The 286,303-nt window shown below is 46.7% G+C and overlaps 6 protein-coding genes and 2 long non-coding RNA genes across 17 annotated transcripts; 4 read left to right on the forward strand and 4 right to left on the reverse strand.

Moving 5' to 3' along the window:
• Window positions 1-2,403: 2,403 nt before the first annotated feature.
• Window positions 2,404-59,844, reverse strand: LOC105496186 (kinesin family member 3B). Of its 3 annotated transcripts, none has more exons than XM_011766344.3 (9): window positions 59,705-59,844; window positions 25,830-27,297; window positions 21,088-21,189; window positions 20,756-20,878; window positions 20,532-20,650; window positions 9,194-9,307; window positions 8,422-8,527; window positions 5,734-5,912; window positions 2,404-4,848 (listed from the first exon to the last, which is right to left on the reverse strand). In XM_011766344.3, exons 2-9 carry the CDS (start codon window positions 27,231-27,233, stop codon window positions 4,752-4,754), a joined length of 2,244 nt encoding a protein of 747 aa, XP_011764646.1. In that variant the 5' UTR covers window positions 27,234-27,297; window positions 59,705-59,844; the 3' UTR covers window positions 2,404-4,751. The 3 variants fall into 3 exon arrangements, with proteins under 3 accessions (XP_011764646.1, XP_011764645.1, XP_070935631.1); XM_011766343.3 differs by lacking the exon at window positions 59,705-59,844 and adding an exon at window positions 58,572-58,637; XM_071079530.1 differs by lacking the exon at window positions 59,705-59,844 and adding an exon at window positions 37,128-37,229.
• Window positions 59,845-95,128: 35,284 nt separating this feature from the next.
• On the reverse strand, window positions 95,129-126,530 carry LOC105496184 (protein O-fucosyltransferase 1). Of its 3 annotated transcripts, none has more exons than XM_011766341.2 (7): window positions 126,328-126,528; window positions 124,241-124,362; window positions 118,348-118,530; window positions 117,101-117,213; window positions 103,867-103,960; window positions 101,186-101,428; window positions 95,129-97,801 (listed from the first exon to the last, which is right to left on the reverse strand). In XM_011766341.2, exons 1-7 carry the CDS (start codon window positions 126,449-126,451, stop codon window positions 97,613-97,615), a joined length of 1,068 nt encoding a protein of 355 aa, XP_011764643.2. In that variant the 5' UTR covers window positions 126,452-126,528; the 3' UTR covers window positions 95,129-97,612. The 3 variants fall into 3 exon arrangements, with proteins under 3 accessions (XP_011764643.2, XP_011764642.2, XP_024653185.1); XM_011766340.3 differs by having other exon boundaries at window positions 103,768-103,960; window positions 126,328-126,526; XM_024797417.2 differs by lacking the exons at window positions 95,129-97,801; window positions 101,186-101,428 and adding an exon at window positions 116,740-116,814 and having other exon boundaries at window positions 103,768-103,960; window positions 126,328-126,530.
• Window positions 116,652-117,545, forward strand: LOC139358478 (uncharacterized). Its single transcript, XR_011613427.1, has 3 exons — window positions 116,652-116,790; window positions 116,908-117,035; window positions 117,408-117,545. It is a non-coding gene; the product is annotated as an uncharacterized lncRNA (long non-coding RNA).
• An 83-nt stretch (window positions 126,531-126,613) lies between the features above and the next one.
• Window positions 126,614-138,799, forward strand: LOC105496183 (PLAG1 like zinc finger 2). Of its 3 annotated transcripts, none has more exons than XM_011766335.3 (3): window positions 126,614-126,752; window positions 132,102-132,475; window positions 136,743-138,799. In XM_011766335.3, exons 2-3 carry the CDS (start codon window positions 132,216-132,218, stop codon window positions 137,971-137,973), a joined length of 1,491 nt encoding a protein of 496 aa, XP_011764637.1. In that variant the 5' UTR covers window positions 126,614-126,752; window positions 132,102-132,215; the 3' UTR covers window positions 137,974-138,799. The 3 variants fall into 3 exon arrangements, with proteins under 3 accessions (XP_011764637.1, XP_011764640.1, XP_011764638.1); XM_011766338.3 differs by lacking the exon at window positions 126,614-126,752 and adding an exon at window positions 126,898-128,112; XM_011766336.3 differs by lacking the exon at window positions 126,614-126,752 and adding an exon at window positions 128,312-128,718.
• Window positions 138,800-140,859: 2,060 nt separating this feature from the next.
• Window positions 140,860-148,139, forward strand: LOC105496182 (putative testis-specific Y-encoded-like protein 3). Its single transcript, XM_011766334.3, has one exon. It carries the CDS (start codon window positions 144,117-144,119, stop codon window positions 145,176-145,178), a length of 1,062 nt encoding a protein of 353 aa, XP_011764636.2. The 5' UTR covers window positions 140,860-144,116; the 3' UTR covers window positions 145,179-148,139.
• An 11,851-nt stretch (window positions 148,140-159,990) lies between these two features.
• On the reverse strand, window positions 159,991-216,317 carry LOC105496181 (transmembrane 9 superfamily member 4). Of its 3 annotated transcripts, none has more exons than XM_011766332.2 (18): window positions 216,146-216,317; window positions 193,615-193,728; window positions 190,576-190,675; window positions 185,543-185,711; window positions 185,313-185,442; window positions 184,115-184,238; window positions 181,616-181,734; window positions 181,403-181,514; window positions 179,973-180,043; window positions 177,170-177,302; window positions 176,235-176,316; window positions 176,063-176,138; window positions 171,973-172,056; window positions 169,164-169,339; window positions 168,626-168,689; window positions 167,025-167,144; window positions 165,790-165,879; window positions 159,991-161,944 (listed from the first exon to the last, which is right to left on the reverse strand). In XM_011766332.2, exons 1-18 carry the CDS (start codon window positions 216,158-216,160, stop codon window positions 161,795-161,797), a joined length of 1,929 nt encoding a protein of 642 aa, XP_011764634.1. In that variant the 5' UTR covers window positions 216,161-216,317; the 3' UTR covers window positions 159,991-161,794. The 3 variants fall into 3 exon arrangements, with proteins under 3 accessions (XP_011764634.1, XP_070935621.1, XP_011764635.1); XM_071079520.1 differs by lacking the exon at window positions 216,146-216,317 and adding an exon at window positions 215,862-215,880; XM_011766333.3 differs by lacking the exons at window positions 193,615-193,728; window positions 216,146-216,317 and having other exon boundaries at window positions 185,543-185,667.
• Window positions 216,318-218,431: 2,114 nt separating this feature from the next.
• On the forward strand, window positions 218,432-224,476 carry LOC139358826 (uncharacterized). The gene is made up of 3 exons (XR_011614335.1): window positions 218,432-218,810; window positions 223,582-223,837; window positions 224,139-224,476. It is a non-coding gene; the product is annotated as an uncharacterized lncRNA (long non-coding RNA).
• Window positions 224,477-225,684: 1,208 nt separating this feature from the next.
• Window positions 225,685-274,589, reverse strand: LOC105496179 (HCK proto-oncogene, Src family tyrosine kinase). Of its 2 annotated transcripts, none has more exons than XM_011766330.2 (13): window positions 274,329-274,589; window positions 255,317-255,437; window positions 253,723-253,765; window positions 253,268-253,367; window positions 252,361-252,459; window positions 247,643-247,746; window positions 243,471-243,620; window positions 242,962-243,114; window positions 241,022-241,201; window positions 239,199-239,275; window positions 233,831-233,984; window positions 228,420-228,551; window positions 225,685-226,225 (listed from the first exon to the last, which is right to left on the reverse strand). In XM_011766330.2, the coding sequence occupies exons 2-13, from the start codon at window positions 255,434-255,436 to the stop codon at window positions 226,023-226,025; spliced, it is 1,515 nt and encodes a 504-aa protein (XP_011764632.1). In that variant the 5' UTR covers window position 255,437; window positions 274,329-274,589; the 3' UTR covers window positions 225,685-226,022. The 2 variants fall into 2 exon arrangements, with proteins under 2 accessions (XP_011764632.1, XP_011764633.1); XM_011766331.3 differs by lacking the exon at window positions 274,329-274,589 and adding an exon at window positions 258,184-258,357 and having other exon boundaries at window positions 225,686-226,225.
• Window positions 274,590-286,303: the final 11,714 nt, after the last annotated feature.

Genomic DNA, 286,303 nt, shown 5'->3' on the forward strand with positions numbered 1-286,303 from the left:
GGCTGGAGTGCAGTGGCGCGATCTCGGCTCACTGCAAGCTCCGCCTCCCGGGTTCCCGCCATTCTCCTGCCTCAGCCTCCTGAGTAGCTGGGACTACAGGCGCCCGCCACCGCGCCCGGCTAATTTTTTGTATTTTTAGTAGAGACGGGGTTTCACTGTGGTCTCGATCTCCTGACCTTGTGATCCGCCCGCCTCGGCCTCCCAAAGTGCTGGGATTACAGGCTTGAGCCACCGCGCCCGGCCGTGAGACCCCATTTCTACAAAAAAATAAAAAATTAGCCAGGCATAGTGCTGCACACCTATAGTCCCAGCTGAGGTGGGAAGATCACTTGAGCCTGTGAGGCTGAGGCTGCAGAGAGCCATGATCATGCCACTGCACTCCAGCCTGGGCAACAGAGTGATGCCCTGTCTGGAAAAAAAAAAAAAAGGCACATATATTTTAAAGTATGACATATAAAAGTAAATTTAAAATAATTTTTAAAACAAAACACAAAAGTTAAAAGAAATTTCATGCTTGTTGCCCAGGTCAGTCTCAGGAACCTCTATGGAAAAACATGAAAAGCACCTGTCACTCTGTCCTTCTTCATTTTATGTATCTTTTCCTTGTTGCCGTATTATTTATTTATTTATTTTTATTTATTTATTTTCAGATGGAGTCTTGCTCTGTCGCCCAGCCTGAAGTGCAGTGGTGCAATCTTGGCCCACTGCAATCTCCGCCTCAAGCAATTCTCCTGCCTCAGTCTCCCGAGTAGCTGGGATGACAGGCGCACACCACCATGTCCCACCCATTTTTTGTATTTTTAGTACAGACAGGGTTTCACCATGTTGGCCAGGCTGGTCTCCAACTCCTGACGTCAAGTGATCCACCAGGCTCAGACTCCCAAAGTGCTAGGATTACAGGCGTGAGCCACCACACCCTGCCCCTTGTTGCTATATTAAATAATGCCAGCATCCCCACTCAATCTTCATTTTCCCACTCCCACTCAATTAAAATGTCTATTGAAAATGGCAGGATGTCAGCCACGTGCATGTCATTTTCAAAAGCCTTAGTCATTTATGAGGACACCTTTTTGTAGGTACAATAAATCTGATTGATTTTTATTACACATCTTAGTTTAGAATCACTTTTACATTCCTAGACAAAGAGATGATACAAATAAATATCAATTGTAAAACTTAGAGCCCCAAGTATTGATTGGCATATTCTTTGTCTAAAGGTAGCCAAAGAGAAGGTCGAGATCAGTAATAACTTCAAGGAGCCATAAAGCCCACTGCTTCCTGCCGGCCCCAGGATCACTCCTTCATAAATAACCCCAGAAGCATTTCATTCAGGCAACAAGGGCAGGCAGAAAGATGACAGATTTCTGAACAGCACAAAACAAAGCCTTGCGTGATAGACAATCGCCAGGCCCACTATTCTTAGCCAGTTCCCTCAGAGCATTTTTAGTATGGCTTTTAGAGTATATTAACAGCCCCATTTTCGTCCACTGATGGGGTTCAGATGGTCTGAGGTGTTGTCTCCAGTACGCCTCAACCTCAAGTGGGAAATGTGAGGCAAAACTGATATCCACGTTAACAGGGAATCGACACTTCTCAGAAACTTGGCAACGATTCTACATTCAGTGAGGGAGGACTTGTCAGAGTCAGACAGGAAAAGCAGAGAGCGGCCCACGCCTGAGCTGCAGCACTCTGGCGCCCTTGGTCATGGAGGTGTGGGTGGAGCAATTCAAGCAGCATGCAGGCATTAGACGGGAAATAATCCAGCGTTAGGTCAGTCTTAAGAAAGTGCTTCATGCCTATGATTTGTGGCCTTGGGTTCTGAATCCAGGGGTCTGAGAGACATGTGACTTTAAAATATGAAGCCAGATACATTCTCCAGATCAGAATAAAAGGGGGTCTATTGGGGGTTGCACACACAGTCTCAAACTCCTTCTCCTGATGGCCATCTTAGATCCTGTTAGACTTGCTTTCTGGCTTTGCTAGCTGCTTCTGGCATAAAGGCCCTTAGATGGCTCAGAACATTCTAGGTACGATTAGAGACATGAAAACCTGGTCCCTCAGTGGGCTTGGTAGGTCCTCTACATATTTGGCTCAATGCAGAACCCAAAGCAGCAGCTTTCTGGTGGCAGCACAACATTCTACAATCTGCTCTATTCAAATATTTATCGGATCCATTTTTAGAGAAGAAAAGCACCAGAGACTGCTTGGAAAGGGACAGCTTCATTTCCAACTAAGTCTTCTTTTCTTTTGTTTCCACAGACCACCACATAAACACAGCTGGGTACAAGACAGGCCTGTCAACTTGTCTGTCTTCTCTTAGAAAAGTTCTATGTGTCACTTAACCACCCTTGGTCAGAAGAGTCACCTCGAGATACCAGTATTAACGTATAGGGTTATCTGCAGTTTTCTTTCTCTTTTTTTTTTTTTTTTTTTTTGAGGCAGAGTCTCAGTGTTGCCCAGGTTGGAGTGCAGTGGTGTGATCTCGACTCACTGCAACCTCCACCTCCCAGGTTCAAGTGATTCTCTTGCCTCAGCCTCCCGAGTAGCTAGGACTAGAGGCATGCACCACCACACCTGGCAAATTTTTGTATTTTTAGTAGAGATGGGGTTTCACCACGTTGGCCAGGCTGGTCTTGAAGTCCTAACTGCAGGTGATCCACCCACCTCGGCCTCCCAAAGTGCTAGGATTACAGGTGTGAGCCACCACACCCGGCCGGTTATCTGCAGTTTTCAATTCTCAGATTTGCTACATGAGTATTTTTAGCCTACAGAATTCAGATTAGCTTTGAGGAAATGTGGTGTGAGAGACACGTGTAACCAGCAGACAACCAGCATAGGCTACCCACCTTAGCGTTTTGTTCTTATTCAAACAGGCAAATTCTTAGTAAATAAGAAAGAAGCAAGGTTTGATCTCAAGAAAAGATGAGGGAAGGCTGAAAAGGGCCCTGGGTTCAGAAAGAAGGGTTACTAAAAAGGAGATAAGCCGCTGGACAACAGATCTCCATCTTGCAGAATGCTAAGACATTGCACTTAGTACCTCCTATTTCCCATGGGTTCTGATCCAGAAATGTGCCCTGGGAACTGAGCAGCTGAGTTAAAATATAACTCAAGGCCCACCTGAGTCGCCACCTTCCTGAAGCACCGTGCCAGCAAGGTGCACCAGTGTGGCAGACCTGGAGACTCATACTGTCCCCTCAGGCTTGGCTCGTGGACTCAGACACCCACATGGGAGTGCTTCCAGCCTGGATTAGTCATTCAATGGGCCTTTAATACAGACAGACAAAAGGCAACAACTGCACATTAGTGTATTTCTAAAATTGGGCAAGTTCTTGGTCTCTGTCTCTCTTACAGACACACATGGACACATTCACAGACCACAGGCACCATCGTGCTCTCACACCCACACACACTTATGAGCTTCTCTTGGGGAAAAATGAGTAATATTCACCTAATGACCAACATAAAATGAAGCTCTGAATCTCAATAATACAAGGAACTAAAACTTACAAACCAAACTACTAATATGTAAACGGGAATTCTGAACTCTCCTTTGAGCCTATTCAATCACGCAGCTACTCTTCACCAACATCTTAGGCTCTGCCTGGAGGGAGCCACAGTTCTAGGATTCGGTGAATTCTCTGCTGAAGGCAGGCAGGATTCCTTTGCTTCCATCTGTTATGTCTTCCCTACCCACTGCACTGAGTCTCATGTCTCCATCTCTGCATCTGCCTAGCTACTCTTCTGCTCTCTATACCAATATGGAACAAAACGGGGAATTCAAAAGTGCCACTATACAGCTCCTTCCCTCAACTCCAGCCCATCAGAGAAGGCAGAGCAAGCCTCCTTTCTCACACTAAACAGGCCCACTGCACAGCATGCTCTGGACACAGAGGATGGGCCCACACAAGGATGCTCAGAGTACGCGTGCATGGGAAAAAATGGTGACAAATGAAGAGTAAAGTGATATGGTGTATGGACATGGCACCAGCTTACAGACTTAGGTCTTCGACAGGATGGTCACGGTTTTGAGGTTTTAAAGAAGCTATTTCCCTAAATACTCCGAGGAGGCAAAGGGAATGTTATTTCTATTGCTCCCAACATTGAATCCTTCAGAAGCAGAAACTGGAAGAGATTTCCTCACTGGGCAGGCCCCAAAGGCAGATCCACTTCTTACTGAGGTGCATGGAGGCAAGACGGCTGATGGTGCCCACCTGGGGCCTGGATTCAAATGCGATTTCTCATTTCTCCCTACAAGAACAGGCACCTAGTCAAGTTCTAGGCTTTTCACTTTTCAATCTCACTGTCATTTTATCCCGAGGCTCCGAAGATGTGGTCCTGCTAAGGGGACTCCTGATTCTGCCCTATTGTTCAACAAGAAGGGAGCCCCATGTAAAGAACAGGCCGGAAAAGGAGAGAGGAGAGAAACGGAGGGCAAGGGAAGGGGGAGAAGAAGGCAAGGTGGAAGGAAGCAAGGTCACTGGTCATTCTCTTGCTTTCCACTTGGACTATCGCACTTTACCTTACCCATGCATTTCTGAGATGCTAATTAAAAGATGTTTCCCAGAGGGGCTGAGTGCCAGATTAGGAACAGCACGTTTGACCAGATTAAGCTGGTTGATCTGCAAAGAGGCCATCACTTCTCCTCAGGGGAATGGTTCTGAGTCTGGGCCGAGTCCTCTCTGCAGCTTTTTGCTAGTCTCTTCTCTCAGAAGGCAAATGCTGTTTCCGCCCTGGGAGAGGAGGAGCTGGCTTTACTTTGGAACCAGCCCCCGAGACTGTGGATAAAGCTGAGATGCAGGGGTTCCTGAGGAAGAGGAGGAGGATCCCGACTTCCTTCCACTTTTAGGCCTGCAAAAGTCAAACACGTGTTTATATTACATGTCCCCATCTCTGTCCCTGACACATCAGATGTCATTAACATTTCATTTCAGGCCATTCTTCAATGGCCTAAAAATGATGATACGTTCAACTGTAAAACCACTAGACTGGCACAGCCTGAACCTTGGGGCATGGCCAAAATGGCCTCAGAACAGAGGTGTGGAATATGAGAGAAGAGATTCTGATGCTTAGCAGTTGTTCTTCCTTTAAAACCAAAGCTTGATTGGTAACAAAAATTAAATTTGCAGGTAGAACTTCTTCCATTTTGGTTCTGCACCCAATTGTTTTCCTAAAACTTCTAATCCAGAATGTAATAAGACAGAATTACCACTTTTGCACCAAATGGGTGAGATAAACTTAGCATGGAGGCCCAGAGCCTGGGTTATGGATCTGGATTACCTATTTTTGAATTATCGCTTTCGCCCTTACTTGCTGGGTTTCCTTGGAGATGGATACTTTCTCAAATTCTCTACGTTTCAGTTTTCCTGTCTATAAAATGGGACTGATTATAAAATTTACCTTATAAGTTTTTACAGGAAATCATTAAGAGAATGTTTGTAAAGCACTTAGAACTACCGGACACCTCGTGAGAACTGAAAAACTGACTGCTCTTTCACCAGAACACATTCACCTTATAGTAAGGGACTGGGGACATTAGGTATTCTGGTATTCAGTATACCTGGCATAGTGTCTCAACTATAAATATTTGTAGAATAAATAAGTAAACATAGGAGTAATATGGCAACATTTTCTAGTGTGTTCTGCAAAGTATTCCATGATAAACAAGCATTCTTGCTTTGGTTTGTCCTTATTCAAACATGTTCTGTTTAAACACACATCAACAAAGCCACTCACCTGGCCTTGGATTTCTTATTTGCAGTGCTTTCAAAGGATGATGCATCCACCTGTATCTCATCTTCATCCTGCAGAGCCGCATCCAATGCAGCCTGAACCTTGGGGGCAATGGCTGGACCCTCATAGTCTCTGGTGGTCCGGCTAGGCATGTCCAGCTCTAACAGCACAATGTTTTCTGCCTGCAGAAGCAGAGCCATCACCAGCTAGGTTAGCCTCCAACTGGACACAGGCAGTACAAGCAATCGAGGGCCCCTCCAAGAACAGACGTGCAAACTGCTTGTTATTCAGGGCCTACCAAGAAAGTGCCTGCCTAAAAGAAGTGATGCAGTTTTACAATGCTAACCCCACCTAATTTTTTGCTTTTGCTTTCTTTCTTTTAAAGAACTCAAAGCCCGGAAGAATGGCACCCAAAGAGCTAACTAATCGTAATCTTCTGTTTGGCTCTGGCTGCCAAGAGAGATTCAGAAACATTTAAAATATTTCAAGTGAAAATCTTTCACTATAAAAATAATACAAGTTCCCTATTGATAGTTATAAATTGATAGTTATAAAATACAGATGAGCAAAAAGAAAAAAATATTGGCCGGGCGCGGTGGCTCAAGCCTGTAATCCCAGCACTTTGGGAGGCCGAGACAGGCGGATCACAAGGTCAGGAGATCGAGACCATCCTGGCTAACCCGGTGAAACCCCGTCTCTACTAAAAAATACAAAAAACTAGCCGGGCGAGGTGGCGGGCGCCTGTAGTCCCAGCTACTCCGGAGGCTGAGGCAGGAGAATGGTGTGAACCCGGGAGGCGGAGCTTGCAGTGAGCTGAAATCCGGCCACTGCACTCCAGCCTGGGTGACAGAGCGAGACTCCGTCTCAAAAAACAAAAAAACAAAAAAAAACAAAAAAAACAAAAGAAAAAAATATTGAGTGTGCTTCCACCAACCAGAGAAAAACAGTTTACATTTCGATATATTTCACACCAAATTTTATATTCACATATATACTTCTGTTACAAATTACTCTATAACTTAATACATTGTGTATCCTAGTTCAGCCACTTGCCACACTCCCTGACCTTTAAGCAACAGGACTGACTGCATAGAGGAGATGGGGAAGCTTAATTAGACAAAGCAGTCAAGTGCTGAGTACAATGCCCAGAACACAGCAAGTGCTCAGCTGGACATGGTCATCTCAGTGCTTCGGGAGGCCAAGGCAGGAGGATCACTTGAGCCTAGGAGTTTGAGGATACAGTGAACTATGATTGTGCTACAGTACTCCAGCTTGGGTGACACAGTAAGATCCTGCCTCAAAAAAAAAAAAAAAAAAAAAAAAAGGCCTGCGCGGTGGCTCACGCCTGTAATCCCAGCACTTTGGGAGGCCGAGGCAGGTGGATCACCTGCGGTCAGGAGTTCGAGAGCAGCCTGGCCAACATGGTGAAACCCTGTCTCTACTAAAAATACAAAAATTAGCTGGGCGTGTTGGCTGGCACATGCCTGTAATCCCAGTCCTTTGGGAGGCCAAGGCGGGTGGATCACCTGAGGTCAGGCATTCAAGACCAGCCTGGCCAACATGGTGAAACCCCGTCTCTACTAAAAATACAAAACTTGGCTGGGTGTTTCGGCATGTGCCTGTAATCCCAGCTACTAGGGAGGCTGAACCACCAGAATTGCTTGAATCCAGGAGACGGGCGTCGCAGTGAGCATAGATTGCACCACTGCACTCCAGCCTGGGCGACACAGTGAGATTCCATCTCAAAATAAATAAATTAATTTAATTTAACTAAAAAGTAGAGGCTCTCATGGCAGAGCTTCTATTTTTCTATTTTGGGGTCATAAAATAGTCCTCGATGTCCCTTTAAATGACTACATGACTGACACACATTTTGTGAGATGAAAGTACCTGAAGTTCTTTACGACAGGTCCATCTCCTGTCATTACATATCTGTGTTCTCTCCAGTCTTCCCACAGAGCCATTTTGAAGCTCATTGTTAATATTTACTGGCCATGACAGACAGGATGTTTGGACTCTTTCTCTAGTACTTTTTTTTTTTTTTTTGAGACGGAGTCTCGTTCTGCCAGCCAGGCTGGAGTGCAATGGCACAATCTTGGCTCACTGCAACCTCCGCCTCCTGCCTCCTGGGTTCAAGTGATTCTCCTGCCTCAGCCTCTCAAGTTGCTGGGATTACAGGTGCCTGCCACCATGCCCGGCTAATTTTTGTGTTTTTAGTAGAGATGGGGTTTCACCACGTTGGCCAGGCTGGTCTCAAACTCCTGACCTCAGGTGATCCACCTACCTCAGCCTCCCAAAGAGCTGGGATTACAGGCGTGAGCCACTGTGCTCAGCCTATTCGTTATTATTTTTATTATATTTACTTATTTATTTTTTGAGACAGGGTCTCACTCTGTCACCCAGGCTAGAGTGCAGTGGCATGATCTTAGCTCAATGCAGTCTCTGCCTCCTGGGCTCAGGTAATCCTCCCACCTCAGCCTCCCAAGTAGCAGGGACTACAGTCACACACCACCACATCTGGCTAATTTTTGTATTTTTAGCAGAGTTAGGGTTTCGCCACATTGTCCAGACTGGTCTCAAACTCCTGGGATCCACCAATCTGTCCACCTCGGCCTCCCAAACTGCTGGGGTTACAGGTGTGAGTCACTGTGCTTGGCTTATTTATTATTTGTTACAAAAGGATCTTCTCACCCTGTATCGGGCCTCTGGACGAATCATCATGGACATTCTCGCGTGCTGGCTCAATGGTCTCTTATATCCCACGGCTGAGACTGGCCGCTTCATCATCTGCTGGTTCCTGGAAATGAACTGCAGTGTTAAAGCCCTGGCTGGAGTCCTGAGGAACCAGAACTCGAAGACTCTGATAGAATCTGAAGCAAGCATCTCCCTGGACTGCGGGCTGACATAAGTGGGACGAGAACTGCTTCTGTTTTCTGCTTGAGCTGCTTTCTGATTCAGAGCATCATGCATCTTTTAAGCCAGAAGGAATTTTAATCATCGCCCAGTTCTTAGACGGCATTCACAAAGCATAGCTGTCAATACCCCCCACCTCTGCATCCCTGCCAGGTGTCTCCCATCTTTCCAGCAGGACCCAGACTTAGAGTGAGAATCCTTCTCAATACTGTGGGTCAGAATGACACACAAAGACAACAGCTCTGAATTGCTCCTCCTGTGACCTAGCGTAGTTCACTTCACAGCTGGAGAAACAGAAATGCAGGAACTTTGGAAAGGTCACTTGCTCACTCACTAGTGACAAAGTCTCCTAATTCCTAAAACCACACTCATCATCACTTTTACCTGGTGGATCTATGGCAGCTACAAAATCAGAAATGCAGTGGGTTTTGAGTTTAAAGAAGCCAAACTGTGTTCTTACCAAACCCCTTTGTTGACTGGAGGGGTCTTGTTATCACTCATTCTTTTCCCCTCATACTTGAAAATATACTTAAAGTTAATAGTGACTTACTCCAGTCTGGTTATAGGATGTAGTTTCCAATGATCTTCCTCTTCATCAAAGAAGGCTCTATTCATAATTTTACTTTTTTCTTCCAGAGGGATAAAGTTTTCTATAATCAGATGCCTATAAGAGCACACATAACAGGTGAAAACAGACACAGAATACATATGAAGTGTCAGCTATCTGGTCTCATGCATGGTGAATAATTAGGTAAGAGTCAAGGCACACAGCAAACATTTACTCAGCAGGTACTATGGGCCTAACATCATACAAAGAGCTGAGATACAGACACAAATGACATCTGGTTCCTGCCTGAAACAAAGGGTAATGGTGCAGCCCTGTTAGGTATAATAGGTACTGACAGCGGTCTGTCTTAGAAATATGGAGAGGTCACTTCTGCCTGGGAAGGGGCAGGATGTGAACAGGCTCAAGAGGGAGGTGATGCCTGGGCTATACTGGAGTGAACATTTGCTACCTGAAGTATCTTTTAGAGGGCCACTGGTGGTGCTAACGAAGGTCATTAACCTCCAAAATGCCAAAAACAGAATAAATTAAACTGCCTTACTCCAATCCCATGGCTTGTTGTCCAAGCTGGAAAATTTCCCATTCTAACTGACCAGGATAAAAAGCAGGACTGAGTGGATTTCAGCCCCTGAGAGCACTGAGAATGAAGACCATTCCTACGAACAGTCTCTGCCTGACAAGTGCCCAGGAAACACATCAAACAAGGAAACTGGAACCCACTAGTGGTGTCTCTCTATGGTGATGATTGTCTCCCATTACATCTCTGCCTTTACTCTTCTAAAGCCTCAGGACAAAACAATGCCAAAAGGAAATGAACATGGAAGGGACACAGAGCAAACAGCACAGAGGTAGAGGGTACTGTGGGAAACAGGTTGACTCACTGTTTACTCAAAAGATATAAAAAGAGATATAGGCCGGGCACAGTGGCTCACGCCTGTAATCCTAGCACTTTGGGAGGCTGAGGCAGTGGATCGCCTGAGGTCAGGAGTTCGAGACCAGCCTGGCCAACATGGCAAAACCCCGTCTCTACTAAAAATATAAAACTTAGCTGGGCATGGTGGCGGGTACCTATAATCCCAGCTACTCAGGAGGCTGAGGCAGGAGAATTGCTTGAATCCGGGGGGCAGAAGTTGCAGTGAGCCGAGATCATGCCAAAGAGCACCAAATAAGCCTGGGCCAAAGAGCAAAACTCTTTGTCTCAAAAAAAAAAAAAAAAAAGAGAGAGAGATAATAATGAAAATAGACTCCTTAGAAAAAACAATATTTTGGGGAGCTAAAATTTTCTCTTTATTTTGACATTTCAGAAATATTTTTTATAACACATATTTGGCTTTCTTCTGGTTATAATGATCCTATTTACTCATTAGAAAATGTAAAAAACAGGTTGGGCCCAGTGGCTTACACCTGTAATCCCAGTGCTTTGGGAGGCTGAGGCAGGCAGATCACCTAAGGTCAGGAGTTCGAGAACAGCCTGATAAACATGATGAAACCCTGTCTCTACTAAAAATATAAAAATTAGCCATGTGTGGTTGACCTGCACCTGTAATCCCAGCTACTTGGGAGGCTGAGGCATGAAATGCACTTGAACGGCCGGGTGCGGTGGCTCAAGCCTGTAATCCCAGCACTTTGGGAGGCCGAGATGGGTGGATCACGAGGTCAGGAGATCGAGACCATCCTGGCTAACACACTGAAACCCCGTCTCTACTAAAAAATACAAAAAACTAGCCGGGCGAGGTGGCGGGCGCCTGTAGTCCCAGCTAATCAGGAGGCTGAGGCAGGAGAATGGCGTAAACCCGGGAGGCGGAGCTTGCAGTGAGCCGAGATCGCGCCACTGCACTCCAGCCTGGGCGACAGAGCGAGACTCCGTCTCAAAAAAAAAAAAAAAAAAAAAAAAAAAAAGAAATGCACTTGAACCTGGGAGGCAGAGGTTTCACTGAGCCAAGATTGCACCACTGCACTCCAACCTGGGCAACAGAGCAATACTCTGTCTCAAAAAACAACAACAAAAAGAAAATGTAAAAAACATAATCACCCACAATTTCACTATCCAGAGATAACTATTATTATTTTGGTATATTTTGTCCTGATCTTTTTCTAGATGTACATACCTACAAAGAGGACAGACCGACACACACATTTAATTAATTAATTAGTTTTTCTGGAGACAGAGTCTCACTCTGTCACCCAGGCTGGAGTAAAGTGGCACAATCTCAGTTCACTGCAACCTTTGTCTCCCAGGTTCAAGCGATTCTCGTACCTCAGCCCCTGGAGTAGCTGAGACTATAGGCACATGCCACCATGCTCAGCTAATTTTTTTGTATTTTAGTAGAGACAGGGTTTCATTATGTTGCCAGGCTGGTCTTGAACTCCTGAGCTCAGGCAAGTAGCCCACCTCAGCCTCCAAAAGTGCTGGGATTATAGGTGTGCACCACCGCACCTTGCCCACATTTAATTTTTTTTTTTTTTTGAGACAGAGTCTTGCTCTGTCGCGCAGGCTGGAGTGCAGTGGCCGGATCTCAGCTCACTGCAAGCTCCGCCTCCCGGGTTTACGCCATTCTCCTGCCTCAGCCTCCTGAGTAGCTGGGACTACAGGCTCCCACCACCTCGCCCTGCTAGTTTTTTGTATTTTTAGTAGAGACAGGGTTTCACCGTGTTAGCCAGGATGGTCTCGATCTCCTGACCTCATGATCCGCCCGTCTCGGCCTACCAAAGTGCTGGGATTACAGGCTTGAGCCACCGCACCCTGTGCAAACATTTAATTTTAAGGGCTCTTTTCCCAATTTAAAATTTGGTCATTAAAAGAATCCCTTTGGGCCGGGCGAGGTGGCTCAAGCCTGTAATCCCAGCACTTTGGGAGGCTGAGACGGGCAGATCACGAGGTCAGGAGATCGAGACCATCCTGGCTAACACGGTGAAACCCCGTCTCTACTAAAAAAATACAAAAAACTAGCCGGGCGAGGTGGCTACCGCCTACAGTCCCAGCGACTCGGGAGGCTGAGGCAGGAGAATGGCATAAACCCGGGAAGCGGAGCTTGCAGTGAGCTGAGATCCGGCCACAGCACTCCAGCCTGGGCGACAGAGCGAGACTCTGTCTCAAAAAAAAAAAAAAAAAAAAAAAAATCCCTTTGAAAAGTTCTTCTTTGGCCAGGCATGGTCATTTTGTAATCCCACTAATGAAATAATAGATCCAGACAAAGAGATCATCTGTTGGCTGAAACCATTAGCTCCACATTTCTCAGGCCAGGCTGCACATTAATATTACCTCCAGAGTTTTGAAAAATATCTTGCCCAGACCTCATGAGAGACCAAGAGTTCTCAAAGTGCATTCACCAAACCAGCAGAAGCAATACCTGGAAACTATTAGAAATGAAAATTCTCAGGCCCTGCCGCAGCCTTGCTGAATCAGACTCTGGGTGTGACACCCATCAATCTGTGTTTAACAATCCCTTCAGGTAATTCTGATGCCTGCTAAAGTTTAAGGACTACTGCCCTAGGCCAATTAAATCAGAATCTCTGAGGTGAGGCTTAGACATCACTAACTTTTAAAACTTCTCAGTTTGTAGCCAAGGTTGGGAACCCGTGCTTCAGAGACAGTTTTCAGTTAAAGCGAAATAAAGGGGATAGAGATGCAAGTTAACTGACACCATGAAGAAAGAGACCAACAAATCCAGAATGTGGTATATTTTTCTTTCTTTTCTTTCCTTTTGAGTTGGTGTCTCACTCGGTCACCTAGAATGGAGTGTAGTGGCATAATCTTGGCTCACTGCAGCCTTGAATTCCTGGGCTCAAGCAATCCTCCTGCCTCAGCTTCCCAAGTAGCTGGAACTACAGGCACAAGGCACCACTCCCACCTACAATGTGGGAATTTCTACAGGCTATCCGACTCACTCTTTTCAACAAGTCAACTATGAAAAATATGTGTGTGCGCGTGTGTGTGTGTGTGTATATATACACTTGTGCCCCAGCGGGAGTGCAGTGGTGCAATCTTGGCTCACTGCAACCTCCGCCTTCCAGGTTCAAGCGATTTTCCTGCCTCAGCCTCCCGAGTAGCTGAGATTACAGGGGCCCGCCACCACACCTGGCTAATTTTTGTATTTTCAGTAGAGATGGGGAATTCACCATCTTGGCCAGGCTGGTCTTGAACTCCTGACCTCATGTTCCACCCGCCTCAGCCTCTCAAAGTGCTGGGATTACAGGTATGAGCCACCATGCTCGACTGAAAAATATTTTTTAAAATAAAAAGAATTGGCTGGGCGTGGTGGCTCATGCCTGTAATTCCAGCACCTTGGGAGGCCAAGGTGGGCAGATCACAAGGTCAAGAGATTGAGACAATCCTGGCCAACACGGTGAAACCCCGTCTCTGTTAAAACTACAAAAATTAGCTGGGCATGGTGGCATGTACCTGTAGTCCCAACTACTCGGGAGGCTGAGGCAGGAAAATCACTTGAACCCAGGAGGCGGAGTTTGTAGTGAGCTGAGACTGCGCCACTGCACTCCAGCCTGGCGACAGAGTGAGACTCTGTCTTCAATAAATAAATAAATAAATAAAATAAAAAATAAAAAGAATTGCCTCAGATTAAAATAAGTCTAAGAGACTTAATAACCAAATGTAACATGTAGTTCTAATATGTAGCTCCTAATATGAGCAAACCAAGAAAATCTGAATGTGGATTGGGTACTAGAAAATACTAAGAAACTTAATTTTTTTAGGTGTAAAAATATCATTGTGTAGACAAAAAGCAATTATATATACACATATAATTTTTTTTTTTTTTGAGACAGATTATTGCTCTGTCACCCAGGCTGCAGTGCAATCGCACAATCTCGGCTCTCTGCATTCTCTGCCTCTAGGGTTCAAACGATTCTCTTGCCTCAACCTCCCGAGTAGCTGGGATTATAGGCACCCGCCACCACGCCTGGCTAATTTCTGTATTTTTGTAGAGACACGGTTTCACCATGTTGGCCAAGCTGGTCTCGAACTCCTGACTTCAGGTGATCCGTCCACCTTGGCCTCCCAAAGTGATGAGATTACAGATGTGAGCAACCATGCCCAGCAGATATTTTTATATACTAGTAATTAATATTCCAAAAACAAAATTAAGAAAACAATGTCATATACAATAGCACCCAAAAAACCCTTAGGTATAAATTTAACAAAAGTGTAAGATTTATTTATTTATTTATTTATTTATTTATTTATTTTTTTTTTTTTTGAGACGGAGTCTCGCTCTGTCACCCAGGCTGGAGTGCAGTGGCCGGATCTCAGCTCACTGCAAGCTCCTCCTCCCGGGTTCACGCCATTCTCCTGCCTCAGCCTCCCGAGTAGCTGGGACTACAGGCGCCTGCCACCTCGCCCGGCTAAGTTTTTGTATTTTTAGTAGAGACGGGGTTTCACTGTGTTACCCAGGATGGTCTCGATCTCCTGACCTCGTGATCCGCCCGTCTCGGCCTCCCAAAAAAAGTGTAAGATTTATACACTGAAAACTACAAAACATTCTTGAGAAAAATTAAAGAAATAATAAATAAATGGAAATATATCTCATGTTCATGGATCTGAATACTTAATACTGTTAAGATGACAATATTGCCCAAATTGATCTACAGATTCAATACGATCAATATCAAAATCCCAGTTGGCTTTGTTTGCAGAAATTGACAAGCTGACTTTAAAACGTAGAGGCATACCTCATGTATATTGTGGGTTTGGTTCCAGACTACTGCAATAAAGTAAGTATCACAATAAAGCAAGTAACACAAGTTTTTGGTTTCCCAGTGCATATAAAAGTTATGCTGGCCGGGCGCGGTGGCTCAAGCCTGTAATCCCAGCACTTTGGGAGGCCGAGGCGGGCGGATCACAAGGTCAGGAGATCGAGACCACAGTGAAACCCCGTCTCTACTAAAAATACAAAAAATTAGCCGGGCGCGGTGGCGGGCGCCTGTAGTCCCAGCTACTCAGGAGGCTGAGGCAGGAGAATGGCGGGAACCCGGGAGGCGGAGCTTGCAGTGAGCCGAGATCGCGCCACTGCACTCCAGCCTGGGCAACAGCGTGAGACTCCGTCTCAAAAAAAAAAAAAAAAAAGTTATGCTTACACTATACTATAGTCTATTAAATGTATAATACCATTTTGTCTAAAAAAAGTACAGACTTTAAAAATACTTTATTGCTAATAAATGCTTACACAGAGACATGAAGTGAGCATATGCTGTTGAAAAAATGGTGCCAACAGACTTGCTCTATGCAGGGTTTCCACAAACCTTCAATTTGTAGAAAATGTAATATCTGTGAATTATAACAAAGCAGAGTGCAGTAAAACAAAGTATGCCTGAATACGGAAATGCAAGGGACCCTAAACAGCCAAAACACTCTTGAAAAAGAACAAGGTTGGAGGACTCACACTTACTGATTTCAAAACTTAACTACAAAGCTACAGTAATTTAGACAGAATGGTACTAGCATGAGGATAGATACATAGACCAAAGCAACAGTATTGAAAGTCCAGAAGTAAATGCTTAATTATGGTCAACTGACATTCTTTCTTTTTTTTGAGACAGAGTCTCGCTCTGTGGCCCAGGCTGGAGTGCAGTGGCGCGATCTCGGCTCACTGCAACCTCCGCCTCCCGGGTTGGAGCAATTCTTCTGCCTCAGCCTCCCAAGTAGCTGGGACTACAGGGGTGCGCCACCACGCCTGGCTAATTTTTACATTTCTAGTAGAGACAGGGTTTCACCATATTGGCCAGGGTGATCTTGAACTCTTGACCTCAGGTGATCTGCCCACCTCAGCCTCCCAAATACTGGGATTACAAGCATGAGCTATCACGCCCAGCCCTGACTTTCAATAAGTATGCCAAGACAATGAAATGGGGAGAGAAGAGCCCTTTCAACAAATGGTACTGGAACAACTAGATATCTGCATCCAAAACACTGCACTTGAAACCCTACCTCACACCATACACAGAAATTAACTCAAATGGATCACAGACCTAAATGTGAGACCTAAAACTATAAGCCTCTTAGAGGATCTAAGAGAATGAAACATATGTCCACAAAAAAACTTTAATATGAATGTTCATAGCAACATTATTCATAACACCCAAAAGTAGAAATAATCCAAATGTCCATCCAATAATGAATGGGATAAATAAAATGTGGTATATTTATACAATAGAATATTATTTGGCCATAAAAAATGAATAAAGTATTAATACATGCTACAACATGGAAGACTGTTGAAAACATTATACTAGCCTTGGCAACAAAGCAAGACCCATCCTCATGAAAAAATTTTTAAAAATTAGCCAGGTGTGCTACCATGCAACTGAAGTCCTAGCTACTCAGGAGGCTCAAGCAGGAAGATCACTTGAACCCAAGAGGTCAAGGCTGTGAGCTATGATGGCACCACTGCACTCCAGTCTGGTTGACAGAGGAAAGCCTTATCATTTAAAACAGAAAAAAAAAAACAACAAAACACACACACACACACACACACAAAGAAAGCAGTCACAAAAGGCCACATTATTCCAACATTATTTCATTTATAAACTTATATGAAAGGTCCAGAAAAGGCAAATCTGGATATAATACCAAAAGTACAATAAACAAAAGAAAATACAATTAAATTGGGCTATATCACAATGGAAATCTTTTGTGCTATAAGTAATACCATCAAGAAAGTTTAAAAACAACTCAGAAAAACAGAAAGTACCTTCAAATCATGAATCTGGTGAAGGAGTAGTATTCATAATATATTAATATAAAGAACTTTTTTTTTTTTTTTTTTTTGAGACGGAGTCTGGCTCTGTTGCCCAGGCTGGAGTGCAGTGGCCGGATCTCAGCTCACTGCAAGCCCCGCCTCCTGGGTTCACGCCATTCTCCTGCCTCAGCCTCCCGAGTAGCTGGGACTACAGGCGCCTGCCACCTCGCCCGGCTAATTTTTTTTTGTATTTTAGAGTAGAGACGGGGTTTCAGTGTGTTAGCCAGGATGGTCTCGATCTCCTGACCTCGTGATCTGCCCGTCTCGGCCTCCCGAAGTGCTGGGATTACAGGCTTGAGCCACCGTGCCCGGCCTTAATATAAAGAACTCTTAAAACTCAGCCGGGTACAGTGGCTCATGCCTATAATCCCAGCACTTTGGGAGGCTGAGGCGGGTAGATCACCTGAGGTCAGGAGTTCGAGACCAGCCTGGCCAACATGGTGAAACCCCGTCTCTACTAAAAATACAAAAATTAGCTGGGCATGGTGGCACACGCCTACAGTCCCAGCTATTCGGGAGGCTGAGGCAGGAGAATCATTTGAACCTGGGAAGCGGAGGCTGCAGTGAGCTAAGATCACGCCATTGCACTCCAGCCTGGGTGACAGACCCAGACTCTGTCTCAAAAAAAAAAAAAAAAAAGTCTTAAAACTTAATTATTGGCTGGGAGTGGTGGCTCATGCCTGTAATCTAAGCACTTTGGGATGCCAAGGTGGGTGGATCACCTGAGGTCAGGAGTTCAAGACCAGTCTGGGCAACATGGTGACACCCCATCTCTACTAAAAGTACAAAAATCAGCTTGGCACGGTGGCGAGTGCCTGTAATCCCAGCTATTCGGGAGGCTGAGGCACGAGAATCACTTGAACCCAGAAGGCAGAAGTTGCAATGAGTCAAGTTTGCACCATTGCACTCCAGCCTGGACGACAGAGCGAGACTCTATCTCAAAAAAAAAATTAAATAAAATAAAAAACAACCCCATTTTAAATGGGCAAAGGATTTGTATAGATATTTCTCCAAACACATACAAATGACCAACAAGCACGTGAAAGGATGCTCAACATCATTAGTCATCAGCGAATTGCACAAATCAAAACCATAATGAAGTACCACTTCACATCCATTAGGGTGTGTATGATAAAAAAGACAGGCAATAATAAGTATCGACAAGGATGTGGAGAAGCCGGGCATGGTGGCTCATACTTGTAATCCCAGCACTTTGGGAGGCTGAGTCAGGCAGACTGCTTGGGCCCAAGAGTTTGAGACCAGCCTGGGCAACATGGTGAAACCCCATCTCTACAAAAAACATAAAAATTAGCCAGGTGGGGTGGCATGCCCCTATAGTCCCAGCTATTCCAGAGATTGAGGTGGGAGGATCGCTTGAGTCCAGGAGGTGGAGGTTGCAGTGTGCTGAGATTGCACCACTGCACCCCAGCTTGGGCGACAGAACGAGACTGCCTCAAAGAAAAAAAAAAAAAAAAGGTGGAGAAATTGGTGGTAGAAATGTAAAATAGTGCAGTCACTGTGGAAAACAGTTTGGCATTCTCTCAAGAAGTTAAACACTGAGTTACCATACGACCCACCAATTCCACTCCTATGAATATATCCCAGAGAAATGAAAACACACATCCATACAAAACCTTATACAGGAATGCTTATAGAAGCATTATCCATAATAGTCAAAGACTGGAAATAATCTGAATGTATATAAACTGAAAAATAAATAAATATGTGGTCTATTCATACAGTACAATATTATTCAGTCATAATAAAGAACAATTGATGTTGGGACTATCAGATATCCGTTGATCCATGCTACAGCATGGATGATCCTTGAAAGTGTCATGCTAAGCAAAAGAAGCCAGGCACAAAAGGCCACACAGTGTGTGATTCCATTTATATGAGATGGCCAGAATAGGCAAAGCCAAAGAGACAGGAAGCAGATTAGTGATTACTTCGGGTTGGGAAAGGGGGTAATAAGGAGTGACTACTAATTGATAGAGTTTCTTTTAGAGGAGAGTGATAACAATGTTCTAAAATTAGATTGTAGTGGTGGTTTTACAGCCCTATGCATATATATGTTTTTTTAAAAATGCTCATTTGTACACTTTATCATTTTTTTAAATTTTTTTAGTTTTTTTTTTTTTTTAAAGGCAAGAATCTCGCTCTGTCTCCAGGCTTGAGTAAAGTGGTGTGATCTCAGCTCACTGCAACCTCTGCCTCCCAGGTTCCAGCGATTCTCCTGCCTCAATCTCCTGAGTAGCTAGGATTGCAGGTGCACACCACCACACCCGGCTGATTTTTGGATTTTTAGTACAGACAGGGTTTCACCATGTTGGCCAGGCTGGTCTTGAACTCCTGGCCTCAGGTGATCTACCCGCCTCGGCCTCCCAAATGCTGGGATTACAGGCAGGAGCCACCGTGCCCCACCTGATTTGTACACTTTAAATACGTGAATTGTATGGTATGTGAAGTATGTCTCAATTAAGCTTTTTTAAAAACAGTATTGTGGGCTGGGTGTGGTGGCTCACACCTATAATCCCAGTACTTTGGGAGGCTGAAACAGGAGGATTGCTTGAGCCTAGGAGTTTGAGATCAGCTTAGGCAACATAGAGAGACCCTATCTCTATGAATTTTTTTAAAAAATTAGTTGGGCATAGTGGCACACACCTGTAGTCCCAGCTATCCGGGAGGCTAAGGTGGGAGGATTGTTTAAGCCCACGAGTTACAGGCTGCCATGAACTGTGACTGTGCCACTGCACTCCAGCCTGGGTGACAGAGCAAGACCTTGTCTCAAAAAAAAAAAAAAAAAAACCACTGTGATCATATATATATATAAGTATGTAGGAGTAAGATAACATGAGGTAAGATTTGCTTTAAAATATTTTTGTGAAAGACAGATGGCAAAAGCTTGTTAATCCTTGAATCTGGGTGATGGGTACTTGGGTATTCATTATACCATTCAGAAAATTGTCACAATAAAAAGTCAAGTTAATAAAATATTCCCTCTTATCATTAGACAGATGTAAGACCAGAATCTTTAAAAGCTTCAAGAAGGTAGGGTTAGAAGGGAACCTGGAGATCACCTGGTGAAGTCATTCAGTTAACAGATGGGATCCAGGGATGGAAAGTTACTTTCTCAGGAATGAACAGAAAATGGGGTGGCAGGAGATGAGCTGGAGAAGGACCCTTTTCCTCAGGGCTGTTTTTTTTTTGGAGATGGAGTCTCACCCTGTCGCCCAGGCTGGAGTGCGGTTGCACTATAACAGCTCACTGCAATCTCCACTTCCCGGGTTCAAGCGATTGTCCTGTCTCAGCCTCCCAAGTAGCTGGGACTACAGGCATGCACCACCATGCCCGGCTAATTTTTTTATTTCTTAATAGAGACAGGGTTTCACCATGTTGGCCAGGCTGGTCTCGAACTCCTGACATCAGGTGATCTGCCTGCCTCCCCTTCCCAAAATGCTGGGATTACAGGCATGGGGCACCACGCCCAGCCAAGGCTGTTTCTAACTAAACAAACAAGACCAATGACTCAGCAAGTGGCTTGGGGGCACTGTGGAAGACCTGGCACTTACTTGAGTTTCAGCTCCCTGGTGAGCTCATTCTGAGTCTGCTCTAGCTCTTGGCGCTCCTTGATGTGTTCTTCTTGGAGGTCGTGGATCTCAGCCTTCACTGCCTGAAGCTTGGAGAAGAGCTGGAATGAGGGGAGAGGCAGGTGAGGAGGGTGTCTGTACAAAGGGTAGAGTTCTCCCTTTCCCCAAGTCTCAAGGCACCTCCATCTGGCTCATTCCTTTCATACCTTTTTGAGTTTTTTGGTCTTGATGTCCACCTCTTGCTGCAATGAGCTGTATGTCTCTTTAAGTTCCAAGGTCTCTTCATCTTGACTTTCCATCTGTTGCTGGATTTCTCTTTCTCGACGTTTCTGAGCAACATGACAAAATTCATCAGTTTGCCCTAGAGACTGTGTCTATGCTGAATTCCCCAAGCTAGGATCAGAGTCTCCAGCTAGGATGAGGCGGACACACCTTGCTCTTATTCTCTTTGAAGACAGTAGAACATGAGAGATGTTTGTTCTGCAGCATAAACACACCTTACCCCACCCATTCTCCCTGAAAAAGAATGAAAAGTTACCTGCTCTGCAATTTCCTGTCGTTTCTGCTCCAGGATTTTCTGCTGTTCATTCGTATGATCTACTATATTTTTTCCTCCAACAAGCAACTTACTCTCCATGGCCTGAGTGAGAAACAAAGTAGAATCCATCTCATGAACGGTTTCCCTCAGAACATAATTCCTCACAGGGGCGCCTGTGAAAGATAAAGAGCTCAGGACTGAGCCAAAAAGGACAAACTCTGGGAAAAAATACACTGTGCTCAGCTGGTGAGGGACTGGGGCAGCTTCACTAGAGGCTTCTTGGTAACACTGAAAATACAGTTTCTCCAGACACATGAATTTTAGCTTTAACAAAAAAAATTTTTTTTTGTTTGTTTCTACAAAGTATTAATCCCACTTAGAACATACTAAGCAGCTCCTTTATGTTAGGTCCTGGTGATACAATGTGAATGAGAATCACAAAGCTCAAAGTCCACTGAGGAAAACAGACAAGCAAGCCAACTTTAACCATATGGCGCCAGACGCCATCATGAGGAAAGGACACAGTAATTAATGGGAGACACACACTGATGGGATAGAATTCAGACTTTGTGGGGATTTAAAAAAATTTTTTAAAGACAGGGTCTAGTTCTGTCACCCAAGCTGGAGTGCAATGGCACGATCACAGCTCACTGTAGCCTTGACCTCCTTAGTTCAAGTGATGCTCCCACCTCAGCCTCCCAAGCAGCTGAGACTACAGGTGTACACCACCACACTTGGCTGACTGATGGTAGAGATGAGGTCTTGCTATGTTGTCTGGGCTGGTCTTGAACTCCTGGCCTCAAGCGATCCTCTGCCTTGGCCTCTCAAACTGCTGGGATTATAGGCGTGAGCACAGCACCCAGTCAGAGAATTCAGACTTTTAGAGGGAGTCAGAGAAAGCTTTCTGTCTACAGGACCAGCTACACAGAGAGTTGAAGTGAAACAATAGGAATTAGTTAAGAAAAAAAAGCTTTTGTTTTGTGAGGGAAGGTAGGAAGTGATGAAGTTGACCTAAATCCCTGTCAAGGAGACTAAACTTCTTGATCCTGAGAAGTTCAGGGAACCACTGACATATTCTTTGAGCATGAGGCTACACACTCAGATGTGTGTTTTAGAAACATTACTCCCCTGCAATGGAAAGAATGGCAAAGGGCTGGCAGGATGGAGGGAGACAGGACAGGCAGCCATTGCAGGGGTCTAGGCCTGGGCTAGGCCTCCTCCCTAGTTGGGGAGGGCAGAGTAGATGAGTCCAAGAGACCCTGATGAGGCAGGATCCAGAGGCTTTGGGACAGCTGGCAAGGATAACTCCCAGGGGTCTGGCTTCCCTGAGATAAGGAAGGCAAGAGCAGGCTATGAGTGGCTGTGAGCATCCCAGTGGGCAGAAGGTTATTAGGCCTGGATGGCAGGAGACAGTGCTAGGCTAGATACGCAGATTGGCAACCTTCAGCATTTTGATAGGGACTGAAGCCATGAGAATGATTTGGAACTGAAAAGTACGGGACTCCAAAACTGCACAACTTTTCTTTAAGAAACTTACAAACCTCACTGGAGCTCTGCTGACATTCTTTCAGTGAGTCCTCTGAGCCTGTTTCCTCATTTCTCGAATGAAGGGGCTGGACTAGATTGCTAAGCTCCACATACATACCTAACAATACCTAACTGCTCTAACATTCTTTTTTTTTTTTGGAGATGGAGTCTTGCTCTGTCGCCCAGGCCAGAGTGCCCAGGCCAGAGTGCACTGGCATGATCTTGGCTCACAGAAACCTCCACCTCCCAGGTTCAAGCAATTCTTGTGCCTCAGCCTCCCAAGTAGCCAGAACTACAGGTGCATGCCACCACGCCCAGCTAATTTTTGTATTCGTAGTAGAGATGGGGTTTCACCATGTTGGCCAGGCTGGCCTTGAACTCCTGACCTCAAGTGATCCACCTGCCTTGGCCTCCCAAAGTGCTGGGATTACAGGCGTGAGCCACCGCACCCAGCCTCTAACATTTTTTTATGATTTCACAGCATCCAGGGATTGAGAAAGACGGAAGTAATGTCATTCTCCATAGTCAAAATGTCTAAGAGATGCAGTGACCTTGAGTTGATGCTGTATCTTGCACACTCAGACTCTGAGAGTTCAACTTTTTCTGAGGGGTTATTTAGAGATTCTAGGTGCTCCTGGCCTTGAATAACAGATCTGATCCTAAAAGACAGTATGCAAGTTAAATATGGGCATACCCAGGCCGGACATACGGGTGCAGTGGCTCACGTCTGTAATCCTGACACTTTGGAAGACTAAGGTGGGAGGACTGCTTGAGTCTAGGAGTTCAAGACCAGCCTGGGCAACATAGTGAGACCTCGTCTGTACAAAAAATACACAAAATTACCTGGGCATGGTGGTGCGCGCCTGTACTCCCAGATACTCGGAGGCTGAGGTGGGAAGATTGCTTCAGCCTGGGAGGTCAAGGCTGCAGTGAGCCAAGATCGCGCCACTGCACTCCAACCTGGGGGACAGAGTGAGACCCTATCTCAAAACAAAACAAAATGAAACAAAATATGGGCACAGCCAGTCACACTTACCGTGCAGCAGTGAGAAGGCATGAAGTGCTCTGACATAATGGCATCTCAGAACCCCTCCCTGGAACAAAGTTACCTCCTAAGTGTATTGTATACGACTCCATTTTCACATCAGGTCTTAAAAGTCCTAGAAGGGACTTTCAAGGTTTTAAGAACCCTGCCTCTGAAGTAAAATAGCACCCAGCTCTGTGAAAGGGCTACTATGAAGCCACTGATTTAAAAAAAAAAAAAAAAAAAAGTACAGCTTCATACAGTGGGGGTAGGGGGGCGGCAAAGAGAACTTCTAATTTTAAAATTTGTAAACATGGAGACATTTTAGGATAGAAATCAAAGTTTGCATGAATTCAATAAAACAGAACTGAACATTTCCAAGGAAATCTGGCTTGCGGTTAGCCAGTGCCCATCCTGAGACTTCCAAGTCTACCTTTGCACTGTCCTCTGCCATTAAAGCCCAGTGGAAGCTCAGAGTCCAGACAACTGCAGGCATAGTGAATTGCCACCAGAAAGAAGGCTCAAAACAATGGGAGCTCAGCACTCCAGAATGCTAACTAGCCATTGGGTGGAAAATGGAGTGGATGTAGGGAAATATATTAGCACATAGGGGTTGGAAGAGGAGGCTGACTATAAGCAAGCAGCATGAGGACACTTTGGGGGTGATGGAAGTGTTCCATATCTTGTGTAATCAGGGTACTATATACTGAAACTGCACCAAGAGGCTATACTATATCCAAACACTAGTCTGATCATCACAAGTGCTGGTAAGGATGAGGGGCATCCAGAACTCATACCCTGCTGCTAGATGCTTCAATCTGCACAACCACTTTAGAAAACAACTTGTCCTTGTCTAGAGAAGTTGAAGCTGCAAATATCGTAAGACCTAATAGTGCCAAACAAGACAATCTTGCACGTCCATGTTCTCCTGAAGCCAAGCACAAAAGCATTCACAGCAGAAACTGGAAACAACCCACAGGAGAAAGGAATACCATGGAATACTTGGAACAGTAATAATGAGTGAACCACAGCTTCAGGCATCAACATGGATAAATCTCATGAACATAATGTTGCAAAAATAAAAGCGAATGGCATGAGTGGGATTCCATTTATATAAAAGTAAAAAAGTATATGAAACGAAACCATGTTTTCTTTAGAGAGAGATACATACATATACAAGACAAAACTATAAGGAAAAGCAGGGAAACAATAAACATAAAATTCAGGATGATGGTTATCTGTGGGGGAGGGGAACACAAGGCGCTACTAAAGATATGGGTATCAGCTGGGTGCGGTGGCTCATGCCTGTAATCCCAGCACTTTGGGAGGGCGAGGTGGGAGAATCATTTGAGCCCAGGAGTTTGAGACCAGCCTGAACAACATAGGAGACCGTGTCTCTACAAAAAAATTTAAAAAATTTAGCCAGGCAAAGTTGCTGGCCTGTAGTCCTAGCTACTCGGGAGGCTGAGGTGGGAGGATCCTTTGAGCTTAGGAGGTCGAGGCTGCAGTGATTGGGCCACTGCACTCCAGGATTGATAGAGCAAGACCCTGTCTCAAAAAAAAGAAAAGAAAAGAAAAAAAAAAGCTGGACACAGTGGCTCACGTCTGTAATCCCAGCACCCGGGGAAGCCGAGACAGGTGGATTACCTGAGGTCAGGAGTTTGAGACCAGCCAGGCCAACATAGTGAAACCCCATCTCTACTAAAAATATAAAACTTAGCCAGGCGTGGTGGCGGGCACCTGTAATCCCAGGTACTCGGGAGCCTGACACAAGAGAATCACTTGAACCCAGATGGCAGAGGTTGCAGTGAGCCGAGATCACGCCACCACACTTCAGCCTGGGTGACGAGAGTGAAACTCCATCTCAAAAAAAAGAAAGAAAAATGGATGTTGTTCTATTTCTTACACTGGGTGGGGGGTACATGATGTTACTTTTATTGCTGTTCTTTATACTACGTGCATATGTAATAATTATTCTCATTATGAATTCAATTTTCATTTTTGTAAATGTGAAAAAATCATATTCACGTCGATTAAACAAAGGTTTATTGAGTACTGGGTATCATGGGCTGTTGGAAATCCAAAACTGAGAGAGACATCATCCCTCATATGGTTATGTTTTTTGTTGTTGTTTGATGAAAGCAAAAGCACTGATGCGGCAAGGGCCTAAGGAGGGGTATAGGTATGGTACCTTGATCTTGGCGCCCAGCATCTCGGCAGCATCCTTCTCCCGCCGCAGGTCCTCCATCTTTTTCTCTTTCTCCTTCAGCAGCCTCATCTTCTCCTCTGCAACCAAGCTGTGATCCTCTACAATGGCCCGCTTCTCAATCTCCAGTTTTTCTTGCTGTTCCCGCCAGTAATCATCCTTATCATCCCCTTCCTCCTCACCCTCTTCTCCCTCCTCCTCCTCCTCTTCCCCACCCCCACCACTGCCACCACCTTCCCTCCGCTTCTCTCGCCTCTTCCTCCTGCCAATGGACCGTTTTTCCAGCTGGGCCTTGAGCCGAGCGATCTCTTCCTGGAATTCTCGAAGGAGGGCATCCTTGGGGTCCTCATTGACCCTTGGTTTGTTCTTAATGTTTTTGGCACGGTTGGCATATCGCAGAGTGGTCAGAGTCTCTTCGACGTTATAAGAAGCAGGCCCCACATTGGCCACCATCACAGTCTTAGCATTGCCACCAAGGGAATCTTGGAGGAGCCTGGTAAGCTTTGAGTCCCGATACGGAATGTGAGTGCTTTTGCCATCCACCAGAGCAGAGATGACATTACCCAAAGCGGAGAGGGAGAGGTTGATCTTGGTAGCTTCTTTTAATCTCTCCCCTTGGGCGCCAGTCTTGGCTTGCCGTTCGCTGCCAGCAAGATCTACAAGGTTCAATTTCCCTACACGGATGTGGTTTTCACCATCGAGGCCCACCTCGCTGCACTCGATAGTGATAACGAAAATTGCATGAGAACGCGAGCTGTGCTCGTTCATGTTGGTAGCACCGACAGAACGGTTCTGGTTCCCCACATTCATCACGTGCTCTATCTCCTTCACACTCTTGGTGACAAAGGAAGACAGGTCTTTCACATACACTCCTGTGTCAGGCCTCTCTTTGAGCTCAAGCCTTTTGGTCTGATCCTTTGAGAGCAGATCTCGGATCTCCTCTTGGTAGATCTCTAAGTAAGAAGCCCTGACCAGGTACTGTTGATTCTGGGATCGAGAGATGTGGGTGAAGATGTGGTCAAATGAGTTGGGAATGACTCCTCTTTTTTCAGGGTCACCACGGATTCCTTCCATTGTGTAGGTTTTTCCTGTCCCAGTTTGTCCATAGGCAAAAATGGTTCCATTGAAACCTTGCAGGACCGAGTCAACAAGTGGTCGGAACGTCTCATCGTACAGTTCAAACTGCTTGGCATTCCAGTCATAGACGGCATCAAAGGTGAAGGTCTTGGGCATTTCATGGGCTGTCCCTTTGGGGTTCTTCACAGATACCTGCCCCAGTTTAACATCCACATCCACCACTTTGTCATACGAAGCAGCCTTTTCCTTGCCATTCATGGGGCGACAGCGAACCACCACCCTGACTGACTCTGAGCTTTTCAACTTTGACATGATGAACTCTGATCCAGTCAATCTTGAGGGGTGTCAATTCAAAATGTCTCAGGATGCTAAGGTCCTAGAAAAAAAGCAAAAGTAAGTAAACACAGTACTGTTGTCACTGGGGGCTGCCTGACAGAAGCTGACACACCTAAATAGTCTTCATCTCGCTAACCTGACAGCCATATTTGATAACTTTACTACACTGTGTATTTCCTCACAGGATCTTAACCAGCTTCAGTGGTAAAAATGAAAAACTGCAGTCCACCAGTATTGTCGGTGAGCCCATCCTCCTCTCAATCAATATTTGATCTTATGCTATAGGCTGAGGCAGCTGGAAATCTTTTAAGTCTGGGTCTCACTCTGGGAGGCTGAGGCAGGCAAATTCCTTGAGACCAGGAGTTTCAGGCCAGCCTGGGTAACACAGCAAGACCCTGTCTCCAAAAAATTTTTAAATTAGGCTGTACACAGTGGTTCACATCTGTAATCCCAGCATTTTGGGAGGCTGAAGCCAGAGGATCACTTGAGTACAGGTGTTTGAGACCAGCCTGGGCAACATAGTGAGCCCCCATCTCTCCAAAACAAAACGAAACAAAACAAAAAAACAATTAGCTAGGCATGGTGGCCCATGTCTCTAGTCTTAGCTACTTGGGAAGCTGAGATGGGAGGACTGCTTGAGCTGAGGAGGTTGAGGGTACAGTAAGCTGCGATCACACCACTGCACTTCAGTCTGGATGACAGAGTGAGACTCTATCTTAAAAATAAAGTAGGCCGGGCGCGGTGGCTCAAGCCTGTAATCCCAGCACTTTGGGAGGCCGAGACGGGTGGATCACGAGGTCAGGAGATCGAGACCATCCTGGCTAACACGGTGAAACCCCGTCTCTACTAAAAAATACAAAAAACTAGCCAGGCGAGGTGGCGGGTGCCTGTAGTCCCAGCTACTCAGGAGGCTGAGGCAGGAGAATGGCGTAAACCCAGGAGGCGGAGCTTGCAGTGAGCTGAGATCTGGCCACTGCACTCCAGCCTGGGCGACAGAGCGAGACTCCATCTCAAAATAAATAAATAAATAAATAAATAAATAAATAAATAAATAAGTAAGTAAGTAAGTAAGTAAATAATAAAGTAAAATAAGTGGCTGGGCATGGTGGCTCACCCCTGTAATCCCAGAACTTTGGGAGGCCGAGGTGGGTGGGTTACGAGGTCAGGAGATCGAGACCATCCTGGCTAACACGGTGAAACCCCGTCTCTACTAAATAAACAAAAAATTAGCCAGGCATGGTGGCAGGTGCCTGTAGTCCCAGCCACTCGGGAGGCTGAGGTAGGAGAATGGCCTGAACCCAGGAGGCGGAGCTTGTAGTGAGCCGAGATCATGCCACTGCTCTCCAGCCTAGGTGACAAAGCAAGACTCCGTCTCAAAAAAAAAAAAAGTAAAATAAAAATAATGACCAGCCTCGGTGGCTCACACCTGTAATTCCAGCACATTGGGAGAATGAGGTGGATGGATCCCTTGTGGTCAGGAGTTTGAGACCAGCCTGGCCAACATGGCAAAACCCTGTCTCTACGAAAAATACAAAAATTAGCTGGGCGTGGTGGCGAGTGCCTATAATTCCAGCTACTGAGGCGGCTGTGGCATGAGAATTGCTTGAGCCTGGGAGGCGGAAGTTGCAGACAGCCAAGACTATGCCACTGTACTCTGGCCTGGACAACAGAGCAAGACTCTGTTTCAAAATAAATAAAGTGAAATAAAAATACAAAAATAAAAATTAGGCCTGGCGCGGTGGCTCAAGCCTGTAATCCCAGCACTTTGGGAGGCCGAGACGGGCGGATCATGAGGTCAGGAGATCGAGACCATCCTAGCTAATACGGTGAAACCCCGTCTCTACTAAAAAAAAAAATACAAAAAACTAGCCAGGCGAGGTGGCGGGCACCTGTAGTACCAGCTACTCGAGAGGCTGGGGCAGGAGAATGGCGTAAACCCGGGAGGCGGAGCTTGCAGTGAGCTGAGATCCGGCCACGGCACTCCAGCCTGGGCAACAGAGCGACACTCCGTCTCAAAAAAAAAAAAAATTAAATTTAAAAAAATTTAAAAAAATAAAAATTAGCCGGGGTGGTGATGTGTGCCTATAGTCCTCGCTACTCAGGAGGCTGAGGCAGGATTGCTTGAGCCCAGAGTTCAAGGCTGCAGTGAGCTATGATCATGTCACTGCACGCCAGCCTACACTACAGAATGAAATCTTTTCTTAAATCAAAAAAAGTCTTATATCCTCTTGAACTACTATAACCTGTTGAAATACTACAACCTCTGGGTAGAGCAATTTGGAACTATCTATCAACATTTAAAATGCATATACTTTTTGACCTAGCAATTGTACTGCTAAGAGTTTATCCTAGAGATACAGATCTTAAACAATGATATATATACAAGGATATTATTGTGGTAGCAATAGATTGTGAGCAACCTCGGTTCCCATCAAGAGGAGACTGATTAAATTAAATATATTCAGTATAGTGGAATCCTATGCAGTTATGAAAAAGAAAGTGGTAATCTAAATGTAATCCTATACCAAGATATGTTGTTAAGTGAAAAACAGTAGGTGATAGTGTGTACTGTATAGTTTACATAGTGTGAAAAATGGAAGCTATAACACCAAGAATGAATCTTAATGTAAATTATGCACTTTGGGTGATGATGTGTCAATGTAAGTCTGTTACTTATGACAAACGTACCACTCTGGTAGGAGATGTCCATAATGGGGGAGGCTTTGCATGTGTGGAGGCAGATGTCTGTGGGAAATCTGTGTACCTTCTGCTTAATTTTGCTGTGAACCTGAAACTGCTCTAAAAATAAACTCTATTTAAAAAACAAACATTACATAAGAAAAGGGGGGATATATGCATGTTATACGCTTGATATGAATACAATATTGTTAGAAATATACTTCTAAAGGTAGTAACAGTAGCAGACTTAGCAGGGGAACTGTGGGCCTAGGAGACTCAGAAGCTCGAAGAGAGAGGAAAGGCTAGGCGTGGTGGCTCACGCCTGTAATCCCAGCACTTTCAGGGGCTGAGGCAGGTGGATCACAAGGTCAAGAGATCAAGACCATCTGGGCCAACATGGTGAAATCCCGTCTCTACAAAACACACAAAAATTAGCTGGGCATGGTGGCGCATACCTGTAGTCCCAGCTACTCAGGAGGCTGAGGCAGGAGAATTGCTTGAATCTGGGAGGTGGAGGTTGCAGTGAGCCGAGATCACGCCACTGCACTCCAGCCTGGCAACACAGCAAGACTCCGTCTCAAAAACAAAAACAAAAAAAAAAAAAAAAAAGGAAAAACTTTTCACAGCATACTCATTTGTAGTGTTTGAATTTCCTAGCTTGTGCTAAAAATACGTTTCAATCCCACAATCATCAACAAAAACTGGCTTGTGTAAAATGTGTGCAAATAAATAAGGATGTGGTATAATGCATTACATAAAAATCACTCATTCAATCAACAATTTTTTTTTTTTTTTTTTTTTGAGACAGAATCTTGCTCTGTTGCCAGGCTGGAGTGCAGTGATGTGATCTTGGCTCACTGCAACCTCCGACTCCCTGGTTCAAGCGATTCTCCTGCCTCAGCCTCCCGAGTAGCTGGGATTACAGGCACACGCCACCATGCCCAGCTAATCTTTTTTGCATATTTAGTAGAGATGGAGTTTCACCATGTTGGCCAGGATGGTCTCGATCTCCTGACCTCATGATTGGTCTGCCTCAGCCTCCCAAAGAGCTGGGATTACAGGCGTGAGCCACCGTACCCGGCAATAACTTCCTTTTTTTTTGAGATGGAGTCTTGCTCTTATTGACCAGGTTGGAGTGCAATGGTGTGATCTCGGCTCACTGCAACCTCCGCCCCCTGGATTCAAGCAATTCTCCTGCCTCAGCCTCCCGAGTAGTTAGGATTACAGGCACCTGCCACCACGGTCTACTAAAAATACAAAATCAATCAATAAATTTAATAGAATTAGAATGCAAATAAGAAAATGGAGCCAGGTATGGTGGCTCACACCTGTAATCCCAGTACTTTGGGAAGCCAAGGAGGATGGATCACCTGAGCAGGAGTTTGAGACCAGCCTGGCCAACATGGTGAAACCCCATCTGTACTAAAAAAAAATACAAAAATTTAGCCGGGCATGGTGGCACATGCCTGTAATTCCAGCTACACAGGAGGCTGAGGCAGTAGAATTGTTTGACCCTGGGAGGCGGAGGCTGCAGTGAGCCTAGATTATGCCACTGCACTCTAGCCTAGGCGACAGAGCAAGACTCCGTCTCCAAAAAAAATGGGGTGGGGGGCGGGGGGAGGTGTTAACATTTTATAAAGTAAAAACAAAAACAGAGAGAGTTTCATTTGGTGCTGGAAAACTCAGGGAGCAGAAGAAAGGATTAAATGGGTCCCTTTGGGTGGGGGTAGGTAGTAAGCAGGTCAGAGTACTTTACCGGTATATACGAAGACCCCAAACTCCTATAAATCTCAGTGCAGGAGGCCGGGCGCGGTGGCTCAAGCCTGTAATCCCAGCACTTTGGGAGGCCGAGACGGGCGGATCACGAGGTCAGGAGATCGAGACCATCCTGGCTGACACGGTGAAACCCCGTCTCTACTAAAAAAATACAAAAAACTAGCCGGGCACGGTGGCGGGCGCCTGTAGTCCCAGCTACTCAGGAGGCTGAGGCAGGAGAATGGCGTGAACCCGGGAGGCAGAGCTTGCAGTGAGCCGAGATCTGGCCACTGCACTCCAGCCTAGGCGGCAGAGCGAGACTCCGTCTCAAAAAAAAAAAAAAAAAAAATCTCAGTGCAGGAATTTTTAATTTTTCTTTTTAAAGGACAGTCTCACTTTGTCACCCAGCTGAAGTGCAGTGGTGTGATGGCAGCTCACTGCAGCCTTGACCCCCTCAGGCTCAAGTGATCTCCTCCCACCTCGGCCTCCCACGTAGCTGGGACTATAGGTGCACACCACCACACCTGACTAAGTGCAGGGATTTTTAAAAATATGTAATTCATGCTTTGTTTTGTTTTTTTAAACAGAGTCTCCCCTCTGTCCCCCAGGCTGGAGTGCAGTGGTGCTATCTCGGCTCACTGCAACCTCCACCTCATGGGTTCACGCAATTCCCCAGGCTCAGCCTCCTGAGTAGCTAGGACTACAGGAACCCACCACCATACCCAGCTAATTTTTGTAGTTTCTTTTTTAGTAGAGACAGGGTTTCCCCATGTTGGCCAGGTTAGTCTCTGACTCCTGACCTCCGGTGATCCACCCACCTCAGCCTTCTAAAGTGCTGGGATTACAGGCCATGCCTGGCTGTTTTGTTTTTTACCAAAAGGCCCTTCAGTGACAGGTCTCTCTCTCTGTGACCTGTTCTCTAGCCATCCTGTTCTGCTGCCCACAGACAAGGGTTATTAGATTTTTAATCGCTGATACATAATAAGCAAATATGTATTAATACACACTTATCCCCTCCCTTTTTACACAAACATATTATATACGATAATAAACCGTGTCCTTGGAGTTCATTCCCTGGGTAAATACAGAGCTGCTTTATTCTTTGCAACAGCAGCATAATACTCTACTGTATGCATACACCATAATTTATGTCACTGCTGCAGATGCACTTCAGCTGTTTCTGATATTCTGCTGTGAAAAACCTAGGACACACAATCATTCATGTGTGGGAAAGTATATCTGTAAGCATCAATTCCTAGAAGTGGAATTGCTGAATCAAAGGATATATGCAATTGCAATTTTTAAAAAATATGCAGAACAATGACAGCATTCTTTTTAGTTGTGAGAATGACCTATTTCCGGCCATTCTCCCATGGTGGGAGAAGGTGAAGCAGTGATGGGCCATTTGGGCATAAATGCTGTAGCTTAATAAATAGACAGCATCAACATATTCCCCCACTGATCTTCATAGACTGTTCTGCCGCTAAGCAAGTGGAAACACAAAAAGTTGCTTTTCATATTTCTTCTAGTCGTTACATGTAATAAAACATTGTCGTCTAGAATGAAGAAACAGAAGACCTCTTAACCTCTCTGAACCCATTTTCTGTAAAATCTGAAAAAATAGGTGCAATTCTTCTTTTTTATGGATGATTATGAGACTAAGAGGTGCTTATAAGGGTGAAAGTACTTTGTAAACCAATATAAAGCTAGATTAAAATAACAATACAGGTTCATCCAAAACCCTTGTCAGGGGGTCACTCCAGAGATTAAGAATGAGGCCTAATTTTATTCATTAAACATCACTAGAAAAACATTTCTTTTTCTATTTTTCTTTTTTTTGAGACTGAGTTTTGCTCTTGTGACCCAGGCTGTAGTGCAAGGGCGCAATCTTGGCTTACTGCAGCCTCTGCCTCCCGGGTTCAAGCAATTCTCCCGCCTCAGTCTCACGAGTAGCTGGGATTACAAGCGCCCGCCACCATGCATGGCTAATTTTTGTATTTTTAGTAGGGATGTGGTTTTACCATGTTGGCCAGTCTGGTCTCAAACTCCTGACCTCAGGTGATCCCCCCGCCCTGGACTCCCAAAGTGCTGGGATTACAGATGTAAGCCACTGCACCCAGCCTAAAATAACTTTTTTTTTTTTAACACAGTCTCGCTCTGTCACCCAGGCTGCAGTCAGTGGTGTGATCTCAGCCCACTGCAACCTCTGCCTCCCGTGTTCAAGCAATTCTCCTGCCTCAGCCTCCCAAGTAGCTGGGATCACAAGCACCCGCCACCACATCCAGCTAATTTTTGCATTTTTAGTAGAGATGGGGTTTCACCATGATGGCCAGGCTGGTCTCGAACTCCTGGCCTCAGGCGATCCACCCCACTCAGCCTCCCAAAGTGCTGGGATTACAGGCGTGAGCCACAGCGCTCACTCTAAAATAACATTTCTATTGTTCAATTTGCAACAATCATCCTAAAACAAATTCAGATTAAATTGAGATCTAAATACCTAAATGATGTTCAATAAGAACTAAATCTCAAGCCATGTAAAGAAAACTATGCAAAAGGAAGCCCTTCAGGAATGTATTAGTTATCTTCTAGATCAGGGGTATCCAATCTTTTGGCTTCCCTGGGCCACACTGGAAGAAGAATTGTCTTGAGCCACACATAAAATACACTAACACAAGATAGTTAATGAGTTAAAAAATTGCAAAACATCTCATAATGTTTAAACAAAGTTTACGAATTTGTGTTGGGCCACATTCAAAGCCACCCTGGGCCACAGTTGGACAAGCTTCTTCTAGATGCTATTAGAATTTTGCCAGATGGGAAGAAAGAGACAGATGTTAGAATGCCCAGTTTCCTGCATCTTTTCATTTCAGGGGAATGGTTCCTGAGCTACGGCCTGTCTCTCCCTCCATTTCAACAGAGGCCTGCCAAAGCTGATCTAGGTGCAAAGGGAAAATCCTAGCCCCTGATAATCCTCTGGGAAGACCTCTGTTGCAGTGCATGAGCCTGCCAGACAAGATCCTAGACCTGAAAGAGTAAGAGAAACTGAATGGCAGAGCAGGACAGGGAGACAGGTCAGTGCAGAGGACTGATTCTTCTGCATTACAGGACTTCTGAGAAGGCGGAGCTGTCCAACTTTTACCTGTCAAAACAATGGGGTTCCAAGCCTGTGAAAGAAAAGAAGAAAGCAAGCCTGCAGCAAGCTGACCTTGAGGTTCAGCTGCTTTGTAATAGCTCCGTGTATTTTTTGAGCTCTCCAAAATGATAGAAACAAAGGCATGATAATGACCTACATTAATCTTAAAAATCTTCAAAAAGGAAGGAATTCCCAAAGCATGAGTCCCCTTAATTAAATCTCCTCAACTCTGAACACAGAACACCATTTCTTTTCTGAACTCACCCAGCTAGACTGAACTAGTCATGTATTATTGACACACTCTTTCAGGAAAATGGACTAAGTTAATTTCCTGCCACCAAGGCTTAAAATCTTATTCTGGGTCTTCCTCAAAGGAGAGAGTTTTCTTGGAAGGATGCCCTGATACTCCTTCTTTATTACCTTTGTTATTCTTCCAGTGGGTCTAATTACAGAGTGATAAATCTTTAAAGGAACTCACAGAATTGCCAGGAAAGAAGGAAGCACAGATCAGCAGCTCATCACCTTCATCCTGAAGACCTTTTCTGCTAGAACTTGTCATTCAATGTTAACACCCACTGTTTGAATGGTTATTGAACATGAAATATTGAGTCATTCCCCAACCTCATCTCTTTTATCTGCTGAGGAAATCAAATGCACATTTGTCACAGCAGCCACACTCTTCCAGACCGTTATCCAACTCTTTTGTTTTTAGATTCATGCATCCTCACCCTGCTAGCAGTCACAGAGTCTCACCTCAAAGTCCAGAACTAGGTATGAATTGGATTCTCAGTAACTACTGGCTTCCTATGGAAAGCCTAAGAGAGAGGTCACAAACTGGTTACATTCTATCTGAAACATTTTATTTGGCCCACCTGGTATTTAAAACAACATAGGCGGGGCGTGGTGGCTCACATCTGTAATCTCAGCACTTTGGGAGGCTGAGGCAGGTAGATCACCTGAGGTCAGGAGTTCGAGACCAGCCTGTCCAACATGGTAAAATCCCGTCTCTAATAAAAATACAAAAATTAGATAAGCACGGTGGTGGGTGTCTGTAATCCCAGCTACTCGGGAGGCTGAGGCAGGAAAATCGCTTGAACCCAGAGGCGGGGGTTGTAGTGAGCTGAGATTGCGCCATTGTACTCCAGCCTAGGTGACAAGAGCAAAACTATGTCTCAAAAATAAATAAATAAATAAATAAAACATGGGCTGGGCGCAGTGGCTCACACCTGTAATCTCAGCACTTTGGGAGGCCAAGGCGGGCGTATCACCCGAGGTCAGGAGTCTGAGACCCCGTCTCTACTAAAAATACCAAAATTAGCTGGGTGTGGTGGCATGTGCCTATAGTCCCAGCTACTTGGGAGGCTGAGGCGGGAGAATTGCTTGAACCCAGGAGGTGGATGCTGCAGTGAGCCGAGATTGCACTACTGCACTCCAGCCTGGGTGACAGTGAGACTCTGTCAAAAAAAAAAAAAAAAAAAAAAGAACATGAAGCCTCAGCAATATAGGGAGACCTCCATCTCCACCAAAAATTTAAAAACTAGCTGGGCATGGTGCCACTTGCCTGTGGTCGTAGCTATTCGAGAGGGTGAGGTAACAGGATCACGTAAGCCCAAGTCAAGGCTACAGTGAGCCATGACTGCACCACTGCACTCCAGCCTGGTGCTAGGTCTTGCCCTGTTTCCAAAAGTAAAAATAAACAACAACAACAAAATCCTCAGCAATTCCACTTCTCTATATATGTATATCCTAGTAAAAAGCTTTGTATATGTGCACAAGAAAACATAGACAAGATTGCTTCCTGCAGCATGGTTATCACAGTAGAAAAACTAGAAACAGGCTGGGTGTGGTGGCTCACACCTGTAATTCTAGCACTTTGCGAGGCCGAGGTGGGAGGATACCTTGTGGCCAGGAGTTCAAGACCAGCCTGGGGAACATAGTGAGACCATCTCTAAAAAAAATTTTAAAAATTGGCTGGGTGCAGTGGCTCACACCTGTAATCCCAGCACTTTGGGAGGCCGAGGCGGGCAGATCACATGGTCAGGAGATGGAGACCATCCTGGCTAACACGGTGAAATCCCGTCTCTACTAAAAAAGTACAAAAAAAATTAGCCAGGCATGGTGGTGGGCGTCTGTAGTCCCAGCTACTCAGGAGGCTGAGGCAGGAGAATGGCGTGAACCCGGGAGGCGGAGCTTGCAGTGAGCCGAGATTGCGCCACTGCACTCCAGCCTGGGCGACAGAACAAGACTGTCTCAAAAAAAATTTTTTTAATTTAAAAAATATAGCTGGGTGTGGTAGAACATACCTGTAGTCCCAGCTTCTTGGGAGGCTGAGGCAGGAGGATACCTTGAGTCCAGGAGTTGGAGGTTGTAGTGAGCTATAATAGCACTACTGCACTCCAGCCTGGGTAACAGAGGGAGACACTCTCTGTAAACAAAACAAAACAGATCAAGTGTGGGGGCTCTCACCTATAACCCCAGTACTTTGGGAGGCCAAGGCAGGAGGATCGCCTTAGCCCTGGAGTTGGAGACCAGCCTGGGAACAGAAGGAGACCCCATCTTTAAAAATTAGCCAGGCATGATGACACATGCCTATAGTCCCAGCTACTTGGGAGGCTGAGGCAGGAGGATTGCTCAAGCCCACGAGGTTAAGACTGCAGTGAGTCAGGATCACACCACTGCATTCCAGCCTGAGTCACAGAGGAAGACCCTGTCCCAAAAAGCAAGCAAAAAAATCTAGAAACAACCTAGACATCCATTTATAGGGGAATTGAATAATAAAATATGGTATATTCATATCATAAACAATATGGTTGGTGTGGTGGCTCACGCTTGTAATCCCAGCACTTTGGGAGGCTGTGGCGGGAGGATCATCTGAGGTCAGGAGTTTGAAACCACCCTGGCCAACATGGCGAAACTCCATCTCTACTAAAAAATACAAAAATTAGCCGGGCGTGGTGGGATGCACCTGTAATCCCAGCTACTCAGGAAGCTGAGGCACAAAAATCACTTGAACCCAGGAGTTGGAGGTTGCAAGTGAGCTGAGATCGTGCCACTGCGCTCCAGCCTGGGTGACAGAGCGAGACTCTGTCTCAAAAAAATAATAACAATATATATGTGTGTGTATATATATATATACACACACACACACACACACATATACCATTCAGTAGTTTTAAGATATAAGGAATAAATTAGAGCAGAAGTCAGCAAATTACAGCCCATGATATGAATCTGACCCAGATCCTGGTTTTGTAAACAAAGTTATATTAGAACAGCAATGTCCCTTAGTTTACATATTATCTACTGCTGCATTAACTACAGAGGTGAACAGAGTTGAGTAGTTGCAAGACAGACAATATGGACTATAATACTAAAATATTTACTACCTGCCCTTTTACAGGAAGTGTTTGTCAACCTCTGAATTAGGGTTACATATTTAATATGGATAAATAAATAGGCTTGAGTGAGAAACAAAGCTGCAGAGTGACAGTTATGATTAGGAACTTACAAAACAATATGGTGCTCATGGATTTGCATTTATGTATGTATAAGTATTAAAAAGTGGGATAGGATGGGTACAGTGGCTCACACCTCTGTAATTGCAGCACTTTGGTAGGCTGAGGTAGTAGGATCACTTGAGTTCAGAAGTTTGAGACCACCCAGGGCAACAGAGCAAGACCCTATTTCTACCAAAAATGAAAATTAGCCCAGCATGGTGGCCTACTACCTATAGCTACTCCAGAAGACTGGAAGGATCACTTGAGCCCAGGAGGTGGAGGTTACAGTGAGTCATGATTGTACCACTGCACTCCAGAGCGAGCCCATGTCTCTGAAGAAAGGGGAGGGGAGGGGAGGGGAAGGGAGGGGAAGGGAGGGGAGGGGAGGGGAGGGGAGGGGAGGGGAGGGGAGGGGAGAAGAGAAGAAATAGAAGGATATATAATAATTTATGATAGTGGCTGCCCAAACTGGGCAATGGGAAGTAATGGGAGTAGAGATAGGAAGGATATTTCAACTTTATCTGTAATATTTTATCCTTTCTCTTAAAAAAACAAAAACAGAGGAAGCTTTCAAGCTTATAAGAGAAAATGTTAACATTTCTCTTACTTTGTTGATTCTATTTCTTACATTATTCCCTGAATTTTTGTTTTGTCTGTTTTTTGAGATAGAGTCTCACTCTGTCACCCAGGCTGGAGTGCAGTGGCACAATCACAGCTCATTGCAACCTCCGCCTCCCGGGCAATTTTCTGCCTCAGCCTCTTGAGTAGCTGGGATTACAGGCTCACGCCACCATGCATAACTAACTGCTGTATTTGTTATAGAGTTGGGCTTTTGCCATGTTAGCCAGGCTGGTCTCGAACTCCCAGCCTCAAGTGACCCACCCACCCTGGACTTCCAAAGTGCTGGGATTACTGGTGTGACATTGCACCAGGCCTGAACTCTTTTTTTTTTTAATTCAAAAAAACAACAATTTTTTTTTTTTAGGGAGTTTCACTCTTGCTGCCCCAGGCTGGAATGCAATGACATGATCTTGGCTCACCACAACCTCCGCCTCCCAGGTTCAAGTGAGTCTCCCGCCTTAGCCTCCCAAGTAGCTGGGATTGCAGGGATGCGCCACCTTGCCCAGCTAATTTTGTATTTTTTTAAGTAGAGATGGGATTTCTCCATGTTGGTCAGGCTGGTCTCAAACTCCTGACCTCAGGTGATCTGCCCGCCTCAGCCTTCCAAAGTGCTGTGATTACAGGCGTGAGCCACCACACCCAGCCTAACAATTTCATATTTAAAAAAAAAAAAAAAAAAAATTCCACTTCTCTGGAAACATGGGAATATCTGACAGCCCTTGACCTGAACCCCAAGTGGCAGCAACAGGAATCCTCCCCAACCCTACTCTCTCCTGTTTCACATCTAGCATGCTTTGCTCACTTATACTTCCTGGCTGGCTCTTGTAGACATCCCTATGACCAAATTCACGTATGTATGATTTGACTAAGAAAGGCCTGACACACTAGCCTATCTTTTTAAATGCCATTTGCTGAAGCTCTGTAATAACATAGAAAGTGCTTATCATAAATGAAAAAGCAGTTTACAAAATTGAATTACTGCATGCAGTCACAATTATATAAACATAAAGACACGTAAAAACATCAATAGTGGTCAACCCTGGGTAATAGTACTGGTGATTTCCCCTGCTCTTTCAACATTTCTGTGTTTTCCAAATTCTCTTTAATGAGCATATGGTATCTCCAAATGGGAAAAAATAGAGGTTTGGCAATTCCCCAGGAACAACCCTGCAAGGAGGTGCAACCTGTGGGCACACAGAGTGCATACTAATGCACCTCAAATCAATGCATTCCAAAGCAATGTCCTGTAAGATCAGATCAGGCAACCACCTGCCAACTGCCTGGCCCAGGGTTCAAATACTCAGAGTGTCTGAAATGCAGCCCAAGCCAAAGATCACATGAGCAATCAGAAAAGCACTGCAACACTCAAGCAAGAAGATAAAAGCGACTCCCTGCTAAGTAGCCTAAACCAATTCCCTGGACAGGCGTCTCTCCGGGGAAGCAGCTGTTTTTACTCTATATCCACTTCATCACCATCAACACTACTCCCTTTTACAATTATTTCTAATTGTTTTTGAAGTATCAGGACCCCATGTTTGCAATCCCTGAATCACATCAGGAAAGCAAGTCCAATTCTAGGTTTCTGGTTCCTATGATGGCCAGTTTCACAACGGGAGTTACACACTTTTTAAAACAAGATTATCCATCTTGGGTTGAAAAATAACACCACTGTCCTGCAGAACTTTTAAAAAGATATTTTATACATATTGAGGAAATGGCTCTACATTTGCTTATATGTGCATAAAAAATATCTGAAAGAATTCACAAGAACCATATAACAACTGCCAGATAACAACAGTGGCTTTCCCTAAAAGAGCCGGGTGGATGAGGGCCAAAAGTAGAAGAGAAACTTTTCATTATATACCCTTTTTTCTGTTGTTCTTCAGACCGAGTTTCACTCTGTCACCCAGACTGGAGTGCTGTGGTGCAATCTTGGCTTACTGCAACCTCTGCCTCCTGTTCAAATGATTCCTGTGCCTCAGCCTCCCGAGTAGCTGGGATGGCAGGCACCCACCACCACACCCAGCTAATTTTTGTATTTTCAGTACAGATGGGGTTTTGCCATGGCAAGGCTGGTCTCGAACTCCCGGCCTCAGGTGATCCGTCCACCTTAGCCTCCCAAAGTGTGTATACCCTTTAATACCTCTTGAGTTTTGAATCATGTAAATATATTACTTAGTCAAAAAATAAAATAAAATAAAGGGAAAGAGAGAAAGGGAAAGGCTTTTGTGAAATTAAATATACAGGGGTTACTCATTTTTCCCATTTTATCTATCCATTTGTGCTGACCACCACGAATATAAGATAATAAAAATGGGCCGGGTATGGTGGCTCACACATATAATCTCAACACTTTGGGAGGCCGAGGCAGGTGGATCACAAGGTCAAGAGATTGAGACCATCCTGGCCAACATGGTGAAACCCCGTCTCTACTAAAAGTACAAAAATTAGCCAGGTGTGGTGGCAGGCAGCTGTAGTCTCAGCTACTCGAGAGGCTGAGGCAAAAGAATCGCTTGAACCCGGGAGGCGGAGGTTGCAGTGAGCTGATATCATGCCACTGCACTCCAGCCCAAGGGACAGTGCGAGATTCCATCTCAATTAAAAAAAAAAAAAAAGATAATAAAAATGTTTTAATTGATAAAAGAGGGGACCTACTAAGGGATCTAAATTTGGGACCTGCTTATCCCAAATTTAGGATGAAGCTTTGTAAACCAGTTTCTATTAGGTCCATAGCACTGGAATTTTTAACTTTCTTATGTAAATGTAGCAAGTCACGTAGTGTCAGCTCTAAAAAGCATTTAGAGCAAAGATGTCAAATAAGAAACCAATAAAATATATTATGTTGTTATTACAGGCATTATTTATAAACATAAGGTCGGCCGGGCGCAGTGGCTCATGCCTGTAATCCCAGCACTTCGGGAGGCGAGGTGGGTGGATTATGAGGTCAGGAGATCCAGACCATCCTGGTTAACACAGTGAAACCCCGTCTCTACTAAAAATACAAAAAAAATTAGCTGGGCATAGTGGCGGGCGCCTGTAGTCCCAGCTACTCAGGAGGCTGAGGCAGGAGAATGGCGTGAACCCGGGAGGCAGAGCTGGCAGTGAGCGGAGACTGCGCCACTGCACTACAGCCTGGGCGACAGAGTGAAACTCTGTCTCAAAAAAAAAAAAAAAAAAAAAAAGCGGGGGTCACCTTTTTTGTAAGCCAAACAGTGTGAACTGTCTAAAAAGTTTCAAAATGTCCCTTACAGAGAGAACATATAAGAGCCACAGCATCTCAAATTGGCACAACACACTTGAGGGCAGTCAGGCAATCAACACCAAAACTCTAAATGTGAATACTCCCTTGAAACAGCAATTCCATTTCTTGGAATTATTTTAAAGACATAATTGAGTAAGTAAATACAACTAAATACATGTGCAACGATGTAATACACATTTGTGTTTGTCACAACACCATCTCTAAGCACTTAAATGCTCATCAATAAAGGAGTGGTTAGATGATGGCACATCTCTACAATGGGAAACTATGAAGTCATTAAAAACGGCAACAAACCTCTAGGTATTTAGATATGGGCAATATTCAAGACACATTGTTGAGTGAAGAAAAAGGCTACTGAACAGAATTACTATGATACAGTTAATGTTTATGTGTACATGCACATGTGCAGAGGCAGATTTGGGGAACACAGCATAAAGACATTGTTAAAAGCATCAGCTACGGTGTTCAACAGGTCTGGCTTTGAATTTCTGCTCTGCCATTTACTAGCTATAAAATCTCAAGAAACTTACTAAGTCATAGTTTCTTCTTCCACAAAGTATGGTTAATAACAACATCTCCCTTAAAGAACTGTTCTAAAGGATTAAACTAATGAATGTCAAACGCTTAGCTTTTAACATTGAAAAGTACTAATAGATAGGAAATGCAGGCAATATTGACCTCTAGGGTGGTGAGCCTGCAGGTTATTGTTTTGCTTTCTTTGTATTTTTTGATGGGTGCACGTATTTTGATTTTTATAATTAAGGTTGGGGGAGCAAAATGCAATGTTTTCTTTGGAGAAAAGTCCAGAACTTTGATTTCAGCTTAAATGTCTAAAGAAGACACACTAGTTCTCTGGAAAGAAACCTAAAAAGGTCACAGTCAAGTAATAAGAACAATAAATGCCTGCCCTGAATTCAAATGGGCGCCATGTACTCTCTGTCATTTGATGACACAAATAGGCAAACAAAGCATTTACTTAGGTAGGGAAAAAGGAAAAGAAACTCTTTTGGCATTCAGTTGTAAAACATTCATAAAATACATTCAAAAAAATATATTCAAGTCTATTGGACAACACCTACCATTCAGAATCAATGCGGTTCTTGGGTTTTATTGAATTCAATAGTCACAACTCACAGTATACCAAGAGCTTAATGTGTAGTCCTCTTTTAATCCTCAAAATCACCTTAGGAGGAAGGCAGGCATTAGCCTCATTTAAAGAATAAGGATCAGAGACTCAGGGAAATTAATTTGCCCAAGGTTACACAATAATTAAGTGGAAGAGTCAGGATTCAAAACCAGATTTGTCTTATTTTAAAAACCATATATAAACCCATATATTTTTAAAACACCTGATATATATATGCATATATACATGTGTATGTCTATGAACAGATTAAAGCAATTCAAGCTGTACAGAGTATACAGTGAACATGTAAACCTTCCTAACATATCTGCATTGCTCCTTCATCTTCATCTTTTTTTTTAAACCTTTTTAACTCAAGTAGCAGTATACTATACACCATTGTACTTCTTCCTAGATAAATCTTGGAGAACTCGCCTTAACTCATTTTGTATTGTTTTCTTTGCTTGTCTTTTTGAGATAGACTCTTGCTCTGCACTCCAGGCTGGAGTGCAGTGGCATGATGTCGGCTCACCCCAGCCTCAACCTCCTCAGTAGCTGGAACTACAGGTACATGCCACCAAACCTGGCTAATTTTGTTTTTATTTTTTTGTAGAGACAAAAGTCTTACTACATTGCCCAGGCTGGTCTTAAACTCCTGGCTCAAGTGATCCTTCCATCTCTCAGCCTCCCAAAGTATGGGATTACAAGCATCAGACACCATGCCCAGCTGCTTCTTTTTCCTTTCTTTTCTGTCTTACATCCTTCCTTTCATTCATTCATTCATTTTGAGACAGAGTCTCTGTTGCCCCGGTAGCAGTACAGTGGCACAATTACAGCTCACTGCAACCTCGACCTCCTGGGCTCAAGCAATCTTCCCACCTCAGACTCCCAAGTAGCTGGGACTATAAGCACACCCCACCACATCCAGTTAATTTTTTATCTTTTGTAGAGAGAGGGTTTTGCCATGTTGGCCAGGCTGGTCTTGAACTCCTGACCTCAGGTATTCCACCTGCTTTGGCCTCCCAAAGTGCTGGGATTACAGTCGTGAGTCACTGCACCCAGCCAAAAAAGGCTTTGATCAATCAGTCCATTACTGAGGGACCTTCTGATTGTTTCTGGTCATTTGCTACTGCAAACAGTACTCCAGTAGCTATACTGAACATATATACCTTTAGATAAGTGGGAGTAGTTGGTAGGATCCACTCCCAGAGGTAGGACTGTTGTATACAATCTATTGTTTTTTAAGAGTCAAGGTCTTCACATTCTGTTGTTTTTTTAAGAGTCAACGTCTTGCTCTGTTGCCCAGGCTGGAGTGCAGTGGCAGAATCTCAGCTTACTGCAACCTCGAACTCCTCACTCAAGCAATTGTCCCACCTCAGCCTCCAGAGCAGCTGGGACTACAGGTGTGCGCCACTGCACCCGACTAATTTTTTTTTTTTTTTTTTTTTTTTAATTTTTAGTAGAGACGGGGTTTCACTGTTTTGGCCAGGCTAGTCTCAAACTCCTGACCTCAAGTGATCCACCTGCCTCAGCCTCCCAAAGTGCTGGGATTACAGGCATGAGCCACCATGCCTGGACTAATTTTTAAAATAGTTTGCAGAGAGGGGAGTCCTGCTTTGTTGCACAGGCTGGTCTCAAACTTGTGGTTTTATGTGATTCTCCTACTTAGGACTCCCAAAGTGCTGGTATTACAGGTCCACCATGTAATACCAGCCACCATGGTGAGCCACCACGTCCAGATCCTTTTTTGATCTTGATTCAAACAAACCAACTGTTAAGAAATGTACAAGGACCAAGCTAGGTGGTTCACCACCCATAACCCCAGCACTTTGGGAGGCCAAGGCGGGAGGATCACTTGAGCCTAGGAGTTCAAGACCAGCTTGCGCAAGATGGCAAGACCCTGTCTCTACAAAAAAAATTTTTTAAATTAGCCGGGTGTGGTGGTGTATGCCTGTAGCCCCAGCTACTCAGGAGGCTAAGTTGGGAGGATTGCTTGAGCCCAGGAGTTTGCTTGAGCCGCCTGGGAGTTTGAGGCAGCAGTGAGCTCTGATTGCACCACTGCACTCAAGCCTAGGTGATACAGTGAGACCTTGTCTCAAGAAAAAAAAAAATGACGCCGGGCGTAGTGGCTCATGCCTGTAATCCCAGCACTTTGGAAGGCCAAGGACGGCGGATCACTTGAGGTCAGGAGTTCAAGACCCGCCTGTCCAACATGATGAAATCCTGTCTCTACTAAAAATACAAAAATTAGCTGGGTGTGGTGCATGCATGTCTGTAATCCCAGCTACTCGGGAGGCTGAGGTAAGACAACTGCTTGAACCCGGGAGGCAGAGATTGCAGTGGGCCTAGATCGTGCCACTGTACTCCAGCCTGGGTGACAGAGCAAGACTCTATCTCCAAAAAAAAAAAAAAGTATAAGACAATCAAGGAAATTGGAACACTGGATATGAGACAATGTAAGAAATTATTGTTATTTATGTGTAAAAATGTTATTATTTTAAAAACAAAGTTCTTATCCTCTAGAGATAAACAAGAATATTTTCAGACAAAGTTATATGCTGTCCGGGATCTTTTTCAGGGGTAGGGTGCATGGAAGGTTATAGGTAAAATAGGATTGCCAACTGCTGAGAACTGCTGGAGGTGGGTAATGGGTTCATGATTCATTGCATTATTCTAGTTTTATGTATAATTGGGATTTTCCAAATGAAAAAAAAAATCACCCTCTAACCAACGGCTTATCATTTAAATTTTTTTTTAAATTACCGTAAAAAACCCCATATAATATAAAATTTACCCTTTTAATCATTTTAAGTGTATATAGTTCAGTAGTGTTAACTATATTCACATTGTTGTATAACATATTTCTAGAACTTTTTCATCTTGCAAAACTGAAACTTTACAACCATTGAACAATTCCTCATTTCCCCCTCTCCTCAGCACCTGGTAACCACGTTTCCATGATTTTGTCTACTCTAGCTACCTCGGATAAGTGGAATCATAACAGTATTTGTACTTTTGTGACTGGCTTATTTCACTTAGCACAATGCCCTCAAGGTTCATCAATACTAAAGCATGTGTCAGAACTGCCTTCTTTTTAAGGCTGAATAATATTCCATTCTATGTATGTACCATATACATATTTATTTTAATTTATTTATTTATTTATTTATTTGAGACACAGTCTTGCTCTGACACCCAGACTGGAGTGCAGTGGCGCAATCACAGCTCATTGCATCCTTGAACTCCTAAGCTCAAGCAATCCTCCCACCTCAGCCTTTTGAGTAGCTAAGACTACAGGTACGTGCCACCATACTCAGCTAATTTATTATTATTATTATTTGTTATAGAAACAAGGTCTCACTATATTGCCCAGGCTGGTCTGGAACTTCTGGGCTCAAGCAATCCTTCTGCCTTGGCCTCCCGAAGTGCTGGGATTACAAGCGTGAGCCATCGCACCTGGCCTGTACCACATATTCTTTATCCATTTATCCATTAATGGACATTTGGGCTGCTTCTACCTCTTGGCTATTGTGAATAATCCTATGGGCAGAGGGCCATAGCAAAACCTGTATTTAACAGGCAGAGGTAGCCTGAATAGCCAAAAAGAGATTCAGACACACCTGGGACTGAAACCCAGCTCTATCGTTCCTAGTTTTGTTTGTTTTTGAGATGGAGTCTTGCTGTCACCCAGGCTGCAGTGTAGTAACGCGATCTCGGCTCACTGCAACTTCCACTTCCCGGGTTCAAGCGATTCTCCTGCCTCAGCTTCCCAAGCAGCTGGGATTACAGGTGCCCACCACCACGCACGGCTAACTTTTGTATTTCCAGTAGAGAGTGGGTTTCACTATGTTGGCCAGGCTGGTCTCGAACTCCTGACCTCAGGTGTTCTACTTGCCTCGGCCTCCTAAAGTGCTGGGAGCCATGGTGCCCAGCCTATCATTCCTAGTTCTGAGGCTCTGTGAAAGTTTCTTACCCCTCGGAGCCGATGTCCTCATCTGTAAAATGGGAATATCACTAACACCTGCTGCCTGGGGCAGTGTAAGGACTAGATGAAGACAGGCAGCAAGCGTCTGGCCCACAAGTGGTAACTCTACCTTGACCCAATTTGCAGGAGGAAAAAACAGAGACTTAGACAGGGAAGTAAAGTGGCACACTGAGTTAATAAGTGGTAAAGCAAGCTGAAACCAGGTCCACCTGGCTCCAAAGTCCATGGCCTTTTTCCACATCAGCATGTCCTAAATGTCAGTAATCAGATTGTTCCTTCACAATTTTCGCCATGTCTATCATCAACTGCACTATTATTTACTTACCGTTTTTTCTTTAAATCTACTTCTATTAACACAAACTTATTTTAAAAAGAAACTTTATATAACTACCATGAATGGAAAATCAGTATCACTTGTTATGAATAGAAAGTAACTGAAAATAAATATAAGAACAGACAACAATGTTACTAAATTCTAGCTAAATATTGTAGCTTATCTGAGGCCTGAGGCTTGATCACCATTGGTTTGAAAGGGAACTTAACAACTGTTAAGAAACAGACTAGTGGCCGGGCATGGTAGCTCCCGCCTGTAATCCCCGCCCTTTGGGAGGCCAAGGCAGGTGGATCATGAGGTCAGGTGTTTAAGATCAGCATGGCCAAGATGGTGAAACCCTGTCTTTACTAAAAATACAAAAATTAGCCAGGCATGGTGGCAGGGCCCTGTAATCCCAGCTACTCAGGAGGCTGAGGTAGAGAACTGCTTGATGCCAGGAGGCAGAGGTTGCAGTGAGCCGAGATTGCGCCACTGCACTCCAGCCTGGGCGACTGAGTGAGACTCCATTTCAAAAAAAAAAAAAAAAAAAAAAAAAAACAGACTAGTACCAAACAAATACAGTATTCTTCTTGACACAGAAGAACCAAGAGAATTTTAAAGGGAATAGCTCTCACCACTGCATTCAACATAATTTAGGATGTTGTGTTTGCGTGTCACCCTAACTCTCCTCCTACTCCACCTGGTTCAGCTCTGCAGAATATAAGGACCCACTCAGATCCCCTGAATCAGAATCTTGTTTTATCAAGATTCATGCCTACGCATGCTACCTTTACAGTAAACAGTTTCAAAGTTGATCCAGCAGAATTTCCCATAAATCATAGGATTTATTTTACTAATATGATGAGTTAAATGCTTTTTGAAAAATCCCTTTTCAAAAGTCCATCAGAACTGTCTTGGCTCATTGTCCAATGTTATAATGATATGCAACAGCCTATTCAGATAATGAAGGGTTGAAATGACAAAGGCCTACGTTCTGGGTCCTACTTGTAGGGAATTCTTCATCAGAAAGAAAAAATGGATAAAAAGAAGACACAAAAGAAGGTGAGAAAAACTATTACATTAAAAAAATACTTCATGATATGTAAAATATATCTAAATAAAGGTTTTTTTGTTTGGAGACAGGAACTCATTCACTGTGTCACCCAGGCTGGAATGCAGTGGCACAATCATGGTTCACTGTAGCCTTGAACTCCTGGGCTTGAACTCGCCTCAGCTTCCCGAGTAGTTGGGAGTACAGGTGCAAGCCACTGCACCTGGGTATATTTTTATATGTTTTGTATAGATGGGGTCTCGCTATGTTGTCCAGGCTGGTCTCAAACTTCTGGCCTCAAGCAATCTTCCCACTTAGGCCTCCCAAAGCGCTGGGATTACAGGAATGAGCCACCACACCCAGCTAAAGCTGTTTTTAAAAAGATACTTTTAGGCCTGGCGCCGTGGCTAAAGCCTGTAATCCCAGCGCTTTGGGAGGCCAAGACAGGCGGATCTCAAGGTCAGGGGTTCAAGACCAGCCTGACCAACATGGTGAAACCCTGTCTCTACTAAAAATACCAAAATTAGCTGGGCGTGGTAGTGTGCACCTGTAATCCCAGCTACTCAGGAGGCTGAGGCAGGAGAATCGCTTGAACCCAGGAGGTGGAGGTTGCAGTGAGCTGAGACTGCGCTACTGCACTCCAGCCTAGGCAAGAGAGTGAGACTCCATCTCAAAAAAAAAAAAAATACTTTTAGAGGATTCTAAGAAGGGAAATGTACAGTTCTCTGTTAGAATTTTTTAAAGTTCAAACTTTTCACAAACCACTTATTTAGAATTGTTCTCTTATGAGGCTGAGAGAGAAGGAGATATTCTGTGTAACACATTATATGTGATTATAAAAAGGTGGAAACAACTTCAATGTCCAATGCCTGGGAAAGTGTAGTAGTTACTACTAAACTACTAACGTATAGTAATAACTACTAAACACAAAAACATAGCAAGGTGTAGTGGCTCACACTTGTAGTCTCAGCACTTCGGGAGGCTGAGGCAGGAGCATCGCTTAAGGCCAGGAGTTCGAGACCAGCCTGAGCAACATAGTGAGATTCTACCTCCAAGAAAAATTTAAAAATTAGCCACAAGTGGTGGCACGCACCTGTGGTCCTGGCTGCTTAGAAGGCTGAGGTGGTAGGCCCGGCGCGGTGGCTCAAGCCTGTAATCCCAGCACTTTGGGAGGCCGAGACGGGCGGATCACGAGGTCAGGAGATCGAGACCATCCTGGCTAACATGGTGAAACCCCGTCTCTACTAAAAAATACAAAAAACTAGCCGGGCGAGGTGGCGGGCGCCTGTAGTCCCAGCTACTCCGGAGGCTGAGGCAGGAGAATGGCGTGAACCCAGGAGGAGGAGCTTGCAGTGAGCTGAGATCCTGCCACTGCACTCCAGCCTGGGCGACAGAGCAAGACTCCGTCTCAAAAAAAAAAAAACAAAAACAAGAAGGCTGAGGTGGAAGGACCACTTGAGCCCAAGAGTTGGAGGTTACAATGAGCTATGATCATGCCACAGCACTCCAGCCTGGGCAACAGAGTGACACCCTATCTCAAAAATAAATAAATAACAAAAAAATAGATTGGCCCTGGTGGCTCACACTTGTAATCTGAGCACTTTGGGAGGCCAAGGCAGGAGGACTGCTTGAGCCTAGGAGTTTGAGACCAGCCTGAGCAACACAGTGAGACCCTGTTTCTACCAAAATAAAATAAAAATTTAAATAACTAAGTACAAAAATATGGAAAAATGGTTATGACATAATGTTAAGTGAATGTTTCCAAATGGAAAATGGGAAATACACTTTGAATACAACTTTCTAAAAATATATCTGCAAGTAGTCAAGTAAGCAAAACCTGAGTTAGGGTATCATCACCTTGGGTATATTCCCCAACCGAACTGTAATTATGTCTGCCTTTGCAGCTTTAGGTGAACACTGCCATGTTAAAAGCATTCTTTCAGGGGGTTGCCTTTGTAATTTACAATTTTAACATTAAAGCTTAAAGAAACCATCAGTAATGCAGACAAAGGTTTGCACAAAATAATCATCATTAAGATGTTCTCTGAAGCATAACTCATAATGTTTAAACATTGAAAATAGCCTAAATAACAACAACGGAGGAAACAGGTAAGAACTGCAAGCCCATGAGATAAAATGTATTTAGGAATACATTTATATATGGACAGTAAAATGTTAACAGTAGCTATTTCTGGGTGGTGGATCTTAAAGTCAGTCTTATTTAATCTGTTCAGTATTTTCCTCATTTTTTCCTCAATGGAAATTTATTATTTTTGTAATCGGGAAAAAATTACATTTTTAAAAAAGGCTGACAGCTGAAGAACTAAACAAGGAAAAACAACACATATATTTCTTAGGCTAGAGTCTAACTTATTATTGCAGATCTTGCAAAACCAGTAACTACTTCCACCAAAGACTATCTTCTTGTGGTTATCTTTAGGTAACTTGAACTGATATTTTATCTTACCTAGATGGAATCTTTTATGATTTGCCAGCTAGATTTTTTGCTTATGTTCTGAAATGTGTTATAATGATTACTACAGTCTGCTAAGCTGCTAGAGATTGTGCTATGAGCTTTTAGTTTCTGTTTAATTTATGTCACACAACAAAAGGCCAAGCAAGCCCTTCCTGAAAGCACTGCTGAAGGTGACATGAAGGACTCTAGAGTGGTTAAGTCCCAAGCTCCCAATAATCTATGGCAATTTCTATTTCACTTGAGCCCATTTCCATTTATAGACTATATTCAAGCATGACAAAATGCAAGTGCTGCAAATGTCTTGCCAAAAACTTTAAAAATAAAAGCCACACCCACCATGATTATCACTGGTTCACTCTCTAATGCAAATTATGAGTTAAATAAATCAGCATGCTAAAGATAGATCTTCCTGTGTGAAGAGCTCAATGTCCGCAATCAGTGTGACGAAGTGAGAAGACACAATGTGTCACCATGATTAACTGAACCTTAAACATGAACATCCGAAGCTGCTGTGCAGATGTGTGATGCTGATAAGATGAGCTGATTGTAATGCTCTCTGCCAAGAAATACACTCTAAAAGCCACACCCGAAAGCTCTGGGAGAAAGCCCAGTGTGAAGTCACCAAGAAAGAACAAAATATCACCCAACTCAAGGTTCAGTCTTGTGGGCAGGGCTGGAAGGGCTTTGGGGAGAACCGTCCTATGTCTTTATTTTACAGATATATACATATATATACACACATTTTTTTTTTTACACAAGAGAGACCTAGAGAGGTTGAGTCACTTGCTCTAAGTCACACAGCAAGTAGCAGAATCCTGCCTTTACCCAGTTCCCACCATCCTTTCAGGTCAAAATTTCCTATAATGGCATAGTCCTTGACCAATAAATCTTTCTGAGAGTCTAGAAAGATAGGAGGTGTTGAAAGGAAAATAATGAGCCCACAGGGCAGAGAGAGAAAACTGAGGCACAGTGAGATGGAATCTTTTAACAATTAGTCAGCGGGTGTTATATGGGACTTTATCCACTATCTTCTCACCCAGTGTAGATATTTATCACCAGAATCAAGAAACAGTTTAGAGCTAAATGACTCAGAATACAAGCTCACAGTTCCTACCTGCTTCAGCAGTCCTGGCCCTGAAGTTAGATCACTGAGAAGCGTGAGAGGCAGCTTATCTTACCAAACGAGATATCTGTTTGCGGCTTCATCAGCCAAGTAACCGACACCCATCTAGCTCAGAAGTTTTTCCCTTGATTTCCTCAAACATTCTTTATTTCCTCAAACATTCTTTGAAGTCACTTTTTTTTTGGGGGGGGGGTCATCATTTAAAATGAGTTACGTAGGTATGGAAGAGAAAGGCCTTGACAAGACAGCTACGATGTGGTCACTGCCCACCTGAAAAACAGATGAACATGCGCATGGTAGAAAGAACAACAGACCTGGAGTCAGCAGATGTGGGGAAGTTACTGAACTTTTCTGAGCCTCTACTTTCCTCTTCTGGAAACCTGTGTTACAGGATTGCTGTGAGGTCTAAATCTAAATGAAACAACATGTGTTAAGTGCTTACAACACTGCTTGGCTAATGTATCTTAGCTACGACTACTACTTTCATTGTCATTATCATTGGTAAGTCTTAGTTTGCTACTGATTACCTAGATGAGAGCATCTCAGACTTTAACGTGCACAGGAAACATCCGGGATCTTGGTAAAAGGCAGGCTCTGATTTATTAGATCTAGGCCCTGTTGTTGTTTCCTTCTTCTTTTGTTAAAACTACAGATGAGGTCTCACCATTTTGCCCAGGTTGGTCTCGGCCTCCTGGCCTCCAGTGATCCTCCTGCCTTGGCTTCCCAAAGTGCTGGGATTACAAGCGTGAGCCACTGCACCCAGCCTAGGTTCTGCATTTCTGACAAGGTTCTGGGGACACAGTACGTCTGTCACAGAGAACACACTTTGAGCAGCAAGGATCTCCCTAACTCAGCACCTAGAAAATGTTTAATATTACTGACAAAAACAAGTGACCACACCACAACGTCTTCATCTGTAAACTGGGGATAATATGTAGTCCACATAATCTCAATTGACAATTAGTAAATGAGAATGCACAGGAAAGAGCATTCTAAACTGCAAAGTTATACAAATAGCAGTGGTGGCCAGGTACAGTGGCTCATGTCTGTAATCCCAGCACTTTGGGAGGTCGAGGCAGGAAGACTGCTTGAAGCCAGGAGTTTGAGACTAGCCTGCAACATAGCAAGACCCTGTCTCTCTTTTTTTTATTAGCTGGGTGTAGTGGCATGCACCTGTAGTCTCAGCTACTTGGATGGCTGAGGCGGGAGGCTCGCTTGAGCCCAGGAGTTGGAGGTTACAATGAGCTATGACTGTACCACTGCACTCCAGCCTGGGCAACAGAATGAGACCAGGTTTTCTAAAAAAATTAGCGGCTCATGCCTGTAACCCAGCACTTTGAGAGGCCAAGGTGAGTGGATCACTTGCGGCCAAGATGCCTGGACAATATAGTATGACTGTCTCTACAAATTTCTGTTTTTTGAGATGGAGTCTCACTCTGTCACCCAGGCTGGAGTGAAGTGGTACAATCTCAGTTCACTGCAACCTCTGCTTCCCGGCTTCAAGTGATTCTCCCGCCTCAGCCTCCAAAGTAGCTGGGACTACAGGCAAGCACCACCACACCTGACAATTTTTGTATTTTTAGTAGAGATGGGGTTTCGCCATGCTGGTCAGGCTGGTCTTGAACTCCTGATCTCAGGTGGTCCACATGCCTCAGCCTCCCAAAGTGCTGAGATTACAGGTGTGAGTCACCATGCCTAGCCATCTACAGAATTTTTTTTTTTTTTTTTTAAGACAGAGTCTCGCTCTGTCGCCCAGGCTGGAGTGCAGTGGTATGATCTCAGTTCACTGCAACCATCACCTCCCGGGTTCAAGCAATTCTCCTGCGTCAGCCTCCTGAGTAGCTGGGATTACAGGTGTGCACAACCATGCCCAGCTAATTTTTGTATTTTTAGTAGAGAAGGGGTTTCACCATGTTGTTCAGGCTGGTCTCAAACTCTTGACCTCGTGATCTGCCCGCCTCAGCCTCCCAAACTGCTGAGATTACAGGTGTGAGCCACCACGCCTGGCCCAAAAATACTTTTTAAAAATTAGCCAGGCATGACAGTATATGCCTGCAGTCCCAGCCACTCAGGAGGCTAAGCTAGAAGGATCACTTGAACCCAGGAATTCAAGGCTGTTGGGGAGCCAGGATCACACTGCTGCATTCCAACCTGGGTGACAGAGGGAGTCCCTGTCTCCAAAATGAATAAATTTATTAAATTTAATTAAATAAACAAGTGGCAGTGATAAGACTATTAGTCTTACTATTCACAATGCTGAATATACAACCCTGTAATGCCCAGATTTACAAGTACAGTTACTGGAATGTGTAACAATGAAGCTCGAATTCCCTTGCTCAGAAGAGATTCAAGAATCCTCTAGGAATTCTGTAGAATACAATAGGTTTTCCAGGGATTCTCAAGTCAAAAGCTCTAAAACTTTAGAACTGTCACTTGGTGGCCAGGAAAGAACCTGGCAGGGAGAGTGTGGCCATTTGGGGCACCGAATGAACTTCACTAGTGATTCTGCTCCCTCTTTGAGAGCTGGCCAGGCTCCCTCAGCCAAGATCCCGAGTCAGCACTGCAATGCCAACAGCACAAGACAGAAAGACAGATGGGTACTGCCCTGGCAAAGCCCACACCTGCCGCTCCACAGGCTGGCAAAGAGCCAGACTGTAGAAAAGCAGCAGGACTTTTTTTGGTTCACAGTAGGAACTTCAAGCTGCAATCAGTTGTACCTGACTAGCTTCTCTCAGCATAATCTGGGGATTTCCTCCCCATAGACTATAAAGTATGATGTGTATACCTTGTGCCTCTCCTCTAAGGGGTTCAAAATAAACTATGAATAATTCTTCCTCATAGGGCCCCTTACCAAAAAGTCCTCTCATCATTTCAGAGGCAGATGGCATCTCTAACATCTACTTAATTGCTCAGGCCAAAAACCCAGGAGTCATCCTTATTCTCTCACCGTCACCCCACCATCCTGCTGGTTTTACCTCCGAAACACATCCCCAATCCGTCCTCTTACCATCTCCACTGCCACCAATCTAGAAGGCCACTATCTTCTCTCACCTAACCTCCTAACTAGCCTCCTGGCTGCCACTCCTATGCCCTCTAAAATTCACTGCCACAAAGAGGCCAGAGTGATTTTTTAAAAAAATAAAAATAAATCATGCCACTCCCCTTCTCCAGAACCTCCAAAGATTTCTACAGCTTTTAGAACAAAATCCCAACTCCTTACTCTAGCAGACAAGGCCCTGCATGATCTGAGTGCTCCCCACCACTCCCATCCCCTACATCCATCCACCTCCCCACTCTGCCTTCGACTCACCTGTCCCAGCCATTCTAAGCCTTCTTGCAGTTTCTGGAACTTACCAAGCTTGTTGCCACCTCACAGCCTTTACCCTTGCTCTTCCTTCTGACATATCTTCAAATGGCTGGCCCCTTCCTGGGAGCAAATCTCAGCAAAAATGTCACCACCCTAGCAAGGCCTTTTTTCTTTCCTTTTTTTTTTTTTTTTTTTTTGAAACAGTGTCTCACTCTGTTGCCCAGGCTGGAGTGCAATGGCGCAATCTCAGCTCACTGCAGCCTCTGCTTCCCGGGTTCAAGCAATTCTTGTGCCTCAGCCTCCTGAATAGCTGGGACTACAGGCACATGCCACCACACCCAGCTAAGTTTTGTATTTTTAATAGAGATGGGATTTCACCCCAGCACTTATTCCTTATCCAAATTCCCTTGTTCATTTATTGGTGTATATTTCTGTTTGCTGCCAGTAGAATATAAGCTGCATGAGAGCAAGGAACTCATGTACCTTTCTACCATGATATCTCCAGGCTAAAACAGAATTGACACATTCTAGGTGCTCAGGAAATGCTAAATAAATACAATCTGGGGAGGACAGTGGTAAATACACTGAATTTGAAGTCAGAAGACTGGATTTCAACGTGAAATGGGCCACTCAATAGCATCATGGCTTCTTGGCTTCTCTTCAGATTCCTCGACTATAAAACAGAGATCCTCATCTGCACCTTACCTTCCTTGAAGGGACACAGATAAGATTAAATGAGTAAAAGCATGAGTGAGCAAGTGTAAGCATTTGTGTAAGCCATTAGGCACCATATTGTTATTGTCAAGTATTGTTACTCTTTGTTACATAAGAGGAGGGACTTGCAAATTAGTGGATGAAAAGGCTTAGGAAGCAATCTGAGGTTTCTAATCCAGGCACCTAACAGAAGTCTAGGGACACAACAAAACAGATTAGAATCAGTGGCTTTACTCTGCAGCCAGGGCAAACATAAGATATGAATTCATTTAAAGACGTCAAATGCAGTAATTTGCAAATTAAGCTCTGAATTCCTTGAAGGATATGGAGATGGGATTGATCTCCACATCCTCCATGTACCTAGCATAAGCGGATTTAGCAAATATTTACTGAATTGGGTGTTGAGCTACCAAACCATCAGCTTTCACCTTTCTTTTTCTTTTTCTTTTTTTTTTTTGAGACACAGTCTTGCTCTGTTGCCCAGGCTGGAGTGCAATGGCATGATCTCGGCTACACTGAAAGCTCCGCCTCCTGGGTTCACGCCATTCTCCTGCCTCAGCCTCCCGAGTAACTGGGACTACAGGGGCCCGCCACCATGCCCAGCTAATTTTTTGTATTTTTTTTTTTTTTTAGTAGAGATGGGGTTTCACCGTGTTAGCCAGATGGTCTCCATCTCCTGACCTCGTGATCCGCCCACCTGGGCCTCCCAAAGTGCTGGGATTACAGGCATGAGCCACCATGCCCAGCCAGCTTTCACCTTTCTTTGCAACCCATCGTGGCACAGGATTACAGGTTCCTGGGGCAACCATATAAAAATATCAACATTTATATAATGCCATGATGGCTACTGTTTCATGCTTGCAATGACATTATGGTTGACAGACCTGGTATTATCACATACTTTAATCATTCACCAGCCATAAATGGAAAATACAGTACAAGTACCACATTAAGCCCAAATAACAATAGCTAATGTTTATCAAATATGCTGGGCACTTTACATATATTAAGTTCAAATAAATCCTCAGAACAGACATGCATGATACGTACTATTACTATCCCCATTTCACAGATGAGGGAACTACACCACCAAGGGGTTCAAAATGAACTACGAATAATTCTTCCTCACAGGACCCCTTACCAAAAAGTCATCTCATCATTTCAGAGGTATTGACCATCATTTCAGAGGTAAAGTAGCACCTCTTTGCTCAGTAGCGCACAGCTTGGAAGTAGCAGAGTCAAGATTTTAGCCCAGGTAGTCTGATTGCAGGCTTTTAACCACAACTGCAAAACAGCACTGAAAGGGCCTTCAGTATAATCTAGCCTAGTCCCCTCATTTTAACAAGGAGAGAATGAGGGACAGAGAAGCCCTTTTTTAAAGATTCCAACTCTCAGGTTGGGCGCGGTGGCTCACGCCTGTAATCCCAGTACTTTAGGAGGCCAAGACAGGCAATCACCTGAGGTCAGGAGTTTGAGACCAGTCTGACCAGCGTGGAGAAACCCCGTCTCTACTAAAAATACAAAATTAGCCGGGCGTGGTGGCACATGCCTGTAATCCCAGCTACTTGGGAGGCTGAGGCAGGAGAATTGCTTGAACCAGGGAGGCAGAGGTTGCAGCGAGCCGAGATGGCGCCATTGCACTCTCGCCTGGGCAACAACAGCAAAACTCCATCTCAAAAAAAAAAAGATTCCAACTCTTTTCTGAGATCCTCACTTTGGATGGTATCTCTTTAAATAAAGCTTTACCTGAGATCTTGTTTCCTTGCCTTTTAGCTTCCAGTCAGTTAAAAGTAACAAAAGAAAAAAGAATACCCCTGTGGCCTTATAATAGCAACTGTTGCAAAATCAGAGGCAACAGTGAATGGGGGATAAAATACAGGATTTACCTAGAAACACCTCCACTTCCATCACTCAATAGATACAAAATTCTTAGGCAATGGCTGGGTGTGGTGGCTCATGCATATAATCCCAGCACTTTGGGAGGCTGAGGCAAGCGTATCACTTGAGGCCAGGAGTTCGAGACCAGCCTGGCCAACATGGCAAAACCTTGTCTCTACTAAAACTACAAAAATTAGTGGGCAAGGTGGTGAACATCTGTAGTCCCAGCTACTCGGGAGGCCGAGGCAGAATAATCGTTTGAACCCAGGAGGAGGAGGTTGCAGTGAGCTGAGATCGTGCCACTGCACTCCAGCCTGGGCAACAGACTGAGACTCTATCTCAAAAAAAAAAAAAAAAAGAAAAGAAAAGAAAAAAAGATTCTTAAGCAGGTCCTTACCTTCGCTTTTCTGAAGCTCAGTTTCCTTATTGGCAAAATGAGGATGGTATCACCAGGTACCTGGCAAAGTCTACGTAAGGATTAAATGAAACAATATGCCTGGTAAAGTGCTTCTTAATCATATGCTTGTAGTTATTACTGCTGTAAGCACTTCCCAAAGGACACAAAGATGCCTTTTTTCTTCTGGAAGGATCAACGAAGCCCAAGTAGAAAATGAGACCATGACCCCAGCTATCTACAAAGGATTGACCTCAAAGAGTTTGGACTACTTGTAGAAGTCCACTACCTCCCTTGCTCTGAGCAGAATGGAGAAGTAAAACTGGGGTTGGGAGTTGGCATTGCAGTAGGACTACCCATATGGGCTGGCACTCTACACACCTACACCTTACCTGTCCCAAAGTCATCTCCTCCTGGGAGTCTTGCCCTCCTCCCCTAGACGCCTCATAATAGCTAGTTGAGCACTTACTATGTGCCAAGCTACTTGACATACCCAGTCTCGTTGATTTCCACAGTAGTCTATTATACCGTTTCACAGATAAGAAAAACTAGACTCAAAGAAATTAACTTGCCCAGGGCCACACAATTACTAAGTGGAAATGCCACGTCTCTAACTCACTCAGACTTCAAACTGCCCTCTTGGTCTCCCATGCTAGGGTGCCCTAAAAATTCTCCCTCTCCCCATTTGGGGCACTTTCACACACACGTCTCATCACCTTAACCACTCAGAGCAGCAAGTGTTAGCACCCCTTTGAATAAACAGGTCAATTAAGGCCAGCGAGGGGAAAAGACTTGCCCAAGGTCACACAGCAAACCCGGGACAGCGCAGTGGTTCGGACCCCAGGCTCTCGCTTCCCCGCCCTCGTCCCAAACTGGGGCCCTGACCACCGCTCCAGGGCCCCCAGGTGGGTTGCGACCCAGGGTGGCCGTGTCTGGGGGTCGGGCCGCGACCTCGCCCGGGGAAGGAGGGGCAAGGCCGTCCGGACGACCAGAGGATGCCCGAGAGGCAGGGCAGAGGATGCTCCGGCTCGCGGGACAGCAAAGCCAGGCGGAGGCGCGGGCGCGGGTCGCAGGGAAAATCCCAGGCGGCCACAGGATAAGCCCTGCTCGGCGGGCGCCCGGCCCCTCCGACTCACCTGCGGCCCGAGCCGAAAGCGGGCGGCGGCGGCGGCGACGGCGGCGGCGGCGGGGGCGGCGAACCCCTGGCTCAGCCATTCCCCGCTGCCCCGGATGGGGAGAGACAGTGGCCGCTCACTTCCTTAGCAACCTGGCTCAGCGACCCACTTCCTTAGCAACCAGTGTCAATTTCAATAACTTTATTGGCACACGAGCAACGGACAGGGAAAGCCAGCTGGCGGGGTCCGGGCGGGGCTCAGCTCGGTGCTGGAGCTTAGCGGGGCCCAACACACCTTCATCTCCTCACCCACCTAAGCGGGTAGAGTGGCGCACAACGTGGCCTAACTCCATCCTCTGGTATCTCGTGCCTCAGTTTCCCATCTGTAAAATGGAACATACGCTATTTCAGCCGCCATTCAACCTTTCCTAAAAGCTTTCACATCCATTATCTGACTGGTGTCTCAAAGTCCTACCGAGATAACTCCCACTTAGGGTGCCCCCAGTGACTCAATACAAACACCTACAGGCATCCTTGTTGTATCTTTCTTGTACTTCACCCAATCTAATCAGTCACAACCGCACCAGGCAAGGCCAGACCACGCTCATCTCTAGCCTGCCTGAAATATCTGGTCTCTCTCTCTCTTTCCATTCTTTCGTCCAGCTCTGCCCGGACAATTCATTTTCCATAAGGTGGCCAGAGTAATTATTTAAAACAAATCATGCGGCCAGGTGCAGTGACTCACGCCTGTAATCCCAGCACTTTGGGAGGCCGAGGCAGGTGAATCACCTTAGGTCAAGAGTTCGAGACCAGCCTGGTCAACATGGCGAAACCTCCTCTCTAATAAAAATTTTTTAAAAATTAGCCAGGTGTGGTGGCGTATGCCTGTAGTCCCAGCTACTCAGGAGGCTGAGGCAGGAGAGTCGCTTGAACCCGGGAGGCGGAGGTTGCAGTGAGAGAGATGGCCCCACTGCACTCCAGCCTGGGCAACAAGAGCAGAACTCTGCCTCAAATATAAAACATTAAAATAAATAAATAAATAAATACAACAGATCATGCCACTTCCTGGTTAATACTCGATTTAATAGAGCCTCATTGCTCTTAGAATCAAATGTGAAGTCCTTATTACTTCCTGCAAAAATTGTTAAAACTCTATTCCAGCCACACTGGCCTAGAAGGGCAGGTTCCATCCCCCATGGAATTTACACCTGCTGTTCCCCACTAAATAGAAACTGCATAAGAGCAGTCTTTTATTTGTTCACTCTTGTATCCACCAAGCCTGGAACCAAGCTTAGTCAATAGTAGGTACTCAATAAATATGTGTTGCTCCTTGAATAAATGAATAGCTGAGATGCTCTTCTTCACCTGCCCACCCCTACTTTTTTGCCTGTTGTGGCAGATATTGCTACTTCCTCTCAAAAACGTTATTTCTTCTTGCTACTGGACACAGAGCTAGACAGTATTTCCCAGCCTTCCTTACAGTTCAGACCAGGTTCTGGCCAATTAAATGTGATGTGTGCCATTCTCAGGCCTGGCCCATTAAAACTCCCACATAATTTGATTTACACTTTCTCTAAAGTGAAGAAGTTTATTTTTAAATAAAATAATAAAGGAAATACCAAAAGACACTGCACCCAGCCTCTTTTGGTATTTCCTGAGGCTAACAATTGCCTCATTTTTTCCCCACTTTCATTAGCTTTCTTTGCAGGTATTGTTAATTTTTTCCTATGTGATTAATAAATTAGACAAATAACCAGCAGTGATTTTTTTCAGATGTGTAACATAACAAATAATTCAGCTGGGCGTGGTGTCTCATGCCTGTAATCCCAGCACTTTGGGAGGCTGAGGCAGGCAGATCACCCTGAGGTCAGGAGTTCAAGACCAACCTGGCCAACATGGAGAAACCACGTCTCTACTAAAAATAAAAAAATTAGCCAGGCGTGGTGGCAGGCGCCTGTAATCCCCACTACATGGGAGGCTGAGGCAGGAGAATTGTTTGAACCTAGGAGGTGGAGGCTGCAGTGACCCAAAATGACCCCATTACACTCCAGCTTGGGCAACAAGAGTGAAACTCCATCTCACAAAAACAAGAACTTAAAAAAAAAAAAAAAAGTTCATGAGTTCTCTTTTGTTTTTTTCTCCTGAAGACTTCAGCTCTGGTCCGGACCAGTGCTCTCCAGACCTAATGCACAGCTGTCATACTGGACTTTCCTACATCCTACTCCTGGTTGGGATTCCCTGTGCCCTGGACCTTGTGTCTCAAACTTCTGGATTGTGGATTTACTATGTCATCTCTGTGCAGCACATCTTTCTGTAGATTCCTGAGAAAGGTTACAAAGAAGCAAATATATTTAGTCCTTGTATGTCTAAATATGCCTTTATACTGTTTTCACACTTGATTAATAGTTTAGCAGGGTATAGAAATATAGGCCGGGCGCGGTGGCTCAAGCCTGTAATCCCAGCACTTTGGGAGGCCGAGACGGGCGGATCACGAGGTCAGGAGATCGAGACCATCCTGGCTAACACGGTGAAACCCCGTCTCTGCTAAAAAATACAAAAAACTAGCCGGGCGCGGTGGCGGGCGCCTGTAGTCCCAACTACTCGGGAGGCTGAGGCAGGAGAATGGCGTGAACCCGGGAGGCGGAGCTTGCAGTGAGCTGAGATCCGGCCACTGCACTCCAGCCTGGGCGGCAGAGCCAGACTCTGTCTCAAAAAAAAAAAAAAAAAAGAAATATAGGCTGAAGGCCAGGCACCGTGGCTCACTCCTGTAATCCCAGCACTTTGGGAGGTCGAGGCAGGCAGATCACCTGAGGTCAAGAGTTTGAGACCAGGCTGGCCAACATGGTGAAACCTCATCTCTACTAAAAATGCAAAAAAAAAAATAGCTGGGCATGGTGGTGCACGCCTGTAGTCCCAGTTCCTCGGGGAGGCTGAGGCAGGAGAATCGCTTGAACCCAGGAGGCAGAGGTTGCAGTAAGCCAAGATCGCACCACTGCACTCCAGCCTGGGTGACAGAGGGAGCCTCCATCTCAAAAACAAAAAAAAAAAAAAAAAAGAGAGAGAGAGAGAAAATAAATCTAGGCAGAAAATTATTTTATCTCAGAATTTTTAAAGCATTGCATTATTGTTTCTAGTACCCAGATTTAAGACGTCTAATGCCATTCTTAATCCTGTTGTGTCTTGTTCTTTTGTGTACGTGTCTTGTTCTTTTTTTAATCTTTGAAAACCTTTAGGCTATCATCTTTATCCATAATGTTGTATTTGATGATGATTCCCCTCAGTAAGGCTTTTCCTCACTTGTGTTAGCTGGGCCTTTTCAATCTGGAGACTTGTATCCCTCTAATCTAGGAAATTTTCTTGTATTATTTCTTTGATAATTTTCTCCCCTCCTATTTTTTTTCCCCCCTGAAACAGTGTTTTGCTATGTTGCACAGGCTGGAATGCAGTGGTATGATCATGGCTCAGTGCAGCCTCAAGTGATCCTGCTACCTCAGCCTCCCGAGTAGCTGGGACTACAGGTGCATACCACCACGCCTGAGTAATTTTTCTTTTCTTTTCTTTTTTTTTTTTTTTTTGAGACAGAGTCTCGCTCTGTTGCCCAGGCTGGAGTGCAGTGGCTGGATCTCAGCTCACTGCAAGCTCTGCCCCCCTGGTTCACGCCATTCTCCTGCCTCAGCCTCCTGAGTAGCTGGGACTACAGGCACCCGCCACCTCGCCTGGCTAGTTTTTTGTATTTTTTAGTAGAGACGGGGTTTCACCGTGTTAGCCAGGATGGTCTCCATCTCCTGACCTTGTGATCCGCCCATCTCGGCCTCCCAAAGTGCTGGGATTACAGGCTTGAGCCACCGCGCCTGGCAAATTTTTCTATTTTTTGTAGAAATGGGGTCTCACTGTGTTGCCCAGCTGGTCTCCAACTCCTGGGCTCAAGCAATCCCCCTGCCTCCACCTCCCAAAGTGTAGGGATCACAGGAATGAGCCACCAGACTTGGCTTTCCCCCCCATTTTTTTTCTCTTTCTGGAATTTCTCTTAGTCAGAAGTTATACTTTCCAAACTGAGTTTCTAATTTTCTCTGTTTTTCTCTTATTGTCCCTCTTTTTGGCTCTTTTGTTCTACTCTGTGGGAGATTTCCATCATATCTTTATTTTTAATGTCTATCTCTTCTATGAAAGAATCTGGGTTCACCTTTTAGTCATCAAATCAATATTCCCTGCAGACATTTGGGTCATAACTTCCTTCCCCTAGTAAGTCAGTTACTACTTCCCCTTCTGTCTCTGTTTTCCAAAAACTTGCTGAAATTCCTGAGCCACTCATGTCTCCTTTTCATTCCTATTAATGTTCTGGGTTAATACATTTTTTTTTATTCCTTATTGCCATATAGGTGGGTTTCGAGGGAGAAAAAAATAAATACATGTCATCAATCCACTATGTTTAACTGGATGTCTTTACTGCTATTTAACGACAATGTATTGTGTTCTTCAAAATAGCTAGAAAACCTGAAATGTACCCAACACGTAGAAATGATAAATACTTGGGTGATAGATAACCTAAATACCCTGACTTTATCATTACACATTCTATGCATGTAACAAAATTGCACATTTTTTAAAAACAGGTAGGTTTTTTTAAAATAGGTAGGTAAAAGGTATGAACAGATAGTTCAGAGAAAAGGAATAGAAAATATTGCTTTTAAACATAGGAAAAGGAAAGATATGTATGCTTACTCATATTAAAGAAATGAAAATTAAAACAACTCTTTTTTTAAAGTTGGAGTGCCATGGCACAATCTCAGCTCACTGCAATCTCTACCTCCGGGTTCAGGTGATTCTCATGCCTCAGCCTCCTGAGTAGCTGGGATTACAGACATGTACCACCATACCTGCCTTATTTTTGTATTTTTTAGTAGAGGCAGGGTTTTGCCATGTTGGCCAGGCTGGTCTTGAATTCCTGGCCTCAAGTGATCCGCCTGCCTCAGCCTCCCAAAGTGCTGGGATTACAGGCATGACCCACTCACTGCACCTGGCAGAAAAAAGAACTTTGGTAAAGCATTGTTGATGATTCTGTCCTTGGCAAGCTGAATAAAGCTGTGCATTAGAATGGGATTAGTAGTTGTAGCTGTACAGTGTAGGGTGACTAACTTGTTCTAGTTTGTACAGGTCTGTCCCTGTTTTAGCACCAAAAGTTCCATGTCCCAAGAAACTCCTTAGTCCAGGCAAACTAAGATGACTGGTCACCCTAGTATGATGGGGTAACTTCTATGTTACCAGTATGTTTCTACTCCTAGCATTTCCTTTCCATACTGTGTCCTCTTTTCCATCTAACCTGGACTGTGAAGTGTTTACTGCTCAGAGGAAGTTATTTCAATTGAAAAATAGAGAAAGGACTTTCTGAGCTCCAGAATCTTGGGGAGGAGACTCAGGGAATGAAAGAAGTTTTGAAAAGTCAGAGCAGGGCTTCCAAACCTCTCAATTCTGGAAATTTGCTCAGTTCAATGAAGGGGAGAGATGATGAGGATGCAACAAGAGGGAGGAGGCCAGTGGGGCTCGAAAAAAGGGTCCTGATCTGGAGAGATCACATGGACCAGAGCAGAGACCTGCCTTCCTACCTCCCCCAGAGCAAACTCCAACCTACAAATGATCTGGTGTAATTCCAGCGAGCACCATTGTGTCAGTAGTAGAAACCAATTCTGATGGTAGCAGAAAAGGAATTTATTAGCAGGGTAACAGGAAGGCCACAAAATCACCAAGAAGTTTCTAGAAGTGGCCAGGAATAAGGAAGGCAAGGCCACACGGGACCACATACTACTAGACCTGTCTGGTGAGAACACTGGTTGCCCTGCTTTCACCATGGTCACCTGGCCATGGGCACTGTCTCAAGACCATTCTCACCCTCCCTCTCCATAAGGATTCCCCAGTCTTGACTTCTGTAACCCAAGCCCTAATTGGTCACTCCTTGATCACATGCCCATCTCTTACCTGCAGTAGAAGCTGTAAAGACAAACATCTGACCTTTTGGCTTCTATGGTAGGAGGAAGACTGCCTTTGATTCACAAAGTAAAGAGTCCCCAGACATAAGGAGGGGGTTCTGTTGTTAAGCGGGGGGGAAGAATCCCTTTATAACCAGACATCCCCTTTGGCAAGAAGCTCCATTAGCCCTCCTCCTCAACATCACTTAGTGAGGACCCTCTTCCAGTGGCAGGCATGTCACCCAGGGACCACCCAGCTGGAATTAAGCCCACTGTGTTATGAAACTTTGCTCAGTCCCCATCTGAGTTATCCTGTGAGGATGCCATTTTAGTGGCTAAGAGAACCCAAATTCTGTATGACAGAGAAAGGCACCATATACCTGGCGATTGGGTGGCAGCAGAGGAGTGTGGGAAAGGACATGCTTGCATCTATCATGGGTAAGGCTGAATGGAGTCCAAACCAGGAGAAAGGTAAAACATAGCCCAGAAACCCAAGGAATTTTTTTTTTTTTTTTTTTTTTTTGACAGGGTCTTGCTCTGTCACCCAGGCTGGAGTGCAGTGATGCGATCGTGGCTCACTGCAAGCTCCGCCTCCCAGGTTCATGCCATTCTCCTGCCTCAGCCTCCCGAGTAGCTGGGACAACAGGTGCCCGCCACCACGCCCGGCTAATTTTTCGTGTATTTTTCAGTGGAGACGGGGTTTCACCGTGTTAGCCAGGATGGTCTCAATCTCCTGACCTCGTGATCTGCCCACCTCAGCCTCCCAAAGTGCTGGGATTACAGGCATGAGCCACCGCGCCCGGCCTCATGGATGGTTTTATTATGATCTCATCCAGGAGAAATAACTTCCAATGGACTCCCTACAAAGCTGACAAGTGGCAGATGGCCTGGCTCCCCATGCAAGGGTAAAATCATGATGTTTTCTTTCTTCTCTCACATTCGAGAGCAGCACTGACCAACAGATCTTTCCACCGTGGTGGACATGTTCTATATCTGTGCTGTCCAATAAGGCAGCCAACAGTCACATGTGGCTACTGAGCATTTGAAATAAGTCTAGTGCTACTGAAAAACTGAATTGTATTTATTTAATTTTAATTAATTTATGCCTAAGCGGTCACACACAGCTAGTGGTTACCATACTGGACAATGCATCTCTGCACTATGAAAATGACAAGCATGGACTGTGGGGTCCAGATGGTTTAAAGTTTGAATCCCAGCTCCATTCCTTATGTGTTAGCTGAGTGACCCAGGGCACATGACTTGACGTCTCTGGGACTCACATTTCTCATGTGCAAAGTGGAGCTAGAAATGCAACTGCTTAGGTTTGTTGTGAGGATTAACTAAAATATGGTCTGGGGCTGGGCACAGTGACTCACGCCTGTAATCCCAGCACTTAGGGAGGCCAAGGTGGGTGGACTGCTTAAGCTTAGCAGTTTAAGATCAGCCTGGGCAACATGGCAAAACCCCGTGTCTACAAAAAATACAAAAATTAGCTGGCCATGGTGGCGCACACTTGTAGTCCCAGCTACTCAGGAGGTTGATATGGGAGGATTGCTTGAGCCCAAGAAGTTGAGGCTGCAGTGAGCTGAGATCATAGCACTGCACTCCAGCCTGGGCAACAGAGCAAGATTCTGTCTCAAAAAAAAAAAAAAAAAGAAAGAAAGAAAAGAAAAAAAGATACACTGTGGGACAATGCCTGGCACTTAGTAGGTTCTCCATGAATGGTGGCTGTCTTTCCTTTCTTTATCAGTAGGGTCATGGTGTCCTCCAGCAAAGCAATCATTGTAAACGTGAGAAGTCGTGCTGGTGAGAGAGTTCAGTCTTCCTGGAAATTTAATACCATTTGGGGAGGAGGGCTGAGGAGGGGTTGTATAAAAAGACTGCAAAAGGAATTATTTATTAGAATGCAAGGAGGTGGCATCCCAGCGCCCCTTTCAGGAAGAAACAAGATGCGGGGCTTGGACTAAAGCCAACACCTGAGCTGTGCTTGCTGCGTCTCACTTGGCGGAGTGCCCAGGTTCAGAATGGATGGAACTCTGGGACCTGAGGGAGGCTCTAAGAGCTGAGGATCAAACTAATGGCTTCTAAATTCACATCTTTGATGTTTTCTGAAGAAAGCCAGACAGGAGTTGGCTGCTAATTGCTTCCTCCTCAGGCACTTAACTGGCTGTGTGACCTTGGGCAAGTGAGTTCACCCTTAGGACCTCGTTTCCCTGCCTGCTTCCCTCAGGGTTGCTGTGAGGGTTCACCCAGGGAATGGGTGTGAAATGCTTTCCCAGCTGTAAGGCCCATACATAGTAACAGTACTTTTTTTTTTTTTTTTTTTTGAGACAGTCTTGCTCTGTAGCCAAGGCTGGAGTGTAATGGTGCGGTGTCGGCTCACTGCAACCTCTGTCTCCCGAGTTCAAGCCATTCTCCTGCCCCAGCCTCCCGAGTAGCTGAGATTACAGGCATGTGCCACCATGGACAGCTAATTTTTTAAATATATTTTTAGTAGAGACGGGGTTTCACCATCGTGGTCAGCCTGGTCTCGAACTCCTTGACCTCAAATGATCCACCTGCCTTGGCCTCCCAAAATGCTGGGATTACAGGCGTGAGCCACCGTGCCTGGCCAAGAAAACAGTGATATTAAAGTCTTAGAGCCAGGAGGAGGTCATAAAATCCCTTGACAGACCAAGACTACCCCAGTAGGTCCCAGGACCGGGTTTTATGTTACTTATTTGTATCATCTGTGCTTAGCACAGTGGCTGGTGCACTGCCCGCGGCACACTTATTTAAAAACATACGTTTGACCAAGCGACGTAATTCATACTTGTAATCCTAGCATCCTGGGGGCCCAAGGTGGGAGGATCCCTTGAGACCAGGAGTTTGAGACCAGCCTGGGCAATGTAGAGAGACTTCATCCCTAAAAATTAAAATTAAAAAATTAGCGGTTGGGCACAGTGGCGTGGGCCACCTTACTCCTATAATCCCAGCACTTTGGGAGGCCGAGGCAGGCAGATTGTGAGGTCAGCAGATCAAGACCATCCTGGCTAACATGGTGAAACCCGGTCTCTACTAAAAACACAAAAAATTAGCTGGGTATGGTGGTGAGTGCCTATAATCTCAGCTACTCAGGAGACTGAGGCAGGAGAATCGCTTGAACCCGGAAGGCAGAGGTTGCAGTGAGCCGAGATCGCGCCATTGCACTCCAGCCTGGGCGACAGAGCAAGACTCTGTCTCAAAAAAAAAAAAAAAAAAAAATAGCTGGTGGTGCATGCCTATAGTCCCAGCTATTTGGGAGGCTGAGGCAAAAGGATCCTTTGAGCCCAGGAGTTTGAGGTTGCAGTGAGCCAAGATCATGCCCCTGCAGTTTAGCCTGGGTGATGGAGTGAGACTTTGTCTCAAAAACAAACAAAAAATATATATATTATCATCATTTACTTCTCAAATTAGCAGATGTTTTTTTAAGCATCATACTTGGCTGAGCTCAGTTGTTCACACCTAAAATCCCGGCATGTTGGAAGGCCAAGACAGGAGGATTGCTTGAGCCCAGGAGTTTGAGAGCAGCCTGGATGACATAGTGAGTCCCCAATCTCTACAACAAATTTAAAAATTAGCCAGGTGTGGTGGTGGCACATGCCTGTAGTCCCAGCTACTGAGGAGGCTAAGGCAGGATGATTGCTAGAGCCCAGGAGGTCGAGGCTGCAGTGAGCCATGATGGTGCCACGGCACTCCAGCCTGGGTGACACAGTGAGACTTTGGTTTAAAAAAAAAGAGAGAGAGAAAAAAAGCATCATACACAATGTTGGCAAGGAGCACTGACATCCCATTGCTGATGGTATTGAGAAATTGCCACGAATGGTAAGAAAATAAATCACGGCCGGGTGCAGTGGCTCATGCCTGTAATCCCGGCACTTTGGGAGGCCGAGGCAGGCAGATTACGAGGTCAGGAGATCAAGACCATCCTGGCTAACACGGTGAAACCTCGTCTCTACTAAAAATACAAAAAAATTAGCCAGGCGTGGTGGTGGGCACCTGTTGTCCTAGCTACTCGGGAGGCTGAGGCAGGAGAATGATGTGAACCCAGGAGGCAGAGCTTGCAGTGAGCCAAGATTGTGCCTCTGCACTCCAGCCAGGGAGACAGAGCAAGACTCTGTCTCAAAAAATAAAAAATAAAAAAAATCGTGATGACTGAAAAACCTTTGAGTCAGCCCATTCCATTTCTAGGAATCAATTTTGAGAAAATAATGAGACATACTCCCAAAGATTTAGGTACAAGCTTGTTCACCTCAGCTTCATTTGCAACAGGGAAATATTATGTCCGATATTAGAGGAATGGAGAGAATAAACTAAGAGATGTCAGTAAGGAGAAATATTATGCTGTTATTGAAAATAATGTTTTTCAGCTGGGCACAATGTCTCACGCCTGTAATCCCAGCACTTCGGGAGGCCGAGGCGGGTGGATCAAAAGGTCAAGAGATCAAGAGCATGCTGGCCAACAAGGTAAAACCCCATCTCTACTGAAAATATAAAAATTAGCTGGGCATGGTGGCGCACACCTGTAGTCCCAGCTACTTGGGAGGCTGAGGCAGGAGAATCACTTGAACCCAGGAGGCAGAGGTTGCAGTGAGCCGAGACCGCACCACTGCACTCCAGCCTGGTGACACAGTGAGACTCTGTCTCAAGAAAAAGAAAGAAAAGAAAGGAAGGAAGGAAGGAAGGAAGGAAGGAAGGAAGGAAGGAAGGAAGGAAGGAAGGAAGGAAGGAAGGAAGGAGGAAAGAAGGAAGGAAGGATGGAGGGAGAAAGAAAGAAAGAAAACAATGATATTTTTCAACAGCATCCAATGATATGGGGAAATGCTCATGAAAATATAAGAAAGTAAAAGGATATCTATACTCATTAGGAAAAAAATTTAACTGCTCTCTGGTGGTCTTCAAGAAAGTTTCTTACACAATCAACAGAATTTAAAAGGCAACACACAGAATGGGAGAAAACAGTTGCAATTCATATATTAAGGGGTTAATATCCAGGTTCTATAAAGAACTCTGGCCTGGTGCGGTGGCTCATGCCTGTAATCCCAGTTCTTTGGGAAGCGGGTAGATTACCTGAGGTTAGGAGTTTGAGACCAGCCTGGTCAACATGGTGAAACTATCTCTACTAATAATACAAAAACTAGCCGGGCCTGGTGGCACATGCCTGTAATCCCAGCTAATCGGGAGGCTGAGGGAGGAGAATCGCTTGAACCCAGGAGGCAGAGGTTGGAGTGAGCCAAGATCATGCCCGGTAACAAGAGCGAAACTCTGTTTCCAAAAAACAAAAAGAACTCCTACAACTCAACAACAAACATATAAACAACTCAATTAAAAAAACGGACAAAAGCTGGGTGCAGTGGCTCACACCTGTAATCCCAATACTTTTAGAAGTCAAGGCAGGAGATGGCATGAGACCAGGAATTCAAGGCAGCCTGAGCAACATGTTAAGACTCTGTCTCTACAAAAAAAAAAAAAAAAAAAGGAAAAAAAATTAGCCTGGCATGGGTGTGAGCTTGTAGTCCCAGCTACTCAGAAGGCTGAGGCAGAACGATCATTTGATCCTGGGAGGTCAAGGTTGCAGTGAGCCATGATTGCACCACTGTGCTCCAGCCTGGGTGACAGAGTAAGTCTGTCTCAAAAAAACAAAGAATAAAAAATGGCTGAAGGACTTGAATAGACATTTCTCCAAAGAAACTATGGAAATGGCAAAAAAAAAAAAAAAAAAAAAAAAAAGCCAGGCTTGGTGGCTCACGCCTGTAATCCCAGCACTTTGGGAGGCCAAGGTGGGGGGATCACCTGAGGTCAGTAGTTCGAGACCAGCCTGACCAACATGGTGAAACCCTACCTCTACTAAATATACAAAATTAGCTGGTCTTCGTGGCAGGCACCTGCAATCCCAGCTACTTGGGGGGCCGAGGCAGGAGAATCACTTGAACCCAGGAGGTGGAGGTTGCTGTCAGCAGAGATCGTGCCACTGTACTCCAGCCTGGGCAACAAGAGTGAAACTCCGTCTCAAAAAAAAGAAATGGCAAAAAAACACATGAAAAGATATCCAAAATTATTAATTATGGAAATGCAAATCAAACCACAATGAGCTAACACCACAAACCCATTAGATGATTATTATAAAAAATAAAAATAAAAAAACAGGAAATATGTGTTGACAAGGATGGAGAAATTGGAAACCTTACGCGTTGTTGGTGGAAATGTAAAATGGTAGAGGTGTTGAAGTGTTAGTTCCTCAAAAAACTAAAAATAGATTTTCATAAGATCCAACAATTCCACTTTAAATACCCAACAGAATTGAAAGCAGGGTCTCAAAGAGATTTTTGTATACCCATGTTCATAGCAGCATTATTCCCAATAGCCAAAATGTAGAATCGGCTGGATGCAGTGGCTCACGCCTGTAATCCCAGCACTTTGGGAGGCCGAGGTGGGCGGATATTGAGGTCAGGAGATTGAAACCATTCTGACTAACATGGTGAAACCCCACCTCTACTAAAAATACAAAAAATTAGCCGGGCGTGGTGGCGGGCGCCTGTAGTCCCAGCTACTGGGGAGGCTGAGGCAGGAGAATAGTGTGAACCCAGGAGGCGGAGCTTGCAGTGAGCCCAGATCGCCCCACTGCACTCCAGCCTGGGCGACAGGGTGAGACTCCGTCTCAAAAAAAAAAAAAAAAAAAAAAAAAATGTAGAAGCAACCCACTGTCCCTCAACAGATGAATGGATAACAAAATGTAGCATAAACATAAAATAGAGTATTATTCAACTTTAAAAAGGAATGAGATTCTGACACATGCTACAACATGGATGAATCTTGAGCGTATTATGTTAAATAAACCAGTCACAGGCTGGGCGCAGTGGGTCATGCCTGTAATCCCAGCAGTTTGGGAGGCCCAGGGAGGCAGATCACTTGAGGTCAGGAGTTTAAGACCAGCCTGGCCAATAGGATGAAACGCTGTCTCTACTAAAAATACAAAAATTAGCCGGGCGTGGTGGTGTGCACCTGTAACCCCAGCTACTCGCGAGGCTGAGGCAGAAGAATCGCCTAAACCTGGGAGGCAAAGGTTGCAGTGAGCCGAGATCGCGCCACTGTACTCCAGCCCAGGTGACAGTGCGAGACTCCGTCTCAAAAAAATAAATAAATAAAAATAAAAATACAAAAATTAGCCAAGCATGGTGGTATATGCCTGTAATCCCAGCTACTTGGGAGGCTGAGGCATGAGAATCACTTGAACCCAGGAGGCGGAGGTTGCAGTGAGCCTAGATGGTACCACTGCACTCCAGCCTGGGCGACAGAGTGAGACCCTGTCTCAAAAAACAAAAACAAACAAACAAAAAAACCAAAGTCCTGAAACCTTGGAATGTACCTCAACCAGTCTTATAAAAAATTACCTTTGGGCTGGGCACAATGGCTCACACCTGTACTCCCAGCACTTTGGGAGGCAGAGGCCAGCAGATCACCAGGTCAGGAGATCAAGACCATCCTGGCCAGCACAGTAAAACCCCGTCTCTACTAAAAATACAAAAAATTAGCCAGGCATGGTGGCATGCACCTGTAGTCCCAGCTACTGGAGAGGCTGAGGCTGGAGAATCACTTGAACCCGGGAGGCAGAGTTTGCAGTGAGCCGAGATCGCGCTACTGCACTCCAGCCTGGGCAACAGAGCGAGACTCTCTCTCAAAAAAAAAAAAAAATTGCCTTTGTCGGGTGGGGTAGCTCACGCCTCTAATTTCAGCACTTTGGGGGGCCAAGGCAGGTGGATCACCTAAGATCAGGAGTTTGAGACCAGCCTGACCAAATGGCGAAACCTTGTCTCTACTAAAAATACAAAAATTAGCCAGGCATGGTGGTGCACACTTGTAATCCCAGCTACTCGGGAGGCTGAGACAGGAGAATTGCTGAGATCACGCCACTGCACTTCAGTCTGAGCAACAGCGAGACTCTGTCTTAAAAAAAAAAAAATGCCTTTATAGGTAGAGCAGGGGTTACTGGATGAAAGTCCCAGAGAGACCCTCAAAACAGTTTATTTATTTTACTGATTGATTGATTGGTTGATTGATTTTGAGACAGGGTCTTGCTCTGTCACCCATGCTGGAGTGCAGTGGCACAATCACAGGTTACTATAGCCTTGACATCCAGATTCAAGCTATCCTCCCACCTCAACCTCCCAAGTAGCTGGGACTATAGGCACACACCACCACACCCAGCTAATTTTGGTATTTTTGTAGAGACAGGGTCTCCCTATGTTGCCCAGGCTGGTCTTGAACTCCTGGGCTCAAGCAACTCACCTGCCTTGGGCTCCCAAAAAGTGTTGGGATTATAGGAGTGAGCCACTGTGACCAGTCAAAAATAGTTTATTTATTGTAGTTATTAATATTTAGCTTTATTTATTTATTTATTTGAGACAGGATATCATTCTGTCACCCGGGCTGGAGTGCAGTGGCACAATCTTAGCTCACTGCAACCTCTGCCTCCAAAGTTCAAGTGATTCTCCTGCCTCAGCCTCACAAGTAACTGGGATTACAGGTGTGCGACACAACTCCCAGCTAATTTTTGTATTTTTAGTAGAGATGGGGTCTTGCTCTGTTGGCCAGGCCACATCTATAATTTTAGCACTTTGGGAGGTTGAGGTGGGAGGATTGCTTGAGCCCAGGAGTCTGAGACCAGTCTGTCTCTACAAAAAAAAAAAAAAAAAAAAAAAAAATTCAGTCAAGTATGGTGGCATGTACCAGTAGTTCTAGCTACTTGGGAGACTGAGGTGGGAGGATCACTTGAGCCCAGGAGTTTGAGGCTGCAGTGAGAAATAGAGCAAGACTTTGTCCCTGAAAAAGGAAAAAAGAGGTAGGTAAGTGCTATTATTGTTCCCATCTTACAGATGAGAATTGAGGCTACAAGTATGCAATGAGTAAGTCGCAGAGTGAGATTCAAAGCCTGTTTTAACCCAGCTTTGAAGCCTGAGACTTTGGCTGCCTTGGGTTCACAAGCCTGTGAACCACAGACAGCATAAGTCTGCAGTTGTATTTCCTTTGGGCTGTTTGGTGTTTTATAAAATAGAGAATTAGGCCGGGCGCAGTGGCTCACGCCTGTAATCCCAGCACTTTGGGAGGCCGAGGTGGGCGGATCACGAGGTTGGGAGTTCGAGACCAGCCTGGTCAATATGGTGAAACCCCATCGCTACTAAAAATACAAAAATTAGCTGGGTGTAGCAGCGGGCACCTGTAGTCCCAGCTACTCGGGAGGCTGAGGCAGAAGAATCACTTGAACCTGAGAGGCGGAGGTTGCAGTGAGCCGAGATTGTGTCACTGCACTCCAACCTGGGCAAAAGAGTGAGACTCTGTCTCAAAAATAAAATACAATACAATAAAATAGAGAATTAATTGCCAGTTTAAAACCCAGGAAATTGGGAAATTGCCTGGCACATGGGCTCATGCCTGTAACCCCAGCACTTTGGGAAGCCAAGGCAAGTGGATCACTTGAGCTCAAGAGTTTGAGACCAACCTGGTGAAACCTTGTCTCTACAGAAATTAGCCGGGCGTAGTGGCGTGCACCTGTAGTCCCAGATACTCAGGAGGCTGAGGTGGGAGGATTGCTTGAGCTTGAGCCTGGGAGACAGAGGTCGCAGTGAGCTGAGATCGTGCCACTGCACTCCAGCCTGGGTGACACAGTGAGACCCTGTCTCAAAAAAGAAAAAAAAAAAGGAAATTTCCTATAAAATTGGGATTTTTCAACTTCTCTTGAAACATCTAAAGATCTGACTACACTGGACCTGAGTCCCACATGGCAACAATTGGCTGGGAAGAGTAGCAGTTGCTACTATTAAAGGAGGTGTGTGCGTTGCACTTTGACTTAGGCCCCCCAACACCCACTCCACCACATTGACCTGCCTCATTCTTCTAGTTGTTGGAAGCATTTGGGGATTTGTGTATATGTGTGTGTGTGTGTGTGTGTGTGTGTGTGTGTGTGTGTGTGTTTTAGACAGAATCTCGTTCTATTGCCTAGACTGGAATGCAGTGGCGCAATCTCAGTGCACTGGAACCTCCACCTTCCAGGTTCAAGTGATTCTCTTGCCTCAGCCTCCTGAGTAATTGGGATTACAGGTGCACACAACCATGCCTGGCTAGTTTTTGCATTTTTAGTAGAGATGAGGTTTCATCATGTTGGCCAGGCTGGTCTCGAACTCCCGACCTCAGGCAATCCGCCTGCCTCAGCCTCCCAAAGTGCTGGGATTACAGCTACCACACCGGCCCTTGGAAGCATTTGAATTTGTGACTCCTGGGTCCATACTTTCTAATTGTTGGAATTGCCTTGTAATGTACTGAGCTCCCCATGACTGGAAATGTGCAAACTGAGGCTAGATGGCTACTGTAGGGATGTCAGAGCGGGATTTCAAGAGCCAGTTGGGTAATTAGATCAGATAACATACATTATGCTTTCCAGCCCTGCAATGTCAAATATTTACTTAAGACTTTGCAGCATATATTTTTAAGAACTAACTTCCCCTCTGGTTTCAACTTACTGTTTCAGTCTTTCCTTTCCCTTTCCCTTGGTTTCTTGATCTATTTATGTATTTTTAATCATATGATTATACTGTATGAATTCCTGTAAGCTTCCTCAAATCTATTCTGGGAATAAGGGGAACAAATGAATCTATATGTAAATATTTACCTAAAGGGTTTGGTTCCAGGTACTGAAAAGAAACAAAAAAAGAATTATAAGTTACAACTGCCAAGTTATCTCAGGTCTCTCTGAGATTATCAGACTCAAAGCAATAAAGGCAACAAGACAGAAAGAGCTAAGAGTCTGGGATGTGAGCATGTGCCTGGGTACTCCCGACCCACCATCTTAGGAAAGGCAGCCTTAACGTTTATTGTTCACTCTGTGTTTAAAATACATTTTTTTTTTGTTTGTTTTTTGAGACAGGGTCTTACTCTGTCACCCAGGCTGAAGTGCAGTGGCACAATCTTGGCTCACTGCAAACTTCACCTCCCAGATTCAAGTGATTCTCGTGCCTCAGCTTCCCAAGTAGCTGGGATTACAGGCGTGCACCACCACTCCTGGCTAATTTTTGTGATTGTAGTAGAGACAAAGTTTCACCATGTTGGCCAGGCTGGTCTTGAACTCCTGACATCAGGTGATCCGCCCGCCTCGGCCTCCCAAAGTGCTGGGATTACAGGCGTGAGCCACCATGCCTGGCCTAAAATAGATTTTTAAATTCCATGGCCAGGCATGGTGGTTCACGTCTGTAATCCCAGCAATTTAGGAGGCTGAGGCAGGAGGATCACTTGAGGCCAGGAGTTTAAGATCAGCCTGGGCCACACGGTGAGATCCTGTCTCTACAAAAATAAAATAATACAATAAATTATATAACTAAATGTGGCAGTTTTTAAAGAAGTGGCTGCAAATTCCTTGACACTCCTCCCACTGGAGGGGGAATCTATGTCCCCTTTCCTTGAATCTGGGTGGCTCGTGGCTGATGTCACCAACAGAGTATGGCAGAAGTGATGCTATATGACTTCTGAGGTTGGGTCATAAATAAACATGCAGCTCTGCCTGGTTCTCTTGGAATATTCTCTCTCCAAATGCTTCTTCCTGGAATATTTCCTCTTGGGACACAGCTTCCATGCTGCGAGGAGGCCTAGGCCACAGTGAGAGGCCATTTGTAGGTGTTCTAGTCAATGGCTGTAGCTGAGCCCAGCATGCTAGTCATCCAAACCCAGGCACCAGAAATGTGAGTCATCACCAGCTGTTCTCATCTCCCAGCTCAGGCTCTAAACGTCAGGGAGCAGAGACAAAGCAATTATGTTGTGCCTTGTGCAAATTCCTGACCCACAGAATCTGTGAATGGAGTAAAAGGATTATTGTTTCATGCCACTAAGTTTGGGGTGGTTTGTTATCCAGCAACAGAAAATTAGACCGGTAACCCAGGAACACATTGTTATTGCAAATGATTCAAACCATCAAGAAAAATACGTAGTATAAAAATGATAGGTCCAGTGGGTCATGGTGGCTCACGCCTGTAATCCTAGCACTTTGGGAGGCTGAGGAGGGCAGATCACCTGAGGTCCGGGGTTTGAGACTAGCCTGGCCAATGTGGTGAAACTATGTCTCTACCAAATATACAAAAATTACCTGGGCGTGGTGGTGGGTGCCTCTAATCCCAGCTACTGAGGAGGCTGAGGCAGGAGAATCACTTAAACCTGGGAGGCAGAGGTTGCAGTGAGCTGAGATCATGCCACTGTACTCCAGCCTGGGCGACAGAGTGAGACTCCGTCTCACAAAAAAAAAAAAAAAAAAAAAAAAAAAAAAAAGAAGCCTGTCCTGGCCAGGCACAGTGGCTCATGCCTGTAATCCCAGCACTTCAAGAGGCCGAGGCAGACGGATCCCTTGAGCTCAGGAGTTTGTGACCAGCCTAGGAAACATGGCAAAACCCCATCTTTACAAAAAATACCAAACTTAGCTGGGTGTAGTGGTGCCTATATTCTCAGTTACTTGGGAGGCTGAGGTGGGAGGCTCACTTGAGCCTGGGAGACAGCAGTTGTGGTGAGCTGAGATTGCACCACTGCACTCCAGGCTAGGTGACAGGGCGAGACCTTGTCTCAAAAAAAAAAAAAAGGTTCTCTTTTCTTTTCTTTTCTTTTCTTTTCTTTCCTCTTTCTTTTCTTTTCTTGAGACAGAGTCTCGCTCTGTCGCCCAGGCTGGAATGTAGTGGCACGATCTTGGTTCACTACAACCTCTGCCTCCCAGGTTCATGCCATTCTCCTGCCTCAGCCTCCCAAGTAGCTGGGACTTCAGGCACCCTTCACCACGCCCGGCTAATTTTTTGTATTTTTAGTAGAGATGGGGTTTCACCGTGTTAGCCAGGATGGTCTCGATCTCCTGACCTCATGATCTGCCGGCCTCAGCTTCCCAAAGTGCTGGGATTACAGGTGTGAGCCACCGCACCCGGCCCTGATAGATTCCCTTTTCATAATATGCCTACAATTCCATCTCCCTCCCCAGGGATGACATTGTTACCAGTTTTTTGGGGTTTTTTTTTTGTTGTTGTTGTTGTTGTTGAGATGGAGATTCACCCTTGTTGCCCAGGATGGAGTGCAATGGTACAATCTCAGCTCACTACAACCTCCATCCCCCGGGTTCAAGCGATTCTGCTGCCTCAGCCTCCTGAGTAGCTGGGATTATAGGAGCACACCAACATGTCCAGCTAATTTTTGTATTTTTAGTAGAGACGGGGTTTTGCCACATTGGCCAGGCTGGTCTCGAACTCCTGACCTCAGGTGATCCACCTGCCTCCCAAAGTGCTGGGATTACAGGCACGAGCCACTGTGCCTGGCCGTTACCAGTTTTAAGAGTATCTTTCTCAATCTTTTTCTATACATTTGTATGTGTATATAATAGAAATACGTAGGTTTCATGCTTCTTTTTTAAGTGAGATTATATAAAAAGGCAACTTGCCTTCTCCTCTATTAATAATATGTCTCAGTGATCTCTTTACGTTCACAAAAGAATCTGAATTGGTAATACTTTCACATGCTGTGGTCGCCAGCTTTGAAGACGGCCTTCAATGACCCCCACCTACTTGTATTCAAATCCTTGTGTAGTCTCTTCCCACACTGAACCAGCACTGGTCTGTGTGACCAATAGACTATGGCTGAAATGATATTATATGACACTTCTGAGATTAGGTTATAAAAGACACAGTAGCTTCTGTCTTGGATCTTTCTCTTGGATCCCTTGCTGTGAGTGAAGCCAGCTGCCAAATTGATAGCATCTCTATGAAGAGGCCCACAAGGAGAATAACTGAGGCCTCTGGTCAACAGCCAGTGAGGAACTGAGACCTCCAGCCAATAGCCACATGAGTGAGGCATCTTGGAAGCGCACCCTCCAGCCCCAGTCAAACCTTCAGATGATGGCAGCCCGGTTGACATTTTGACTGTAACATCATGAAAGACCCTGAGCCAGAATCACCCAGCAAAGCTGATTCCAGATTCCTTGTCCTCAAAAAATGTGTGAGATAATAAACGTTGTCTTTTGCTGCTGAGTTTAAGGGCAACTTATTTGCAGCAATAGATAACTAATACTAATTTTTTTCCTTTTTTTTTTTTCTAACTCCTACCTGTATGACTAAAGTACTACATTTAAAAAGTATAAAAAGAGATAAGCTGGGTGCGATAGCTCACACCTGTAATCCCAACATGTTGGCAGGCTGAGGCAGGAAGATTGCTTGAATCCAGGAGTTTGAGACCAGTCTGGGCAACACTGCAAAACCCTGACTCAACAACAAATACAAAAATTAGCTGGGCATGGTGGTGTGTCCCTGTAGTCCCAGTTACTCAGCAGTCTGAGGTAGGAGGATCACTTGAGCCCTGGGAGTCAGGGCTGCAGTGAGCCAAGATCACGCCACGCCACTGCACTCCAGCCTGGGTGACAGGATGAGATCCTGTCTGAAAATCAGAAAAACAAAAAACAAAAAACAAACCCAGAAAACAAAAACCAAAGAAGGGATATAACAAACACTCTTTGTCACTCCTACCTTTAAACACCTGATCTCGCATCCTCTCCTACCTCTGCTACCCCTACCTCTGCTCCCTCATTTACAGTAAGCCCTAGGGAATTGTTCAGTTTATTCTCTTGGGTTCAGAAGCAGACATCCCCTTGACCCCTCTTCCTGATCATCCAACCCAAGAAAGGCTGCAGCAGAATGACATTCCCATTCAGCAGCTGCAAAATCACACACCCTTCTTTCTCCACAGGAACTGCGCCACTGGCCTTTCCAGATTAGATGCCACCTTCCCTGCCAAGGCCTTAGACACCTACAAGCATCCCCACATCCTGTCTCAGGTCTGGGGGTGGGGGCTTCCCCCTCCTTGTACACTAGTGGAAAATGTTATTGGGTCTTTTTCTTCAACCCGTAGAAATCAGAAATCAACCACTCACCTCTCAACATCTAGTCCCAGCCCATTCCGCTGGCCCCTTTCTCATGGCACTCACCCTTCCTCCTGCCCAGCCTTTCCCTCTTCACTTCAGACAACCCAAAGTGTTACTTTCCAGACTTTGCAGTCTTTTGCCCCTCAAGACATCAAGGCTGGGCGCACCCTCAAGGGCTGGGCGCGGTGGCTCATACCTATAATCCCAGCCCTTTGGAAGGCCGAGGTGGGCGGACCACTTGAGACCAGGAGTTTAAGACCAGCCTGGCCAACATGGGAAAACCCCATCTCTACTAAAAATAAAAAATTAGATGGGCATGGTGTCACACAGCTGTAATTCCAGCTACACAGGAGGCTGAGGCATGAGAATCGCTTGAACCCGGGAGGCAGAGGTTGCAGTGAGCCAAGATTGCACCACTGCACTCCAGCCTGGTAGACAGAGTGAGACTCCGTCTCAAAGGAAAAAAAAAAAAAAAAAGACATCACTCAGATCCATCTCTCTGTCCTGAATGGTCTACCCACAATTAGCCTGTCTGAAAACAGCCACTTATCTTTTAAGATTCAATCCAGAGGTCACCTCTGTGAAGCCTCCTCTGACCTCCCTGCAGGTCTCCTTACTTCCAGCCTTGCCCCGTTCAGTCCACTGTCTGCTGGATGGCCAGAGGGATTGATTCAAAGCCTTTGTGTCTCTGCTGCTGAAGACAGTTGTAAACCCTGTGCAGAGCCCAGGGAACAGCCAGCTGAGGGCTCTGAAGAGTCAAGAGTAGCAGGCAAACTGGGGCAGAAGAACACTGACTGAATCACCACCAGCACTTCTGGAGGTTGAGGTGGAAGAATTGCTTGGGGCCACGAGTTCAAGACTTGCTTGGGGCCACGAGTTCAAGACCAGCCTGGGCAACATAGCAAGACCCTGCCTCTACAAAAAATATTAAAGATTAGACAGGCATGGCGGTGCATGCCTGTAGTCCTAGCTACATGGAGAAGTGGGAGGATCCCTTGAGCCCAGGAGTTGGAGTCTGCAGTGAGTTATGATCACTGCACTCCAATCTAGGGAAAGAGCGGGACCCTGTGTCTAAAAAACAAACAAATGAACAAACAAAAAAACTCCAAGGAGGAAATGGGGAATTATTGTTTAATGGGTCCAGAGTTTCAGTTTGGGAGGATAAAAACGTTCTATAGGTAGATAGTGGTGATGGTTGCACAACAATGTGGATGTATTAATGCCACAGAACAGATTGAACCGTACACTTAAAAATGGCTAAAATGGTTAATGCTATGTTATGCAGATTTTACCACAATTTAAAAAAATACTCCAAGAAGTAAGGGTGAAGACTCTTTGCTCCCTTTAGCTTTCTCATAAAGACGTATTATATCATATATATGTATATATATAATGGAAATTTTACATCTGAAGAATAAGTGAAACAAAAAACTCAATGAATGGGCTAAACAGCAGAATGGAGATGTCACAAGAAAAAGTCTGTGAACTTGAAGATGGATCCACAGAATTTACTTAATCTGAACAACAGAAAGAAAAAGATTGGTTAGGCACTGTGGCTTATGCCTGTAATCTCAGCACTTTGGGAGGCTAAGGAGGGCAGATCAATTGAGATCGGGAGTTTCAGACCAGCCTGGTCAACATAGTGAAACCCTGTCTCTACTAAAATACACAAAAATTAGCTGGGCGTGGTGGCACATGCCTGTAGTCCCAGGTTCTTAGGAGGATGAGGCATGAGAATTGCTTGAACCCGGGAGGCAGAAGTTTCAGTGAGCCAAGATCATGCCACTGCACTCCAGCCTGGGCGATAGAGTGAGACTCTGTCTCAAAAATAAAATAAATAAATAAATAGGTGGAAAGAAATAAACAAATAAACAGGGCCTAAGGGACATGTAGGACAAGATTGAAAGGTGTAACACCTGTATAATCAGAAGGCTAGCTGACAGCATGGTATATGAATGTTTAGAGCAGCTGAGATCTGAATGTTTGTGTCTCCCCAGAATTCATTCGTTGAGGCCAGGTTCAGTGGCTCACACCTGTAATTTCAGCAAAGTGGGAAGTCAAGGCGGGTGGATCGCTTGAGGCCAGGAGTTTGAGACCAGCCTGGTCAACATGGCAAAACCCCGTCTCTACTAAAAATATAAAAATTAGCCGGGTGTGGTGATGCATGCCTATAATCCCAGCTACTTGGGAGGCTGAGGTGGGAAAATTGCTTGAACCCAGGATGTGGAGGTTGCAGTGAGTCCCGAGATCATGCCACTGCACTCCAGCTTGGAGACAGAATAAGATCCTGTCTCAAAAACAAAAACAAACCATGAAATACAAAAAAAAAAAAAAACCCCAAAAATTCATTTATTGGCTGGGCAAGGTGGCTCACACCTGTAATCCCAGCACTTTGGGAGGCTGAGGCAGGTGGATCACCTGGGGTCAGGAGTTCCAGACCAGCCCGGCCAACATGGTGAAACCCCATCTCTCCTAAAAATACAAAAATTAGCCGGGTGTGGGGGTGGCGTGCCTGTAATCCCAGCTACTTGGGAAGCTGAGGCAGGATAACGGCTTGACCCTGGAAGGCGGAGGCTGCAGTGAGCCGAGATAGCGCCGCTGTACTCCAGCCTGGGTGACAAGAAATAATAATAATAATAAAAATTCATTTGTTGAAATCCTAACCCCCCGGGGATGGTGTTGGGATTAGGATGTGGGACCTTTGGAAGGGAATTAGAGCATGAGGGCAGGGCCTTCATAAACGGGATTAGTGCCCTGACAAAAGACCCCAGAGGGGTGCCTTGTCCCTTTCACCAGAGGAGGACATGATGAGAAGGCACCAATCAGAAAGCAAGGTTTCACGAGATACTGAATCTGCTGGCGCCCTGATCTTCTCAAGAGCTGTAAACAGGCCTTGCGTGGTGGCTCATGCCTGTAATCCCAGCACTTTGGAAGGCCAAGGCGGGCGGATCATGAGGTCAGGAGATCAAGACCATCCCGGCTAACACGGTGAAACCCCGTCTCTACTAAAAACACAAAACAAATTAGCTGGGCGAGGTGGCGGGCGCCTGTAGTCCGAACTACTTGGGAGGCTGAGGCAGGAGAATGGCGTGAACCCAGGAGGGGGAGCTTGCAGTGAGCTGAGATTGTGCCACTGTACTCCAGCCTGGGCGACAGAGCGAGATTCTGTCTCAAAATGAAATGAAATTAAATGAAATAAAATAAAATAAAATAAAATAAAAGTGTAAACAATAAATTTCTGTTGTTTATAAGCCGCTTAGCCCATGATGCTTTGGTATAGCAGCCCAAATGGACTGAGACACAGCTCTACTCACAATTTCCCCAGATTGGAAACAACCCCTTCAATGGGTATATTGATAAACTGTGACCTATCCATACACTGGAACATAATTCAGCAATAAAAAGAAATGAATTACTGATTCCTGCAACAACTTAGATGAATCTCAAAGGCATTATTCTGAGTGAAAGAAGCCAGTTTCAAAAAGTTACATAATAATGATTTCATTGCTATGACATTCTCTAAAAGACAAAACTATCAGCTGGGTGCAGTGGCTCACTCCTGTAATCCTAGCACTTTGGGAGGCTGAGGAGGGGGGACCACCTGAGGTCAGGAGTTCGAGACAAGCCTGACCAATATGGAGAAACCCCATCTCTACTAAAAATACAAAATTAGCTGGGCGTGGTGGCAGGTGCCTGTAACCCCAGCTACTTGGGAGGCGGAGGCAGGAGATTCGCTTAAACCCAGGAGGCAGAAGTTGCAGTAGTGAACTGAAACCACACCACTGCATTCCAGCCTGGGCAACAAAAGCGAAACTCCGTCTCAAAAAAAAAAAAAAAAAAAGACAAAGCTATCATGATGGATCTGTAGTTACCGCAGGTTAAGGTGGGAGGAGTGTGTCACTACAAAGGGGAACACAAGGGTTTTTTGAGGGGTGATGGAACTCTTCTATATCCTGTTTGTGGTAGTGGTTACGCAAATATACTCATATGTTAACATTCATAGACCTATACATCTTTACGTCAAAAAAGAAAGTAAAGGGTAAACTTTATTCTATTTTAATTAAAAGAAACAAATAAAAAACTTTCGGTAGCCTGCCTCTAAGATGGTCCACAATGATCTCACCTCCTCCTTGTACTTACGCCCTTCTCATATTGAATAGGGCTAGCTCGCACACAGGCTTGTGCCATTTTTCTTGTGGCCAAGAAAAATGGCAAGGCATGGTGGCTCATGCCTATAATCCCAGTTGGGAGGCTGAGGCTGGAGTATAATTTGAGGCCAGGAGTTTGATACTAGTCTAGACCACACAGGGAGATCCCATCTCTACCAAAAAATGGGTTTTTTTTTTCTTTTTTTTTGAGACAAAGTCTCTGTAGCCCAGGCTGGAGTGCAGTGATCTGATCTTGGCTCACCACAGCCTCTGCCTCCCAGGTTCAAGTAATTCTCCTACCTCAGCCTCCAGAGTAGCTGGGATTACGGGTGCTTTTGCCACCACACCCGGCTAATTTTTTGTGTTTTTAGTAGAAACAGGGTTTCACCATGTTAGCCAGGACAGTCTTGAACTCCCGACCCCAGGTATCCGCCCACCTCGGCCTCCCAAAGTGCTAGGATTACAAGTGTGAGCCACTGCACCCAGCCTCTACCCAAACTTTTTTCCTTTTTTTAATTAGCCAGGGCCGGGCGCGGTGGCTCACACCTGTAATCTCAGCACTTTGGGAGGCCGAGGCGGGCGGATCACAAGGTCAAGAGATCAAGACCATCCTGGCCAATATGGTGAAACCCTGTGTCTACCGAAAATACAAAAAATTACCTGGGCATGGTGGCATGTGCCTGTAGTCCCAGCTACTTGGGAGGCTGAGGCAAGAGAATCGCTTCAACCTGGGAGGCAGAGGTTGCGGTGAGCCAAGATTGTGCCACTGTACTCCAGCCTAGCAATAGAGCAAGACACTGTCTGAAAAAAAAAAAAAAAAGCCAGGCACAGTGGTACATGCCTATAGTCCCAGCTACTCTGGAGGCTGAGGCAGGAGGACTGCTTGAGCCCAGGAGGTCAAGGCTGCAGTGAACTGTGATCATGCCACTGCATTCCAGCCTGGGTGACACAGCGAGACTGTCTCAAAAAAAAAAAAAAGACATTGCAGCTTCTGTCTTGGTGTCTTGAATCACTCTCTGGGGGTAGATAGCCGCGATGTTGCAAGGACCTTCCAGCAACCCCATGGAGAGGAACTGAGGCCTCCTGCCAAAGGTCAGCCCCAACTTGCCAGTCCTGGGAGTGAGGCACCTTGGAAACGAAGCCTCTAGACACAGTCAAGCCTTCAGATGACTGTAGCCCTGGCCAATATTTGACTACAATCTCATGAGACATCCTGAGCCAGAACTGCTCAGCCAAGCTACTTCCAAATTTCTGACCCACAGAACCTGAAAGATAATAAATGATTTTTGTTTTAAGACACTACATTTGGGGGTTGTTATACAGCAATGGATAACTAATATAAAACCTAAGTCAGATGTGTCACTCCTCTCTGTTCAAAACCTTCCAATGGTTTCTCAGGTCACTCACATAAAACCAAAGGCGATGGCTCACGCCTGTCATCCCAGCACTTTGGGAGGCCGAGGCAGGTGGATCACCTGAGGTCGGAAGTTCGAGGCCAGACTGACCAACATGGTGAAACCCCGTCTCTAATAAAAATACAAAATTAGCCAGGTGTGGTGGCGCATGTCTGTAATCCCAGCTACTCAGGAGTCTGAGGCAGGAAAATTGCTTGAACCCAGGAGGTGGAGATTGCGGTGAACCAAGATCGCACCATTGCACTCCAGCCTAGGCAACAAAAGTGAAACTCCATCCCAAAAAACAAACAAACAAACAAACAAAAACCAAAGCCGAGGCTGGGTATAGTGAGTCATGCTTATAATTCCAGCATTTTGAGAGGCTGAGGCAGGAGGATCACTTGAACTCTTAAGTTCAAGACCAGCCTGGGCAACATAGTAAGACCTCATCTCTACAAAAATTTAAAAAGTAGCTAGGCATGGTGGTGCATGCCTGTAGTCCCAGCTACTTGGGAGACTAAGGTGGGAGGATCATGTGAGTCTCGGAGGTTGAGGCTGCAGTGAGCCATGATTGTACCCCTACAATCCAGCCTTGATGGCAGAGTGGAAGATTCAGGAGAATTGCCTGAATCTGGGAGGTGGACGTTGCAGTGAGCTGAGATCGTGCCATCACACTCCAGCCTAGGCAACAGAGCACAACTCTATCGCAAAATAAGTAAATAAATAAAAATCTCAAAAACAAACAAACAAAGCAGAACCCATGAAAAACCAAAGGTGAGGTCCACTATGATCTGGCCTCTCTCACTGTCATGCCTCACCTCCTGCCCACCTCCCTGACGCCAAAACCATCTCCCTTTCAGGACTTCTGCACTTGCTGTTCCTTCTACCTGAAATGGTCTTCCCCAGATACCCACACGGCTCACTCACTCACCTCCTTCAGGCCTCTGCTCAAATGTGACCTGGACACAGAGGCCTCCCCTGACCATTCCAGTTACTCTCTTTCTCTTTACTCTATTTCATTCTTCATTCTCATTCATAGTCTTCGTTACCGCCTCATACATTAATTTTTTTTTTTTTTTTTTTTTGAGATGTGGTCTCACTCTGTCACCAGGCTGGAATGCAGTGGTACAATCATGGCTCACTGCAGCCTTCACCTCCTAGGCTCAAGCAATCGTCCCAGCTCAGCCTCCCATGAACCTGGGACCACAGGTGAACACCACTATGCCCGGCTAATTTTTTTTTTTTTGGCACAGTCTCGCTCTGTTGCCAGGCTGGAGTGCAGTGGCACAGTCTTGGCTCACTGCAACCTCCGCCTCCCGGGTTTAAGCAATGCTCCTAGCCTCCCGAGTAGCTGGGAGTACAGGCGCATGCCACCACACCCAGCTAACTTTTTTGTATTTTTAGTAGAGACGGGGTTTCACCATGTTGGCCAGGATGGTCTTAATCTCTTGACCTTGTGATCTGCCAGCCTCAGCCTCCCAAAGTGCTGGGATTATAGGCGTGAGTCACTGTGCCCAGGTAATTTTTTTATTTATTTACTTATTTTGCGATGGAGTCTTGCTCTGTTGCCTTGGCTGGAGTGTGGTGGCACGATCTCAGCTCACTGCAACCTCTACCTCCCAGATTCAGGCGATTCTCCTGCCTCAGCCTCGCAAGCAGCTGGGATTACAGGAACACACCATCACATCGGCTAATTTTTGTAGTTTTAGTAGAGTTGGGGTTTCACCACGTTGGCCAGGCTGGTCTCAAGCTCCTGACCTCAAGTGATCCACCGGCCTTGGCCTCCCAAAGCGCTGGGATTACAGGCATGAGCCACCGTGCCCGGCCCCAGCTAATTGTTTAAAAAATAAAAGTGGTTAATTGGGCTGGGCACAATGGCTCATGCCTGTAATCCCTGCACTTTGGGAGCCCAAGGCAGGCAGATCACCTGAGGCCAGGAGTTGGAGACCAGCCTGGCCAACACAGTAAAACCCATCTCTATTAAAAATATAAAAATTAGCCAGGCGTGGTGGCACATGACTGTAATTCCAGCTACTTGGGAGGCTGAGGCATGAGAATCACTTGAACCTGAGAGGCGGAGGTTGCAGTGAGCTGAGATCGTGCCACTGCACTCCAGCCTGGGTGATGGAGTGAGACTGTCTTAAAAAACAAAACAAAACAAAACAAAAAACCAAAACAAAATTTGTTAATTATTGGATGATGAGAGTGTGGGTGAGTTTTTGTTTTGTTTTGTTTTTTGAGACAGGGTCTTGCTCTGTCGCCCAGGCTGGAGTACAATGGTGCTATCATGGCTTACTACAACCTCCACCTCCTGGGCTCAAGTGATCCTCTCACCTCAGCCTCCTAACGTGCTGGGATTACAGGCATGATTCACTGCACTTGGCCTCACCTTTGGTTTTACAGGACTACAGGCACGTGCCATTATGCCTGGCTAATTTTCGTTTGTTCTTTTTTTTTTTTTCTTTTGGTAGAGACAGGGTTTTGTCACATTGCCAGGCTGGTCTCAACTCTTAGGCTCAAACCATCCTTCCACATTGGCCTCCCAAAGTGCTGGGATTATAGGCATGAGCCACTGCGCCTGGCTCCAGCTAATTTTTCGTTATTTATTTCTTATCTGTTTCTTCCCCACTAGAATGCCAGTACCATGGGAGGAAGACTTAATTCATAATGGTTCAATGTCTTAATTTGTATTCTCATTTTACAGATTCAGAACACTGAGTCTCATAATTACACACTGGATTAATTTTAAAGCTAGGCCTTGCACCCACACGCTTACACTACAAACCTAATGCCCTTTCCAAAGGGTGACCCAGTTCCAAAGCCCTCATTTTACAGTTGCAGAGGAGGCAAGAGTTTACAGAAGGCCAGGGCCTGTTGCAAAGAAGCAGTTCTCTGCCTCTTCCCATCCTCTGCCCCTACATTGTTGGCCTGGGTCCTTAACTCCCTCCAAGCCCTACTCCTCAGAAGCCTAATCCCTTGGAGGTGGGAGGGGGTTTCTCCTGCCAGCTCATCTCCCCAGCAGGCAAAGTGTTCAGAGTTCCTGTTTGCTTACTGGCAACAGCTGGGAGAAGATGGTCTCACTGTGAGCAAACACAACATTTAAAAGCCAGAGGGAGATGTAAAGGAAACTTACAGCAGGCAATGCCTAGCAGGGTTGCCAGAGCCCCAGTAATGCTTAATCCTTCATATTTGAGGCCCTCCTAAGACTGGCAAAGCATTTTCATGAACTTTGGACTCTCTCTGACAGCTTCATGCCAACTGCTGGTTCCTAGCTGAAGAATCTGAATTTCAGAAAGGTTATGCAATTTCCCTAAATAATAATGCATTTTTATTATCAACCATCTACTATGCATCAGGTACTGTGGCAATATTATTTATATATATCTGTGTGTGTGTGTGTGTGTGCGCGCGCATATATATATATATATATATATATATTTTTTTTTTAATGTAGTCTTGCTCTGTTGCCCAGGCTGGAGTGCAGTAGCATCATCACAATTCATTACAGCATCTGCCTCCTGGGCTCAAGTGATCCTCCCACCTCAGCCTCCTAAGTAGCTGGGACCACAGGCACACAGAACCACACCTGGTTAAATTTTTTATTTTTATTTTGTGTTGATGGAATTTTGCCACATTGCTCAGGCTGTTCTTGATTTCTTGACCTCAGGTGATCCGCCTGCCTTGACCACCCAAAGTGCTGGGATTACAGGTGTGAGCCACTGCACCTGGCCCATTCAACCCATGTATAAAGGACGCCTTTTTTTTTTTTTTTTTTTTTTGAGATGGAGTCACTGTGTCACCCAGGCTGGAGGGCAGTGGCACAATCTCAGCTCACTGCAACCTCTGCCTCCTGGTTGATCAAGTGATTCTCCTGCCTCAGCTTCCCAAGTAGCTGGGATTACAGATGCCCGCCACCACGCCCAGCTAATTTTTGTATTTTTAGTAGAGATGGGGTTTCACCATGTTGGTCAGTCTGGTCTTGAATTCCTGATCTCAGGTGATCTGCCCAGCTTGGCCTCCCAAAGTGCTGGGATTATAGGCGTGAGCCACCGTGCCCGGCCATAAAGGACACTTTTATAAACCAAGCACTGGGCTAGGTGCTGATGTTGGGAAATGCGTCCGGCATGGTCCCTATTCCTGCGGGACACTTCTGGTCCAGCTGGGGAAACAAGTTGGCAAATAATTTGGTCTGATGGGTGACATGACATGAGAGGCAGCACAATGCGTGGCTTTTGGGCACTGACTCGTGTGCCATGCTTCCAGGGCCCAAGTCCCAGCTCTCCCACTCACAGGCTCTACAACCTCAAGCTGGGTGCTTCAACCTCACTGGTTCTCAGTGCTCTTATCTGTAACATGAAGATAATAAGAAAAGCAACCTCTTAGGGCTATTCTCTAATGAGGTGAGTTAATTGATGTAAAGTGCTTAGAACACTGTAGCACATGGTAAATGATACATGTTAGTCATTTAATACATGTTACTTATTATTTGAGACAGGGTCTTCCTCTGTCCCAGGCTGGAGTACAGTGGCACAAACATGACTCACTGCAACCTCTTGGGCTCAAGTGATCCTCCCACCTCTGCCTCCTGAGTAGCTAGAATCATAGGTACTTGCCGCCATGCCTGGCTAATCTTTTGACTTTTGGTAGAGATGGGGGGGATCTCACGTTGTTGCTCAGGGTGGTCTCGAAATCATGGGCTCAAGCGATCCACCTGCCTCAGCCTCCCAAACTGCTGGGATTACAGGCGTGGACCACTGCACCCAGCCCATGTTACTTATTACAATTTCAAGGTTCTACGGGAGCTCAGAAAAGAATTTCATAGAATCTTGAAACATTTACGATATGTTTTAAGCAGAGGGAAATCTTAGACAATAGTGTGGAGGTGTGAAGAGTGAGGAGAGTTTCTCTCACAAAAGCCCCTTGGATATTGTTTTGAGCTATCTTCAGGGGTTGGCTGAGTAAGGATCTCCCAAACTTTATCGTCATAATTCAAGCCACACCATTTACTTGATACTTTTTCTCTGAACCAACTCACTTTTTGTAACCTAAGTTTCTTAAAAGGAAACTTTAAATCACATTTTAAAACAGAAATACACAAGTACAAAAGATCAAAAAATGAATAAAATGGCTGGGTGCAGGGGCTCACTGTAATCCCAACACTTTGGGAGGCTGAGGCAGGAGGATCCCTTGAGGCCAGGAGTTCGAGACCAGCCTGGGCAACACGGCAAAACCCCAGCTCTACTAAAAATACAAAAATTAGCTGGTGTGGTGGAGCATGCCTGTGATCCCAGCTGCTTAGGAGGCTGAGGTGAAAGAATGTCTTGAGCCTGGGAGGTTGAGGCTGCAGTGAGCCAAGATCGAGCCACTGTACTCCATCCTGGGCAACAGAGTGAGACCCTGTGTCAATAAATAAATTTAAAAAATAAATAAATAAATAATTTACTTAGTAATAGTGTTACTAAATTCCAGCAAACTAAGATTGTCTGACTCTGAGGTCTACTCTGTTACAAGGACAGATTATTAGCAAGCAGTAGAGAGGAGTTAATGACACGACAGCACTGAACTGAGACTTTCTCTTTGGGCATTGTTAGCAGGATTGAGAAAAACTGGAAAGATAATTTTTGCCTTCTGCCAGTGCCTGCCCAGGACCCCCTAAACCAGCTTGTGCAGTGTCAGAGAGGGGAAGACATCCCCCACACTGGAGGAGATGAATGTCAAATGGATCAATGTGTTGCCAATTTTTTTTAGAAAGGTGGATTTTTCAGAGAAGGATTTACCTGGTTATGCTTGGCATCCTGGGCTGATGATCAATAAAGGATTAGATGTAAAAACAAACCAAACCTGCTTGCCCTTAAATAATGTTATTTCAAGGGAAAGGTCTCAACCCTGAAATAAACCAGGTTTCAAGCAAGAATGTGAATTCATTTTGACAACAGAATCCAGAGTGTAGGATTTGCCTCCGGGCTATGGGTTTTCTTCTGTCAACTCCACTAAGGACAGAAGGAGAACTGAGGAGAGGAAGGATCTTTATTTTCAGGCCAGTGAAAGCTTATTATTATTGTTGTTGTTGTTGTTACTATTAATAGATTATTTGCTGAGCTTCTTTGAACAGAAAATGGAAATGAGAACTCAACTCTTTCTTCCTCCCTCTGTCCTTTCTCCTCTTTCTTCTTTTTTTCTTCTCTCTCCCCTCCCTTCCAGATTTGTGGAGATCTATGATGTTTCAGGACAGTGTTTTCAGCTTTGGTTCCATTGAACACCAGCGTCTCCATTTCTCCATCCAATCAGATATAGATTTTGAAAAATGGAATTCCCTTAATTTTGAAAAACTGAATTTCCTTTTTTTTCTCTCTCTGAGACAGGGTCCCACTCCAATGTCCAGGCTGGCGTGCAGTGGTGCCATCACGGCTCACTTTGCCTCGACCTCCTCCTGGGCTCAAGTGGTCCTCCCACCTCAGCCTCCTGAGTAGCTGGGACTACAGGTGCACACCACATGCCTGGCTAATTTTTGTATTTTTTGTAAAGACAGGGTTTCCCTATGTTACTGAGGCTGGTTTCGAACTCCTGGGCTCAAGCGATTGGCCTGCCTCAGCCTCCCAAAATGCTGGGATGACAGGAGTGAGCCACTGCGCCCAGGCTTCCCTTCCTTTTCTTATATATAAATTTGGTCTGACCCTAAAACAATGAGAGAGATTTGATCATCTGGTTGTAAAGCCCCTACCAATATACAGTAGGAGATGGAGGTCAATACAAACCGGGCAGCAGGCAGTTCCCAAAGCCACCTTGTTGACCACACCTGGTGGAACCCGTGAGGCTCACCAGGGAGGGGCTGCAGAGGTCTTCCATTACCATTGGCTGGCTGACCACACAGTGAGATCCCTACTTCCTTCAGATCAGTGTTGCTCAAGTTTTAGCCCCAGGAGAGCTTAAGAGCTTCCTGGGCTGCGTCCCCAGAGATCCTGACTCAGTGGTTCTGGGCGGCGGCCTGGGATTCTGCATTTCTAACAAGTTCCCGCAGGCGATGCTGATGCTGCTGGTCTGACGACCACAATTTCAGGTCTTGGGCCACTGGGCATCCAAATCACTTGCAGGTGCTTGTGAAAAGGCAGATTCCTGGGCATTACCCCCAAGACATTCTGATTCTCAGGTTCAGAGTGGCTCCTGGGAGTCTGCCTTATCAACCAGCCCTGGAAGGAACCTCTGAAGTCCACCCTTTGAGAAGCACGCCTAGACCATTAGCACCTGTAATGCTGAGGTGAGGAATGCGGAGGTGAAGGGATTTGCTTCAAGGTCGTTCTGCAAGTCAGGGACAACTTCCTGGTGCCTGGGCCCTCAATCTTGGAGCACCCTGGACTCCTCTTTCCCTACCAGTCCACATCCAGCATGTCAGCAAATCCTGTTGGCTCTTCTTTCAAAACACGTTTAGGGTTTCCTTAAGACTCTAGCAAACAGACTTGGGTGTAGGAGAGTAAATTAAACTAGACTGGTAAAATGTGGGTCACTGTTGAAACTGTGAGTTCATTTTATTACTCACAATTTTAAATTTATATTTGAATTCTTCCATAACAAAATGTTTTAGGTGTTTGATCCAACAAATTCACTTCTGGGAATTTATCTTAGTCAACTTTTTTTTTTTTTTTTTTTTTTTGCTTTCTGTCCAACAACTTTACTAATGAACATTTTAAATAAAGAAAAACTCTTACAAATAAAAATATTTTTTCAAATAACCATAGTGAAAAACTAGGGACACATTAAGTCTCCTTTGTTTTTTTTGAGATGGAGTCTCGCTCTGTCACCCAGGCTGGAGTGCAGTGGCACCATCTTGGCTCACTGCAACCTCCACTTCCCAGGTTCAAGCCATTCTCCTGCCTCAGCCTCCCAAGTAGCTGGGAATACAGGCATATGCCACCACGCCTGGCTACTATTATTATTATTACTATTAGTATTTTTAGTAGAGATAGTTTACCATGTTGGCCAGGCTGGTCTTGAACTCCTGACCTCAAGTGATCTGTCCATCTCGGCCTCCCAAAGTGCTGGGATTACAGGCATGAGCCACCGTACTTGGCCTAAATTCTCATAATAGGAAAACAATAAACTATGGAACACTCCTTGGTAGATTTTTGTATAATCAAGAGCATTTATCCAGGCTACATACCAACAGGGAAAACATGATACACTATTAAGTAAAACAATAGGACATTAATCTGTATATATTGCATAATTAAAACTATGTAAATATTTATATCTTTGAAAAAGACTGAAAAACAATTATATATGTTCAGAATCTAATCATTTCCCACTTCCTTCAATGCAATGGCCTTTGTCTCTTGGGAGAGGAGGGCACTGGAGTCCTAGTCTAGGGGTGCCCAGCACCCCAGTCTCTCACCTGCAACACTGTAACAGCCCTGCACTGGTCTCTCTGCTTTCACCTTTTCTCTCTCCAACCTCCTCGGCACTGGTCAGCTAGAGAGGTCCTTCAGAATGTGAACCAGCTCATGCCCCTCTTCTACTTAGAACCCTAGGAGGCTTCCCGTATCTCTCCAACTAAAAGCTGCCTGCCATGGCTGTCCAGGCTGCAGAATGTCAGCTCGCCTGCTCTGATCTGCTGCTCGGTTCCCTGCCTAAGCCTGCCTCTCCAGCCATGCTGGCCTCCTGGCTGCTCTTCAGGCACACACTCCAGTCTCAGGGCCTTTGCATGTGCTGTTTTCTCTGCCGGGAATGTGCTCCCTCCCTCCTTCATGGCAGTTCTTCAGAGAGGTCTTACCTGGGCTCCTTATCTAAAATAGATCCACTCCCTCTTTTTGCTCCCAAACTCTATATTTATTTATAGCACTTATCAACACCTCCCACAGTACATTTATTACATCTGCTACTTTCTAGAATGCAACTTCCTTGAGACCAAAGACTTTATGCTTGATTCTCTCCCACATTCCCAGTACCTAGCAGAGAGCCTGACACATAGTAGGTGATCAACAAACACCTGCTGAATGACTGTTGTACTGAGTAACTATCCAATGGGGGCTGTAAGCTACATGTGGGCTTTTTTTTCTTGGGTAACCTCCCCTCCTTAATCCTTTTGGCATAGGCAAACTCACAGCAGGTACCCAACAGAAGGTGAGGTGGCTGATCATTTTTCCATAGGAGGCCTCCATGGCACACAGTGTGGAAAGTGCATTCTGTGAATTAGAGGAAGCAGAGCATGGCGGCTAATGGAACTGGCTCTGGGAGGTCAAATTCTGGCTTAACACCACAAGCTGGGCAGCCTTGGGAAAATTATGAGAATTCTCAGGGCATTAATTTTTCCTTGTGCAGAAAGAGAAGGATAATGACAGCTCCTATTTCCCAGGGCTGGGGAATAAATAAGAGAATGCCCATAAAGCACTTAGCAAGCACAGTGCCTGGCATGGAGGTGACAAGCAATGAGAGGCAGTCAAATTAATCAACAGCCACATTTGTGCCTTTGTCTCTTTCAAGTTTACAACGTGCTCTTATATACATGCTTTAGTTGATCTGGGACTTTGAACATTTTATAGGTAAGAAAATTGGGTCAGAGGAAAAAGTGCTAGCTCACAGAACACAACTGAATTTTGCTAGAACTTCTGGTGCTCTTTCTTTCAGAACACAAGTGATTATTACTGCTGATGTGAATCAAGGTGATTTGGAGCCAGGTGTGCAGTCTCAGCTACCAGAGAGGCTGAGGCGGGAGGATCGCTTGAGCCTGGGAGGTCAAGGCTGTAGTGAGCCATGATCATGCCACTGCACTCCAGCCTGGGAGACAGACCAAGGCCCTGTCTTGGGGGAAAGAAACATTGGATGGCCCCACCGGAGTCCCAGACTCTAAAGTGTTTGCCTAGTGTAAGGCTGTGGATGGCAAATGAATTCCAAAATGAAATCAGCCAGCCAGCCACGGGCTTACAACCTAGTGGTGGCAGAGAGTGTACAGTCTCCCTCATCTGCAGCTTTTTCTCTGGATGAGGCTTGAGAGCAAGTCTGGACAGGCAAACCATCTCTCAGTCCACCCAGGACTTAAAATACTTCATTGTTTTCCCAAAAGGGAAAAATAGCAAGGCCCTTTCTGTAGTTTCTCCTGCTTAGAGTTGGGTGGCAGCTCTATGCAGCAAATGCTGACTTTGGTGTTTGAGATCTTTGATACCCTGTGACCTCTGAGCTCTGACCCAGGCTGCCCCTGACAACAAAATGTTTCCTCCCACAGGTAATCAAGGGAGAAGGCCCAGCAAGGAGCTCTTGGCCTGGCTCAGTGGAGGCTCTGCCACCTTTCCAGGATCAAAAGCCAATGGAGGTGACATGGTGGGGAAAAGATCTACAGGGGTCAGACATGGAATTTTAGAACCACAAGGTTCTAAACCATGGGCTCTCAGGAGTCATGGATTATTAAAACTGCAGCATCTGAGAGACCAAAACACTCATGACTTAGAGCACCTTAAGCCTCATGGTGTTGGCAGAGATTACATCGGAAGGGAAGGGTCAAAAGGTGCTTCTCCACTGATAATTCCGATGGCTTCTGGGCGCTGGGCATCTTCTATGTGGTCAGAACCTTGGCAAATGTTCCCTTGTGAGAATATGGCCTGAAGGCTCCAGCTGCAGGAGGAGGCTGGGAGAACAGGCTTTGGATATCAACCTAATGCCAACATTGTACCAACCAGGCCCCACTGGGGCAAGAGATCAGAAGAGATTTGATGGTGCTAAGTTTGCAGTGGCCACCAATCACCAAAAGACTGTGAGAACAATACCATGATAGTCTGACTTGATGGTATGTGCTCCTTGCCAGGAACATGCTATGTGAGTGGCACTTGGTCGCCCACAGAGCGCTGCACAGCACTACGACCAATAACTTCCATTTGCATAGTGTTTACAACACAGGACAGTGTTCATCCCCCAAGCTCCAGAAATGGCCTAGGAAGTGGGGGACAACAATGGATCTGGCCAGGCAGTAGGGATGGCTCTTGAGGGCCACACTGGGGGACACCCTGAAAAGCTGCCAAAAGACTCACACCAGCCCCAGCCTCATCCACATTCAGTTAAGGTCACTTTAGGTACCTATGTTAATAGAATCCACTGATTTTCAAAAACTACAGAGAGTTCTAGGGTAGTCATGACCTTGTATCAAAATTATAGAAATCTCTCTATAAAAAATCTCTCTGAAGAGTTCAGCATCCCAGGCTGCTCAGAGCAGAATGGACCGAAAGATGGAGGCTGGACTGCTTTGCCGGTGTGAGACATTCCCCGAAGAGCAGGAAGTACGTGCAATGGGAGATGCTCCTGCTCCCAGGAACTTGGAAGTCCTATGCCCTGGGATATGGAATGTCTCCCTCTTCCAGGGGTCCCTGGCACTCTTCTCCATCTTTGCCAGGTGAGAAGAGGAGTTTGCAATCCCGGAGCACCTCTGGCTGCCAGGCCTGGCTGGAAGGAACAGCTCAGATTCTGGTCCCTCCAGGATCAGAGGGCCTGGTGCTCAGGCCAGAATCAGAACTCGTCCCGCAGCTGAGGGGGCTTGTCCAAGCCGAAGAAAGAAGACGGCCTCCCCTGGAGGTCCCGCTCCCGCTTCACAAAGGCAGTGAAGGAGGAGACACAGTTGCCAATAAAGTGGTCGGCTTGGCCGAGGATGTACAGGTCCACCTGGGCCACCTCAGGCTTCAGGCTCACCACCTTCACCTGCAGGAGGAAGGGCAGAGCATATAAGCTGGGGTGGCTGCAGGCCAAGGCCTGCCATCCATACCCCCAACCTTCTTCCCTGGGCTGCAGTTATAGACACAAAAGGAGGGGCAGAGAGGAGGAAGATGTGGTTCAGTGACTGAGGGAAGCATTGCCCAGCTGTTGCTTAGGCCCACCCCACCGTTCCCCGCTCCAGGAGCCTCAGCTCCAAACAGACCATTCACGCCTTCATGCCTTCACTTGTGCTGTTCCCTCTGCCTGGAATGCTGTTTCTTCACCCGTTAAAATACCGACCAGACTTTTTTATTTATTTTTTAAGATAGGTTTTTGCTATACTGCCCAGGCAGGTCTTAACCTCCCAGGCTCAAGCAACCTCCCACCTCAGCCTCCCAAGTAGCTGGCACTACAGGTGTGCACCACCACGGATGTGGTTAATTTAAAACAATTTTTAAAGAGGAGAGGGTCTTGCTATGTTGCTCAGAATGGTATTGAACTCCAAGATTCAAGTGACCCTCCTGCCTCAGCCTCCCAAATAGCTGGGATTATAGGCATGAGCCACTGTGCCTGGCCTGACGAGACTCTTAAGGCTAAGCTCAAGTTCTGTTTTTCCTAAAGCCCTGGCCTGATGGTCTTCCCCACCAAACCATAGGGGAACAGAGAGCCCCACACCTTCCAGTCCTGGGCTGGATGCCTCCGTCTCCCATCTACCCCAAATCCAAGCCCAAGGTCTGTCCAATCTACCCCCGAGATATTCCCCAAAGGTGAACCCTTCTCTTGAGGGACCGCCACTCCTTGGGCCCGATCATCACAATCTCTTGCCTGATGGACTGCAACAGCCTCTTCCTGGTCCCCTCACTGCCTCTCCTGGTCTGCTCACCACAGAGCAGCCAGAAGAAACTTTTTGAGATAACCTTGCACCTGTCCTTCCCACCCTCCAAGTAATGATGTCCTACTGCTCTTCAGATATGGGTGACATATTGTGAACGTGGCCTACAAGGCCCTCGTTGGGCCTCTTCTTATCCCACCCCCATCATTCCTTGAGCTCCAGCCCCTACCCAGGCTCCTGCCCTCCTCAGGACCTTTGCGCATGTTGTGCCGTTCAGGGTGCACCTCCCTTTACCTGGTTAGCTCCTAGTTCTCCTTCGCATCTCGGCTTCAGTGGTACCTCCTTGGGGAAGCGCTCCCTGGCCCTCCAGCCTAGGCCAGAGTCCTCTGCTCTTCACTCTTACAGAACCCTGCTGCTCTACTTTGGAGCACACATCTCTGCTTATAGTTTCCACTCCTTAGTGATTCTCTGATTAGCATCATCTCCTGCCCCTGACTGGGGCTAGAGCTGTGTCGGTTTGCTCTCCACTGCTGGCCAGGTGCAGCACAGAGCCTGCCCCAGGAAAAATCTGGTGAGTGGACAGGTGAATGAATGGACCTGCCCATCTCTCTAGCAAGCTCCTGAACCTACCTTGTGACACACGTTATTAGCTCCCTGCAGTCTCTTTTCCTGGGTCTAGAATGTGAGCCCTGGAGGGCGGGACCACATTTTATTTATTGGTACCCCTACTCAGCACTGGACCAGCTTAATGGCGGAGCAAGGCTTAGTTCAGGATAAGGGTGGCCTCTGAACCCATGGAGAAGGGAGTTGAGGGGTGGGGAGGGACGAGAAGACTGGCACAGGGACAGGAAATAGAAAATGGCAAGAGATTCAAGGTGCAACAGATACAGACTCCAAAAACTCACAAAAAAACTCCCTGGGACTCTCCAAATGCTTCAGCTTAGTACAGAGGTAGTTGGGGGTTGTAGGTAGGTGAGGGGAATGTGGGCAGAGTTGGGGCTGAAAGTGCTTTGCTGTTCCACAGAGATTTCTGATGTAACAAGAATCATCATCCTGCTATCTGGATTGTAGCAAAGAAATAATACCAGTTTAATCATGGCCAAAATCCCCCAAACAATTCCACTCACATTCTGAAACTTACCCACTCTGTGTCATGCCCATTATAATTAGCTCTGGGACTGCTTGGGTAAACTCTATCCTTTCTTGGGACATTGATTTCCTCAGCTATAAAAGAGGGTTTGGGTTAGACGACCCCTGAGGTCTCTCAGCTCTGATTTTCTCTTAATTATATCTTTCTTCTGTAATTATTTATTTAATAGAGATGGGGTCTTGTTATGTTAGGCCGGGCTAATCTCGAACTCCTGGCCTCAAGCAATTCTCCTGCCTTGGCCTGGGATTACAGGCACGAGCCACTGTGCCCAGCCCCAGCTCTGATTTTCTGTTCAGTGGGTGGGGAGGAGATTAGAATGTGCTGACTTAGCACTTCCTCTCTGCACTGGAGCTTCCTGTGTATTTGGGGTGAGAGAGAAGGGGAGGCCCTTGATATAAAGCCAATGGCACCCAGTGTCTGCCTCTTAAGGCCTGCACAGCATTTACGGTTTTCACTCAGCCTACAAAGTCCTATGGAATGCTTAATACTAATTCAGTCATTTTATCAATACGTACTCACTCATTACCTGAGTATTACTCTTCACTGATACAGTAAGCACTGACCAATAACATTCTAGTATTTACTCTTGTACTGAATACTCACTATTCATGGCTTCTTCAAGGGTTTATAAGCACAAAGATCCTTTGCTTCCTTCATCAGCCACCAATTTCTACTATTGATGATAGTTAACTTTATTGAGCACTTACTCTGTAGCAGGAACTGTTTCAATTTCTTTACATCTGACCTTCACAACTGCCCTGTGAGATAGGTATTGTTCAATCCCATTTTATAGATGAGGAAACAGAAGCACAGAGAGGTCAAATAACTTTTTCAAGGCTGCACAGTGGGTAAATTCAAGTTCTCTGACTCCAGAGTCTCTTGTTATTAACTCCTCCACTATACTGGATCTCTCCCCAGAGCCCATTCTCTACATCCTCATTCAACAAACTGACTGCCTACTAAGTGTCAGGCACTGTCCTAGACACTGGTGATGGTAAAGCAGGGTTTCAGTCCCAAAGAGGTTGAAGCACCAGGCTAGACACCAACGAATGTAACAGTAAGTCAGCCTTGGATCCTGCCTTCAAGGAGCCCACAGCTCCTGGGAGGAAATAAGACATGGTTCGACACCAGTCTCATACAGTCCAGAAAGTGCCCAAGAGAAGAAATGATACAGGGCCGAGAAGGTCCCAGCGGGGACATGCGAGCTCCAGGAGCGGACGAAAACCTGGAAAGACTGTGGAGGAGGCCTCTGAGCTGGGGTTTGAAGGAAGGTAGGAACTGGAGAGGAATGGTAGATCCAGGCAAAAGGCTTGTAGGGGAGCCCATGAAGCATGCAGTGGGCAGTGGGACCACCCTGACTCCTCCTTTCATTCCCTTCCTGCTGCACTCCCACCTGGCCCGCACATACCTTCCCTTTGAAGAACTGTTGGAGCTCAGGCACATAACTCTCGGAATCAGTAGCAACATAGACCGACTGGGCATCCAGTGACTTCACCCAGAGCTTCACAGCCCTCTGGATCTCCTTCAGGTCAGGCAGGCACATAGTCATCGTGAGGGGGGCCGCTGTGCTGCGGCTGTAGCCCACACACTGCGGAGAGGCCATGAAGTGCGAGCCTGCAGTCCCGTCCTTCAGCATAGCACAGGCATTTTTCTATGGGGGGCAGGGAACAGGGTTAAATACTGGCAACTGCCCTGGTAAGTGGAAAAAGACAGGCTATACAGGAAGACCCTAATTACTTTTTTTTGCGATGGAGTCTCACTCTGTTGTCCAGGCTGGAGTGCAGTGGTGTGATCTCTGCTCACTGCAACCTCTGCCTCTCGGGTTCAAGCAATTCTCCTGCCTCAGCCTCCCGAGTAGCTGGAACTATAGGCACCTGCCACCATGCCCGGCTAATTTTTGTATTTTTAGTAGAGATGAAGTTTTGCCATGTTGGCCAGGATGGTCTTGAACTCCTGACCTCAGGTGACCCACCCGCCTTGGCCTACCAAAGTGCTGAGATTACAGGCTTGAGCAGCTGTGCCTGGCCTAACTACGCTTTTTTTTTTTTTTTTTTTTTTTTTTGAGACAGAGTCTCGCTCTGTCACCCAGGCTGGAGTGCAGTGGTGTGATCTCGGCTCACTGCAAGCTCTGCCTCCTGGGTTCATGACATTCTCCTGCTTCAGCCTCCCGAGTATCTGGGACTACAGGCGCCTGTCACCACGCCTGGCTAATTTTTTTGTATTTCTAGTAGAGACAGGGTTTCACCGTGTTAGCCAGGATGGTCTCTATCTCCTGACCTCGTGATCCGCCCACCTCGGCCTCCCAAAGTGCTGGGATTACAGGCGTGAGCCACTGTGCCCTGCCCCTAACTACATTTTTAAAGAAAACATTGAGGACCAGGCGCAGTGCCTCGCACCTGTAATCCCAGCATCTTGGGAGGCCTAGAGCTAGGCTGATGGCTTGAGCTCAGGAGTTGGAGACCAGCCTGGGCAACATGGCAAAACCCCATCTCTACAAAAAATACAAAAATTAGCCAGGTGTGGTGACGTGTGCCTGAGGTCCTAGCTACCCAGGAGGCTGAGGTGGGAGGACCAGGTGAGCCCAGAAGGTGGAAGCTGCAGTGAACTGTGATTTTGCCACTGCACTCCAGCCTTGGTGACAGAGTCTGGAGACCTGTCTCAAAAAAAGCACTGAGGGAGGAAATGCACCAAGAGTTAACAGTGGTTATTTCTGGGTGGTGGGATATTGGCTTTTTGAAACAAAAATTACTTTGCTTGGTCTTACTGCATTATCTGGGACATTCACTGAATTCTGAACAGTGGCAGTGCTAACAGGCAGCCTTATCTGATTCCCAACTACAGTGGGAACACGTCCAACAGCTCCCCAGGAGGTATGCCATCTGCTGTGGTTTCGAGAGATAGCCTTTATCAAGGTAAGGTGGGTCCATTCTATTTCTGGTTGGTTATGAGTTTTTATCATGAACAGGTGGTGACTTTTATCAAATACTTTCTTGGCCTCTATTGAGATGATCATATGATTTTTCTTCTTTGGGTGTTAATACAGTAAATTTCATTACATTCTTGTGATAGATTTTACATGTTTGTGTTGTGTGCTAATATGTTATTGGGTTTGACCTGTTAATATTTCACTTAGGATCTATGCATTTGTGTTCATAAGGGAGAATAGGCTATAATTTTCTGAGCTGACCTTATCTGAGTTTGGTATTAGTGTTATGCTAGCTTTATAAAAAATAGCATCTTATATCTCTTCATGTTGTAGGAAAGTATAGATGGGAATTACTATTCCTTGAATGTTTGGTTGGAGCCACTCATAAAATATCCTGGGTCTGGCTCCCTTTCTTTGTGGGGGTTGGGGGAAAGGGGAGAATTTAGTGGGTAAATGTAAGATTACCTCATCAATCGGCTATGAGTTAATTTTAATTTTAGTATTTTTCAAGTTTTCTGCAATGAGCATTTCTAACATATCTACGTATCTTCTTAAGTCAATTAAGGCAACAGTCTACACTGATTCTGTTATTTTCACACAGAGGTGAAAACCTCATTGGAATACGAGGACTCTGCACATTTAAACAGCCTCCAAATTCTGGAAGGATGACATCTTCATTTCTTGGGAGCCACGCCTCATCTCCATAGTTTGTTTTTCAATACGGAGTCTACTAGCCAGACACTGAGCTAGGACAGGGGACTCCTGGACTGTGGCCTCTTTATGGCTTGCTGCCTGACCTGGGGTCTGGCATGATTTCTCAGTTTACCTATCTGTAAAATGAGGATAAAACAGCAGCTGCTACAGTGAGAGCTGGCCGGCAGGCACTCCGGAGTTACATTTTGATGTGTACTGCAGTGGGATGATGGGACACAATCCCACGAACCAGGCCAAGCAAGAGCTCTCTGCTCTGGCTGGGACGCAGGGCCAATCCCTACAGGCCGGGGCCCGGGCCCTGCTCAGGGACACATCCAAGTTAGCTAGTGAGAGAGGAAGGGGGAAGTTACCCAGTCAGAGCCAATACGTAGATGAATGCCCACATAGGGCCGGACAAGATGGGCGTGAATCTGGGCTTCTCCCGTCCTCACCATTTCGTCTGACCATACCATGTACTTCTGCAGTGGTCTGTGTTCCTCCAGGACAGGGAACTGGGCCGGGGCTCCCGGCAGGGCAAGCACCGGATGTTCCTTTGGAGAAAATCTAGACAGGAGATGGAATGAGGGAAGTCAGAGGACGCACAGAAAGCCTGGCTGCCACCCCCACGGAAAAAAGGATGGTGTTGCACCATGCCCCAGAGACCCTGCGGAGGGGCCCCTGTAACATGCAAGAAGCACGAGAGGTTGTGAAATACCAACGGGCTGATAAGGAACCTTGGTGGCGGCGGCAACAGGCACAATATGCAATACTGTCCCGCCGCAGGGAATTTACAACCCTCTTTGCTTGTTTAACAATTAAAACTTTACAGTAGAGCATTCCAACCTTTTATATGTCACGCTGGCTTCCAATCTGTGGTGCGGTAATTCACTCCAGGGTGGGGTGTCTGGACCAAGCCTTTGCCCTTTTACCTACATGGCGGGACTGGGACGTGCAGCTGCTTACAGAAGCAACAGCCAGGTCACACTCACAGGGACTATGTACACTGGATTTGAATCGTTCATTCAACATTTAAAAAACATTTATTGATTGCCTACTATGTATTGGGGCCTGGGGGAAAACAAGACAGGAAGGGTCCCTGCGCTATGGAAGGGAGCAGAGGTCTGCAGGTGCCCCTATCACACCCTCCCAAGCCCCTGCTTCCTCCTTCATACACAGTACACCTCATAATTATTTCACATCTGTTTCTGCTGTGGGAAGGCAGTGGTTACAGTGTGTGCAGAATAGTGTCTGGCATACCCAAGAGCTCGGTAAATATTTTTCTTTTATTTTTCTTTTTTGAGACAGGGTCTTGCTGTCACCCACACTGGAGTGTAGTGGCTCACTGCAACCTCCGCTACAGGCTCCAGAAAAGACCCTCCCACCTCAGCCTCCTGAGTAGCTGGGACTACAGGTACGTGCCACCAGGCCCAGCTAATTTTTTATATTTTTTTATAGAGATGGGGTTTCACAATGTTGCCCAGGTTGGTCTCGAACTCCTGGATTCAAGTGATCTGCCTACTTAGGCCTCCCAGTGTTGGGATTACAGGTGTGGGCCACCGCACCTGGTCAATATTTCTTGACTGAACAAATGAGGAGCAAACCTGTGTTCCCTCTTCAGCTAAACCCAGACTACGTCTCAGCAACATGAAACACCTTGCTGTTCCATGTTCACAATGCACTTTCAAGTTCTAGATCTCTGTATACTTCTCTCCAGCTGGAGTGGGGAAGTGCCTTCCGCCAGCCAAAATCCTTTCCTTAAAAGTATGAAATGGGAACAGCCATTCTGGAAAACAGTTTGGCAGTTAGGTATGCAGTTACCTCATGACCCAGCAATTGTACTCTTAGGCATTTATCCAAGAAAAATGAAAACTTACGTTCACACAAGCCTATATACCAATGTCCCTTGCAGCTTTATTCACAAAATAGTCCCCAACTGGAAACAACCCAGATGTCACTCAACAAGTAAATGGCTAAACACACCGCAGTACACCTGTATCATGGAATATGAACCCCACCAAAATAAGGAACACACTATCAATACAGGCAACAATTTAGATGATGTCAAGGGAATTATCCTTGGGTCAGGGAGGGTAGGCAATCTCAAAGGTTATGTATTGCATGGTTCCATTTATATAAACATTTTAAAATGATAACATGGAGAAGAGAACAGAAATGGAGAAGAGATTACTGGTTGGCAAAGGTTAGGAATGGGGTGTATATGTTTAGGGAGGTGGGTGTGGTTATAAACTGGCAACACAAGGATCCTTGTGATAATGGAACCGTTCAGTGTCTTAACTATGGTAGTGGATACACAAACCCACACACAATAAAATTGCACAGAACTAAATACATACACATACACACACACACACACACACAGAGGCATGCGCTCACACACTCAGAAGTAAGTACAAGAAAACTGAGTAAGATGGGTGAATTGTATCAATGTCAATATCCTGGTTGTGATACTGTACTATAGTTTTGCAAAATGTTACCATTGGGGGAAATTGGGTAAAGGCTACATGGGAGGTTGCTGTCTTATTTCTTACAACTGTATATAAATGTACAATGACCTTAATGAAAATTTCAAGTAAGAATTATGAAATATTTCAAACCATTCAGGCAAATACAGAAAATAATTTAATAATTTATATACCCATGACCCAAATCAGCAGATACTAACTTTGCTTTGTTTCAGGCTTAAAAAAACAAAACAAAACAAAACATACACACACCTAAATACAAGCTCATCCTGCCATCATCCTTCCCAGAGGGTAATGTGTTTTAATGTATGCTTACACTTTTACTATAGGCATCAAAAAGGAGGGGAGGGTTCTTCTGAGTGCTTTCTATGGACTGAAATGATGAGGAATGTAGATTAAGCCAGAATGCTTTGTTCCAACGTTGACTATGCCACTAGCTAACTTGGGCAGGTGACTTCACCACTCTGTGCCTTAGTTCCTCATCCATATAATAGAGATAACAGATAACAGTTCCCACATCATAAAGCTGTTTTTTTTTTTTTTTTTTTTTAATTGTGGTTGGGTGTAGTGGCCACTCCTGTAATCCCAGCACTCTGGGAGGCTGAGGTGGGCAGATCACTTGAGCCCAGGAGTTCAAGACCAGCCTGGGCAACATGGCAACACCCCATCTATCCAAAAAAATCAAAAAATTAGCCGAGTGTTGTGGTGTGTGCCCGTGGTCTCAGCTACCTAGGAGACTATGCGGGAAAATAACTTGAGCCTGGAAGGTTGAGGCTGCAGTGAGCCATGATTGTGCCACTGAACTCCAGCCAGGGTGACAGGGTGAGACCTTGTCTCAAAAAAATTTAAAAAAGTTGGCTAGGCGTGGTGGCTCATGCCTGTAATCCCAGCACTTTGGGAGGCCAAGATGGGCCGATCACGAGGCTGGGAGATCGAGACCATCCTGGCTAACACAGTGAAACCCCACCTCTACTAAAAATATAAAAAATTAGCCAGGCGTGGTGGTGGGTGCCTGTAATCCCAGCTACTTGGGAGGCTGAGGCAGGAGAATAGCGAACCCAGGAGGCGGAGCTTGCAGTGAGCTGAGATCCGGCCACTGCACTCCAGCCCGGGTGACAGAGCGAGACTCTGTCTCAAAAAAAAATAAATAAAATAAATAAATAAATAAATAAAAAATAAAAAAGTTGTATATATTTAAGATATACAATATGATATTTTGATATACGTGTATGTAGTTAAATGATTAGTACAGTCGAGCTAATTAATATATTCATTTATAGGGCTGAGAGGATTAATGTATTAAAGCAAAGCACTTAGAACAGCACCTTGGCACACAGAAAGCGCTCAGAGAATGCTAGCTCTCATCATCATTATCATCACATTGCATATAACCTAGTTAAAGGTTACATACAAATCTAATCAACTTTTTAAAAATTCAACTTTATGTTTCAGAGACTTAGCCATGTTGATCATGTGGATCATGTGGTTGTATTGGCTTCTCTAAAAGCTTTCCATTTTGTACAAATAAACTGCAATTTACCTACCTATTTTCCTCTTGCTGGACAGTGAGGTCATTCCAATCTTTCCCTCACACAACAGTGCTCTGACAGACATGCCACTCATTCTCCACACCCAACACTGACCGCTTGCTCAGCAAACACCTTCCACACCTCCAAGGTCAGTCAGAACTCCCAAGCCTCACCTCCTTAGGGAGGGTTTCCTGTCCCACTTCTCTTGCTGCCTTCTGCACAACAATATGCCCCGCAGCCATCTTCTCTGCCCATGGAACTGTCAGCTGGTGAGGCTGGGGACCTGAGCAGCCTGTTTGCCATTGCTCCCACATACACTATCCAAGGCCTGTGTCACTTACACAGGCTTTGGACCAGTGACAAGAAAGTGTTCCCTGATGGTCCAGCTGGGTGACACTTGTCTTGCTAGACTCCAGTTTTCTTTTTTTTTTTTTTTGAGATGGAGTCTCGCTCTATCTCCCAGGATGGAGTGCAGTGGTGTGATCTCGGCTCACTACAACCTCCGCCTCCCTGGTTGAAGTGATTCTCTTACCTCAGCCTCCTGAGTAGCTGGGATTACAGGCACGTGTCACCATGGCCGGCTAATTTTTGTATTTTTAGTAGAGATGAGTTTTCACCATGTTGCCCGGGTTGGTCTCGAACTCCTGATCTCAGATGATCCACCCGCCTCAGCCTCCAAAAGTGCTGGGATTACAGGCGTGAGCCACTGCGCCCGGCCTAGACTCCAGTTTCGTTTATATACATAACTGTGAATTGTTTATTGGGCCTCATTATGTGACAGGCAATGCTCCGATTGCTTACGTATATTAAGTCATTTGATTTTCACAAGAGCTCTGGGAGGGAAGTGTACTGTCATTCTCATTTTACAGATAAGGAAACTGAGGAACAGAGGTTATGTAACATGCCCAAGGTTGCACAGCCAGGAATTGGTGGAGCCAGGATTTAAATCCGGGCAGTGTGCTCCAGATCCTACATTCTTTTTTTTTTTTTTTTTTGGAGACAGAGTCTTGCTCTGTCGCCCAGGCTGGGGTGCAGTGGCCGGATCTCAGCTCACTGCAAGCTCCGCCTCCCGGGTTTAGACCATTCTCCTGCCTCAGCCTCCCGAGTAGCTGGGACTACAGGCGCCCGCCACCTTGCCCGGCTAGTTTTTGTATTTTTTAGTAGAGACGGGGTTTCACCGTGTTAGCCAGGATGGTCTCGATCTCCTGACCTCGTGATCCGCCCGTCTTGGCCTCCCAAAGTGCTGGGATTACAGGCTTGAGCCACCGCGCCCGGCCCAGATCCTACATTCTTAACTACTACCCCTCACTCCCATCTCCTCCACCCCTGACAATGAGCTGAGTCTGTGGCTTAATCTGATTCCCAGCCCCAGCACAGGCCTTCTCCCATGGTAGGCATGATAAATTTTTTAGAATAAATGAGAAAGATTTGGGGACCTCACCAGAAAGACCAGATCAGGCTGTCAGAGGTTAGAAAAGGAAGGAACTCATATTACCTGAGTACCTACTAAGGGCCAGGTCTTCAGCTAATCTTTCAGATGCTACCTCAAAGGATTTTCAAAGGAAAACCAGAGTAGATCTCCCAGAGGGGCTGGAACATTGGGATAAATCCAGGATGTGAGCCCCCCGGCCACCCTCCGACCTCTTGGAAAGCACCTGCAGTCGACCTTTGGTGAATTCCAGACTTGGAATGTGTGTCCCCTCTACCTGGATCTGGACCAGCAAAGAGCTGTCCCAGTGGGACAACATCAGCTCAGAACCAACAAGCAGCGAGAGGCTAAGGCTGATCTGCTCACTCACTCTTGGTGCGGTAGGACAGCGCTGTCTGGAAAGAAAGCCAGGGGAACAGGGACCTTGGCTGGAAAGAAAATCTTGACCAGCTCCACCTGCCCGGTGACTGCTCACCCGTGGTCAGGTTCTTTGCCTACTGCTATCCAGCTGAAGTGGGCTGGCTTTCCTGCTGCTGGGCCCAGTGAACCTCTGGGGTTCTTCACCACCATGCCTGTGCTGCTGAGATTCTCCAACAAACTGGGACTTCTCTGTATACAGCATGTATTTATGTGTCCAGTGTCTATTTGTGGGACCACGAGTGGATGAACCCCATATTGAGTGCAGAAGACCCAGGGACATGAACAAGGCAGGGCCTTGTTCTGGATGTCCCTGCCATGAAGGACTGTCTTTCCCTCCAGGTCTCTGCGTGGCTGGCTCCCTCTCACTCTTCCAGGCTCATTCTGGTTCCCACAGGGAGGCGGCAGCAGCCTGGGAGAATGACAAGCCATGCGCTCAAATACCTGGACCATTATACATGAGAATAGTTTGGCATGACGGTCCATTGCCTTCCGACAGTCAATGTGCAGTAAGTGTCAGCTGAATTAGAGCTGTGCCAGGCTATTCACAGGCTCAGAACCATCAGAGCTGGAAGGATCCTCAGAAAGTATATGGTAAAGAAGAAATACCTCTTACCCTCCTTCCCAAGAACCCAGTTTTCAGCTGCATACATGGCAGCCTAAAATAAAGACACTTCTTATCAGCCAAACATACCCCGGGGGGCGAGGGGGGAAAGAAAGACAGACATTTCTAAGTACTTCTTGCAGGTAGGTATGGCCCATGTGCCCTAATACTAGCCAATGAGATGTAAGCAGAAGGGTTATAATGAACTTCTGGAAAAGCTTCTTAAAAAGGGAGGATATGCCCTTTTGCAACTTTTGTCCCTCCAGTTGGGATGTGATGGCTGGAGCTTCATCTGCCATCTTGGCCCATGAGGTGACACAAAAGCTAATGCTGGATGGCTGAACAAAGAGATGGAAGCCTGATTTTTTTTTTTTTTTTTTGAGGTGAAGTCTCACTCTGTCGCCCAAGCTAGAGTGCAGTGGCATGAACTCAGTTCATTGCAACCTCCGCCTCCCAAGTTTAAGTGATTCTCCTACCTTGGCTTCCTGAGTAGCTGGGATTACAGGCGTGTGCCACCACGCCTGGCTAATTTTTTTTTTGGTACTTTTGGTAGAGACGGGGTTTCACCATGTTGGCCAGGCTAGTTTTAAACTCCTGACCTCAAGTGATCTGCCTGCCTCTGCCTCCCTAAGTGCTGCGATTACAGGTGTGAGCCACTGCACCCAGCTGGATTCTTGATGACACTATGGAGCCCAGGCTGGTCTTGAACTCCTGGGCTCAGGGGATCACCTGCCTGGGCCTCCCTGTAATCCCTTAAGATTACAGGTGTGAGCCATCATGCCTGACAAGCACTTCTTGAAAACTCTGAAGATAGCTTCAAAACCACTCATCTTGCCCATCCCCTTCATTTTATAGATGGGACATTGAGGTCAGAGAAGGGGAGCAGCTGCCTAATCGCACAGTAAGCTTCACTCTCTGATTCCATTTTTCTCTCTTCTCCAAGGACAAATTTGCATAGCAAGGAAGTATCCTGTATCTTAAGAAATGTTTAATGTTAAATGTTCATAGACATTCAAATTCATCCCTACTAATCATTCACGGGCTTCTTAGCAGATTGCCTCACAGGGCCTACAAACCTGAGTGTTTTGACCCCCGCCCACCTTCTGATCTCATTTCCTGTGTGGCAGATTAAAAGTGGTCATCGGCCGGGCGCGGTGGCTCAAGCCTGTAATCCCAGCACTTTGGGAGGCCGAGACGGGCGGATCACGAGGTCAGGAGATTGAGACCATCCTGGCTAACACGGTGAAACCCCGTCTCTACTAAAAAATACAAAAAACTAGCCGGGCGAGGTGGCGGGCGCCTGTAGTCCCAGCTACTCCGGAGGCTGAGGCAGGAGAATGGTCTAAACCCGGGAGGCGGAGCTTGCAGTGAGCTGAGATCCGGCCACTGCACCCCAGCCTGGGCGACAGAGCAAGACTCTGTCTCAAAAAAAAAAAAAAAAAAAAAGTGGTCATCAAGTCTTTGAACCCCTTCCCATTAGGTGGGCTCTGCCTCCTCCCAATAGCACCCAACACAAGTGACACTGTGCTGGTTTCCAGATTCAGTTGTTAGGGAGCCCGCAGTTTCTATTTTCTGTCTCTTGGGACACTCACTCCCTGAATGTCCCCTCTCAGAACACAGGCGCCATGCTGTAAGAAGCCCAAGCCATATGGAGAGGTCATGTGTATACATGCTTGTTGGTGGCCCCAGCTTGGCTCCCAGATGACAGCAGCATCACCCACCACACATGAGGGGGACTTCCTGGACATGTAGCTCAGTCTAGCCTTTTTTTTTTTTTTTGAGAGAGTTTTGCTCTGCTGCCCAGGCTGGGATGCAGTGGCACAATCTCGGCTCACTGCAACCTCGACCTCCAAGGTTCAAGCGATTCTCATGCCTCAGCCTCCCGAGTAGCTGGGGTTACAGGTGTGTGCCACCACGCCCAGCTAATTTTTTATATTTTTAGTAGAGACTGGGTTTTGGCATGTTGGCCAGGCTGGTCTTGAACTCCTGGGATCAAGTGATCTACCTGCCTCAGTCTCCCAAAGTGCTGGGATTACAGGTGTAAGCCATTGTGCCCAGCCATGGTCAAGCCTTTAGATAACTTGAGCCCTGGATGGGCATGGTGGCTCATGAAGTAATCCCAGCACTTTGGGAGGCCAAGGCAGGATAATTACTTGAGGCCAAGAGATCAAGACCAACCTGGGCAACAGAGCATGATCCCCATCTCTACCAAAAAAGGAGGATAACTTGAGCCCTAGCTGACAGCTGACTGCAGCCACATAAGACCACAAGCAAGAACTGCCCAGCTAACTCAAGTGTCCATCAGTAGGTGAAGAGATATACAAATGTGGTATATACATACAATGGACTATTAGTCAGTCTTAAAAGGACTAAAATTTTGATACAGGCTACAACACTGATGAACCTTGCCACATGAAATAAGTCAGACACAAAAAGATACATATTACATGATTCCAATTCTATAAGATACCTAAGTACCTATGAGATACCTAGAGAAATTCAAAGACAGAAAGTAGAAAAGCATTTACCAGGGGCCGCGGGGACATGGAAATGGGAGTTATGGTTTAACGGGCAGAGTATCTGTTTGGGAAGATGAAAAAATTCTAGAGATGGATAGTCGTAATGTTTGCACATGTGAATGTACTTAATGTCACTGAAGTGTACACTTAAAAATGGTTAAAAAAAGTTCCACTAGTATACATATATACACACCAGTAACAATTTTTGAAATCTTGTGTTTTTAAATGTTTAGAATCGATCCTGCCAGCAATATTTACCAAACTGGTAAATATTGATACAAATTACATCTCAAAAGGACAAGTTCTTTAATTAAGGAGGGGTGTCTTTTTTTTTCTCTTTCAGATGGAGTCTCACTCTGTTGTCCAGGCTGGACTGCAGTGGTGTGATCTCGGCTAACTGCAACCTCCGCCTCCCAGGTTCAAGCAATTCTCCTGCCTCAGCCTCCTGAGTAGCTGGGATTACAGGCATGAGCCACCATGCACAGCTAACTTAGAAACGGGGCTTCACCATGTTGGTCAGGTTGGTCTCGAACTCCTGATCTCGTGATCCGCCCACCTCGGCCTCCCAAAGTGCCAGGATTACAGGCGTGAGTCACCGCGCCTGGCCGGGGTGTTTCTTTTCTAAGATAGGGTCTCACTCTGTCAACTAGGCTGGAATGCAGTGGCACAATCATGGCTCAATGCAGCCTTGAACTCCTGGGCTCAAGCAATCCTCTTGCCTCAGCATCCACAGTAGCTGGGACTACAGGTGCATGCCACCATGCCTGGCAAATTTTTAAATTTTTCTTTTGCAGGGACAAGGTCTTGCTATATTGACCAGGCTAGCCTCAAGCGATTCTCCTGCTTTGGCCTCCAAAAATGTTGGGATTACAGGCATGAGCTGCTGAGCCCAACCAAAATGAAAAAGTTAATTATTATTTGATTATATATATATTTATACATATATATACACACACACACTGATTTCATTTTAAGCTAATATGTGTAGATATGTATGTGTATATATAATATACATATAAATGTGTGGGGGACACAAGTATACACATCAAAATGTTAATTTTTTTTGGAGAAGTAATGAATTACATGTAAATTTTTCTTCTTCATTAAAAAAGAAACCTCTACGCCAGGCATAGTGGCTCACATCTGTGATCCAGCACTTTGGGAGGTCGAGGCAGGAGGATCACTTTAAGCCAGGAGTTTAAGACCAGCCTGGGCAAGATGACAAAACCCTGTCTATACAAAAAATAAACAAAATTAGATGGGTACGGGGGTGTGTGTCTGTGGTCCCAGCTACTTGGGGAGTTGAGGTGGGAGGAGCTCTTGGGCCTGGGAGGTCAAAGCTGCAGTGAGCTGTGATGGAGCCACTACAATCCAACCTGGGTAACAGAGTTAGACCCTGTCTCGAAGAAAAAAAAAGAAAAAGAAAAAAGAAAGAAATCTCCCACCATATCTGAGGGTACTCATTGCCTCACAATAAAGGTTATTCATTCCAAGAAATAGATGTTTAACCTGAATTTAAACTTTGTACGCAGGGATTCCATAAAGAAAACGGAAAAATGAAAACCCAAAAGAATTGCCCAGCTAAGCCCAGTTAACCCACAGTCCCATGAGAAATAATAACTATTGTTATGCTACTAAGTTTTGTAGTGATTTATTATGCAGCAACAGATGACAGCAACATCCTACCATTCTCTCACTCACTGTGTACCACATTGCCTTCTTTCTGCCCCCTCACCATACCAAGCTTATTCCTGCCTCAGGGTCTTTGCTCCTGACTTCCTGCTGTGAACTACTTTCCCTCTAACTCTGACATAACTGGCTCCGTCTCATCCTTCTGGTCTTAGCCCTGCCAATCACATACCACCTGTTTAACATCCTTCTAAGCACCATGTCACTCTGGAACTATCCTATGTAAAAGTTTATTCACTATCTCCCCTGTTAGACTGTGAGTTCCATCGGGGCAGGGACCTTATCTGCCTTATTCTGGCCTGTATCCCCAGCATCCAAACCAGCCCTTGACGCTCAGGAAGTGCTTCTTAAGTACATGTTGAAGGCAGGCAGGCAGTTGTCCAGAGACTGTCAACTCCGTTAAACTCCCTCCAGGGACCTCATCTTCCCTACTAATTTTCCTTTCCCAAAAACTTGGCTGTAAGGCACAAACTTCCTCAAACCCTCATGTAATTCTTACAACTCAATGAACTAAAACAAAGCTATGGGGCAATAAACAAGTGTTTCAACAACACTCCCCATGCACCATTGTCCTTTCTCTTCCTACTAGGATTGTGTGCTTTTTCTGGCTTTTTGGAATTTGCTTTTGGAGCTGCTTTTAGAGTTGGTGGCACTTTTTTTCCCCCTGGCATACTGTCAACATGGGCAAATCTCCATCTTTTGAGGGCAGGTCTGCCTCTGGCAACAGCTCCAGTTCATTCGGAGGTGAATGGGGGAGAACCATGCAGGCAGACGAATGGGAGTGTGTTATCTGGGATCAACAATGAAGAAGATTTAAATCTGCCATGACTGAGGATCCTCAGTAGCGCATGAACTAGGTGCAAAGGCAAGTCCCAGAAAGGAACTGGCAGCTGTTAAAGGCACAGCTATTTAATCCATGGTGATTAAGAACAGGTGCTTTGGGACTGGGCGCAGCAGCTCATGCTTGTAATCCCAGCACTTTGGGAGGCTGAGGTGGGAGGATCACTTGAGGCCAGGAGTTTAAGACCAGCCTGGGCAACATAGCAAGATCCTATATCTACAAAACAAAACAAAATATTAGTCAGGCGTGGTGGCACATGCCTGCAGTCCCAGTTACTTGGGGGGCTGAGTGGGGAGGATTGCTTGAACCTAGGGATTTGAGGTTACAGTGAGCTATGATCATACTACTGTACTCCAGCCTGGGAAACAAGCAAGACCCTGTTTCAAATATAAATATATAAAATAACTGGTGCTTTGGATTCAGACTTCCTGGGTTCAAAACCAAGCTCTGCAACTTCAAGCTTCATGACCTTGGGCAAGAGACCTTACTCCTTTCTGTTTCAATTTCTCTAAGTGTAAAGCATAGATGACAGTAACAACCCACAGACTCAGGGAAAGAGTAAGTGAGTCAATACCTGTGAAGACTTAGAACAGTGTCTGGCACATAGAATGCACTAAATGAATCTTAGCTGTTGTTATTTATTAAAGATTTACAGGCCGGGTGTGGTGGCTCATGCCCGTAATCCCAGCACTCTGGGAGGCTGAGGCGGGCGGATCACGAGGTCAGGAGATTTGAGATCATCCTGGCTAACATGGCGAAACCCCGTTTCTACTAAAAATACAAAAAAATTAGCCAGGTGTGGTGGTGGGCGCCTGTAGTCCCAGCTACTCGGGAGGCTGAGGCAGGAGAATGGCATGAACCCGGGAGGTGGAGGTTATAGTGAGCCGAGATCGCGCCACTGCACTCCAGCCTGGGCGACAGAGCGAGACTCTGTCTCAATAAATAAATAAATACATACATACATACATACATATATACATAAAAATAAAAATAAAATAAAATAAAGATTTACAAACAGACCCGAGCTGTCCACTCAACAGCTCAATGACCTTGGGAAGTTATTTAACTTCACTGGGCTCAGTTTCCTCGCCTATAAAATGGAAATTGATAACAATACCCACTTCATGAACTATCTCAAAGGCTTAAATAAAATAAAGCACGTGAGCAATAACACTGACAGCCAACACTGGCTGGCTGCTTAGTGCGGAATATGCACTTCATGCACTACGAAGCAGATACCATCAGTGCTGGCTCAGGGCTCAGGACTGTCTCACTCCTCGGCCTGTGATTGTTTTGTTTTGTTGAGACAGGGCCTTGCTCTGTCACCTGGGCTGCAGTGCAGGGGTACCATCATGGCTCACTGCAGCCTTGATCTCTTAAGACTCAAGTGATCCACCCACCTTGGCCTCCCAAAGTGCTGGGATTACAGGCGTGAGACTCATTTCTCTATATCTGTTTACCTTTGGCCTATTAAATGCCAAGTGCTTTGACCACATATGAATTAGTATGTTCCTTGCACCTCCTAACCAATATCTGCCTTCTAAGCCCACGATCTTTCCTGCCATGCTATAGCATTAAGGACAAGTACACTATGCTGATTATTGTCATTGTGAGATCATAGCTCCTAGAAAACCAGGGCCGGTCATCCTCATTTTCACACATCACCACTGGCCTCTGAGTATTATGTCTCAGACATGACAGACGCCCTATAAATGTTTCACAGCCTGTGCCCATGCCCTGCTAACCTATTTTTTTTTAAACAGGGGCTAATGGAGTGCAATTAATAAACACATCCAGTAATTATCAAGATGACATAATTTCTCGGTCTGCACCTGAAGATGTTCTCTAGAAGCTGCTCCCAATTTCACCTTGTGAAGAGTAAGGTAACACAGGAGTGATTCTCACGCCTAGAGGAGGAAATTGAGACTCATGTGACTGCAGAATGTTCTTTTTATGACATCCCTTATCAACCGATAAACTCTTTCTCAACCTCATGGCAGGTCAACGTTCCACCGTGTCAGGCGTGGAGATGGGAACAGATCACACAGGATTCCAAGTTCAACAGACAGAGCACCGGCACCTTTGGTCTCATACATCAGGGTGGGGAAGACCGAGAGAGTGCCAGAAGGTGCTGAATACCCACGAGCTCCATGCCCCTCCCCTAAACCCAGCAACCCTACCCCCTCCAAGTACCTCTGGCTCCATTGTTCTCTGTAGGAAGCACTGAAGGAAATGCCTGTAAAAAGCTCAGACTTGTTGAAACTCACATGAAACTGATCCCAGAATGGGCCAAAGGGGTTTCCTTCCTGCAGAAAGAGAGTGGTGGAAAGCTTACTGAGGGGGATGGAAAGCCATTTGGGGATGGGGCCAGTAGGTGGGAAAACCTGGGTGATTTGACTCAGGCCAAAACACTCTCACAGGATGGCCTAGGAGGAATGTCACTCTGTAATTCCTGGGCCAGGGACTGAGGAGATGCCTCGGCTTTAATTCTGGTTTCCAGCAGGAAAGTCTTTCCTGTTCACATGTCACACCCTGCTGACCCGGCAGCACTGATGACGGTCTGGGGAGAAGCAGACCTGAACCAAGGACTAGAGCTTCAAGAGACATTCAAGATTGGCTAATCCAATGCCTTCATTTTCAAGATGGAAACCAAGGCCCACTGAGGGTCAGACACTTACCCAAGGTTACAAGCAAGTAAGGACACTACTGGGGCTGTGAGCTAGGTCTCCTTTCTCAAATTTCATGGTTCTTCCAACCACTTTCCTAAGACTTTAGAACATACACCGAAAGACATATTTGGGGGTTGCCTTATTTCCAAAGTGCCAGAAATGCACAAATTTCTTCTAATAAGATATGACAGCCTCTCATTTGCCTGCTGAGATGCAGGAAAGTATTCAAGTTAAGTGGGTAGACAATGGTGCCAAATTACCTAAGGCTGAATCCCAGCTCTACCACTTGTTTGCTGTGTGATCCTGAGTAAGATACTGACCCTCTCTGTGCCGTCCTCAGTGTCCTCTCTATGAAGTGGGGATATTATAAGTATTCTCTTCATGGAACAGTGTGAGTATTAAATGAGTTGATACACGTAAAGCTCTTAGCATGGTATCTGACATATATAGTAAGTGCTACGTGAATATTAGTTATTAGTACTGATGTGACACTTTGCAGTTTATAAGCACTCTTTCACCTGGCCCTCAAGACACTTTATGAGTGAGACAGAGCAGGGACTGGCATCTCTATTTTGTAGGTAGAAATGAAGGCTCAGAGAAGCAAAGTCTTCTGCCCGAGGTGATGCTGCTCTACTAACAAATGCCAGAAACAGGACTTAAATCTCCGTTTTTCTACTCTAAGTCCTTTCCCTGCATTTTGCCATGACATAGTCTTGGGGGCCTAGAGGACATGGAACAGGAAGAAAGGGACCCTGAACCCACAGGACCCACCTTCATGGGGCACGTCTTCTTATCTGGGCTTCGCTGGGCTGCCACCTCAAAGCAGTATGCCACCCGCTTCTCAGGGGGCCAGTGGGTGGGTGCCAGCTTCTCCATGAAATCCTCCAAGCTGATGACCCGATGGTAAGCCTGGAGGGGCTCCAGCTTGAAGTACTTCTGGTAGGACACATGGAGCTGCAGGAAAAGGAGGAGCAGAGGTCCCACCTCAGTGCCCTAGAGGCTACTTTAGACATTTATTAAAACAATACACTCCAGGCCAGGCGTAGTGGCTCACACCTGTAAACCCAGCACTTTAGGAGGACAAGGCGGGCGGATCACTTGAGGTCAGGAGTTCAAGACCAGCCTGGCCAACACGGCGAAATCCTGTCTCTGCTAAAAATACAATAAAATCAGCTGGGCATGGTAGTGAGCACCTGTAGTCCCAGCTACTCGGGAGGCTGAGGCAGGAGAACCACTTGAACCTGGGAGGTAGAGGTTGCTTGCAGTGAGCCAAGATCATGCCACTGCACTCTAGCCTGGATGACAGAGCAAGACTCCGTCTCAAAAAAACAAAAACACTCCAAGATCAAGACAGTTCAGACTACATGACAATGAAAAGTTTTCATCAAAAGACGCCAAAGTTAGGATAGAGACAGGTTAGGGGGAGAGTCTGCAAACTAAAGAACAAACAGTCGGCTGGGCGCGGTGGCTCAAGCCTGTAATCCCAGCACTTTGGGAGGCCGAGGCGGGCGGATCACAAGGTCAGGAGATCGAGACCACAGTGAAACCCTGTCTCTACTAAAAATACAAAAAAAATTAGCCGGGCGCGGTGGCGGGCGCCTGTAGTCCCAGCTACTCAGGAGGCTGAGGCAGGAGAATGGCGGGAACCCGGGAGGCGGAGCTTGCAGTGAGCCGAGATCGCGCCACTGCACTCCAGCCTGGGCAACAGCTTGAGACTCCGCCTCAAAAAAAAAAAAAAAAAAAAAAGAACAAACAGTAACATCCCTGTGTTAAAAAACACCTGCTAATCTATAACAAAAAAAGATAAATGATGCCAAGAGAAAAATACAGGCAAAGGTTAGGGGTAAACAACTCACAGCAAAGGAAACCCAAATAGCCAACATACTCAGAAGATGTCTAACCTTACTAGTAATTAGGAAAAAGCAAATTACAATTATAATAAGGCATCAATTACTTCTCACTCATGAGACTAGCAAAAACTGAAAAGCCTAACTTGTGGGGAAATGGGCACTCTTGTACACGGCTGGTAGCAGAAGTCTACATTTTGGGGCAACCACTTTGGGATCCAATCAGTGAGTATCTAATAGAATTTAAAATGCTCCTTTTGGCCCGGTGTGGTAGCTCATGCCTGTAATCTCAGCACTCTGGGAGGCCGAGGCAGAAGGATCACTTGAGGTCAGGAGTTCAAGACCAGCCTAGACAACATAGTGAGACCCTGACTCTACAAAAAATTTAAAAATTAGCTGGGCGTGGTGGTGCACACCTGTAGTCCCAGCTACTAGGGAGGCTGAGATGGAAGGATTTCTTGCATCTAAGAGGTTGAGGCTTCAGTGATGTGTGACTGTGCCACTGTACTGTAGCCTGGGCCACAGAGTAAGACTCCGTCTCAAAAAAATTTTTTTTTGTTTTTTTAATATACTTTCCTCTTCTAACTATCTGCTCTAGAGAAGTACAGAAGTTCTTGCACTTTGGACCTGGAGATCGGTACCAGGATGCTCAGTGCCACAATGAAAGTATAGGAAGGAACATCAAAGGAGTCACACCAAATATACTATATCCACAACAGTTTTTAGGGAACAGGACTAGCCCCAGGAGTCAAAAAGAGACTTCATCATTTACCAACTTTATCTGTAACGCTTTATTTCTTTTATTAACAAAAAAAGAAGATGAAACAAAGATGAGAAAGTGTTAACAATTATCACTTCCAATGGTGGGTACATGGTTGGTGGTTGTATTCATCTATGTATTTTTCTCTTTTTTTTTTTTTTTTTTGAGATGGCGTCTCACCTATCACCCACGTTGGAGTGCAATGGCGTGATCTCGGCTCACTGCAACCTCTGCCTCCCAGGTTCAAGCAATTCTCCTGCCTCAGCCTCCGGAATAGTTGGGGCTACAGGCACACACCACCACGCCCGGCTCATTTTTTGTATCTATAGTAGAGATGGGGTTTCACCATGTTGGCCAGGTTGGTCTCAAACTCCTGACCTGGTGATCCGTCCGCCTCGGCCTCCCAAAGTGCTGGGATTACAGGCGTGAGCCACTGCTCCCGGCCTCATCTTTATATTTTTCTACATTTTTTTTTTTTTTTTTTTGAGATGGAGTCTTGCTCTGTCTCCCAGGTTGGAGTGTAATGGCGCCATCTTGGCTCACTGCAAACTTCGCCTCCGGGGTTAAAGCAATTCTTCTGCCTCATCCTCCTGAGTAGCTGAGTTTACAGGTGGGCACCATGACACCCAGCTAACTTTTGTATTTTTAGCAGAGACAGGGTTTCACCATGTTGGCCAGGCTGGTCTTGAACTTCTGACCTCAAGTGATTCGCCTGCCTCCCACTGTACTCGGCATATTTTTCTAGATTTTAAAACATTTCTGGCTGGGTGCAGTCACTCACGCCTATAATCCCAGTACTTTGGGAGGCTGAGGCGGATGGATCACCTGAGGTCAGGAGATGGAGACCAGCCTGGACAACATGGTGAAACCCCATCTCTACTAAAAATACAAAAATTAGCTAGGCGTGGTGGTGGGTGCTTGTAATCTCAGCTCCTCGGGAGATCTGAGGCAGGAGAATCAGTTGAATCTGGGAGGTGGAGGTTGCGGTGAGCCAAGATCGTGCTACTGCACTCCAGCTTGGGTGACAAGAGCAAAACTCCATCTCGAAGAAAGAAAAAAAAATTTCTGGCCAGGTGTGGTAGCTTACTCCTGTAATCCCAGCACTTTGCAAGGCCAAGGCAGGTAGACTACTTGAGGCCAGGAGTTCGAGACCAGCCTGGCCAACATGGTGAAACTTCATCTTTACTAAAAATATAAAAAGTTAGCCGGGTGTAGTGGCGCATGCCTGTAGTCCCAGCTACTCAGGGGTGGAGGCACGAAAATCACTTGAACCCGGGAGGCGGATGAGCCAAGATTGTGCCACTGCACTTCAGCCTGGGTGACAGAGCGAGACTCTTTATCAAAAATGAAAAACAAACAAAACCAAAAAAATTTCTGCAGGGTGTGGTGGCTCACATCTGTAATCCTAGCACTTTGGAAGGCTGAGGCAGGAGGACTGCTTAGACGCAGGAGTTTGAGACCAGCCTGGGAAACATGGCGAGACCTTGTCCCTACTAAAAATCACAGAATTAGTCGGGTGTGGTGGTGGGTGCCTGTAATCCTAGCTACTTGGAGGCTGAGGTAGGAGGATTGCTTGAGGAGAAGGAGGCTGCAGTGAGCGATGATCATGCCACTGCACTTCAGCCTGGGCAACAGTAAGACCTTGTCTCAAAAAACATAAAAAGAAAAAAGAAACACAGGCCTGTAATCGGGGGAGATTCTGAGTCTGGGCCAGAGATAAAGTTGGGAGGCACATGGAGAAGAGTAAAAGCCACAGGAGTCAACAGACATTTATAGCAAAGCAAGTAATGGTAATAATAGCAACTAATATTTACTGCATGCTGACACAGTGCCAGGTACTGCACTCATCACTTTACATAGATTTGCACATTTAATCCTAAGAGGCAGGAATATAACCATCTCCAGTTTACTTATGAAGAAACCCAAGCATACAGAATCTTGATAACATCTGAGGTCACATAGCTGATAAGCAAACAGAAAAAGGAGAAACACTAACATCTAAACAGTGGGTGGAGAAAAAGGAGCCCCTGATACAGTATAAAGAGGAAAATGCTGAGAGGTTAGATTGTAGCAGGAACAGGGAAGTTCAGGAAGGAGAGGCTCACAGGGTCAGGTGCCACTGGAAGATCAGGTGACAGAAAGACTGGAAAATAACCCCTGCCAATTTGGAGGTCACTGGTGACCTCAGTGAGAATGCTAACAGTGGCAAAGAAGAGCCTTGTTGAGGCAGGTAAGTAAGCCACAGAAAGCAAGGAAGTGGGGATTCAGAAAGACAACTGGCTGAGAAGGCAAAGAGACAGAGGCAAGCAAGCCAGAGGGAGATGGATTGGCAATGTCTACACTCTAATAGTACGAGGCCAGGCGCAGTGGCTCACGCCTATAATCCCAGCACTTTGGGAGGCCAAGGCAGGCAGATCATGCGGTCAAGAGATTGAGACCATCCTGGCCAACATGGTGAAACTCTGTCTCTATTAAAAATACAAAAATTAGCTGGGCGTGGTGGTGCACCTGTAGTCCCAGCTACTCGGGAGGCTGAGGCAGGAGAATCGCTTGAACCCGGTAGGCGGAGGTTGAAGTGAGCCGAGATCGCACCACTGCACTCCAGCCTGGCAACAGAGCGAGACTCCATCTAAAAAAATAAAATAAAAAAAGTGAGTGTGAAACTATCAGAACATCAATGGTTTCTATTAACTAAGGACTCTAGGATCTGTACGTTGATGAGCTCAGTTGCTTCTAAGAGGGAGGTGGCATATGACAACACTGAAGGCGTGTTACTGTCACTGACTCATTCAGTCCTTACCACAAGACGGTAACAAGAATCATTACCAGCTTATTTTTAAAATGAGGAAACTGAGGCACAAAGAGGTAAAGTACCCTGTCCAGGCCATGTAACTAGTAAGAACCCAAGTCAGACTACGATCTCAGGTACTCAGGCTTTTGACTGCTGTTCAAAACCTCCATAAAGGCTAGGTGCGGTGGCTCACGCCTGTAATCCCAGTACTTTGGGAAGCCGAAGCGGGTGGAATACCTGAGGTCAGGAGTTTGAGACCAGCCTGACCAACACAGTGAAACCCCGTCTCTACAAAAAACACAAAATTAGCCGGGCACTGTGGCACATGCCTGTAATCCCAGCTACTCAGGAGGCTGAGGCTGGAGAATTGCTTGAACCTGGGAGGTGGAGGCTGCAGTGAGCCGAGATCGCGCCACTGCACTCCATGCTGGGCAACAAGAGCAACACTCCATCCCAAAAAAAAAAAAAAAAAAAAAGACTCCATCTCACAACCTCTGTAAATACTGACATGCAAAGGAAAAAGTAAAATCTATGCAGAGAAAAAGTTGTAAGAATGAAATTAAGTGTTTTGTTCACACTAAGTATTATTTCTGATGTCTACTGAAAAATTATTAAGTCAATTCATCAAATATTAATTAAGTTCCTACTGTCAGGCTCCGGGAGATACAATATGAACAAAGACACAGGGTCACTGGAAGACACAAAGAATAAGCAAGGAACTGGGGGCCGGTGAGCATCGCATGACAAGGGAGCCCCTTGACGGGGTGAGAGGCACTGAAGCCAGACTGCCTGGGTTGTGGCCTTGGACATATTATTAAATAACCTGTGCCTGCATGTCTCCTTTAAAATTGATAAGAGCATCTACCACCCTTGGCCAATGGAATGCACAGAGGGTAGGACCAATCAGGGAAGGAAATGGAGGCTTTAGGTTCAAGTCACAGGCTCTGGAGTCAGACAAAGAAGGCTTTGAATTCCAGCTCTCCTACTCACAGGCTGTGTGATCTTGGGCAAGTTACCTAACCTCTGTAAACCCCAGTTTCCTCACAGGCAAGTGATGAGGGTGAAATGAGCTAATTCTCATGCAGCCACACACAACAGGTGCTGGATAAATGTTAGGCATTGTTATTGCAGTGAAGACAGTTCTGGCTGGAGGTAGGGCAATCTCAGAGGAGTGGGAGGTAAAGCCCAGAGGACTTGAGGGTTAAGTGTAAGTAAGCAAGACTGAGGAAGGGCAGAGAAGGGTCAAGGTCAGGGGGAAGTACTCACGTTGGTGAAGGGAGGCTTGTGATGCTGGTACTCAATCCAAGGAGGGACAGCCAAGGTGCGGTTTAGCAGCTTTGCAAATGCCAGAGAGCCCAAGAAGTGATCGGCCTGGTTCCCAAAGCGCCCTGGAAATGGTACATTGTGGGTGAGGTGAGGCCTGGGGCATGGAAGGCATAGAGCATGCAGGGCTCAGAAAGGTTGTGGAGCCAGGGGTAGAAAGTCAGGGATACCAAGGAGAACTAGGGGACCTGGCAGCATAAGAACAAGTCTGGACTCTTGGGTCTGATATCCAAGGCTCTTCAGGTCCTGCAACAACTGCTTCTGCCACTCCAGGCTTCTTGCTGTTTCCCCAACATGCTCTACAATTCCCGTCCCCACCCAATGCCTCTGATCTTGCTGTCCCTCAGCCAGAAGAGCCCTTCTACCTTTATCTCCATTCATCTGCACATGGAAGGGCAACTCGAATGCCTCATTCACTGGGCTCCTTTCACCAATCCCCTGCCATACTCACTCTCCTCCTTTACCTCCCACTTTGGCTCTGAGTTACTTCAGTTCTTCAATTTTCCTCAAATATCTTTATCCACTTCCTGGCCTTTGTACTGGCTGATTCCTCAGCCTGTGAATGCCTCAGAAGCAAGGACCCTGTGTACTTCCTTTTGTTAATCCCAGCGTGCCATCTGTTCGTTCATTTCACAGATATGACTGAGAGGCCACAATGTGCCAGACTCTGTGCTAGGTGCTGGGATACAGGAATGAACAAGAAGGACAAGGCCTCTGCCCCCAAGGCACTCACAGTTCACTGGGGAGACACTAAACATATAACAAATACATGAAAAATGTTGATAATCGCCAGAAAGAGATGGAAAAAGTTTGGTGATAGGGTAATGAGACTACTTGGGTAGAGGTCAGTGAAATCCTTTCTGGTGACATTTAGGTTGAGATCTAAAGGATGGGAAACAGTGGTCAGGCAGAAATGGAGGAGAGGGTTCCAGGCATAGGGACTGCCACCTGCAGCAGTGCAGACTGGAAGACCTGAGCATGTGTGAGGAACGCAAAGGAGATAAGTGTGGCTGCAGCTGGAGGATCAGCAGAGAAGGGAGTTGTGGAGATGGCCAGTGGAGGCTACCTCATGCAGGGCCCTGAAAGCCATGGTCAGGAGTCTGGAAGCCACTGGGGGCCTTAAGATCATCCACTTCCACAATGATGATCCACCACACCCATTTCAACTGTGCACCTGGCATGGCCTTTAGATTCTCCCTACCCTGCTCTCTTTATTTCCCCTTAGTATTCATCATCCTCTATGAAACTATGTACCTATTGTTTTATGTTTATTCCTTACTGGGTTTGTTTGCTTGTTTCGAGACAGGGTCTCACTCTGTCACCCACGCTGGCAGTGTAGTGGCAAGATCAGAGCTCACTGCAGCCTCGAATTCCTCAGTTCAAGAGATCCTCCCACCTCAGCTTCCCAAGTAGCTGGGACTACAGGCACATGATACCACGCTCTTTTTTTGAGATTGGATTTTCACTATGTTGCCTAGGCTGATCTCGAGCTCCTGGCTTCAAGTGATCCTGCTTCGGTCTCTCAAAGTACTGGGATTACAGAAGTGAGCCACCGCGCCTGGCCTACTTATTCTCTATTGGTTGTCTTCCCCAACTAAAATGAAGGCTCTACAAGGACGCGGAGTTTATCTTATTCACTGCGGTATTCCCAGCACAGAGAACAGGGCCTGGCACAGAATAGGTGCCCCATAAATATTTGCTGAATGAATGAAAAATCACCAGGAGCCAGCGTGGGTCAGTGACATCAAGTCCTGCCCCAGTAACTCCATTTACTGGACCCTGGGCTAGCTTAGACCTCTAGCAAGTCACACAACCTCTCCCAGCCTCAGTTTTCTCATCTGTCAAATGGAAGGTTGGACACGTTGGCCCCCCTGTGCCCTTGCAACTAGGGCAGAGAGAAGAGCATGCCCTGTCCCGCTCTGAGGTTCCCTCCTGGACCTGTGAAGGTGTCTCTGGGCGCATCAGAGGAGTTGCTTCTCCTCTCCCGGCCTCGGTTTCTCCATTTGAGCAGAGGGCTCGGGAGGCCTTACCCATGCAGGGGCAGTAGAGCAGGTAACCGGCCGGGTCCCAGGAGCCCGCGGGCATCCCCGGGAGCGGCAGAAGCAGCAGCAGGAAAGGCACGCGCAGTGGCGGTGCCCACGCGGCGGCGCCCATGTCGGCCCGGGAACCCGAGACAGCCGCGGCGAACAGTGGGGGACAGAAGGAGGCACGCAAGCGCCCGCCCCGCTCCCGGCGGTCCCTGCGCGCCGCCCGCGCGCCGCCCCGGCCGCTCTAGCCCGCGGGCGGGCGGGACCATAGAGATCCCGCGGCACCGCCCCCTCCACGATCCGAGCGCCCGCTCGCGCGGCTCCCACAATGCACCGCACAATGGCCCGACCGCCGCCACTACCGGGGCCTGAGCGGGCCTGGCGGAGCCCGAGCGCGGCCCGGCCCGCAGCGCGGGGCCCCGAGCGCGGTGAGTGCCGGCGAGGGCCCCAGGGGACGGCGGGGAGCGGGGCGGGAGGCCGTCTCGCTGGGTCCGCGCGCCCTGTACCCGGAGCGGCGGCGCTCCTCATCTCGGGCCCCTCAGCGCGGTCGCCCACACCCCCGATCCGGGGCCCGGTCTGCGCCAACCCGGCCTCAGATAGGCCCTGGGGTGACGAAAACTCTCCCTGGACCCCATACCTGTGTCTGGGGGACCCGAGGAGGCCACTGTTCCCCTCCCTTCCGAGACCTGGAGACGCAGTCCTGAGGGACCCCCACTCCCGACCCCCAGGCTCCCTGGAGACCCAGATAACGCGCTGCTGACCTTACCAGGGACCCGGGTCTGGGGGACGCAGATAAGCTGCACCTGCTCTTTCCCTCCGACACGCCTACCCAGACCCACATAACCCCCTTTGCTGCTCCAGATAGCCCGCTCTGTACCCTGTTTCATTTTTCAGACTTATGTAACCCCCTTTGAGGCTTCCCTCAAATATCTGGGTCTGGAGAAGTCGGATAAGCCCCACCTGTAGTTCCCTCCTCAGTGGCCATACTCCCAAGCTTTCGACATCTTCCATCCTGTTACCCATTTTGAGACCCTCTTGAAATTCGGAGGATTCACTTCTGACTATCCCCAACCCCCCAGCCCTCAAACCCTTAGAATCCCCCATCTCATTCTTGTGGGGATCCCTTAGAGACCCAGGAAACTTGCTCACGATTCCTTCCCATCCTGGCTCTTCCTTCCCATCCCGGCTCTTCCTTCCCATCCCGGAGACTCCCTCCAGACTTCTCCCTGAATTTCCCTTGCTTCTCCAGCCCTCATCTACTCCCATCTCTCCCAGGCTCGGGGAAATTGAACCTTTCCCACACCACAGTGGGGTGGTCTAAAAGCTGGCCTGGGACCAGGCTGTGGCCCACCTTGGTGGGGAGAAAGGGCCCTGTTAGGAGGAGGATATGGGGACAGGTGTGTGGGGGAATCGGTGCTTTCACCTGCAAGCATAGCCTGTCTCCTGGCTTGTGTGTTTCTCCACCTGTCAGCCATGGGACTGTGAGTCTGGCCTTGGGTTTCTAACCCTTCTCTCCTAAAGTGAGGCCACCAGATTGGGGGCGGGGGTGTCGAATCAGGTTTTCTCCCCATGAAAATGGGGTTGTGATGAGTTGCAGCCATTTGTTCAAGGCCTCCCCAGGAGTGGGAGGCAGCAGGAATCTGAGGAAATAGTGAATCAAAGGGACTCTAAAGAGGGCCCATCTACACTGACAGAAGAATTAGCAGCCTGCGAGTAAATCCAACCCCTGTTAATCCTGTTTGATGTTTCTTGGAATGATGCAAGTCATTGAGACTCTCCAGCCTCCCTGTAATTTAATTCTCCCACCACTCTGGAGTGGGCGGGGGGAAGGGGGCGACAGCATTCCCATTTCCCCTCTTCTCACTGTTTTCCAGCCAACCAGTGTGTCTTTAGGATTTGTTTCTGGTTCCGAGATCAGGATCTGTTTTTTTTTTTTTTTTTTTTTTTTTTTTCTTTCCTCTAAGTCTATTTATAATTTCCCAGTTGCTATTTTAGGTTCTGCTTTAGGGAAGATTCTACCCCAAGGAACGTTCCGGGTCTATTTCCTCCGGCAGGTGTTGAATTGAGTTCTTCAGATCCCCAAGTAACTCTTGGGCAGGAGGATAAAAGCTATTTTAGGGTAGTCACTGAAGTGGAGCTGTTAATCCTCTGTGGGTCTCTTTAGTTAAGAACACTCAAAGATTAACCCTTTCCTTGTGCAGGGATGTTATCTCTTAACAGTTTTTTAGTGGGGAGTTAGGAGAATTTGAGTGTGGTAGCAGAAGGTGGAAACATGCAACTCAATACAAAGACAAAGATAATAGCTCTCTTTTGTTGGGTACTTCTAGCAGGCCAAGCCCTATGCTGAACCCTTTGCATACCTCACTAAAATAATCCTTACAGCAAGCCTGTGAGGTAAGTATTTTTAGCTTTACAGATGAGGAAACAGGCTAATAATGGAGAAAGAACGCAGTTTCTATAGAAATGATGTAACACCATAAAAACTATAGTTTCATCAGAGGGCAGCAGGCATCATGGCACTTAACAGGGGATGGACAGACTGGAGAGAAATATGTCTCAGTTTCAGCTTCCAAAGAGGACCATACAGAGTTTTTAGCAAGCATTCCTGTTTGGGATATGGAGCCCTAATAATAGAAGAGGGTATAGGAAAGTGGCTGTCTGCTCAAGAGAGAACTCTGGCCCAGGATATGGTGCTTAGAGGGAGGTAAAGAAAAGGGCTCTTTAAAGGGGATGTGCCGAGGGTTAGTTGTGAGGGAAAAGGGGAAGACTGCATTCTGGGGGAGAGGTTGGGAAAGGAAGGAAACTCACTCTGAGGCCTGAGAAGTAACATTAAAGAGGAAAAAAAGAAGTACTACTCAGGCCTCATGCGGAAAAAGAGGCAGACACAGCTGAGACCTCAGAGAAGGCACTGCGTGTATTCAGCACACATTTTGTATCAGCCACTTTCAAGAGTATTATTTCACTTAATCCTCTATACGAATCTTACAGGTAAGGAAAATAAATCCCTGTTTTAGAAACTGAGGAAACTGAGGTTCAGAGAAATAAAGTAAACTGCCTATGGTTTCCCGGTTAGTAAGTGGCAGCTCTTCTGATAGCAAGTCCAAGGTTCTTTCCCCTTTCAGATCAGGCACTAGAAAGAATCTTAGGCTGCAAATATACTGAGTTATGCCAGTAACTGGGAAGGATTGTGTTTGTTTTATGGAAACAGGTTCTGTCAGCTTCTCTGTAGTCTATAGTCGTTAAGATTAAAATGTGAGACCAGAAGAGCAGCTTTGAAAGAGAAGTAGAATTCTTTCACAGTTTTGCTGAGGAAGGACAAGTCTGAAGGAACAGACCTTCTGATTATGTGAGACAAACCCAGGAATGTTTCTGGATCAGAGGAGTTTGCAGACAAAGGGCAGAGAGAGAGACAGACTAGATCCCCAAAAGGGTTCATAGGTAACACTAGCAGCTTTGGTTATCCAAGAGGCTGCTGGTGACTGTAGGTAGGGACTTCCTGTGCCTTTTGAAAAGTGTAGGAGAGTAGGATCAGGGTGTTGGCTCTTTGTGAAGACATAACTCCATTAAAAGCAGATCACGGTGAGCGCATGGCTGCTGCTTTCCTCCTTTGGTTCTATCAGTACAAGCTCCTTAGCCACCACCAGCCTCTTTCCTAGAAGCCCATTACTCACTCTTTCGGTAGCAGCCTACTAAACTATTGTGTCTTGTTTGTGCTTGTTCAGAACAGATGAGGTGGACGTGTGGGAGGTGGGGACGTAATGTTCTCTTTCTGAGTTTGTGTGGAGTTTCCAGGGCTAGGCTCCTCTCTCACATCAGCCAAACTGATGTGACTTGTTTCCTTCTGGCTGCCATTCCCAACTTTCCAGAGGCTGAGGTGCATGATTTCAAAATGAAGGGGGAGTAGAATTTGACTTTGAAGGTAGGGGTAATTCCCTCCAATCTAAACATGCACACTCGAGCACACTGTCTGCTCAATTCCAAGGTGCATAGTAATCGCTGGTATTACAGGTAATTCCACCCTTGCAAAGGAGGAGGGGACTTAAACAATGAAAGCCAGACGTCACAGGCCTTTGAGGTTTATAGTGAAGCAGGCACATATGCCATAATGACTCGAAGGCTGAAGTGGGACTGGTTTTTAGTGCTACCTACCCCTCCTCAGCATGTGATTCATGCAAAATGCAGCCACCTTAGTGCAGATCTTTCTAGACAAATCTACACTCATGATGGGGACATGTTTATCATATTACATCGCAGTGTTTCTTCCACAAGAGGAATGGTTCCTGAACAGGACGTAGCTCTTGTTAATGATGAGCAAAGCTCTCTGGGGCATGAACCCGCTGATCCCATCATCTTGTTCACGGCCAGTCTGTTGGATGAATGATCACTGTAAGCAGCAGGTGCTAATGAGCTGAGCAAGCATTCTGTGGCCCACAGCTAGTTTGTGCAGTTGGAGCCCTCCCCCGATTCTCGTGGATAATCCCCAGACACCCCTTTTTCTCTCTTCACATGGAAAAGCCTCATGATCAAATTTTGGCACGATCTCTTCAAAGGGAATCCCCCTGTTGTAGCAGGTTGCATTGTGGTTGGTAATCTGTGGTAAGCTCGAGAGTATGAATATGGGTCTCGTCCCCTTTTGAGAGTCAGTGTGGTAACTCCCATCCTCTTCCTCTGGATTGGTATCCGGAAAGGAGTTGTGTCATCCTTGCACATCTCCCCTTCTATTCAACAAGAGAAAGAATCAGACTTTAAGATTTTGGCTTCCCACTTGGGAATGGCTGCGAACCCAGTTTAAACCAGAACTACCTGGGCATAGGTTGGTCCCTGAGAATCAGCCTGCATTCAGTGACTAGTTAACCTATCTGAAATAAAGTTGAGGTTCCCTTTTTAGATATTAGGTATATAGAGATGAAAGAGAGATGATGCAAGCCCTCAAAAAATCAGGCTGGTGGAGAGGAGTAAATTCCAATGCGAGCTTACTACCTTCTTCTAATGGAGATGTGCATATGTACTCTGAGGGCCTGTAGGAGGGGCCCCTCAGCACCTAGGGGTGTTGGACAGGCTTTGCTAAAGAGGGATGGTCTGGGCCCTGAGACAGAGACCCAAAGAAGTGGTGGTGGTCAGGATGGGACCAGTCCTGGTTTAGGGAAAATGCTAGGAATCTGCTGTTGCCTTCCCAGACAGACCCTCCTGATGTTGATGCACTGCTAAGAAACACATCTGGTACCAGGGCTGACTATCCAGGATGTAAATTTCCTAAGCAGAGACTTCCCCTTCCTCCTCTCTTGCCTTTTGGGCATTTTATTGCTCCTTAGCACCTCCATGAGGAGGAGAATTGTGGAAAGTAGTGGACAAGGAGGTGCCAGGGTAATGAGAAGGAGGAACCGCTATCTCTAGGTTCAGTGGAAAGGATATAAAAGTGAGGTCCAGAAGAAAAAGTTTGAAGTTTTGGGGCTTTTGGTTCTTCAGTTTATCTTGTTTCTTATTAGCCTAAATGGTACTAGTAATAGTAGCTACCACTAAGGACTTAATGGATGCCCAGCCTTCTGCTGAATGCTTTATATTCATGATCTCATGTAATCCTCAAAACATTTTTACAATTTAAGAGATTATTATGCCCATTTTATAAATGAGGAAACAACTCAGGGAAGTAAGTAATTGGCTGAAAGTCGCACAGCTTCTAAGTGGAAGGGCTGGGATTGGAACGGGATCTGTCTGCCTCCAGAGCCCATGTTCTCATGATATTGGGCTCCCTAACACCAGGTGTTCTGATGTTTCAGGTGAAGAGATTGTTTTCTGAAAGCTGCGTTGGAGGCTGTGACAGAGCTGAGAGCCTGTGTGGAGTGGATGGAGAGGCTTTCTCAATAACATGGCCCTTTGCCATTAGCCTTGCCATGACCACATTTTTCACCAGCGTCCCCCCCTGGATTCAAGATGCAAAGCAGGAGGAGGAAGTGGGCTGGAAACTAGTTCCCAGGCCTCGGGGCCGGGAGGCGGAGAGTCAAGTGAAGTGCCAATGTGAAATTTCGGGGACACCTTTCTCAAATGGGGAGAAGCTGAGGCCTCACACCCTTCCGCAACCAGAGCAGAGACCATATAGCTGCCCTCAGCTGCACTGTGGCAAGGCTTTTGCTTCCAAATACAAGCTGTATAGGTAGGTGACACTCTCATATCTCTTCCTGCCCTGTGGTTCCCAGAAGGAAAAAGCAGAGAGACTCTGCCTAGAGTGGGTTTTTAATCTGTGGCAGAAGAGTGGAGGTTAATTTGTCCTACAAGTATACCCTGAATGCCAAACAGTTGGAGTCACTCTCTAAAAATTGATTCAGATTGCTTGATTCAGACACTAGAATCTGATGGGTTGCCTCCCAAACTATTGGGATTACCGGCGTGAGCCACTGCACCCGGCCTTCTTACACCTTCTTAGTAACGATCTGGGTGCTAATGTCAGGCAGCCTTGAACTTTTTTTTTTAAAGAGATGGGAGTCTTGCTCTGTCATCCAGGCTAGAGTACTGTGGTGCAGTCAGCTCACTGCAGCCTCTCATTCCTGGGCTCAAGTGATCCTCTCACCTCATTCTCCCAGGTAACTAGGATTACAGGCTTGAACCACTGCACTTGATTATGTTTTTAATTTTTTGTAGAGATGGGGGTCTGGCTGTGTTGCCCAGGCTGGTCTCAAACTCCTGGGCTCAAGTGATCTTCCTGCCTTGGCTTCCCAAAGCTGTGAGATTACAGGCATGAGCCACCGTACTTAGCCCTGAACATTTTTTAAAAATATTGCTTTCCTCACCTTTGTCAGGTGATGGTCAGAATTTTAGCTAGAAGTTAGGAATCAGGAATCAGTATTCGAACTTTAGAAGGAGAAGTAGACCTTTTGGCCCAGTCTGTAAATTTTAAAGTAGAGGCTCAGAGTAGGGACATAACTTACCCAAGGTCACACAGCTTCAGAGGTCCTGCAGTGCCTCTTCTACTGAATCAGCCTGCTACTTACTCATTTAACTATGTCTGTGTCCCTGTTGCCCACTGGGGCAGCTGCTTTTCTGAAACTTGTAAGCCCAAGAACCCCTACTTAAAGTGAAATTAAATGTAAAAGTCCTGACATAAGGCAGATAGAGAAGAGCAGCTTTGGTTGCTTTGGTGAAGACAGGCAGGCATGGTCAAAAGCAATTTTGGGCCAGGCATGGTGGCTTGCACTTGTAATCCCAGCACTTTGGGAGGCTGAGGTGGGCGGATCATTTGAGGCCAGGAGTTTGAGGCAAGCCTGGCCAACATGGCAAAACCCCATCTCTACTAAAAATTTTTAAAAATTAGCTGGGTGTGGTGGTGCATGCCTGTAGTCCCAGCTACTTGGGAGGCTGTGGCAGGAGGATCACTTGAACCCAGAAGAAGGAGGTTGCAGTGAACTGAGATTGTGCCACTGTACTCCAGCCTGGGTGACAGAGCGAGACTGTCTCAAAAAAAAAAAAAAAAAAAGGGCAATTTTGATTTTGTCCTTTTCACGTTAGAGGAACCTTGAACTTGCCCTTTAGAAATGAGGTAGATTGGCCTGATGCACAGTCATCCAACTATCCATTCATCTACCCAACGTTATTGAGCTCTTGCTCTGTACCAGGCACAGTGCTCGGTGCAAGCGGTAGAGGAGTGAGCCAGTCAGATGGGGGTGCTGGCCCTCCTTGGGTTTATGGTCTTAATAGTGGGTACAGACAGTAAACAAGTAAATACATGAACAAGATGACCACAAAGCCTCAGTTCCTCATCTGGAAAACAGTTAATAGGAAGGGACTAAAATAGGCAACAGGGTAGTGTGGTAGCCAGGATTGCCCTCTTGACAGTTGTTCTGTGGTCCTCAGGAGTGCTTAGATTCTCTGTGTGCTCCTATATCTTAAGGGAACTCCAGTCAAAGCCATATTCTTAGGCTTTCTTTTTTTTTTTTTTGGTTTTGAGACAGGGTCTCACTTTTGCCCAAGCTGGAGTATAGTGGCGTGATCATAACTAACTGCAGCCTCAAACTCCTGGGCTCAAGTGATCCTCCTACCTCAGCCTCCTGAGTAGCTAGGACCACAGGCATGTACCACCACCACACCCGCTAATTTTTGTACATTTTCTAGAGACAGAGTCTCTTCCCTGTGTTGCACAGAGTGGTCTCAAACTCTTGGCCTCAAGCAGTCCCCCCACTTTAGCCTCCCAAAGTATTGAGATTATTGGCATGAGCCACTGCACCCAGCCTTCTTAGACTTTCTTAATGATGGTCTGGTTACCAGTGGGCGGCTGCAGGAAAGGTCCTGGGTCAGGAGGCAGGAGCCCTGACTCATCACGTATAATTTACTGTGTGATCTTAGGTGAGTTACTAAACCTCCTTGGGCCTCAGTTTCCTCACCTGCAAAATGAGGGAAATGAACAGTGGATCACTAAGCACCTCCCTCTCTACATTACCATGTCAGTTCCATTACAGGAGGTTGACAGTAACCCACACAGGCATGAGCGTTCTTGAGCATGCACATGTGGGATGTGGGCAGTGGGTGTGTTTGATACCCTCCAGGAGGAAAGGATCACAGAGTGCTGTACGAGAGAGGCAACTGTTGCATACCTGACTGAACACAGGTCTTCCGAAGGCCTGTTTAAATCCAGCCTCTGCTACTTACCAACTGGCGGGTGAGGGGGCCGCCTTATTTTTTAGACTCCTTTCCTTGTCTGGAGATCAAGGTTAATGACACAACTCACGCAGAGCCTGGCAAACAGTGGGTGCTGAGTTGATTCTGAATATGCTCTGGAGCTGTGAATTGCAGTTCCTGGATTCTGAGCCACTTTTCAACCGTATGGGATCAGGTAAACCAAGGGACACTGAAGTGCCATACCATTAAAACATTTCTTTAAGTGTTACTGGTTTACATGACAAGCACTTCAAGTGGTACTAACTGGCATGCCATGAAGAGTGAATGGTCCTCACACTTGAAGTCCCTGTTCCTCTCCCCAAAGGCAGCTGGTGGGTTGGTTTTTGTGTATCTTTCCTAAGACATTCAAACATGTATATTCCCTTTCTTTTTTATTTTCAAAAAAAGATTGTATTACATGCACTGTATTGAACTTCCTTTTTTGACTTAGCCCTGCATATCTTGGAAATTTGTTCTAGATAAGGAAGTTAATTTATTTATTTAGAGACGAAGTCTCGCTCTGTCAGCCAGGATGGAGTGCAGTGGTGCGATCATAGCTCACTGCAACTTCGAATTCCTGGGCTCAGGTAATCCTGCCTTAGCCTCTTGAGTAGCTAGGACTACAGGTGCGTGCTGCCATGCCCATCTAATGTTTAAGATTTTGTAGGCCGGGCGCGGTGGCTCAAGCCTGTAATCCCAGCACTTTGGGAGGCCGAGACGGGCAAATCACGAGGTCAGGAGATCGAGACCATCCTGGCTAACATGGTGAAACCCCGTCTCTACTAAAAAAATACAAAAAACTAGCCAGGTGAGGTGGCGGGCGCCTGTAGTCCCAGCTACTCGGGAGGCTGAGGCAGGAGAATGGCGTAAACCCGGGAGGCGGAGCTTGCAGTGAGCTGAGATCCGGCCACTGCACTCCCGCCTGGATGACAGAGCCAGACTCCGTCTCAAAAAAAAAAAAAAAAAAAAAAAAAAAAAAAAAGATTTTGTAGAGACAAGGTCTTGCTATGGTTCAGGCTGGTCTCGAACTCCTGGGCTCAAACAATCCTCCTGCCTCGCCCTCCCATAGTGCTGTGATTACAGGCGTGCACCACTGTGCCCAGACTGGAAGTTTAGATATATTTCATTTTCTCTTTATTGTATCATTTAAAATTATTTAAATGTAATGTTTGAAAAACGAAATACATCCACGTAATTCAAAATTCAAAAGGTATCAAAACTTATATGATGAAAATTCTCCATGACACCCATCCATAAGCTGTTCGGTTCTTTTTTGCATAGGCAGCCACTGGTATCAGTTTCTTGTATATCCTTCCAGAAATATTTTAGGCATATACAAGCAAATGTACATATATTTTTCCCCTTTTCACATAGAGTCCTATTCTGTATCCACTATTCTGCCTCCTTTTTTCTACTTCCTGTCTTTTAGGAGCATGTTCCCTGTAAGTACACATAAAGCCTCATTTTTGAAAAGTTAGTCATTTTATGGACTTATAATTTATGTAACCAGTTCCCTATTGATAGATTGGACGATCAGATTGTTTCTGATTTTTCTTTTGCTACTACAAGGAATGCTGCAAAGAATATCGGTACACATTATTTTGCAGATAAGCAAGGATATCTGTAGAATATAATTGGTTTGGTATTGCATTGCAAGCCTTTACCATAGTTTTTGTATCTAGTTTCCTGTTAATGGACACCTTGGTTGTCCAGTCATCCCTTGTGATCTCCCCTTTTTCTGCTTTCTCCCCTCTCCCCGTCTCTACCCCCAGGCACATGGCCACCCACTCAGCCCAGAAACCCCACCAGTGTATGTACTGTGATAAGATGTTTCACCGCAAGGACCATCTGCGGAACCATCTGCAGACCCATGACCCTAACAAAGAGGCCCTCCACTGCTCTGAGTGCGGTAAGAATTACAATACGAAGCTGGGCTACCGGCGCCACCTGGCCATGCATGCTGCCAGCAGCGGTGACCTCAGCTGCAAGGTGTGCCTGCAGACCTTTGAGAGTACCCAGGCCCTGCTAGAGCACCTGAAGGCCCACTCACGCCGGGTAGCAGGCGGTGCCAAGGAGAAGAAGCACCCCTGTGACCACTGCGACCGGCGGTTCTATACTCGTAAGGATGTACGGCGGCACCTTGTGGTGCACACAGGCCGTAAGGACTTCCTGTGCCAGTACTGTGCCCAGCGGTTTGGCCGTAAGGACCACCTGACGCGTCATGTCAAGAAGAGCCACTCGCAGGAGCTGCTCAAGATCAAGACAGAGCCCGTGGACATGTTAGGCCTACTCAGCTGCAGCTCCACAGTCAGTGTGAAGGAAGAGCTGAGCCCTGTGCTGTGCATGGCCTCTCGGGACGTAATGGGGACCAAGGCCTTCCCTGGCATGTTGCCCATGGGCATGTATGGTGCCCACATCCCTACCATGCCCAGCACGGGCATGCCACACTCCTTGGTGCACAACACGCTGCCCATGGGTATGAGCTACCCTCTGGAATCCTCACCTATCTCTTCCCCAGCTCAGCTCCCTCCAAAATACCAGCTTGGATCTACCTCATACTTGCCCGACAAATTGCCCAAAGTGGAGGTGGATAGTTTTCTGGCGGAGCTTCCTGGAAGCCTGTCTCTCTCATCCGCTGAACCCCAGCCCGCCTCACCTCAGCCGGCGGCAGCTGCGGCCCTCCTAGATGAAGCACTGCTTGCCAAGAGCCCCGCCAACCTCTCTGAGGCCCTCTGCGCTGCTAATGTGGACTTCTCCCACCTACTGGGCTTTCTTCCACTCAACCTGCCCCCGTGTAACCCACCTGGGGCCACAGGAGGCCTGGTCATGGGCTACTCCCAGGCCGAGGCACAGCCCCTGCTCACCACTTTGCAAGCTCAGCCTCAAGATTCCCCAGGAGCTGGGGGACCACTGAACTTTGGGTCTCTGCACTCCTTGCCTCCTGTCTTCACGTCTGGCCTGAGTAGCACCACCCTGCCTCGTTTCCACCAAGCATTCCAGTAGCCCCTACAGAGGCCCTCAGCTCAGTTTTTGGCTCTGTTAGGGAGCCTTAGTACCCACCCCATCCGTGTCCCCCATGAAGGCAGCTGAGCTTTCAGAGCTGGGTTCAAAAAAAATTCCAGTGTCTGTATGGAGCACTTGGTTTGGGGGTTCAGGCTCCAGGATCAATTCCAGAAGGAGCCTTGAGCCCCAACCCTGTGAAAAGATCTCATACCATAGGACTTCAGGTATTTTTTACTTTTATTTTTTTGACCTGAATCGGGAGCCACACTTAGCCCTCTTCCTCTCCAAAGCGCCAGAACCTCCTCCTCTTTGGAGAATGGGGAGGCCTCTTGGAGACACAGAGGGTTTCACCTTGGATGACCTCAAGAGAAATTGCCCAAGAAGCCCGCCTTCTGGTCCCAACCTGCAGACCCCACAGCAGTCAGTTGGTCAGGCCCTGCTGTAGAAGGTCACTTGGCTCCATAGCCTGCTTCCAACCAATGGGCAGGAGAGAAGGCCTTTATTTCCCACCCACCCATGCATCCTGTACCAGCACCTCCATTTTCAGTCAGTGTTGTCCAGCAACGGTACCGTTTACACAGTCGCCTCAGACACACCATTTCACCTCCCTTGCCAAGCTGTTAGCCTTAGAATGATTGCAGTGAACACTGTTTACACACCGTGAATCCATTCCCATCAGTCCGTTCCAGTTGGCACCAGCCTGAACCATTTGGTACCTGGTGTTAACTGGAGTCCTGTTTACAAGGCGGAGTCGGGTCTTGCTGACTTCTCTTCACTTGAGGTCACATTTTTCCCCCGTGGGGAAATAAACTGAGTTTGGACTGCTCCAGTCTCTGCCATCTTCCATGACTGCATCTGTTCCTGCCTGCCTCGGCAGTGTCCACAGAAGACAGGCAAGAAGATTGGAGCAGTTTTCTCACAGGTCTGCAATTCTGTTTTTCTCCAAGTACATTATGACCCCCTCATCCTTCTCTTGAACTGGAGAGGGGAAGAAATGAAAGGCATGCCCATATCCGTCACCTCCCCATCCCTTAGTCCTCACCTTGAACATCATGAGCTGTTGTTACTAGTCTTGGAAGCAGAGTCTGGGTTGGTGTGGATAGCGAAGGAGGAGGTCTGAGCCCTTCATTTGTCTTCCTCCCACCTGTCCCTTTTCCAGGAAGTTGTGGAATTGTTGGAAGAAGAGTTTGCAGAAAGGAATGGGCAGATAGCTAAGTCCTAATCTATGGGTACATTGTTGTGTCCCAAACCAAAATTTTCCTTATCCGCAATGTCCCTTCTGTCTCTTCCACTTTACAGTGGACTCGGCCACTGTGCATAGGCTTCTCTGCTGTCCGTCAAATCACTTCTACTTCCTTGTGCCCCCGCCCCCGCCTCCAGTTTTCCCCCAGTATCCAGCAAGGTTTCTTGCAACAAATGATCAGTTCTTCTCTTCTGACTTGTGGGGCTCCCTACCGCAGAGAGTACAGCCCTTGCCCAGAGCCCAGGAACCCCATCCTTGCTTCATCTCAGTTCTTCATGGGCTTCACTCTTCCCACTCATGGAAGGGAGGCAGCTCAGGGACCTCCATCGTGGGACCCTTGAGACGCCTCCACTCTGATTCAGAAACACACTTCTACCTCTTTACTGTTAACTCTTAACAGATGCAGTCAGCAGTTTCTGGGCACTTCTCTCAGTAGGTGCCTCCTGCTGACTTCTCCACTAGGGTTTCAGGACAAACTACCAAGGAACTGCCTCAGCCTCCCACCAGTTCTCCCTCACCCAACTTCTGTCTAGGTTCACTTGGTTTGTCATCAGGAACTGAGCAGGTCCAGGACTCAGGCTTCTGCTTCAGCCCAAGCCAGTACTCCTTGTTTGAGGTAAAAGCCTTAAAATTTAGCTCCCTAGCCCTTGATTGGAAGCAATTTGGAATAAGTGTGTTTCGATTTAGGCAGGGTAGCTTGGGATACTTTTTAAAAAACAAAACCAGATATTAAAATGTCTGGCAAGGTTAGAATCAGACTAGATGATTTGCTTCTAAAAATTAGTTTCAGTGAGTCCCAGGGACTAATTAAAGTTTATTTTAAAAAGCGTCTACCTTGGTACGCAGCCACCTCCTGCATGCTGTGCATGTTATTGGGACTTGTATTATAGGCGATAGTATGTGAGAATCCAGTTGGGACTCGCTGTTGCCATCCTCCTTGTTGTATCTGGTTTTCATTACTAGACCCAGCAACCCTTCTCACCTTAACGGCCACCTTCCCTAGACCCTCAGTTTACAGAGGCCACTGAGCCTCTGGCTGCAGAATACAAAGTCCTGGGCTGTTAGAGGAGTCCTTTCCTCTCTGCCTGCCCTTTCCTGTCCCTCCCTCGAATTCTTTCTCCCCGTAAGTGATGCTGGGAAAGTCATAGGACTGGCAAAGCAACTGTTTAAACCCTTGTAACTGGGGCCTTGCCCCCACCTCCTGTCTTTTCTCCTTGCCTTCCCCATTCCCGTGTCCTCCCATCTATCCTGTCTTTCCTTTTCTCCTCCCTTAGTGTCCTCAGCACCCACAAGGAATTTTCCTATCACTGTGAACTTTGCTGGTACAGAGGAATGATATCTGCCTTCACCTTTTTTTTTTTGGACCATAGCTAGCCAGTCATTTCTTAAACCTCCCTTCCTAAAATCTGGGGGGTGGAGGGGAAAAGAAAAAAAAAAAAGCCTTAGTGGCCTGGTTGTTCAAAGGATAAGAATAGCTTTATCCTATACTCAGTACCCAAACTCACTTCAGTATGCTTACTGAGGCCATGAGAACCTGAGGGACATCTGCCCAGGACACGAGCCATGGCATATGGCAAAGACCAATGAGGGACCAGGAAAAAAAGGGGTGATGTCCCCTTTCCCTGCCACCTCCAGCCTCTGTCAGCAATGGGCTGTCTCCCTCCCACTCTACACAGTAGCTGGTCAGGGCTGAGTGCAGCCCTGGGGGTAAGGGGATGACATGCCCAGGTGTCAGCTCAAAGGATCTCTGCATCATCTTGAGGTGGGAGGCAGGGAAAGGAGCACCAATGAGGTTGCCCCCTCCCCAACCTTTTACAAATGGCATTTTCTTAATTGAAATCCGGGAAGCAGGTGTGATTACTTTTTTGCTCGTAGATATTGTCCTAAGTTGGAATTCTCCCACTGCCCTAAAGCTTTCCCTAGTAGTCCTTTAAATTCCCCCCTGCCTTTTTGGTAGCTGTTTTCTCCGTCCTCTCTCCACCTCCCCTCTTATCTAGGAGCTGTCTGTAAGCACGATTTTTTAACAGGTTATATTGTACAGGATCAATATTTTACTTTTTAACAAGGATATTTATGTAACAAGAAACTTTGCCTTAGGCAGGTGTTGGCCAGAAAAGTCCAGATTCCTCTGGGACCCCACCCTGGCCTCTCCTGGAGCTCTGAACCTGCTGTGGAAGGAACTGGCCGTGGCCTTCGCCTCTGGAGAGTAGGGCCTGTGGTGAGGGAAGGGCGCTCATTCACCATGATAGTCTTGTGCCTCCCTGGAGGGCTTGGAAACATTCCAGGCCGACTTCTTTGTGTGCCGGCTGACTTCCTCAGCTCACGCTTCCCACGTGCACCTCTCCACCTCTGCATATTTGGCACTAGAACTCCTGAGACACCACTTCTCATGCTTCTCCCTCCCTACCAGCAGTCAAGGCTTTGTAACTCCAGATTATTTAAAGAGAAAAATACAAGACAGAAATCTTCTAGCACTTTGTAAACACAGTGAATAACCTCTTGGAGTATTTTTGGCTTTATATAAAACAAGGTTTTTAATTGTAAAGTATAAGTGCCATTAGAAAATGCACAGGGCATATCTTTGTTAAAGTAGATTTTTCAATGTTTTACAGAATTACATTTTCAAAAAAAGGTTTTTATAATGAAGTTGTTTATTAAAAACTTCTGAATGATGTGTTGGGGAGTTGTGAACCTGTCTGATTGGGAAAGGGTTGGAGACAGCCTGGAATTGGGAAGAATTGGAGTCTCCAGACATCTTTAGCATCCAAGATGATGGTGAGTGTAGGGCAGACAGTAAAAACCCCTCCCATCAGCACCTACAAGCTTTGTACTTTTAAGTTAAATATCTTATTTGCATGTCTTTGAGGTAAGTGGCATAATTCTATCAATCATCTTGGATGCAAGGGTCAGCCAAAATCAAACTGGCTTTAAACAGTGAAATTGCATGTAACTGGAAAATGCCAGACGTAGAGCAGTCTTTAGGTTAGGCTTGATCTTGTGGCTCCAACATGGTTGGCCTCAGCATTCCTATTTCTCTCTGCCTTGTCTTGTGCAGTTGTGACTTCATCCACAGGCCCTACAAAGTAGATTTCCCCTTTGTGTGGGAGTGAGCAGAATGCTGCCTGGATTCCAGACCTGCCATTCTCACACATTGCCGACCAGAAGGAAGCAGCCCTTTCCGGGCTCTCAGGAGAGGACTTGCCACAGAAGCCCCAGTAAGCATCCTGTTTCATTGGCCTTGATGGGATTCTGTGCCATCCCCAAACCAGTTACCATATGCCCCTGACAACAAGGCTGAGACAGGAGAAGTGGTTTCTCCAAGGAAATTTGGGGCACTCTTAGGATGAGGAATTGATGCTGGTTGACCAAGAAAGGACAGATGTTCACCCTAGTCACTGCCCAAGGTGCACAGCTGGTGACAGCTAGGACCTGACCTTACCTACACTTGTGTCCAACCAGGTTCAGGCAGACTGCTGAGAGGCTTACATGGCTTCACCTGAGCTTGGTGGTCTCTAATGAAGGTCGTTACCACCATCTTGGGCACCAACCCTTGTGCTGAAATCCTCCCATCAGGGGCTCAGACTGAACTGGCTTTTCTGTGGTCTGGAGCCAGTGTCCATGGCCAAGCAGTGCAAGTCACTTGGAGTCCATCCAGCCCAAGAGCCTGTGGGGCCATTAACAAGTGCAGGTGTTTTGTGTACAAAGGAAGTGGGCTGACCCTTCATCGTTGGCCTTCCACTTGACACATGTTTACTGTCCACCCCAATAGGTTAAAACCCTAGCTAGGACCCTAAGGAAATCTACCTTGCTCCCTAGGGAGTGTATACCACAGTAAGGTCTGAGGGCTTAGATGAGGGAACTGTTGTATCCATTGGTCAGGAAAAGGCTGAAAGCTTTCTGGAAGAGGTGGCAAAGACTTCCAGGCAGAGGTGGGGGGATTAGAGGTACTGACCTCCACAGGTCACAGTTTGGGAGCTGAGACCAGAGGAACACAGATTTGCAGGATCAAGGACTGCGAGGGCTGGCCAATCCAGCCCTTAGCCTACCAGGTTCAGTCCCTGCACTTCAGGCTAGAGTCCACCTTTGGAAGGGTAGTCTTTGGGCCTAGGACAAAGTGAAGCAAGGTCTACCAGGCTTCTGCCAGCCAGCCCAGGAGGAACCAACTCCTGTTGGAGAAACCAGGCAGATGCCCACTCGCTCCCTGGTTTGTAGCATTTAAGACCCTCTCTCACCCCAGATTCTTCCACTCTGACCTTGCTTATTTTCCCCACATGAATATTTCAAGCACCTGCTTTCCCTACATGAATGCGTTGATCACCTTTGTGTGTCAGAAGATTATCTGCCGCTCCCAGTTTAAGTTTGGTCAGTCTTTGCAGGGGATACCTCTTAAGCCCTCTGCATGTGCCTGAGTTAATTTATCCAGTGCAAAGCTGAGTGTCCTACAACTGCCCAAAAGCGCCACTGGAGTGTGGAAGCCGGGCGACTCCTGCCTTCCCACCGCAGATGGGGAACATTGAGCAATCGCCTGGCGTGGTGGCTGTGATGGGGAAGTTTTAATTGTCCAGGGCCAGGGACTGGGCCTGTCCCCTGGTGTTTGCTCCGAGCTGACCCTTGCTTGGTACACACTTCTCCCCACCTCCACCGCCAGCGCCAACGAATCTGGGGCCAGTTCCGTCTGGCGCCCGCGGTCGCGTCCCCATCGGGCAGTCCCGTACCCCTCCTCCGGACCTCCAGGCCGCTCGCCCCGGCTGCGGGGGACCCCGGCGAATCACATCCGAGAGGGGGACGCGTGGGGCGGAGCCTTCCGCCCTCTGTCCTCCAGCCACCTGCCGCACCTCTCGCCTAGGCCGCAGTCGCCCGCGCGCCCCGAGCCCCTCCGGGTCAGAGGCTCCCGCAGGCGATGGCGGACGAGAGGGCGGGGACTCCGGAAGCCGCGGCGCGCCCGCCGCCCGGCCCTGCCCGGGAGGGGGACGCGCACACGGCCCCCGCGGCCCGGGCCCGAGAAGCTGGGGGGCGCAGGTTCCTCCACCCCGCAGCGGGCCCCAGGACCGCCCTCCTTTGCCTCGGGCGCGGGGAAGCTGCCTCCGCGGCGACTACTCCGAGCCTGGAAAACGGCCGGGTCCGGGACGAAGCCCCAGAAACCTGTGGTTCAGAGGGGCTAGGGGCTCAGGCGGGAGCCGGCGAGAAGGCCGAGGACGCGACCATGGAGGAGGGCGCCATCTTCCAGGAGGAGCCAGCGGAGGAGGTGGAGAAGCAGCAGGTGGGGGAGAAGCTGGTGGGGGAGGAGAAGCAGGAGGTGGGAGCGGAGGCCCAGGAGGGCCCGGGGCTCCTGAACCTTGGTGCCCTAATTGTGGACCCACTGGAGGCCGTGAGCGCCCAGGCCGACAGGGCCTACCTCCGGCTCGAGCGCAGGTTTCGGCGGATGCACAGGTCGCACCTTGCCCGTAGGAGCTTCATCATCCAGAATATTCCGGGCTTCTGGGTCACCGCCTTCCTGAACCACCCGCAGCTGTCAGCCATGATCAGCCTTCGAGATGAAGACATGCTCTGCTACCTGATGAATTTGGAGGTGAGGGAGCTCAGGCACTCCAGGACAGGTTGCAAATTCAAGTTCCGCTTTTGGAGCAACCCCTACTTCCAGAACAAGGTGATAATGAAGGAGTATGAATGCAGAGCCTCAGGCCGAGTGGTGTCTATTGCGACTCGCATCCGATGGCACCGGGGCCAGGAACCCCCGGCCCTCGTACACAGGAACCGGGACACTGTCCGAAGCTTCTTCAGCTGGTTTTCACAGCACAGCCTCCCAGAGGCCGACAGGGTTGCCCAGATTATTAAAGATGACCTGTGGCCCAACCCCCTGCAGTACTACCTGCTGGGGGATAGGCCCTGCAGAGCCAGGGGAGGCCTTGCAAGGTGGCCCACAGAGGCCCCTTCTAGGCCCTACGGGTTCCAGTCTGGCTAAGTGCTGCCTTGGGATGTGGAGCTTAGGTAAGGCTCCCTCATGCCTCCTGTGTGTGGTGGATCCGGGCTCAGGCCCGTGGTGGGCGCTCTGCTGTCTGCTGTGTGTTCTGTGCACTCCGGCTCTGCATGTTCGGTGGACTCAGCTCTCAGATTGTGGCCCTCGTGGCCAGTCTCTACTGTTTCCATATGGCCTCATGCTGTTCTGTGTTAACATCACATGGCTGTCACATGCCGCTACGTCTACACTAAGCACCCAGTGCTGTGGATGTGCACTGCCATAATCTTTATGGCGTGGACCTGTGACCATGGCCATCCCAGCCAATTTTGACGAGGGCACCCACAAGTCACTACTTGGAGGACAGTGCCTCTTTGAGGCCTGTGCTTCAAGACTCCAGCCTGCTGGCCTTCACATGCGTGCTGGTCGTGCTCACAGTAGCTCTACATCCGGGCTGTGGTAAGCTGAGTCTCATTACCCAAGATGAAGTGGGTTCATCTGGTGCCGGGTGCCACCCAGACTTGGACATTCCATGGCCTCAAGACCACAGGCTACCACCAAGTGGACTCTTGAGTATCTGGCAGGATGAGCACACAGCTGTCTGCTGGGCATGGGTGAGGTCAAGGGCATGAAGCAGTGGACAGCACATTCTTTGTGATCATACTGCTCCTCCTGCCCCACGGTGGTCTGAGATCACAGCCTGCTACTAGCTTGTGAGGGTCTGTGCCATGCCCCAGCAATGCCTGGCCATCTCCTTTCCCATGAGTTTTGCCCAGGCAACCGTCGCCCTGTTGCTCGCTCCCAGGTCTACAGGAACCCCCATAGCTGCTTGTGGACCCAGGTGGGCCACCTGCCAATGCACAGGACAGCCCCTAATCCCCAGGAACTCTGCCAAACTGGCCTATCTGGGCATGTGAGTGAGGCAGGGGCAAGGACAGGATTGCCTCCTGAGCCCCAGGTACTGGACCCCACAGAATCCAGGTGCTCTGCCAGCCCCCCTGCCTCTACCTGTTAGGCTGCCAGGCTGTGGGTGCTGGGGAGGGGGGTCTTCCTGGTCCTGGGGCCTGTCTATCCATACCCAGATCTCACACCATTTTTTTCTTTAAATGATGGCTTAGAAACAAAAAAATAACAACTGAAGAAAAAGATTTTTTCTTAAACTCAACAAGAAGACTTTCATGTTGAGTTTGCCTCTCTTCATCTCCAGAGAGGGAGGGCTTGCCCTGTAGACCGCCAGCATTCTCTCTTCCCGGATACCTTACCCTCTTTAGCAAGGCCTAGAATCTTCCAAAGGGGACAGCCCAAGGCTGCTGAACAGAGACCAGGAAGTCCCCAGGGCAGGGATAGTTAATATTCCATTTTATGCTGTGTTCTTTTAGACTAACCCCAACTCTTTCTTACCCTTCCACCAAGTCCAAACCCCTCTAGGTACAAGAGCTAAGCTGCCCACCCCCCCTCCCCCTGCTTGCAGAGCTGTCTGTCTCCATTTCATTTTAGGGGAAGGGGTGGTGGTGACCATACCCGGGCCCCTTCCCATGGAAGGCCTTATCTTCTGTTCCCTAGGACCTGGGGAGGCCTTATCACAAAATAATGTGGAGGGTGCTTTTGGCAGGGAAGTACAAAAGGAGCCAGAGCCAGTTGAAAAGGCAGGATGACTGAGAGATGGTGGAAGGAGGAGAGCCCTTGATTTTGGTTAATAAATAGAGACAGGGTCTCACTATGTTGCCCAGGCTGGTCTTGAACTCCTGGGCTTAAGCAATCTGTCCACCTTTGCCTCCCAAAGTGCTAAAATTACAGGTGTGAACCACTGTGCCTGTCCGATTTTTTTTTTCTTCAAGACAGGGTCTCACTCTGTTGCCCAGGCTGGAGTGCAGTGATGCAATCATAGCCTCGAACTCCTGGGCTCAAGTAATTCTCCCATCTCAGCCTCCCAAGTAGCTGGGACTACAGGTGTATGCCACTATGCCCAGCTTTTAAAAAAAAAAAAATTTGTAGAGACGGGGTCTTGCTTTCTTGCCCAGGATGGTCTTAACTCCTGGGCTCAAGGGATCCTCCCACCTTGGCCTCCCAAAGTGCTGGGATTACAAGTGTGAGCCACCGTGCCCAGCCCTTGCTAACATTTTTGATTCACCAATACATTTTGTAAACTAGAAGAATAACAGAACACTGCAACTTGAAAGCTTTTCTCTCTTGGTCTGACGTGTGTGTAGAAAGTTAATGTTGTAAGCTTTTCTTCTGCTGCTTTTAAGTAAGACCCTATGCATCCCCTCCTGTGTTTCAGCCCATTGGGGCATTATGCTGTAAAGGCCTGCTTGTTGCTTTTAGTTGAGAACTTTTGCAAGATTGTCAGTGTACATTTTTTATGCCACTTGGGAACTTATGTGACTATTCACAATTGTCAGGTTGTTGGGGCCTTTACCATAACTTTGTACTTAGAAGCAGAGTTCCGGTTTTCTTGGACTTCAGACTGGAAGCTGTGACCGTGTTCTGTAAGGATAACCTCCAGAAAGAATTCTGTGACCCTGATGGTCTTGATGATTTTGTGCCAGGTTGTAATTGACATCACTGTAACTGACAATGCTTCTTTTAAGCAGAGAAATATTCCTGAGGTGGCTTTGTCCAGTCACAAGGGGATCTGTGACACTTTTGTTTTCTATATGCATGATAAAAAATAAAAAATTGCCTGTCTGGGGGAAAAATAACTTAGATCATGTTACTTCCCCATCCAAAACCCTATACTGGTTAAAAATATGTATCTATAGTCCGGGCGCGGTGGCTCATGCCTGTAATCCAAGCACTTTGGGAGGCTGAGGCGGGTGGATCATGAGGTCACGAGTTCGAGACTAGCCTGGCCAACATAATGAAACCCCGTCCCTACTAAAAATAGAAAGATTTGCTGGGTATAGTATGGTGGCAGGTGCCTGTAATCCCAGCTACTCGGGAGGCTGAGGCAGGAGAATAGCTTGAACCTGGGAGGCAGAGGTTGCAGTAAGCTGAGACCACACCATTTGCCATTGTGCTCCAGCCTGAGTGAAAGAGTGAGACTCCATCTCCAAAATATATATATATATATATATATATATATATATATATATATATATATGTATGTGTGTGTATATATATATATTCCTTATTGCAGGCAACAAAGCCCTGCATTTGCTGATCTCTCCCAGCATCTCCCATCCACCTCCACTTTGCTCTCTCTGCTCCCCCCACACTGGCCTCTCTGCTGTTCTTTAAACACACTAAGCATGTTCCAGCCTCAGGATTTTAGCACTTGCTTTTTTCTCTCCCCTAGCTGGGATTTTCCTCCTGCAGATATTCTTATCTCATGGCTCCCTCAATTCATTCAGACCTCAAACGCCACTTCAGAGGCCTTCCCTGCCCAGCCTGTCCAAAATAAGCCTCTACCACTCCCTTCATGACTTTTTCCATGTCACTTGTAACTCTCTGAAATGATTTTTTTTTTTTTTTTTGAGACAGGGTCTCATTCTGTCCCCCAGGCTGGAGTGCAGTGGTGCTATCTTGGCTCACTGCAGCCTCCGCCTCCTGGGTTCAAGCGATTCTCCTGCCTTAGCCTCCCTAGTAGCTGGGACTACAGGCGCCCGCCGCCACATCTGGCTAATTTTTGTATTTTTAGTAGAAACAGGGTTCACCACGTTGGCCAGGCTGGTCTCAAACTCCTGACCTCAAGTGATCCACCCGCCTCGGCCTCCCAAAGTGCTGGTATTATAGGTGTGAGCCACCGCACCCGGCCTCTCTGAAATGATCTTTTCTTACCTTCTTCCACCTCCTTTCACATGTGGCAGGAGAACAAGCACACACGTTTCTGCTGCTTTGCTTCCCCATAGTTTAGTGTCCAGTGTCTCAAAGATCACTGGTATGAGTGACTGACTTTATTCCAGCGTTCAGAATACTGTGCCGGGCTCTGACAAAGGCATGGTTCCTACCCAAAGGATTTCAGTCGGGTGGAGAAAGGTGTGGGTGGTGAAGGGTGACTGTTTAATTTGCCATCCAACTGGAACATATCTGGGAGTGAAAGGGTCACGACTAATAATTACACCGGGGCAAGAGGTGTAACTGGTACCCAATGGTCATCCAAGGAGACAAAACCCAACTGCATCCAACATGGCTTATAGTTCACCAGGTATGTGACGATGTGGGATCAGAGGGTGGGGACTTCTCTGAAGTTGGGTCACGAGCTAGGTGTTGAGGAATAGGCAGTAGTTTAGAAAGTGGAGCCAGAGAAGGGAATTCCTGGCAGAGCAAACAATGTGAGCGAAGGCACTGGATGGGCAAATGTGCAGCGTGGTTAATGTAGAACATGTGCCGTGGGTTTGGCTGCTTGGGAGAGGCAAAGCTGATGGGTAGATTGAGGCCACTTTTTTTCTTTATTTATCTTTTATTATTGTTTTCAAGAGCAATACCTGAAGAGGCCACATTCTGAAACAGGAACTCTTGAATGCCAAGCCAAGGTATTATCCTGTGGATAGTGGGGCGGGGTATCAGGCGTGGTTCAGAGGTGGAGTGATCTCACAGGGCATGTCTGGAGGAGTGTCTGCAGTTATAGACCCCTAGTATCTTCAGTTTGAACCTTATCTGTCCATTTAGGCTACAGCTCTTCTAGGAAGTCCTCCATGATTGCCCCAGCCCACTATAGTCTTAGGACCAACTATCTTAGCACCAACTATAATAGGCATGAGATGACCATTCTGGCCCCTGCCCTCAGTGAGCTCCAGGGTCCAATGGTGCAGCTGAAGAACATTGATAATAATCACCAATGTTTCTTAAGCACCTACCATGCACCAGGGCTTTATGTGGGTGCAGCAGGCAGAGTGTGGCTCTCTAAGCCTGAGTCAGACCATGCCCTTCTGCTCCAAACCCAATGGCTGCAATATACAGAGGAAAAGCCGACATGCCCTGCCTGGCCTGCAAGACCCTCCTGATCTCACCTCCAGTCACCAATCTAACTTCATCTCCTATGCTTCTCCACCTCCAGACCACTTTCCAGCTCCAGCATCCTCTTCTTTTTTTTGAGACAGAGTCTCACTCTGTTGCCCAAGCTGGAGTACAGTGGCATGATCAAGGCTCACTGCAGCCTCAACCTCCCACGGCTCAGGTGATCCTCCCACCTCAGCCTCCTGAGTAGCTGGAACTACAGGTGTGTGCCACCATGCCCAGCTAATTTTTGTGGTTTTTGTAGAGATGGAGTTTCACCATGTTGCCCAGGTTGGTCTTGAACTCCTGGGCTCAGGCGATCTGCCCACCTTGGCCTCCCAAAGTGCTAGGATTTCAGGTGTGAGCCACCATGCCCGGTCTACACCAGCCTCTTGCTAGTCTTCAAACCTGGCTGGAGACCTTGCTTCCTCTTCCCTCTGCCTAGACGTTGCTTCTCCAGGTGTTTGCATGGCCGGCTCCTGCCTTCATTAAGGTTTATCAGTTCAAACATTAGTTACGCCTCTTCAAGGGAAGCCTTCCCTGACCACCCTTTCTAAAACTCACCCTGTCACTCTCTGTCCCCTTTCTGTTGTAGCACTTAACAACCACCTGATATATTATATATTCATTTTAGTTATCTGCTTTTTTCTCTACACTCTTCGGGATTTTTTTTTTTTTTTTTTTTTTTTTTTTTTGAGATGGAGTCTGGATCTGGTCGCCCAGGTTGGAGTGCAGTGGCGTAATCTCAGCTCACTGCAACCCCTCCTCCTGGGTTCAAGCGATTCTCGTGCCTCGGCCTCTTGTGTAGCTGGGATTACGGACATGCACCACCATACCTGGTAATTTTTGTATTTTTAGTAGAGATGGGGTTTCCCCATGTTGGCCAGGCTGGTCTCGAACTCCTGACCTCAGGTGATCTGCCCATCTCGGCCTCCCAAAGTGCTGGGATTATAGGTGTGAGCTACCTCACCCAGTAGGACTTTGTTTTATTCACTGCTAAATCCCCTTTACCTAGAACAGCACCTGGCACAGGAAGTTCTTTGTGAAATGCATGAATGAATGCGTCACATCGTTGAGGTTCAGAAGGGTCTTCCTGGTGGGTGAGGCGACAGCACCTATGAAGGCATCAGATGCCTGCTGAAGGCTCTTCCAGGGCTTGTATCTCTAGGGATAGGAACTCTCTACTGCTCAAGGCAGTACTGCACTTTTCCAGGCAGTCTCAGAATTGAGGCAATAAATGTCCCAGGGCCCATTCCTGACCCCTACTACAGAGAGATGGCCATGTGGCCTCCACATGCTCCAAACATGGAGGAACGAGGCCAGGGTACAGAGGGGGCTTCCTGCTCTGGCGTGAGAGCGAACACAAGCCTTGGATTCCAGGGTTCTGCTCCCCTCTGTCTCAGGTGCCTGCCCTGTTCTGTTGGCTGGGAAGGAACTTTGGACAGGCTCTTTTCAATCGAGAAAAATCTGTCCCGAAACTATGGCAATTACTTGTAATCTGCAACTGCCTTGATTACAGCTTGGGGGACTTTGATATTTTCCTCCAAGGATACCATTTCAGCACAAAAATTCAAGGAAGTCCCCGGTGCTTGCTTGCTCTTGCCCAGCAGAACTAAACGTTGACTGGAGTCGGTGAACTTTGAGGCCTCCACCCACAGGCCCCACCATCAAAGCTGACTCAGGATCTTGGGACACAGGGCTGTAGTGCACCAGGCACCCGCTGGAAGGCTGATAGGCCTGTGCGGGGCTGCTCTTGCCACTTCCCCCTGCATGGCCTTGGGCATGTCTTTTCACAGCTATCAGCCCTTTTCTCATCCAAAGGAGAAAGTCAGAACTCCTTAGCAGGAGGTAAGAGTACCTTTAAGGTGCTCTCCTCCACATGCACCTCTAGCCCTCCAGGTGGCCAGCTCAGTGACAATGCTTTTGGTGGCATCTAACTGAACCGCTAATTAAGTCTTTTTTCCTTATATGAATATTCAGAGGGGAGCGAGACATTGGGGCTCTTTGATCCATCAGCTCAGTGATGCGTCCAGGTTCGGGCCTTTTCTGATCTGCCATCCTTCTTGTTAGTTCCATCCTCAGGTTGGTGCCACGATGGTGGCAGCAGCCCCAAGTGTCCACACTGGAGTATGGCAACTCCAGAGAAGGGAGACTGTGTCTTACCGTGACTCCTGTTATGATGGAGGAAGCCTTTCCAAGAAGCCGCTGTAGATTTTCCTGGTCCTATACCTTACTGACTAGAACTGGGTCACATGCCCAGTCTTGAATTAGTTATTGGCAAGGGGGAGCAGGGTAGTGGTAGACCAAGCATTGATGGGGAATGGATGTCTGCTCCTAATGTCCAGTGCCTAGAGGCAAGCTAAGACCACTGTCTGTAGGTGCTCACAGTCACACTTTGGCTTTTCACCCCATGATGGCCCTCAGGGTTAGAGGGTGCTGACTTCTAGGCTAGCACAGGTCCAACTGCAAGGGTTCTGGAGCTAGAAAGTTCCTTAAGTTGAGCCAAGTCACTGCCAAACTAAGATTCCTAGGAGGCAGGCCCTTCAGACTCTCCTTTGGTGAGTGAGGAGGGATTGAGCACCTATTGTGTGAGTGTCTCTTTCACTTCAGAGAACTTGTCTGGGTGTGGTGGCTCACACCTGTAATCCCAGCATTTTGGGAGGCCAAGGCGGGCAGATCGCTTGAGTCTAGGAGTTCGAGACCAGCCTGGGCAACATTGTGAAACCCTGTCTCTACAAAAAACATAAAAATTAGCTGAGTGTGGCCGGGTGTGGTGGCTCACGCCTGTAATCCCAGCACTTTGGGAGGCCGAGGTAGGTGGATCATGAGGTCAGGAGATCGAGACCATCTGGCTAACACGGTGAAACCCTGACCAAAAAAAAAAAAAGCCGGGTGTGGTGGCAGGCACCTGTAGTCCCAGCTACTCAGGAGGCTGAGGCAGGAGAATGGTGTGAACCCGGGAGGCGGAACTTGCAGTGAGCTGAGATGGTGCCACTGCACTTCAGCCTGGGCGACAGAGCAAGACTCCGTCTCAAAAAAAAAAAAAAAAAATTCAGCTGAGTGTGGTCGTGGTAACCTGTAGTCCCAGCTACTCGGAGGCTGAGGTGGGAAGATCACTTGAACCTAGGAGGTGGAGGTTGGAGTGAGCTGAGATTGTGCCACTGCACTCTGACCTGGGCAACAGAGCAAGACCCTGTCTCAAAACAAAACAAAACAAAACAAAAAATCCCTCATACAGTTGTTCACAGAGGCCCTGTGATCTTACAGGTAAAATAGGTGGTGCAGACCGGGCGCAGTGGCTCACGCCTGTAATCCCAGCACTTTAGGAGGCCAAAGTGGGAGGATCACCTGAAGTCAGGAGTTTGAGACCAGCCTGGCCAACTTGGTGAAACCCTGTCTCTACTAAAAATCCAAAAAAAATTAGCTGGGCATGGTGGCAGGTGCCTGTAATCCCAGCTACTCATGAGGCTGAGGCAAGAGAATCGCTTGAACCCAGGAGGTGGAGGTTGCAGTGAGCTGAGATGATGCCACTGCACTCCAGCCTGGGCAACAAGAGTGAAACTCTGTGTCAAAAAAAAAAAAAAAAAAAAAGGCAGTGCAGAGACTTCTATTTCTAGGCAAGGTGGAGTAACAGGGATCAGATACATCTGCCCACCTGAAACCAAAGTAAAACTAGACAAAATACATGAAATAGTGGTTTTCAAGGCTCTGGGCATTGAATGATAAAGGACAGAGATTCCAGACAGATGGGAAACAAAGGTGAGCCCTGTGATTGCCCCCAGCCTTGAGAGAGAGTTTTCAGGCTGCAACACAGGGATGGGGAATTAAAGTGGAGCCAGGGAACACCATGAGTTGAGGAGACGGCACTAAATGTCAGGGCAAGGTAACCAAAGTGTGTAGGACATTAGTGTGTAGCACAGAGTGCCAGAGAGGAGACAGCTGCCTAGAGAGAAACCCCTGGAGAGCTGTGGAGGCACCCCTGAAACCCCACAGGGTACTGATGAGCACATGTGTGTGAAGGACGCAAGGCCAAGGAAAGGCCCATCAGGAAGGATTTAGGGAACAGTGCCCGCTGCTCACTGGGTGGGGACTGTCTGTTCCCACCAGCCATGCCGAGTGTCATGGGGTGTTGAGAGGACTCAGGAAGGCCTTGCCTCACTAATTGCAAATAATTAGTTTTAGAATGAGCACTGGTTGGATTTGCCTAAAAAATTCTTGTGTGAGCAAGACCCAAAAGGATTAAACGGTTTCCAAGTAACTCAAGTGTCCCAGAAGAAAGCCCAAGAGGATTTACAGATTACAAATACATCCAGCACCCAACAAGGTGAAACTCACAATGTCTGGCACCTGATCAAAGATTATCAGTCCTACAAAGTAGAAGGTAATGCAATCCATAATGAGGGAAATAAGCAAGCATAACCCACAACTGAAACCGATGTTAAAATGGGCAGGTAAGTGCAAGTTACCCTAATTTTATTCCATATGTTCAACAAATTAAATAGACCCTCATATATATGGTCAAAAGATTTTTGACAGGAGTGCCAAAACCATTCAATGGAAAAAGGACAGTCTTTTTAACAAATGGTGTTGGGAGAATGAATATCCACATGCAAAAGAATGAATTTGGACCATATACCATATACAAACATGAACTCAAAATGGATCAAAGACCTAAATTTAAGAGCTAAAACTGTAATATTCTTAGAAGAAGACATAGGAGAAAAGTTTCATTAACAGTGGATTTGGTGATGATCTTTTGGATATGACACCAACAGCACAGGCAACAAAAGAAAAAATAGATAAATTGGAATTCATAAAAATTAAACTTTTGGCTAGGCTTGGTGGTCCATGTCTACAGTTGCAGCTACTTGGGAGGCTGAGGTGGGAGGTTCACTTGAGCTCAGAAGTTTGAGGCTGCAGAGTGCAATCACTGCATCTGTGAACGGCCACTGTACTCCATTCTGGACAACACAGCAAGACCCTGTCTCTAAATACATTAACTAAACTTTTGTTCATAACAGGACACTATCAAGAGAGTAAAAAGGCAACCCACAGAATGGGAGAAAATATTTGCAAATCAGATACCTGATAATGGGTTTAATATACACAGTATACAAATAGCTTCTATAGCACAACAAGAAAGCAACTCGATTAAAAGAATGGGCAAAGAACTTGATTAGACATTTATTCAAATATATACAAATAATAAGCAAACGAAAAGATGCTCAACATCACTAATAAGTAGATAAATGCAAATCAAAATCACAGTGAGATACCACTTCATCTACACTAGGATAGGTATTATAAAAAAAACCAAAAAAACAAAACAAAAACCAGAAAATAAGTATTGGCAAGGCTATGGAGAAATTGGAGCCTTTATGCATTGCTGATGGAAGTGTAAAATGGCATAGCCACTGTGGAAAACAATATGGCAGTTCCCCAAAAAATTAAAGAATCACCATATGATTCAACAATTCTACACCTGGGTATATACCCAAAAGAATTGAAATCAGGGGCTGAAATAGATATTTGTATACCAATGCAGCATTATTCACAATAGCAAAAAGGTGAAGGCAACCCGAATGTCCATTGATGGATGAATAAACAAAATATGACAGAAGATAATTTAACCTTATAAAAGGAATGAAGTTTTTTGTTGTTGTTGTTGTTTTTTATTGAGACGGAGTCTCGCTCTGTCCTCTACTGGCCAGGCTGGAGTGGAGTGCAGTGGCTTGATCTCGGCTCACTGAAACCTCTGCCTCCCGGGTTCAAGTGATTCTTGTGCCTCAGCCTCCCGAGTAGCTGGGATTACAGGCGCATGCTACCATGCCTGGCTAATTTTTGTATTTTTGGTTGAGACCGGGTGGTCTCCGCCATGTTGGCCAGGCTGGTCTCGAACTCCTGACCTCAGGTGATCCAGTCGCCTTGGCCTCCCAAAATGCTGGGGTTACAGGTGTGAGCCACTGTGCCTGGCTGGAGTGAGATTCTGACACATGCTACAACATGATCAACCTGGAAGACGTTATGTTAAGTAAAATAAGGCAGGCAAAAAGGGCAAATATTGTATGATTCCACTTATGTGAGGCACCTACAGCAGTCAAATTCAGAGACAAAAAGTAGAATGGTGGTTACCAGGGGTTGGGGGAGGGGGAATGGAGAGTTAATGTGTAATGAGTATACAGTTTCCTTTTTTTTTTTAGACAGAGTCTTGCTCTGTTGCCCAGGCTGGAGTGCAGTGGTGTGATCTTGGCTCACTTGCAACCTCCGCCTCCCAGGGGTTCAAGTGATTCTCCTGCCTCAGCCTCCGGAGAAGCTGGGATTACAGGCACATGCCACAACACCCAGCTAATTTTTGTATTTTTACAGACATATGTCACCATGCCCAGCTCCTTTTATGGATTTTGCTTTTTGGTGTTAGACATCTTTGCTTAACTCAAGGTCACAGTGAATTTCTCCTGGATTTTCTTTTTTTCTTTTTTGTTGTGGAAGAGTCTTGCTCTGTCGCACAGGCTGCAGCGCAGTGGCATGATCGTAGCTCACTGCAGTTATGATCAAGGATCAAGTGATCAAGTGATCAAGGATCAAGATGGGGTTTCACCATGTTTGCCAGGCTGGTCTCGAACTCCTGATCTCAGTTGATCTGCCTGCCTCGGCCTCACAAAGTGCTGGGAAAATTCTCTACCGAAAATACAAAAAATTAGCCAGGCATGGTGGCAGGCGCCTGTAATCCCAGCTACTTGGGAGTCTGAGGCAGGAGAATGGCGTGAACCTGGGAGGCGGAGCTTGCAGTGAGCTGAGATCACGCCACTGCACTCCAGCCTGGGCGACAGAGCGAGACTCCGTCTCAAATAAATAAATAAATAGAGACATTCAAGCCAGGTGCAGTTTGGCTCGAGCCTGTAATCCCAGCTACTTGGGAGGCTGAGGCAAAAGGATTGCTTGAGCCTAGGGATTTGAGATCAGCCTGGGCAACAAGGTGAGACACTGTCTCTACAAAAAAAGAAAAAAAAAACTTGCCAGGCGTGGTGGTGCATGCCTATGGTTCCAGGTATTTAGGAGGCTGAGGTGGGAGGATCACTTGATCCTTGATCATAAGATGAGTGGATAAACAAATTCCGTACAATGGAATAAAAAAGAAATGGACTATAGTCACACATAAGAACATGGATGAATCACTAAGTATGCTGAATGAAAAAGTCAGACAGGCTGAGCATGGTGGCTCACGCCTGTAATCCCAGCACTTTAGGAGGCCGAGGTGGGCAGATCACCTGAGGTCGGGAGTTTGAGACCAGCCTGGCCAACATGGTGAAACCCCGTCTCTACTAAAAATACAAAATTAGCCAGGCATGGTGGCGGATGCCTGTAGTCCCAGCTACTTGGGAGGCTGAGGTAGGAGAATGGTGTGAACCCGGAGGGCGGAGCTTGCAGTGAGCTGAGATTGCGCCACTGTATTCCAGCGTGGGCGACAGAGTGGGACTCTGTCTCAAAAAATATATATATACACACACATATATATAAATAAAATATATATGTAATAAATATATATAACGTATAAAATATATATACACACATATATACACACATATATATATAGCGTAATATATCGTGTATGATTCTCCTTATATAAAGCTCTGGGAGATGCAAATTAATCCATAGTGACAGAAAGATCAGCGGCTTATTGGCGATGCTGTCTTAGTCTGTTTTGTGTTGCTATAAAGGAATACCTGAGGCTGGGTAATTTATAAAGAAAAAGAACGTTTACTTGGCTCATGAGTTTTGTTTTTGTTTTTGTTTTTGAGACAGAGTCTTGCTCTGTAGGCTAGGCTGGAGTGCAGTGGCACAATCTCGGCTCACTGCAACCTCTGTCTCCTAGGTTCAGCCTCCCAAGTAGCTAGGATTACATGCGTGTGCCACGATGCCCGGCTAATTTTTGTATTTTTAGTAGAGACAGGGTTTTACCATGTTGGCCAGGCTGGTCTCTAACTCCTGACTTAAGGTAATCTGCCTGCCTCAGCCTCCCAAAGTGCTGGGATTACAGGCATGAGCCACCACGCCCGGCCAGCTCATGAGTTTTAAAAAATGTTTTAAAATTTGTTTTTAGAGATGAGGTCTTGCTTTGTGGCCCAGGCTGAACTTCTCCTGGCCTCAAGTGATCCTCCTGTTTCAGCCTCCCAGAGTGTTGGGCTTACAGACATGAGCCACTGTGCCCAGTCTGGCTCATGATTCTGATGGCTGGAAAGTTCAAGATTGGGCATTTGCTTCTGGTGAGTTCCTTCTGCTCATGGTGGAAGGTGGAGAGCTGGCTGGCATGTGCAGAGATAACAAGGGGAGAGGAGAAGTAGGGGTTGCAGGGAGGTGCCAGGCTCTTTTTAACAACCAGCTTTCTTAGGAGCTAAGAGAGAACACACTCACCTCCTCTGCTCCCACCTCCCCCAGTGCACTAATCTATTCATGAGGAATCTGCTGCCATGACCCAAACACTTCCCATTAGGCTCCACCTCCAACACTGGGGATGAAATTTCGACATGAGGTTTAGAGGGGACAAGCATGATGGTGAGAGGCTAGAGGGCAGGATTATAAAAAAGGGCATGAGGAAACCTGAGTATGCTCACTATCGAGATTGTGGTGATAATTTCATGGGTGTATGTATGAAAACTTATCAAGCTGTGCAGTTCATTTTACATCAATTACATACAATTTTACACACACGCACAGCCCTTTCCAAAGGCGGCTATAGTAGAGAGGTTGGAAGGACAGATTCAGAAGTCTGGCTGTCCCAGGTGAACGCTACTCCATCCCTCATGGGTGCCTCTGCGACCACCTCTGTAAAACGGGGCTAATAACAGAACCTGCCTCAGAGGCAGGTTGTTATCTTGTAACATATCCAAGATTAAATGGGTTAACTCATGGAAAGTGTTTGGAACATCAGAACACAGGAAGTACTCCATAAAGAGTAACAAGCACCTTCCCATTGCAGATGACGAACTGAGGCTTAGGGTTAGAGAGGGTGGGAGGTAACAGGCCACTGTTTTGGTCTGCTTCACATCCCTTACCATGGGAAATGGTTCTTTCCTCATCAACCATTCCAAGTAATCCTGGTGGGGCTGAAATTCGCTATATCCAACACCGTTAGGAAAAGTGGCCCCAGATCATACTCCATCGCCCTGGATATAGTGATTGGTGCAAGACATGCAAATAATAATCCAAGCTGGGCCAATCAGAAATGTTTCCTGAAACTTCTCTATATTGAATAAACTGAAGTGGGGAGGGACATCTTCCCCTACCCCAACCCCCTGGCATACCCAAGTGGATCATGTAAGCCTGGAGTGATTGACATCCTGCCCTCCCTGCCTCACCCATCAGGAGGAAGACTGTGGATAACAGGACAGAGGGAGGCCAGAGAGGATCACAGTGGAAAAGGCGAAAGAGCCCTAAGGCTATCCGTTGAGCCCCTGGATCCAGTCAGACCTGAAGCAAAATAAACAAAATCCTTGACGACTTAAGAACCAATCAATTCATTTTTGGACTAAAACCAGTTTGACCGACATTTCTATTGCTTGCAATTGAAGAACTGGGTTTTGTAGAGTGAGATAAGCTGACAGTAAAACACTGAAGCTGGGAATCCAAAACCAGATCTCACTGCTACCAAAACACACTTGATTGCCATTTCCCGCTTGTGGGATCAGAAGAGCAAACGACTGCAATTTAGTATGGAGGGGCTAGGCAATGGACTTGTACCAGGCAGGGAACAGCAGCGGCTTGAGCCCTGGAGGAGTCTGACATGAGAATGAGCTTCGGGGGAAACTATGCAACTAAACCCACTTGGGGAAGGTGTCTCACCTCAGACCTCCAACCCCTGCATAAGACTCAAGACCAAACAGTAGGACAATGGCATATTTATTTACAATTGGACCAAAAAAAGGCATACAGGCATTTTTTTAATTAAAAATAATAATGATGATGATTTAAAAAGTCAGAAAAATTGATGATCTTTGAACCCTTTATGAGGTGTCCATTTCCCATTCCCCCTAAAAAGAGAATCTCTTAGGGAAAAAGAAAAAAAAATCCAAGATTTGAATGAACAAAAGACTCCAATATCGCTCTCTACTGCTTGGGTTCCCTTTTCTCCAACCCGATGCTTGGTGGATGCCACCTGGTGCCGCAGTCACTGTGAGGCAAGATTGAGAACTTCACTGGTTTGATGGGTGAGGCTGGTAGGGCCACCGGGAGAATGTGGGGCAGTGAGGGAGGGCGTCTTCCTAGCATCACCAGCATCCTGAGCTTTGTCTTGTGTTGGGAGCCCCACAAGGGCTGCTGCAAGGGTTAGCAGCTGCTACTTGAACCCTAATCCCTGGGTGGATTTGGTCTCTTGTAACTTAAGAGCAAATGTTTGTGATGACATGCACAGGTGGGCAGAGGTTAAGAACAGGGGTCTATGGAGGAGCCAGGCCAGCCACATGAGCCCCTTCTTTCTAAGTTGGCTTCTTGTCCATACCTGGGGATTGGGGAAAGGACGACAGAACTTACCTTCCATCTTCCTTCTCACAAGCAGTGTTTTGGGTGTCCCCAAAAGGAGGAGGCAAGAACTCAGGTGTCGGGTGGAGGGGATGGGGCTGGCTAAAGAAGTGAGTATGACCCCGGAGGCCAGAGAGGGCAGGGAGAGAATGCCCGGCCACTTACAAGAGGGGATCTGTGATCTCTGGGCCTCCCTGTCCTGCCTGAAGTTGGCCCACTGCCAGCACACCTTGGAGAGTGGTACCTCCTGGGGAGAGGGCCGGGGAGCGATCCTGAGGGGTAAGGACCCTAGCGGCCTTGGCCATCCCTTCCCAGACACAGACAAGTGGATGCTTGGCTTGGGAAATACTTGGCCCCAGGTCCAGGGTTTCTTGGCACAAAAACAGTTCACTGCAAGTCTCTTCTCTTCCTCCTTGTTGGTCCAGCAAACTCCGGCTGCTCTGAATAGGGGTGATTCCTGCTGTCTGGGGAAACTGGCCCCCAGTACTTCCAGGGGATTTTCTTGTAGCAACTACGACTTGGGTTTGCTCCTGGTGAAAAGATGACCCCGAGGCCTGGCTGGAAACCCTGCCTTGGGCAGCCCTGGAGGAGGCTGGGGAGAAGAGGGAAAGAGAGGTCTGGCAGAGGTTGGCTGGCACTGAGGGTGCTGTCCAGGCTGGAGCTGTGCTTTGTCGTGGCCTCCGTGGTGAGGACGGGCAGGGGGAGGCTCGGAACCTCACTGAGGCTCTGGCATGTCCTCTTCCAGTTAGTCGCAGGGTGGCCAACAGCCCTGAGGAACTGAGGTGGAGACAGTGACCAAAACCCTTATCTCGGTGGATTTATCCATCCTGGATCCATTTGTTAAAACAAAGAAGAAAAAAAAAATCCAAACCAGAAATACACCTGAATAAACAGGTCAGAGAGTTCCTGTTGGAGGGAACTTTCTTAGCACTGAAGAAAAAGCAACCCACAAAAAACTCATCCCCCACAGAACTGGAATAAGATGAAGAAAAATGCAAGATTATCTACAGGCCCTCCCGCCCCCTATGCAGCCCCAGGATCCAGGAACACTGTGCCAGGAGTTACATTCCAAACGAGCAGGAGTTATTTTATTTTGCGTGCCTGCAGTCCCCCACGCAGGGTGGCTTCCTGTCCGAGGATGGAGCGGGCCTGGCCGTGGTCCACTCCAATCAGTCTATCTTCACGGCAGCATAGATCTTGCGAACAAACATGTAGGCTGCATAGAAGCCGATGGTGCCCGTGAGCAGCCAGAAGGACAAGACCATGAGGGCCGTGTAGCCAAAGTAGAGGAGAGAGGGGATGAACTCCACGATGTCTAGCTGCGGCCGCGAGCAGAAAGAAGACAGGGTGCGTGCTTAGTGCCAGGCTGCATGGCAAACTGGGGCCCCACCCTCACTGATATCATGGGGAAACTGAGGCCTGGCCAGGGGAAGGGGTGTGCTCCAGTGGGTGGCAAGGGGCAGGCAGGGCTCCTGGGCACAGCTCTGCTTCATCTGGACCAGGCCTGTGTATTGCCCTAATGCACACAGCCTCAGGGGCCAGGGTCAGAATGCCACAGGAGGAATGGCCATAGCTGTGCCCTTCCTGGTCCCCCACAGTCCCTGGATCAGTATGGCAACACTCCTGGATGGCTGGAGCAGCAGTCAGAGTGGGTGGGGCAGTGGAAGGGAGGGGTGTCCAGGATGCCCAGCTGATGGGTGACCAGGAGCCCCATCAGCCCGCCTCAGCCTTCATTCATTCCTCTCTTCCCCAGAATGCTTGTCACTTCTGTTAGCATCTCACAGAGATTTTGATCTTGGAGCATTTTGGACTCCTTTTTAACTGGGATAGAGTTTAGAGGCTGGGTGGAGATGCTGGGGATCTGTATTGTGTTATTTACAAATGGAACTAATGTGGAACCTTGGTATCAAGATATGCCCAGGGCCTGAGTAGGGCCTGTCCCAGGACTCACAGGCAGACACATGGTCACGGAATGCCAGCAGCCCAGAAGAAAACAGTAAAGAAACAAAGAAAACAATATAGGTCACCATTTGAAGCCCTCTCCTAAGCCTATGGGGTGAAGGCCATGTTTTCAGGCTCAGCCCTGCAACTCTCCCTCTACCCCTTTGCTTTAAAGGGACAGGATCTCCCTCTGTTACCCAGACTAGAGTACAGTGGCATGATCACAGCTCACTACAGCCTCACCCTCCTGGGCTCAAGGGATCCTCGTGCATCAGCCTCCCAAGTAGCTCAGACTATAGGTGTGTGCCACCACACCCAGTTAATTTTTATTTTTTCTAGAGATAGTGTCTTGCTCTATTGCCCAGGCTGGTCTCAGACACTTGGCCTTAAGTAATCCTTCCACCTTGGCCTCTGAAAGCGCTGGGATTATAGGTGTGAACCACGCACACCCAGCCTCCATCTCTTCTTATATGCATTCTTGTGGCTGGAGGTGGGGAGAGGAGTGGGGGAGGGACAAGGAGCAGAACAGTGGTAAAAGGAGGTAAGGGATGAGGCAAAGAGGCAGAGACGGAAAGTTCCTCATTTTATACATAAGGCACCAGGGCTGGAGGAAGAGACGTTTTGAGTAGAGCAAGAAGACTGGAGCAGAAGGGAGGAAGAACAAGAGGCTGTGATGTGATCTCTAGTTTTTGTCTAACCGTGTTCCTCGTCTTCCATCTTCCAGATGTTTTGAGGAACACACTCAAAATACCTGGTCCCGTTGGGGCCATCAATCCCAGCACAAAAGAAGCCGGCTGCGGTGGCTCACGCCTGTAATCCCAGCACTTTGGGAGGCTGAGGCAGACGGATCACATGAGGTCAAGAGTTTGAGACCAGCCTTGCCAACATAGAGAAACCCTGTCTCTGCTAAAAATACAAAATTAGCCAGGTGTGGTGGTGTGCACCTGTAACCCCAGCTACTCAGGAGGCTGAGGCAGGAGAATTGCTTGAACTTGGGAGGCGGAGGCTGCAGTGAGCCAAGATCGCACCACTGCACTCTAGCCTTGGCAACACAGCGAGTCTCCATCTCAAAAAAAAAAATCCTAGCACAAGACCTAAGCCAGTCTGCCTGAATGTGTTATGCTATTGGACCTGGAAAACAGTGAGCACTGGGCATGTCACCCGAGCAGAGCAGCGAGAGTATTCACTGGCTGACGTATGATGGTAGAGGAAAGATAGTCTTTTAGCTCTAGGGCTGCAAAGCTGGAAAGAGTAGACTCTAGGGCTGCCACTGGCCATCTTTCTACTTTGTGAAAAGATCTTGCCTGTAGACTGAGGTCAAAAAAAGATACACAGGGCTAAGGTGTGGGCACAGAGCCCTGGTATGTATGTGTGTGTATTTTTATTTCTATTTTATTTTATTTTGAGATGGAGTCTTGCTCTGTCATCCAGGCTAGAGTGCAGTGGCACGATCTTGGCTCTATAACCTTCGCCTCCAGGGTTCAAGTGATTCCCCTGCCTCAGCCTCCTGAGTAGCTGGGACTATAGGCATGAACCACCACACCTGGCTAATTTTTTGTATTTCAGTAGAGATGAAGTTTCACCATGTTGGCCAGGATGGTCTCGATCTCCTGACCTCGTGATCCACCTGCCTCGACCTCCCAAAGTGCTGGGATTGAGCCCTGATACTTTTGAGACCCTGGATCTAAGTATGGTTGAGGCTAGAACTCCAATTTCTTAGTCTTTCCAGTTATATCAGCAAATACATTCTTTTTGCCTAAGCTACTTTGAATAGTTTTAGTCACTTGCCACTTACGAGAGTTCTGATTAATATGGGCTATAGAAGAGGGAGATTAGATTTGTTCTAGATGATCCCAGAATTAAGACTAAGGTCTAAAGATGGAAGTCACAGCAAGGGAGACTGCAGTGTGAATCAAGACCTTGATAATGATAGGAGCTGTCCAGAAAGAATGGGAGTGTTAGGAGGGAGTGTCTTCTCTGTTGCTGGATGTAGGCGAGCAGGGGTCTGCAATCTTTTACTTAAAGGGCCAGATTGTGAGTATTTTAGTTTCTGCAGGCCATATGGTCCCTGTTGCAACTACTCAACTCTGCCACTGTAGTGTGAAAGCAGCCATGGACAGTATGTTAATGAATGACCATGGCTGTGTTCCAATAAAAATTTACAGAAACATGGGGGCTGCAGTTTGCTGACCCCTGAGCTGGAGAATCAACTGTTGAGACTGTTAGAGAAGAGGGGCACAGTCACCAGACTGGAGGCAGGGGTGCAGCACCACACTAAATGATCCCTCTAGTCTTTTCCAACTTGATTGTTTTTGGGAAATGGCATTCCCAGCTTCGATCAACTGACCTGCAAATACGCCTGGCTGCCGCAGAGGACTGCTTGCTTCTGGGCTCTGGAGACCCAAAGTACAGCAGGTGAGAGTAAGTCTTGAGTGTTAGTTCTGGAGGTGAGGGGCCCAACAGGGCTCCTCCAAATTCCTCTCAATGGCTCATCTGGTTTGTGTATCATGTATGAATCTAGTAAAAATGTCGTGGGGACATCTGTATTCTTGCCCATGCCTCTCTCTGGGGACAATGGGCTCTGTGAGTTGCCGTAGTCAGGTAAGCCTGGCTCCCTCTTATTATTGGGCCACACATTACCTCTGTTGGGTCACAGAGCAAGGAGGGCTCCAAGATGCCTGCGAAAAACTTTCCCATCCTCTCCTTACTCTGCAGGATTGAACAGTACTTGTGTGAAGAAGAGGACACCTGCAGAGACAGGACGCCTGCAGCCCTAAATTTGGGTTCTACTATTTAGGCTATTTCAGCATTTTGTGCTTTTACCTTTATTAACTCCTTTCTACTTTTCTTCTTTCATATTACTCTCATATTTTCCTTTCTCTCAAAGTGTTATTAGTCCCTCTTATTTCCTGTGAAGAGCCCTGCAGGTGACATACTGCTTTCAAGTCCTGCTTTGGCCATGGCTATACTTCATAAGTTTCACAAGTATTATTCACATTGTCACGTATCCTGATGGCCTTTGTCTCCCAAACATACAGAATACAGATTCTTTCTTTCCTACTAAGATCCATCTTCTAGAGCAGGAACAGTTCTAGGTGGCTTTGGTCCTCCCCATTGTGGATGGAAAAGGAAGATTCAGGCACTTGGGTTTTTCTCCCAGAATCCTCCTCCTGACCTTCCTACCCTACGAGGACTAAGAGGACCTCCTCAAGGAGGGCAGTACCTTGTTAACGAAATAAAAGATGGCATAAACCAGGACGTAGAATGCAGAGCCCCCGGAGACTAGGAAATTTCTCCACCACCAGCGGTAATCCTGAGGAGGAAACAGAGGAAGGTCAGTGTTGTCCTGGGGCAGAACCCTTTCCTACCAATTTCACAGTTGCTTGAGGGGCTGAAGACTCTGGTAAGAGCAGTAACATATAGGGTGATGGAAATGTTTCACAGTTTGACTGTGATGGTGGTTCCACAACTGTATGCATTTCTAAAAACCACAGAATTGTGGACAAAGAAGGGTGAACTTTACTGTTTATACCTCATTAAAAAAAAAAAAATCAACAAAAAAGTAATTAACATTTCTCGAGCAAATGCTTAGCATGTGGCAGGCCCTATTTTTTTTTTTTTTTTTAAGACGGAGTCTCACTCTGTTGCCCAGGATGGAGTGCAGTCGTGCGGTCTTGGCTCACTGCAACCTCCACCTCCTGGGTTCAGGCGATTCTCCTGCCTCAGCCTCCCAAGTAGCTGGGACTACAGGAACATGCCACCACACCCAGATAATTTTTTGTATTTTTAGTAGAGATGGGGTTTCACCGTGTTAGCGAGGATGGTCTCGATCTTCTGACCTTGTGATCCACCCACCTCGGCCTCTCAAAGTGCTGGGATTACCGGCGTGAGCTACAGCATCTGGCTGGCCAGCACCATTTTAAGTGCTATAGATGAATCCACTCATTTAATCCTGAGAGCAGCCTCCAAGGTAGGTCCTCTCACTCACCCCATCATATGGAGGAGGAATGGATGGCACAAAGTTAAGCAACCTGCCCAAGACCCAGAGCTACTCATGGAGGAGACAGGGTCCCAGCCCAGACTGTTCATCTCAAACCCTGGCTTCACCTACTCTGCCAATGGCTAGTCCCCAGAGGGAGGACAGGCCACCCAGTGTGCATCAGCCTGTTGGAGAAACTACTACTGGAGTGGACCTGGCATTGGCAAATCTACTGTCCTTTCATCTAGCTGTGGTGAGTACCCCACACAACTAAGCTGGAAGGTATTTCATTAGCCCCAGGGTACAGTTAAATACATGGAGGCTGGGAGAGGCACAGCAATGTACTGGCCCAAGAGCTCAGAACCAGAAGCAAGGGCCACATGAAGAGCCCGGACCCAGCCTCTCCACAGAGCCTCACCAACCCGTTCAATGCTGGATCCAGTTCTCCCTCCCCCGCCTCCTGGCCCTGCTCTCCTCACCTCTGCACACAGCTGGAAGTACACCATGACGATGCTGATTTGTGAACAGGATACCACCAGGATGATGAAAACAAGGAACAGGAAGCCAAAGAGGTAATAGAACTGATTCTCCCAGATAGCCTGCGGACACACAGTGGGGCTTCAGCTGGCTTGCCTACCCTGCACCCCTTCCCCTGGCACACCAACCTGTCACAAGGGCAGGAGTGGACACATCATCCTGACACTATCAGGGCCTGTGGGCCTGGCATGTGGCTCTGGCCCCTCCTCCCCAGAGCAGGGGGTGAGCCACGCTGTCCTTAGGGAGGGGCCGGGGCTTGACTGACCCTGCTCTGGGTGGACCCCAGCGTGAACTCAGCAGCTTGTAGAAAATAATGATTCCTATCCAAAGCAAAATTATAGAGCAGCCACCACCACTCGAGCAGCTTACCAAGCGCTAGGCCTTGTGCCACATGCCTCATATGCAGTTACTACATGTGTGTGTCTACGAAAGCTTGGCCTGGTAGAGCTAAGAAAGTCAAGGATCAGAGAAGCTGGTGACTGGCCCAGAGCCCCACAGATGAAACAGAGGGGGCCTCCCTGGGGAGCACGCATGGGCTTTGGCACCACGGGCAGCCAACACCTCCTCTGACCCTTCTCCCAGGCAAACCTGTGTGGGTGAGGTAGTCTCAGCAGGGAGGGGCTGGGCCACTACTCTGGAATAGCAGATACATGTCCGGTACTGACTTGGTACAAGGTACCATCTGGGCTGGGCCCCGAGCATGTAAGGGTCAGCCACACTTACATGGCTCTGAAAGGCCTTCCTACCAACTTTCACCTTGGCACTCTTTGGGAGGAGTCATCATCACCACTACAACAGCATTTCCTGAAGTCAAGCACTTTTACAATGACTTATTCCAACTTCACAATGACCCTGACAAGCAGGAATCCTTCTGTCCACCCTCCTAGGAACTATGAGTAACACAGAGAGGTAAAGACGTGCAAGGACCCAGAAACGAAAGCAGGTGCAATGATGCTATCGGTCATGATGGTGAACGACTAAAGTACTACTGAGGCAGCTTCTATTTACCAAGCCCTGCTTTCCACACACCAGGCACCCCCCCCACACCGCATGTCTCATTTAACATTTTTTTTTTTTAGATGGCGTCTCACTCTGTCGCCCAGGCTGGAGTGCAGTAGTGCGATCTTGGCTCACTGCAACCTCCGCCTCCCGGGTTCAAGCGATTCTCCTGCTTCAGCCTCCCGAGTAGCTGGGACTACAGGCACGTGCCACCACGTCCAGCTAATTTTTGTATTTTTTAGTAGAGACCGGGTTTCATCATCTTGGACAGGCTGGTCTCGAACTCCTGACCTTGTGATCCACCTGCCTCGGCCTTCCAAAGTGCTGAAATTATAGGCGTGAGCCACTGTGCCCAGCCTCATTTAACTTTCAACGCTGCCCTGACAGGGAAGGCTGTTATCCAATTTCAGGGTGAAGAATGGGGCTCCGAGAGGTGAAGTGGCCCATGTGAAATTTCTCAGGCAGCAGGCAGCAGAGTACCCAAGTGGAGTGGGAGAGACCTGGCTAGCGGTGGTGGAGGGGTTGGGGAGGCACCAGTACTCACACTGAAGATGAAGAAGAGCTCGATGAACATAGCGCCAAAGGGCAAGATTCCAGCCATGAGGATGCTGCCGCAGAACAAGAGGTTAACACTGTTAGAGACCAGGCCATCAGGAAGCCCCAAGCTCCCTCCCAAGCGGGCATGAAGTGAGAGCGCCTACACAAGTGTGGTGGTGCTAATTCTTCTGGCATATTTCTGTACTATTATAATCTCTTGAGAGGTAGGCAGGGTGGGCATTATTCTCATTTTATAGATGGGAAACTGGGGTGCAGAAAGGTGGAATGACTTGCCCGAGGTCCAAGTGATGGTCTTAACCTGTCTCACCATACCCTTCCATCCTTCCCCTTCCTTGTCCTGGTTCCTAGGACGACACCAGGTCTGCCTACAACCTGGTCACCTTGATCTTAGAGTGAAGCTAAGCTTTTATAAACTCTATTAGAGCCGGCTGAAGCAGCAGGAACTCTGGTTGCTGCACCCTTCTGGTGGGGGGTGGGTACCCTCTTCCATGCCCCCCTGCTCTTGCCTCTGCTGGAGGACTCACCCCACAAATCGGTTCATGTACCACCGCTGCTCGGGGATCTGCCGGGGAATCTGGTTGGTGCGCACAGGGTTGTCATATGGCTGCTTTCGGAAGCCGAAGTAGTAGCCCAAGTAGACGAGGGGCAGGGAGATCCCGAACCACATGCACAGCAGAGCCACCATGGTGGGAAAGGGCACCTGTGGACATGGTGCCATGAGGCCCCCACGAAGCCCTGATGCCCGGGATGGGGGCTGCGCAAGGGGGAGGGGACCTTCTGGGCTCCATGGAAGGAGAGGCCACTTGTGCAGCAGAAGCACACTCCCTGCCCCCATCACAGGGCTCCTGGCCAGCATCTCTTGGGGCTGGCCCCAGCCCTGATCTGGACTCCCAGTGAAGAAGGCACCTCAGCATCCCAGAGGAGCTCGCCATCCAGGGAGGAAGGAGGGGAGGAACAGGAAGGAAGGGACTGAGAACGTGAAGAGGAGATGAAGAGGTCAAAATGAAGAGATTACATGTGGCACATTATGTGAAGAAAAAAAGGGAAAAAACAAAATTGTACAAAGTGCTCCCAATCTTGTCAGAATAAAACTCCATGATATACTATTAAGTGTAAAGAGGAAGATATAAAACTATGTGTATAGAAGGATTCCATTTTAATAAAAACACAACATAGTCGGTCCTCTGTATCCACAGGTTCTGCATCTGTGGATTTAACTGCAAACAGAAAATGTTCAGGAAGGCCGGGCGCGGTGGCTCATGCCTGTAATCCCAGCAGTTTGGGAGGCTAAGGCGGGCAGATCACTTGAGGTCAGGAGTTCAAGACCAGCCTGGCCAACATGGTGAAACCAAGTCTCTACTAAAATTGCCAAAAAAAAAAAAAAAAAAAATTGCCAGGCACTGTGGGGAGCACCTGTAATCCCAGTTACTTGGGAGGCTGGAGCAGGAGAATCGCCTGAACCCAGGAGGTGGAGGTTGCAGTGAGCTGAGACCTCGCTACTGCACTCCAGCCTGGGTGACAGAGTGAGAGAGTGAGACTTCGTCTCAAAAAAAAAAAAAAAGGAAAAAAAGAAAAAAAGAAAATGTCCAGGAAAAAAAAACCAAAAACAAAAAACAGTAAAATAAGCTGGGGGCAGTGGCTCATGCCTGTAATCCCAGCACTTTGGGAGGCATAGGTGGGCAGATCACTGGAGCCCAGGAGTTTGAGACCAGCCTAGGCAACACAGTGAGAATGCATCTCTACGATTTTTTTTTTTTTTTAAATAGCTGAGTGTGGTGGTGGCACCTGTAGTCCCAGCTACTCAGTGGGCCTGAGGTGGGAGGACCGCTTGAGCCCGGGAGGCAGAGGCTACAGTGAGCTGAGATCACACCACTGCACTCCAGCCTGAGCGACAGAGTGAGACTCTGTCACAAAACAAACAAAAAATACAACAATATACAAATTAAAAAACAATACAGTATAACAACTATTTATATAGCATTTACAGTGTATTAGGTATTTTAAGTAATCTAGAGAAGAGTTAGAATATACAGGATGTGTGTAGGTAAACACTATGCCACTTTATATATGGGACTCGAGCATCCTTGAATTTTGGCATCTTCAGGGGTCCTGGAACCACTCCCCTATGGATACCAAGGGACAATTCTATTTATTTATACTTGTGCCTGGAAAGGCCTATACCAAAGAGCTAACAATACTTTCTTAAATGGGATATGGGGGATTAGAATTGATTTTTCATTTTCTTCTTTATCCTCTTCTCTACACTTAAGTTTTTACAAGAATCACATAAAAAGAAATAAATATATAAAGTGTTTAGAACAGTATTACTGCAAAGCAAGAACCATATGTTTGCTGTTATTTTATAAATTTCTTTTGTAAGTATATCTATAAAAAGGAAAAAAGACAGAAAGAACATATATTAAAGACCTACACTGTATTTATCTCTGGTGAGTAGATTTGGGGTTATTTTAAATTTCTTCTATAACTTCTCTGTACTTTCCAAAATTTCTACAACGAATGTTTATAATGAGCAGTTGGTAACTGGGAGGAAAATGCTCAAAGGGAGAAGGAACGCAGGTATAAAAAAGGGGAAGTGAGAGGAAGGGCATGACTGTGTCTTGAGGGTGGCTTCCTAATTGCTGGGAAAGAAACCCCTCCTCCGAGTGCCTGGATATGAAGCCTCATGCGAGGACCTTTACCGCCACCCCCAGGTGGAGGGCAGGCGGCTCTACCTGCTAAGGCTAGGATAGCAAAATGCCTGCCCCATCTCAACTGCAGTCCTGCTAATTGACCAAGACCCCATCCCCCCTCCCCACAACTGAGTTCAAAATCCTACTCAGTAAGTCTTGGACAGCTGCTAGTAACACACTGGGCTAGGGCTGGCAGGATCCCAATTCTAAGGGTAATACAACCTGATCCTTCCTTTCCTCTCCTCTCCACTTGCAGGGGCTGGTGCTGAGGGGCAGGGACACTGAGGAGGACAGGCTTGCTTTGGGATACTGACCTAATAAACTCACACTGGGAAGCCCACTCTTGGTTAAGACAAAGGGAAATTTCCCAGTTGGCCCCTGGACTGTGGAAACCTCCCTTTAGAGAAGTGGGCTTGGGCCAGTCGTCTGAAAGATCTCACAGGAAGGCCAGGGCCAGGGCATGGCACACCAAGGGCAGGGCTGGGGAAACCCCACATGGCCCTCTGCCCTCATGGCTGGGAACATAACTCTGGGGACTCAGAAAAGGGAAGGGAATGGCAGGAAGTGGCTTTTGGGAGTGGGGCTGAGTGCAGCTGGTCCTCGCTTGCTGGGGAGGGGCTGGGAGGGTAGGGGAGACACTTACCGCTCCTGATGAGTGCTTTCCCCAAATGAAGCAATTCAACACGAAGCAGATGCCAAAAACCACACCAGGGTACAGAGTTGCCGTCTGAAGCAAGAGGGGCCAGGCTGAGGAGCAGCATCCAGGGAGCTCCCCAACCTGTCCCAGTGGGGCCCCCAGACCAGAAGCTCTTAAGCCCTCCTTGTCTTTCAGACTCAGCTCAAGCATCATTCCTTCCAGAAAGTATTCCCTGACCCTCAGACTGAGCAAGGCTCTGTCCTATGCCCTCTCAGGTCCCTAAAACTGCCCCTTCTTGCTCTCCTCCCAGTTTGTAATTACATATTTTGGCTACCTGATCAATATCCACCTATCCCCAAAAGACTGTGAGCTCCTTGGGAGGAGTGTATCTACCTTGTTCTCTGATGTACTCTCATCACTGAGAACAAGGTAACTACTCTGGCTGGGTGCGGTGGCTCAAGCCTGCAGTCCCACACTTTGGGAGGCCGAGGTGGGTGGATCACCTGAGGTCAGGAGTTTGAGACCAGCCTGGCCAACATGGCGAAACTCCAACTCTACTAAAAATACAAAAATTAGCTGGGTGTGGTGGCACACGGCTGTAGTCTCAGCTACTCAGGAGGCTGAGGCTAGAGAATTGCTTGAACCCGGGAGGCAAAGGTTGCAGTGAGGAGAGATCGTACCACTGCACTCCAGCCTGGGCGATAAAGCGAGACTCCATCTCAAAAAAAGAAAAAAAGAAAGAACACATTAATTACACTATATATATATATATATATGTAAATCTTTTTTTTTTTTTTTTTTGGGGAAAAAAAATTACTTCCAGAATCGCTTGAGCTCAGGTGTTTGAGACCAGCCTGGGCAACATGGTGAAACCCTGTCTTTACAAAAAAGTAGCCAGGCGTGGTAGTACGCACCTGTAGTCCCAGCTACTTGAGAGGCTGAAACAGACGGATCGCTTGAGCCCGGGAGGCAGAGGTTGCAGTGAGCCGAGTCACGCCACTGCACTCCAGCCTGGGTAATAGAGCGAGACTCTGTCTCACACACACAAAAAAAACCCAAAAACCAACTTTAACAAACCACATATGTCTGGGCCCCAACCCAAACCGCCTAGAAGGATGGTGAAGCGCTGAGTCTTAGGGGTGGCAGATGCTGGGTTCCTATGTACCTTGTCTCACCTAATCCTCACTGCAAGTCTGGAAGGAAAGTCTACCATTATTCCTTTTAATGAGGACACTGAGGCCTGGCAATGTTAAAGACTCCCCCCACCTCCACGTCACCCAGTCTCCTGAAGGTGCAGCAGAGTTGTATAAACCCAGGCAGTCTGAACCCAGAGCCCATGCTCCTGACCTACTGCAGTGTATTCTAGCCAGTCAGAATCTCTTGGGTGGGGTCTAGGCACAGGGATTCTAGTCTAGTCAATGCCCAGAGTTAAAGTTGAGCCTTTTGCTTCTATTTTCTTCAGAGACAGGGTCTCACTGTGTCACTCAGGCTGGAGTGCAGTGGTGTGTGTAATCAGCTCACTGCAGCCTCAAACACCTGGGCTCAAGTGATCCTCCCACCTCACCTGCCTGATTAGCTAGGACTACAGGCACATGCCACCACAACCAAGTAATTTATTTTTTGTAGGGACAGGGTCTCACTGTGTTGCCCAGGCTGATCTCAAACTCCTGGGCTCAAGTGATCTTCCTGTCTTGGCCTCCCAAGGGACGGGGATTACAGGCGCAAGCCACCACAACCGGCATGAACCTTCTTGCTACACTGATCACCAGGCCAGGGACTGCTGTGGCATCCTGAGCTTCCAGGTGGGTCACTAACCACAATGACGAAGGCCCTCTGGAACCTGACGCTCAACCTCCATTGCCAGTTTCATCTTTGGCTCACAGCCCTGCACCCAACAACTGGTCACTGTTCCTGCACATTCCTGTCTCTGGGCCTTTCTGCATAGGTCATCAACACCTCAGAGGATCCATTTCCTGAGGGCTAATGCTGTACCAAGGTCCTTATGTGCAGTTAACCCTAGCGATCTTCATTGGAGAGATGGGGAAACTGAAGCTCAGAGGGCTGTTGAAAGTTACCAACCAATGAAAGAACAGAGCCAGACGGGGATCTAGGCCATTCTAGAACCTTAGGTCCCACTGCTGGCTGCATCCCTTCATCTGAAATCCTCCTCTCCAAGGCCCGGCTCAAAGGTCACTTCCTCCCTTCCTGTGTGTTCCTGCATGACTCTGTTGTGTAGCACAGAATTCCTCATCTGCCTTCCTGGCTGAAATTTACTGACTGGTCACCGTGCTAGGTAGGAAAAAATGCTCCAGGGAGAAAGGCAGACCCCTATGTAGAGAACGACACACCGCCCCTACTTAGCTCTGCCAAGTGCTACTTAGGTCTCATGAGGGCTGTAGGAGGTGGGGGAGGCAACAGCCTCTAGAGTACTGATGCAGGAGCTAAGACTAAGGATGAGGTGACACCAGCCAGGTGAGAAATAAGGGTGGTGTGGCCCAGGCAGAGGGGATGGCACAGACTAGGCCATAGGAGAGTACACCCACACTGCTGCGGGCTGTCGGAGATGACCCCCTGTGGAAAGGCACCAGGTAAGGCTCAGAATCTTGCAGGGAGACCGTGAGAGCCAAGTGAGAGGCAAAGATGTCTGAATCCTTGAAGATGCAGAGATGGGGGCGGGGGCGTGGAATTCATGGAACATTCACAGAACATTTGGTAGGAAGACCCTTAGTACTTGATGTCTGAGAAGGAATGAGGCACGAGGGAGAAGGAGGACAGGCAACTCCAGGTTTCTGGCTTGGGGGGCCTGGATGAATGATGGGCTCACTAGATGCAAGGGGTGGTTTGGGGGAAAAAGACTGGGTTTGGTGTGGAAATCCTGGAGGGTATCTGGTGACCTCGTCAAGGAAGAACCTTGCCAGGAGGCAGTGGTGGGTTTTACTCCTCTCTAGATCCCTGGCTCTTGGCATACGGTAGCCAGAGAAAAATGCTCAAATCATCAAGAATTCAGGAAATTGGCTGGGCACGGTGGTTCACGCCTATAATCCCAGCACTTTGGGAGGCCGAGGTGGGCGGATCACCTAAGGTTGGGAATTCGCAACCAGCCTGACCAACATGGAGAAACCCCGTCTCTACGAAAAATACAAAATTAGCCGGGCATAGTGGCGCATGCCTGTAATCCCAGCTACTCGAGAGGCTGAGGCAGAATAACTTGAACCCGGGAGGTGGAGGTTGCAGTGAGCTGAGATCGCACCATTGCACTCCAGCCTGAGCAATAAGAGCGAAACTCTTAAAAACAAACAAACAAACACACACACCAAAAAACAATTCAGGAAGCTTTCTTTGATCCTTCCAAAATAGTCACGGTCCTAACTTTTCTTTACTGAGGCTTACTTTGTGCCAGAGGTGTGGCAGCCAGAGCTCTCCTTGACCTTTTGACAGCGGTGAGAATGGTTTCAGAATCCCGGGCCCAGAGACTTCTCTGAGAGTGGGCACCCAAGAGTCTGCCTAGTCCTCTAAGGGACTCACTCGCTCTGGGAGAAGGGGCTTGGGGCTCCCTAGGAGGTGAGGTCAATCTCCAGACCCCCTCTGGTTTCTATGGTCTTTTCTGCTGCCAAGAACTCGCCTTACCTCCAGGAGGCCAGAGAAGGGCAGGAGCCCTCACCAAAGAGAAATGCAGGCACTAGTCTGGAAAAACGGGCTGACAGGAACTCAGGTCTGGCCTCTTCGGGCTTAGGCAGGCAATTCCCTCTTTATTCAGGGTGTTCTCTCAGCTGCCCTCCTATTCTAAATCTTGTTATTCTGAATCCCCTATTTCTTCTCTTGCTTGAGCCATCAGACAATGTTGGCTAAAAATGACCTAAGTTCAAATCCCTCATTTTACAGATGGGGCGGCGGAGGCCCTAGCAGGTTCTGCTGTGAGTCTGTGGGTAACAGCCTGGGATTCCTCCCCTGGACCTGTGCTCCTCCTCCTACGTCTTGCTGCTGCTCAGCTTCTGGCCCAAAATCCCCACCAGGGCCTGCCTACCTCCTCCTGAGGAGCCCAGGAAGAAGCTTCTCAGCTTCCCACCAAACATCAGAGAAGGTTTAGGACACTCACACAGAAGGCTCCTTTCTTCCACCGATGGCCTTTTAGAGTGCGGTACAGACGGCCAGCAGAAAATCCTCCAAACACCCTGTGGGAAAATGGCAGGGATCCACACCAAGGGGACCCATTAGCTGGCGTGGAAGAGGCCTGTGCCGCCCCCGGGCGCCCGCTCAGACACACCTACCCCATGAACATGAAGAGGAAGCAGGCTGTGGTCATGAGAGCTCCCCGGCTGGAGGGTGACAGCATCCCAAGCATGGCCACAACTGTGGAGGGAGGGAGGGAGGGAGGGTGGGCAGAGAAAGGCAGGGTGGCTGATCACCAGGCCCCCAGCCCCAGCCCCAGCCCCAGGCCCATCTTGGACAGGCTGACAGGAGTCGTCTGGGCAGATGAGGCTCCCCCTTCCTTGTCTTCTCGACAGCATAGTCCCCTGCCCTCTACAGGGGAAGACTGGGTCTTAGCTGGAGTTCAGAGGGGTGCAGCAGCTGCTGGGCCTTGACTGGCCAAATCTCAACTGCAGCTTCCAGTCCACAGAGCACTTGCAGTTAGTCAGGTGCTGGGCTGAGGGCACCACAAATGCCAGGTCTCTGAACCCACCTTACCAACTCTGCAGGGTGATTACTTTCCCCATTTCTCAGGTAAGGAAACTGAGGCTCACAGAGGTCAAGTGGCCTGTCTGAGGTCACAAAGCTTGGAGGCATGAGACTGAGATGTAAATCTAGACAGACTCCACAGCTGTCTAAAATTACTATATATTAGTGGAGTTTTTGTTAAATAAAAAAAATACTTGATTTCAATCCTAATCCTGGTACTGACTTTGGGCAGGTCACAGCCTCTGACTACAAAAGGAGGCCAAGCTCATAGCAGTGATGTGTGGCCTCATTGACGAAGGGGACATGGTGGGCTCTGTAAACGGCTGTGAGGTGAATCACCAGTCCTGGGCTGGGGCTGGGGCTGCTGCTGAGATAGACGGCCCGTCTGGCCCAGAGATACTGACACGCCCACTTGGCGCCAGGAGCTTGGTTCCCTTTCTGCAGGGAGGGAAGCCCACCCTTCTCTCCTTGAGACACCTGGAAGAGGGAGCCATGCCCCATGCCGGGCCCCGCTGGGCACACTCACAGATGACAATGAGGATCATACAGAAGAGCTGAATGCCTGAGCCCAGCAGGGAGCTGAGGATCATGGGGTACTGGGGGGGCCTGAAGACATCGCCGTGCACCAGCTTCCACCCAGACTCCTCCATGGTGTCTTCCTGCAGAGAAGAGCTAGAGTGAGGCTGGTTGTTGAGGATGGAGGCAGCTCCTGCAGGGACCACCCCCAAGGTGACAGCTGACACCCTCAGGTGTCAACCAGTGCTGCTCTGACACACGAGTGTAAGTGATAGGAGAAAGTGCTTATCTGAAACTGTCACAAGAAAAGGAGGCCACAAACCTGATGCCTGGAGCTGCGTAAAAGGAAAATCTCTTTAAATTCCACAAACCTCATTTGTGGGAAAATAATGTAAATACCTCAACTCACTAAAATGTTAACTGTAATAGTTCTTGAGTGGTGAGATTTGGAATCAATTTATTTATTTTTTCTGATTATAAAATAAATACGTATTCTTACTTGTGTAATAAAAAAAGTAAAAATAATTTGGTATGTAGCATGAACTTCAAATGAACAAAAACTAACATGCTTATTATAGAAAAATTTAAACAGAAAGATAAAAAAATACAATGACTGATACTCCCACTTAATAACACTGTTTTGATATAATTCCCTTAATCTTTTATATATAATGTATATATGTATGTTTTAAACAATAACATTGGGAGCACACTATGTACTTTGTTATTTTCAGTTGGTATGTGTGAACATTTCCTTAGGTCAATAAAAGCTCTTTGACATTGTATTTCAAAGCTGTAATATTTCTACACCAAGTCTTGGTGTTTTGAATCTTGCCTTAGAAAAATTATAGAAGAACTGCCGTGCAAAGCAAGTTGCCTGTTTTAGTTCTTTTTTGTTTTTGTTGAGGCGCGTTCTCCCTATGCTGCCCTGGCTGGTCTTGAACTCCTGGGCTCAAGTGATCCTCCTGCCTTGGCCTCCCAAAGTGCTGGGATTACAGGCATGAGCCACTATGCTCAGCCTGTTTTATAGTTCTTGATATCCACTGCCAATCACTTTTCAGAAAGCTACCAACTTACACTTCCATGGGTGGTATGGAAAGGTGCTTGGCTCACGTTAACCTTGCCAATAATTAGTACTGTTAAAAAAAGAAAAAAAATCTTGTGCTAATATGATGGTCCAAAACAGTCTTCTCAAGATTGTTTGAATCTGCATTGTGTGGGGTTATTCCTGAGGTAAAAACAGTTTTTTCTTGCTTACTGGGCATATTGTAGTGTCTTGCCTGTAAATTTCCTGTTCATCATTACATTCGAAATTTTAGATTTTTTGGTTTTATTTATTTATTTATGAGACAGAGTCTTGCTCTGTTGCCTAGGCTGTAGTACAGTGGTGTGATCTCGGCTCACTGCAACCACCAACTCCCAGGTTCAAGCGATCTCGGGCCTCGGTATCCTGAGTAGCTGGAAGTACAGGTGCCCACCACCATGCTCAGCTAATTTTTGTATTTTAGTAGAGACGAGTTTTCACCATGTTGGTCAGGCTGGTCTTGAACTCCTAACCTCAAGTTATCTACTGTCCCCGACCTAGTTTTGTTTTGTAGACAGAGTCTTACTTTGTTGCCCAGGCTGGAGTGCAGTGGCATGTTCTTGGCTCACTGCAACCTCCGCCTCCCGGGTTCAAGTGATTCTCCTGCCTCTGCCTCCTGAGTAGCTGGGATTGCAGGTGCATGCCACCACACCCAGCTAATTTTTGTATTTTTATTAGAGATGAGGTTTTCCCATGTTGGCCAGGCTGGTCTTGAACTCCTGACCTCGGGTGATCCACCTGCCTTGGCCTCCCAAAGTGCTGGGATTACAGGTGTGAGCCACCATCCCGGCCCTGACCTAGTTTTTTTGAAACAAAGAGATTTTATATGAATTCTTTAAACTGTGCCACTTTTTTCAAGTTTGTTGCAGATATTGTTTTGCCATTGTGGCCTTCTGTTTTGTTTATGTATTTGGCATGCAGAATAGTTTTACAATTTTCAATGTCAAATGAATCAACTATTCTGATTTCTTCCACTGTTTTTATGCTTTAAAATTAGGCTGTCCCTATCACTTTGGGTGAATACAACTTTTTTCCTTACATTTTTAGTATTAAAAGTATACTAGGAGGCCGGGCGCGGTGGCTCAAGCCTGTAATCCCAGCACTTTGGGAGGCCGAGACGGGTGGATCACGAGGTTAGGAGATCGAGACCATCCTGGCTAACACGGTGAAACCCCGTCTCTACTAAAAAAATACAAAAAAACTAGCCAGTGAGCCGAGATCCGGCCACTGCACTCCAGCCTGGGCGACAGAGCGAGACTCCGTCTCAAAAAAAAAAAAAAAAAAGTATACTAGGCCAGGCACGGTGGCTCACGCCTGTAATCCCAGTACTTTGGGAGGCTGAGGCAGGTGGATCATGAGGTCAGGAGACTGAGACCATCCTGGTCAACTGGACAAAACCCCGTCTTTACTAAAAAATACAAAAAAATAGCAGGGCGTGGTGGTGTGCGCCTGTAGTCTCAGCTATTCGGGAGGTTGAGGTGGGGGAATCACTTGAATCCAGGAGGTAGAGACTGCAATGAGCCGAGATCACGCCACTGCTCTCCAGCCTGGTGACAGAGACTCCGTCTCAAAAGAAAAAGTATACTAAACTATTTTAGTATGTTGAGGTTTCCGTGAATGATAATACACACACACACACACACACACACACACACACACACACGGGCACACACACAGTCCTCCTCCCCTCCCCGTCCAACTTCATCCCTCCCCAGCCAAGACCTCGTACAATGTCATCCTCCTTGTTGTAGTTGGCAATGTCCTTCCGGAGAGTCCGAATGATAATCATGCTCAGGATACCTGAAACAGATGGGGTTGAGGATGAGGAGAAGTTGGCGCTGCCAGCAAGCCTATGCTCCCTGCCCTCCTGGACATGATGTTTTACTGTGCAACAGCTGGCACGCACGGCTTGCTCCATTATGAACTGGCTATGCAGTCACCTCAAGGCCTCTTCTTGGGGGAGCTCCACTCCAGCTACCAGGGGAGGAGATCACAGAGCGTGGAGGTGGGGATGAAAGGGCTGCTGGGATGGGTAGGGGTATCCTGGGGAGAGGAGCATCCCAGCTGTTCCATGGCTTGGTCCTACCGACTTCTCAGCTCATGTGTCGAAGGGCCGCCTGTGGCTCCACCTCTGGCTATCTGCTGCTTCAGTTATGGCTCCTGGCCTCACTGTGTCCTCACTAGCATGCCTTTCTTCAAGCTATCCTTTTTGCCCAGAATGCCCCGCCCTGCCCTGACTTCTACTCATGCTTCACGGCTCACCCTGGGCATCTTCACCTCCCAGCACCCTGAACAGTACAGAGCTACTCCTGGCCCCATCTGTACTTTCCTGTTTCCCTCTCTAGGCAGCACTGTAGTGTTAAGAGCATGGGCCATATGCCCTTGAGTTCACTTAACATTTTCGGGCTTAGTTCACAGGGCTTCAGGGATTGAAATGTTTGGAAAGTGCTTAGTTCAGCAGCTGGCCCTATGGTAAATGTTTAATAAACAGTACTTAGCATTATCTGTGCTTCTCATATGATAGTGAAACCATCAGTGTCATTCTACTCCTGCCTACCACCCTCTCACCACCTGGTTTCTTGCCAAGCTTATCTCATTGCAGGACCATGATCCTCATTGGCACAGACTTTTCCCAGGTCTCTGGATGATGGCTCCTTCTTATAAAGAAAGGTCTTCCCCAAAGAGCCTTCACACTTTCCTCAGCTATTGTGTATTTGGCCACTCTGTTGATCTGCTTCACAGAATGTATCACTATTTGGAACTCCACTACTTATTTGCTTTTTTGTTTCTCTCCCACCACTAGAATATATAGGCTCTGTGAGAGCAGAGCCTGGGTTGGGCTCGTTCACACCATATTCCTAGCATCTGGCAAAGTGCCTGGCACAGAATGAGCAACAACAACATCTTGTTGAATGAATCAAGAATGTGTGCAGGCTCAGGTGTGTCTGTCCTCCATGAATGGCCTCTCCAGAGTTCCAGAGCTCTCTAGAGATGAGTCTTGTTCACCTATGTACACCTGATGCTTAGCAGAGCCCTGATGTCTGTTTTTGACCTACACCTGGCCCTGAGAACACCCTGGAAGTCCCCCATACATGATGTGATGTCTCAGTCCCTCAACCCCAACTCCCATCCCTTTCCTTCAACCCACAGATCTCTCACCTGACAGGAAGAAGACAACAACAACAGAGTTAATGATAGAAAACCAGTGGATCTGGACGTCACTCATGGTTAGGTAAGTGTCCCAGCGAGAGGCCCATTTGATGTCACTTTCCTGGCAGGTGGGAGGAAGCACTTAGAGTCAGGCCTCCTGCTGGAGAACCTGACACAGACCAGAGCCCTCCTCCCCTGCCATGAGCTCCAGCCCCTTCTCACCTCCCAGTGGACAGAGTAGGTGAAGTACAGCTGATTCTCCTTGGTGGGGTCAATTTCTTGGGGCGAGGAGTTGGTACCCTCGGGCAGAGTGCACGAACTCTTCTCATCTGCTTTGAGGTCTGAGAGAGACAGAGACTCAGTCTGTTCCTGTGGTGGCCAGTGCCACTGCCCAGGGGCTATTCCAGGGGCTGCCCTCAAGGCTGTCTGTTGCAGGGACCCAGCCTCTAGGGTCTGACTGGAGATTGGGAGCACGATGGGCAACAACAGGTTTTATTTTTTATTTTTAAACCTTATTTTTTTAGAGACAGAGTCTTGCTCTGTCACGCACGCAATGGTACAATCATAGTTCACTGCAGCCTCAATCTCCCAGGCTCAAGGGATCCTTCTGCTTCAGCCTCCGGAGTAGCTGGGACTACAGGCGGGTGTCACCACACCCGGCTAATTTTTAGAAATTTTTTGTAGGGACAGGGTCCTGTTATGTTTCCCAGGCTGGTCTTGAACTCCTGGCCTGATGCAATCCTTCTGTCTTGGCCTCCCAAAGCACTGGGATCACAAGTGTGAGCCACCGTGCCTGGCCAACAATGGTTTTTGAAAATTATTCCCCAGAGCCCTGACTTTCCAAAGGTACTTAGGGGCTGCAGAGAGGCCTGTGCATGGGGGAAGGGAGGGGCCTGAGTTGGAGTTCCTCCCTGAGTCAGTGTTCCTTCACTCAATGCAAACATTCACCTACCATCCAGCCAGTCCCATTCAACATAAAACCTTGATCCATTCCATCATGCTTACTCATTTATTTAGTCTATTTCTAAAGTTCTGGCATTTTCGTAATAAATCATTCAGATGTTTTCTCCATTCATTTGCTCATCTGTTCATCCTGTTATGCATCTACTCATTCAACCAACAACGTATAATAAGCACCAACTATGGGCCAGGTTCTGTGTTGGGTGCTTAAGATAAAATGGTGAGCCGGGCGTGGTGCCTCACGCCTGTAATCCAAGCACTTTGGGAGGCTGAGGCGGGCGCATCATGAGGTCAGGAGTTTGAGACCAGCCTGGTCAACATGGTGAAACCCCGTCTCTACTAAAAATACAAAAATCATCCAGGTGCGGTGGTGGGCGCCTGTAATCCTAGCTACTGGGGAGGCTGAGGCAGGAGAATCGCTTGAACCCTGGAGGCAGAGGTTGCAGTGAGCCGAGATCGCGCCACTGCACTCCAGTCTGGGTGACAGGGCAAGACTCCGTCTTGGGGAAAAAATGAAAAAGATAAAATGGTGAGAAAAGGAGACAGGGCCGGGCACGGTGGCTCACGCCTGTAATCCCAGCACTTTGGGAGGCCGAGGCGGGTGGATCACGAAGTCAGGAGATCGAGACCATCCCGGTTAACACGGCGAAACCCCGTCTCCACTAAAAATGCAAAAAATTAGCCAGGCGTGGCGGCAGGCGCCTGTAGTCCCAGCTACTTGGAAGGCTAAGGCAGGAGAATGGCGTGAACCCAGGAGGTGGAGCTTGCAGTGAGCCGAGATCGCGCCACTGCACTCCAGCCTGGGCGACTGAGCGAGACTCCGTCTCAAAAAAAAAGAAAAAGAAAAAAAGAAAAGAAAAGGAGACAGCTAAAAGAAAAATCTAAAAGAAAAGAAAAGGAGACAGCTAAAAGAAAAAGCTACAAGAAAAGAAAAGGAGACTCCAAGCTCGAAGACCCAGTGGGGCAGCAGGTGGCCTGAAAACCATCACATACACAAACGTAGAACGGCACTCAGGAAGCTCCCAGCAGTAGATGCGCTACGGAGCTCTTGAAGGGCAGGATCTATGTTTGGGACTTCTGGGTCTAATTTTGTTTGAACACTAAGTTCCACAGTGAAAAAAAAAAAAAAAAAAAAAAAAGTCCAAATACCACCAACGATGTCAAAAGGCTGGGCATGCTGCTTAATTGAAAAGCACACTGTGGTGATCAAGGGCCAAGAGGTGAGGCAAAGCCAGACCGGCTCCTATGAGGCCCATCAGGACTGTGCTGGGCTCTGAAACTCCCGCACACCTGTTGACCCTGGGCAGATTTTAGTTTATGCCAATCACTCACACAGAGGGAGAGGAACGAAGAAACCTGCTGCCTATGGGCTTTGTCGGTACCCTGGCTCCTTGTTCTCAACCCACGGTGAGCTGGCTGGTTCTTGTGAAGAGGCCCAACAAAGCCCCAACTTGCTGTTTGGTCTTGGCCAAGTCAGCAGCCCCTTTTGAGGCTCTAGTTCCTCATCTGTAATCACCACGTACCTCCTGGGATTGCTGGGAAGGGGTAAACTAGTAAGGTGTCCAACCCGTGACACTGCCGCTGTCAGCTGCCCCCCTACCCACCTTCTCTAATGAGAATACCGTGATCCTACCTTGGCTGGGCCCACATGCCTCACCCGAGCCCATCGGCCAGCTCAGGAGGGAGAAGAGTGCGAAGACCCTGGGTGGAGAAGCCCAGGCCCATCCAGCCCTGCCCCTCCGGCCACACCTCCCCACTCACCCTCCAGCCTGATGCTCTGGGGAATCACCTCGAAGCGGACGACACGGTACGTGTGCTCCTGGTCCTCTTCCATGTCCTCCCGGTGGTAGTAAAGGATGAATGAGAGGTGGTTGTGCAGGTAGATCTGAAATGCAGCAACAGAGAGAGCACAGCAGAACATCACTTAGGGATACTCTCCAGGTATTAGGGTCCTCGCCTCGCCCAGCATGCCTGGTTGTACCAACCTTCCTAAAACACTATTCTCATCACCCCCCTACTCAGAAGCTCTTCAAGGGCTCCCTGGGGCTTATCAGACAAAAGCCCAATTCTCTCAGCCAGGCATTCAAGGCCTTCTATCCTCTGACCCTGACAGAACTGAGTGTAATCATCTAAGTCACATGAGTTCACCCAGCCTCCCCTGCGCCCACTGTCTCATGAAGCAGTCCCTACCCTGCATTCACTCCAACTAGAATGCCACTCCCAACTCCACACAGCAAAAGCCGACCATCTTCTCATGGCCCACCTCCTCTGTGACAACCTGAGTGTAAAAGGAGCTCCCTCTGACCTCCCCTGCCGTTAACAGCCAGTGAAAGGCAGCTGGGACTTGAGACCTAGAGCCTCCCACTGTCGGTTCTCTTCCCAGTTAGGACAGATGCCCTTTGGCGACAGGGGCTGCCCCTCAAAAGAAATGTTTTTGTCATTTATTCCCTAACTAATATCTTTCAGTTTAGAAAGAAAGATAAGAGAATCAGGGCTATAACCACCACATTATTAGCTGAGTCTCCAGGGCTGTGCTGGGAAGTGCTCACACGGATGCGCTAATTTACCCCACCACTGCTGCTGCATGTATTTTACAGCTAAGGAACCACAGGCTCAGGGTCACTCAGACAACTAGTAAGTGGGAGAGGCAGGATTCAAACCCAGGGAGCCTGCACGCTCTTGACCACTGCTTAGCCCTCTCTCCTACATACTGATGAAGTTCCACATTTTTTTTGATGTTGTTTTAATCTTAGGAAAATGGAACCTGACTTCCTAAGAACTGTGCCTTCACCTCCCTGTAGCATCTCCCAGGGCCTTGCCCGGAGCACTCGGACCTCTGACAGACCATCATGCCCAGGGCACCTGGAGAAACTTGCTGTGGCCGAGCCCCACCTTTTCTGTGGCCCGGGACTCGTGAGGTGTGGCTCCTGGCCCTGTGAGCACGCCAAAGACACTCTACCTTGTTGACATCTGTGAAGCCGAGCCGGTAGCCGTGTTCAAACTGCACATCTTTTTCCTTCTTCTTGTCATCGCTGTCTCGGTTGGAGTAAAGCTCCAGCCGGGTGGCCACAGGCAGGTTGTCAGCAATGCTGGAAAGTGAAGGCCCCGCTCAGTCCCTCTCAACTGCCTCTCCCGTCAGTGCCCTCCCCTGTGTGAGCCTGAGGCAGCAGGGAGTAGAGGGCGACTTACAGGTGGACGTAGTAGTCTTCTGTGATCCGCTCGGCCACAAGTCGGCTCTGCTCCACTGTCAGGGTCACTGGCTTGTTGGACTGGCTGCACAGAACTTCACACTTCTTCTCACTGTTCATGAGAACCTGGAAAGGGGTGTTGACAATCCGGTCCCCTCTCAGCACCTCTCCTGCCGTAAGAGAGACAGATCGAGCTCAGAGCTTCAGCCCTGAGGTTGCTGAGGTCAGCAGAGTCACAGAGACACAGGACTGCAGGGCAAAAATGGGCTCCCAAGGACTTCAGCAGTGCCTCAGCCTGACAGCCAATGCCCTTCCCCATCAGTTCACACCCAACTGGCCCAGCTAACCCCCACCTGCCACCTTCCTCCTTTGGGCTCTAGTGCTACCAGACCCCTTAGCACTCATCTACCACCACATCCTTCTATGCCTCTGGGCCTCAGTTGTTTCCTTCTCCGGGAGTGCTGTTCCCTGCCCCATGCTCCTGGCCTCCCCAGGAAGCCCAGTTTTCATTTCACTCTCTCTGGGAAGCCCCTCCTAACCCCTCAGGACAAGCCCATCACTCCCTCCCCTGACTGCCCTCTGTGTGAGGGCGGCATTATGCAGTGGAGAGATGGCTCTGAGTCCCGGCTGCCTGCCTTAGCAGTCTTGGTAAGTCACTCCACCTCACTGAGCCTCAATGTCCTCATCCATAAAATGGGATAATAACAGTACCCACCTCACAGGGTTACAGTGAGAAATAAAGGAAGTCAATCCAATAAAGTAGCAGGCACAGAGTAGGCAGGCACCAAACGCTATTTTATCATCAGCACTCATTTCTATGTTAAGGATCTACTTTGTACAATGTGCTAATACAGTTGTGTTTCTGACTCCCCTAACTGACTATGAGCTCGTTACTGTTAGACTGTTTCCTATTTATCTCTGTGTCTTCAGTTCCTGGTTCCAGCAGGGAAGGGAGTGGGGTGAAACCCAGCACCTGAGATTTTTAGCCAAAACATCTTTTGACACAATGAAGTGGCACCCCTTGTGTGCCTTTTGCCTCAGAGTAACCTGCTGCCAGATGTCACCCTAACAGGCACTGAGCAGTTAGGGACTATCAAGCAAACCCCATGGTGCTTTCATTCTGAGCTGTTCAACAATTGATGGACAAGATGAAGACACCTCCACATGCACTTGGTCTCGCACTTTTCCTCCAGGGTGGATCTGCTCAATAGCGCACTCTCCCTAGTCATCTAGTCATTCATTCATCCATGAACATGTACTGGGTACTGGCTACCTGCCAGGCCCTAAAGATACAAAGTTGAATAGACGTACTCATAGAGTGCATGGCCTAGCAGGAAGATAGACTTTGCTGAATAATCAGCAAAATGAGAATATATAACTTGCTGTAGACACAAGGGAGTGGGTCTAGGACAGCTTCCCTGAGGAAGTGGTACTTGAAAGGAAGAGAGAAGTTAACTAGGCAAAGAAATGGGGGAAGAATATTCCAGACAGCACAGCATGTGCAAAGGCCCCTTTGGGGCGGGGAGAGGCACTGAACCTGAGAGGCCTGTGTGGCTACAGTGCAGAAAGCTCAGATGAGCTGCAGAGATGGGCCAGTGCTAGACCACAGGGGCCTGTGGGACACACACAGTTTGATCTTGACCAGTTTGACCTAGAAAGCAACAAAATCCAATAAAGGGTAGAGAAAGACGTTATCTGAGTCTGGTTCCAGAAAGATCACTCTGGCTGTTTTGTGAAGAAAACAGAGGATGCAAGGAACTGGCAGTGAGCGGTGGGGTGGGGGGGGTGGCGGCAGTGATGGCAGTCAGTCATGCATGAGTGACGCTGGTGGCTGGAACAGGTGCTGGTGAGGGTGGAGAAGAGTACACAGGAGCTCTGAGGAGGTGAAATCCAGGGGAAGCATTGCTGACTGTAAACAAGGCATGAGTGAGGGGTGGTGCATATTAGGAAGACTCTGAGGTTTCTACAACTAGGTTCTAGGTGGGAAAACAGGAAGAACAGCAAATTTACATTGAAGGCATTTTCAGTTTGGATATATCAAGTGGGCACTTAGATATCGAGATCTGAGGCGCAGAGGAGAGGTCAGGGCACAGAAGCAGCCCTGGCAAGCGATGCTTTGAGTGTGGAGGAGGCACACAGGAGAGGCAGAGGGTGAGGAAGGGCCTGGATGAAGGCCTCACCTCTCCACCCTGTTTTGGAAGGCTGGCAATGCAGGTGAGCCTGCAAAACCCAGGGATGGACTGGCCAGTGAAGAGCGAGGACACAGTAAGACATATGCAGAGTCCACTGCTGAAACGGCATTTTAAAGACAACAAGCTGAGGATCAGAGACCTGCTTGTGGTGATACAAGGCGGTGGTGGTAATGCTAAACCCCTGGCCTCTTTCCTCCATAACATTTCCTACTGCCCATTTTATCTCCTGTCAACGAGGATCTTGCTTGAGGAGAGAAAGAGCTACAGAAAGAGCTTGGCAGACCAAGCATGGTGGAATAGCTTCTTGGTATTTAAAAATTAAGTTTAAACCAAGAAGGGGGACATAATGGTCAGGAAATGGCTCATTTCTATTTCTTTTTTTGTTTTGTTTTTGAGACAGAGTCTTGCTCTGTTGCTCAGGCTGGAGTGTAATGGTGCAATCTCGGCTCAATGCAACCTCTGCCTCCTGGGTTCAAGCGATTCTCCTGCCTTAGCCTCCCAAGTAGCTGGGATTACAGGCGTGCACCACCATGCCCAGCTAATTTTTGTATTTTTAGTAGAGATTTGTGAATTTTTTTCAATTTTGTATTTTAGTACGTTGGCCAGGCTGGTCTTGAACTCTTGACCTCAGGTGATCCACCTGCTTTGGCCTCCCAAAGTGCTGGGATTATAGACATGAGGGAAATGGCTCATTTTATACACGGAAGTACTCCTTTTAACAATGAGCAGTAAGCCACGAATGTGGAGCCTCCCAGAGTCCGAGGTTCTATCCAGAACACCTGCCAAGGATCTCCATCAATGTGACACCATTAGCACAGCCCTCAGACAGCCCTATGGGCCTTTCTGGAGAAGGCAGCCTGGGACAACAGAAATAACTCTGGCTTTAGGGTAAAAAAAACCTGAGTTTAAAAAATCTCAATTTCTCCACCTATTGGCCATGTGACCCTGAATAAGTCTTTCAAACCCTTGAAGACGCTGTTCCCTCTACTATGAAATACTAAGCTTACAGAGTTACTATGAGAATCACAGAAGCTGCTGTACAGTGTGGTACTTATGGGCATGGATTCTGGAGCCAGAGTTCCTGGAGTTCTGCCACTTACTAGGTGAGTGACTTTACCTCCTTGTGCCTCACCTCCCTTATTTATAATAAGGAGAGAGTAAGAGAATCTACCCCTTATTGTGAGAATTAATAAGTTAGAGTTGTTGTGAGAATTGAATAAGTTAAGGCACAGGAATGCTTACAACAGTGCCTAGCTCATAAGATGAGCCCTCTCGGTACTAATGATGACGATGAGGATGATGATGTAAATGGCTTACAATCCAATGGTCATGCAATTAAGGATGGTCTTGCTCCACTCAGGTGAGACACTAACTCTTATCAAATGCCTACTATGTGTCAGGCACTGGGCTAGAAGCTGAGAAGAGAGGGGATCGTGAGACATAATCCCTCCAGTCAAAGAGCCCTTAGGCCATGAAGGCAGGCACTACAAAGACAGAATGAGATACAATATGGCAGGATAACACTTGTATACAGAAATCTCCATTTCTATGAAGCAGGAACTTTCTCCAGCTTTAGGAAGATTTGGCAGAGGTTGAGAGAAGTTAAAGTCACCCAGGATCACACTAAGAGTGCGTAACTATAGAGCCTTGGGCTGCCAAAGGGTCCACAGCAGCTCCCAGGAGAAGGGAGGTACAGTTGTGAGGGGCCTGACATCAGGACCCTGGAGCACCAAGTGGGTCAGGCTTCCCGGGGAGAGGTAAGGTGGCTGGAGGATGGCATGGTGTGGAGAGGAAAAGAGGGCAACGGCAGGCAGGCACTGGTCCACAGATGACAAGTGGCAGGGCCACGAGCTGCACCACTGCAGTCGGTGGAGGCCAGCCCAGGCTCTGAGGCCAATCTCTGTTCAATGCTACAAGGCAAGACTTCGGCACAGCTGGTATTAGGGGAGATGGTGCTACCCAATTTTGGTTATACTGCCTCCAAGGCGTGCCTCCAACTGGTCCAGGACCCCCAATACCTGGCAGTAGATACATTTGTCAGCTAGGGGTTCCAGAAATATCTGAGCCATGGGTAGCCCTGATGGAGAAGGCAGCCCTTTCAGGGGCCTGCTCAAGAACCAGTTCTCTCCTTTCTCCTTCCTAAGGTGTAAGAAAAGAAAGTCTCTTAAGTTCCTTGAGGTCAGGGAGAGCATCTTTCCATGCTTTTATCTCTAGGACCTAACACAGTCATAGAGGAAGCACTAATAACTGTGTCATGAATAGATGCCTCTACACCTGAAATCCTGCCAAATGGAGAATTATTTAAATGAGAATAAAATGGCTACTAGTTATGGAATATTTATGTCAGACACTGCACTGGGCGCCTCACATTATTTGACATGAGTGTTGCAGAGTTCAGCAAGAACTGTGGTGGCATCTCTGCTTGCATTCAGGGCAGAGGCACTCACTCTCCCTTTCCATTTAAAGCAGAGGAGGTGATGAAGCCACCAGAGAGGAGATATCTAGAAATCAAGAAGAAGAGGTGTAAGTAGAAGCCAAATGCTCCAAGTCTGAAGACTGACTGTGGATCCAAAACAAAGATCACTTTGGCTGTTTTGTGAAGAAAACAGAGGATGCCTTTGTCCACAGTATAAACAAAGACAAGTCACTTAACCTGCAAAATGGGAATAAACACAGCAACTGTCTCCCTGGGACTGTTACGAGGTTTAAATAAGCTAACAGGTATGTAAACAATATAGACCAGTGTCTAGAATATAGCAAAGTTAACTGTTGTTATCATTATAAAAATCATGCTGGGTTCCCCCTGGGGACAAGTTGACAGCAGTGTGGGAGAAGAACTTACCCAGATTCTCTGCCTTGTAGGTTATCTTGCTGGGCTGGCAGAAGGGCAGTGAATAGTATTCATAAGGTAGCTGGGTTCGAGAGCTGGTAAGCTTCACAGCCTGATGGGAATCCAGCAGAAACCAAGATGACCAATAATCCTTCCTGGTACCCACACATCTTTAGTACACTTGGTAATATTATCTAATAGGCAAATGAATTAGCGGAAATGACAGCAGTATACTATATAATGTACTGCCCTCAATTCTGAATTATTTCACATTTCATTCCATTTAGACTACATTACAGATTTAGTTGAAAATCACAATCAAATTCAATACATTGTGAGATTCTTGAACATGCTACTATCCCTTGACACAGTAATTTCACTTTTGGGCATCTTTCCTAAGGAAATAACTCCAAATAAGGGAAAAAAGCATTTTAGGAGCAACGAAGTTCACTCCTTATTCATAACCACAGTGATCTTCTTCCTTCAGCTCCTCGAGTCAGTCATGCTCTCTCCTGCCTCAGGCTTTGACCCACTGCTCCTTTCTGACCTACTGTGTGCTCGCCTGGCTTCTCCTCATATTCAGGTCTCAGCTCTCCCCTTGCCTGTGAGGCCTTCCTTCACCAGGGTATCTAAAGGAACCCCCCAATATCCACTGGACTGTCAGTCTTCAACTGTTTACTTTATAGCATGTCTGATAAAATGTTAATTAGTTTCCCTGTTTTTTTGAAAATCAGTTTCTCCCATTAGCATTTAAGATTTAAGCTCTATAAGGACAAGGACCATGTGTGCCTTGGCCACCTCTGTAACTCCAGTGCTTTAGAGCTAGGTACAAAGTAGGTACTCACTCACTAGCTTTAGAGCTAGGTACAAAGTAGGTACAAAGTAGGTACAAAGGGCTGAATGAAAGAAGAGAGGAAAAATGAAAAACAACTTCAACTCAAAGCCCCTGCAATGGGAAATTGATCAATAAACCATGATATATTCTTTCAATTAAATATGGTAAAGCCATAAAAAAATAAAGTTTAAGACAATGAAGGAGAATATTTAGGAAATGCTATAAGCACACAGAATATAGCTCTGGAAACCACAGACAAAACAGAACCCATCAAAATGTTACAAAAAATAAAATTTTAATCCAAACGTGAGTGAAGCTACCTTTACTATTTAGGAACTACTGACCATTCCTCATACACCACCCGAAAGTATAGAAGATTTTTGGAATACAGGTCTACAATCTTTTTTGGGATTAGAAATTTTCCGGATTCCCTGTAATCCCAGCATTTTGGGAGGGTGAGGCAGGCAGATCACCTGAGGTCAGGAGTTTGAGACCAGCCTGGCCAACATGGTGAAACCCCATCTCTACTAAAAACGCAAAAATCAGTTAGGCGTGGTGGTACACACCTACATTCCCAGCTACTCAGTAGGCTAAGGCAGGATAATTGCTTGAACCCAGGAGGCAGAGGTTGCAGTGAGACGAGATCATGCCACTGCACTCCAGCCTGGGCGACAGAGCAAGACTCCATCTCAAAAAAAGAAAATTTCCAGATTTTGGAAGGCAATGTGGTATACAAACCATAGCCAAGCTGGGTCTGGACAGTACCTCATATTCAATAACTATTTGTGCAGAGAAATGCAAAAATATTCATATAAAGTGGGATAAAAAAAAGTCAATAAATAGCTTCATGTTCAGTTCTGGTCAGTTCTTGCCTCAAATGTGCTTGGAAAAACTGAGTTCCAGAGCTTTCTGGATGTGAAACTGAAGGGATTAAGGACCTCTATTAAACATTCCATGAATTGCTTGAGGAAAAATGGCCAAAAGGTCTGTTTTAACAATTTTGTGGTTCTTAGCATTCTCACTCAGGACAATGGGAAAACAATGCACGTAACAGAGAGATGTGTCCCACCTTTATGGTGCCTCCCACTCCCTCTCTTTCCACCCAAGGCGCGTCCACCCTCACATACTCAGCTATATGGGACCGGAAGCCAGAGCAGCCCTGGTATCTCCAGGCCACTGCTCTGCTCTGGAGGGAGCTTTTGACAGAGGTAGTGGGAAGAAGGTACTGCAGTAGTTAAGAGATGGGGTCTTGGGCTGGGTGTGGTGGCTAATGCCTGATAATCCCAGCACTTTGGGAGGCTGAAACATGAGAACTGTTTGAGCCCAGGAGTTCAAGACCAGCCTGTGCAACATAGTGACACCTCATCTCTACTTAAAAGAAAAAAAAAATTAGCCAGGCATGGTGGTGCACACCTGCAGTCCCAGTTACTTGGGAGGCTGAGGCAGAAGGATCGCTTTAGCCTGGGAGGTCAAGGTTGCAGTGAGCTATGCTCATGCCACTGCACTCCAGCCTAGGCAACAGAGAAAGACCACATCTCCTCTAAATAGAGATGGGGTTTGAACTAACCCTATGTCTTCCTCACTATGTGACCTTGAACATGTTAATTTTCCTTCCCAGGCCTCAGTTTCCCCATCTGTAAAATGAATAGGAAATCTGTGTAACATATAGAATTAGCCCCTCGGGGGACATCCTGAGCTAAGCCATGCATATGCCTGGCATGTAAATAAAAGTTATTTTAATGACTGTTCCTGCAAGTTACCAGTCTAACTGCCAAGGAAAAGAGATGCTCACAATATATGAACAATATAAGCAGACACTAGGAGTTATGCAGACAAAGCTGGTAACAGAGAAGAAAATGGAGCAGGTGCGAAAGGGAGGCAGAGATGCTAAAGAGGCAGGTGGAGCAAGACAAAGGCACAAAAACAGATGGACACATACACGACAGAGACAGAATACTTGAGAGCAAAAGTGAGAGTGAGAAAGAGACCGAGATGCACATATACAAACGCATACACAGGGACAGAGACACAGAAAGAACCGGAAATGGAGAGGGGACGAAGAACCAGAGGCACAGGGAGAGGGAGAGGCAGAGTTCCAGGGTAACTGGCACTATTCCTTCTCCTCTGCAACCACAGGATGGACACGAGCAGCTCACCATGGTGCTCCAGCCACGCTGCCTAGCACAGAGGCTCCAAAAATCCAGGAACACACTTACCTTGATTTCTACAGGATCGTTCTGGTGGAAGTTGATTGGCGCGACCCCAGGCACATAGAAGGCGCTTGTTTCACACATCAGGGAGAAAAGCAGTAAAGACCATGGCAACCAATCCTGCTCAGAAGAGAGGCCAGGGTTGGATTGGGGAGAAGTGAAGAAGATCCTCTGAGGAAGATCAAGTCATACCACCTTAATGTTGCTTTAACTGACCCAGTGTCAACACCCTCTGACCCATGAAGCCCGAAGACCTCGTAAACATTGTCTCCCAAATGCCCCCAAGAGTGCCACAAGACAACAATTCTGCACTTTCAGGAGTAAGCCACAAAGTAATTAACACCTGGGCAAAAGGGAAGGCTGTCACACAGGAGCCATGTCTCCCCGCTTCTGGATCAATGTTCTTTTAACCATTTATAGTGTGTAACTCCCAGGATAGCTAGCAGGGAATAAAGCTCCAGGACATTTAATTAATTCCATTTCTCTGTATAGCAACTGGTTCACACTGTCAAAAGCTCCTATGTTACCAAGAGATGTTCCTACAAGTTTCTCCAAAACCATGCTGGCCTCCGTCACCTCCCACTCTCCTCGCTCAGCTCAGCCACACGGGCCCCCTTGTTGTCCTGACAACAAACCCTTCTGCACCCCTCAGGGCCTTCGTCTTTACTGTGCCTTCTGCTGGAATGCCCTTCCCACAGGCACCTGCATGGCACATCTCTTTTCTTTTTTTTGAGATGGAGTTTCGCTCGTTACCCAGGTTGGAGTGCAATGGCACGATCTCAGGTTACTGCAACCTCTGCCTCCCAGGTTCAAGTGCTTCTCCTGCCTCAGCCTACCGAGTAGCTGGGACTTCAGGTGCCCACGACCACACCACGCTAATTTTTCTATTTTTAGATGAGACGGTGTTTCACCACATTGCCCAGGCTGGTCTTCAACTCCTGACCTCAGGTGATCTGCCCACCTCGGCCTCCCAAAGTGCTGGGATTACAAGTGTGAGCTACCACGCCCAATGGCACATCTCCTTCTTATTTCATTCAGGTCTCTCAAATATCACTTCCTCAGAGAAGCCTGCACTGACCATTCTATCTAAAAAACAACCTCAGGGCTCCCATTACCCATTTCTCTAGTCCCTTATCTATTTCTCCTCATGGACTTATCTAATTGACATGTACTATATGTATGTGTTTATTTGGGTACTGCATGTCCCTCTACCCTTGAATGCGATCTCTGTGGGAGCAGCACGATGAACAGTGCCTGGCACAGCATGGGGACTCAGGAAACGTCTGCATGCAGCATAGGCACCTGGGAATCAAAGGCAAGAAAGGCCCATTGCATCTCTTTCCCTTAATAATAGCGCTTCACCCCTGCAAGGAACTAGAAGAGCTGCCAGATTCTCTTCCTTCTGCGCAGTCTGAACAATGAACTTTTGTCTTCCACATGCCTAAATCACCAACTCAAGTCAGTTTCTGTATCTGACTGCTCTCCCTAACCTTTCACTGCTGTTGCATTTCAGATGGTTATTTCCTCCCACCTGGACATTGGCCACAGTATCCTGATCACCTGTCTCCACAGCCCTCCCATCCATCAAGTTACACCCCGTCCAACTAACCAAGCAACCAACTAACCAACACACACACACACACACACACACACACACACACACACACACACACACACACACTCAGATGACTCTCAGTGAAACTCAGTTTTATAGGAAATCAGGATCACTTAGTGAGGGGGCTCGCCAAAAATGCAGAATGATCTATACAGGCTTCTGAATTTGTAAAAGGTTCGGAATTCAGTACACTTTTTGCAGACACATAGCTTGGTCAAAGTATTTTAAGCAATATCTTCATGGAGTTTTTCCTCCGATTTGTTGCGAACGTTTACAAGTATCTGCCAGCTGATGTTCATTAGGAAAGCCTGCCCCCCATAAACACAGTGCCATGGCTAAGACAGGGGTACTGTATTTGGCAATCAGGAGGCCAGATGAATTAGGAGAGCAGGAAAATCTTTAAAAGAAATGACAAGACTAGTAGATAAATTGCCTCACGGGGCAATTTGGATAGGAAGGATAGGAAGACAGTATTTTTTCCCTCTGTCTTTTTTTTTTAAAAAAGAACTTTTTACTTTTAAGTAAATTTAGATTTGCAGAACAGTTACAGAGAGACTACAGAGGGTTCCCATCCATTCTTCACCCAGTTTCCCCTAATGCTAACATCTTGCATAACCATAGGCGAGTAAGGCTTTTTAAAAGCAACTAGCATGAACATTTTTTGAAAAAGCAAATTGCAGTAAATAATCCAAACAGCACAATTGGGTATGCCATGAAAAATAAATGTTCCTCCCACTTCAGGTCCCCATGGACAACTGCTATCACCAGTTCCTTGAAAATCTCTCTAGAGACATTCCATGCTGGTACAAAGGGGAGGGTTTCATAGTATGGGATGGCTTGAATACAAAAACAAATCGATTTTTCTTCTTTCTCTCTGAGTAGTGATGGAAAGCCTCCCAACTGCAGGCTGGGTACAGCATCTGATTTCCTCTGCATCAGGGGACTTCCTTCACCTGACTAGGCATCTGAAGATTCTGGCCCTTCCTCATTGGAACCTTTTGCCAACCCTCGTATGTCATTGGTTAGAATGCAAGTGCGTCATGTGAGAGAAATAAACCCTGCCCTCTTTTTCCCTCTAATTCCCCTCTGTTCCTGAATTCCAGTTAACCAAAATATAAAGAAGGCAAATCCTGTATTGCTGGCAAAAACAGCCACCCAAAAGTTGTTAAAAAACAAAACAAAACAAAACTCAACCTTGAATTTTTGAAAAACAATCCTCACACAAAGATACTATCAACAAACCACACATCAATTTATCTTAGAAGGATCAAGAGATGAAAAACAGCAAAGGATATTTTCGTAATATGCTAGAATCTTTGAATATAATACTTAAGTTGGCAACCAAAAGCAATTCAGAAGTTCAACTTAGAACTAATGGCTGTATCCGATGACACTGTCTATTTTAGATATTAAAATGTCACCGTCTTGGTATTTTCACATGGCTATAGGGATTATAAACTGGAACACTACTGCGGGTTTATCTGGCACTCTGTATCCAAAAGTCCCCCAAAAGTACATACTCTTTGACTCTGTAATTTTGCTTCTAGGTATGTTAAGAAAAATATGTCAGGTATGCCAAAATGTATACATGAAAGGGTGTTTGCCAACAGCATTATTTAAAATAGTTCACTACTGGCCGGGCGCGGTAGCTCATGCCCGTAATCCCAGCACTTTGGGAGGCCAAGTGGGGGGCAAATCACCTGAGGTCAGGAGTTCAAGACCAGCCTGGACTACATGGTGAAACCCCATCTCCACTAAAAGAATAAAAATTAGCCAGGTGTGGTGGCACATGCCTGTAATCCCAGCTACTTGGGAGGCTGAGGCAGGAGAATTGCTTGAACCGGGGAGGCGGAAGTTGCAGGGAGCTGTACTCCATCCTGGGTGACAAAGGGAGACTCCATCTCAAAAAAAAAAAAAAAAAAAAAAATTCACTACTTACAATAGTAAAATGTCAAATGTTAGTGGAATGGGTTAAATTATTATATGTCCATTTAAATAGTCATTGAAAGATGACATGTTTCTTTTTTCTTTTTTTGAGACAGGGTCTCACTCTGTTGTCTGGGGTGGAGTGCAGTGGTGCAGTCACGGTTCATTGCAGCCTTGACCTCTTGGGCTCAAGTGTTCCTTCCACCTCAACTTCCCAAGTAGCTGGGACCACAGGCACATGACACCATGCTCTGCAATTTTTTTTTATTTTTTGTAAATACAGCATCTCCCTATATTACTCAGGCTGGTCTCAAACTTCTGGGCTCAAGCAATCCTCCCGCCTCAGCCTCCCACAGTGCTGAGATATAAGTGTGAGTCACTGCACCTGGCCGATACATTTCTTGAGTAGGAATGTTCAAGCTTTAGATTTACATAGTAAAAGCAGGAGCTAGAACATTGTGTGGCAGGATTCCTTTTTGTTATCTTTGGAAAAATATTTAGGAGGCAAAATGTCTTAGTGATGAGCTTTTTTCCTTTTTTGTGCATCTATATTTTCTAATTTTCTTAGAGGATTATATAGTATTTATGCCACTTAAATAATAAATGAGGCAAAAGAAAACATCACCGTTCTGAACACTGAGGTGAGAGTAATCCTAGCTTGGCACAGAGGAACATCCACCCACCGGCCCCAGTGTCTCTCCAGCAGCACCTCCCACCTTTTCTTTCTAAGCCTGCAGGGAGATCTAGGACTTGGGACACTGTATAAATGTGTACACACACACACACACACACACACACAATGGAATACTCTTCAGTCATAAAAAAGAATAAAATCATGTCTTTTGCAGCAACATGGATGAAACTGGAGACCATTATCTTATGTGAAACAACTCAGAAACAATGTCAAATACTGCATGTCCTTGCTTGCAAGTGGGAGCTAAATAATGTGTACACAGGGACATACAGTGTGGAATAATAGACACTGGAGGCTCTGAAGGGTAGAGGTGGTGAGGGATGAGAAATTACTTACTGGATACAATGTACATTATTCAGGGGATGGTTACACTAAAAGCCCAGACTTCCCCACTACCCAATCTACCCACGTAACAAAGCTGCATGCACTTGGTACACCCTAAATTTTATTTTAAAAGAGAAAAGAAATGCAGAATCTCGGGCCCTACCCTAGAACTAGTGAATCAGAACCTGCATTTCAGCAAGTTCCCTGAGTTAAAGTTTAAGCAGCACTGTTCTAGGTAAGCCTAAAGTGCAGTCAGGGTCAAAAACCACTGCTTAGGTAGAAGGGTCTATCCCAGATAATACAAACCTCTCAGAAGGGATGTAGTGGTCTGTATTTCTCTTTGACTAGATTTAAAACTGCATCTTGATAACCAATACTGTGATGGCTGTCACTTGCTAGGGAAAGCACTGAACCTGGGGTCTCAAAATAAGGCCAGGGAGTTATACCCTCCCCTCAGTTGTGCAGCACTGGGCAATCAACTTCAACTTTGCTGGGCTGTGTCCTCATTTACTAGGATGGATTCATGTGGTAGAAGTGGAGCTCAAAAAAGAACATGGATTTGAAAACATTTAATAACCAGTAAGCCACAACCCTTATATGTAAGTATGATTATCATTATTTCTTGCTCATCAATAACCTGTGCTCTGAATGTCTCCTCCTAAGAAGCTGGACACCAGACCTTTTTGTCTCATCTGATATGTGATTTGAAACCAGTGCAGGGGATCACAGTCTCCTCTGGTTATCAAGCCAATTAAGTCTAAGGAGTTACCGCAGTTCTACCTTCTTTTGAAACAGAATCCTCCAGATTTAGTTGAGCGACACCACCCTAGGGAACTCAAGGGCTCTCTGAGAAGCTCAGGTTGCAGAGCAATGAAAAGCAAATCCTGAAAGACTTTAATACACTTTTGTTCCAGTCTCAAACCAATGGAGCAAGTACACACATAAAAAACAAAAACAAAAAGACACAGCAAGAATGCCCTAACAGGAAAACACCACCAAAAAACAACCAGAAGGCAGAGTCACTGAGCACCTTCTAAGTATAAGGCACGGTGATAGACCTGCTTCCTTCTTTCCACTTACCGCTTACCAAATCCCTGCGCCCTGCTAGGCACTGACAAACATTGATTTGTGGTATCCTCACAACTACAGGTACCTGGAGATTTTGGTCACCATTTTGCAGACGGTGTTAATCTGAGACCCAGAGACCCAGAGGTTAAGTAACTTGCCCAAGGTCACCCAGCCAGAATGTGGAAGAACAAGGATGCTCTTTTCAGGCAGGTGAATTGCATTACAAATGAGGACACTGGAAGATGATGTTCATAACAACGGCAGCTAACATTTATTGGATGCTGATTATCTGCTAAGCACAGTTCTAGGTTCTTTCCATGGACTAATTCAATGAAAACAATCCTATGAGGTGGGGACTCTTGTTCCCATTTCACAGATGAGGAAACAGAGTCAGACGGGCTCTCAGGATTAGCATTGAACAGTATTAGGATTAAACAGGATTTAGTCTGGTTGAGCCCAAAGCCCATGTTCAAACCACTACAGAAATTAGTTCACAGGCCAGGTGTGGTGGCTCACGCCTACAATCCAAGCACTTTGGGAGGCCAAGGCGGACAGATCAGGAGGTCAGGAGTTCGAGATCAGGAGGTCAGGAGTCCTGAGGTCAGGAGTTCGAGACCAGCCTGGCTAACATGGTGAAACCCCGTCTCTACTAAAAACACAAACATTAGCTGAGTGTGGTAGCAGGCGCCTGTAATTCCAGCCACTCAGGAGGCTGAGGCAGGAGAATCGCTTGAACCCGGGAGGCGGAGGTTGCAGTGAGCCGAGATCGCACCATTACACTCTAGCCTGGGGGACAAGAGCAAGACTTTGTCTTAAAAAAAATAAGAAAAAATAAATTAGTTTAACTACTTATTGAGCACCTACTGTGTCAGGCACTGTGCCAGCCTCACAGCATACATGCCCACAAGGAGCTTTCAGGCAGGTCAGGGGACACAGATGAGCCATCAGCCAATCACAACACTAGGTCCCAGATGCTCTCAGTAGGTTAAGAGGCTAAGAGCAATATGTTGGGAATACATGGGAGCAGCAATATACCCAGACTTGGGGCAGGGAAGGAGTGCAAACCTAAGAACTCAAGTCTACCCTGAAACCTGAAGGGAGGGGAGAGGAAAGAGAGAAGGGTTCCAGAAAGAGCACAACACAGACGCAAGGGCCTGGCGGCAACTCTGACTTTTTGGCAGGTAATCTATAGGCTGGTGCTTCTTAAAGTTTAACGTGCATTTAAATAACTTTGTGACCTTGTTAAAATGCAGATTCTGATTCAGAAGGGCTGGTTAGGGCCTGAGACTCTGCATTTCTCACAAGCTACTAGGTGATGACGACGCTTTCGGTTCACGGACTATCCTATGAGCAGCAATGTTGGGCTTTGTTCTCAGCACAGTGAGGAGACTCAGGAATTTTAAGCAGAAAAGGAATAAATCATATCTGCAGTTTGAAAGGTTACTCCGGCTAGTGTGTGTGTGTGTGTGTGTGTGTGTGTGTGTGTGTGTGTGTGTGTGAAAGGGGGGCTGTGTGCAGCACATTTCTGCTCTGGAGACGTAGTAATATCCAGTCCTGGATTTGACATTTAATAAGGATAAATGAAATAATCTAGCCCAGTGCGGTGGCTCATGCCTATAATCCCAGCACTCTGGGAGGCAGAGGTGGCTGGATTGCTTGAGCCCAGGAGTTTGAGACCAGCTTTGGCAACATGCTGAAACCCCATCTCTACCCAAAATACAAAAAGTTAGCTGGACGTGGTGGCATGTGCCTGTAGCCCCAGCTACTGGGGAGGCTGAGGTGGAAAGGATCACCTGAGTCAGTAAGCCATGATCACACCCCTGCACTCCAGCCTGGGTGACAGAGCAAGACTGTGTCTCAAAAAAAAAAAAAAAAAAAAAAAGGAAAAGAAAAGAAAAAAGAGAAATCACTTATAAATTCTTGGTCAAATGTGAAGAGAAGCAGCAGCCAGGTACAGAAGTGGAATGACATGGCATGCAGTGGTAAAACTTGAGCATGTACGGAAATTACCAGGAGGGCTTACTAAAACACCTGGGTGTGGGGCAGGGCCTGAGAATGTGCACTTCTAGCAAGTTCCCAGAAGATGCTGCTGCTCTTGAAATCACACTTTGAAAACCACTGGTGTACTGGAAAAAGCACAGGCTTTGAGGACCATACAGACATGAATTCAAATCCCAAACCTACCACTTTCTAGCTGTGTGACTTTGGGTAAATTTTTATCACTCTTTTGAGTCTTGGGTTCTTATCTGTAAACGAGAAAAATACTACTAACGTTATGGTAGGGTGATGGTGGTAAAGATTAAATAAAGTTCATAGAGCACTTGGCACATAGTAGGTGCTTCATAAGGCAGGGTGGCCTTGTTTTGGGTTGTACAAGAAAGCAGAACCAAGGAGGACACTGCAAGGGAGATGCAGCGGGCCCACTCTAAGGGCTCTTCTAACAGGAGAGCTATGCAACCATCACTGTGAGCTGAGTGACTGTGGGAGGAGATGGCAGAGGAGGTCTCTGCCCTGATGAACAGGGTGAATCAGAGGTCTCACGACCTCCCTTGAAGCACAAGAAGTTAACAATTCCCTTGAGAATATTCGACACTGTATCAACCAAAGTAACCTAAAAGTAAAACAAAACAAGGCAAAGTTCCATTCCAAGTTGGGTTTGATGGGGTTAAAAAGACAGTTTTTAGGGCTGGGTGTTGTGGCTCACACCTGTAATCCCAGCACTTTGAGAGGCCAAGGAGGGTGGATCACCTGAGGTCAGGAGTTTGAGATCAGCCTGACCAAGATGGTGAAATCCTGTCTCTACTAAATATACAAAAATTAGCCAGGCATGGTGGCACACGCCTGTAATCCTAACTACTTGGGAGGCTGAGGCAGGAGAATTGCTTGAACCTGGGAGGTGGAGGTTGCAGTGAGCTGAGATCGTGCCACTGCACTCCAGTCTGGGCAATGGAGTGAGACTTCATCTCAAAAAAAAAAAAAAAAAAAAAAAAGAGTTTTTAAAAAAACTTCAGAGGTCATATAATCCAGGAGGTCAGAGAGGGAAAGTAACACACCCATGGTCACACAGCAAGTTATCTGCAAAGTGACATAAGTCCAGCTCCCCCCAAACTAGCACAGCCAAGTGAAGAGAGGTCTGTCATCAGGCTGGGAGCCATGCTTAGGGATAGTTTGAGGTCACGATTAGAGGTGTTCAAGAAGAACTGTATTGCCACAGATGAACTGCTTATTCTTCTCCTTTGAGCATCCCTCTCCAATTTTTTCCTCTGATTGTTCGTCTCCCTTGTCTCTCCCCCAATTCAGTGCCTTTCTTTTAACAAACCATTGCGATAAATTTGGTATTTGTCCTTTACTTTGGAGTGATTTTGAAAAGAGGAATAGTTTTTTTGAAAAGGCAGACTAGTTTTACTAAACATTAAAATGTAGAGCTACCCAGGCCAGTCATGGTGGCTCACACCAGCAATCCCTGATTTGGCAGGAGAATCACTTGAGGACAGACGGGAGTTTGAGAACAGCCTGGACGAAGTAGTGAGACCCTGTCTCTACAAAATTATTTAAAAATTAGTTGGGTATGGTGAAGTGGGCTTGCAGACCTAGCTACTTGGGAGGCTGAGGCAGGAGGATCGCTTGAGTTCAGGAGTTTGAGGATGCAGTGAGCTATGATGGTGTCACTGCACTCTAGCGTAGATGACAGAGGGAGACCCTATCTCTTTAAAAAAAAAAATTGTATATATGAGAGAATGTGTGAGCTAAAGAGCTATCCAAAGTGTTTGATACTGGTGGAAAGAACATAAAGACTTACAAGTATAATTAAATAGAAGTACTAGAAGAAAATATGGATATGCTTTTAAATAATCTTTGTGGAAAGTTTCCAAAGAATAAAGCAAAATCCAGAAGGTATAAAGAAAAAGGATACATAAATGCATAAAGGAAGAAAATGAAAAAAATACACCAAAGAGAAAGAAAAAGACAGTTTAGGTAAAAACATTTAACATACTTGACCAAGAATTACTTTCTTCAATATACAAGGACACTCAGAAACCGATAAAGGACAAATAATCCAAAAGAAATATGAATGGGCAGTTAAAAAAAAAGCTCAAATGGCCAAACACAAAAAGATGCTCAGCATCATTCATAATTCAAAAGCTGTAGGTCAAAATAATGACATCTCATTTTTTTGCTTAACAGAGTTATAAAGCTTTAAAAAGTATGATTAGCCTAGATGTAGGTAAACTGGTACAGTCTTTAGGGAGGGTAATTTAGCGATACATACTTAAATAGAAGGTAGAACTGTTACTGAAGGACTGGCAACATAAGCTATTATGCAGGGGAAAAAAAAAAAAAAAGAGGCACAGCAGGTTTATGTAGTTTATGTATAGCCTTTTTTCACTTGTCTAAATAAATTTTTAAAAAACCATGTACCAAAGCCAGGCGAAGACATCACAAGAAAAGGAAAAGGAAACTACAGACAACTATCCTGTGTGTTCATGATGATGATGAACAGATGAAAAAATTCTTTTTTTTTTTTTTTTTTTGAGACGGTGTGTCGCTCTGTCGCCCAGGCTGGAGTGCAATGGCCGGATCTCAGCTCACTGCAAGCTCCGCCTCCCGGGTTTACGCCATTCTCCTGCCTCAGCCTCCCTAGTAGCTGGGACTACAGGCGCCCACCACCTCGCCCGGCTAGTTTTTTGTATTTTTTAGTAGAAACAGGGTTTCATCGTGTTAGCCAGGATGGTCTCGATCTCCTGACCTCGTGATCCTCCCGTCTCGGCCTCCCAAAGTTCTGGGATTACAAGCGTGAGCCACTACGCCTGGCCTTTTTTTTTTTTTTTTGAGACAGAGTCTCTCTCTGTCACCCAGGCTGGAGTGCAGTGGCACAATCTCGGCTCACTGCAAGCTCCGCCTCCCGGGTTCATGCCATTCTCCTGCCTCAGCCTCCCAAGTAGTTCGGACTACAGGCGCCCGCCACCACGCCCGGCTAATTTTTTTTGTATTTTTGGTAGAGACGGGGTTTCACCATGTTAGCCAGGATGGTTTCGATCTCCTGACCTCGTGATCCACCCACCTTGGCCTCCCAAAGTGCTGGGATTACAGGTGTGAGCCGCTGCACGGGGCCTGAAAAAATTCTTAACAAAACATTAGAAAATTGAATCTACGTTAATACATCACGACCAAATGGTGTTTATCCTATGTTGGCTTAATATTTGAAAATCAATTAATATAACACACCAGATAAACAGAATAAAGGACAAAAACCATATGATCATCATAATGGATGCAGAAAAAGCTGTTGACAAAATCCAACATATTCATCATTAAAACTCTTAACAAATTAGGACTAGAAGGGAACTTCCTCAATCAGATAAAGGGTAGCTATGAAAAATCCACAGCCAGTAGTGAAAAACTGAATTATTTCCCCTAAGATCAGGAACAAGGCAAGGATACTGACTCTTGTCATTTCCATTCAACACTATACTATAAGCCACTGCACTAAAGCAAATACATTAATAATTAAGGGCATCCCTGAAGAAGCATACGGGAAAAAATTAAAAGAAATAAGCAAAAAGTGCTTTTAGTTACGGATCACATGATTGTGTATCTAGAAAATCCTAAGGAATACACAAAACAACTACTAGAACTAATAAACAAGTTGAGCAAGATCAGACTACAAAAAATAAAAGCTCCACTTAGTATAAAAAGAATAAAATATTTAGGAATATATATTTTTAAAAGGACTTGTATATTGAAAATTCTGAAATTGCTGAGAAATGAACAAAGATAATTGGGGAGATATTCCATGTTCACGGACTAGAAGACTCAATATTGTCAGCATGTCAGTTCTCCCCAAATTTATCTACAGATTCACTGCAATCCTTATCAAAATTCCAGCAGGTTTTTCTGTAGAAACTGACAAGCTGATTCTAACATTTATATGGAAATACAAAGGATCCAGAACATCTAAAACAACTTTAAAAACATAATTGGAGGACTTATACTACATAATTTCTAAACATATTATAAAGCTACAATATCAAGACAGTGTGGCAAGAATATGCATAAAGATCAGTGGAACATAAAAGTCTAGAAATAAATCTTTACATTTATAGTAAATTGATTTTCAACAAAGTTGACAAGGCAAATTCAATAGAGAAACATAAGTCTTTTCAAAACATAGTGCTTGGACCACTGGGTAGCCATATGCACATGGAACCTTAGAACATACACACAAAAATTAAGTTAAAATGGATCACAGAACTAAACAAAAAAGCTAAAACTAAAAAACCTCTAGATGGAAAAATAAGAAATCATTGTGATCTTGGGTTAGGCAAAGATGTCTTAGATACAACACCAAAACCAGAATCCATTAAAAAAAATTAAATTAAATTTCATAAAAAACTAAAAACTTTTACACTTTCAAAGATACCACTAAGAAAATGAAAAGATGGGCCAGAGACTAGAGGAAAATTCTCTGCAAATCACGTATCTGATAAGGAACTTATATCCAGAATATACAAACAAGACTTAAAACTTAATAAGAAAATGACAATCCAATTTAAAAATGGACAAGAGATTTGTACAGAAATTCACCAAAGAAGATATATGAATGACTAATAACCATAAAAGATATGTAATATCATTTGTCAATAGGGAAATGCAAACCAAAATCACAGGGAGGTACCACCACACACCCTCGAGAATCTGCCTGCCTCGGCCTCCCAAAGTGCTGGGATTACAGGCATGAGCCACCACGCCCAGCCCTAATTTTTGTATTTTTAATAGAGACTGGGTATCACCATCTTGCCCAGGATGGTCTTGAACTCCTAGGCTCAAGCGATCCACCTGCCTCAGCTTGCAAAAGTGCTGAGATTACAAGCATGAGCCACCACATCTGGCCAAATAAACCTCTTTTCTTTATAAATTACTCAGCCTCGGGTATTCCTTTATGAGCAACACAGTCTCCCAAAGTGCTGGGATTACAGGTGTGAGCCACTGCGCCTGATCTATTTTATAGCTTTTTAAAGATTGACAAATAAAAATTGAGTATATTTATGGTAGGCACACAACATAATGTTTTGATACTTTTATAGCTTTTTAATACATTTTTCCACGTACATGGATCACTCTTACTCAAAATAAATACATTTACGGGCACAGTAGCTCACGACTGTAATCTCAGCACTTTGTGAGGCCGAGGCAGGTGGATCGCTTCAGCCCAGGAGTTTGAGACCAGCCTGAGCAAAACCTCGTCTTACAAAGAATACAAAAAATTAATGAGGAATGGTGGTGTTTGCCTGTAGTCACAGCTACTCCGGAGGCAGAGGTGGGAGGATCACTTGAGCCTGGGAGGTGGACGTTGCAGTGAGCAGAAATCACACCACTGCCTTCCAGTTTGAGCAAGAGTGTGACCTTGTCTCAAAAAAAATAAATAAATAAAATGAAATAAATACATTTAGGCTGAGCATAGTAGCTAACGTCTGTAATTATGTGGGAGGATTACCTGAGCCTAGGAGTCCGACGGCTGCAGTTAGAGTGAGCTATGATTCCACCACTGCATTCCAACTTGGGTGACAGGGTGAGACCCTGTCTCTAAAAAACTTAAAAAATTAAAAATAAAGACAAATATTCATTTATATTTTAAGAAGCGAAGGCAATGGGTTGCCTCTGAAAATACCTGGATGAGTTCCACAGAAGATGTGCAGAAAGTGGGCTGCAGGGGGGGTTCTGGCACCAGGTTTGTGGGTAAGCAGACAGCTTAGCAATTTTTAATCTTGGGGAGGGTGTCACAAATCCCTCTGAGAAACTTACCAAAGCTACAGATACTGCTCTCGGAAAAAATATTCCAATACACAGAGAATCAAGGACTAGAAGTTCATCGGTCTCTGGTAAAAACCCCTGGATACTGTTCCAACTTTTTGTGATTCTATGACTTCATCACCTTCTATACTCCTGATAGCCTGATAAGAGGATGTTTGGCCTGCTGTTCTTTTCTGCAAGGAAGTAGCAAAGTACCTGCTTCTTAGGAAATTCCTTTAAATCTTCTTTTAATTTTTTTTTTTTTTTTTTTTTGAGACGGAGTGTCACTCTGTCGCCCAGGCTGGAGTGCAGTGGCCGGATCTCAGCTCACTGCAAGCTCTGCCTCCCAGGTTTACGCCATTCTCCTGCCTCAGTCTCCTGAGTAGCTGGGACTACAGGTGCCTGCCACCTCGCCCGGCTAGTTTTTTGTATTTTTTAGTAGAGACGGGGTTTCACCATGTTAGCCACGATGGTCTCGATCTCCTGACCTCGTGATCCGCCGGTCTTGGCCTCCCAAAGTGCCGGGATTACAGGCTTGAGCCAACGCGCCCGGCCTTAATTTTTAATTGATCGCCTCATTAACTCCCATGTGAGGTTCAGTCTGAAAAGTCAATTAAATATTTAGTAAATCATCTTCTGCGTGTTCAGAGCCATGCGAGGAGTCCTAAGAGATGTGAACCAGCCCATTCAACGTCATTTTGCTTTTGCTACTTGGTTTGCAAGTCATGAGACCGCAAAGGCAGCATATCAAGCAATAAGGTGATGGCAATCTAGAAGCCTTTTGTGCTGTAATCTAACACGCCATCACTGGCAAAGATACAGGTGACCTGGAATGTTATAAAGCTCAAGAGAACCAAGAATCAAGGTCTTTCCCTCCCCATCTGTTTTATTCTTGGGGGTGGGGTGGGTTGGGCACTCAGAAATATCTCCCCCAAATAGCTGTCTAATGAAGGGCTGCTAGGACTCAAAAGTACCCCAAACTACTCCAAATTCACCCCACCCAGTTTGAAAGGTGTGAACAACTAACATTTTCCAAAGAAAACAGGAAGTTTTTCTGAGAACTAAAAATTATTTCATTCACTCGCATTTCTCTGTGACCAGAAGTTAACCTTTTCTGGAGTCCTCTGCCTTGCAATCTCCTTTCCCATAAATAGCATCAACTAGCAGCAATACATCTGGTCAATCTGAACAGCCTTTTTGGTTCCTGTTCCACGCCTTTCCTACCGTAAAAGCAGCATTTTCCTTAAAAATAGACTAGATTCTTTTACTTTCTAAAAGACAGTCACTTTTTTTCTTTTTTGAGACAGAGTCTAACTCTGTTGCCCAGGCTGGAGTGCAGTGGTACGATCTTGGCTCACTGCAACTTCCACCTCCTGGGTTCAAGTGATTCTCCTACCTCAGCATCCTGAGTAGCTGGGATGACAGGTGCCTGCCACCAGACCCAGCAAATTTTTTGTATTTTTGTAGAGACGGGGTTTCGCCATGTTGGCCAGGCTGGTCTTGAGCTCCTGACCTCAAGTGACCCACCCCGCCCTCGGCATTTCCCAAAGTGCTGGAATTACAGGTGTGAGCCACTGTTCCTGGCGACAATCACCATTTTGAGACCATGTCAGTAACTGCTCCCTCAGATTAAGCAATTAAAAAAAAAAAAAAAAAAAAGACAGAAAAAGGAAAAAGAGAGAAAAAAAAAAAGAAAAAGAAAAAGGCTTTAGGCACAGTTTGCCAACAGTTAACTGAAGTCAATTACCCAGTCAGTTAAAGCGTACCAAAAATCCAACCACATGTGAATGAAGGCTAATGACAGCTAGAGACTACTTACTAAGCAGGCCCAGGGAACTAAAGAACTCACAAAGCAAGAAAAAAAACAAACCAACAAAAAACAAATTAGCCACAGGAAACTGAAAATGTAGCCTTTATTTCAGAGTCCACAGAAACAGAGTAGCTGTTGAACAGAGACACATGAAAGACTCAAAGCTGTAATTTGGGGGTAGGAAAAATGTACAGCAGGCTGCAGAAGTCCAGGTGAAACTAACAACCACCCTCACAAAGCAACAGGCAACCAGACTTCAACCTTGACGCCAGAAAGTGCAGAAATGTACTGCTCTCCTGTCTCTACCTTGGGTATTTATAAAAGAACTCTCAGCTAGCCCAAGCAGTAGGCTTAGATAGCTCACCTCAGGAAGACTTCAAACCTTGGAGTAAAATTACAGAGCATCCTCTTTGCGCTAGCACTTTCATCTCATAGTTCATTTAATCATCACAACAACCCCTTGAGAATATCATCCTTGTTTCAAAAATGAGAAGATTAAAAAGTTCTGGCCGGGCGCGGTGGCTCAAGCCTGTAATCCCAGCACTTTGGGAGGCCGAGACGGGCGGATCACGAGGTCAGGAGATCGAGACCATCCTGGCGAACACGGTGAAACCCCGTCTCTACTAAAAAATACAAAAAACTAGCCGGGCCAGGCGGCGGGCGCCTGTAGTCCCAGCTACTCGGGAGGCTGAGGCAGGAGAATGGCGTAAACCCGGGGGGCGGAGCTTGCAGTGAGCTGAGATCTGGCCACTGCACTCTAGCCCGGGTGACAGAGCCAGACTCCGTCTCAAAAAAAAAAAAAAAAAAAAAAAAAAAAAGTTCTGGAGACGGATGGTGCTAACAGCTGTATACGTGTGAATGTACTTAATGCCACTGAACTGCACACTTAAAAACGCTTAAAGTGGGCCACTCATGGTGGCTCATGCCTGTAATCCCAGCACTTTGGAAGGCTGAGGCAGGTGGATCACCCAAGGTCAGGAGTTCGAGACCAGCCTGGCCAACATGGTGAAACCCTCTCTCTACAAAAAATACAAAAATTAGCCAGGCGTGGTGGTGCATGCTTGTGATCCCAGCTACTTGGGAGGCTGAGGCAAGAGAATTGCTCAAACCCAGGAGACGGAGGTTGCAGTGAGCTGAGATCGCACCATTGCACTCCAGCCTGGGCAACAGAGTGAGCCTCTGTCTCAAAAAAAATAAAAATAAAAAAAGCTTAAAGTGGTAGATTTTGTTATTACCACAATAAAAAATTTTTAATATAAGGAAATTGAGGCTTAAAAGGGCAAACAGTTTTCCCAAAATCATATAACCAACCAGTCCAAAGTCACAAAAGTAATCACAGTGTCACAGCTGGGAGGCTAGCCCATATTCTCGGACCAAGCGTAAGACCAGGATTTCAAACCCTGGGAGGTCTGTCGGTTTAATGCATCAGGCATAGGTGAGAAACCATGTTAGGAAGGGAGAGAAGGAAGCAATGAAAAGGAATGAGATGGAACTGAGAAGTCCTGGGTGTCCCCATCCATGCCCCATTTGGGAAACTCTAGTGTCAGCAAACGGTTCAGGGATCAAAGCAGGCTTGGAGGTGGTAGATGGCTCCTATTATTCATCTGTGGCCAGATGGCTCTCCTCATCCTGGGTTCTTCCCACCTTCTTGCCAGTGCCCAGAGATCAAAACTCAACCTTCTCCAACATTCTGTGACCTGCTTCTTTAATGCCAAGATCAAAGAGAGACGTTTGTCCAAGTTGTAAAACAGAACCCAAGAGGCAACTTAATGTGATCCCAACCTCCTCTGTACTTCCTGAGGGGGGTTAAGGGCATTCCTTTAAAGGGACCCCTCGGAGAAACACATTTAACCAAGGCCCGATGTCAGCACCTCGTTTCCAAGGACACAGCAGCTCCTGCAGAACATGAGCCAGGTGGGGAAACCTGGCTGATAAGACAGACAGCACAACCAACACAACAGCTTGGAAAGATCACAGGGACCATCATCATGGAAAAAACAAGGTAAGTCTGATTTTATAGGCATATTAGCAAAACTCACCTTAAATGCAAGTATTCCAAACTACAAAATTTTCAACTTGGAATTTGGAAATCATCAAGTCCAAACCTTAATTCCACACATGTCATATGTGGAAAACAGACTAACAAAGCCAAAGTCATTTGCCCCAGGCCACACAATGCATCAATGGCAGCGCTGGGACCAAGCCCAGGCTGCTGGCTGCTGCTCCAGTGTTCCTTCTTCAGTCAGCTCATGTCCTCCTGTACACGGGGTCCACAGGAGACAGCCACTTCCTTTACACAAGACTGATGGCACAGCTCAGGCTCCCGGCCTTCTGTTCCAGGACTCTATGATCCAACCTGATTAGCACCACATTCCACCATTAAAAACAGCTTTAGCCTGGCACAGTGACTCACGCCTGTAATCCCAGCACTTTGGGAGGTCAAGACGGGAGGACTGCTTGAGGCCAGGAGAGTGCAAGGCTAGCCTGGGCAACATAGCAAGACCCCGTCTCTAGGAAAAATAAAATTAAAAAATTAGCTGGATGTGGTGCGTGCCTGTAGTCCCAGCTACTCAGGAGGCTAAGGCAGGATGATCGCCTGAGCCCAGGAGGTGGAGACTGCAGTGAACTATGATCGTGCCACTGCACTCCAGCCTGGATGACAGAGTGAGATCCTGTCTCAAATAATAATAAAAAACAAACAAAACCAGTTTCTGGGCCTTTGACTGGGGCTGGAGGGACTACTGGCATTGGCTCCATTAGCACAAAGGAATCTTGATGTCATTCATTCCATTCCTCTGTTTCTGGACTGGATCAAACCCAAGTAACCGCAAAACAGTGTGAACTGATGCAGCAATTACACCCCTATACGCCCAAGGAAACTGAACGTTATGTTCACACAAGAACTTACACCTGAGTGTTCACAGCAGCATTATACCTAACAGCCAAAGAGTGAAAACAATCCCAATGTCCATCAACTGATGAATGATAAACAAGCTGTGGTACATCCATACAAGGGAAGATTCAGCCATAAAAAGGGATGCGGCACTACTGATACATGATACAACATGAACAAACTTTGAAAACATTATGCTAAGAAGCCAGACACAAAAGATCACATATTATATAATTATCTTTGTATGAAATGTCCATAATAGGCAAATCCATAGGGACAGAAGGTAAATTAGTAGTTGCCTAGGGCTGTGGGGAGGGAAGAGTAGGGAGTGACTCTCTTTTGGGGGTGATGAAATGTTCTGAATTACACAATGGTGATAACCATCACATTTAGTGTATGCACAACCTATGAAAACACTAAAACCCACTAAATTATATACTTTAAAGGGGTGAATTTTATGGCATATGAATTATATCCATAAAAAAGATTATAATAAAAACCAAAACAGTATGAACAATGATGTGAGAGAAGTACAGAGTTTTATTCTCCAAACTGAAGTTTCTAGACTCCTGAGACATCTAGAAATGTACTCAATGGACATTTCCCAAGTTTCAGTGAAATAATATTCCCAAGAACCGTTTTCCATAAAGAGTGAGACATGAGCCCACCTCTCAGTTCAGACCTAGCTAGATTAACACTGTATCCTGTAACTTCACAGAGTAGTCGAAATCTAAGGATGGAAGAAGACAGGAAAATCAAAGAGAACTTCAGTTTATACCAGCTATCCTTCATGGAGGGAGAAGTCTTGCCCTGCAGGTTCAGGAAACACCCTCTATACTAACGTCGTTCTGGGAGACGGCAGCCCAACGCTTGGGGAAGAAGAGCCATTCACCAAGGAGAGAAATGGAAAGGCTCACATGCCACTGCACTTGCACCCACAACCCTAACTTTCAAAACAAAGGACAAACCAAAAACCCGGCTGTTCTCACGGCCACTGAATCCACTAGTTCAGTTCCTCTTTGGCTGTATGACTCACGTCAGTGACCCATACACTCCAAAGTAGATCTACCGCACCCCTCACCCCCCACCAATGGTTATGAAATGAGGGTGTGTATGAGGGAGTGGGGACTATTCTGACTTCCGTGTAATGAAGTGCTGACACAGATCAAACTCAGCCCTGTGACTCCACTTTGCCCCTTACTCACATACCCCCATAATAAATTTGCTTCCACACCTTTCACTATTGCACCAGATACGAAGTTTCTCCATATGCACCCTTTAAACTGGCCTCTGCGTGTCACTGCATACATTACATATTCAGTTTCTTTAAATCAGTTACTTTTTCAGTACAATACTCCCAGATGGCACAACAAATGCTAAATCACCGTACTTTCAGGGTTTTGTTGGTGGTGGTTTTTGTTTTGTTTTGTTTTTGCGAGACAGGGTCTCACTCTTGTCGCCCAGGCTGGAGTGCAGTGACACGATCTTGGCTCACTGTAGCCTCCACCTCCTGAGTTCAAGCGATTCTCGTGCCTCAGCCTCCCGAGTAGCTGGGATTACAGGTGCGTGCCACCACACCCGGCTAATTTTTGTATTTTTAGTAGACAGGGTTTCACCATGTCGGCCAGGCTGGTGTCGAACTCCTGGCCTCAAGTGATTCGCCCGCTTCAGCCTCCCAAAGTGCTGAGATCACAGGCGTGAGCCACTGCTCCCGGCCTGTTGTCGTTTCTTAAGACAGGGTCTCGCTCTGTTGCCAAAGCTGGAGTGCAGTGCTGTGATCAGGGCTCACTGTATACTTGGTACTGACCTCCCAGGTTCAAGTGATCCTCCCACCTCAGCCCCCGAAGTAGCTAGTACTACAGGTGCACACCACCAAGCCCAGCTAATTTTTTCCTTTTGTATTTTTTTTTTTGTAGAGATAGGGTTTTGCCATGTTGTCCAAGCCGGTCTCAAACTCCTGAGCTCAAGCGATCTCCCTGTTTTGGTCTCCCAGAATGCTGGGATTACAGGTTGAGTCACTGTGCTGGGCAAAATCTCCGTCCTTTCCACTGTGCTTAGACTAAAATCCAAACTCCTTTCCACAGCCTCTGTGCCAACTGAGAACAAGCTGGCTCCCTTCAAGTACTGTCCTCAAGGGGATGGGAAGGGGAAGCAGCCTAATACAACACTCTATTTCAAAATGCAATTGACCGTCAACAAAATGTAGACTGCAGTCCATCCCAATTCCAGGCATGCTTTTCAAAACAGTTGCTCTTGCTTCCCTCCAGTTTCATCTTGTATCATTCTCTCCTACCCCAACCCTCACCATGCTTGGCTCCTCCAGCCTTCTGTGTGTTCCTCAAAACCACCAAGCTCCCTCCCACCTCGGCCCCTTACACTTGCCATTTCCTTTGCTTGGAATATTCTTTGAATGGCTGGTTCCTTCTTGTTAATTATGTTTCAACTCAAGTCACCTCCTCTGAGACTTCTTTCTGGCCACTCAATCCAAAGTAGTTGTGTCATCTAGTCACCCCAATCACTATCACTTCATTTTGCTGTCCTCACGGCATTTACTGGTGACATTATTTTGTTTATGTATTTACTTGTTCACTGCCTGTCTCCTCAAACTAGAAAGGCTCCACAAGTGTAGGGACCTTGACCCTCTAATTCACAGCTACACCCCTAGTTCATGGAACAGAATCGGTACTCAAATACTTGTTGACTAAATAGATGTGTACCACATATATGTATGGCTAACTTATAACCTCTTAAAAATCTCTGACCAAGGCAGGGATTTCCCAGTGCAGTGCTGTAAATACCACTTTATTCACTTTATTCAATGTTTTCCTTATAGCAAGAGAGGGTGTGATTTCCTGTTAAGTTCTTACACCATCTTTGTTCTGAATGTGCACCAGAATATATATACATACATATATATATATACAAGTTTCAATATACTACTTTGAGGATTTGCTCCATTCATGGTTCAGCCTGAAGTCTGAAACCACAGAAACCAGGTAAGGTCATGGAATCTTTTTACCTGACCTCTGAAGTTCTAAATAAGGAATCCCTCATTAAACAAAAGATAAGTTCTCAGTCAGCTAAGAGAAGGAGGGAAAACTGCTACTAGTCAATAATATATACCTGTTTGGAGAAAACCAACACCAAATTATTTAAGCCAGAATCTTCCTTTGCTAAAATCAAATGTCATTTCCTTTTCTCTGAGCCTTCCTTGTCATTCACTCCCAGGATGAAATTATCTGCTGACGAAGCAGTAAGCAGGAAGATCCAGCAAATCATTCTGAACTAAGTGACTTCAATTTTAGTTTTGGTCTCTTGACGATCAGAATTTGAACTAAACTTTTGGAAGAAGGGCCAGTCCTTCAAAGATTTACTTCCAGGGTTCTGCATCAGGAGCCCGCAAGCTCTGACCCAACTTCCAAGCATGGCTCTTTTACCTCCACCCTCATCCACACAGACTTCATCCCAACATATAGCTTCATCATAATGAGCCTTCATCCCTAACGAGCTGTGTGGCCATGTTAGGGAAGGGGAAGGACAGCAGTGAGGTGGTGCTATTAGTGTTTTTCAAAACGTAGTTCGCAGACCACCTCCACCATAATCACTGGAGTGCTTATAAAAGGGCAGATTCCTGGGCATCACCTGGCCCTATGGAATTAGAATCTTTGGGAGTGGGGCTGCTCAGGAAACTGCATTTTTAGCACGCCTCCTCCTGCACACCCCGAGATTCTTTCGCACAGTAAAGTTTGAGAACCAACAGGGTAAAAGGTCCCTAGAAGAGGGGCAGGGAGTTGACTGAGAGAAGACAGGAGGCGCAGGGAAGCGTCTAGGGATGAAAGATGGGGGTGGGGTAAGTGAGGGCAAGCTCTGGGGTAGCGGCAGTCAAGAGGAGTGCGGGATGGGGACAGCTATGAGTGTAAGTGAGGACAGGGCTCTGCAAAGGATCTGAGGCAGCGCTTGGGCTGGGAGGGTGGTCAGAGGGGAGGTCACATCCGCGGACTGGTTAGGATGGTGGGGAGGCGGGGAGAGCAGGGTCTGGACGTGACGGGGAGGAGCAAGGATGAGAATAACGGGGGCGAGGGTCTTCAGAGGGGTCAGGACTGGGAGGTGAAAACTGGAAAATGGGGCTCACAGTGGGCGGAGACCAAAAGTAGAATGGGAACCGGCGAAGGTAGGAGCCAAGATCTCTCTCCAAAACGGCGCCTCCCCCAAAACTTGAGGCCTTGACAAGCCTGAGTGCAGGGGCAGGACCGGGGAGGTGGATCTCGGGGGAGACCAGCCCAGTCAGAGGCAGCCCTCAGGCCTGAGTCAGGGGTCCCGGAGGTGGCTCAGGGTCAGGCATGGGGTGCTGGAAGATCCTGGGATACCCCGGAGGGCCCCGCTCCAGCTCCCGCTCCCGGAGTCTCCTTCACTCACCATCGCCGTCGCCATCTTGGATCCACGTGTCGCCGTAATGACGTCAGCGGAAGTAGTGCTCCCAGGTTACGGAGTTTAACTCCGCAAGGTGGTCGCCTAGCTTCAACCGCTCCTGTAGCAGCGGTCAGCAGAGGGTAAAAGGAGTCTTAGCTCCTGCTCCACAGTCTGGTCTGGGAAAGTAAGGTCACTGATTAGTTGAAGAGAGAGAACGGTGTAACTATGGAAGCCATATTAGCTTCTGGCAGAAACTGAGCCTCCCCTATCCCCGCTGCATTGTGGGTAATGGGGGTGTGTGAAAATGCGCTCGTGGTCTCAGCGCCATCTTTACTACTGGCAGGAAGACCCATTGCCAGGGCTACCTGAGACCTTGATTTGAGGGAGAGGGTGGGCACTCGGGCTCCAAGGGCAGTCCGACTCCAAGAACAATTTGTAATTATATATTTAATTATTTGTTTGACTGTCCTATATCCTCTTTAGTAGACTGTAATCCCTATGAGGACAGACCCTGTTTTTTGTTTGTTTTTTATTTTAACCTTGCTCTGCCTCATTCCCATCTGTAAAATGGGAAGGGGGTTCATCATAGGCTTGTGATGAGGATTCAGTGACACAATATTAAATAGGATGTATTCAATAAATAATTGTCAGTATATGTTTATTATACTCCTTTGGGCTTGTGGTAGGTGCCCAATACATTATTTTTTAAGTGAAAGAGTGAAAACCAGCATATTCAGTGGAGGGAGATATCTCTGAACGTGGACGTCACGCACCAGCTTAGTATGTAACTCCAGATAAGTCACGCAATCTTCCTAAGACTCAGTTTCCAAATCTGTAAAAAAGAGACTCAAAGAATCATGGTATTAAGGTTAGGAAAGAACTCAAAGTTCATTTGGCCCATGGATATCACTTTAAACTGAATACAGTGCCATCTTAGACTATTTTAAAAAGCTATTAAAAGAATAGTAATGTTAATAATAATCATCAGCACTTGCTGAGCATTTGGTGTGTGCTGCAGCACTTGGCATTGTGCTAAAACAGTTCATAAGACCCTTTTTATCTAATTCTAGGGGGCAAGGGACAGTTGAACTCTGATCCCCACCTATGGGCACCACTGTGGTGGATTCTCTGCAGATAGCTGCCATCTGGTTCTGTCCATCCTTGCATGATGAGCATACGGTTTCCCTCCTCAAGAGATAGACTCTGTTTTACATCATGTTGAATCTGGCTGGTCATGTTGGTTGCTTTGACTAATAGGATGTGCTACAAGTGATTCTGCCAGTACTGAGCCTAGGCCTTAAGAGGATTGAAAACGCCTGATTCTACCATCTTAGTTATAAAGAAGTGTAGCTACTCTGCTGAAAAGGCACCTGGAGAGAGGGAGGCCCAGCCAACTCCTCAAGACATCCCAGAAACTCCAGCTGAGCACTGTAATAAGTAGTTGAAGTCATCTTGGACATTCCAGCCTCCACTGAGCTGCTAGCTGAATGCAGCTACATGAATAACCTCATGAACCCCATGTGGACCAAAAGAACTGCCCAGCTGAGCCCAGCTGTTTTAGAGTGGAGTGGTTTATTATAGATCATTTCAGGAATAGATCATTGAAACACACACCCATTAACTCTTGTGACCGGCACAACCATTCCAAAGATTGGAAGATTGGCTATTAACCCCAAGGAGGAGGAAGCTTGAGAGACTAGGAGGAATTTGCTGCAGTCTCATATGTTCCAAACTTGGAACCAGTTTTTCTAGAGCTTCGATCCTGAGTGTTTCCCACCATTTCTAGCTGCCTGAAGAAGGATAACTGATAAGGAGCAAAGCTCCATAAATGGCTTATTATTTTTTAGTATTTCCATTTTTTTCTTCTCATGCTTTGTATTTTCCCCTAAAGGGCTTTCACATCCCAATCTCTTTTAGTGACATAAGCCAGAATCCTAGAACTAGACTGCCTGGGTTCAGAGCCCATCTCTACCACTCATTAGCTCCATAACATGGGCAAGTTTCTCTTTTTCTTTCCAAAAAAATATTTTTTTTGAGATGGAGTCTCACTCTGTTGCCCAGGCTGGAGTGCAGTGGCATGATCTCGGCTCACTGCAACCTCTGACTCCCGGATTCAAACAATTATCTTGCTTCAGCCTCCTGAGTAGCTGGGATTACAGGTGCATGCCACCAAGCCCAGCTGAGTTTTTGTATTTTCAGTAGAGATGGGGTTTCGCTGTGTTGGCCAGGTTGGTCTAGAACTCCTGACCTCAAGTGATCTGCCTGCCTTGGCCTCCCAAAGGGCTGGGATTACAGGTGTGAGCCACTGAACCTGGCCTAAATTTTTTTCATTGTTGTAAAATATACGTAACAAAATATTGACTATTTTAATCATTTTTAAGTGCACAATTCAGTGACATCAACTACGTTCACAATGTTGCCAGTCATTACCATCCTCCATCTCCAGAACATTTTCATCATCCCTGAAAATGAATATCCATATGGAAAAGAATGAAATTGGACCTTTATCTCATACTATATACAAAAATCAATTCAAAATGGATTACAGACTTATAGGGCCAGAAACTGTAAAGCTACTAGAAGAAGACATGGGGAAACTTGACATTGGCTTGGGCAATGATTTTTTGGATATGTCACTAAAAGCACAGGAAACAAAAGGAAAAATAGACAGGTGAGATTGCATCAAACTTAAAAGCTCTGCACAGCAAAAGAAACAAGAGAGTAAAAAGGTGACCGCCAGAGCTAAAGAAAATATTTACCAATCAAAAACGATCTGATAAGGGGTTAATATCCAAAATATATAAGGAGCTTAAACAACTCAATAGCAAAAACTCCCGAATAACCTGGTTTAAAAATGGGCAAGAGATCTAAGCAGACATTTCTCAGGAGACAGACAAATGGCCAGCAGGTAAATGGAAAGGTGCTCAACATCCTTAATCATCAGGGAAATGTCAATTGAAACCGCAATGAGCAGTCATTTCACACCTCTTAGAACTGTTATTATCAAAATGACACACAGTAAGTATTGGCAAGGATGTGGAGAAAAGGGAACTCTTGTGCACAGTTGGTAGGGGTGTAAATTGGTACGGTCACTATGGAAAACAGTATGAATGTTCATCAAAATTGAAATTAACAATAGAACTACCATATGTTGCAGCAATCCCACTTCTGAATATATATCCAAAAGGGAATGAAATCAATGTCTGCACCCCCATATTTATTGCAGCATTATTCATAATAGCCAAGATATGGAAACACTGCAGCTGTAAACTATTATCTATATTTAATATAAGTACATAACTATATATTATTTCTATTTATAAATATAAAATATATATAATTTTTATATATATGTAACATATATATGTAACATATATATATATGTTATGGAGGAAATGTTCCACAAAGGCAAAAGTGCCCATGAAAATCATCATGCAGCTCTGGTTGGTAGCTTGAAATTCACCATGGTGGGAATGTTGACACCACAAAAATCAAGAAGTGCTACCAATCGGGGCTTGAATTTTTGTTTTGCTGGCAACATTTTTTTCTGTAAAGGGCCAGATTAGTAAATATTTTGGACTTTGCCAATCATACGGTTTTGTTACAACTACTCAACTCTGCCATCTTAGTACAAAAGCAGCCACAAACGTTACATAAATAATAGACATGACTGTGTTCCAATAAAGTGTAGTTTGCCATAGTTTGCCAAACCCTGGTCTAGACTTAAAGTGATGGAGAAAAAATGTTAATATTGCAGATTAAATTTAATGGTGGGCAGTGTCTATAGCTGTTACCTTGTAACTAGCACAAAAATATGACTTTATTTGAAAGTCTTTCCCTGATCAGCAAAGAATTTGCTCATATCATTGACTAAGTCAAGTTCTGATATATGTCTTCTTTATTTCACTTTCATCCTATTCCTGAATATAACCAAAACTATCAACCCACATTCATGTTGGTACTATACTGGGAAAGCCTATTTGTCAAGCAAGTTACCATTGTGGGCAACTGAAGCTTAATCCTATGGAGCAGCTCTGGGAAATGATGCAAACCACACACCTTGGAGTTACCCCACTGAGGGGCAAGGGAGCAAGGCTGTTTATACACCAACTCCTGGAAGTCATTAGCTGAGTACTGTTCCCAGAGGGTGTTAATTCCTTGGCACTTTCAGCCTTCTGGGAACACTGGCAGCTGAAGCTTTTTGCAGTTTTAGGGAAAAAGTCCTCAGAAACAGTGACGCAGGATAATGACCCCTGAAAAGTCCACCCTACTCTAAGAGATACGAGTGGGGCACTGGCAGTGCATGCTGCACCCTTGGAGGTAAGAGTCTAGAGGAAGATTGTCCAGGCTGATATGGTGGTTGTGCCCTAAAAATCCTGTGTTCCACCTATTCATCTCTCTCTCCCTCCCACTGCCAGACCCCTGGCAACAACTGACTTTATTACTGCCTCCATAGTTTTGCTTTTCCAGAATGTCATATAGTTGGAATCATATAGTATGAAATCTTTTCAGATTGGATTCTTTCTTAGCAATATATATTTAAGCTTCCTGAATGTCTTTTCATGGCTGGATAGCACTTTTTTAAAAATTTCTTTTCCTTCTCTCTCTCACACTCTCTTTCCTTCCTCCCTCCCTCCTTTCCTTCCTTTTTTCTCTCTTTCTTTCTTGCTTTCTTGCTTTCTTTCTTTCTAGTTTTGCTCTTTGTTGCCCAGGCTGGAGTGCTGTGGCACGATCTCGGCTCACTGCAACCTCCACTTCTCAGGTTCAAGTGATTCTCCTGTCTCAGTCTCCTGAGTAGCTGGGGTTACAGGCACCTGCCACCACACCAGGCTAATTTTGGTGTTTTTAGCAGAGACAGAGTTTCACCATGTTGGCCAGGCTAGTCTCTAATTGTTGACCTCAAGTGATCCACCTGCCTCGGCCTCCCAAAGTGCTGGGATTACAGGTGTGAGCCACCACTCCCAGCCTATTTATTTATTTTTAAATTTTCTTTTTGAGACAGCGTTTCACTCTGTCACCCAGGCTGGAGTGCAGTGGCGCAATCTCGGCTCACTGCAACTTCTGCCTCCCAGGTTCAAGTGATCCTTTTGCCTCAGCCTCCCCAGTAGCTGGGACTACAGGTGTTTGCCACCAAGTCTGGCTGATTTTTTTGTATTTTTAGTAGAGATAGGGTTTCGCCATGATGGCCAGGCTGGTATCAAATTCCTGGCCTCAAGTGATCCACCCATCTCAGCCTCCCAAAGTGCTGGGATTATAAGTGTGAGCCACTGTGCCTGGCTATTTTTTTTTTTTTTTTTGAGACAGAGTCTCACTCTGTCGCCCAGGCTGGAGTGCAGTGGCCGGATCTCAGCTCACTGCACGCTCCGCCTCCCGGGTTTAGGCCATTCTCCTGCCTCAGCCTCCCAAGTAGCTGGGACTACAGGCGCCCACCACCTCGCCCGGCTAGTTTTGTGTATTTTTTAGTAGAGACGGGGTTTCACCGTGTTAGCCAAGATGGTCTCGATCTCCTGACCTCGCGATCCGCCTGTCTCGGCCTCCCAAAGTGCTGGGATTACAGGCTTGAGCCACCGCGCCCGGCCGTGCCTGGCTATTTATTTATTTTGAGACAGGGTCTCATTCTATCACCCAGGCTGGAGTGCAGTGGTACAATCACGGCTCACTGCAGCCTAGACCTCCTGGGTAGTTCTCCTACCTCAGCCTCCTGAGTAGCTAGGACTACAGGCACCCGCCACCATGCCTGGCCAATTTTTGTATTTTTTGTAGATACAGGGTTTCACCATCTTACCAAGGCTGGTCTCAAACTCCTGGGTTCAAGTGATCCACCTGCCTTGGCTTCCCAAAGTGTTGGGATTACAGACGTGAACCACCATGCCCGGCCAAAATTATTTATTTATTTATTTATTTATTTATTTATTTATTTATTGGGACAGGGTACTGCTGTCTTGCTGAGGCTGGAGTGCAGTGGCACAGTCACGGCTCACTGCAGCCTCAATCTGCTGAGCTCAGGTGATCCTCCTTCCTCAGCCTCCTGTGTAGCTGGGACGACAGCTGCGTGCCACCACAACCACCTAAATTTTTAACTCTTTGTAGATATGGAGGGGTCCCACTTGTTGCCCAAGCTGGTCTCAAACTTCTGGGCTCAAACAATCCTCCCACCTTAGCCTCCCAAAGTGCTGGGATTACAGGTGTGAGCTACTGCACCTGCACCTGGTCAGCTCTTTTTTCTTAGTGCTGAATAATATCCCATTATATGAATATACCACAATTTGTTTATCCATTCACCTATTGGAGGACATCTTGATTGTTTCCAAGTTTTGGGATTTATGAATAAAGCTGCTATAAATATCCATGTGCCATTTTTTTTGTGTGTGTAGATATAAGTTTTCAACTCATATGGGAGCACAATTGCTGGATTGTGTGGTAGGTTATGCTTAGTTTGGTAATAAACTGCCAAATACCTTCCAAAGTGGCTGTACCATTGTGCATTCCCACCAGCAATGAATGATAGTTCCTGTTGCTCCACATCCTCATCAGCATTTGGTGTCATCAGTGTTTTGAATCTTAGCTATTTTAGCAGATACTTTTTTTCAATTGTTGGGTTTTAAGAGTTGTTCATATATATTGTGGATACCAATCCTTCATCAGAGATATTTTTTGCAAATACTTTTTACAAGCTTGGGGATCATGGTTTTCTTTTCTTTTCTTTTTTTTAAGACAGAGGTTTGCTCTTGTCACCCAGACTGGAGTGCAATGGTGTGCTCACTGCAACCTCCGCCTCCTGGGTTCAAGTGATTCTCCTGCCTCAGCCTCCCCAGTAGTTGGGATTACAGGCACCTGCCACTACGCCTGGCTAATTTTGTATTTTTAATTGAGACAGGGTTTTACCATGTTGGCCAGGCTGGTCTTGAATTCCTGACCTCCTGTGATCCACCTGCCTTGACCTCCCAAAGTTCTGGGATTACAGGCGTGAGCCACCGGGCTCAGCCATGTTTCTATTTTCTTAATAGTGTCTTGGGCAGAGCAGAGTTTTTGATTTTAAAGAGGTACAATTTATCTTTTTTTTTTTCTTTTGTGGATCATGCTTTTGGTGTTGCATCTATCCCCATGTTTTTACCTGTCTTTTCGGTGACCAGAGGGACAAATCAGTGTTGGTTTCAGCAGTATAAATTGAAAGAGCAGAAAGCAGAAATTGATCCCTTAACCTTGTCCATAAGCAATAGGCTTCAACTCCTGAGATCGTGCCTCAGTCACTGTGGCTGTCATACTTCTATGTAACAAAACAACCCCGGAACACAAAGGCTTATTATCGTAAGCATCTATTTCTCTCTCACATATCCGCAGGTCAGATGGAGTTCAGTTGATCTAGGCTGGGCTCAGGCCTGCAGGTTGGTCTGGGTCTGCTCCATCTGTCACTCATCTTCCTTGGACCATGTTCTTTTCAGGGCAAAAGACTGGAAGGCAAGCCCAGCCCCACAAGCACGTTTCAAGCCTCTGCTTGCATCACATGTGCTAACATCCCATTGGCTAAAGCAAGTCTCATGGTCAAGTTCAACACTGGTGGCACAGGGAAGTGTACTCCTCCCATCAGATTATTATCACAAATCATAAGGCAAATTTCCATCAGAAGATCCTGGACTCTGCTTTCATGTACCCAAGCCACATCCCAAACTAGAAAGCAAGAAAGAAATTACCAACTAGGTAAGTTGAAACACTACTAGCTTTATTTTCCACTGTTCTTATAGTCAGTTCCTAAGGTCAGAACCCCACCCTACTCAGAGGTACAGAATCAAGTTAGTGTAGGATTCTCTGGGACCCAGGGGGTGATGTGATGTACAACCTTCAGGGGATGCAATAATATGGAAAGGTGGTGTTTCCTTTTTACCCATTGTCCACCTCTTTCTGTCTTTCTCTGTGTGATAATAACTAGCTGCCAGGGATTCTCAGCTGAGGCAACATTAGGGAAGCCCCCACCACTTTGTCTTCTCTGCTTCCTACGCAGGTCTCCCACCTCTCCACTGAGAGCTTCCTCTGTAGGGTACTAGATACTCTCAGCAGCCATATCTCCAGATCGGGATTCCTGCAATGGCAAATACCACCTCAACAAGTATAATGGCTGCTTGACCATGGGGAATGTCAGGTCTGCAGGCAGCCCCCAGCCCTGGAGGCAGCCCCCAGCTCTGGGGAGCTGTAAACTGACCAGCTTTTGTAGCATTGTGGCCTAACGGGAAAGTCAGGGTCCCGAATCATGAGAAACCATTCCTGTCATCCTGGAAGACCCAGCTCCTTGGAGGCAAAACCCATCCAGCATCTGGATACCAGTGGAGAAGGCAGGACAGTGCCCCCCACCGAGAGATGTTCATGCCCTAACCCTCAGAGCCTATGAAAATGTTACCTCACATGGCAAAAGGGACTTTGCAAAGGTGATTAGGAATCCTGAGATGAAAAGATTATTCTGAATTATCCAGGTGGGTCCAAGGAGTTCTTACAAATTAAAGAGGGGAAGAAGACTCAGAGTCAGAGGAGATATGATGAAAGCAAAGTTAGGAGTAATGAGTGAAAGGGGCTGATGAGTGAAGGAATGGGAGCAGCCTCTAGAAACTGGGAAAGGCATGGAAACAAATTCTCCCCTAGAGCCTCTAAAATGAATGCAACCCATTTCAGTCCCTCTGACTTCTGGAACAGTAAAGTTATACTTGTATGTATGTGTGTATGTATGTATGTATATATGTATGTATGTATGCATGCATGTATGTATTGAGACAGGGTCTCACTCTTCTGGAGCAGTAGTTATACATGTATGTATGTATGTATGTACTTATTTATTTATTGAGAAAGGGTCTCCATCTCTTGCCCAGGCTGGAGTGCAGTGGCACAATCTCGGCTCACTGCAACGTCCGCATCCCGGGTTCAAGCAATTCTCCTGCCTCAGCTTCCCCAGTAGCAGGCGCCCACCACCATGCCTGGCTATTTTTTGTATTTTTAGTAGAGACAGGGTTTCAGCATGTTGGCAGGCTGGTCTTGAACTCCTGATCTCAAGTGATCACCCACCTCAGTCTCCCAAAATGCTGGGATTACAGGCATGAGCCATTATGCCTGGCCCAGTAACGTTATGCAGTTGTGTTGCCTTAAGCCACCAAATATGTGGTAATTTGTTACAGGAGCAAGAGGAAACGAATACAGCCAGCAACTATTTTAGGACAGTTAGAAAACCTCAAGTATCGAACCCCACTTTTCTTTCCTTTCTTTCTTCTTCTTCTTCTTCTTTTTTTTTTTTTTTTTTGAAACGTGGTCTCACTCTGTTGCTCAGGCTAGAGTGCAGTGGCATGATCATAGCTCACTGCAGCCTCGACCTCCCGGGCTCAAGAAATCCCCCGCCCCTCAGTCTCCCAAAGCACTGGTATTACAGGTGGGAGTCACTGCACCCAGTCTGAACCCCACTTGTCTTTGTACTTCTGGTCCCCAGGAGAGTCCGTCACACTTTCTGACTTGTCATACAGCAAGATGGCAAATAGATATTCAGGAATTGGAAGGACAAGAAAACCAACCTTTTGGTAAAGACTTTGGCATTTATATCTTTTATTTAAATATTCATTTCACTATTTTGAAAGTTTCCCTTCCAAATCACAGCTGTAACTAAAATCCAACCATTCCAGGAAATAGAAATATCAACTTGGGGGCTTCCTGAGAATGTCAGATTGTGGATTGTGAGAGTCAAAAAGAGATTTTCCAGTCCAACCCACTCACTGGACAGATGAGGAAACCGTGGCTGAAGCGAGGGTGGGTGTCTGGGAGTAGGGAGGGGGCGTGGGCCCTGGTGGATGGTGCTGGAGCCACCTTGCAGCCACCACCTGGGCACCCCCTGGCCCTACCCTGGTCCTCCCCATCATGGCTGCTGTTGGTACTGGCTCTCTGTGGCCGTGTAGAAGTCATCCAGCACACTCTGGATGTATTCGAAGGTCGGCCGCTCCTCCGGACGGTTCTTCCAGCAGCGCATCATGATGTTGTAAAGCTCCTCTGGGCAGTTCTCCGGGCGAGGCATCCGGTATCCACGCTCCAGAGCTCGGATCACTTCGGGGTTTGACATCCCTGAAAAGGAGCCGTGGAATTAAAAAAGGAAGCAGTTGGGAAATGAGAGCCCAGGGGTGGCAGGTCCTGTGGCCCCCCCCAGCAGCCATCACTCCCCACCTCGCTCGCAAGCTGAGCCCCTCCCACTGTGAAAGCCAGAGACTTCCACCCTCAGCTTCACTTGCAGCTAGGTCATAGGCCGGGGACCCAGTTTGGGCCAATGGGAGCGGATGGGGAGGTCTGCTGGGAGAGTGCCAGGAAAGGTTTTCCTCCCGCTTAGAGGAGAGGCTTTGGAGAACGCACCCTTCCTTTGAACACTGTGAGATACTTATGATACTTGGAGCTGCAACAACCATCTGACAACATGGAGAAGACCATCACAGAGACAGGAACCCAGAGTCCTGACAGCTGCTGAACTGCTGAACTAACCAGTCACCCATGGCAGATGGGGAGTAATAGCTTGCTTCTGTTTCAGTTACTCTTTGTCTGTTATTTTGTTGCTTGCTGCGGAACACATCCTAATGGATTTAGCTTCTACTGTGTGTTGCCTAGTTTTAACTAGTGCACCCTCAAGACAAAACAGTCAGGTGGTCAGATTCAATGTCAACCTATGGATGGGACTATTTTCTTGTTCAATTTAAGTTTTTATTAGTTATTCAGAAGAATAGCCATTCAATATCTGTGATCCCCAATTTTATATTATCAGTCTCAAACTCCAAACTCATGAACTCAAGTGCTTCCTTTACTTGGATGTCTCTATACTTAAGTCATCTCAACCTTAACAGAGCTAAAACAGAGCTCTTCAATTTCTGTCCCTAGACCATTACCCACCCTATGGTGCAAAGCCAGGGTAATCATCCCTGATTCTCTCTCTCTCACCTCCTAAGTCAGCAAGACAAATCTTCTCTTCTTTTGAAACGTAGCAGCAGTTCATCAACGTATGCCAGTCACGAATGCCACCACCCTGTCCAGACCATCATCACCTCTGCCTGGACCACTGCTGTGGCCTCCTCAATGGCTGCCACCCTGTTCCCCTTCCCTCCCATTCACTCTCCACGCTGAACCAAAACATCGCTTAAAAATGGAAATCACTAGCCTGTCAACATAGCAACACCTTGTCTCTCAAAAAATTTAAAACATTAGCTGGGCATGGTAGTGTGTGTCTGTAATCTCAGCATTTTGGGAGGCCAAGGCTGGAGGATTGTTTGAGCCTGGAAATTAGAGACCAGGCTGCGCAATGTAGTGAGACCAAGTCTCTACAAAAATATAAAAAATAGCCAAGCATGGTGGCACATGCCTCTGGTCCCAGATACTCAGGAGACTGAAGTGGGAGGATCACTTGAGCCTAGGAAGTCGAGGCTGCAGTGAGCTATGATCACACCACTGCACTCCAGCCTCGGTGACAGAGTGACACCTTGTCAAAAAAAAAAAAAAAAAAAAAAAAAGAAAGGTGGAGAAAGGACAAGATCTGATTCACAGTTTAGAATTATCCTGGCTGTATGTGGAGAATAGGCTGTAGGATGAGGAGGGAGAAAGCAGTAAGACTGATGAGGAGGCTGCTGCACCATCCATGGGAGACGACACTGGCCTGGATGTAGTGGAGACTGTGGGGTTCAAAGTGGTGAGACGTGGGATATGTTTTGGAGTTGAGTGGCCAAAATCTTGTGACTGCTCCATTGTCACAGGGGTGCGGACAGGCACGGTGGCTCACGTCTGTAATCCCAGCACTTTGGGAGGCCGAGGCAGGAGGGTTACCTAAGGTCAGGAGTTCGAGACCAGCTTGGTCAACATGGTAAAACCTCATCTCTACTAAAAATACAAAAATTAGCCAGGCATGGTGGCGGGCGCCTGTAATCCCAGTTACTCAGGAGGTTGAGGCAGGAGAATCGCTTGAACCCAGGAGGCAGAGGTTGCAGTGAGCCAAGATTGTGCCATTGCACTCCAGCCTGGTGACAGAGTGAGACTCTGTCTCAAAAAAAAAAAAAAAAAAAAAAAAAAAAAAGTCATAGGAGTGAGAGAGAAGGAAGGGCCAAGGAAGCCCCCAGACTTCAGGCTTAAGACATTGGATGGATGGAGGTGCCTTTAACTAAGATGGGAAAGGTGAGGGAAAGTTGGGGGTGAGGATCAATAACTCAGTTTGAATGGACATGTTGTCTAGATGAACCCGTTGCCAGGATGCCCTGGAAGCAGCCCCGAGCTGATGTCCTTTCCCTACCTGGGTAAGGGATGCGGCCGTAGGTGACGATCTCCATCAGCAGGATACCAAAGGACCAGACGTCTGACTTGATGGTGAAGGAGCCAAAGTTGATGGCTTCAGGAGCTGTCCACTTGATGGGGAACTTGGCCCCTGCAGGGTTGAACAGAGCAGAGTCAGGGGAAGGTTGGGGAGCTAGGAGGGTTGGGATTCTGCTAAGGTGGGGGAACAGGCAAGGACAACAGTTGCCAACATCTGCCCATGCAGACCTGCAATTCCCCTGTTACGTGGCCTCCCTGTGGAAGCAAGGGACATCCATCCTGAGGACAGATGGCTAAACAAGGAGGAGTGGGCAGAGGGGCCTGGAGTATGGCGTGGAAGTTCACTCTAGAAGCCTCTTTGTTGATTCGGCTGATACCCCAGTTAACTACAACTCCGAAGAGTGGAATCCCAGAGGCCACAGCTCTTTGGGGACAGAAGGAGGCTTCAGAGGCCCTTGAGTCCAGGTTGCAGCCAATGTCTCAGTCCTCTCACCCCAGGCAATGGGAAAAGGGAGGATTCTGGCTCCCAGCCCATGAGGTTTCCACCAGTCACTGTGTGTCTCCCCCTTTACCCACCCCTCCTCCCACCTAGTCTGACATGGGTTTAGTTAGCCTTTTCATTTTTTTTTTTTCTTTTAGAAGCAGGGTCTCACTCTGTTGCCCAGGCTGGAGCACAGTGGCACAATCATAGTTCACTGAAGCCTCGAACTCCTGACCTCAAGCTATCCTCCTGCCTCAGCCTCTCAAGCAGCTGGGTTCACAGGTGTGCCCCACTATGCCAAGCTAATTAAAAATTTTTTTGGCCAGGTGCAGTGGCTCATGCCTGTAATCCCAGCACTTTGAGAGGCTGAGGAAGAGGATCACCTGAGGTCAGGAATTCGAGACCAGCCTGGCCAACCCTATCTCTACTAAAAATACAAAATTAGCTGGGTGTGGTGGCAGGTGCCTGTAGTTCCAGCTACAGGCTGAGGCAGGAGAATTGCTTGAACCCAGGAGGCGGAGGTTGCAGTGAGCTGAGATCATGCCACTGCACTCCAGCCTGGATGATAGAGTCAGACTCCGTCTCAAAAATGAAATAAAATAAAATAAAATTTGTAGAGACAGTGTCTTATTATGTTACCCAACCTGGTCTCAAAACTCCTGGGCTCAAGCAGTCCTCCCACTTTGGCCTCTTAAAGCACTGGGATTACAGGTGTGAGCCACCGCACTGGGCCTAGTTATCCTTTTTTAGTGTTTATCTTAATTATATCATGGTTGGTGAACAAGGTCTATAGAATATTGTTCTTTGGAGTTTGTTGAGACCTGCTTTATGACTGAGTACACGGTCAGGTTTTGAAAATGTTCTGTGTGTGTGTTTGTGTGTGTGTGTGAGAGAGAGAGTATGTGTGTGTATATGTGTTTTCCCCTTCCTCCTTTGGATCTAGAGACTTTTCTTGATTTCCTGCTTATCTTCTTCTGGTTTAGACATTATACATTCTACTTTTATTCCTTTAGTCATTACCCTTATTTATTTATTTATTTATTTATTGAGATGGAGTCTCGCTCTGTCACCAGGCTGGAGTGCAGTTGTGCTATCCTGGCTCACTGCAAGCTCTGCCTCCTGGGTTCATGCCATTCTCCTGCCTCAGCCTCCCAAGTAGCTGGGACTACAGGCGCCCACCACCACGCCCGGCTAATTTTTTGTGTTTTTAGTAGAGACGGGGTTTCACCGTGTTAGCCAGGATGGTCTCGATCTCCTGACCTCATGATCCACCCGCCTCAGCCTTCCAAAGTGCTGGAATTACAGTCATGAGCCAACGTGTCTGGCCCTATTTATTTATTTTTTTTGAGACAAGGTCTTGCTCTGTTACACAGGCTGGAGTACAGTGACATGATCTTGGCTCACTGCAGCCTCAACCTCCTGGGCTCAAGCGATTCTCCCACCTCAGCCTCCTGAGTAGCTGGGACCACAGGCTCACACCACCATGCCTGACTTATTTTTAAATTTTTTGTAGAGATTGCCCAGGCTGGTCTCGAACTCCTGGGCTCAAGCAGTCTGCCCATTTTGGCCTCCCAAAGTGCCGGGATTACAGCCACTGTGCCCGGCCTAAAATTTTTTTTTATTGTGTTATAACATACATGAAATAATATGCACAAATCTTTAATATCCATTTTGCTGCAGCTTTATATATGTATATACCCTTGTAATCACCATCAGGTTGGGGTATAGAACATTTTCAGCAATTCAGAAGGCTCCTTTCTGCCTCCTTCCAGTTAATACCCCCTTACTTAAGGTGACTGCAGGCTGTGCATGGTGGCTTATGCCTATAATCCTAGCACCTTCAGAGCCTGAGGCAGGAGGATCACTTAAGGCCAGGAGTTTGAGACCAGCCTGGGCAACACAGTGAGATACTGTTATCTACAAAAAATAAAAAAAAATTAGCTGGGCATGGTAGCACATATCTGTAGTTTCAGGTACTCGAGAGGCTGAGGTTGGAGGATTGCTTGAGCCCAAGAATTGGAGGCTACAGTGAGCTATGCTCTCACCCCTCCACTACAGCCTGGGTAACAGAGCAAGCACTTATCTTTTTTTTTTTTCTTTTTCCTTTTGAGATGGAGTCTTACTCTGTCACCCAGGCTGGAGTGCAATGGCACAATCTTGGCTCACTGCTGCAACCTCCGCCTCCCGGGTTCAAACGATTCTCCTGCCTCAGCCTCCCGAGTAGCTGAGGCTACAGGCACCTGCCACCACGCCTGGCTAATTTTTGTATTTTTAGTAGAGACAGGGTTTCACCATATTGGCCAGCTGGTCTCAAACTCCTGACCTTGTGATCCACCTGCCTTGGCCTCCCAAAGTGCTGTGATTACAGGCATGAGCCACTGCGCCCAGCTGCACCCGTCTCTTTAAAAAATAAGACTGGCACAGCCGGGCGCGGTGGCTCAAGCCTGTAATCCCAGCACTTTGGGAGGCCGAGAAGGGCGGATCACGAAGTCAGGAGACTGAGACCATCCTGGCTAACCCGGTGAAACCCCGTCTCTACTAAAAATATACAAAAAAAAACCTAGCCGGGCGAGGTGGCGGGCGCCTGTAGTCCCAGCTACTCGGGAGGCTGAGGCAGGACAATGGCGTAAACCCGGGAGGCGGAGCTTGCAGTGAGCTGAGATCCGGCCACTGCACTCCAGCCTGGGCAACAGAGTGACACTCCGTCTCAAAAAAAAAAAAAAAAAAACAAAAACAAACAACTGGCACAGTGGCTCACGTCCATAATCCTAGCACTGCGGGAGGGTCAGGTGAGTGAATCACTTGAGGTCAGCAGTTCGAGACCAGCCTGGCCAACATGGTGAAACCCTGACTCTACTAAAAATACAAAACTAGCCAGGCATGATGGCGCGTGCTTGTAATCCCAGCTGCCTGGGAGGCTGAGGCAGGACAATCGCTTAAACCCAGGAGGTGTAGGTTGCAGTGAGCTGAGATCGCGCCAGTGCACTCCAGCCTGGGCAGCAGAGTGAGACTCCGTCTCAAAATAAATAAATAAATAAATAAATAAATAAATAAATAAATAAATAAAAACTAAGCTAACAGAAAATAAAGGTGACTGCAATTCTGACCTCTAGTGCTATAAAAATTTTTTGCCTGTTTCTTTAATAGCGTTATGGAGATAGAATGCACAGACCATACATTTCACCCATTTAAAGTGTATAATTCTGTGGCTTTCAGAATATTCACAAAGTTGTGGATTTTAGAATATTTTCATCACATTTCCTTGCAAAAAACCCACAGAAGTCACTCCTCATTTCTCCCAACTCCCCACTGCCAGCTGTAGGCACCAATAATCTACTTTCTGTCTCTTTAGATTTGTCTGTTCTGAGCCAGGCGTGGTGGCTCATGCCTGTAATCCCAGCACGTCGGGAGGCCGAGGCGGGCAGATCACTAGAGGTCAGGAGTTTGAGTTCAGCCTGGCCAACATGGTGAAACCCCATCTCTACTAAAAATACAAAAATTAGCCGGGCATGGTGGTGCGTGCCTGTAATCCCAGCTACTTAGGAGGCTGAGGCACAAAATCGCTTGAACCTGGTAGGCAGAGGTTGCAGTGAGCCAAGATTGAGCCACTGCACTCCAGCCTGGGTAGCAGAGAAAGACTCCATCTCAAAGAAAAGGAAAAAAAAAAAAAAAGATTGCCTGTTCTGGACTTTTCATAGAAGAGGAATTATACAATATGTCGTCTTCATGTTGACTTTCCTTTAACATAATGTTTTTAAGGGTCATCTTTGTTCTAACCTGGCATAGTACTTCATTCCATTTTATGGCCAAATAATATTCCATTGTATGGATATACCACATTTTCTTTATCTGTTCATAAATTGGTGGACATTAAAGTGCGTTGTTTCCATTTTTTGGCTATTAGGAAGAATGCTGCCATGAATGTCCGTTTACGAGTTTTGTCTCTTTTTGGATTTCACAAAAATGGAACCAATCGGCATCTACTATTTTTTTTTTCTTGGTCTAATTTCTTTCGTTTTGATATTATACCTGTGAGAGGTACCCATTTTGGTGCATTTAGCATTGGCTTGTGCTTTTTTCTTTCTCTCTCTCTCTCTCTTTTTTTTTTTTTTTATTTGACAAGATCTTGCTCTGTAGACCAGGCTGGATGCAGTGGCACGATCATGGCTTACTGCAGCCTCGACTTCCTAGACTCAAGTGATCCTCTCACCCTAACCTCCTGAGTAGCCACAACTACAGGCATGCGCCACCATGCCTGGCTAATTTATTTTATTTATTTATTTTTTAAATTTATTTATTATTATTATACTTTAAGTCTAGGGTACATGTGCATAACGTGCAGGTTTGTTACATATGTATACTTGTGCCATGTTGGTGTGCTGCACCCGTCAACTCGTGGCTAATTTTAAAATTTCTGTAGAGACTAGATCTCCCTGTGTTGCCCAGGCTGGTCTTGAGCTTCTGGGCTCAAGCAGTCCTCCTAAAGTGCTGGGATTACAGGCGTGAGCCACTGAGCCTGGCCGGTTTGTGCTTTTTCATCACTGCGTGGTATTGTATTTTGTGAATGTACCACAGTGTATACATCCATCCTCCTGCTATGGACATCTGGATATCCTCCCATTTTTGTCTGTTATGCACAAAGCTGCTCATACTCTTAATTTCAACATATATTTGCCCACTTCCTCTAAAATCTATCAGTACTTCTCAATCTGATCTAAAATCTCCTCAAAATCTCTGGGTGAGACTCTGAAGTTCAGGACATTATCCAGAAAGATCCACCAAGCTCAAGAATGCACAGCTAATACGAGGGCAGACCCTTGCATTTTACCAATCGCTCTCACAGGTATCAACTCTCAACAATCACAACCATCCAAATGGGCAACGTGGGGCTGCTTGGCAGCATTCCCTACCTTCCCGAGCTGTGTACTCATTGTCCTCAATGATCCGGGCCAGGCCAAAGTCAGCAATCTTACACACCAAGGATGCAGAGACCAAGATGTTGGCGGCTCGGAGGTCTCGGTGGATGTAGTTCCTTTGCTCGATGAAGGCCATGCCTTCTGCAATCTGCACCCCAAACAGAGACACCTTTGTCCTCAGACCTGGCCTACACCAAGATGGCCCCACCAGAAAGCAGCAGAGAGGTGTTTAAGTGGAAGAAAATGGGAAATGTCTGCACCAGCCCTCCCTCTTTTGTCAGGAGGGCCCCAGGGCTCAGGGTGGCATTCGTCCATCAATCCATTCAGGTTAGGGGGATCCCTAAGGCCTGGGCCAGTCTGGGGGATTCTCAAGAGTTCCAAGACTTCCAGAGAGCACTTTGAAATGTTCTCAGGGAAAAAGCAATGGGACTATTTCTCTGGGACCTATTCTTCCAGGAACACACATGCGCGCGCACACACACACACACACACACACACACACACACACACACACCCGCACTCCCACACCCTAGGATACTATGAAGAGCTTTCGCCTTCAACTCTCTTTCTGGGGACAACCTAGGCTTATGTCGTATTCTGCTATACCTCTCCTATCTTCCTCATGCCCCAGCCTGGGTAAGGAAAATTCACCTATTTACTCAAAAGAAATCTACTGAGTGTCTTGTGGGTGCCAGACACGTTGCTTGAACAGGTGACAAGCTAGGCAAAGCCCCTACAGGTGGTAAGTACCATAAAGAAAAGATAAAATAGGCTGGGCATGGTGGCTTACACTTGTAATCCCAGTACTTTGGGAGGCCGAGGTGGGTGGATCACTTGAGGCCAGGAGTTCAAGACCAGCCTGGACAACATGGCAAAAACCCATCTCTACTAAAAATACAAAAAGAAGATGAGCGTGGTGGTGCATGCCTGTAATCCCATCTGCTCAGGAGGCTGAGACACGAGAATTGCTTGGACCCAGGAGGCAGAGACTGCAGTGAGCTGAGATCGTGCCACTGTCCTCTAGCCTGGGTGACAGAGCGAGACTCTGTCTCAAAAAGAAAAAAAAATAAAACAGAGTAACAAAATATGACCTGTAGAGAGCTTTTTCAGATTGGGCGTTCAGGGAAACCTGCTTTGAGGGGGTGAGATTTTAGCAAAGATCTGAATGGTGATAATAATAAGTATGTCCCATAAGAATATTCTAGGCAGAGAGAACATCAGGTGCAAAGGTGTGGAAGTAGGAAAGAGCTTGGGTGTTCATGGAACAGCAGAGGCCAGTGTGGCAGCAGAAGATGCCACAGAGAGAGTATGGAGAGTTGAAGTGGAGAGGAAGGCCGCCAATCATGAACTGCCTTGTAGGCCAGGAGAGGAGGGTGGGTTTTATTCTGAGCGTGCTGGGGAGATATTAGAGGCCTTCGAGCAGGAGCGTGACATGTTCTGATGTACATTTAAAGATCACCATGGCTGCTGAGTGAATAACAGACTGCGGGGAGGATTCTTATTCACGCCAGGGACCCTAGAAGCCTCTGATGAAAACACAAGGATTATATCTTGCAGACATTTTTACTTACAAGGGTTTGGACAAGAGAGGTTGAAGATGAACCCTCAGATGCCCAGAAAGCAGCACTTTTGGTTTGCAAACTGGGCTATGAGCTCTTTGAGGCAGGAATGACCATGATCTCTGTTTTACAGACATGGAACCACTTGTTCCAGATCACACCACCAGGAAAATTCTGAATGTCAGACTCAAACCAGTCTGAGGACTCCCAATCCAGTGCTTCCTGCTGCCTCTAAATAACCCAGCACTCCAGTGCTCCGGCGGACTGCAGCTGGGTGCAGTCTGATGAAATTATTCTGGAAGCCAGGGCGTCTGACCAGACAGAACAATCAAAGCACCACCGGCGGGCTTCTCAAGGTCTGAGGCAAGTGGGTGGCGCACTTGCAAGGAGTGGACAGCAGGGGGCACCCGAGGCAGTTAGAATGGAGACCCATGCTTTTCTTTTTTCTTTTCTTCTTTTTTTTTATTTCTTTTGAGACAGGGCCTTTCTCTGTCACGGAGTACAGTGGTGGGATCACGGCTTACTGCAACTTGTGCCTCCTAGGCTCAAGCAGTCTTCCCACCTCAGCTTCCCAAGCAGCTGATACTATAGGTGCATGCCACTATGCCAGACTAAATTTAAAAAGAACTTTTTTTTTTTTTTTTAGAGAGAGACGAGGTCCCACTACGTTGCCCAGGGTGGGCTCAAAGGCTCCTCCTGCTTCAGCCTCCCAAAGTGCTGGGATTACAGGCCTGAGCTGTCACGCCCAAGGGAGACCCAGAGACCCAGATTTTTCAGTAAAAACTTGGAAGAGACTCTAATTTTGTTTGAAATAGTTAGATGTGGGAATGAAATGGGGATGAGATTGCCAGGGTGGAGTGAGACAGCATCTTGGCCCTCGGAGTGTGGGAAATTTATGGGTCCTTAGATGAACAGTTAACAAAAATTATTATGCTAATGGAAGGCATCATAGCTTATTTATAAGATGATACTTAAACACTTACGTGACATTTACCATGTGCTTTGGAGGAGGCACTTTTGCTATCAGCCCCATTTCCACAGACAAGAAAACTGAAGCCCAGAGAAATAGGTAAGTGGCCCCAGCTTACACAGCTTGCAAGTTGCGGAGCCACGGATGGAGCTCCAAAAGCGCTGCTTGGGGTCCACACTTATCTGTTACTCGGCCCAGCCTTTTTGCCTCGCTTTTCTTCTGGAGCAAGCACTAAACTAATGCCGGTAGTTACCACTGTTTGATCCTCACTGGCAGATGCCCATATGCTACTGATTTTCACAGGAGCTCAATGGGGCAGGGATGACACCCCACTTAGGAGACAGCAGAGGGTAATCGCTTAATGGCTCTGGAGCTGGACCAACTCAGCTTGAGCGCTGCAGCTCTGTGATGTCTAGCAAGTTGTGTCATCTCTCTGTACCTCACTTTTCTTCTCTGTAATAGCACCTGGTTCCAAGGGGTCATGTGAAGATGAATCCCCTAAGCCTACGTCAAAGGCTCAGTAGAGTGGTTGGCACATAGTTAAGTATTTATTTCAAGAGTGGCTCCCAGTGCTCCCAGTGGGGGAAAGTGGCACTCAGAGAGGTTAAGCAACTTGCTCGAAGCTACACAGGCAGAGGTGAGATCAAAACAAAACTCTATGTGACTCCTAAGCCCAGATGCTAATAGTGTTGCTTCTCAAGGATTTGCTGACTGAATGAATAACGAGTAGGTTTATTGGGCCCAGGTGTAAGCACTGCAGGTTGATAAGGTGGTGAGATTTCATGACCCCCAAATAGGGTGCCTTGAAACTTGGTTTTGCTTCCAAAGGGAGTCACAGCATCAGAGCTGGAAGGACCTGCAGAGCTCTTCAAACTGAATCCTATGGATGCCTCAAGGTTGTATGGGTGGGGGAGACAAAAGAAAGGCCACAGATAAGCCCCCACCCTGCTTCAGTCAGAGCAGCTCTGTTTTGACCTGTTTGTATATATGCAGCTACTGCGTAACATTTCGACCACAGAGCTGTGACCACAAAAACACCACATGTGTGGTCCAGTTCTCTATTTCCACCTGCTGCTCCAAGCTGCCTCTCTGAGTCTGGAGGTGAAGACCAAGGCCCCAGGTGGGCTCCTTTCTGTCCCTGGGCTCTGAATCTACCTCTGCTTCTGGACAGATGAAGGCCCAGAACCTCTTTTCCTCCCTTGGTTTGTTTTCCCCTCTGTGAAATGGGGAGAGTGGCTCTTGCCCAGTCCGTAACTGCTGCCCAGCAGGGTTTCTGCTAGTTCGAAGATGACAATTTAGCAACAAACCAGTCTATTGTCTCCCAGAGGACCTGGCCCATTGGAGTGAAAACACATTTCCATATGCCTCTGGCATTCCAGGCTCTGAAAATAGGGTCTTTTGTTACACTTTGTGGTGTCCTATGGGCCCCTGGAATTTGCATACTCAAATGAGCCTTGCCCTTGGCATCTCCAGCAGGCCCAGCTGAGGCCCAGGCAGGGTCTCACTCAACTCCAGCCACCCTCTGGGCTCCTGCTGAGTAGGCTGAACTCCTTCACCTACTTTTGCACAGGCTGTTTCTTTTGTCTAGAAGACCCTTCCCTTTTCTCTTCATTTATTGAACTTCTACTCTTCCTTCAGGCTCAGCCTAGAGGCCACTTCCTCCAGGAAGCATTCTCTGATTGCTCCTGGACCAGGCTAAATGCTCTAGCTATGCACTCTAATATTACCCAGTCCTTACACTCTGTTTTTCCATACATCGGAGAGAGAATGAGAGAGGACAGAAGTAAAAAACTGCTCAGGCTGGGGGTGAGAGGAGCTGCAAGAGGCATGGGGAACATGAGAAAGAATATGAGGTTTTCAGCAGTGTTTCTGCGATTTGCGAACATCATTTACTTTGTTAGCTACTGTGCTGTTTTGACTCAGCCAGGACCACTTGGGTCATGGTCCCTAAGAAATTCGGTTATTTAATACCCATCTTCCCTTCTGGACTGTGAACTCTATTAGGACAGGAACATTTTCATTTTGTTCACTGCTATATCCCCCATAATTAGCACAGTAACTTATGCAAGCCACTTGACCACACTGGGGCTCAGTTTCCGCATCTGTACTTTACTTCTGCTCTATGCCTCAATTTCCTATTCTGTAAAATGGGTTGATAATTACCTACCTGTGGCCAGACTGTTATATCGGTGGAGGGGGCGTCCCCGGGATTTGTGTTCTTGGTCAGTCCCCTCCCACACTGATTCTGGGCATGGCTATGTGACTTGGCCAATGGGCCATTAGCAAGCCTGATGCAGGCAGAGGCTTAACAAGAGCCTGCTCATGAAGGCTTGGCTCCTGGTCCAGCTCCGTTTTGGAACCCAGCTGCTGCGCCATGAAGAAGCTCAGGCTGGGTGATTGGGTGGTTAGGGGCCATGTGGAGACACCCTGGAGGCTGAGCCATGTCTTGAACATTCTAGCCTGGGCAAGTGCCAACAGGATGCATCCGCACCTCACTTTACCACAACAAGCAGAAGAACCACCCAGCTGAACCCCAGACAACCCACAGGATCATGAGAAATAACAATTGTTGTTTCAAGCTACTAGGACTTGGGTGGTTTGTTATGCCAAAATAGATAACAAAAATCCCAGCCTATAAAACTTATAGGATGATTAAATGAATGAATACATGTATAATAAAATACATGCAAAAAGCATAGTTTTATACTGAGCTCTCAATACATTTTAGCCATTATTATTACTGCTGTCATCATAGTATGTGGTCAGTAAATATTTGGCAAATAAAAAAACTGAATTCCTGTTTTCCTTCCCCATTTCCTCGTTAGGCTCTCACCTGGGCTGAGAAATCAATGAGTTTTGGCAAAGGCTGTTTGCTGCCCTCATCACTTTTCAGAAAGTCCAGCAGGCTTCCTATATGGGGGAGAAGGGAGGAACATTTACTACTTGTACTATTTAATGGCAAAAACCACAATTACTTTTGCACCAATCTAATACTTTAGTGTGTGGTGAAGATTTTTCGCAGTAGTAGATTTAAATACAAATATTTGTTTGCAATTCCTAGTGTTTGAGAAAGAGAATTTGAGTTTTTGTGAAGTGACTTTTTGATTGCTAGATGAATTCTGGGACTGAGACAGCCCCTGAGCCTGGATGGCCGGGATCATGCCTTCACAGGACTGGCATAATTGCACAGTTAAAATGAAAAAGGCTTGAGGTTTCAAATCGCCCTAAATGGGATTGTGTGAGATGATTCTGTTTATCAAAAACTGGGCAGAGTGGCTAGGCATGAGGCTCACACCTGTAATTCCAGCACTTTAGGAGGCTGAGGCGAGAGGATCACCTGAGGCCAAGACTTTGAGACCACCCTGGGCAACATAGAAAGACCCCATCTCTAGAAGAAATTTACAAATATATATGTTAGGCCAGGCTCAGTGGTTCATGCCTGTAATCCCAGAGCTTTGGGAGGATCACTTGAGCCCAGGAGTTTGAGACGAGCTGGGGCAAGATGGCGAGACCCTGTCTCTAGAAAAAAATTTTAGAAGCTGGGCATGGTGGCTCACGCCTGTAATCCCAGCACTGTGGGAGGCTGAGGCAGGCAGATCACGAGGTCAGGGGATCGAGACCATCCTAACACAGGGAAACACCGTCTCCACTAAAAATACAAAAAAATTGGCCAAGCATGGTGGCAGGCGCCTGTAGTCCAGCTACTTGGGAGGCTGAGGCAGGAGAATGGCGTGAACCCGGGAGGTGGAGCTTGCATTGAGCCGAGATCGCACCACTGCACTCCAGCCTGGGGAACAGAGTGAGACTCCGTCTCAAAAAAAAAAAAAAAATTTTTTTTGGGATGAGCTGGATGTGGTAGGGCATGCCTATAGTCCCAGCTACCGGGGAGACTAAGTCGGGAGGATCCTGGAGTCTCAGAGTTTGATGGTACAGTGAACTATGATCATGCCACTGCACTCTGGCCTGGGCAGGCAGAGGGCAACCGTGTCTCTAAAAATAAATAAGTAAATAAATAAATAAAGTTAGCTGAGTGTGGTGGCATGGGCCTGTGGTCCCAGCCACTCGGGGGGCTGGGGTGGGAGGATCACTTGAGCCCGGGAGTTATGATTGCACCACTGCTTGAGTAACAGAGCAAGACCTGTCCCTAAAAAACAAACAAACAAAAAATGTCAGGGGTTGAAAATGGTTGTGAAACAGTGGCCTAAAAAATTCCCTGAGAAATCCTGAGTTGTGGCAGGGTGGGGGTGGGGGCAGAACTGCTGCTTTGCCAGCTCCCTCTCCCAGGGCATTGGCAAGTACAGGGAAGGCGGCTGATGCAGGAGAGTGGCACCCCCACCACCCCCACCACACCCTGGCCCCTAAGGCTCACTGTGAACCATAAGCCCCTTCTCCCATCGCCCAGGAGTATTCTGGCCCCATTCCCTTCTCCTGGTAGCCCCTTGTTCTCCCTTCCCCAGTGACCCCTTAACATGATCTCACCGCACTAACCAGAAGGGCTGAATTGTTGCATATTAGATTCTCAATGAGTACTTGTTGGAAGAGCTCCTGGCCAGACTGGGGCCATCTCAAGGGCAAGAACCATGTCCAGGCTACCCTTGAGCCCGCAATTGACCAGTATAGGCCACAGCCTGCACCCCCAGCCCCAGCATGCAGCACCTTTGGCCATGAACTCCGTGATGATGTAGATGGGCTCCTTGGTGACCACTGCATGAAGTTTGACTAGCTTGTCATGCTGTAGAGTTTTCATCAGGTTGGCCTCTGCCAGGAAGGCCTCCACCGACATGCTCCCTGGCTTCATTGTCTTCACCGCCACCTTGGTGTGCTTGTTGTAGGTGGCTGGAGGGGAATAGAGAGCAGGGAAGGTGATCAGAGCCCACTGGTCTCCCTTACCTCCCTAGAAGGCCCAGCTGCAGACCTGCCTCCTCCAGAAAGCCTTTCCTGCTCATCTCAACTCTCAGAGAGGGAAGCGAAGTCATGGGCTTAGGCCTCAGACAAATGTGGGCTGAAAGGCGGGTTCACCACTTCCCAGCTGCGCACACTAGGGCAAGTCGCTTAACCTCTCTGAGCAGGTGTGAGATGTGCTTCCTCAGCTTCCTCATCTGTAAAGTGGAAATGGTAAGCCTTGCCTTTGAAGTGCTGTTGCAAGGATTTAAAAATAGCTTTAAAATACCGCTCAGGTTATGTCACATACACACACTGCCCACTTTAATCTTAACATTTTCTTAAATAAATGCCAGACTTACTATGACTCCCAGGCCCTGCATGGCCCAGCCTCATCCTCCTCTCTAGCCTCATCAGCCACTAAACTCCCCTTCCCTTTTACGTGCCAGTCACCCTGCAGGTCACTCAGTCCCTCAAGCACCCAACTCCCCTCCCACCACAGGGATTTGGCACATGCTGTTCCCTCACCTCACCCCACCCTGCTTCATTTGGTGGTTCTTGTCAGTTTTATACTTGCTTGGGTTTCCATTTTGCCTTGGCTTCCAGGAAGCTCCAATCTAGAACCGTGGGCTTCCTGTAGTAGGAGTCTAGGGCCTTATATGATATTTTTGGCTTTCCAATCTCACCACTCAGATCTGTCTTACCTTCCTTTCCATATTTTCTTTTTTGTCAAATTCTTTTTAATTTTATTATTATTTTTTAGACAGAGTCTCACTCTGTGTCCCAGGCTGGAGTGCAGTGATGTGATCTTGGTTCCCTGAAACCTCCACCTCCGGGGTTCAAACGATTCTCCTGCCTTAGCCTCCTGAGTAGCTGGGATTACAGGCTCCCATCACCACGCCTGGCTAATTTTTGTATTTTTAGTAGAGATGGGATTTCACTATATTGTCCAGGTTTGTCTCGAACTGCTGACCTCAAGTGATCCACTCACCTCGGCCTCCCAAAGTGCTGGGATTACAGGTGTGAGCCACCGTGCCCGGCCTTGCATGCAGCAGAATCTCAATAAATATAGCCAAAATACATGGATTTTAAACTTATTTTATCTGGCTGAGTTGTTTGCATCCCTGTAAATTGTCTTCGCTCCCATCTGGAACATAGTGGAGTATTAACACAGCAGGGTCCCCACACTGGGCTGGGCACTGCATCTACCCCACACCCCTGCAAAGCAGGCAATGTTGTTTTTAAGTCCTTGGGGAAAATCAGCAGTTGTAAGATGTGCTTTTCTGATTTTCCCACAAGACCCTAACAGTGCTGGGCACACAGTAGGTGCTCAGAATAACCTGTTCATCAGTTGCCTGGAAATCTGCAAGCTGCATTTCCCCATTCTTAATTTTCATCATCTGAAAAGGTCTCTGGTTATCTCATTCCTAAACTATTAGGCAGTCCCCACTCCGTATGAGGGAGGGATTCCTCATCCGTGACACCTGCTTCCCAGAAGGAAGTTTCTGATCCCTACAGGACTGGTCTCAAAGGCAAATCAGTGTTTGCACAGCAAGACAATTTGGTTTGCTATCAGAGAACTGCTTCTTTATGGCTATTATTTAAATCTCCACTTCTGCTGCATTCCCACTTTGCCATAAGGTGTTCCTAGAAGCAAGTGACCTCCCTCTCCCCTCCACCCTCTGGCCCTGTGGGCTCTGGCCCTGGGTCCTTACCCATCCAGACTTCCCCAAACTGCCCAGCTCCAAGCTTCTTCTCCAGCTTGAGGGATTCCCGAGGTATCTCCCAGGCATCTTTCTCCCAAGGCTTCTGGGGCTTGGAAGACACGCAGGGCACCGACAGTTTCTGGCAGAGCCCATCGCTCCCCTCTGGAACAGAGTCCCTGGTCAATTGAGAGCAACAAGCACCGAGCCAGCCAGCCAGAGGTTGCTCCTCGGAGGCCACCCTGCCTGGCCCACTGGATCTGTCCAGTGTTCCACCTGGTGGCCACCATCAGAGACATTCCCAAGCAAGCAGAGTGTGACGGGGTGCCACCTCTACATCCTGGTCACCCCACCCTCCTGCTCAACAGTCCTAAGCCTTCAGAAGCACCCAAAGCATCTGTCTGGGGATGGCCAGGAAGAACACAGCAGGTCTCAGGGGCTGCAGTGCATCCATGACTAGGAGTCTCCAGGACCATCGCGGTGGGGATGCCGCCGCCCCCCGCCCCCGGGGTGGGACTCACTCTTGTAGTGGTCCACCAGCTCCTGCAGGGTGCTGAAGGTGCTTCGGGGGGATATGTAGAAGCCCCCGTTGTCCAGGGTCCGGATTTTGTAATGTTTCACAGTATCTCCCTGCCGAGGGTCGTAGTCTCGCACGGACAAAGAGTAGCTTCCTGAATTGACCAAAGAGAAACCCCTCAGAATGGCATCTTGGAGGCCTGCCACCTTGCATTAGCGCTCTCACACCCCATAAGGCTACCGCTCGCACCTCGGCAGAAGTGCACGAGGGTCTGAGTGGGCTGTGGGAGTCAGGCATCCTGGGCTCTCATCCAGGCTCTACCACACCCCCCCGTGAGACCTTGGCCACGTGACTATGTCACCTCTCTATGCCTCATTTTCCTCATCTGTAAAATGGGAATAGTTTTCATGCCTCCCTACCTGATCCTATTGCCTGATGGCTAAAAGAAGTAACCCCTGTAAACTACTTGGAAACTGAACACTCTGCAAATGTTGGCTATCATCATCATCTTCATTATTTCTGATCTATTGATCCATCTTTCTATCATCTACCCTACAAAAAACCAAGAAACCATACTGTACTTTTTACTTTTTCATAAGAACTCAGGCTATGACTTTTCTGGAAAAAATCCAGAAATCCAGTTCAGTTATTGAAATATGAACACGCTGTGGTAGGCTCAATAATGGTCCCTCAAGACGCTCATGCCCTAAACCCTGGAACCTGGGAATATGTTACCTTACATGGTAAAAGGGACTTTAGATATGTGATTAAGTTAAGGATATGGAGATGGAGGGATTATTCCAGATGATCCAGGTAGCCCCAGTGTAATCACTTGGGTCCTTGTTAGAGGGAGGTAGGAAGGTCAAAGTGGAAGAGGTGAAGATGGAAACAAGAGCTTGGACAGATGTCAGGAAGGGGCCATGAGCCAAGGAATGCTGTAGTCTCTGGAAGCTAAAAAAGGCAAGAAAATGAGTTCTCCCCTGAAGCCCCCAGAAGGAACCAGCCCTGCTGACATTTTGAGCCCAGTGAGGTCAGACCACTGATCCCCAGAACTGTTAGAGAATAGACGGATGTTGTTTTAAGCCAGTAAGTTTGTATTAATTTGTTACAGCAGCAGTGGGAACCTAACATACATATTAGGCTAGTGCAAAAGTAATTGCAGTTTTTGCCATCGAAAGTAGTGGAAAAAACTGAAATTACTTTTGCACCACCCTATATTATCACATAGAGCAGAAACACATAAGTCTTTCAGATCATGGCCACCGTTTTGCCGTTTGTCAGCTGAGTGCCCTTGGGCAAGTTATTAGTCCTTATGTCTCAGTTTTCTCTACCATGATAATAGCACAATGTCATAGGATTTGGGGAAGTTTAAACTTTTTTTTTTTTTTTTTTTTTTTTTTTTTTTTTTTGCGTTGGAGTCTCACTCTGTCACCTGGGCTGGAGTGCAGTGGTGCAATCTTGGCTCACTGCAACCTCTGCCTCCCAGGTTCAAGTGATTCTCCTACCTCAGCCTCCTGAGTAGCTGGGATTACAAGCATGTGCCACCATGCCCAGCTAATTTTTGTATTTTTAGTAGAGATGGGGTTTCGCCATGTTGGCCAGGCTGGTCGCCAGCTCCTGAGCTCAGGTGATCCACCTGCCACAGCCTCCAAAAGTGCTGGGATTACAGGCTTGAGCCACCTCACCTGGCCCGTTTATACTGTTGAATGAATAATAGTTTACCATACATGCCAGGCAAGTTCAAAGCACTCTGTGTAAATGAACAATGAATGAATAAGAATAATATTCATTATAATGAATTATAACTACATAAATTATATTATTTATTTAATGAATGAATAACTTCCTGGGGTAGGGGTTTTATAATATCATCATCCTCATTTATAGATGAGGAAACTGAAGCCCAGAGAGGTGAAGTAACTCACCCACAGTCACACAGCTAGTAAGTGGCACAGCTGGAATTCAAATCCAGGCAGCTGGCTCCAGAGCTGCTCTTAGCCACTCTGTCCCAGTTGTGGGTGAGACTGGCTTGGTTGCCGCTGGATGGGGCGTGGCAGGATCCAGGAAGCAGCAGGGTGGGATTCAGGGGCCTGATGCTGCAACTGTTATTAAATAGGCTACACTTCCCACCATGTCCCATCTCAGAGGGCTGTGAAAGCTGGACCAGGCTCATCTTCCTGCCCCACAGATCTGTGATGGTTTCTTTGATTTCTCTGCCCTTGTCTGCAGAATGGACCAGCCCAAGCCAAAAGCTGTCCTGGGCACAGCTAGAGAGGAGAAGCGCTGGGCTGTGCACAGCTTTGTCTTTTTGTCTCCTTTTTTTTTCCCCCTGGGAGCTTGAACAGGGCTTGCTGGGTGGGAGAAGGCAAAGCCCTAGCATTTACTGAGCTGCCACACTGACTGTGGGTAGCATTATCCTAGCCACATGAAAGCGTCGCCAGTTCAGATAGCTGAGGGTCAAGTAGAAGGCCACACGAGGAACACGCCTTTAATCAGTGTCCCCAAATCTGTTTGCTTCAGGGTACTGTGAGGTCACATTTTATACAATGTACTTGGCTTATTTGAGTCAAGCAGTTATGAACCTAAATAGTAAAGGTGGACTTAGAGCATGAAATCTGAAATCACAAGAATCCTACTGATGTTCATTGCTTTGAGGCAATGAGCCTCAATCGATGCCCGTCTGAGCTACGCGATGTTTTCCAGGCCTGTTCTTGCCATCCAGGCACCCAACCAGCATGAATCCACCCTTGCAGCACAGAAATGCCAGGAAGCTGGTCACCTGACATTAAAACTTCCAAAAGCTTCCAAGGAGCATTTTCAGCAGAGTCCCAGAGAAGGCTGGCTTGATTCTCTTCTGGTGACCTCATCCTACCTCATTTCCTTACAGAGGAAGGAAAGGAGGAAAGAGGCTTGTGGATAAGATATACTGTAATAGGTATTTTATTTTATTTTTTTAGAGATGGGGTCTTGCTATGCTGCCCAGGCTGGAGTCCAGCGGCTCCATTATGGCTCACTGCAGCCTTGAACTCCTGGACTTGAGAGATCATCTGACCTCACCCTTGCAAGTACTGGGGAGTACAGATGTGCGCCACCACGCTTGGCTAATTTTTCAAATTTTTCGTAGAGATGGAGTCTCATTATGTTGCCCAGGCTGGTCTCAAACTTTTGGGCTTAAGTAATCCTCCTGCCTTGGCCTCCCCTACTTGGTCTCTTATGGGTATTTAAAAAAAAAAACAAAACAAAAAACAATCCTGATACTTTGTAATCCTGACACTTTGGAAGGCTGAGGTAGGCAGATTGCTTGAGTCCAGAAGCTCGAGACCAGCCTAGGCAACATGGCAAAACCCCATCCCTACTAAAAAGAAAGACAGACAGACAGATAGAAAGACAGAAAGAAAAGATTAGCCAGTGTGGTGGCACCTACCTGAAGTCCCAGCTACTCGGGAGACTGAGATGGGAGATCATTTGAGCCCAGGAGGCAGAAGTTGCAGTGAGGTGAGATTGTGCCACTGCATCCCAGCCTGGGCAACTGAGTGAGACTCTGTCTCAAACAGAACAAAACAGGCTGGGCTCAGTGGCTCACACCTGTAATCCCAGCACTTTGGGAGGGTGAGGGGGTGGATCACAAGGTCAGGAGATCAAGACTATGCTGGCCACCATGGTGAAACCCTGTCTCTACTAAAAATACAAAAATTAACTGGGCGTGGTGGCAAGTGCTTGTAATCCCAGCTACTTGGGAGGCTGAGGCAGGAGAATCGCTCAAACCCTGGAGGCGGAGGTTGCAGTGAGCCGAGATCCCGTCACTGCACTCCGGCCTGGCAACAGAGCGAGACTCTGTCTCAAAAAACAAAACAAAACAAAAACCAAAACAAATGAAAAACCAAGTTAGTGAAGAGCAAGCTTCAGCTGGATGTTTCTTTGTTTTCAGGGCCTAAGCCACATGGCACTAGTGCCACTGACCTAAACCGGCAGCTGTGGGGAATTAGAAGGGCCAAGCCAGGCACAGAGCCTCAACCCTCCCTGGCTCAGGTGGTCAAGAGCAGGAGAAACCTGGCAGCCACAGCACCTGGTTGGGTTTTTCAGCCTTTGCTAAGGCATTTTCCAAGGGAAGGGTGGTGGCCAGTCCCACCTGGGGCACCTCTGCAGGGAGGACAGTGTGGGGAGGGCTGGTGTCACCTTTAGTGGTCTCGCTATCCCGGATCATGAAGGAGCCCAGCATGTTGCCGGGAGCCAGGAGTTGGCGCTCTGCGTCCTTCCGGCTGATGCCCTTGAAGAACCACCTGATGGAAAAGGGAGGGGACAAATGTGAACCTGGGGTCGTGCAGTCCTGTCCTGCCTACACAGGGTGCCTGTGGCCATGCAAGTCCCAGGGGGATGTCAGGATACAGAGGGTCTGGCTTCCTGCAGCATCAGTTTTACTCAAGGATTTTTTGGGGGAGAAAGGGGAAAGGAGCCATTCTTTTGATATCCAAATAGACATTTTACCAAGGTGAATCCTGTGTGCTGAGACTGAAGCCTATGCAATTTGGAGTGGGGGAGCTTCCTTTAAGAAAAATAATACAGCATTCCAAGTGCAAAAAGCTGACGGGTCATTCCAGTGCCGCTTGCTGTGAGGGACAGGAAGACAGAGTGGAAACAGACAGCAGTCTTAACCAACTGTGGTCAAAGTCTTACTTTTGCAGATTTCACAAGCATACAAGATCCTTCTTGGGACCTTGGAAACCTGTGAAGGGCCTGAGTTTTGTTAGCTTTGCAACCAATGCTCCTCTGCATATACAGAGTTGAATGTAAAGTTGGCATGAACTTCTAAGCTACAACGTGAGATTGGAAAGAATTTTATACTTAGGATCATATCCTGGGATCTTTTCTTCATTCTTCCTGAGTATTGGAGATATTTGGGTGGAAAAGTTCAAGCAGCAGCAGCTGAATCCATTCTCACCTTCACTAGGGTGAGGAGCAGTTGGAAAAAAGCCGCAGACCTGACTGACCTCAGCCCACCTTGGCCCTGCCACAAACCTGCAGTCTGACTTTGAGCAAGTTCCCTTCCTCTTTGGGCCTTTGGTTCCTCTGTTATCAATTGGGGAGAAAGTTAACATCTATCTTGCTGTCTACCCAACAGCTCTATGGAGTTGTCACCTGTATCATTCCTTTTTTTTTTGAGACCGAATCTTGCTCTGTCACCCAGGCTGGAGTGTGGTGGCATGATCTCGGCTCACTGCAACCTCTGCTTCTTGGGTTCAAGCGATTCTTTTGCCTCAGCCTCCCAAGTAGCTGGGATTACAGGCATGCACCACTACACCCAGCTACTTTTTGTAATTTTAGTAGAGACGGGGTTTCACCATGTTGGCCAGGCTGGTCTCGAACTCCTGACCTCAGGTGATCCACCCACCTCAGCCTCCCAAAGTGATGGGATTACACGTGTGAGCCACTGCTCCCGGCCCCATTTTATGGATGATGAAATTGAGGAACAGAGAGGGCAAGTAATTTGCCTAGAGTCACACAGCTGGGAAGTTGTAGAGGCAGGTTTTGAAGTTAGGCAGTCTAACTCCAGAACCCGAGATCTTAATCACCATGCTATGTTGCCCATCTACCTTCTTTGCTTTCATGTTGTAAAGTGACTTGTGCCATGGTAAAATATTCAACAATGTAAAAGTAAGAACGGTCTCCCTGACAATTCTGCTCCTAGGAAGTTATCCCATGTATCTTGCACAAGGGAGAAATGACATATACACCAGGAGATTCGCTGCAGTACATGCCTGGAAACAACTTAAGAGACCACTGTATGGGGCAGAGGTTAAATGGACGGTAGGACATCTACGGGACAGACCCCCTGTGGTATAAAAAGGAAGGAGGTGTCCGGGAGCACTGACTCACGCCTATAATCCCAGCACTTTGGTAGGCCGAGGCAGGCAGGTCCCCTGAGGTCTGGAGTTCGAGACCAGCCTGACCAACATGGAGAAACCCTGTCTTTATTAAAAATACAAAATTAGCCAGGCATGGTGGTGCATGCCTGTAATCCCAGCTACTTGGGAGGCTGAGGCAGGAGAATCACTTGAACCCGGTAGGCGGAGGTTGCAGTGAGCCGAGATCGCACCATTGCACTCCAGCCTGCGCAACGCAGTGAAACTCCTTCTAAAAAAAAAGGAACGAGGTGCTGCATGGAAGGTCTGAACGAGAGGTATGGAACAGTGTGTGTGGTATCTACCACTTGTGTGAGACAAGTGGGAAGAGATGTCTGTTCTTATATAAGGAAGAAGCATCTGGGAGGACTCACGAGAAACTGGTTGCTTCTGGGGAGGGGTTGGGGACAGGGTGGGAAGAAGACTTTTCACTCTCTCTTCCACATGCTTCCCCACATTTGCATTTTGAAACATTTGAAAGTATTGCCTATTTCAAGGGGGAATGAGAGAAACTAAGAATCCATCCCGCCCTGATTCCCAAGGTCCCAGTTGTGCTCCCCAGAGGCAACCTCTGTTAGCAGTTTCTTGATTCAGACACAAGGACCCCTGAGTGCCCTGAAGACAGATATGTGTATTCATTTTTAATTTTTATTATTGTTTTTTGAGATAGAATCTCGCTGTGTTGTCCAGGCTGGAGTGCATTGGCATGATCTCGGCTCACTGCAACCTCTGCCTCCCAGATCAAGCGAATCTCGTGCCTCAGCCTCCGAGTAGCTGGGATTACAGGCGCCCGCCATCACACCTGGCTAATTTTTGTACTTTTAGTAGAGGCAGGGTTTCACCATGTTGGCCAGGCTGTTCTCGAACTCCTGACCTCAAGTGATCTGCCTGCCTCGGCCTCCCAAAGTGCTGGGATTACAGGTGTGAGCCTCTGCGCCTGGCCAGATATGTGTATTTAGATCAGTGGTTCCCAAGCTGGGTCCCGGGAGCGGCAGCAGCAGCAGCTACCTCACCCAAGAACCTGTTAGAAATGCACATTCGGAATCTGACAGTGGGGCCCCGGAAAGCACTTGTTAGCCAGCAATCCGGGCGATGCTGATGCTGCTCGTGTCTGAGAACCCCCCCACCTAGATTATTTTGCCTTTGTTTGCAAATGATAACCCCCCATTCATGTTGTCTACACTCTGCATTTTCCACTTAGCAATTATGTTGCCTTTGAGAAATAATACCAGCCATGCCTCCTCCAAGGTTGCTGCAAGGACCACATGAGGTGACCCAGGCATTCTGTAAGTGTTCAGACCCTGGAGTGGAGAAACAGAATGGGATGACCCAGGGCAAAGCCTGGAAGAAGGAGAGAGAAGCAGCTCAGAGCCCCCAGTTCCACGATCACTAAGAAGGGATGGCATTATTATTATTATTTTTTCTTTTGACAGAATATCGCTCTTGTCCCCCAGGCTGGAGTGCAGTGGCGTGATATTTCGGCTCACTGCAACCTCTGCCTCCCGGGTTCAAGTGCTTCTCCTGCCTCAGCCTCCTGAGTAGCTGGGACTACAGGTGTGCACCACCACACCCAGCTACTTTTTTTGTATTTTTAGTAGAGATGGGGTTACACCATGTTGGTCAGGCTGGTCTCAAACTCCTGACCTCAGGTGATCTGTGTGCCTTGGCCTCCCGAAGTGCTGGGATTACAGGTGTGAGCCACCATGCCCAACCAGAAGGGAGTGGCTTTAGAGTGGGAAAAGCCCAGATGTTTTCATTTTTAACAGGCAAGCATCCCAAACCCATAGTACCATCTAGCTAGAAAGAGGAGGCAGAAGAGACAAAATAATGGGAACTGTCATTTGTCAACTTTTGATTGGCTGGTTTTTAATGGGATGTACTGCCACCCCTCAGTATAGTCATCTTTTTAATCATCAACCTCATCCACCATACAGAGAACATCTCCAGCGGGGAGCCCCATCTGAGTCATCTTGTATCCCTGGAATAGGGAATCAACAGGTATCTGTTGGATGATGGATGGATGGATGGATGAATGGATGGATGGATGGGTGGATGGATGGATGATTGAAGTATATTTTTAGAGTCAAACTAGACACGAGAAGAACCCACAGCCAAGAACGATGGGTTACGGGGAGCTCCTTGAGGGTAGGGAGATATCTTATTTGTTTCCACAGCCCTTAGCCTGGCACAGGGTTTGAAGAGTCATGGGCATGTGTTTTTCGAATGAATCAAATGAGGGATGGTCCAGGTGCAGTGGTTCAGGCCTATGATCCCAGCACTTTGGGAGGCTGAGGCGAGAGGATCACTTGAGCCAGGGAGTTTGAGACCAGCCTGGGCAACATAGGGAGACTAAAAAACTAGCTGGGCATGGTGATGCACACTTGTAGTCCCAGCTACTGGGGAGGCTGAGGTGGGAGGATCACCTGAGCCTGGGGAGGCTGAGGTTGCCGTGAGCTGTGATGGTGCTACTGCATTCCAGCCTGGGCAACAGAGTGAGACCCTGTCTCAAAACAAAACAAAACAACAAATGAGGGATGACTGGCCAGGTGTGAGCTGTCTCACCTCTCCAGAGACCCTTCTTGGCAAGACCATATGCTTCATTCAACAATATTTATTGAGCACTGACTGCATGCCAGCCTGTGCCGAGGATGCAGCAGCAGACAAAGTCCCCGCTCTCACCAGCTCTCTTCCTTGCAGGGCAGGCAGAGAATGCACGTGTAACCAACCAAAGAAACAAGGTCGTTTTGCTAGTAAAACATGTTCAGAAGGGAATAAAACAGGTTTCCACAAGAAAGAGTCACAGCGGGGACCCACTTTAGCCTCTCTTCCCTGACTGGAAGGATGAAACCTGAAGGAAGAGAAGGAGCCAGTCAAACCCAGAGTCCTGGGAAGAGTATGTGCCAGGCAGTGGTACAGTGTGTGCAGAGGTCCTGAGTTGCAAACAAGGTTGACTTTGCTTGACTCTTTCTGGAAGGTAGGAAATAGGATACTTACTCCTCTGTCTCCAGAGAGTCAACGCGGGCGACATAATTGCTTGGGATGTAGCCCTCCTTTCGGGTGGCCAGGGATCGAGCCTTCCACCACTCCCCAGATCTGAGGGACAGGAGGGAGTAAAGGTGTTAGGGGCAGAAGGATCATTCTCCAGTCTCCTCAAGCTCCCCAGCATTGACCTAGAAAATCCCCTGCCTCCAGAAAGCCAGTAGGGTAAGGGACAGGGCTGTGACTATGTCAGCCCCCCAGCATGTGCCCATGATTAGGGTAGGGATCCTTACGACAGTTCCTGTTGTGCATCTGAGGGTCTGGAATCACCCTGTCCACAGCCCAGAGCCCTGGGTCTCCGGCTCCACTCCTCTTCCCTGGACTTGTAACTTTGGTCTTATTAGCTATACCCATGGCAGGGTCCTGCGCCCATGGAGACTCAGAATGGTTCAGCTGGGGCTGATAATAGGGGAGAGTGGGCTTGGGGGTCCAACCAGGCATGACCTCTCCCATTCTCGGGATTCAGCACATCCTGGACACTATACCCACGATGGTGAAGGCTATAGGAGATCGGAGGTGGAAAACTCAGAGATCCAAGGATTTCCGAATGTTAAGGTCACCTTGATGGGGCCTGGTCCACAGGTAAAAACCGTTGGCTTAATCACAGGAGCCCTAGGAAGGCTTCCCTGAGAAAGCTTCACCCGTTCATCCCAGGCTGGACGTGCACTCTTAGTAAGTGCACAATCCCCTTCATCCAGGTTGAGAGCAAACCCTTCCTCCACTGTTGTGATGAGCTTCTCTTTAGACATTTGTACCCAGGATAAGATAGCCCATCTATCAGGTTCTTTATGGAAGCACAAAAGAGCACATAGTTGAGTAGAGGAGGCAGGTCTGTCTTAGGGGGAGTGGGATGGGGACTCACTCCTCTAGGACGACCATCTGGTCCCCCTTCTGGAAGCTGAGGTCTTCGTGGTGAATGGCCTCATAATCATACAGGGCAACCACGATGATGTCCTCAGAGCCTGTTGGAAAGGGAGACACACGGAGGGTGAGGTTTCGTCTAAGTGCATCCACAGCCCTGGGTGACCCTCGCCTGGCACCTGGCACAGCTCCGCACCCATCAATATATGGCTCCTAGTATAAGTAGGCATCTCACCATGCTGGGTGTGATTCTCAAGTTTAAAGCTAAATATGTTTTGTTCATGTTACTAAACAGCGTTCTAGAAACACAATAGCCTGTGCAAAGTACTTCAGAGGAAATTTCGGGGATTCTCAACGAGGGTTTGACTGTTTGGGATTTTTGCCTCAAGCTGAGTGAGCCTAGTGGAATCCTCTGCAGGACACGTGACTCCACTGCATCCGCTCGGAGATACTTACCCTCCCCAATTCCTGGTGTGTTCCTGTTGTTGCTATTAGGCCCCTGTAAGGAAGAAATGGGAGAAGGGTATGAATCTGACCAATGTGTGGGGACCCACGGAAGGTCTGTGTTGAGGATACCCAAGAGCATCTTACCCTAGCCCTGTATGTCATGGGAGGAGGCCCACATAGGGCAGGGGACATGCCTGGCACCACACAGCACATTAGGGGCAGAGCCAGCAAACAAAATGATCCAGGTTTTTTGTTTTTTGTTTTTGTTGTTGTTTGAGATGGAGTCTCACTCTGTCACCCAGGCTGGAGTGCAGTGGAGTGATCTCAGCTCACTGAAACCTCTACCTCCCGGGTTCAAGTGATTCTCCTGCCTCAGCCTCCCGAGTAGCTGGAATTACAGGCGCACGCCACCATGCCCAGCTAATTTTTTGTATTTTTAGTAGAAACAGGGTTTCACCATGTTGGCCAGGCTGGTCTCGAACTCCTGACCTCAGGTGATCTGCCCACCTCGGCCTCCCAAAGTGCTGGGAGAGCCACCATGCCCAGCCAGAATCCAGGTTTCTTGGGTTGTGGCCTTGGCCTTCCGTCTTGGACACACTGGGGGATGCTGCTTGACCCCTCCCCTCAAAACACAGTGAGGGGGTTGGTCCGGATCGGTGTTTTCTGACTACATTTGAAGAAATCATAGCCCCACCAATGATTTATAGTCCATAAATAAAGGCTCCATTATGTATGTGAAACAATCTAAATGTCCGTGCAAAGGGGAAATGACACCTAAACTGTGGTGTTCTAAGCAACTTCTTCTTCTTCTTTTTTTTTTTTTAAAGAGACAGGGTCTCCCTGTATTGCGCAGGCTGGAGTGCAGTAGTGTGATCATAACTCATGCAGTCTCGAACTCCTGAGCTCAAGCAGTCCTCCCGCCTCAGCCTCCCAAAATGCTGGGAGTACAGGTGTGAGCCACTGTGCCTGGTCTGTGGTTTCATTTTTGAGAAGAATGTATCTGTGTGTCACACAGTAGGATTATTGTGAGGATTAGGGTGCTAATAACCGTAAAGGCTTAGAACAGTGCTTGGTTCATAGTCAGCTCTGCATAAACATAAAAGAAGTTGGTAAATACCTCTCCTAGCATGACTGCTTCTCTTTTTACAACTCTTGCTGTTGTTCCTGCTGCTACTCTTGGTCTTATACTCGTGCAATTATGGTTGGTACTATTACTATGACAATTGTTACTGTATTTTTGCAGTGCTGCTGATACTACCATTACGTGGTCACTTCAGCTGCTATCATGACTGGTCACTCATCATTCTCAGCACTGCTTTTGCTTCTGCCCAGGCCCAAGGCCTGAGATGCTCACTCAACCTGTTTGGTGGAGCCCAGGCTGACGGGTCAAACCTGGGCTGCAGGAAAAGAGAGGTGACTTCCTTGTCCCTATGCATGCTGGCACTGCATCCCGGAGAGTCGAGTCGGGTCACTGTTGGTGGCCAGTCAGCTCCCTTTCACTCCAAGCTCACCCTGCCCAGCCTTGGGAAGACAGGAGGCTGTTAGGGCAATGTTGGGGCAGCATCCGGCAGCCCACAGGGAAACTGGGACCTCCCCTACTCACCGGCTTGATGGTGGATGTGGGATCCGGCACGTACACAGGGCAGTGTGGGTTGGCGCTGGTTTCAGTTTTTGAGAATGTATTGCCTCCGGCCTGGAGGAACTTGGACTTCATGCACCCCATCCTGCAGCAGACAGAAGAGAAGTGAGCCCCGGTTACCAAGAGCCTCATGCAGGGAAGTCTTCTGATGCTGGCATTCCAGGTCTCCTACCCCCGGACTGGCTCCCATTGGCCTTCCCAGTCTTAACTCCCCTTCTAGCTCCAAGCACCCTCATCATCCCCACACAGAACCCACTCCATCCTTGCCACCTCTGGGCTTCCCCATGTCCACGTGCCATAGCACTGGCCTAGGGCTGACAAGCTGTCATTGTCATGGGTACCAAGGACCAGCGTGATGGGTGTTTATTCAGAGGATGGCATGAGGATAACAGAAATGTAACAGGTTGAGCTGTTGGGGGGCAGAGCAGATGGTGGGCACTGCCGGCTCTCAGGTCAGAAAGCCTCAGCTGATCCTTGGCCCCTCCACCCTACCAGCACCTCACTGACCACTTTCCTGCCCCCTACCCACCTCTTGGGTCTTCATTGGCAAAATGGGGACAATAATAAGACCTATGGTGGGGAAACACTCAGTGCAGTGTCAGGCTCAGAGCAAACACTACAGAAAAACTACAGTGTTATCTGATGATAAATTGCCATTTTTATATTAAATAACAAGATGAGGTCACATAACATGGCTCAAACAATCTAGTTTGTCAAGGCACTGTATTCCTGGTATCATTTTGTAAATGGCTTATAACTCCTTCCCTCCCTCCCTCCCTCCCTCCCTCCCTTCCTTCCTTCCTTCCTTCCTTCCTTCCTTCCTTCCTTCCTTCCTTCCTTCCTTCCTCCTCCCCTTCCTCTCCTTCCCGCCTCCTCCCTCCTCCTCCTCCTCTCTCTCTTCTCCTTCTTCTTCTTCTTCCTCTTCCTCTTCCTCCTCTCTTTCTGTCTGTTTCTCTCTAAGTTATTTGGTAATTCATTCATCCATTTACACAGCCAACATTTACTGGGCACTTTTCTAAACTGTGAAAAAGGGAAGCAAATTCATGCCCTTAGGAATTCAACTGTAGCCGAATGGGAGACAGAGACAATAAACAGGCCAACAAATAAACAACAGGACAAATAACAGGACAAATTGAGTTAGTGAAAAGTGTGAGGACAATAAGAGAGGGTGCTACGGGAAACAACAAGTCTGGCCCTTTTAGGCAGGGCATTTGGCATTTGGGGAAGACCTCTCAGAGGAGGGGATACAGAACCTGCGGTCTAAAGGACACGAAGGAGCCAGTCAGGGGACACTCTGAGGGAAAAGTGTTCCAGGCAGAGGGAACAGCAAACGCAAAGGCCCTGAGGCTGGCACGTGCTTGGAGAGAAGCTGGAGGCACTGAAAGCAGGAGAGTGTGGCTGAAGCGCATGGGCAGGGGAGAGGGTGGTTGTGACGAGGCCACCACACCCTGGAGGGCCAGTGAGGACTTTGGATTTTATTCTAAGGATGATGGAAAGTTTCTGACAGGAGAATGATGGAATTCAATTTGCACTTTAAATAATCCCACCAGTGGCTGAGTGAGGCGTGGACAGTAGGGAGTAGGGCAGGGAACCCTGTGAGAAATCTGCCTAAATGTTCAGGTATGAGATGATGGTGGCCCAGGGCAGGGTGAGGGCAGAGAGGAGTTAAGCATTGGACAGGTTTGGGGAACATATTGGAGGTAGAGCTTGCAGACTTTGCTGCTGTATTCAATTAATTTAAGGATGCTTAAACAAAACGCATTTACTCCGAGTAGAATAAAAACATAATTGTAAAAGTGGAAGAAACGTTTCATTTCTTTTCTCAAAATGTGCACACACATTTGCTGAGAAGGCAGGCTGTGACAACCACATAAGAAGTGCTTGCTTTTCTCATCTCTGCACAATTGCCATTTTCTTCTAAAGCCGTTAGAAGCAGTTACACTTATCTTGTTAAAATAAACATGTGTTGTGGTTTAAGAAAAAAAAAAATAAATAAACAACGCCCAAATTCTTAGGCTTAGACGAGTTACTTTTAAAAACGAAAAAAGATTCCTTTTATTTACAAGGATTTCTCTCTTCTGGTGGGAACTGGGAAAGATTTGCCACCTCAAGACTTGAGCAGTTTTGCTTCATTTGTCTTTTGGAAATAAAGTAAGAAACACATTCAGACTCTTGGAGTGCTGGATCATTAATCTGAAAAATTATCGGCCGGGCGCGGTGGCTCAAGCCTGTAATCCCAGCACTTTGGGAGGCCGAGACGGGCGGATCACGAGGTCAGGAGATTGAGACCATCCTGGCTAACACGGTGAAACCCCGTCTCTACTAAAAAGTACAAAAAAACTAGCCGGGCGAGGTGGCGGACGCCTGTAGTCCCAGCTGCTCGGGAGGCTAAGGCAGGAGAATGGCGTAAATCCGGGAGGCGGAGCTTGCAGTGAGCTGAGATCCGGCCACTGCACTCCAGCCTGGGCGACAGAGCGAGACTCCGTCTCAAAAAAAAAAAAAAAAGAAAAGAAAAAAAAATTATCACAATTAATCAATTAATCACAGATTTTAATGTACTTGCATGCATTTAAAACTGAAACCGGCACCTCTCTTTGAGATTAATGTCCATGACAGTTCTGGGAAATTAAACATGCACCTTGTGTGGCGTGTATGACATAAAAGGATCTCACATTTCGTATGTTTTGGTCAGCATAAAGATGTTCGGGGAAGAGCAGCACTGTGTCAGGTAGGATAGCTCACTCTGCCTCTCTGGGCACCCACCGATCTGCAGCTGCGAGCATTGCGATTCCCAATCCACACGTGTTGAGCACCTCGTATGCTTCACTTACGTGATCAATGTACATATTCAAGATGGTCACAGGGTCCCGAGGGAGGGGTCTTGGAAGACCTGTGTTCATTCACAATCCAAGGCTGTCTCTGAGAAAGGGTGGCGAGGGTTCTACCTCACAGGGTGGTGGTGAGCATTGAGCAAGTTGATGAGTGTCAAAGTGCCCAGCATGCAATAAGCGCTGCAGAAACATTAACCACCACCATTTCTGTTTACTGGCAGACGTGGCACTGCCCCGGAGCATGAAGCAAGTACAATTTGCAATTCCTCTGACTCACAAGCCTAGATACCGCAACACTGGAGAAGTTCGCTCTTTTTAAAATAGGGAATTCCCATGAGTTCCATTTTCTCACTATAAAGCATGATTTGTTTTCTCAGAGACGGTCTCGCTCTGTCACCCAGGGTGGAGTGCAGTGGTGCTTACTGCAACCTTGACCTCCCAGGATCAAGTGATCCTCCCACCTCAGCCTAGTAGCTGGGACTACAGTTACAAACTACCATGCCTGGTCAATCTTTTAAAATGTATTTTCTGTAGAGACAGGAGGCAGAGAAGGGGGCAGGTCTCACAATGTTGCTCAGGTTGGTCTTGAACTCCTGACCTCAAGTGATGCTGCTACCTTGGCCTCCCAAAGTGCTGGGATATGAGCCACCATGCCCAGCTGAAAGTGTGATTTTTCTAAAAGTGATACACTGGCAGGAGTCAAATGTGTGTAAAATGTGATTGTCACCCTAAATGAGAGAACCATGTCTACTGCCTGGCATGGACAGGGCATCAGAAATGTCCATGTTCATGGTCACTAGGCCCAGAAATGTCATGCGAGCCACAAATATAAGTTGAAGTTTTCTACAGCCAGATTTTTAAAAATTAAAATTTTATTTTATTTTATTTTTTCCTTTTTAAAAAATCATTTATTTTTATTTCCCTTTTAAATTTATTTTTAGTTTCTATTTTTTAAATTGTATTTATTTATTTAATTTTTTGAGACAGAGTTTTGCTCTTGTCACCTAGGCTGGAGTACAGTGGTGCGATCTCCACTCACCACAACCTCTGCCTCCCGGGTTCAAGTGATTCTCCTGTCTCAGCCTCCTGAGTAGCTGGGATTACAGGCATGTGCCACTACGCCTGGCTAATTTTTGTATTTTTTAGTAGAGACATGGTTTCACCATGTTGGTCAGGCTGGTCTTGAACTCCCGACCTCAGGTCATCCATCCGCTTCGGTCTCCCAAAGTACTGAGATTTCAGGCGTGAGCCACCGTGCCCGGCCTATTTTTCATTTAAAAAAATTTTTTTACAGTCAGGTTTTTAAAAGTAAAAAAAAAAGTGAATTAATTTCAAGATGTATTTATTTTACCCAATATATCAAAATTATTAACATATAATAAATAAAAAATTATTAATGAGATACTTTACATTCTTTTTTTTGTACTAAGCCTTCACATCTCAGTGTGGATTTTACTCTTAGAGCACATCTCAGCTATGACTCCATCTGTGCTCAACAGCCGTCTGTGGCTCAGAGCTACCGTATCCAAACATGCAGAGACAGAATGCTCCCATCACTGCAGTACAGGAAAGGCTGGTGCTCACGCCTGCATTCCTCAGTGCTTAGCCCAGTACCTCCTGGCACACAGTAGGAGTGTCATGCACAGTGAGTGAATGGCTGCATGCCTGGCGTGCCATGCTTTATGTAGTAGGAAGTAAAAGCGTCTGTCAGCACCATAAGACGGGGCAAAAACAAAAAAACAAAAAAAAGAAAAGAAAAGCATCAGGACATAGTTCCTACGACCGAGTTGAGAAGGGGAGACTGGACACACAATTACATTCCGAAGCCACATACTAAGAAGCTATTAGGAGATACAGAAAGTAGAATGGTGGTTGCCAAGGGTTGGGGAAAGGGGGAATGAGGAGTTAGTGTTCAACGGGTGTAGCGTTTCAGATGAAATGAGTTATGGAGATGGATGATGGTGAGGGTTGCACAACATTCTGAATGGACTGAATACCACTGAAGTGTACATTTGCAAATGATCACGACAGAAAATTTGTTATATGTATTTTACCACAATTTTAAGAATGAAAGAAAAAGAAGCTACTAGGGAGTGCTAAAGATAGGAGGGGCCATGCGAAGATTGCTAAAATACTTATTGGGTGAAAAACGCAAACTGTAAACATGTACAACATCAAACCACTCTTGTAAAATGAATGTATGTGCCTATGTGTATGTTAGTAAGTTCGTATAAAAAGCAACCTGTTTATAATAATAATTGAGCAGCAAGATAATGAGTTGGGTTTTGAAGAACAGGGAGGATCTGAATAGATAAAGATTGGAGGAAAGTCAAGAATATTCCAAAGAAGAACTGACTTCCGAAAAGGATTTGAGGGAGCTTATAATATTAAACCATATACAGAGCACTGCAAGTCTCAAAAAGCGTTACTCTACACCATATAGAAGGGAAAGATTATTGAACTAGAAGCCCAGGATGGGACTGCTACTACCATTGAGTACTAGATTTATCTCTGAGCTTCCTAGTAGCCAAGATAAAAATGGAAACTTGTACAACATCACCATAAGATCTCAGGAAGCACAACAATTTGTCTGTTGACAGAAACAAGTATTTTTTGAGTACTAAATTCAAGATAATTTGTTCTGTGGCTCCTCATAAGAAGGTCACTGGGCCTGGGTGCGGTGGCTCATGCCTGTAATCCCAGCACTTTAGGAGGCCGATGTGGGCAGATCACTTGAGGTCAGGGGTTTGAGACAAGCCTGGTCAATATAGTGAAACCCTGACTCTACAAAAATGTAAAAAATTAGCCAGGTGTGGTGGCACACACCTGTAATCCCAGCTACTCGGGAGGCTGAGTCAGGAGAATCACTTGAACCTGGGAGGCAGAGGTTGCAGTGAGCCAAGATCGTGCCACTGCACTCCAGCCTGTACAACAAAGCAAGACTCTGTCTCAGAAAAAAAAAAAAAAAAGAAGTCACTGGAGGGCACAATGGACAATTTCTTCAACCGTGATTTGTCAGCAGAATTTATGGTATGTTGGTGAGTGGTTCCCAAACAGATGGCGCTGATATTATTCAGGTGGGTTTGGGAACAGGCGATGGGGTGAAAGTGGGGAGAGAATGATGGAAGAAAGAGGTTTATGTAGTCCAGGGCCTCGCTGCAGAGTGCCTTGTGACAAAGTGGCTTGAGTGAGTTTAGAAATGCAATATGGTGCTCAGAGTGTGGCTAGCCTGAGAACCAGCAGCCTCAACCTCATAGGGGAGCTGTAAGAAATGCAGAATCTCAGGCCCCACTTCCCAAATCAGAATGTGCATTTTAACAAGGTTCCCAGGCGATTCATGTGAACATTCTAGCTGAGAAGCCTAGAGAACCTCTTTTGCTCCTGCCTCCTCAGCATCTGTCCCTCTTCAGACAACAGTACCTGGATTTTCCTTTGGAGAACCAGCCTTCTCCCACTCAGTGCATGAGGTTTGGTGGGGCGGATCCCACCCTTGCCTTCAGGGATTGGCAACTTGACACAGGCCTGGCCAATCAGAGAATCCCGTATCCTCTGGCCCCCTGGCTACAGATATTGGTTCAGCTATAGGCATAGATGTCCTCCTCACTGAGGCAGTCTGCTCTGGGATTTTGCTGGAAAAATTAGGGAAAAGGCACCCTCGTTCTACAAGGATTGTTGAGATGTAGGAACCTCGAGTTCTTGGAAACCACCTCAACATCATCAAGGTAAAAGCTGCTTTAAAGTGAAGCCACCAGAGAGGACAACAGAGCTGAGGTATGGAGATTAAGTAATTCCTGAAGATAAATTGAGCACCTGGCTCCAGCTGTGCCTGAAGCCGATATACCTCAGGATTTTTCCAGTCCACAGGCAAATAAATTCTCAGTTTTGCTTAAGCCAACTTGAGTTGGGTTTCTGCCATTTGAACTCAAAAAGTCTTCACTGATTCTTGCATATTCTTGCATCACACTCTGGATTGAATGAACCAGTGTCTGGGAGTGAGGGCCTGGAATCTGTAGTTCTAACAATTCTGCAGGAAATTAGTATATACACTAAAATTTGAGATCCACCAACGTAGCAGAATGAAGGCTGAACTTGGGAGTCAGAACACTTGAGTTTGGATCGCAGTTCTGCCACCGACTAGGGATGTGACCTTGAGCAAGTCCTTTGCCCTCTCTGAGCCTTATTTTTCTTTCCTGCTAAATAGGAGGCCTTGCTTCTCAGGCTTGGCCTGAGGTCCTATGTGACTAGGGATGTGAAGGACTGTGTAAAACTTCTGCATACGCATTTCTCATCTAATGTGTTTCAAAAGCAGGCTCTGGGAGCAGAAGTAGCCTGCCTCGGTGCACACCCACTCAGAACTGCTGATCCCTGGTAAAGACACTTCCTCAGGCCACTGCTGACTCTGGGGACCTGAAACCTGCTCCTCATCACCTCAGCCTCCGCTGAGGGAAATGAGAGGGGTCAGCTTGCTTGTGCCTGGCTGCTTCCCACGGTCACCATGCTGGCTGTGGAGGCCTCAGAGACTCGGCCTGTGCTCTCGGAGTCAAGCTCAAGGCGGAGAGGCCAGGGCCTGCCTGAGCATCCATGCAGTGGGCTGGAGATGGTTTTCTGGGAGCTTCTATGCTTAAGCAGAAGCCTGCAAGGGCTGGGGGTGTGAAGCCCTGGATTGTGGTCCCATCTCTGCCATAAGCTCATTGTGTGACCGTAGGCAAGTCTCAACTTGTCTCTGAGCCTCAGTTTCTCTAAATGTGAAACGAGATGTTGGATGAGAAGTTCTCTGAAAGAAGCAGCTGCAATTCTTTCCTGCATAGAATCCATTCCCCCTTCTTCTAACAACAGTTGTCCAATTTTCCTTTGGGAATTACTCCTCCCCTAGTCTCAGTTTACAGCTTGGGATAGAGTTGACTCCAATGCCTGGCTGTACAGGTGGGTCTGTGACCAAATCTAGCCAATGAGAGTTGCAGTAATAGAAGCAGAGATGGGTGTCTGGGCACAGTGGCTCCTGCCTGTAATCCCAGCATTTTGGGAGGCAGAGGCAGGTGGGTCATCAGAGGTCAGGAGTTCAAGACCAGCCTGGTCAACATGGTGAAATCCCCATCTCTGTTAAAAATACAAAAAATTAGCCAGGCATGGTGGCAGGCACCTGTAATCCCAGCTACTTGGGAGGCTGAGACAGGAGAATCGCTTGAACCTGGGGGGTGGAGGATTCAGTGAGCTGAGATCGCGCCATTGCACTCCAGCCTGGGTGACAGAGCGAGACTCTATCTCAAAAAAAAAAAAAGAAGGAAGGAAGGAAGGAGAGAAAGAAAGAAAGAGAGAGAGAGAAAGAAAGAAAGGAAGGAAGGAAGGAAGGAAGGAAGGAAGGAAGGAAGGAAGGAAGAAAGAAAGAAGCAGAGATGGGCATGTGATTCAATTCTGGCCAACAAGAGCCAGCCTTTGGTTTCTAGCTGGAAAAAAAGGCCTGCAGCAGCACGGCAAAGTCAAGAAAGCCTTGCCTGAAGCTGATATCTCAGGGATTTTCCAGTAACCTCCTTCTGCTTGAGCCAGTTTTGAGTTGGATTTATTCCCCCTTAAACATCAAAGAGTCTTGCCCAAAGAGTGCAGAGGGATTTCTTATAAGGGACTGTGATTCACACTTAAGTGTAAATGACTGATGGCAAAGACCTCCCTGATACCAGGTTTTGGTAGAAGAGAAGGTAAGATGGTACTAACCTATTAGAGTAGGTGAGGATGGGAGGAATACGGACCTCATTAAGCTGATGGCACTGCAGCCATGCCTTAAAAGGGCCTCTGGTTATAGAGGCTGGGTGCAGGCGCTCATGCCTGTAATCCCAGCACTTTGGGAAGCTGAGGTGGGAGAATTGCTTTGAGCCCAGGAGCACGAGGCCAGTCCTGACAACATAGCAAGACCCTGTGTCTGCCAAAAAAAAAAAAAAAATTAGCTGGGCATGGCAGCATGTGCCTGTAGTCCCAGCTACTTGGGAGGCTGAGGTGGGAGGATCACTTGAGCCTGGGAGGTTGAGGCTGCAATGAACTGTAGTCATGCCACTGCACTTCAGCCTGCGCTACAGAGCAAGACTGTCTCAAAAAAAGAAGCACCTGGTATCTAATAGGCCCTCCATACACATTTGTGGAATGGATGTATTATGTTCCACTCTCTATGGGCCTCATCATACTTGGCTAAAGTCAACAGAGCAGAATTATGAAGTTATTTTTCAGATAGGGAAATGGAAGCCCATGGGATAGTGGGTCCCCTGGCTAGTCAGTGGCAGGTCCAACTGGCACTCAGCTCTCCTGCCTCTCATCATCCACTGAGGTCAGCCCTAGAGGGTGTGGGCAATGAAGGGGAAGGTGAGAATGAGGAACCCAAACAGCACTCTCAAGAAGGTAGACCGCTGGGGGCCCAGGGCTTAAGGCTGTTCAGTTACAGGAACTTTCTCTTCTCAGAACAGCTCAGCCATGGGGGTGGGAAGAAAGTATTTCCCCAACAGGAGTCAACTTCCTGAGCAGTGCCTTAGGGGTGCAGAGTCTAGCAGCTCCCTCTCCTCAGGTTCCCTGACTGTCTTCTGAATGAACTGTCTTTATCCCTGAGTGACTATTGTCCCTAATAAACAGTTAGGGGTCACTCCTGACTTCTCACCTCTTCCCTTTACTGAGCCTCAGCTTCTTTCTCACAGAGCTCAAAACTTTGATTTTGCAAGCAGGAAGAAACTTGGGAGATCAGCATTTTCATTGGACAAGTGGAGTAACAGCCCCAAGAAGCTGTGTGGGCCCTGGCTCACATGATGGCAAGCGACAGAGCAACATACTGAAGGAGAACTCAGGGCCTTTGGTCATTTGCCTGGCTCAGCCATAGGGTTGGCTCTGAGATGCATGTGTTTCAACCACTTGTTCAACCACATATGAAACTCATAGCATGTTCAATGTTACTTTTGGATCCCTTGGTCAATTTCAGAATTCCAGAGCAACTGTGAACCTCCTTGGAATGATTTTATCTCCAAGGTAGGCAGGAGGCAGGGCAGTTTGAAAATAGAGCATGAGATTTGAAGTCAGATGGAGCTGGGTTTGAATCCTTATTCTGCCTTTTACAAATAAGTGAGCCTTTTAAAATGTAAGTCATCCTGAGCACTGTGGTTCACAGCTGTAATCCCAACACTTGGGGAGGCTGAGGCGGGCAGATCACCTGAGGTCAGGAGTTGGAGACCAGCCTGACCAACATGGTGAAACCCCACTCTACTAAAAATACAAAAATTAGCCGGGCATGGTGGCGCGTGCCATCACTGTCTAGCCTGTTCCCAGCTATAGTCTTCATACCCCTAACCACCTCTTAAACATGGTGGTCATGAGGATGCACCTCTCAGATATCCAACTGCAGGAGTACGATTGGAGAAATTGATCAGCAGCTCAGCTGCTGTGCTTCAGAGTTGCTCTCATGGGCTGCATCACTGCTGTCAAGGGCTGCTCCCAGCCAATGACTGAGTGTGGCAGGGAGACTGAAGCCTGCCCATTTCTGGGGGACCTCTGCCAAGAGACTTTGGCCAAAGGCTCCTTAACAGCCTTGACAAACGTTCCTTAGAATGGCATGGCAGCCGGGCATGGTGGCTCACGCTTGTAATCCCAGCACTTTGGGAGGCCGAGGCGGGCGGATCACAAGGTCAGGAGTTCAAGACCAGCTTGGCCAACATGGTGAAACCCTGTTTTTACTAAAAATACAAAAATTAGCCAGGCATGGTGGTGCATGCCTGTAATCCTAGTTACTCAGGAGGCTGAGGCAGGAGAATTGCTTGAACTCGGGAGGTGGAGGTTGCAGTGAGCCAAGACTGTGCCAGTGCACTCCAGACTGTGCAACAGAGTGAAACCCTATCTCAAAACAAAAACAAACAAACAAAAAGAAAACCAATAGCTATAAATATATGTTTAAACTGAGAAGGGTGATGCACATTTGCTCGCTTCTGCTGGGAGAGAAGCAGTCTTTCCTTGGCTGCTACTCAGTGGAAGTTTCCTCTTCCAGAGAGGACACAGTGGCCAGTTCACCACCAGGGCCACTTTTCACTTTAACCTGCTGTGGTACTGAGAGGTCAGCTGCCCCCAAACCTGTCCTCCACAAATGGAATCCTCAAAGCCACAGTAACACATGTGCTGACCCTTTTACTTTTTTTTTTTTTTAATAATTGACAAAGCTCCAGGTCTCAGTTTCTGTCATTTTTGAAGGGTATGTATTTTGTTTTTAAAATGACTTTTTACCACCTAGTAAAACATTAGTGCATCCTTCTTGTTAAAAATTAAACCACTGGCCAGGTGCAGGGGCTCACACCTGTAATCCCAGCACTTTGGGAGGCCGAGGTGGGCGGATCACGAGGTCAGGAGATCGAGACCATCCTGGCTAACAAGGTGAGACTCCATCTCTACTAAAAATACAAAAAATTAGCCGGGCATGTTGGCAGGCGCCTGTAGTCCCAGCTACACAGGAGGCTGAGGCAGGAGAATGGCGTGAACCCGGGAGGCGGAGCTTGTAGTGAGCGGAGATCGTGTCACTGCACTCCAGTCTGGGTGACAGTGCGAGACTCCGTCTCAAAAAAAAAAAAAAAAAAAATTAAACCATTACAGGCCAAGCATGGTGGCTCACATCTGTAATACCAGCACTCTGAGAGGTCAAGACAGGAGGATCGTTTGAGCCGAGGAATTTAAAACCAGCCTGGGCAACATGGCAAGACCCCATCTCTACAAGATTTTTTTAAATTAGCTGGGTGTGATGGCATGTGCCTGTGATCCCAGCTACTCAGGAGGCTGAGGTGGGAGGATCGCTTGAGCACAGGAGGTTGAGTCTGCATGAGCCATGATAGCGTCACTGCACTCCAGCCTGGGAGACAGGGTGAGACCCTGTCTCAAAAAGAAAAAGAAAGAGAGAGAAGAAAAGGAAGAAAGAAAGAAAGAAGGAAAGAAAGAAAGAAAGAGAGAAAGAAAGAAAGAAAGAAAGAAAATAGAAGCAAAGAAAAGAAGAAGAAGGAGGAGGAGGAGGAAGGAAGGGAAAGAAGAGAGAAAGAAGAAGAAAAAGGAGGAGGAGGAAGAGGAGGAGGAGGAGAAGGAGGAGAAGGGTGAAGGAAGGAAGGTAAAGAAAGAGAAAAGAAAGAAAGAAAGAGAGAAAGAAAGGAGGAGAAAGAAAGAAAGAAAGAAAGAAAGAAAGAAAGAAAGAAAGAAAGAAAGAAAGAAAGAAAAAGAAAGGAGGGAAGGAAGGAAGGAAGGAAGGAAGGAAGGAAGGAAGGAAGGAAGGAAGGAAGGAAAAGCAAGAAGGGAAGGAAGATTAAAACATTACAGATACATTTAGGACACTCTTGGATTACTAATTCTCTAAGCCCTCCATGGCCACCTCTTCCCCGACCCAGCTAGCCTCTGCCAGCATTTGACCTCGGCCTCTGCCTCTGCATTTACAAACATGTATGTTGAAGCAGAGGCTGTCAGTGCTCTGCCTCTATCACTCCGCCCTTTACCATTTCCGCACATTCTGGCTGGACTTCCAGCTGCCGGCACCTTCAGAGGTTTCTCTGTGGCTACTGGGTGCCTGCTCTGCCTGTGAGCTTGGCAAGCCGAAAGTGCTAGAGAATTATCACACCGCCAGGAGTAGTTTTCAACTAAAGACAGGAGTGGGTGGACAAATACCCCGGTTCCCTCGCCTCTAGAGCCTGTTCTACCCTGGCTCCCACAGCTCCTCAGTGGGAGTGAGCTCCAGGTGCCTGCAGTGGTAACTGGACTGAGAAGACACCTTTACTGACCGCCTTCCGTTCCCTGCCTTACTTCCTTACTCCCCTAGAAGGGTCTCTGGAATCAGCTCTCAAACAAACTATTTGCATTTGAAATCTTGCCTAGAGTCTCCTCCTGGAGAAACTCAAACTAAGACATATATGCTATGATGGACTAGTGGGTGTGGGTGTGTGTGTATGTGTGTGTGTGTGTGTGTGTGTGTGTGTGTGTCTGTGTGTTTTGACATAAAAGGAATCATGCTGCAGGAATCATGAGTAGTATCCTTCTCAGTTCCTCTTTTTTTTTTTTTTTGAGACGGAGTCTTGCTGTTGTTGGCCCGGGCTGGAGTGCAATGGCATGATCTTGGCTCACTACAACCCCGCCTCCCGGGTTCATGCCATTCTCCTGCCTCAGCCTCCTGAGTAGCTGAGATTACAGGCACTCACCACCATGCCCAGCTAATTTTTGCATTTTTAGTAGAGACGGGGTTTCACCATGTTGGCCAGGCTGGTCTCGAACTCCTGACCTCAGGTGATCCACCTGCCTTGTCCTCCCAAAGTCCTGGGATTACACCGCGCCTGGCCTCAGTTCCATTTTTTTTGGATGTGGAAACTGAGGCTCAGAAAGGGAAGAGATTTGCCCAGTGCATCACAACCTGTCTTTGGCAGAGCTGGCACTCAGACTCGGGGTCGTCTACTGTGCTGTATTGACTGTTCTTCATTTCTCTGGTAGAGATGAGGCGGGGACTCCTGTTCTCTTGGCTGCACTTATATCTCCTGGGCCAAAGGATTTCAGGGTGATACCTGGAACTCAGGGAGGTGACTCAAGGGGAGAGGCAGGAGTGCACGTCCTAGCACAGTGCCATCCAGAGCTGTGGGACCACAACCAGGGCCAAGACCAGGGCACATTTACACTCAAGCACAGGCTGCTTCTGCATCATTACCCACTCCTCTGAAAGCACATTCAAACTCCCAGTCCTGTGGGGGAGGAAACTGGAAAAATGGGGTGGGGACCAATATGTGGTTGGGGTATTTAGAAAGGCAGAAGCTGATTGCTTGATGACTTGTATAGATAAAGAAAACTAAACTAAAAAAAAAAAAAAAAAAAAAAAAAGATGTAAGAAAGACAGACAGAGGCTGAGAGAGATTGTGCCACTAACTTGCTGTGTGACTTTGGGAAAGTCATTTACCCTCTCTAGGCTTCACATTCCTTTTCTTTTCTTTTCTTTTTATGAAACAGGGTCTTGCTCTGTCACCCAGGCTGGAGTGCAGTATCTGCAATCTTAGAACACTGCAACCTTCAACTTCTGGGCTCAGGCGATCCTCCCACCTCAGCCTCCTGAGTAGCTGGGACTACAGCCATGTGCCACCACAACCAGCTAATTTTTGTATTTTTTGTAGAGACAGGGTTTTGCCATGTTACCCACGCTGGTCTCAAACTCTTGAGCTCAGATGATCTGCCTGTCTCGACCTCCCAAAATGCTGGGATTACAGGAGTAAGCCACCACGCCCAGCCCTTCATGTTCCTTTTCTTTAAAAAAGGAAGCCTTGTCATGACCCAAAGGGTGGGGTTTGAAAACTCAAATGACTGTAGGGACCTGGAGGGTTCTGCGCATGAGGTAAGTGGGCCTGGCAAGGGCTGTGCAAGCTGGACAGTCCAGGGCAGTCCCCAGCTCCACTGAGGTTGTCTGAGGAGAACTGGAGACGTGGGTTCTAGTCTCAGGGCTGCTAACTCTTCTAATTTTTTAGGAGACAGAAATCCAGATTATGTGAGCTCTCCTGAATTTAAATGTTAGCAACTAATTAAAAATAATCACTGTGGGTGGAGGGGTGTTGGGGGAGAGCAGCTGAAATATCTCAGGCAAGGCAGGGAGGAGGTTGTCCAACATTCATTACGTTTGCCCCTTCAGTGTTTTTTTGAGGCCCTACTATGTTTCAGGTGCCAGGCGTTAGAAGATACAGTGGTTTATAGGACAAATATGTTTGTGCTCTTGTAGAATTTACTTTCTAGGAGAGTTTAAAGTCCAAGCCCTGGCTAGTCCTTAGAGTGTAGACAACTTTCTCCTTACTTCCTAGGGGTAAGAACCCCCAGAGGGCAGCCTGGTTTGAATGAGTTTAAGATTCATGCTTTCTGTACCCATTAGAATGGTAATAATAATAATAATAATAATAATAATAATAAATATAGTAGGCATTGGCAAGGATGTGAAGCCAATTGAAACCCGTGTATGTTACTGGTGGGGATGTAAAATGGTGGAAAACAGCATAGCAGTTCCTCAAAAAGTTAAAGATAGAACTTTTATATGAACCAGTAACGCTACTTCTAGGTATATACCCAAGGGAATTGAAAACAGGTGCTCAAACAAATACGCGCATGCATATGCATGCTCATAGCAGTGTTATTCGCAACAGTCAAAATGTGGAAACAGCCCGAATTTCCATCTGCAGTTAAATGGGTCAATAAATTGTGGAATATTCATACAATGGAATATTATTTGGCCACAAAAGGAATAAAGTACTAATAGTTGCCACGATGTGGATGAATCTTGGAAAACATTATGTTAAGTGAAAGAAGCTAGACACAGAAAGTCACATAGTATGCTTCGATTTATATTAAATGTACTGAATAAATTAATCCGTAGAGACAAAAAGCAGATTGGTGGTCGCCAGGGGGATGGGGGAATGGGGGTAATTGCTTAATGGGCACGAAGTTTCCTTTTTCAGGGGTGATGGAAATGTTTAGGAGCTACTGAGAGGTGCTTGTACAATGTTGTGAATATACCAAATGCCACTGAATTGTTCACTTAAAAATCATATAGTTAATTTTATAAAGTTATGTGAATTTCACCTCAATTAAAATATTTCTAAAAATTTCAAACTGTATAAAAGATTGCTGGCCGGGCTCAGTGGCTCACACCTGTAATCCCAGCACTTTGGGAGACAGACAGGTGGATCATGAGGTCAGGAGATCAAGACTATCCTGGCTACCATGGTGAAACCCTGTCTCTACTAAAAATACAAAAAATTAGCCGGGTGCGGTGGCGGACGCCTTTAGTCCCAGCTACTCAGGAGGCTGAGGCAGGAGAATGGCATGAACCCAGGAGGTGGAGCTTGTAGTGAGCCAAGATCGTGCCACTGCACTCCAGCCTGGGGAACAGAGCGAGACTCCGTTTCAAAAAAAAAAAAAAGATTGCTCTGTTAGAAACGTTAAGCAAATTTTAATACAGGCAAACAGTGGAATATTATGCAGCCACTAAAAATTTAAGAACATTTTAATGACCTGGAAAATGCTACAATGTAATACAAAGCAAATAAGATAAATATAATCTATGGGTATCATTATACTAATTATGTTAATTTAAAAGTGCATAGAAAAGACTACATAAAGATATATGAAAATATTGTTATTGTTCCATCAAAAGATTCATGCTTCCATTTTCTTGAACACTTACTAAGTGCCAGGCACAGTGAGTCAGGCAAGTGAAGCGCCTTACAGCAGAGAACATGAGGCCTGGAAGAAGGGCCATTGATCCAGGGACAGCTGGGAGGTCAGCAGAGCAATATTCTTTTCTCTTCTCTGCCCCAGAGTCCCTGAGTAACCCTTCGGGCTTCAGTACTCCTGTCGCACAAAGGGGAGGGTGACAGGTGCCCTCTCTGGGGAGCCATCCATCCTTTTGGTGTTTTCCTCAAGAAACACCTGTACATGGGCTGAAAGCTACATATCCAGGATGCTCCTGGCAATATTGTTCATTGTAGTGTACACCTAGGAACAACTGGAGTATTTACCCACAGGGGAATGGGAAATACTGTAGAGTGGTCACCTGCTGGGATACTCCACAGCAGCTGGAAGGAATGAATGAGGCCTCTGTTTTCTATTTCTCATCCTGGATAGATTTTGACAACTTAATGATAAGAAGGGGCAAATATGCTCCTCTGCTATCCCCTTTCTCAGAATTGCAGAAAAGTCTCACAGTTAGATAGCTTTTTTTTTTTTTTTTTTGAGATGAAGTTTCGCATTTGCTGCCCGGGCTGGAGTGCAATGGCGCGATCTCGGCTCACTGCAACCTCCGCTTCCCCGGGTTCAAGCCATTCTCCTGCTTCAGCCTCCCGAGCAGCTGAGATTACAGGCATGAGCCACCGCATAGATAGCATTTTTAAAGCACACAAAACAATAATATGTGCTGTTTATGCATACACTTATACACAATCCATTTTTAAAGGCACAGCCTGGAAGGACTGTAATCACGACAGCGGTTGCCCCCTGGGGAGGGATAGAAACAGGACTGAGAGTGACACAAGGTGGGGAGACTTCAAATTTTTCTGTTACTTTTAGTAAATTAATTTTTTAAAATCTGAAGCAAACACAACAAAATGCTATCATTTGTTAATTCTGGATGGTGGATTCTTGGGATATTTAATATATTATTCTCTTCACTTTTCTGTATTTCTTTTTTTTTTTTTTTTTTTTTTTTTTGAGACGGAGTCTCGCTCTGTCGCCCAGGCTGGAGTGCAGTGGCGCGATCTCGGCTCACTGCAAGCTCCGCCTCCCGGGTTCACGCCATTCTCCTGCCTCAGCCTCCCGAGTAGCTGGGACTACAGGCGCCCACAACCGCGCCCGGCTAATTTTTTGTATTTTTAGTAGAGACGGGGTTTCACCGTGGTCTCGATCTCCTGACCTTGTGATCCGCCCGCCTCGGCCTCCCAAAGTGCTGGGATTACAGGCGTGAGCCACTGCGCCCGGCCCACTTTTCTGTATTTCAACCTGTCACCCCCTCCCCTAAAAAAAAAGGACCATAAAGAAAAAACCATGGGATAAGGCAACTGATATGTATTGAGGCCTTTTTCTGTGCCAGGCATAGGCTACCCCAGTGGTTTTCAAAGTGCCATCCTTGGATCAGCAGCAGCAGCATCACCAGGGATGGAAGTTCTCAGTGTCCTGCACAGAGTTACTGAATCAGAAACTCTAGGATTCGGCCCAGCAATCTGTGTTTTCACAAGCAGTCCAGGTGATGCTGATGTAGGCCGAAGTCTGAGAACGCGGGGCCATGTGTCTAGCTAGGGCAATGTTAAGATACATTAAACCTGTGTACTGTCAGACAGTACTCTCAGAGCTTTCCTTCAGTACCTTGCCTTTTCTTTCTTTCTTTCTTTCTTTCTTTCTTTCTTTCTTTCTTTCTTTCTTTCTTTCTTTCTTTCTTTCTTTCTCTCTCTCTCTCTCTCTCTCTCTCTCTTTCTTTTTTTCTTTTTTTTTTTTTGAGACAGAGTCTTTCTCTGTCGCCCAGGCTGGAGTGCAGCCGCGCGATCTCAGCTCACAGCAACCTCCACCTCCCAGGTTCAAGTGATTCTCGTGCCTCAGCCTCCAGAGTAGCTGGGATTACAGGCATGTGCCACCACGCCTGGCTAAGTTTTGTACTTTTAGTACAGACGAGGTTTCACCATGTTAGCCAGGCTGGTCTCAAACTCTTGACCTCAAGAGATCCACCTGCCTCAGCCTCCCAAAAAGCTGAGATTACAGGAGTGAGTCACCCTACCCGGCTCCTTCAGTATCCAATTAATCCTCTAAACAACCCTGTGAAGGAGGTACTATTACTCTCCCCATCCTACAGTTGTGAAAACAGAAGCAAAGAAAGGCCAAATCCTCTACCCCAGGCCCAACAGGCAGTTTGCCTCTAGAAGCCCCCTCCCCTACCCACTGGCCTAACTGTCTCTCACAGGCACCACCTCTCACATACTCCAATTTCCTGCATCCTTGCAAGAAAGACATCATAGCTCCGGCTTACAGATGAGGAAACAAATCCTGAGAGGGAGAATTCGTCCAACAAGGAGGAAAGTGTCAGGGCATGGCAGTCTTGGGCCAGGAGGTTTAGGGGTTTGACCTAGACCTGCTGTGGGAGGAGGGGCAGAGAGCCGACCAGCTGCAGCCGGCCTGGGTGTGGCTCACACGTCAGGCCTCCGCCCAACTGCCCCCTTCCCCAAGCCGGCTGCCAACCCGGCGTGACCCGGCCCCCACCGGGAACCGTAAGGGCCTTCCCCTCCCAGGCTCTGTGAAGCCCCATCCCTTCCTTCTTCTTTTTTTTTTTTTTTTTTAAAGTAAAAAAAATCCCCCCCACCCCGCCGCAGAAGGGGAACCTGGACAGCCCAGAGAAATGGTGGATAAAGTCACTGCACGGGCCTCCCCTCCCCTCCCCCTGGCATCCAGCAGTCCGCAGCAGTGCCGCCCCTCTCCTGGGCACCCTCCCCTGGCAGTCGACCCCTCATCACAGGCTACCCGCGGCTCCCCCGACGTTCCCGTCTCTCCTCGCTGCCCTCAGCAGCACCCGTAACCAGCCCTCCCCACTCCCCTAGACTCCCTCCGCCGCCTGGGACCCCTCGCGGGCCGGATATTCCCGGTCCCCTGTGCGCGGCACTCACCTGGGCGCCCGCTCCTGGTCTCGCGGGCAGCCCGGATCCTCGCAGCTCGAGCGCCCCCCCAGCTCGGCAGCCCCCGAGGTTCCGGGGTGCCAGTGCTGGGAAACTGACTTTCTAGAACTAGAGGCGGGGGCAGCGCTCGCAGGGGCTTTGGTGCCGCGGGCGTGTCTCGCCCTGCACTGTCTGGGTCCCTTCCCACTCGCCTCTAAGCCTCCGACGTGCTCCCGGACTGGGACCAGGGACGCGGTGGTGCCCGCAGGCCATCTGGGCGCTTTAGCCGCGCCCTGAGCGATGCTAACTCCGCCCCAAGTGTCCTAACGCCGCCCCGAAGACTCAGAAGCCACCCCAGGTTCCTAACCTGCTCCCCAAGGGTCATAACCTCCGTCTCCTGCAAGCAGGATCCCAAACCCGCCACCAAGAGAAAAAACAAAAAAAATTAGCATCATCCATCGGAGGCTTCTAACGCGTCCACCAAGGATGTTAACCTCCATTCCTTCCGCTCTACTCTCCCTAACACCTCCCCATCCCACCGCCCAGCGTCCTACCGCAGTCTCCGAAGGATCCCAAATGCCACCCCTGGGGATTCGAACCCTCCAGTCTAAGAACCCCAGCACCCGCTCCCATGCTCCCAAGATCCTAACTCCGCCCCGCCAAAGGATTTTTAAACTAAACTTGCCCCCAAAGATTCTAATCTGCCCAATGGAAAGATCCGAACTCTCACTTCAGTGGATTCTAACCCTGCCTTAAAGATTTAGAACACTAACCCCAGGGTTCCAATACCGCTCTTGCTCCTGCGCGATCCCAACCTGCCGCCGCCTAAGAGTTTTAATCCCCAGGGGTCTATCCCGCCGGTCCAAAGACTCCAACCCTGCCCTTCAGAGATCCTAACCCCACCTATCAAAGGATTCCTGCTACAGTCTTCAAAGATTCCAACCCCACCCTGGAAAGGCCTTACCCTACCCCGGAAGCATCGTGATCCCTTTCCCCCACCACTCCGACCCCTCCCTTCTGGCCCGGCCCCGCCAGCGCCGCGGCCCGAGACTTCCAGGCCCGTCTGTGGTCAGCGGTTTCCCTTCCGCAGGCCTGCTCCATTCAGACGCCACGCAAAGTTCCTCTCTCGAAGGAACCACCGTGGCCATGCAAAGTTCCCCGACCAAAGGAACTACCCTGGCCATGCAAAGTTCCCCGCCCGAAGGAACCACCCTGGCTTCCGGGCAGCTCAGAGGACTCCCAGACTGGGGGAGGTGGTCTGGAGAGGTGAGGAGTCAGGCTGGAGGGTGACTGAGGTCCCAAGTGGATGGGATTGTGCCCAGCTCCAGGCAAGGGCAGAACACACCCTCTCCTGAAAACACAGGGGCTATCACCCTAAATTCTGTGTAACACACCTCCAAAATCTCCAAAATGTACAAGAATCATACTGTGTCTCTCTGTTCCCGTTCTACCAGCTGATCGGGGCTACCGTCATTTCTTCACTCATTTCTTCATTCATTCATTCATTCATAATTCATTCAGCAATGCTGTCCTGGGGGCTGGGGGATGCAGGGGTTCTTAACTTGGCACTATTGACATTTGGGCCACGTAATTGTTGTGGGGGACTGTCCTGTGAATGATAGGATGTTTAACAGGATTCCTGGGCTCTACCCACTAGTTGTCTATAGCGTCCTCCTCCCCAGTTGTGACAACAAAATGTCTCCAGACATTTGTAAAATGTCCCCTGGTGGGGAAGGGTGGAAGAACCATGAATGGGAAAGACAATGACCCTACTCTTATGATTTTGGTATATGTGCCTGCACGGGCCTTTTTTCCTTCTCTTTAGCCTACAGTGCTGTTTTAAGGGGGTCTCCCATCCAAGTACTAACCAGGCTTGATCCTGCTTAGCTTCCAAGGTCAGACAGGATCCTTCCAAGGATCAGATGCGTTCAGTGTGGTATGGCATAGATAACTTAAAAAAAAAAAAAAATAGAGATGGGGTCTTGCTATATTGCCCAGGCTAGTCTTGAATTCTGGGACTCAACTGAACCTCATGCCTTGGCCTCCCAAAGTACTGGGATTACAAGTGTGAGCCATTGCACCCAGCCTGTATATGCTTTTTATAAAAACAGATAATGTTCTGAATGTATGTTTAATGTTACTCATCAATTTTTGTACATTCCCTCCCACCACCCCATCACTGTTGTTAATATCCGGTCATGTTTCCAAAGGTAGTGGCCATACGTATAGTCACTGTTTACATCCTTCACATTTTATTTATCCATTCTCCTAGTCATGGACACCTAGATTGCACACAATTTCCCACTACTGTAAATAGTGCCACAGTGGACATCCTCATACACGTCCCCTTTATCGTCCTACATTAGAATTTTGTAAGGACTTGCTTTGCCAAGAATGACAGGTGTTTGCAGAATTACCACTGCCCCACTCTTTCTCCCATCATTTCCCCTTATCTTTACCAACCCTTGGTATTATCCATTGGTCTTAATTTGAGTTCCCCAGAAGCAGACCCTGGACATGGATCCAAGTTAAAATAGTTTATTTAAGAGATGCAGAAGACAATAGTAGGGCAGTAGGTGGATGAGACAGGGAAGGGAGGGAAGCCAGTTAAAAAGAGTATCATGAAGCCAGTTACCATTATGGGCAACTGGAATTCAATTCTGCAGGGGATCTCTGGAGATATACCCACTTCAGAGTTGCTCCACCTGTCAGGTGAGGGAGCTGGGGCACTTACACACCAACTCCTGTTGGACACTGGATGAGGGGTACTTCAGGGGTACTGACCCTCCAGCATTTTGGCCTCCCTGATGCATGCTTCAGCCACCAGAGGGTCTCCAGGAAGAGAAGCGCAGCTCTTAGTAAAGGCCCAGGGGGCAGTAGAGGGTCCGTATTAGCATCAGCTACATTTCCTTCCAAAAGTTTGCTATTCTGATAGTAAAGAACCAGAGAGCTGACACGTGATCCTGTTCATGGACAGTTTCCCAAATGTTTTGTCCTAAAGATAATGCTGCAATTGAATTCCTTGTGCATTTTCCCAAAGCTTCTGTCAACTTTATTGTCGTGAATAAAATCTACCATCATAAATATTCAGCTTGATGAGTTTTAGCAAATATATATACCTGTGTAACCACCACCCCAATCAAGATATAGAACATTTCTATCACCCCAAAAAGTTCCCTTATGTCCTACTGCAGTCAACTCCTCCCACACTTAGGTAGCCTTAGGTAACCACTGATTGGCTTTTTGCCATTACACATTAGCTTTGTCTTTTCTAGAATTTCTCATGAATATAGTCATACAGTATGTTTCTTATGTGTTTGTCTTCTTGTACTCAGAGATTTTTCCATGCTGTTGCATGTTCCAGTAGTTTGTTCATTTTTACTGCTGAGTAGTATTCCATAGTATAGAAGTAACACTATTTGTTTATCCATTTATTTGTTGAGAGACATTTGGGTCATTTTCAGTTTGGGGCTATATAAACAAAGCTGTTATAAATATTCATGTACAAGTTTTTGTGTAGGCATATTTTTATTTCTCTTGGGTAAATACTTAGGATTGGAATTGCTGGGTCATATAGCAAGTGTATGTCTAACTTGCAATAAATTGCTAATTTCTTTTTCTTTTTTTTTTGAGACAGGGTCTTGCTCTGTCACCCAGGCTGGAGTGCAATGGCATGATCTTGGCTCATTTTAACCTCTGTCTCCTGAGTTCAAGGGATCCTCCCACCTCAGCCTCCTGAGTAGCTGGGACTACAGGAACATCACCATGCCCAGCTTTTTCTTTTTCTTTTTTTTTTTTTGTAGAGATACAGTCTCACCATGTTGCCCAGGCTGGTCTTGAACTCCTGGGCTCAAGCCATCTGCCTGCCTCAGCCTCCCAAAGCGCTGGGATTACAGGTGTGAGCCATTATGCCTGGCCTAAATTGGTTTTTGAAGTGGTTACGCCATGTTGCATTCTCATCAGTGATTTATGATTTCTAGTTGTTCCACATCCTTGCCAACATTTGGCATTGTCATTCTTTTCAATTCAAAAAATTCCCATCTAACCCATATTTGCATCAAAGAACATTTATACAATTACAAATTGTATTCTAAAACACCCCCTTACAAGTCTTTGGGGGTGGCAAACATTTTGTCTACTCAATTATTCATTGGTTCATTGTCATGGAGACTATAGCTAACCACAAAAGTGGTGCTAAGGGCCAAAGCCCATGATTTGGGGTGTGGGAAAACAAATCTTAATAAAACTATTGAATACTAAGCAGTTGTCAAAAATCATGAGGATATATAAAAACCAATTGTAGCTGGGTGCTGTGGTGAAACCCTGTCTCTACTAAAAGTACAAAAATTAGCCAGGTGTGGTGGTGGGCGCCTGTAATCCCAGCTACTCAGCAGACTGAGGCAGGAGAATCGCTTGAACCCGGGAGGTGGAGGTTGCAGTGAGCTGAGATTGCGCCATTGCACTCCAGCCTGGGCCATAAGAGTGAAACTCCGTATTTAAAAAAAAAAAAAATGTATCTCTATACACTAGTAATAAACAATCTGAACATGAAATTAAGAAAACAATTTTATTTATAATATCACTAGAAGAATAAAATACTTAGGAATAAATTTTTTAAAAGTTTAACAATATACTCTGAAAGCAAGAAAACATCCTTGAAAGAAACTTAAGACCTAAATAAAATCATCCCATGGGTTGGGAGAGACATCTCATGTTCATGGATTGGAAAACTTAATAGTGTTGATGATAGTACTCCCCATATTGATCAATACAATCCGTATCAAAACCCCAGTTGCCTTTTTCTCTTTTTTTTTTTTTGGCAAGAATAAACAAGTTGGTCCTAAAATTCATATGGAAATGCAAGGGACCTAGAACAGCCAAAATAATCTTGAAAAGAACAACAAAGTTGCAAAACTAACACTTCCTGATTTCCAAAACTTACTACAAAGCTACAGTAATCAAGACAGTGTGGTATTGGTGTAAGAATAGAAATGTAGGTCAACGGGACAGCATTGAGAGATGAGAAATGTACCCTCACATTTATGACCAATTGATGTTCAACAAGAACGCCAAAACAATTCAATAGTGGGAAAAAAAATAGTATTTTCAACAAATGGTGCTAGAACAACTCAATATTCACATGCAAAAGAATGAAGTTGGATCCCAAAGTGGATCGTAGATCTAAGTGTATGAACTAAAACTTTTATAAAGCTCTTTTTTTTTTTTTTGAGATGGGGTTTCACTTTGTCACCCAGGTTGGAGTGCAGTGGTGCGATCTTGGCCACTACAACCTCCATCTCCCAAGCTCAAGCGATCCTCCCACCTCAGCCTCCTGAGCAGTTGGGATCACAGGCACACACCACCACACCGGCTAATTTTTTTGTATTTTTGGTAGAGAAGGAGTTTTGCCATGTTTCCCAGGCTGTAAAACTCTTAGAAGAAAACAAAGAAGGAAATTTTCATGACCTTGGGCTAGGCAAATTCTTCTTAGGTGGGATACAAGTGACAAAAGGAAAAAATAGATAAATTGCACTTTATCGAAATTAAAAACTTGTGCTGCAAGTAATGTATCATGAAAATGAAAACACAACCCACAGAATGGGATGAAATATTTGCAAATCACAGATCTGAAAAGGGACTGGGGTCCTGAATATATAAATAGGATGGCTCAATAATTTAAAATTCCACAATTTAAAAGTGGGCAAGAGATCTGAATAGATAGTTCTCCGAAGAGGCTATACAAATGGCCAATAAGCACACAGAAAGGTGCTTCATATCATTAGTTATTAGAGAAATGCAAATCAACCCCATAATGAGATTCCATTTTACATCCATTAGAATTGCTGTAATTTAAAAAGACAGATAATAACAACTGTTGGTGAGAATACGGAGAGCATATGGAGAGATTCCACCTCATACAATGATGGTGGAAATGTAAAAGGAGCAGCTGCTTTGGGAAACAGTCTGGCAGTTCCTCAAAAAGTTAAACATAGAATTACCCTATGACCCAGCAATCCCATGCCCAAGTATATCCCCAGGAAATTTGAAAACATATTTCTACACAAAGTTCTGCACATAAAATCTTCATACCAGCATTATTCATAACAGCCAAAAAGTGGAAACAACTTCGATGTCCCTCAATGGATAAAGGTGGCATATCCATACAATGAAATATTATTTGGCAATAAAGAGGTATGAAGTACTGATACAGGCTATGATGTGGATGGACCTTGAAAACGTTATGCTAAATGAAAGCAGCTGACCACAAAATACTATATATTATAAAATCCAATTTATATGAAAGGTCAAGAACAGGCTAATCTATAGAAACAGAAAAGAGGTTGGGCACAGTGGCACATGCCTGTAGTCCCAGCCACTCTGGAGGCTGAGGTAGGAGGATCATTTGAGCCCAGGAGTTCAAGACCAGCCTGGGCATCATGCTGAGACCCCCATCTCTACTTAAAAGGAAAAGAAAAAGGAGATTATTGGTTGCATTGGGCTGGGAGCTGAGGAGAAATAAGAAGTGGCTGAAGTACAGGGTGTTTTTGGTGGGTAGGTAATGAAAATGTTCTAAAATTGATTGCGGTGATGGTTGTACACTTTGAATATACTAAAAACCATTGCATTGTAAAACTTAAACAGGTGAATTGTATAGTATGTAAATTTATAATTCAATAAAAATGCTTTTTACAAAAGAAGGAGGAAGCCCCTTATGTACTAATACAGAACAATGCAAAAATATAGCTGTAAATATGGAAAAAAATTGAGGCATCCAACAGCTTCTATTGTATTTCACTATTTGTGCAGAATAACAGAACAAACACACTAGCATATGGCTAGGCCAAGTCAAGAAGGGCACACATAGCAAACAGTCCCAGCGGTTTCTTCCAGGAAGGGGAACTGCATTGTATCTTTTGTACTCTTGAATGTTGAACTACTTAAATATATTAGCTATTCAAAATAAAATAAAGTCAATGGAAAATACAATCAGAGACTTCATGGATGAGATAGAATTGATGCTGCCTGGGATTTTTAGGGGATGAAAAGTCAAGAAAGGTGTTCTGGGTGTGCATTTGACTGTGGGGCCAGGGGTGGAAGAGTGTGGGAACAAAGGCACAGAGGCTGGACTGACCGCCTCTCACTAGCTGTGACTTTGGACAGGTCCTCTCTGCCCATTTCCTCCCCTGCATAATAGAATAAGAGTACCTCCTGCACCAATGTAATTGAGGTTGCCCTCAATTACATTATCTCATTTTCTGTCTTATAAGTAGGGATGACTATAAAAGGGTTGCTCAGAGAGGTAAAGACACTTGCCCGAGGTCACACAGCCAATAAGGGCCAGAGCTGGGATTTGAAGAACCCACGTGCACGTGCCTCCAGTGTGCCTCTGACAGCTGTGTTTGTAACCATTTCACAAAATGTAGTAATTGTGCCCAGGAAGTTGAGGAATATAGAGATGCAGAATGCAGGACGGGACCCAGGGCTCCATCCTGGAAGGAGGGCAGGAGCTAGAACACAATGTAAGCTTCGCTTTGCATTAGGTCAGAGGTTGGCTCTTTCAAAAATGTATTTTCCTACTTCCAGAGGGCATTTGCATTTCATATTTCAAATTCTTTGGGACCACTGTTGATTGTTCTATATTTAAAACATGTTGAGGGATGGGAGAGAGTGCCACAATCATTATTTCAGAGCTCAACCATTTCCCCTTTTATTTGTAAAGTAGCCAGCGTTTATTTCATAGCTACACTCTCCCAGGCAGGAGTTCACTGCTCCTCACATTTCCAAAAGGGGCAAATGAAAATCAGAAGAGACTCACCCTTGAGAAATGCTCAAGAGCCCCTACGAGGTCCCCGACCGCCTTCGAAAGCTCCTCGCTCCTTCAGTCTTCTTTAACTCCCACTTAGCCTTATTTTTCTCCAGAGAATTTGTCGCCATCAGGCACTATGGTACATATTTGTATGTTCACCTGCTGATTCTCTGTCTCCTCTACTATGTTGCAAATTCCATGCAGATACTATTCACCTGCCCATTTTACAGAGGAAGAAACTGAAGCTCAGAGTTTAGGAATGGCCAGTGAGTGACAGTGACAGTGCTGGCATCTAAACCCTTCATTCTTTGATTAATCCCATTAATACGTATTAAGGGTCTACCATGTGCATTTCTGCCAAGGTCTGGGAGCACAAAAACGGAGAAGAGGGTTTTGGCCCTCAAGCAACTTTCAGTACAATTATGGAGGCACTCATTTAACCAATAACTTAGATGCAGAGTGGAAAATGCCACTAGAAAGAGAGAGAGAGAGAGAGAGACAGGCCCATGATATTGTAGGACCAAGTAGCAAGGACACTGAGTGTGACAAGGACTTCTTGAGAAAGGTGATATGGGCCAGGCACGGTGGCTCATGCCTGTAATCCCAGCACTTTGGGAGGCTGAGGTGGGCGGATCACCTGATGTCAGGAGTTAGAGACCAGCCTGGACAACATGGCAAAACCCCGTCTCTACTAAAAATACAAATTAGCTAGGCGTGATGGTGGGCGCCTGTAATACCAGCTACTTGGAGGCTGAGGCAGGAGAATTGCTTGAATCCGGGAGGCAGAGGTTGCAGTGAGCTGAGATCGCGCCACTGCACTCCAGCCTGGGCAATGGAGGGAGACCTGTCTTACCAAAAAAAAAAAAAAAAAAGGTGATATGAGTTGAGGCTTAACGGATGCCAGTGGAAGATCAGGGCAAAGGGTGTTCCAGACAGAAGGGACAACCTGACAAAGGCTTGAGAAGGAAACAGTCTGACCTGTTTGAGGAACTGTAAACATTTCCATGTTGTCGGTGCCTGAAGCCCCAGACAGATACCATATTTGGAAGAGGAGGCTGGAAGAAGCAGCAGCAGCTGGTAGGCACTAGGGCCAACTCATGTGGGACTTGGGCAGGACTGCACAAGGCTGGCCTATGGGTGCCTTCCAAGCTTACCTACCCCAAGTACCATCCTGGAGGCTGCAGACCTCCTGCTCAGAGGCAGGGTGAGACTGGGTGGGGACAGGGGGGCGGTGCTTGGGGAGTCCATGAAATTGTTTTTCTGCCCCCAGCTGCATGGCTACCCCCAGCTGACAGGTCCCCCCAGGGCGGTTGGGGTACTGTTCAGTTTCACAACACCCCTCTTCTCTTCCCCTAGTGTCTCTGGAGGCTAAGAAAAGAGGAAGCGCTTTGCGGACTTCCTCCTGGGTCCGGTGCACCCAAGCCCAGGCTGGTCTTCTCCCAGGGGCAGGGCTGGACCTGCCCACTGCATTCTGCCAGAAAATAAAGGGCCTGGGTATGGCCCTGCCCTTCATTCAGTGGTGGACATGCTCAAGCATGGTACGCCCAGGCCTGGGACTAGGAGAGTAGGTTGGAGTCCCAGCTCTTTTAACTTGCTGTGTGTGCCTGACAAACTCTTCTCTGAGCCTGAATCTCAAAGAGGAAGACACATCCTTACTCAGCAATTTGAAACTGGGGTGATGTGCATTAATTATCCTGGAGAGATCCCCAAGACATTCTTTGAGAATCACAGAGTACATTCCTTTTTAAAATAACATGGTTTTGTGTTTACCTCTACATGTATGTAAATGCATAGATAAAACTCTGGAAGCTAAACAGCCAACAAGAAACAGAGGTTGTCACTGAAGAGAAAAGGAACATTGAAATTGGTGGTGGGGGGGAGTCTTTTTCTGTTTTTTTCTTTTTTATTTTTTTTACTTTAAGTTCTGGGATACATGTGCAGAACATGTAGGTTTGTTACATAGGTATACATGCACCATGGTGGTTTGCTGCACCCATCAACCTGTCATCTAGGTTTTAAGCTCCGCATGCATTAGGTATTTATCTTAATGCTCTGCCTCCCCTTTCCCCTCATCCCCCAACGGGCCCCAGTGTGTGATGTTCCTCTCCCTGTTCTTTTCTTTCTTAACTAAAATGCATTGTTTTTATTTATGGAACTAAAATAATGATAATAAATGAAGGAACTGGCATATATGGTTATCAAGGGTTCCTTCTTCTGAACATTTTATTATGAAAATGTCCAAATATACAGCAAAATTGAAAGACTTTTACAAGAAAATACCTACTCTCACCATCTACATTCTACCATTCACATTTTACTTGCTTTAACTACGTTTGTCCATCTATCTGTCCATCAATTCATCTTTTAAAATGCATTTTGAAGAAATTACTTCAGCACACATATTATTAACTGGAGTTCAATTTCAATATTTGTTTACAGTAGTTTTCTTTTAATGTAAATTTACAGGCAGAAGGCAAAAGATTAAGTGTTCATTTGCTGAGTTTTTACAAATGCATATATATTTATGTAACTTAAATCCCATTAAGAGATACATTTTTATCACTCTAGAAAGTTCCCTCTTGTGGCCAGGCGCGGTGGCCTGTAATCCCAGCACGTTGGGAGGCCGAGACGGGCAGATCACAAGGTCAGGAGATCGAGACCATCCTGGCGAACCCGGTGAAACCCCGTCTCTACTAAAAAATACAAAAAACTAGCCGGGCGAGGTGGCGGTCGCCTGTAGTCCCAGCTACTCGGGAGGCTGAGGCAGGAGAATGGCGTGAACCCGGGAGGTGGAGCTTGCAGTGAGCTGAGATCTGGCCACTGCACTCCAGCCTGGGTGACAGAGCGAGACCCCGTCTCAAAAAAAAAAAAAAAGAAAGTTCCCTCTTGTTCTACAGTATGTGTGTATATATATACATACATATATACATATATTTGCACGTACATACATACATATATATGTATATATATACTTACATACATATATATACACACATACTTTTTTTTAGAGAGTAGGTCTCACTATGTTGCCCAGGTTGGCCTTGAACTCCTGGTTTCAGGTGATCCTCCCACCCCAGCCTCCCAAGTAGTTGGGACTACAGGCCTCTGTGGTGTATTTTAATTGCTGACATCTTATGGGTCAACACTCAGCACAGAGCCAGGTATATAGTAAATGCTCAATAATGTTGGTTGAAGGAAGGAACGAGTCTAGGAATGAATGTGCAGGTGGCTTGCTCCCCTAAGGGCAGGACCATGTCTCTTTCTTTTGCAATCACCACGGAATTGATACACATCAATGCTTACTAAAGGTTTATTTATTGTGGCCAGGCAGGGTGGCTCAAACCTCTAATCCTAGCACTTTGGGAGCCTGAGGTGGGAGGATTGCTTGAGCCCAGGAGTTTGAGACCAGCCTACACAACAAAGTGAGACCCCATCTGTACAATAATAATAATAATAATAATAAAATTAACCAAGCATGGTGGTGCATGCCTATTGTCCCAGCTACATGGGAGGCTGAGGCGGGAGGATTGCTTGAGCCCAGGAGGTCAAGGTAACAGTGAGTTGTGTTCACCCCATTGCACTCCAGCCTGGATGGCAGCACGAGATGATCTCAAAAACAAAAACAAAACAACAACAAAAAACAAAAACAAAACAAAACAAAAACAAACCTTTGCTGATTACATTAGTTATATACTGCTGTGTAACAGATTACCCAAAATTTAGCAACTTAAAACTGTATAAACATACAGAAGGAGCAAGACTGAGATTTAAAAAATTATAACTATTTAAAAAAATAGAGACAGGGTCTCACTATGTTACCCAGGCTGGTCTTGAACTCCTAGCCTCAGGCAACCCTCCCAACTTAGCCTCCCAAATTGCTGGGATTACAAGTGCGAGCCACCGCACCTGACCAACATTTATTATCTCACAGAGTTTCTGTGGGTCAGAAATGTGGAAGTAGCTTAGCTCAGTGGTTTTGGCTTGGGATCTCTTATGAGGCTGCAGTCAACATGTCAGCCTGGTGGGAAATCATCTGAAGCCTGGACTGGGGCTGGGGGATCTGTTTCCAAGATAGTTCACTCACATGACTGTTGGCAGGAGGCTCTGTGCTGGGTGCCGTGCTGAGCTCCAGGGAGTGTAGGAATGAGTCAGAACCAGCCTCCCCTTCCAAGATCTCTCT

The sequence above is a fragment of the Macaca nemestrina genome, chromosome 15 (genome assembly GCF_043159975.1).
Source record: "Macaca nemestrina isolate mMacNem1 chromosome 15, mMacNem.hap1, whole genome shotgun sequence".
NCBI lineage: Eukaryota > Metazoa > Chordata > Mammalia > Primates > Cercopithecidae > Macaca > Macaca nemestrina.

Coding starts and splice junctions, on each gene's coding strand:
- LOC105496184 (XM_011766340.3), bottom strand. CDS start 126,451: ATGGGCGCCGCCGCGTGGGCACCGCCACTGCGCGTGCCTTTCCTGCTG. Junction 117,214..118,347: donor AGAAGACGTGCCCCATGAAG/GTGGGTCCTGTG, acceptor CTCTTTCTGCAG/GAAGGAAACCCCTTTGGCCC. Junction 103,961..117,100: donor AGAGAACAATGGAGCCAGAG/GTACTTGGAGGG, acceptor TCTCCTGTCTAG/ATTTTCTCCAAAGGAACATC.
- LOC105496186 (XM_011766344.3), bottom strand. CDS start 27,233: ATGTCAAAGTTGAAAAGCTCAGAGTCAGTCAGGGTGGTGGTTCGCTGT. Junction 20,879..21,087: donor GACAGGAAATTGCAGAGCAG/GTAACTTTTCAT, acceptor CATGTTGCTCAG/AAACGTCGAGAAAGAGAAAT. Junction 9,308..20,531: donor ACCAGGGAGCTGAAACTCAA/GTAAGTGCCAGG, acceptor GTGCTCTTATAG/GCATCTGATTATAGAAAACT.
- LOC105496179 (XM_011766330.2), bottom strand. CDS start 255,436: ATGGGGTGCATGAAGTCCAAGTTCCTCCAGGCCGGAGGCAATACATTC. Junction 243,621..247,642: donor GGATAGCGAGACCACTAAAG/GTGACACCAGCC, acceptor TGGTCAATTCAG/GAAGCTACTCTTTGTCCGTG. Junction 241,202..242,961: donor GTTTGGGGAAGTCTGGATGG/GTAAGGACCCAG, acceptor ATTCCCCTCCAG/CCACCTACAACAAGCACACC.
- LOC105496183 (XM_011766335.3), top strand. CDS start 132,216: ATGACCACATTTTTCACCAGCGTCCCCCCCTGGATTCAAGATGCAAAG. Junction 132,476..136,742: donor TCCAAATACAAGCTGTATAG/GTAGGTGACACT, acceptor CTCTACCCCCAG/GCACATGGCCACCCACTCAG.
- LOC105496182 (XM_011766334.3), top strand. CDS start 144,117: ATGGCGGACGAGAGGGCGGGGACTCCGGAAGCCGCGGCGCGCCCGCCG.
- LOC105496181 (XM_011766332.2), bottom strand. Junction 177,303..179,972: donor ACAACAAGGAGGATGACATT/GTACGAGGTCTT, acceptor TCTTCTCTGCAG/GAAGACACCATGGAGGAGTC. Junction 165,880..167,024: donor ACTTCCAGCTGTGTGCAGAG/GTGAGGAGAGCA, acceptor TTTCCTCCTCAG/GATTACCGCTGGTGGTGGAG.